This window comes from Lagenorhynchus albirostris, chromosome 4, assembly GCF_949774975.1.
Source record: "Lagenorhynchus albirostris chromosome 4, mLagAlb1.1, whole genome shotgun sequence".
Taxonomy (NCBI): Eukaryota; Metazoa; Chordata; class Mammalia; order Artiodactyla; family Delphinidae; genus Lagenorhynchus; species Lagenorhynchus albirostris.
The window spans coordinates 134,335,350-134,623,707 of NC_083098.1; the positions used below are offsets into that span (position 1 = coordinate 134,335,350).

General features: G+C 37.9%; 4 protein-coding genes, 1 long non-coding RNA gene, 1 other non-coding gene and 2 pseudogenes across 13 annotated transcripts; 6 read left to right on the forward strand and 2 right to left on the reverse strand.

Annotated features, from left to right (window-relative positions):
• The first annotated feature begins 4,263 nt into the window (after nt 1–4,263).
• On the forward strand, nt 4,264–4,944 carry LOC132519508 (eukaryotic translation initiation factor 2 subunit 3-like). Its single transcript, XM_060147437.1, has one exon. It carries the CDS (start codon nt 4,266–4,268, stop codon nt 4,626–4,628), a length of 363 nt encoding a protein of 120 aa, XP_060003420.1. The 5' UTR covers nt 4,264–4,265; the 3' UTR covers nt 4,629–4,944.
• A 3,932-nt stretch (nt 4,945–8,876) lies between these two features.
• ABHD18 (abhydrolase domain containing 18) lies at nt 8,877–34,230 on the forward strand. 3 transcript variants are annotated; one of them, XM_060147438.1, is made up of 12 exons: nt 8,877–8,968; nt 9,610–9,694; nt 13,449–13,549; nt 15,090–15,204; nt 15,544–15,628; nt 17,179–17,206; nt 20,843–20,981; nt 23,112–23,201; nt 23,874–23,975; nt 27,915–28,293; nt 28,750–28,912; nt 31,834–34,230. In XM_060147438.1, exons 1-12 carry the CDS (start codon nt 8,877–8,879, stop codon nt 31,883–31,885), a joined length of 1,431 nt encoding a protein of 476 aa, XP_060003421.1. In that variant the 3' UTR covers nt 31,886–34,230. The 3 variants fall into 3 exon arrangements, with proteins under 3 accessions (XP_060003421.1, XP_060003423.1, XP_060003422.1); XM_060147440.1 differs by having other exon boundaries at nt 15,126–15,204; XM_060147439.1 differs by lacking the exon at nt 23,874–23,975 and having other exon boundaries at nt 15,126–15,204.
• LOC132520116 (small nucleolar RNA SNORA42/SNORA80 family) lies at nt 21,045–21,181 on the forward strand. The gene has a single exon (XR_009540480.1). It is a non-coding gene; the product is annotated as a small nucleolar RNA SNORA42/SNORA80 family (small nucleolar RNA).
• Nucleotides 34,231–40,068: 5,838 nt separating the features above from the next.
• LOC132519142 (RNA-binding protein with serine-rich domain 1-like) lies at nt 40,069–50,025 on the forward strand (annotated as a pseudogene).
• Nucleotides 50,026–50,580: 555 nt separating this feature from the next.
• On the reverse strand, nt 50,581–59,777 carry LOC132520030 (uncharacterized). The gene is made up of 3 exons (XR_009540413.1): nt 59,727–59,777; nt 56,484–56,621; nt 50,581–51,036 (listed from the first exon to the last, which is right to left on the reverse strand). It is a non-coding gene; the product is annotated as an uncharacterized LOC132520030 (long non-coding RNA).
• An 8,543-nt stretch (nt 59,778–68,320) lies between these two features.
• On the forward strand, nt 68,321–196,175 carry LARP1B (La ribonucleoprotein 1B). 6 transcript variants are annotated; one of them, XM_060148700.1, is made up of 21 exons: nt 68,321–69,184; nt 82,432–82,490; nt 82,865–82,924; nt 83,103–83,147; nt 84,909–85,098; nt 87,207–87,344; nt 90,678–90,782; nt 91,701–91,844; nt 92,088–92,253; nt 96,531–96,675; nt 101,397–101,571; nt 104,978–105,150; nt 107,325–107,690; nt 142,421–142,544; nt 166,638–166,849; nt 167,357–167,463; nt 186,397–186,557; nt 186,895–187,039; nt 191,856–191,965; nt 192,703–192,830; nt 194,901–196,175. In XM_060148700.1, the coding sequence occupies exons 1-21, from the start codon at nt 68,668–68,670 to the stop codon at nt 195,144–195,146; spliced, it is 3,516 nt and encodes a 1,171-aa protein (XP_060004683.1). In that variant the 5' UTR covers nt 68,321–68,667; the 3' UTR covers nt 195,147–196,175. The 6 variants fall into 6 exon arrangements, with proteins under 6 accessions (XP_060004683.1, XP_060004684.1, XP_060004685.1 ...); XM_060148701.1 differs by lacking the exon at nt 83,103–83,147 and having other exon boundaries at nt 84,924–85,098; nt 166,623–166,849; XM_060148702.1 differs by lacking the exons at nt 83,103–83,147; nt 90,678–90,782 and having other exon boundaries at nt 84,924–85,098; nt 166,623–166,849.
• A 41,197-nt stretch (nt 196,176–237,372) lies between these two features.
• On the reverse strand, nt 237,373–254,206 carry PGRMC2 (progesterone receptor membrane component 2). The gene is made up of 3 exons (XM_060148706.1): nt 253,645–254,206; nt 240,922–241,077; nt 237,373–239,505 (listed from the first exon to the last, which is right to left on the reverse strand). The coding sequence occupies exons 1-3, from the start codon at nt 254,060–254,062 to the stop codon at nt 239,408–239,410; spliced, it is 672 nt and encodes a 223-aa protein (XP_060004689.1). The 5' UTR covers nt 254,063–254,206; the 3' UTR covers nt 237,373–239,407.
• Nucleotides 254,207–268,977: 14,771 nt separating this feature from the next.
• On the forward strand, nt 268,978–271,568 carry LOC132519510 (14-3-3 protein zeta/delta-like; annotated as a pseudogene).
• The last annotated feature ends 16,790 nt before the right edge of the window (nt 271,569–288,358 follow it).

Sequence of the window (288,358 nt, forward strand, 5' to 3'; positions counted from 1 at the left end):
CACAGCACCAGTTTGACAATGACCAGATCTTTTCATCACAAGGAAAATGACATTTTTAGAAAATATATTCTGGGTTGTTTTTGTTTGTTTTCAGTAGATCTTGGTGCTGCTCCTTTCCTAGTGCTTACATATTAACGTCTTACCCCTACAAGCAGGCTTGTAAGCTAATTGGTAGCAGTAGTCATGTGTGTCACAATTACTGTTTTATTAGCACTAGATACATTCTTATGTGATTTCATTTGATCACAACTGTTCTATGACAGGTAAAGCAGACACGTTTCTATTTTACAGAGAACTAAGGCTTAGAAAAGTTAATAACTTACCCAGAATCACTCAGTGTGAAAGTATCAGAGTTGAGACTCAAATTCAGTTGTTTTCGATCAATATTTAGGAGCACTTATCCTATGCCAGGCACTATACTGGTTATGTGTTGTATGGTATATGACATCACTCTGATCTTTGTCTTGTTTGTGACCTTGTGTGTATCCTGTTTGACACATTCCACTGGTGAACAGCTAAACTTGAAATGTGTTTTCTACTAGTTCAGAATTATCTTCTGAATCCAGACCTGACATTGTATACTTGGATTCAGTCTTGCAAATTTGCTTGTAACAGCTCACAAAAGCATATCAGATTCCTGTGATTGTTTCCAAGAAGGTACATGGGTAAAATTAGTATTTTTTTGTCATAATGTTGCTTTACTATATCTTCAGCTTCTTTTTAATCTCTGGAGCCTAGCACAGAGTATGGCATATATATATATGTATATTTGATAAAGGAACTTTTAACCAGTATTGCACCAAGCAGAATGGTTACTAAATAAATACATGTTGAATGAACACTTATTGAATTACCTCATTTCATCCCTACAACAATCCTCTGAGGTGGGATTGTCTCAAGCATAAAAGGAAATTGAAAATATGGAGATTAAGTAATTTGCCTAGGGTCACACCTCCAATTAGCAACAGAGCTAGAATCCAAGAAACACAGGACTCCTGACTATAAAGCCTGTGCTTTTCACCACCAGCCTTCCTATGAAAAGAAGGTCAAGATTCTTTTCCTATATCTCTTAAAATATTTCAAAACAAGTAATCAATTTTTATATAAATGAAATAATTTGCTATTATGTATTAGGCCAGCTATTATTCCCTCTTTATAGTTTAAGGTGGCTTATTCAAGCCACCTTCACACTGCTAGTGAAGAACCCAGGTCTTCTGACACTGCTATTTTCCATTGTTGCCTCCAAGTGATGACTTCAGATGGCAGAAGTACATGGGATGAATGCATGTACAACTGGTGAAATCTAAATAAGCTCTGTGTATTGTACCAATAAAAAAAAAGGAACAAATCATTTCTTAGAAACATACACAGTAAACATTAAAAAAAATTGTTTAAAAACCTAATTATTTCTTTTAAAGCCCATGGAAAAGAAGAACTAAATTTGAAAAGAGATTCGATTATTTGCTAAATGTTTCACATAAGCATATGATACAGTCCACCTGTTGTATTTCCTTAGATGACTGCTTAGAATAGAATAGACAGCTAGAATAGATACCTCTCCAAACAAATAAACAAAGTTCCTCTTCTCCAAATTAAGATGAAAAGGAATTAAATTTGTCGAGGTAGCGTAATAGATTTTAATAGTGGATATTGGTGTATCGAAACCCTACTGTAAGTTGCTACTTAAACTTGCATTGAAAATAAGTGATTTAAAAGTGAAGTTATAAGATAAAAATTAAGTCTGCATTTTTGTGGAGTAAAGTTCTTCTACATGGTGGTATTTTTTTTTATTTCATATATGCCTTTGAGATATGTATCAACTATATGAGGATAAAAGTCCAGAAACAATTAGTGTTGCACTTAAATGCTTAAGTACTTGAGTGATAGGCGGTAAAAGTACTAGATGGCGTAAATAGACATTGAGTGTCATTTTAGCAATAGAGCTCATTTCCAAGAAAGACTTTTCATTCCTTGGCACTATACTAGAACTTCTATATTTGTTTCACTTTGTTTTTCTTTTTTGCATTGTCTATATAAAAGTATAGATGACAATTGTGTCAGTTTGGCTTGATACACACTGCAAAAGTGGGTCCTGTTTCTGCACAAGCTCACTGGTGTCAGTTCAGCTTAATGTGGGGACTTTAAAAAGTATCTGATGTGGCTCCAGATGGGGCCTCCTCTTGGTATATTGGAGTTATCTTTACCCTGGGCTTGGATTATAATCTGTTCATGGTGGCACTGGATAGCAGTTAGCCCTGCCTAGAAAGACCTACGTGTTTAGAGCATCCCAGAAAACCTGGTATTTTATATCATTCTTGGGGCTGAAATGGGATTTAAGAAGATCTGTGTAACCCCAGACTCCCAGAACGAAGATTATCATAAGCCATGTGTGTGTTTGATTTGCTTTCTGTTCATGACTGGTCAGTTGTTTACTGTCAGGTAAATGTAGCAAGGAAAATGCTGGCTCTAGATTTGGAGTGCTGACTCTTATGGCCTATATTACATGAAATTAAAGTAATTCAGCATCTTTCCTAGTATAGGGTTGAAAATTAGAAATGCCTAAACAATTTAGGCACCTAATAAATATAGAACTTTACAAAATACTTGAAGAGTTCATTTTTCTCAGGTCTTTTCCTGTTCTCTGGCAACTTTGTACTTTTGCATGTTTGTCTTAGCTTGTTTATCTATTACCACCCCAGAAGAATACTGTGTAGAAAAATGGGTTGTCTCATGAATAGTTTAGTACTTTTCTTCTTACTGTAAAACATGAGTGTTGGAATTTTGTTGTTTTTTACACTAACATGGAATATGCATATTGCTTTTGAAGCTGTGGATGTTACAAGGGAAGATATTGGCCCCCCATTCTTTTCCTACCACTGTAGAGAAAATAAGTAGTCTATAATACTTGCAAAAGATAATGAAGTCCTGTCTTGTAATGACATGCCGTTGTTCTCCTGCAGTTTAATAAATGTACATGAAAATGTATCAGTGCTATTTTTTGAACAATTCCAGAAAGACCCAAGTGAAACAGGAGGGAAGGGGGCAGGGCACAACCTTTAAAAGAATGACAGAGCCTGAGGACAGGACATAAACTGATTAGAACCAAATAGGTCCAAGATGGCAGACTAGTCGACTTCCGCTAGACCTTAAACCTCAGGATACGCTCATTTTAACACATCAGCAAGCTAAATGACACACCCACAGGCACCATGACAGTTCCAAGGCCGACCATAAAGGTCAAAAAGTAGGTAGTGGCCCACTTCCTGGAAATTCCCACCCCTTCCCCAAAATAGCTGGAATACTCCTCCCACTCACTAGCCTATGGAATTACCTACCCTTATAAAAACTGACAACCCCGTACCCTGGTGCCTTTCTCACCTTCTGAGATGGCCCACACTCTGTGGATTGTGTTTCTCTCTAAATAAATCCACTTTTTACCTTTCACTTTGTCTCTCCCTGAATTCTTTCTGCAATGAGACATCAAGAACCTGAGCTTCATTAAGTCCTGAGACCAGATGTGTGATCTCAGTTAAAAGACTGTGGGTTCGAGTCCCAGTCTGGGTTTTGGCTGGGTTCAAGCCCTGGCCCATGGGTTCAAGTCCCAATCTGAGTTGCACAGTTTCACAAAGAGTAAAAAATTAAAATCATCATTCATCACTCGGAATTTTTTCCTTATGCTCTAGAAGCCCCCTGAATAGAGTTGCATATCTTAATATATAAAAAGAGTTGGTCTCTTATTTGAAATACAGAACACTAATTCAGAATTTTGCTATTTGGGTAAAGAATAAACTGTTCCATTTCTACCACAGCTGGGTATACTCACTTGAACTCTATTGAGTTAATCTATGGGTGATATTAATCACCCATAGATTAACACTACAGGAGTCAGTGCAGATCCCACCAGTTAAAGGTTCAGTTCTCCAGATGCCATTGCTTGTGATGCCAGCCAGACTTTTGACTGACTTGGCTACAGATTTGGGGCTTCCTGTAACCCCCTTGGATCAATAATTTGCTAGAACAACTCAGAAGAACTAAGTAGGGCTTCCCTGGTGGCGCAGTGGTTGAGAGTCCGCCTGCCAATGCAGCGGACACGGGTTCGTGCCCCGGTCCGGGAGGATCCCACATGCTGCGGAGCGGCTGGGCCCGTGAGCCCAGCGCGTCCGGAGCCTGTGCTCCGCGGCGGGAGAGGCCACATCAGTGAGGGGCCCGCGTACCGCAAAAAAAAAAAAAAATATATTGATCACGCTTTGTGCCAGGCTGACGGAATGGTGGGGCAGGTACTTGGTGCAGTTGGAGCTTTACCTGAGGTCTTCACAGAATTGGAAATTTCCTATTTCCTGCTTAGACGGCTTCTAGGTGTACTCACTGAAGGAGACAAGAAAGCAGCAAAAGTGCAAAAGCTGTCTAAGAATGAAGTACTTATGGTGAACATAGGATCCCTGTCGACAGAAGGAAGAGTTAGTGCAGTCAAGGCTGATTTGGGCAAAATCGTTTTGACTAATCCTGTGTGCACAGAATCAGGAGAAAAAATTGCCCTTAGCCGAAGAGTTGAGAAACACTGGCATTTAATTGGTTGGGGTCAAATAAGAAGAGGAGTGACAATCAAGCCAACAGTAGATGATGACTGAAGAATTAAATAACAGATTTGGATGAAGTCGGAATTTCTCTTAACAACCTAGGGGTATATTTTCAAAACAATAGTGAGGAATTAATTTCACAGCTCATTACCTTAGGAGTAGCTGTAAGGATATTCTCATTTTTTGGTGATGAAAATTTAACCTCTAGTACTAAAATAGGGTCTACAATAAATGTAAAAATTGGTCTAATGTTGGATTGAATCTACATTTTACCAGAAATTAATCATTCCCAAATAATGTCTAATTTATACATCAGTGCAGGTTTGAAAGGAAACTGCTACAATCAGCCTTTGCTGTAGCACACATACCACTGAACCTGTTTGAAATAAAATTTTTCTTCTTAAAAAAAAAAAGTATACAGATTTCCTCAGCTTTCACAATCAGTTATAGAGCTATCATTTAAGGATTAGAGATATTAGTATACTTAAAGTTATAAAGATAAGCAGTAAAAAAAAATCAACTAAAATTGGGTGGTGGGGAGAAGGGATCAAATATATCTTTCATTAGTTATCATCAGGAGTTAATAAATATTATATAGAACATGGAAATACAGGTTTGAGTATTAAATAGAGTTATAAGGATAATCAATAATAATGTTGCTATTATTAGTAAGTATAGCACTTAAATTTGCAAAGTGCTGTTTAAGTGCTTCAAGTATAGTAACTCATTTATTTCTCATACCAATCTGAGGTAAGTACTGTCATTATCCCTGTTTTACAGATGGGTTACAGAAAGGATAAGTGACTTGCTCAAAGCCACATAGTAAAGGATTCAACCAAGGGAGTTTGCCTCTAGAGTATATGCTTTTAGCTGTTATGATATATTGCATCTTAAATGTATCACTTTCAAATGTACATACACTCTAATGTAAAACAAATATGAATAATTAAAAAATACTGAAGTCAATAAAACAAAAACATAGAAAAATTATCATAATAATAAAAATATATAAATAGGTTAAACTCACCCATTAATAGAAAAAATGAGGTAGGCCTGTATATCCTGAAATTGAAAGGGCTTTGCAGATATTTATAAATAATCAGGGTGAGGAAGAAATGTCAAAAAATACAAATACTGTAGTTGATCTCTTCTGTGTTTAAAGAAACACACCAGGCCTTCCCTGGTGGTCCAGTGATAAAGAATCCACCTTGCAATGCAGGGGGCGTGGGTTTGACCCCTGGTCAGGGAACTAAGATCCCACATGCCTCAGGGCAACTAAGCCCAGGTGCCACAACTACTGAGCTCGCGCGCCTCAACTACTGCTTGCATGCTGCAAACTACAGAACCCACGTGCCCTGGAACCTGTGTGCCACAACTAGAGAAGAGAAAACCCCAAACCCGCATGCTGCAACTAGAGAGAAACCCGCACACCACAATGAAGACCCTGCACGCTTCAACAAAGATCCCGCGTGCTGCAAATAAGACCCAACACAGCCAAAAATAAATTAAATAAATAATAAATAAATCTTTTTAAAAATAAAATCACTAAAGAAAAACCACACACACACACCAAAATCCCTAAAATATGTGTATGTATATAAATGGACAGAACAAGTGGTCACAAGAGTACAGCATTAATAGCAGTTACCTTTTGGAAGGAGAGGAAGCTTAGCAGAAATGAAGAGACACTTCTTAGCTTTACTCTGTATTTTTTTTTTTCCCCTGTGGTACGTGGGCCTCTCACTGTTGTGGTCTCTCCCGTTGCGGAGCACAGGCTCCGGACGCTCAGACTCAGCGGCCATGGCTCACGGGCCCAGCCGCTCCGTGGCATGTGGGATCTTCCCGGACCGGGGCACGAACCTGTGTCCCCTGTATCGGCAGGCAGACTCAACCACTGCGCCACCAGGGAAGCCCATACAGTGAACATTTTTTAACTAGAAAATGAAGAAGAGAATATGTGATCACTGTCACTTGCCTTTCTTCTTGTATAAATTATCTGTTCCTGTGCTTTATTCACTAACTAGATAGTTTTTAACAAATTTCATTGGAACATAGTACATGAATAGACTTCAGAACTTATATGATTTTAATGAGATTTGCAGTTTAAAGATTTGGCAGCTCTTTTTTGTCATGTAGGTCTTGGTTTAAATGTTACCTCTTTGGTTAAGTGAGGCTTTTTTTGACCATCAAAGGAGCCCTCTGGTCTTTATCATGTTGTCTTGTTATATTATGATAATAATGTTGTCATCATCTAGTCTTGCTTACTTTTTTTCCTAAAAATAATTTGTTTTCTTTCCCTGAAGTATAAGATCCATGAGAGGAAGAATGTGCCTTGATCATCTTGTAGCACAGGACCTAAAATAATTCTTGGCATATAGTAAGCACTTAATAAATACTGTTGCATGAATGAAAAAAGTAATACTCATTCTTAAAAATTCAGAAACTTACATTTAGGCCATCCAATAATGGCTGAGCTATGGTGAACTGATTAATGATAATTCATAGGAATCTAGTAATCAGAATACCAGTTTGTTTACTTATAGTAGTAGATATGAATAGTGTAATAAACAGAGATGGATATGCATTATGGGTTTCTTCCTAGCATTATTATGCAAAAAGCAAATTTAATCAAGAATAAAAAATGAATAACACGTGGAAATTGGGGAAAAGGGAGGTGGGCATTTTCAAAAAATACTAGATACTATACTCTGGCTATTGATTGTATTGCCTAACACAGGGGTCCCCAACCCCTGGGCTGCGAACCGGTACTGGTCTGAAGCCTGTTAGGAACCAGGGCACACAGCAGGAGGTGAGCGGCGGGCCAGCGAGCAAAGCTTCATCTGCCGCTCCCCATCGCTCACAGTAGCGCCTGAACCATTTCTCCCGCTGTCCGTGCGTGGAGAAACTCTCTTCCACGAACCCGGTCGCTGGTGCCAAAAAGGTTGGGGACCGCTGGCCTGACAAGTATATTATCTAGGAAATGTTTATTCTTGGTCCTGAGAATCGTAAGAGGCAGTATGAATGATTTGGTTTTGCTGGTCCAGTCATAAAAATAATAAAGTGCCAGTCCCATTGATGGTGGATTAGATCGTACACTTATGCAAACAAAGAAGAGCATTAAGTTAAAGTTGTAGTTTGTTACAAATCAAAGAGTAAAAATATGACATAAATGGTGGTTCCCCAAAAAGCATTCAAAGTAATAGATAAGCCCTTATTAAAGCTCACTGATGGAGCTGCAAATTTCCATTTTCCATTTTTCTAAGTAGAATAAACCCTGAACCTGAATCAGGTTTTGCCTGGAAATCAAAACTACACCATTCAGTTTGAAAAGACAGAGGCAGATTTTCTTTAAAACTTTAGAAATGTTTGGGAAAGGTAGATAAGTGGTACATAAGTAGTAGTAGCACTGATTAATTACTACTTTTCACGCACTGTAGAGTAGAAGACAGGCAGTGTAGTATAGCAGCTCTTCAGCCATGTGCCTGAGATTCAGTCTTAGGTCTGCCCCCCACTTCTTGTGTGACCTTAAGTAAATCATATCCTCTCTGTGCCTCAGTTTCCTTGTCTTGGGGTACTATATCTTCATAAGATTGTTGGGATGTTTAAGCAAGAACGTACGTGTGTGTGTGTGTGTGTGTGTGTGTGTGTGTGTATGTGTGTGTGTAGTTTTTAAATGGTGCCTGGCAGATAAAATAGTACTACATAGGTATTAGCCACTCCTATTCAACAAATATTGAATATTTACTGTCAGTCACTGTACTGAGGATGGGAAGGTCCTGCCCTAGAGGAATTCAGAGTTTACTGTAGCTCAGGGCTCTAATTCTTCTCTACTTTCATCCGAGTTCTTTTTCCTGTATCTTGTATCTTATTTCCAAGAGAATACATTCAAAGTTCTAGTTTAAGCTCATTTTTAAATTTTCCCCCAGTTTTATTGAGATATAATTGATAATGTATTATTTTAAAGTATACCACATAATGACCTGATATATGTGTATACTGTGATGTGTTTACCACAACAAGTTTAGTTAACATCCATCACCTCTCATAGTTACAGGTTTTTTTCTTGTAATGAGTACTTTTAAGATCTCTAAGATAAATAAGTCGTGGGGATATAATGTACAGCATGGTAACTATAGTTAACAATACTGTGTTGTGTATTTAAAAGTTGCCAAGAGAGTAGATCAACGTTTAATTTTTACCTGATATTTGTAGAGGTGGTTAGAAAGTTGACCTGCCGAGTAAAATAAAATGTTTTAAAGTCATTTAAATTTTTGTTTTATAGATGTTTGTTTGCTACTAATGGGTGTGAGCAAGTTAGATATTCTATATCGGAGACTTCTCCTTACAAAACTTTTTATCAGAGGATGGGGAAGGCCAGAGGATCTCAAAAGGTAAGCCTTTTTTCTGAATGCCTCTTCTAAATTTGTTGTTTTAATAAACATTTGAAACTTCATTTCAGTTACAAAGTCCTTTACTATAAATATAAAGTGATTGGTAAATTAAGCATTAACTACTACATAAGAAAGAAATTATTTCCTTTTCTCTTTTATCTGATTATTGCTCTTAAGTTTTAACCCATATAATCATAAATTGAACTATTTTAAAAGTAATTCAGACTTAAAAATAAAGAGCTCTCAGACATAGATTTTTAACTTTGGTAATTTTTTATCCATTACAGATTTCAGGGACTAAACTTTCTTGGGTAACTTGAATTTGTAACAACTGTGAAACTGTGATATAGTGTAGCTCATGGAAGTATTTGAACTTGTGAAAAATAATTTTAGGGATTTGTGCCTTTAATTTTGAGTCTTGAATATGTTAATTACTTTTGGAGCAATGATATTTCTCATGTTTTTTCTGAGACAAAATGTCAAGCTTAAAAAAACCAAAGCCTAATTTTTTCTTTAATTATTAAAATTAAATTTTAACATAGTTTATGAACTGGACTTGCTAATTTTTAATTACTTTTCATCAGTCTCAATATAATGGGAATACTGAAGTGTTTTCTTTTTTCCCCCCCTTCCCATAATAGACTCTTTGAATTCAGAAAGATTATTGGAAATCGAGAAAGATGTCAGAATCTGGTTTCAAGTGATTATCCAATATACATCGATAAGGTATTCAGATGAAAGAAATGCAATTATAGAAATTCAGGTTTTATATAACTGTGTGGCAAGAGTGGGCTGAATGTTGGAGTATAATAATAAACTCTAAAACATGAGTACAATATAGATTTTTCATTTAATATTTTTTAAATGCTATTATGTACCCTAACTGAATGCTTATAGTAACTATATGCATGTTTATATGGGAGCATATATTTAATACTTAACTAAATACAAGAAAATATTTAGGGATGGATCTTTTTGAGCCTCATCTTTTATCTTTAGGCTCAAGAGAGTTAAATTATTCAACATTCAGAAGAATTACAAGTAATACAGGGAAGTACTCTACTGAGAGAATCAGCACATGAGAAGTTACTAGCAAAACAACTGTTAAATAACATCAGGGAAATGTTATGGGATATAGTTAATTGCTGAGAGAAGGGTAGAAAGAAAATGCTATAAAATTAGAGAATATGAGAAAATATATTTGAAATAATTTTGTTTTTAAGCAGCCATGTTTTCCTGTAAAACACTTCTAGGCTTATGTAATTGGATACTTGAAGTGCTGTAGGGGAGGGCCTGCAGCTGGGTAGGCTTCACATCCCTCATGGCCTTCAACCACAGTAACTCTACTTTCGTTGCGTTTATATATTGGATGTCTTTAGCAGATTTCATTTTTCAAAAGACTTTCACTGCTAAAAACAGGATCTTATAAATTGGAAATCCCTCCTCTATACCACATAGCTGTTCCTTTTGTATCTTCTGGATTTAGAACATTTCTCCCTCAAATTTTGCTAAATATTTCCATTTTCTCTGTTTTTTTCCTATTAAAAAATCATAGGCTTGAACAAATTTAAAACATACCAAGGAAAGATCAAAACTCTAATTTATGCCACTTTCCACCTCCTAATTCCATTTTCCTCCCGAGGAGGAATTACTGTTAGGATTTTAGAATGCTTTCTTACAGATATCCTTCCTCTCCCCCACCTTCTCTCTCTTGCTCTCTCACTCTCGGTTTTTAAAGATTGAGATATAATTCAAATACAGAAAAATTAACCTTTTAAAATGTACAATTCAGTGTTGTTGTTTTTTATTATTAACATTTCCAAGATGTGCAACTATCACTATCTAATTCCAGAACATTTTTATTGCCCCCAAAAGAAACCCTGTACCCATTAGCTGTTACCTCCCACTTCCCCAGCCTCCCACCTGCTGATAATCACTCATCTGTTGTCTCTGTGGATTCACCCATTCTGGAAATTTCATATAAATGGAATCATCCAACATGTGGCCTTTTGTTTCTGGCTTATTTCACTTAGCAAATTTTTAAGGTTCATCCATGTTGTACCATGTACCACTGCTTCATTCTTTTTTATGGCTAAATAATATCCCATTGTGTATATGTACAACATTTTGTTTATCCATTATTCAGTTGATGGGCATTTGAGTTTCTACTTTTTTTTTTTTTTTTTTGGCTCCATCAGGTCTTACTTGCGGCACATGGGATCTTCATTGAGGCATGTGGGATCTTTTGTTGTGGCACGAGGGCTTCTCTCTAGTTGTGGCGTACGGGTTTTCTCTTCTCTAGTTGTGACACGCAGGCTCCAGGGCGCGTGGGCTCTGTAGTTGTGGCTCCAGAGTGTGTGGGCTCTGTAGTTTGCAGCACCCGGGCTTCTCTCTAGTTGAGGTGTGCAAGCTTAGTAGTTGTGGTGCGCAAGTTTAGTTGCCCCGCGGCACGCGGGATCTTAGTTCCCTGACCAGGGATCAAATCTGCATCCCCTGCATTGCAAGGCGGATTCTTTACCACTGGACCACTAGGGAAGTCCTGAGTTGTTTCTACTTTTTAACTGTTACGAATAATAATGCTATGAATATTCATGTACTAGTGTTCTTGTGGATATATTTTTTTCAGTTCCCTTGGGTATATATCTAGGAGTGGAATTGCTCAGTCACATGGTAACTGTATGCTTAAATTTTTAACAAACTGTCAACTCTTTTCCAAAGTGCACCATTTTACTTTTCCACAAGCGGTGTATAATGCTTTCAATTTCTCCACGTTCTTACTAATATTTCTACTTGCCCTAGCCTTCCTAGTGGGTGTGAAGTATAATTTTATTGTGATTTTGATATGTCTTTCCCTAATGACTGTGATGTTGAGCATCCTTTCATGTACTTATTGGCCATTTGTATATCTTCTTTTGAGAAATATCTGTGAAACCTTGCCCATTTATAATTGGGTTATTCCTCTTTTTAGTGTTGAGTTGTAGCTTGCTTAATTTTTAAATCTGTCTTATATATGGCTCTGAAAGTGTTTTTTTCTTACCAAATTGCCATTTATCCCAACACTATTTGTTGAATTATTATTCCCTTTCACATTAGCTTGTGCTGCCTGCTTTGTCAAATAATTCTTCTAAAATAGATAAAAGAAAACTTTAAAACTGTAGGAGGGGGCTTCCCTGGTGGCGCAGTGGTTGAGAGTCCGCCTACCGATGCAGGGGACGCAGGTTCGTGCCCCAGTCCGGGAAGATCCCGCATGCCGCAGAGCGGCTGGGCCTGTGAGCCATGGCCGCTGAGCCTGCGCGTCCAGAGCGTGTTCTCTGCAACGGGAGAGGCCACAATAGTGAGAGGCCTGCATACCAAAAAAAAAAAAACTGTAGGAGGCACAAAGATGACTAAAATGTAAACACTTCCTGGATTAAAAATTTCGTATTATACACGTTAGGTCTCCTTACCATTAAAATGCAATGCAATCCCAATTAAAATATTCAGTTTAGTGCTAAGATCCATAAAAGGATCCTAAAATTATTTTGGGAAGAACTCAACTATATATTTGGGAAGTACAGTCAGATCAGGAATACTTGAAAAGGAAGAGTGGTAAGTAAAAACTATGTCAGTCATATATCAATGGGTATTGTAAGGCACAGTATGATCAGCACAGCCTGACACTGGTTTAGAAATAAATGATATGCTAATGAGACCTGATAAATGATTGAAAATAATTTGTAAAATTATTTTCCAAAAAATAATTTTACAAAAAAATTTATGGAAAGTTACTTCATGATAAAGTAGTATTTTAAGTTATTTGCAAAGAAAGTGTGGATTATTTAATAAATGATGCTGAGACAACTGGTTAGTATTTGTGTTTTTTAAAGAGGTTGATATATTTAGCTTCTAAAAATACAGTTTTTTGTTTCTGGTTTTAATGAAAATATGTGATGCTTTACTGCTAATTTAATTTTGACTATTGACCTGATAAAGATTTTTTATTTAAAAAAAATAACTATTTGAGGTGGAAGAAAAAACTTAGGTGTTGAATATTAGTAAATGCTTTTGCTACATATGTAACTATCACATTTCTCCATATTTCATGTGTTGATGTGACTCATTTCATCAATAGGTTACCTGAAAACAAGCCATTCTAACATATATAATGTCAACCCTTATTTGATTGTGGTAAATTATAATTTGTAAATTGTTTTTATATTTATATTGTTGAATTCTTGTAACAAATATTTTATTTTGTTATTGTATGTCATTGTACAAATAAGGTTTACTTATAGTTTGTTTTCCCAAGTAGGCTTAAGTAGAGAACATAGAAGGAAATGAAATGTGTGTAGGAGCCTTTAGAAAGCAGAATGGGGCAAAAGGATACTTAGTAGGCACTAAAAAAAAGTTACAATTGAATAGAACTTTTTAACAGAAAACATCTATGATAGACCTAGATACCACTGTCCTTGTGTATGCATCTTGGTTTTGCTTTTTTTAGATTGAAGAGCAGTCAGACTGTAAGATCCTAGATGGACACTTTGTTTCCCCCATGGCCCACTATGTGCCTGATATCATGCCAGTTGAATCTGTTATTGCAAGGTAAGTATTTTTATTCAGAAAGTTAAAGTAGTAGGTTGTTTACGTTCACTTATACAATTACAATAATATCAATGCCATATTATTTCAAATTACTTATTATTAATTGCAATAATTATTTAGCATTTTTCCATTAAATGTGGGGTGGGACGGAGTAAAAATACAGAGTTTTAGTATACATTTGAACTTAAGTTGTTATCAGCTTAATCTTCAAAATTTCAAGAAGCAGCACAGTGCTGGGAATGCTAAATGAAGCAGAGTTGTTAACGTTGGTAGTTTTGATTATGAGACTGAAAATTAAGAGTTAGTTTTCATGAGCACAAAACAGATATAATCATTAAACCATCCTAAATTTTCTTGTCTATGTTCTATTCAACAATTTATTGACAGTAGATAAGTAGTGATATTTCCCCTTGCCCAGGCAAAGTAAGCTCAGAATTCAGGTTTATGTTGCCTGAGAACACAACTGCCTAAGGTCAAACCTTGAGCTGACAGAGTGCAGTGTTCTACTGTGATAATAATTCCAAAATGTCAACTGCTAAGGAAATTGAAAGGAGAAGTAAATCAGTTTGGGAAGATAAAAAAGTTCTGAAGATGGATGGTGGTAGTGATTGCCTAACAATGTAAGTGTACTTAATGTCACTGAACTGTACACTTAAAAATGGTAAAAATGGTAAATTTTATGTTATATACATTTTACTACAATGATAAAAAAAGAAGAAGTCATATAGGAAAAAACATTAAATGAGAGGACCAAGATACTACGATAAGAAGACGACAAATAGAGAAGACTGTGTTTTTTCTGGTGTGGTTTGCTTTTATCTCCAAACATAAAAGTTTTAATAAATCAAATCCTGTTATATACTGCAAGTTGAAAAAAAGATAACATGAACTATGTTATTGATATCAACAGCTTGTACAGCCAAGCATTATTCCTGCAAGGAAAAGAAGTGGAGCTATCTAAAGAATTGTTTTTCTAGGACTTAATCATATATATTGATGTCTTTAAAAATAAGAAAATTTCATTATGCATATATAAAGTTGTGGTATTGAATAAGGTAAAAATGATTGCAATAAATTCTGTGCTTATATTGTAATTGAATTTTTAATACCGTAACACCAAGCAAATTTACAGTATCTTTGTTGCCAGTTGGGCAAACATTAGTTTAGTCAGTCAATTACAGGTTTTTTTTCCTACCAAAACATATGTTTATGTTTATTACATTCCCATAACCATTATAACAGAATTTTAATGCATTTTAATAAATAAATGATAATGAAAATTCATCAGTGCCTGAAAACTCAGATTTTTTTAAACTACTAAATGATCATGATATTTTAAATACACAATTCTACATTGCTAATATCTATTGAAATAGAATTTATAGATGAATAATCATGCCATAAAGCACCTGTACTTTCATCCAACAGGACATGGAAAACAGCAAGTCAATTACAGTTTGAATGGCAAAATTCTGAATGACCTTTTGTCCCAAATAATTTAATTATGAAACTTTTAATAATTCAAAGTTTGTATTAAAAGGCTTTTAGTTTCACTGATGTGTTTTATTTTAAATAGGTTCCAATTTATTGTGCCTAAAGAATGGAACAGCAAATATAGACCTGTATGCATTCATCTTGCTGGAACAGGAGATCATGTAAGACTTTATTATAACATCTTAATCCCTAACTTGTTAAGCTACTCTCCTTAACAGATGTGGTTATTATATTTTTTAATTTAATTTTAATTTTACATTAGACTACAGTTGATTTACAATATTGTGTTAGTTTCAGGTGTACAGCAAAGTGATTCAGTTATACTTGTACATATATCCATTCTTTTGTAGGTTATTACAGAATATCGAGTAGAGTTCCTGATGCTATACAGCAGGTCCTTGTTGTTTACCTATTTTATATATAGTAGTGTGTATATGTTAATCCCACACTCCTAATTTATTTATTATATTCTTTAAGTACATCATCTTTTCTTTCCTCAGCATTACTGGAGACGACGAACACTAATGGCTCGTCCTATGATTAAAGAAGCCCGAATGGCTTCTTTGCTGTTAGAAAACCCTTATTATATCCTTTTGTGATACCTAGAAATCTTTTCTCTTATTTATTTATTTATAGATTTAGTCATCAAAAGGAATGATAGTAACCAACTTTTCTAAACCAATTAAATTTAGTCAGTTCAGAAAATGCTTAAGAATTAAGGAGCAAGAATGAAAAGAAGTGAAAAATTGTTTCATGCCTTTTTAAAAGGCAATTTAAGGATTTTGCTTCTGTTGTATAATGAAGATAAACCGCTCTTCTGTTTCTTTTGAGATTTATACTGGATTTTAATATTAATAAGTCAAGTGTTTGACTTATTAAGGAAACCCTCATGTTTTAAATACATTTACATATAAGTATCAGTTGAGGTTTAGAACAGTTCTTAACTTAATTTTCAAGATTATGTCAGACTATTCCCAGAAGAAGAAATGAAACTGATGCGCAGATATAAAGAAATGTTCAGCGTTGCTGGTAATAAGAGAAATGTAAAGTTAAAAGAGCAGTTACAAAAGATATAAAAAATAAAACACAGTAGTCATAAGGCTATTGTGAAATGGGCACTCTTATTACTGATGACTGTGAAAAGCAGTTCAACCCTTTGGGAAAGCATTTTTACTATATGCATCAGAAACCTTTAAAAATCTCACATCCCTTGACATTTTGATTCTGGGAAGTTTATTCTAAGGATAAAATATTAAGAAAAGAGAAAATGATAGAAAAGAGGAAAGATATTTAATAGCTTATAACTTATAATAGTAAAACATTAGAAATAGCTTAAATGTCTAACAATAGAAAAATGGTTAAGTAAATTGTGGTTCATAGCATTGGAATGTTGTACAGTTGGTTGTGTTATGTTTATTACTTTACTACCTGTATGACCTTGAACCTGTTAGTTAACCTTTTAGTACCTCAACTTTTCCTTGGTAAATGGGAATAATCTCTTAGGTTATTCAGAGTATTAGAATAGTTAATACTGGTAAATAATAAGGATGTAGTAAATTTTAACAGTTAGTTATTATTTAAAAAGTTTACAGTAATGAATGAAAAGTATTTATAATGCAAAAAGAGGATATAAAACTCTATGGTATGGCATAGGTATGCAAAAAACCTAAAATAGAAAATCCATTATTTTCTATTTAGAAACTGTGCCTAAGGGAAAATTTTGGAAAGAAATACAAAAAAATATTAATATGGTTGTCTGTAGATAAAATAGTTTTTCTTCTAACATGATTTTCTGAATTTTCTAGATTTTTTTATAAGTGAAGAAAGAAACCAATAAACTTCATTTTAATATTACGTTGGGGATTACACAACCCTGCTGAATTACTAAAAATATTGAATTGTACACTTTAGATGGGTGAATTGTATGGTATGTGATTATGTCTCAATGAAGCTTTTTAAAAAAAGAAAAATAATTAAGTTGAAAAACCTGAGAACTCCTTAACAGCCTATTTGGAAAATAGTTATTTCAGCATTAAATTGTCTTCAAGTTTAACTATTTTGCTTAAGTTAATGTGTTTTGAGACACAGAGTGTGTTTAATTATTTAAAAACTTTCTCTTTGACCCACATTCTTAAATGGCTGCAGGAAACCCAAGGACCAAATGTAAGTATGTGTTATCTTCATTTTCCAGTCTTTATACTGAATTTTCAGCCATCTTAAAATTTTTGATAGACTAACCATTTTTTCTGAAAAACAGAATTCTGGGCCCCTTGCATTCTTGTGGTACCTGGATCTTTGCATATAATTATTCTACATGGTTGTATAATAAATAACCATTGACAAAATGAATTTTTGTACATTTTGGCAAGGTTTCATATAGGAGCTAATTATGTATGTCTTTATATGAATTAAATTTAAAAAAATAGATTATAGGGACTTCCCTGGCAGTTCAGTGGTTAAGACTTTGCCTTCCAATGCAGGGGGTGTGGGTTCGATCCCTGGTCAAGGAGCTAAGATCCCACATGCCTCGCAGCCAAAAAAAACCAAAACAAAGCATAAAACAGAAGCAATATTGTAACAAATTCAATAAAGACTTAAAAAAATAGATTGTAACTTGGTCACTTTAGTAATAAAATCATATTTTTTATAATTATATAAGAATAGTTCCGATTCTAAAAATATATATTTAAGTGCTTCTTATAAAGAAATGTACTTATGTAAAATCAGTTTCTAAAACAGAGTTTCAATTGAATTGGTGTGTATTTAAATTAATCAAAACATGTATTATAAAAATGTTCTAACATTATATTCATAAATTACGTATTTTGTGAAAATAAGCAACATTTAAGATTTTGGTAATACATGAGCCTAGTATTATTTGAATTCTTTTACATTGCTATTTATTTTATTTTTTGTTGTTGTTGCCTTGTTCCTTTTTTTAAGATTTTAATTTTATTTGGGTATAATTGATTTACAACATTGTTTTAGTTTCTGCTGTACAGCAAAGTGAGTCAGTTATACAAATACATCTATTCACTATTTTTTAGATTCTCTTCTCACATAGGTTATCACAGAATATTGAGTAGAGTTTGCTGTGCTCTACAGTAAGTCCTTGTTGGTTATCTATCTTTTTTTCTTAATTTAAATTTATTTATTTTTTTATTTTTGGCTGCATTGGGTCTTCGTTGCTGCACACGGGCTTCCTCTAGTTGTGGCAAGAGGGGACTGCTCTTCGTTGCAGTACAAGGGCTTCTCGTTGCGGGGGCTTCTCTTGTTGCGGAGCACGGGCTCTAGGCTCGCGGGCTCTAGAGTTCAGGCTCAGTAGTTGTGGCACATGGGCCTAGTTGCTCCGTGGCATGTGGGATCTTCCCAGACCAGGGCTCAAACCCGTGTCCCCTGCATTGGCAGGCGGATTCTTAACCTCTACGCCACCAGGGAAGCCCTGGCAGGCTGATTTTTAACCACTGCACCACCAGGGAAGTCCCAGTTATCTATCTTATATATAATAGTATGTGTATGTTCATCCCAAGCTCCTGATTTATCCCTCCCCCGCCACATTTCCCCTTTGGTAACTGTAAGTGTGTTTTTGATATCTGTAAGTCTGTTTCTGTTTTGTAAATAAGTTTATTTGTATCTTTTTTTAAATTAAATTCCACATATGATTGATATCATATGCTATTTGTCTTTCTCGGTATGACTTACTTCACTTAGTATGATAATCTTGAGGTCCATCCATGTTGCTGCAAATGGCATTTTTTCATTTTTATGGCTGAGTAATATTCCATTGTATAGATAGATAGATAGATAGATATACCACATCTTCTATATCCACTCCTCTGTTGATGGACATTTAGGTTGCTTCCATGTCTTAGCTATTGTAAGTAGTGCTGCAGTGAACATTGGGGTGCATGTATCCTTTCAGATTATGATTTTCTCTGGATATGCCCAGGAGTGGGATTGCTGGATCATATGGTAGTTCTATTTTAAGTTTTTTAAGGAAGCTCCATACTGTTCTCCATAGAGGTTGTACCAATTTACATTCCCACCAACAGTGTAGGTGGGTTCCCTTTTCTCCACACCCTCTCCAGCATTTATTGTTTGTAGACTTTTTGCTGATGGCCATTCTGACTGGTGCGAGGTGATACCTCACTGCAGATTTGATTTGCATTTTTCTAATTATTAGTGATGTTGAGCATCTTATCATGTGCTTTTTGGCCATCTGTATGTCTTCTTTGGAGGAATGACTATTTAGATCTTTTGCCCATTTTTTGATTGGGTTGTTTGTTTGTTTTTTTTGACACAGAGCTGTAAGAGCTGTTTGTGTATTCTGGAGATTAATCCCTTGTCGGTTGCTTTGTTTGCAAATATTATCTCCCATTCTGTGGGTTGTCTTTTTGTTTTGTTTATGGTTTCCTTTGCTGTGGAAAAGCTTTTGAGTTTAATTAGGTCCCATTTGTTTGTTTTTATTTCCATTACTCTAGGAGGTGATAGAAAAAGATATTGCTGTGATTTATGTCAGAATGTTCTGCCTATGTTTTCCTCCAAGAGTTTTATAGTACCTGGTCTTATATTTAGGTCTTTAATCCATTTTGAGTTTATTTTTGTGTATGGTGTTAGAGAATGTTCTAATTTCATTCTTTTACATGTAGCTGTCCAGTTTTTCCAGCACCACTTATTGAAGAGATTGTCTTTTCTCCATTGTATATTCTTGCCTCCCTTGTCATAGATTAAATGACCATAGGTGCATGAGTTTATTTCTGGGCTTTCTATCCTATTCCATTGATCTATATTTCTGTTTTTGTGCCAGTACCATACTGTTTTGATTACTGTAGCTTTGTAGTATAGCTACAGTATACTACAGGAATCAGCTGGAGTCTGCTTCCTCCAGCTCCATTTTTCTTTCTCAAGATTGCTTTAGCTATTCGGGGTCTTTTGTGTTTCCATATAAATTAAAAAAAAATTTGCTCTAGTTCTGTGAAAAATGCCTAGAATTAGGTGAATTATTTTACACTGCTTTAAAAAAAATGTGCTTTATGTTCTATTGTAATTTTTTTTTCTTAGAAGGGACAACTATAAATTTGTTTTTCCTTATATCAATCGTGGTAATTTAATGAAAAATTGACAGTATAGAAATATTATTTTCTCATACATATTTTAACAGTTTTAAGTTATATCAAGTAAATAAGACATTCTTTTCTGGACTTCAAAATAGTTTGGTAGTTGAAACTCAATGAAAATTATATGTTGTAGAGCAGATACAGCTTTTTTTTTTTTAATTTATTTTTGGCTGCGTTGGGTCTTCCTTGATGTGCGCAGGCTTTCTCTAGTTGCAGCAGGCGGGGGCTACTCTTCGTTGTGGTGTGTGGGCTTCTCATTGCGGTGGCTTCTCTTGTTGTGGAGCACAGGCTCTAGGCACGCAGGCTTCAGTAGTTGTGGCTCGCGGGCTCTAGAGCGCAGGCTCAGTAGTTGTGGTGCACGGGCTTAGTTGCTCCGCGGCATGTGGGATCTTCCTGGACCAGGGCTCGAACCCATGTCCCCTGCATTGGCAGGCAGATTCTTAACCACTGTACCACCAGAGAAGTCCCTAGATACAGCTTTTTAAAAAAATAAGTTTTAGGTGATTAGTATGCAGAACAATGTTAGCAGCATTCCAATTCCATCCATTTATTCCATTGTTTTACTTAGCTATCTGGTCCTTTAAAGGAAAAACATGTACTCTGGCTGCCTGTTTTAAATTTGCATATATTATAATGTAAATACATAAAATAAATAATTTTCTCTTTTGTTTTGTGAGGCTAGAAGGTCCAGCTTAAAAAACGTGTCTGATCTTTTTGTGATGGGAGGAGCTCTTGTTTTAGAATCTGCAGCTCTCTTGCACTGGCTAGAGAGGGAGGGTTATGGACCTCTAGGAATGACCGGAATATCCATGGGAGGACACGTAAGCATTTTCATTTTAACTGATATTTAATTGTGGTTATGTTTATAAAATCTAGGGAATCAAGCAAGGTAATGGATTTATGACACATCCTCCTCTGTGGGAGTCTCATAGTGTACGCATGCCGGAGAAAATTGCAGCCTTGAACGATTGCCCAGTCTCCTTACCTGTGGGCTGTGAGCACTGAAAGGGGTTGTACAGTGTGGGAGGTGGGGGGAAGATCTAGGGAATCTATTTATTTAAAAATTCACTTTAGGTATAGAATTAATTTTAGTTTTGGTGAAAGCAGAAACAGATTCTAAATTTTCATTCCAATTATGAAGTAACGATATTTTTTGTATGATTCATGTAGACACTGATTATACTACTTACTCCACAGCTATATCTCAGGTGTTAGATTTAATATTTTATTAAAAGTTGATTATAAACTTAACTTCAAGTGTGAACTATAAATGCCTTATTTTGCTGTTAAATTGGTGAAGATAGCTAATTTGGAAAACACTTTTCCTTTATCTCTTCTCTCCATCAAGCTGTTTTACCTTTGCTTTCTAGAGTGTACTAAAACGGCCTCCTAATTGGTTTCTCTGTCTAGTCTTTTCACTCCTTAACCTTATTCTTAAGGCTTTTTCTCCACACTGTTAACTAGAGTGGTCTTCCTAAATCTGATCTCTGCTCTCTCCTGCTTAAAACCTTCCACAGGTTTTGCTATTGAACTGGGCACTAGCAATGCCAGGTGCTGGCACCCATCTAGTGCCCCCTCATTCCCTTTCACCTGGCCGAATAAGAGCCTGTCCTTTCGCTTCCAGAGTAGAGCTTACTTCCTGTGAGAAACTCTTCCGGATTCCCAGCCTTATCCTAGACTATACTTCGTTTCTCAATAACACGTACTTATTTCATTTTACTGTGATTACTTGTCTAGCAGTCTGTTTTCTCTGTAAAGCAATTGATTCAGTGAGGGCCAGGAACATGCTCTGGTTCATTTTCTGGACATATTAGTCATACAGTACATTAAAATATATATATATATATTGTGTAAGTCATTTGAATTATAAAATTAAGTGTAAAACCTTACTCAAATTCAAAACAACTACCAAAGAGTGAAACTGATAAAATTAGCTTCAAAAACTCAAATTCAAAACAACTAAAGACAGTGAAACTGAAGAGTGGGAAAGGATTTCTTTTCCTAACTAGTAGTGTTTCCATTGTTATGACCCAGGTCGGGGTGTTATAACGGTCAGCTGGACTACTACCTATAAACTGGTTTCCCTACCTCAAATCTCACCCTTTCTAATCAATGTTATAAAATACTATTTAGCTTCATTGAATCACTTGACAATAACACTCCTTTGCTCAGGTCTCTTTATTAATTCCCCATTATCTACAGAACAAAGCGACCTCTAATCTGATCCTGATCGATCTTTCTAGCCCTACCTATCTCCCCTACCCCATTGGTCACATGTGCCCTACTGACCAGCGTAACTGAAATATATTGGCTGTTTCCCTACCAGACCCTGTGTTTCTCACCATCTTGCCTTTGATTATACTGTCTCCTTTATATGGAAGACCACACCCCATCTTTCATTTCACCTAAAAGACTCAACCATTTCATGAAGCCTTCTCTGATTCCTCTAGCCAAAAATAACATTTCCCTTCTCTAAACATATTACATCATTTTATATCAGTTTATATCAGTTATAATCTGCTTTGTAGTTCACCAAATTCTTGACATCTTTCAGTCAACCTCGAAAGCCTGAGATTTTATGGTTGAGATTTTGCTCTTTCTGAGCAGGTCACTTACATAATGAGTGTGCTTAGCCTACTGCCCAGCATCTACATCCTAGCATGTTTGCTCTATATTTATCAGTAGAAAGTAGCTTTCTGTGATGGGTCTTAAGGTACTTAAAATTTCCTAATACATTTTATTGCTTTTTTAGAGGGCAGTTATATGTCATTGTTGAGTTTTATGGTTTGGGGAATTTGGAGAGTTTGCTAGACATTCTAATGAGTGTTTAAGAGACTTTGTGTTCATGTCTTATCTCATCAGCTACTATACAAAGTACTTCTTAATATTAAATATTTTTCATTTTGGTGAATGTAAACTTTAAACTGAATCTCTCTGTTATCATGTTACAGATGGCTTCCTTAGCAGTATCCAGCTGGCCTAAGCCCATGCCACTGATTCCATGTCTGTCTTGGTCCACAGCATCTGGGGTCTTCACTACGGTAATTTAATTGCAATTAATGTTTAGATAATTATATATAATTAACGGTAATTGTTTGCAGGGTTCCAAAATCACCCCCAGGCTTGGTGATTCACTGGAAGGAATCGCAGGACTCAGTATATAGCCGTACTCACAACTAAAACTTATTGCAGCAAAATGATACACTACAAAATCAATCAAGGGAAAAGGCACACAAGGCAAAGTCCAGAGGAAACCAGGCATAAACTTCCAGTGGAGTCTCTCATGTTGTGTTTAATTCCCTCAGCAATGAGTTATGACAATGTGTGCAAAGTGTTGTCCATCAGTGAAGCTCATTTGAGCCTAGGAGTCCAGGGTTTATATCAGGGGTCAGTCGCTTAGGCACCCTCTTCCTAGCATGTACTAAATTCCAGAAGGAAATCAGGTGTTCAGTAGAAACTACATTGTTTGTATAAGCAGTTTAGGCACAGTGACCCACTTTATCATTTTGGAAGTTTTATATCAGGGTAAAGAACTGTTTACTGTCAAGTTACCAGACTCTAGGCAAGGGCCAACCTCACAAGCAGGCTTGTTTAAAGATAGGAAATCTCAAGTCTGCTTTGTTAATTTTTTTCTGCACAGTAATAATAATAAAAACTATTGGACAACGTGCTTTATACGTGTGATTTGATCTTAATTTAGTTTGTTATTTCAGGGTGTGCTAAGTAAATCGATTAATTGGAGGGAGCTAGAAAAGCAGTATTATACACAGACAGTTTATGAAGAAGAAATTATTCACATGCTTGAATATTGTGGAGTAAGTATTTTTAACTTCTGCAGAACATTGTGGGGGAAATGTTGATCATGTTTAATGATTCAGATTTTTAAAAAGAATTGCAGTTTTGTTTTGTTTTTTTAACATATATAACTTTTTTGTGTGTGACCGCACCACGTGACTTGTGAGATTTTAGTTCCCCAGCCAGGGATTGAACCCAGCCCTCAGCAATGAGAGCACGGAGTCCTAACCACTGGACTGCCAGGGAATTACCTGAATTGCAGATTTTTAAAAAGCAGTACTATTTTTTACTTAATAAAATTCTTCATTTAAAAATAAAATATAGAAAATCATGCAAAGCAAGTGCATAGCTTACTACATTTATTAAATGGCTAACACATTTGAATAGAACTTGACCACCCAGCTCAGAACTTAGCACCCAACCCACAAACCACTTTCATGTGTCCTAATCAGAAGACCTTTCTCCTCCTACTATTTAGTTATCATTATCCTGATTTTTATAGTGATTACTTCCTTCTGTCAAATATGCATCCCTGGACACTTCAGTTCTTTTATTTTATGGGTCTTTTAAGTGTCTTTTAATCTATAAGTTCCCTTTCATCCTTTTCTTTTCCTTATAATTTATCTATTGAAGAACTTGGGCTATTTACCTGTAGAGTTTCTCACAGTCTAGATTTTTGTTTGCATTCTCATGGTACACGTTAGCATATTCCTCCATGCTCTCTATTGCCTGCAAATTGGCAACTAGGTCTAGAGGCTTGATTAAACTCAGTTTATCATTCTTTAGTAAGAGTATAGGAAGCAGATAATGTCTGGCTGTTCATTTTGTGGTGTAAGCAGCCGTTGATGCTTAATGTCTGTGTCTATTATATTGAGTGTTGCAAAATGCTGATACTCTAATTCTATCCTCTTTTTTCATTTATTAATTGGAATACTTTGATTTTAAAAAAAGCCACTTCCCTTATCGATTATTTGGTTACCTCATAGTTCATTACATATACCTTAATTTACCAATTATCAGGGAAATGAGTTGGTTCTCTATTATTCTCCTAAGGTGACCAGTTCTTTTCAGAAATGTTTTTTTCTTTTCATGAATTTTAAAATTTTGCACATTCAGTTTAAAAGTTACAGAGAACCTCAAGAAACCTCAGGGAAAAAGACTCTTTCTACTATCAACGAGGACTTTTTATTTGTAATTCCATCAAAATAAAACTCACTTTTGTAGGGGACTTCTCTGGCAGTCCAGCAGTTAGGACTCTGCACGCCCACTGCAGGCGCACGGGTTTGACCCCTGGTCTGGAAGAAGATCCAGCCTGCAGTGCAGCTTGGTTGGGGAAGGGAGAGAGGGAGGCGGCGGGAGGCGGGGGGGAGGGGGGCTCACTCTTGTAAAGTAGGTCTATTTTGCGGAGCCTCAAAGGGCAGTTAATTACTTGCCTAAGAACTTTATTACAAAATAGCTCTCCCTGTTAGCTAGTTCCTGTGTCCCACTATACATATAATCAGAAAGATACTTATATTTGAGAGCTTATGAGAAAACCTAACATGCATTTTTTAAGGGAGGTTCATAAATTTTGGCTGTCTGAAATGACAGTGTATTCTTCTCCAGCCCTTTCTCTCTGTGACTCTTGGTGATTGTATACAAGAGTCCTTTGTCTTAGTTAGAACTAGTTCACAGTTATGAACATTCAAGAAATATCAAGCCAGCTTCCTTTTTTTTTATTTTAAAAACTGTGTTTTCCCAATCAAAAGAAATTAAATTTGTTGATGTACTGCTCTGAATAATTCTAGGATGCTTTGATCTTCCATTTCCTGATGTTACTAAACCTCCTTTCCTTCCTTTTTATATTTCTGTGATCTGGATAGCTTTAGTGATTTGTTCTGCTAACCAGGTTGTTGTGGTTTGTTTGTTTTCCCTTGCCTTCAACCCATTTTTCGTTCTTTTATTTTTTAAATAGGTTGTATGGTCATATAGTTCAAGTATCAAAAAGCATAAAAAGAAATATAGTAAAACGATTCCTACCCTTGTTCCCAGTTTGCCTAGGTCCTATCTCTGTCAACAAATAACCCACTATATTATTTAGTATTTCAAGGAATTTTTCAAACTGAAAGAAATCTCAACTTTTCTCTCTTCCCTTTTCTTATGGACAATACACAAATGTTTCCTTTTTCTTTTTCACTGCTGCATAACAGCCTATTATATGGATGGATGTACCATGATTTATTAACCAGTATCCTGTTGATGGGCATTTATGTTGCTTCTCATCCTTCACTATTAACAAACAGTTCTGCAATAAGTAACATTGTACATACATCAGTTCACACGTGCAAATTCCTAGAAATGTTGTTGCTGAGTAGAAGGGTATAAGCAGTTGTAATCTTAGATTTTGTCTAATTCTAGTTGTGTGAATTTACACTACCAGCAGGAACATGTGTGTCTGTTTCCCCATAAGTTCACAAATTCAGTGTGTTATCAGACTTACATGGTTTTTTGGTCAACCAGACAGGGAAATTTGGTATAGTTTTTATTTAATTTACTTAAGTAGGGACTTCCCTGGCGGTGCCGTCCAGTAGTTAGGACTCCACGCTTCTACTGCAAGGGGCATGGGTTCAATCCCTGGTCATGGAACTAAGATCCTGCACCCCTCAGCAAAAAAAAATTTACTTAAGGATAAGTGAAATTGAACATGTTTATAAGTTTTTTGTTTTTAATTTATTTATTTATTTATTTATGGCTGCATTGGGTCTTCGTTGCTGTGCGCGGGCTTTCTCTAGTTGCGGCGAGTGGGGGCCACTCTTTGCTGTGGTGCACGGACGGGCTTCTCATTGCAGTGGCTTCTCTTTGGGGGATCTTGGGCTCTAGGCGCACGGGCTTCAGTAGTTGTAGCACACGGGCTCAGTAGTTGTGGCTCTTGGTCTCTAGAGCGCAGGCTCAGTAGTTGTGGTGGCGCACGGGCTTAGTTGCTCTGCGGCATGTGGAGTCCTCCCGGACCAGGGCTCGAACCCGTATCCCCTGCATTGGCAGGTGGATTCTTAACCACTGCACCACCAGGGATGTCCAACCTTGATAATTTTTAATTTTTCTTAGTTCAGCCTGAGAAAAGGATTTGGGGTGGCTGGTGTATTACTGCCAGGATGCACTCATAAGAATTTTAGAAGTTCTAAGGTTAAAGCAAATCATGGATTTCAAAACTTTGGCAATAAAAAACATGACACAGGCGGGAATTCCCTGGAGGTCCAGTGGTTAGGACTCCATGCTTCCACTGCTGGGGACCCAGGTTCAATCCCTGGTCAGGGAATTGAGATCCTGCAAGCCGCAAGGTGCAGCCAAAACAAAACAAAACACATATCACAAGCTAAATGGTAGTCTTTACTATTTAGTAAGAAACATTCAGCAATAAAGTATCATTTATCTTCATTCTCAGTTAAATTTTGACATCTCTTTTCTCTTTTTGTTTTTATTATGGTAAAATATACACAATATAAAATTTACCATTTTAACCATTTTTAAGTGTACAGTTCAGTAGTATTAAGTACATTTACATTGTTGTGCAACCATCACCACCATCCATCTCCAGAACTTTTTCATCTTCCTAAACTGAAACTCTGTACCCATTAAACAAAACTCTATTCACCCCTCTTCCCATCCCCTGGCAACTACCATTCTACTTTCTATCTGTATGAATTTGAGTACTCTAGGTACCGCATAAAAATGGAATCATTACAATATTGTCCTTTTGTGTCTGGCTTATTCAATTTGCATAATGTCTTCGAAGTTCATCCATGTTGTAGCATGTGTCAGAATTTCATTCCCTTTTAAGACTGAATAATAATCTATTGTATGTATATACTACATTTTGTTTATCCATTGATGGACGTTTGTGTTTTCTCTGTTTTAACAAGGTTGTTAAATAAAATCCTATTTTATATTAAATGACATTTTCTTTTCTTTCATATAATCAGACAGATTCTTTCAAAATGGGACAAGAGTTCCTGAAACACTTCCCTAGCAGTGCAGACAAGCTAACTAACCTTAACCTGGTTTCTAGAACTTTAAATTTAGATATGGCGGACCAAGTTGTGTCCCAAAAAGCTGCTGAGTGCCATAAATCTAGTAAAACATCTATCAGTGCCACATCAGAAGGACTCTTGTTGCAAGATACCTCTAGAATGGGGTGCTTCAATCAAACACTTTCAACCAACAAAAGTAGTTATACGCGCTGTAATCCTCAGTCATACCACCTACTCAGTAAAGAACAAAGAAGAAACACTCTTCAGAAAGAACCTTTAATATTTATGAAAGGAGTTATGGATGAATGTACTCATGTAGCAAATTTCTCAGGTATTAATTTTTATATGAAATTGAGAATATTTGCTGATGATATGTGATAATCATGCTGATGATATGTAAAATATGTGAAATATTTTTAAGGATGCTTTACAAGATAATTTCATATTTTCAAGAATATATTTATTGTTGGCTCCACATTGTTTTTTCTAAGATAAGTTGGTTATGTAAATGTATCATATTTAAATTTTATCCATGAAAATCTAAGACCATTTTATTAGTTCTTTAAAAACATTGGGTTTTGTATCTTCCTTAGAATATTCATCTCAATTTTGTATTAGATAATAATAATCAGAAGTTTAATAATCAAAAGTTTTAGTTCGGCAAATGTTTTACTTACTGCATTGTATGGTGTATTTTATTTTCCAATATGATTACTAGTATTTATATAAAATTCTTAGAGCTTCTTAAAAGTATATATGTTGCATCTTAAAAAAATCCTGTACCTAGTTCCAGTTGACCCAAGCCTCATCATAGTGGTTCAAGCCAAAGAAGATGCCTATATTCCACGAACAGGAGTTCGAAGTCTACAAGAAATTTGGCCTGGTTGTGAAATCCGATATCTAGAAGGGGGTCATATTAGTGCTTATCTTTTTAAACAAGGACTCTTCAGGTAAGATGATTGGTCTAACAGGTGTCTATTTATTTGTTGTTTGTTTTGGGGACTTTTTTGGCTCAACAAATATAAAGATTGGGTATTTTTATTATACATTTTAGCCCTCTTATTTCCTTCCTGCCTCTCTCAATTCTCGCACTGTGATACTCTTTCCTATCTTTTCTTTTTATTTTCTTTTCCTTCTAGAGAACTAGGAAATAGCATATGATAGGCATGCTTTGTTGTGTGGTTTTACCCTCTTCAAATATTAATAGCCAGGTGTTTTAGGGTGTAGGGAGGAACATTAGCGTTTGCAAAACTCGCTTTAGCGCATCATGAACTTTTCACTCCACTCTGATGTTCTTCTCTCAGAATGACCTGAGTATCTGTGGAATAATGTAGCAATGTTTTTCAGTAGCAGGTGAATATTGAACCCTAAAAGAGAAGTGAAATACTGGTTTTATTGTTAATAACCTTGTACGACTCTGGTATTTGATAAAATTTATAAAGACTTTTTGCTGTTATTCTAGTTTTTTGATAATGCTGTTTTATTTCTACTTCTATTCAGATTTGATTGTTAACAGGTATCATTGGAATATTTATCATTAATGGTTAAATTAGTTCACATAAAGTGCTTAGACCAGTGCCCTGTGCAGTGTTCCAAAACTGCCAGCTGGATAGTGGTATAATAGAAGAATGCGTGTGCTGTATGTTTGACATGTTTTAGTTCTTTTTAACCTAAGGAATAATTCTTTGTATGTTGTTGCTTATGTAGTTCAGTTTATAGATATCACCTTTTTGAGGTACAGTCTAATTCTCCAAGTCTGTAATGTCCTCAAGAATATAGTAACCCTTTCTTTTTATAGTATGATCTTTTAAAAAATACTCATGTATCAAGCATTTGAGTCCCTGTTAGTTGGTGAGTGAGCAGACCGCTTATCCAGTACTCAAGTGACCCTCTGGCACAGCAAAACTAAGACAAAAACAAACGAAAATTGTGAGTACTTAGTGTTGCTAGGGTTGCTCAAGAGTCTAAAGTTCTGTTATACATGTGAATGCAGGGAACGCACATGCTTGTTTTAGTAAATCGTTGTCAAATTTCTTTTACTCTTTTATGTATCTACGTGGGAGTGTGGCTGAGAGGCATTAGGAAGAATAGAAGCCAGCAGTAAAAACTCATAAGTGCTAATCTGAAGGCTTCATTTGAGAAAGAGATAAATGTTAGCTATCAACATGTGCTAGGTACTAGAGCAATTGCTTCATATGTTATTTTTAATATCACCTTTACACAGAAACACAGGAAACAAAGAAGATTAAATAACATGCTCTGGTGGGGTAACTGCTAAGCCATTTGGCTTCTCCTACTCCCCACTAGTCACTTCAAAACCTAACAAAGTTTAGGGCTTCCCTGGTGGCGCAGTGGTTGAGAGTCTGCCTGCCGATGCAGGGGACACGGGTTCATGCCCCAGTCTGGGAAGATCCCACGTGCTACAGAGCGGCTGGGCCTGTGAGCCATGGCCGCTGAGCCTGCGTGTCCGGAGCCTGTGCTCCGCAAGGGGAGAGGCCACAACAGTGAGAGGTCCGCGTACCGCAAAAAAAAAAAAAAAAATGACATTGGAGTAGTAGAATTTTACAAATTCAGGCTTTTCATTCCCCAGATTTAAAAATAAAACATGCCAATCCTTTATGTGCTCTAATAATTTGGGTTAAGTTATTTAGAACTGATTGATAATACAAATGAATGAGAGACTATTCAAATGATTTAAAATGCATATGTATATCTTTACTAACGCTCCTCATACCATGTACACAAGCCCAGATTGCAACCTTAGACCTCATTTTATAGATTTTTGAGCCAAATACACAGAAACATTATACAAAGCTTTGTCTTTCCAACAAATTGGAAATCACAGTCTGTAGCAGGTGCCAGTTTTAAAGTTAATCTTAATATCTTTTTAAGGATGTGGGGAAATGCTTAGTCAAACAAGTATAACACAGGATTAATATGATCTCAGTTATCATTTAAACTGGGTGAAAATGCAGACATAAGCATTTTTTAAAAAAAGCTTGTAGGAAAAGATTAAATGTAGATATCTTAGAGTGATGGGATTATGACTTTTTTCCCTTTTTCTGAATTTTCTACAATGAAAATGTATTTGACAATAGGAAAAAAAAATAAGCCTTAAAAATAATATCTTATGAACCTGGGCCAGATCAGTTTGACTCTTCCTTTCCAATTAAAATACTACAATACCTAGTAGAGTTAATGTAGGAAACTAAGGCTTTTTTTTTTTTTTTTTTTTGCGGTACGCAGGCCTCTCACTGTTGTGGCCTCTTCCGTTGCGGAGCACAGGCTCTGGACGCGCAGGCCCAGCGGCCATAGCTCACGGGCCCAGCCGCTCCGCGGCATGTGGGATCCTCCCGGACCGGGGCACGAACCCGTGTTCCCTGCATCGGCAGGCGGACTCTCAACCACTGCGCCACCAGGGAAGCCCCGGAAACTAAGGCTTTTAAGTTCAGTTGCTATATCATCATCTATGCAGTAGATTGAATATTACATTTGAAAAGTTCTATAGCCAGTTAATTTTCAACAAGTAACAGAATAAAAAGAAACCAGTTCCTTTTCATTTTATCATTTCATATTTTATACATAAATGTATACATATATAAATTTAAAGGCACAAAAAAGTGCTTCATGGGAAAAGATGGCATTTATGAACCATCGGTTGGAAGTACATTTGAAGTTTTCCAGTGCTGGTGAAGTTACATGGATCCAAACACTCAGCCTCACGTACCTGCCTCTTCCACAGCTATTGATATTTGGAGAGGAGGTCAGCTTGCAAGACACAGGTTATTTGGAAATAACTTATAGTAAAAACACTGTCTGTCCCCCTTTTTTTGCTAATTACTTGTAGTTTTTCTTTCATATTTAATTTTAGGCGCGCCATCTATGATGCATTTGAACGCTTCCTCCGTAAATACGCTAACTAATGGGATCACCTATGTAACCAGTGCAGCCATCATGTTTCTTATGGAAGGAGTCTGATCCTTTGATGATGTGAAGAACAAGCAGACAGCACTATATATCTAATTGCTGTCAATTTAGTCTGGAATTCAGTGTTACAGATCAGTCAACTATAATCTTTAAATACATTTGAATAATTGTAAACCAATATTTGGATGAAATAATGCTGAACTATTTTGTACTATTTGTGGGAATCCCATAAAATCAATATCTAGTCTGTTGTTACTATTTATGTAAACTTTACATTTTAAATTATGAATAATTTATTAATTTAAAACAAATTTATTCATAGAAACCCTATTGGTTTTTAAAGAACTGCTAAGTCAAACTTAGTTTGTAATATGTCACCCTATATTGTATATATGACCTTACATGACATTTCTATTATTGATTTGATTTGAGAAACATGTTTATTTCTTTTACGGATCTACAGTGAATTTATAATCTTATTTTCAACTTTAATTTTCTGCCATGGATACTTATCATGTGTAAAATCAGTTTTAACTTTGAATACTAAAAAATCCTTTTTGCTTTCTACTTAAGTACTTTTAATAATTAAATTGAATGTGAGAATGCAGATAAGATGCATAAGACTTGGCTAAACTTTAAAACTTTGCCAAATATTAGGTTAGAAAAAAATGCCAAACATTTTTCCCCTACTTGAAAAGATTCAATTCATGAACACTGAAATAATGAAAGACCTATTGCGTTAATTAATAACTGTTTCTTAACATTTTCTTGTATACATACTCTGAATTTGCTAAACATCTAACTTTAGGCCAAGTACTTAACAGCTTTGGTTTTTTAATTTCAGAAATTAATGGCCACATATGAAATTGATCTGTCCGTATAAACTTTATTTTACGGAAAAGATATAATAACTAGTACTTTTTAAAAATATTATATGGCTACACTTGGTGCTTTCTTTTTATTTTATTTTACTTTTAAACTTTTTTGGCTGCACCGCACGGCCTGTGGGATCTTAGTTCCCCAACCAGGGATTGAACCCGGGCCCTCAGCGAGAGTGCAGAGTCCTAACCACTGGACCGCCAGGGAATTCCTGGTGCTTTCTTTTTATGTTAAACTTCTCAAGCCAAGAACTAAAATGTTTTTAAAAGTAGAAAATATTTGGGGTTTAGAAAAAATATATTTGAGTTTTATTTTTTTGAAATATGTGTTGTCTGTGGGTTATTTTAAAATATGTATTCCTAGTCTAGTAAGGATATTTGAATTATAAGATGCCTTTGTAGCTTTTTAAAGGAGATTTTATTTGGCCCTCTAATGCCTCCGTCACCTTAATTTTTAAAAACTATTTTTAAATGATTAATGTGAAGTCACTGATAGCATACAGTGTTGTAAATTCTGTAAAACTACTTTGACATAACAAACAAACATAGCTACAGCCATTTGAGCTATAGCAATTTTACATGTTCAGATTAGAACCTTTACTTTTCACTAAAAGTATGAAATCTACTAAAGTTCTCCAACAAAATACCCTTTAAAGACAAAGTAAACCTTGTTGTTAACTGAATTACAAGTATTTTCTTATGTATTTAGTGAGGTGATTGCTTTCTGAGCAATGGCTTTAGTGAAACCAGTACTTTATTTTTCACATAAATATTTCCTACTAAGCAATAATGTACTATGGTATGTAACTTTCTATTGGTAAAAGAATGAAATTTCATTTCAGTTTAATTAATTATTAGGCATAACTAATTTCTCCCAAATAAATGTGAAAGAGGTGTTTTTAAAATTTCTTCTCTTATCCAGATGTTCTAAGAATATATGCACACAACTACCTAAAGAAGTGCTGTCTGCCATTTTGAAGATTGGGTACATAAATTGCTAGAAATTCATTTAGCCCAGAGTTGCAAACTGGCAATCAGTACAGGACAGCTTGTCCCACAGTTGTTTTATTCAGTGTGCATAATACCTCCAGCAAAATTTTTGAATTCGAGAAGTCTTTAGACTGGGTATGCATTCCCCAGTTCGCCATAATCCACCAGACTCCAAGCTCTTGTATTAGACTACTTCACTACTTTGTGTTTCCCACTTAGCCCTGAAGACATCTGAGCCTGACACCCCGACTTAGATCTGTGGTTAAAAAACGTTTCTGAATTTCATGATTTGATAATGTTGTAAGTACTATTAAATCATTTTAGCATATGCATTTTAGATTGTTTCTTATGAATGTAAATTTTAAGGTGGTGCTTTCTTTTATAAAGATTATTGAATTATTGACTCTGTAACTGAAATTTTAAAAATAATTTCCAAATATTTTTTACTTCACAATAAAAGTCTTAAAAATTAATTACTTGTTATGTTTAAGACGTATTATTCTAAACGCAGAAAACCCATGTCACATTTGATTAATATAGCCAAACTTGAACTAAGTGTATGTTCCTTCTTAGTAATATTATGACCCAAACAGCGTAAGGCAAATATAAGCAAAGGAGTCTCTAGCAAAACAGTATTCAGTATCTACAACAAGAGCCAAATTTCCCCCCAAAATGTGTGATGTCAGGGAAACCAGCATTCTGACAGACCAATCTAAATGTTGTATAACTCACTATTAGATATTATTACATTTACACTAGTAAATGTACTGCAAACAATTAAAATCTAGAGATAAGAACTATAGGACTGGGAATAGGGGTCCTGAGCAGAGGCTGCTGTAGAAACTCGGTTTGGAAATAAAAGAAAGGTTATGGCAGATTAGACAAAGGGAAAAGAGGTACATTTTGACCATTTTGCAGGAGCAGAGTAACCTAATTCTAGGAATACTGTTATAGGCAGAATCCTAAGAAACCAATGACTGTGTGAAGGACTTTGAAAACAGTTTTAACTAGAAAATGTTGGACCAAAAATCCAAGGATTTTCCTCAGGACTAAAAGAGCTAATAGGCAGATTCACCAGGTTGTGTTAATTAAGAAAAACTGTATAAACAACTGTAAAAAGTTTAATCTGTGTATAAACTAGTTGGGATAAAAGTTTTCCTATATACAGTACCTGGATAAAGTACCTACCTAAAGTACGTACCACTTTACTGCTCTAAGTGTGGTCAGTAGATTTGCAGAATCCTCTGGGAGTTTGTTAGAAACTTAGAATCTCAGGTGCCATCCCAAACTTCCTGAGTCAGAATCTGCATTTGAATAAGATCTCCAGATGGTTCAAATACACATTACGTTTTGAAAAACACCCTTCTAAGGTCAGTGGTTCTCAAATTTTAGCCTGCATAGGAATCACCTGGAGACTTGTTAAAAAGATTTCTGGGCCCCAGTGCCCAGAGTTTCTGATTCAGTGAGTCTGGGGCAGGGCTGGGGAATTTGTAATTCTAACAAGTTTCCTAGGACACTGATGCTGTAATCTAAGGGGTTACACTTGAAGAACCTAAGAGCCATGGCTCTAATTGGATCTCAGGCCTTGGCTGCACATTAGAATCACCTGGTGGGGAGTTCCCTGGTGGTCCAGTGGGTAAGACTCTGAGCTCCCAATGCAGAGGGCCTGGGCTGGATCCCTGGTCAGGGAACTAGATCCCACATGCATGCCACAACTAAGTCCACATGCTGCCACTAAAAACATGCCGCAAACGAAGATATCACATGCTGCGACTAAGACCTGGCACAGCCAAAATAATAAAAATAAATAAAAATAAATCACGTGGGGGAGTTTTAAAAACATAGGTAAGAATGCTCAGACCTCACCCCAAAGATTCAGATTTAGTTGCCTTGAGGTACCCAAGCTCCCCGGGCAATTCTAACGTGCAGCCAGGCTTAAGAACCATGTGCTTTGGCAAAGGAAAACATAAACAAGACGAAAAGTCAACCCTCAGAATGGGAGAAAATATTTGCAAACGAAGCAACTGACGAAGGATTAATCTCCAAAATATACAGGCAGTTCATGCAGCTCAATATCAAAAAAAACAAACAACCCAGGCTTCCCTGGTGGCACAGTGGTTGAGAGTCCGCCTGCCGATGCAGGGTACATGGGTTCGTGCCGCGGTCCGGGAAGATCCTACATGCCATGGAGCGGCTAGGCCCATGAGCCATGGCCGCTGAACCTGCGCGTCTGGAGCCTGTGATCCGCAACAGGAGGGGCCACAACAGTGAGAGGCCCGCGTACCACAAAAAAAAACAAAAAAACAAACAACAAACAAAACCCAATCCAAAAATGGGCAGAAGACCTAAATAGACATTTCTCCAAGGAAGATATACAGATTGCCAAGACACACATGAAAAGATGCTCAACATCACTAATCATTAGAGAAATGCAAATCAAAACCACAATTAGATATCACCTCACACCAGTCAGAATGGCCATCATCAAAAAATCTACAAACAATAAATGGTGGAGAGGGTGTGGAGAAAAGGGAACCCTCTTGCACTGTTAAAATTGATATAGCCACTATGGAGAACAGTAGGGAGGTTCCTTAAAAATCTAAAAATAGAACTACCATACGACCCAGCAACTCCACTACTGGGTATATACCCTGAGAAAACCATAATTCAAAAAGAGTCATGTACCACAATGTTCATTGCAGCTCTATTTACAATAGCCAGGACATGGAAGCAACCTAAGTGTCCACTGACAGATGAATGGATAAAGAATATGTGGCACATATATACAATGGAATATTACTCAGCCATAAAAAGAAATGAAATCGAGCTATTTGTAGTGAGGTGGATGGACTTGGAGTCTGTCATACAGAATGAAGTATGTCAGAAAGAGAAAAACAAATACCGTATGCTAACACATATATATGGAATCTTAAAAAAAAAAAAGGGTTCTGAAGAACCTAGCAGCAGGACAGGAATAAAGATGCAGATGTAGAGAATGGACTTGAGGACACGGGGAGGGGGAAGGGTAAGCTGGGACGAAGTGAGAGAGTGGCATGGACAGATATACACTACCAAATGTAAAATAGATAGCTAGTGGGAAGCAGCCACATAACACAGGGAGATCAGCTCGGTGCTTTGTGACCACCTAGAGGGGTGGGATAGGGAGGATGGGAGGGAGACACAAGAGGGAGGAGATATGGGGATATATGTTTATGTATGGCTGATTCACTTTGTTATAAAGCAGAAACTAACACACCATTGTAAAGCAATTATACTCCAATAAAGATGTTAAAAAAGAACGATGTGCTTTCAAGGACTCAAGGGAAGAGGAATAGCTGCTGAAGGAAAGGATATAAAGTCATTAAATCAACATAGATTTTGGAAAAGAATTCCCAATTTCTGGGTGTTATCAGCACCCAAGAGATATTAAAGTAGCCAAGAGGGCCTGTGTCCCTTTTGCTTCTATATTGTTAAGGGTAGATGTGTATTAGAACAGAATGAGCTGAGGGTGCATTTATGCACTTACGTGCAGCAAAGCTTCTGTAAACCTTAAACATAAAGCAGAGACAAGTATGAGCAAGGAAGAAATGCTACCCCTTTTGCTTTATTTTCTTCAACCATAAAGATTGCATCTTCCCTTCTTTTTTTAAAAAAATTTATTATTTATTCATTTAATTTATTTTTGACTGCATCGCGTCTTCGTTGTTGCACGCGGACTCTCTAGTTGAGGCACGTGGGCTTAGCTGCCCTGAAGCATGTGGAATCCTAGTTCCCTGACCAGGGATCGAACCCACGTCCCCTGCATTGGAAGGCGGATTCTTTACCACTGGACCACCAGGGAAGTTCCACATATTCCCTTCTTAACCACATGAAATTGCTTTTTAAAATGCAAATATGGGTTACCCTGGTGGCGCAGTGGTTGGGAGTCCGCCTGCCGATGCAGCGGATGCGGGTTCGTGCCCGGCCCGGGAGGGTCCCACGTGCCGCGGAGCGGCTGGGCCCGTGGGCCGTGGCCGCTGGGCCTGCGCGTCCGGAGCCTGTGCTCCACGGCGGAAGAGGCCGCGGCAGATGCCCGCGTACCACCAAAAAAAAAAAAAAAAGATACATTGGCTCTTTGAAAAGTTAAAGCATTTCTTTAGAAAATTTTTGCTTTCACTTCTAGAGCAGTTACTCCTCAAGATTTTTCCATCCATATCAGTCACCAAAATAGATGCCTTTGCTATTGTATGTTTTAGAGACACTTGTCACGAACTCATAGACCTTTGATCCACTTCCCTTGCCCTGTAGATAACAACTGACTTTAAGTCCTTACACTCAGGCAAAAGGCAATCACTGATCCTGGTCTGCGTTTTTACTCAAGCTCAACTGTAATCCTATACCAACAGCGTCGCCTGCTAAGCATTCAGTCCTGAACTAATTCCCCAACCTGCAACTCCTCTACAAAACACCAATTGGCTAGTTGATACACAACGATAACATGAAACTGAATATATTTTCTACTTGGAAATATAAATATATTTGTACATTTATTATTTCATAGTCTTCCTTCTAGATGTCATTTTATATGTCTTAGGCTGTAAAGTGGGAGAAAATAAATTGGTAATCTGAGAGATGCATTGGGAAGACCTTTTGAGTAATAAAATCTACTTGAGAGGAGATAGGTTTGCTGTCAGTTGCAGAACTGTACCGACAGGACTATCTGGGGTTTGCTCTTATTTCTACTTTAGGGTCATATCTTTAATTCACTCTTTGGTATCTCCAAAATGGATGAAGATTCTATGCAGCTGGTCTGGTAATGTGCTCTGTGTCCTGATACCTGCCAGGTCTTCAGGGTTTTTTTATATCAGAAAGTAATCATGACACTTCTGGGAACAAATTCCTCCAGAGAATAGAGCTAAGCCTCTTGCAGCAGTTAGCCAACTTGTGAATTCAAAGGAAAAGTTCTTGAAAGGAACTAAAAGTGCAACTCCAGTGAACACACAAGTGATAAGAAATTGAAACAGTCTTATTGCTGATATGGAGAAAGTCTTGGTGGTCTGGATAGAAGACCAAACCAACTACAATATTCCCTTAAGCCAAAGCCTAATTCAGAGCAAGCCCCTGACTCTTCAATTCTATGAGACTGAGAGAGGTGAGGAAGCTGCAAAAGAAAAGGTTGAAACTAGCAGAAATTGGTTCATAAGATTTAAGGAAAGAAGCTATCTTCAAAACATAAAAGTGCAAGGGGAAGCAGTGAGTGCTCATGCAGAAACTGCAGCAATTTATCCAGATGACCTAGCTAAGATAATTAATGCAGGTGGCTTCATTAAACAGCAGATTTTCAATGTAAATGAAACATTCTTCCATTGGAATAAGATGCCATCTAGGACTTTTATAGCTAGAGAGAAGAAGGCAATGCCTGCCTGCAAAGCTTCAAAGGACAGGCTGGCTCTCTTGTTAGGGGCTAACGCAGCTGGTGACTTTAAGTTGAAGCCAATGCTCATTTACCATTCCAAAAAGTCCTAGGGCCCTTAAGAATAATGCTAAATCTACTCTGCCTGTGTGTTATAAATGGAAAAACAAAGCCTGGGTGACAGCACGTCTCTTTATAACATGGTTTACTGAATATTTTAAACCCACTGTTGAGACCTACTGCTCAGAAAAAAAGATTCTCTTCAAAATATTATTCTCACCAACAATGTACCTGGTCACCCAAGAGATATGATGAGGATGTACAATGAGATTGTTGTTTTCATGCCTGCTAATACAACATCCATTCTGAAGTCCGAGAATCAAGGAGTCATTTCAACTTTCAGTCTTATTATTTAAGAAATAGCTTTTGTAAGGCTATAGCTGCCATAGATAGTGATTTATCTGATGGATCTAGGCGAAGTCAATTGAAAACCTTCTGGAAAGGATTCGCCATTCTAGATGCCATTAAGATAATTTGTGATTGATGGAAAGAGGTCAAAATATCAACATTAACAGGAATTTGGAAGAAGTTGATTCCAACCCTCATGGATGTCTTTTAAGTGTTCAAGACTTCAGTGGAGGAAGGAACTGCAGATATGGTAGAATAGCAAGAGAACTGGAATTAGAAGTGGAGCCTGAAGATGTGACTGAATTGCTTCAATCTCATGATAAAACCTGAATGGATACGGAGTTACTTTTTTTTTTTTTTCCAGCCGCACCACGAGGCACGCGGGGATCTTCACCAACATGGGATTGAACCCGTGCCCCCTGCATTGGGAGTGCAGAGTCATAACCACTGGACCACCAGGGAAGTCCAGGAATTGCTTCTTATGGATAAGCAAAGAAAGTGGTTTCATGAGATGGAATCTACTCCTAGTGAAGACGCCGTGAAGATTGTTGAAATAACAATAAAGGATTTAGAATATTACACAAACTTAGTTGGTAAAGCAGCGGTAGGGTTTAACAAGAGGATTGATTCCAATTTTGAAAAAAGTTCTACTGGGGTAAAATGCGATCAAACAGCATTGCATGCTATAGAGAAATGGTTTGTGAAAGGAAGCAGTCAGTTAATGCGGCAACTTCATGGTTGTCTTATTTTAAGAAATGGCCACGCCCACCCCAGCCTTTAGCATCCACCACCCTGATCAGTCAACAACCACCAATATTAAGGCAAGACCTCCAACAGCAGAAAGATTACGACTCACTGAAGGCTCAGGTGATGGTTAGCATTTTTTAGCAATAAAATATTTTTTACTTTATGTACTCTTTTAAAAGACATAATGCGGGCTTCCCTGGTGGCGCAGTGGTTGGGAGTCCGCCTGCCGATGCAGGGGACACGGGTTCGTGCCCCAGCCCGGGAGGATCCCACATGCCACAGAGCGGCTGGGCCCGTGAGTCATGGGCGCTGAGCCTGCGCGTCCAGAGCCTGTGCTCCACAACGGGAGAGGCCACAGCAGTGAGATTCTACTTTACAGCCATTAGGATGGCTATTAACCAAAAATGGAAAGTAACAACTGTTGGCAAGGACATTGAGAAATTGGAACATTTGTGCATTGATGGTATAGATGTAAAATAGTGCAGCCACTGTGAAAAGCAGTATGGTAGTTCCTCAAAAAGTAAACACAGAATTACCATACAATCTGGCCATTCTGAGACAGGAAGGGGGCAGGGCACAACATTTAAAAGAATGACATAGCCTAAGGATATGACATAAACTGATTAGCACCAACTAGGTCCAAGATGGAGGATGAGTCGACTTCCACTAGACCTTGAGCCTCAGTATACACTCTTTGTAACACATCAGCAAGGTAAATGACACAACCACAGGTGCCATGACAGTTCCAAGGCCGACCATAAAGGTCAAAAGTGGGGGGTGGCCCAATTCCTGGAAATCCCCACCCCTTCCCCAAAATAGCCAGAATATTCCTCCCACCCATTAGCCTATGAAATTACCCACTCCTTTAAAAACTGACAACCTCATACACTGATGCCTTTCTCACCTTCTGAGATGGCCCACAGTCTGTCAGTGGAGTGTGTTTCTCCCTGAATAAGACTTCTTTCTCTTTACTATGGCTTGCTCGTGAATTCTTTCTAGTGGGAAGCCAAGAACCCACACTCAGAGGCTGTCCCAGGGATGTGACTTGGGACGTGACCATTCTCTTGTGCCCCACTCTCTTTCCTGCAACAATTCCACTTTTAAATATCTATTCAAAATAATTGAAAGCAGGAACTCAAACTGATACTTATACATCAATGTTCATAGCAGCATTATTCACGATAGGTAAAAGATGGAAACAACCCAAATGACCATCGACAGATGGATAAACAAAATGTTGTATTTTTCAGCCCTAAAAAGGAATGAAATGTTGACATATGCTACAACACGGATGCACCTTGGAAAAAATTAAGCTAAGTGAAATATGCCAGACACAAAAGGACAAATAATGTATTACTCCATTTACAGGAGCTACCTAGAGCAGTCAGATTCAGAGACAGAAAGTAGAATGTTGGTTACCAGGGGCTGGGAGGAGGGGGGAATGGGATACTATTGATTGATGAGTACAGAATTTCAGTTTGAGAAGATTAAAAATTTCTAGAAATGGATGGTGATGATGGTGGCACATTGTGAATATATTAATGCCCCTAAACAATACATTTAAAAATAGTTAAAGGTTGGTCCAGAGGTTAGGACTCTATGCTTTCACTGCTGAGGGTGCTGCACAGCGAGGCCAAAAATATATATAAATAAAAATAGTTAAAATGGTAAATTTCATCACAATTTTTAAAACAAGAGCGAATGGGGGAAGGGAGGGAGATGCAAGAGGGAAAAGATATATGTATATGTATAACTGATTCACTTTGTTATAAAGCAGAAACTAAAACACCATTGTAAAGCAATTATACTCCAATAAAGATGTTAAAAAAAAAGAGTGAATGGGGGAGGGGCTAGGATGTGAAGATAGCATCTATAAGCTTCTCTTTGGAAAGGTATGCTAGAAAGACCAGCAGTGACTGGAGGGGGAAATGATTTCAAATTAGATTTTGTTTGTTTGATAGTGAACACTAAAGTTTGTCTATATGTTGATGAAAATGATCCAGGAGAGAAGAGACTGTTGTTGATTCAAGAAAGGGGTAATGAGCAAACCAATTCCTTGAATAAGAAAGAATTTCAAATCATATTGTAAAACCAAAAGTTTCCATAATTGACTGTCTTTAATTTGTCTGATTGATAACTGCATGTTGTTCGAACACTATTAAACAAGAAAACAGGAATATTTTTATTATTTTGTTGTTGAATTATCCATCTTGGAATTATATTTTTAAAATTAGGCATTAAATGTTCTAGGCAGTTTATCTTCTTAAGACATAGATGTCAACATAACACATAGCCTTCTATGAAGTACATATTTTTCCAAGTGTCCAGTTATAGTACAGTAATGTCATATGTTACAGTAAATCCTTATACTGTCACCCAGGTTTTAAAATTAACTTGGAAAAAGTTCTCAAATTAACTACATTATCTAATCATATATACTTAAAGAGATACTCTAAAATATAGTGAGTATGATTTCACTTCCTATTTATTTCTCAAAATGACTAAGGACTTTTATCTGATCTTCCCATATTTCTTACTTAGATTTAACTGACAAACGGTTGAAATCTTAAAACTTTATATCTAAATTGTTTGAAACAAAAGGAAATTTTTAAAAATGAGTTTTCACACTATTATTCAACAAAAATAGCTAAGAAAAATTTCCCTCAAGATTTCCTAAGATTTTTGAGAAAAGATTGAACCTGAAAATTTCAAGTGAGGAGGTAGAGATTATATCAGTAAGTAAATAACCAAGAAACAGGAGATAATGGAAAATGTCTGGAGACCTATATATTTACTCCTATGAATATCATTCATTCTCATTAAACTCCAGGTACTACAAGGCAAATAATAGATTGACGTTAATTACATTATAAAAACAATTTTGTAATGGTTTTGTGAGTCACCAAAAGAAGTATTTTTATTTACTATTTTTAAATGAACAAAATCTTTACAATTTTGATTGACTTATGAACAGTACCCATTTGTCAATTTCTTTTTTGTTGTTTTTTTTTTAGTAGTTCATTCCTTTTTATTGCTAAATAGTATTACATTGTACAGATATACCATAGTTTGTTTATCCATTTACCTATTGATGGACATTTGGATTGTTTCCAGTTTTTGACTATTACTAATAAAGCTGTTGTGAACATTTGTATACAAGTCTTTGCATGGACACAAGTTTTCATTTCTTTTGAGTAAACACCTAGGTATAGAATGGCTGGGTCATATGGGAAGTGCTTGTTAAGAAACTGCCAAATTGCTTTCCAAAGAGGCTGCACCATTTTACATTCCCACCATTTGCCCTACATTCTGACGATACTTGGTTTGGTCTGTCTTTTTGATTCTAGCCAATTTAGTGGATGTGGCTTTAATTTGCATTTCCCTGATGAGTAATGATGTTGAGCATCTTTTCATGTGCTTATTGATCATTTGCGTACCTTCTTTGGAGAAATAGCTTACCAAATCTTTAGCCCTTTTTTTTTTTTCACACACACACTGTATTTTATTTTTACAAGAGATAAATAAACTGACACCAAGCATTGTAAATGGATGACGTTTGTCAATTTCTAAGTGATCCAACTGCTACAGAAGAACCATAGCATGGGGACTTCCCTGGTGGTCCAGTGGGTAAGACTCCACGATCCCAATGCAGGGGGCTCAGGTTCGATCCCTGGTCGGGGAACTAGATCCCACATGCATGCCACAACTAAGAAGTCCGCATGCTGCAACGAAGATACTGAGTGCTGCAACTAAGACCAGGTGCAGCCAAAAAAAAAAAAAAAGAAAGAAAAAAAAGGAACCATAGCATGATCTACATACTCCCTTGATCACAGATGTTATATTAGGTCAACAATAATAAAGTTGAGCAATGGCACTAATAGAACAAATTATTCTTACTGGGAATGTGTTTTGGTACTTCCATCCGGATACATATGAATTCACCTCACAAAAAATGAGGGAGGAACTCAGATTCAAAACCACTTAGTAGGGTCTAGAAATCTTTAGTTTTTTACTAGTAGTTTTATCTTTACACTGATATGTAAAGATATCCAAGAGTTATTGAAATAATATACAGTATGCAAAGAAAAAGGATATATAAACATGCATAGAAAAAATTGGAAGGATATAATATACAAGGAACTATGACTATTTTTGAGGAGTGAATAGAAGGGAAAACTTAAACTTTTCAATTAATGACATTGTTGTTTAAAAATTTTACCATTGCATGTATGATTTCAAACATAAAAAACAGACACAGTCATTTTTAAAATTTTCTTTGAGATTAATGGCTTATGATAAATTTCTAGCAGTGGAATAATTAGGCTGAAATACCTAAGAATTTCTATGGTGCAAATCTTGTGCCAAATTGGAAAAAATGCTTCAAATGTTGCAGATACAGCACATCTTAAAGTGTTTATTATTTCAGCACATAGTCTGGAATTCTGATAAACATTCTTCCTATAAAAAAGTGGCAGAGCCCTTTTTCACAATATAGCTGATCTGCCCTGTTTTCAGTCACCTACCTTCTTATAGCAGGTGAAACTCAGATGTATTAGAAAATGCATTAAATAGAGAAATAAACTGATGTACCCATTTTAAAAAGCTTCCTTAAAGCCATGACAAACCAATCTATAATTTAAGATTTAAAAAAAAAGCAAGTTGCAGATATGGTTTTATAGTATTATATAATATTAAGAAAAACCTTAGAAAAGAATATATATTTACAAAGCAAAATGTTATGACGCTGAGAATGTTCTTTATACCCTCAAGGAATTGAAAGAATTTTGAGAGTGGTAAAGGAGTTTGATAATAGAACAATCCTGAACTACATAAAGGGGACAGGTCATTAGTTAAAGAATAAATACTAATCATCTGTAAATAAATTACTTATAGAAATAAACAACAGAAAACAAAACTAAGGATAGGTACAGTCATACAGGTCAAATATAGATGAAGAATCATATTTTCTTGATAATATTTTTAGTGCAAATTAACCAAGGAAATATCAGATTATATAGAAATAACTAATCACTCTAAAGTCAAACACAGCTAAAGTGAAAAAAGTTTATGAATGTATCAAAATTTCTTGACAAAATTTAGAATTGCAAATTTGACCTAGGAAATTCAGTCAAAACAAAGGTCTTCAGGAGTTCCCTGGCGGCCTAGTGGTTAGGATTTCAGGCTTTCACTGGCATGGCCTGGGTTCAATCCCTGGTTGGGAAACTGAGATCCCGCAATCACTTGGCACAGCCAGAAAGAAAATGAAAGAGAAAGAAAGGAAAAAAAAGTCTTCAAAGAACATTCACAATATAAAATTAAGAGGGACAAGAATTGGCCTCACATTATTTTAGTTAAAAATTAGCATAAAAATGAAACTAGCTTAACTGCTCTATAGAAAAATTGATCAAAGAGTCAATTTTGTTTAGTGGAATTTGCTCCTGAAAATATTTTATAAGTGTTATGACTAGGGCATGCATTGTCCTGAAGGTTAGGTTAAGGATTTTGGTGTTTATGCAAAACTACAGGAAGGCATTAAGGGTTTTTTTCAGGTGGCGCAGGTGGGGATGGTGTGGGGAGATGTGGAGTTGTGGGAGATTGAATATGATTTAATGCATTTTAAACAGCTCATTCACTCTGGCTGCAGTGAAAAGAACTAGTTGTAGGGGGCCAGCAGTCTATGCAAAGAGATCAACTGGCAGGCTATCAGAGTGGTCCAGGTGAGGGATGATGATAGCTAAAATTATGACGGCAGTGGATACAGAGAGAGTTGGATGGATTCCAGAGATGGATTTCAGGTGATGGATTGGTGATGAATTGGAATAGAAGATAAGCGAGTGGTGCCTTTTCAAAGAAATAGACAACCCTGGAAGAAGACCAGTGTGAGGGAATGGATCTAGAGTCTAGTCTGGCATGTACAGATTTTTGATGTCTAAAAAGAGACAGTAGCATATATGAATCTGAGGCTCAGAGAAGAGGTTTGGGTAAAAGAAAAAAAACTTGCAATCACTGGTGCTTATAGGGTAACTGATATGATAGGTACGGTGAAGATTTTGAGGAGCCTAGGGAAGAAAGAGAACAACGGTTCTCAAACTTTTTGGCCTCAGGAATCATTTATACTCTTAAAACTTGGAGACCCTAAGGAGCTTTTGTTTATGTAGATTACATTTATCAATATTACTACATTACAAATTAAAACTAAGAAATATACATATATTATAAATTTATTTATTTTATTTATATTATTTATTTTATTTTTGGCTGCGTTGGGTCTTTGTTTCTGTGCTCAGGCTTTTCTCTAGTTGCGGCGAGCGGGGGCTGCTCTTCATTGTGGCGTGCGGGCTTCTCATTGCAGTGGTTTCTCTTGTTGCAGAGCACAGGCTTTAGGTGCGCGGGCTTCAGTAGTTGTGGCTCGCGGGCTCTAGAGTGCAGGCTCAGTAGTTGTGGCGCACGGGCTTAGTTGCTCCGTGGCATGTGGGATCGTCCTGGATCAGGGCTCAAACCTGTGTCCCCTGCATTGGCAAGCAGATTCCTAACCACTGCACCACTAGGGAAGACCAAGAAATCTTTTAAAATATTGATTAATGTTAAAATAACAATAATAAACTCATTACATGTTGTATTAGATTTCTAGGGTTGCTGTGAAAAAGTAACACAGACTGAGTGGCCTTAAACAACAGAAATTCTCTTGCAGTTCTGGAGGTTAGAAGGCCAAAATCAAGGTGTCCACAGGACCATGCTCCTTCTGAAGGTGTTCCAGTGAAAGATGTGTTCCATGCCCCTCTCCTAGCTCCTGGTGGTTGAAGGCAATCTTTGTTATGCTTTGGCTTATAGATGCATGATTCCAATCTCTGCCTCCTTCCTCATATGGCATTCTCATTCCTGTGATCAAATTACTCTCTTCTTATAAGGACACCAGTCACTGGATTAGGGCCCACTCTAATCCAGTATGGCCTAATTTTAACTTGATTACATCTGCAAAGACCTATTTCCAAAGATCACATTCACTGGTACTGGTGGTTAAGACTTGACTGTATCTTTTGGCAGACACAATTCAACCCACGAATGCTAACATTTATAACGTTTTTAATAAAAATAACTTTGTTTTCCAATACACCCCCCCCAATTTTTTTAGTGAGTAGTGTAGCATTACTTCAGTTTTGTAAAACTTTTAAATATCTAACTTCATGGAAGACAGCTGGACTGCCATATCTGCTTCCCTGCATTTAATCTGTTCTGAAAGATTAAAGTATACGAAGAAAATCTGGCTGGAAAGAGGAAAAGTGTTTTCCTTTTCAGATAATTGAGGATATTCTTCTTTGATACTACACCCAAATACTACAAGTGATAGTTTCTTAAACGTTGCAGTGTGGTATCTCAAACCATATTAACTTTTCATTCTTTGATTCATTAAAAACCATTGTTCTGTATCCTGGAACAGAAAGAGGATATTAGTAGAAAAAGTGGTGCAATCTGAACAAAGTCTGTAGTTTAGTTAATAGTGTTGCACCAATGTTAATTTCTTAGTTTTGACAAATTTACCACAGTTATGTAAGATTTTAGGGGTAGCTCAGTGAAGGTCATATGGGAAATCTTGCTACTGTTTTTGCAACTCTTCTATAAATTTCAGATTGTTTTGCATTAAAAAGTTTTTTTAATGGATGCTCATATTAACATGTTTATTAATGTTTTGCAATTAAAACAATATTTTCACCTCTTATCTTGCTTTATCATAACAAATGGGTTGGCAGTAATGGCTGGAATTACTATGGCCATTTTATAAAAGAAAAAACAGTGAAAGAAGTTCAGATACTTGATAAGATTCTCACTGTTGAATGGTAGAGCCAGAACTCTTCCCCTTCCTCTCCTTCTGTCTCCGTCTTCCAGAGAGATTCCCCTTAGCCTGGGCTAAGGACTCTAATCTTTTATTTCTGTAACTTTTATCGTAGCCCTTATCTCATTATATTTATTTTTTTTTATGTGGACCATTTTTTTAAGTCTTTATTTAATTTATTACAATATTGCTTCTGTTTTATGTGTTGGTTTCCTGGCCCCAAGGCATGTGGGATCTTAGCTCCCCGACCAGGGATCGAACCCACACCCCCTGCATTGGAAGGCGAAGTCTTAACCACTGGACCACCAGGGAAGTCCCTCATTATATTTAAATAGTCAACTATCTGTGCCCCACCCTTTCCAAACCCAGTCTGTGGAAGAAGCAGGTCTGATTCATTTTTTATGCATGCATAGTTCAAGGACTACCAGATGGTCCATTAAAGTTTGCAGAATGATTCCAAGGGCAGTGCTCTTTCCACTATACCAGGTTATAGTTTTAAACTACAGTTGACCCTTGAAAATCAGGGGTTAGGTTAGGAGCGCTGATCCTCTGCGCAGTAGAATTCCTCCTGTAATTTATAGTCAGCCCGGCACTGCGTATACTTGGTTCCTCCATATCGTCTGTTCTGCATCCCCATATTCAACCAACCTGCTTGATCCTGTACTGCTGTAGTATTTATTATTTTAAAAAATCTGGGTGGGGCTTCCCTGGTGGCGCAGTGGTTGAGAATCTGCCTGCTAATGCAGGGCACACGGGTTCGAGCCCTGGTCTGGGAAGGTCCCACATGCTGTGGAGCAACTAGGCCCGTGAGCCACAACTCCTGAGCCAGTGCGTCTGGATCCTGTGCTCTGCAAAAAGAGAGGCCGCGATAGTGAGAGGCCCGCGCACAGCGATGAAGAGTGGCCCCCGCTTGCTGCAACTGGAGAAAGCCCTCGCACAGAAACGAAGACCCAACACAGCCAAAAATAAATAAATTAATTAATAAACTCCTACCCCCAACATCTTCTTTAAAAAAAAAAAATCTGGGTGTAGTTGGACTCAAGCAGTTCAAACCCCTGTTGTTCAAGGATGACTGTATATTATTTAGATTCAGCAGCTGAGGAAAGCAGGGGGCGGTCGCCTTGGTGGAAGATCCTGTTCTTCGGGGTAAACTGCAATCTGCTAGGGATACTTTTGCAGGTTCCAGTTAGAAGTGAGACGTCCAAGGATCACTCTAAAGATAAAGTAGTCACCAGGGAGTAAAGTGAGAAGCACCGTGACAGGGGTAAAATTCAGAATAGGCACCGCGCTTCCAAGGATAGCAGCAGCGCTGGTCTTCGTGCAGCTCTACGCTCACCTCGGCAGCAGCCCCAGCTCGGGTGCTCGGTAAGTTCCAGCACGTCAGGCACCTCCGGCTCCAGCAGCTCCTCTGCCGGTCAAGTCCTTCTCCACACAGATATGACAAGAGGCGGTGCTCCTCCTCCCAGTCAAACCACCCAAGAGAGATGGAAGAGGAAAGAAAGGGAGGAGACGTTCCCCCGTCCCCACGCCAAAGGGTGCCAAGCATGGGAAAGCTCACCAAAACTGTGACCAAGGATCGTGGCATGGAGATATTCTCCACCTGTGGGAAAATTAAGATGATTGACATGCATGTAGAAGGGAAGCACCCTGATCTATTTGAAGGCCAAACATAGTAGAGTTTGAGAATCCATTTCGAGTTGAGAAGGCCCTGAAGCACATGGACAGAGGATACATTGATGACCAGGGGACCAACGCCACCGGTGTGCTGGCCCCCGGCCTAGGCAGCCCCCCAGGTGAACTAGCCCTCCCAGGAGAAAGCTGCTACTGGTTCCCCAGTGGCGCAGGTCATGCCCCCCCCACCCCGAGGCTCAGGTCTCTGTGTGCCAGTGATGGCCTTTGCCAGCCACGCCACAGTTCCAATTCCTCTGGGTAAGCGGGGCCACTGAAGTTCATGTCCCCTGTAATCGATATCCCACGCAACTCGGTTTTGTCACTGGTCTACAATGGAAGATAGGAAAGAAATCATCTCAGAGGCAGGCTTCTAGAGCAGCAACTGAGACTTTTCCTGTGAAGGCTGAGCTCTGGCTGCAGGAGTGCTGTTGGTTTGGGATGGACCTCCAGGTTCCTGGCTAGAAAGCTCACGCATTTCCAGCTCCTGTGACAGAGTCGGTTCAGTGGCAAAGCCAGCAGGGACAAACAAGGCTCCAGGTGGCAGTGTGGCCCCCGCTTGGGTGCACATTTTTCCTTTCCACAGATGACCTGGGGCCACACTGGTGGCCTGATCATACTCTTGCTTGTTACCCTGAGAGATCCTTCAGGAAAAGTGGGGAAGCTTTGCTGCAGCTGCCTTTTCTGTTAGGCCTGGCCCCTTGCTCCCCGGCTTGAATCCTTTTCTGACCTCTAGGGTCAAAACATCCAAAGAGCCTCTCTCCGTTATCCCATGTTAGTTGACATAAATGGTTGTTTTTACACGTACTCATGCACATATACGTACACCCTACATCTGCCTTTCTCTCTCTGAAATAGGTGAACAGGTCAAGAACAGCTCTGCAGAGTCGTCACGGACCCCCCTGTGGCTGGTATACATGGTGGTCCTGCAGGTTACCTTGGCAGCATCTACATTGTTTTGGCTTTTATTGTATAGTCAGTATAATGGGGGAGAGGGGCTGGAGGTTGAATTAATCACCAATGGCCAATGATTTAATCAATCATGCTTAAGTGATGAAACTTCCAGAAAAATCCATAAGCAGTGGGATTCGGAGAGCTTCTGGGTTGGTGAACACATCAAGGTGCTGGGAAGGGGGGGTGACATGCTGGGAGAGAGCCTGGAAGCTCTGAGTTCCTCCTCCCCCTTACCTTGCCCTGTGCATCTCCTTCGTCTGGCTGTTCCTGAGTTGTATCCTTTAAAACCAAGTAGTAAATGTTAATAATGTGCTTCCCTGAGTTCTATGAGCCATTCGTTCAAATTATCAAACCTAAAGAGGGGGTTGTGGGAACCTCTGATTTGTAATTGGCTGGGCAAAAGTGTGGGTGGCCTGAGTATCATGTTTGTTGCTGCTGTCTAATGTGAGGGCAGGGACTTCCCTGGTGGTCCAGTGGTTAAGAATCCACCTTCCAATGCAGGGAACATGGGTTTCATCCCCGGTTGGGGAACTAAGATCCCACATGCCGCAGGGCAACTAAGTCCGTGCACCACAACTGGAGTAGCCTGCACGCCGCAACGAGGGACCAGCACAGCCATGCCCCCTACCAAAAAAAAAAAAAAAGTGAGGGCAGACTTGTGGGACTGGGTATTTTAACTTGTGAGGTAGTTAGTGTCAGAATTGAATTGAGGGACTTCCCTGATGGTCCAGTGGTTAAGACTCGGCGCTCCCAATGCAGGGGTCCTGGGTTTGATCCCTGGTCAGGGAACTAGATCCCACATGCTGCAACTAAGACCCGGCGTAGCCAAATAAGTAAATAAATACATGTTAAAAAAAAGAAAAAGAAGAATTGAATTGAATTGTTGGACACCCAGGTGGTGTAGGAGAATCAGAAAACTGGAGAATTGGTGGCTGGTATCAGAAAACACTCCAGATCTATCATCAAAATCTGTCCCAAATATTCACCTATAAATGCTGATCTGTAATGAAATTTTACATATTTCAACTTCGAAAACGACTTTTCATGTAGATAGGTACTGCAAAATAACTAATATCAATTTAAAGCAAATGCTTTTAATTCAACATATTTACCATCCTTTGCAAGGCAGTTATAGCATTTTATTAGATTCTTCTCTCTTATTATCTATCTGGCTTTTATCTGTACAAAGTGATGACAACACCACATATGGTCTCTGTCACAACTACTCAATTCTGCCATTGTAGTGCGAAAACAGCCACAGAAAATACATAAATGAATGAGTATGCTGTGTTCCAATAAAATTTATTTATGGAACTGGAATTTAAATTTCATATAGTTTTCATGTATCACAAAATATTCTTTTTCCTTTTCCTTTTAACCATTAAAAGATGTAATAACCAAGTTAAGAGGAAAATTAACTAAGATTCAGGCCTTTGGGCTGGAAGATCTGGTTAGAAAAGATGTATAGGCCAGAGGGAATTGTACTTTTATTCTGAAAAGCTGCTCAATTATACAATTGGCTTTATGGCTTTGGTTTTCTTGGAGGGGAAACCTGAAAAGATGTCTAGGGTCCACCATTTTTAAAGCTTGTATCAAATATATTCTAGACTTCTAAATTTTTGTGCAATATGCTATTATCAAGTTGATGGAGGTCAAATTTTAAGCTAATAGCTATTGACTTCAGCCATTATCATATTCATGCTGCAACTAAAAAAGATCCTGCATGCTGCAACTAAGACTTGATGCAGCCAAATAAATAAATAAATATTAAAAAAAGAAAAAGTGAATGTTGAAAAGTGTTTTAAAAGTTAGGCTTGGGGCTTCCCTGGTGGCACAGTGGTTGAGAGTCCGCCTGCCGATGCAGGGGACACGGGTTCGTGCCCCGGTCCGGGAAGATCCCACATGCCGCAGAGCAGCTGGGCCTGTGAGCCATGGCTGCTGAGCCTGCGCGTCCGGAGCCTGTGCTCCGCGACGGGAGAGGCCACAACAGTGAGAGCCTCCCGTACCGCAAAAAAAAAAAAAAAAGTTAGGTTTATAAGTCTAGGGATCTAATATACAGCATGATGACAATAGTTAATAACACTATATCAAATACTGCAAATTCACTAAGAGGGTAGATTTCAAGTGCTGTCATCACAAAAAATATATGGTAACTATGTGAAGAAAAGATATGTTAATTAGCTTGACTACAGTGTCATTTTGCTATGCATAGCAAACCGTCATCTTGTACACCTTAAATATGTGAAATTTTTATGTTTATAAAATACCCAAAAATAAATTAAAAAGCTAAAAAGTGTAAAAACCACTGAATATTCTGTAATAACCTATATAGGAAAAGAATCTGAAAAAGAATGGAGCTATATATATATGTATAAATATAACTGGATAGCTTTGGTGTTCACCTGAAACTAACATAACATTGTTAAACAACTATACTCCAATATAAAATAAAAATTAAATTAAATTTAAAAAATATTCTTAGCTTGCACCTGTATAAAGTAAGTGGTGGACAGGATTTGACTGATGCGCTATGGTTTGCCAAGTCCTGATCCAGATAATCCATATAACCCTGAATCATTTTCTTTTTTTTAATGGAAGGTGGGGTCTCTTTTTTAAAAATATTTATTTATTTATTTGTTTTTTGTTGCGTCAGGTCTTAGTGGCATGTGGGATCTTTTGTTGCGGCACTGGGCTCCAGAGCGTGCAGGCTCTGTAGTTGCAGTTTGTGGGCTCTCTAGTTGTGCGTGGGCTGCAGAGTGTGTGGGCTCTGTAGTTGCAGCACTGGAGCTTAGCTGCCCCTCGGCATGTGTGATATTAGCTCGCCAACTGGGGATCAAACCTGCGTCCCCTGCATTGGAGGGCGGATTCTTAACCACTGGACCACCAGGGAAGTCCCGATTTTCTAAGTAATATATTTTCACTAATGCTTATGATTGCCTTGGAAACAAGAAGTTATGGAGTAATAAATATGTAGTTCTTATTTAAGGAACATGTAATAATAATAACAACATTTAAGTCAGAAAAAGAAAGCCAATGGTCTTACGTTTTGTCTTACCAATGTATGATTTTGTAACATTTTTAGTCATTTGAAAAATATTGGCTCACTGAGTTATGCAGACCTTCCAAACGTTGACACACTTGATTACACAACATTTAAAAAATTACATTCATTAATGTGAATACGGTCTCTAGATTACACAACAGTATGGCATCAATGTCAATGTTCTGTCTTCTATAATTTTACTGTGGCTATGGGAAATGTTAACATTTGAGAAATCTGGGTGAAGAGGATACGAAAATTCGTTGTACTATTCTTGCAACATTTTGTAAGTCTGAAATTATTTCAAAATTAAGCATTAAAAAATAAAGAAAGTGTTTATAATGGCAAAAAAATTACATTAAAATCACTACTGATCTCATCAGAAATAATCTTTAAGCATTGGGAAGCTATTGAACTCATGGTGGTAGTTACAAGTTTTTCAAACTTCTAATTTTCTCTTGATAGCCTGAATTTTATCACTGGCAACGAATATCGTCAGTTGTTTCCATTGACATGAAAGGCTCACTTGATTTTTGAGAAAATGTCTGCCAAATTACCTAAATATGAACAAACCTAGTTTGTTGTCAGGTGTTCTTTCCAGTACAAATGAATTCCATGAGAAACATAGCTAGTCCACTTAAAACTCAACCAATCTCAGCACTTATCCTCAAGACAATCACCATACTTTGATATACAGCAGAAATGATTTTTATATACTTCGTATTTCATCACATGGAATATTAAAAACACACGCACGGTTAAGTTTTAATCAAATTAATAATTTTTACTGCTCCATCAAGGACATTCTAAGGGGAAGCTTACAATTAAAAAAACAAACAAACTGTGAATGTGTGACAGTGAAGAACACAATGACGGCTAGTACAGTTTGGTGCCACTGCCTCGATTCATATGCTAAGTAGGCATAGATTTATCTACCATTGCTTTTGTGCCATCAGTGCAAGTGTCAACACAGGGAAAAAGGCAAATAATGTCTTAATATTGTTATGAAAATAGTTTTGACCTCATAGACTCCCTGAAAGGGTGCCCAAGGCCTAGGGTTTTGGGGAGCACATTTTGAAGATCTGCTATCCTAGGACATAGCCTTGGACACCTATACCAAAAATTAATGTTTAGGCAAAGAAAGATTAAAACGGTAGACTGAGAAGAAGCTAGAAAGGCAGAAGGAAAACAATGAGAACGTGGTATCGTGGAAGTAGGGAAAAGAGGAACAATCAGGAACTCATGGAAAAACAAAAACTGTACCAGAAAAATCAACAACCATATATATATGACTTTAACTAAGATGTAGTAAAGGGCTTCCCTGGTGGTGCAGTGGTTAAGAATCCGCCTGCCATTGCAGGGGAAATGGTTTTGAGCCCTGGTCTGGGAAGATCCCACATGCCGTGGAGCAACTAAGCCTGTGCTCCACAACTACAGAGCCTGCATACCTAGAGCCCGTGCTCCGCTACAAGAGAAGCCACTGCAATGAGAAGCCCACGCACCGCAATGAAGAGTAGCCCTTGCTCGCCGCAACTAGAGGAAGCCCATGCATAGCAACGAAGACCCAACGCAGCCAAATAAATAAATAAATTTATTTTTTAAAAATGAAATGTAGTAAAAATTTGTTGATTATCTTATACTGATGGAATATAAGATCTTGTTTCTAGGGGATCCTGACATTGACAACACAGAGAAGGAAATGCAATCTTGGCACACTACATTGTTCTGCAGTGAGGAATGTCTACATACTCATAAGAAAATATAAATCTGTTTATGGATTCTTAAATTTTAGAACCAATCTATGAATAAAGCATAAAGAAGTGCATTATGGCTACACAATAGAATATAAACAATTAAGCTTGACAATGTAAATGAAAGGAAGAAATGTTGTCCAGGATGTGGCAAATTCTCAAACACTGCCAGTGGGAGTATAAATTGATACCAGAGTATGGAAAATGGTTTGGCAATATCCACAACAGATGAGATACGCATACCCTATGACTCAGAAATTCTATTCTTAAAATTATACCCTAGAGAAATTGGCACATGCACACCAGAAAAGAAAAATTTTACCATAGCAATATTTATAATAATAGCCCCAAACTGAAAACAACCCAAATGTCCATGAACAATAGAATAAATAAAAAACTGTGGTAGACTCATACAATGGAATATACAAACTATAACAAAATGAATGACTTACAGCTGCTTTAAACAACTTGTATGAATCTTAAAAACAATATTGAATGAAAGATGACACAGGGACTTCCCTGGTGGCACAGTGGTTAAGAATCCGCCTGCCAATGCAGGGGACACAGGTTCGATCCCTAGTCCAGGAAGATCCCACATGCTGCGGAGCAACTAAGCCCGGGCACTACAACGACTGAGCTTGTGCTCTAGAGCCCACAAGCCACAACTATTGGGCTCGCATGCCGCAAATACTGAAGCCCGTGCGCCTAGAGCCTGTGCTCCGAAACAAAGAGAAGCCACCACAATGAGAAGCCCACGCACCGCAACAAAGAGTAGCCCCTGCTCGCCGCAACGAGAGAAAGCCCCGCTCAGCAACGAAGACCCAACGCAGCCAAAAATAAATAAATAAATTAATTAATTAATTAAAAAAAATAGGCAAACCTATGGGATACATACTTCAGTGATAGGCCATAAAGAAAAACAAGGAAATGATTACCTCTTAAGGGGGAGAAAGTGCTGTGAATGGGAAAGGATACACGCAGGTTCTAATTCTTGACCTGGTTAGCTGTTCACTTTATCCATTCATTTGTATATTTGTTGGTTTTGATTTTGGGGAGGCACTTTTCTGTGTATGCTATATTTCACAATAAAGAAGGTTAAAATGTTAAAAATAAAAACAAACAAAAATTGAAAGAACATGGGGTAGGGTGATATATTCTCATTTTACAGAGTGAGGATATAAGAGATTCTGTCTAAAATTGATGGAGGGAATTTCCTGGCAGCCCAGTGGTTAAGACTCCGTATTTTCACTGAGGAGGTCCCAGGTTCAATCCCTGGTCGGGGATCAAAGATCCCACAAGCCGTGAGGCATGGCCAAGTAAATAAATATAATGAAAAGTTTTGTTTTTGTTTTTGTTTTTTTTGCGGTACGCGGGCCTCTCACCGCTGTGGCCTCTCCCGCTGCGGAGCCCAGGCTCCGGACGCGCAGGCCCAGCGGCCATGGCCCACGGGCGCAGCCGCTCCGCGGCACGTGGGATCTTCCCGGACCAGGGCTCGAACTTGTGTCCCCCGCATCGGCAGGCGGACTCTCAATCACTCATGAAAAGTTTTTTTTTAAACTTTTAAAAAGCGCTTCCCTGTTGGCGCAGTGGTTAAGAATCCACCTGCCAATGCAGGGGACACAAGTTCGAGCCCTGGTCCGGGAAAATCCCACATGCCGTGGAGCAACTAAGCCCGCAACTACTGAGCCTGCGCTCTAGAGCCCGCCAGCCACAACTACTGAAGGCCGCACGTCTACAGCCTGTGCTCTGCAACAAGAGAAGCCACTGGAATGAGAAGCCCACACACTGCAATGAAGAGTAGCCCCCGCTTGCCGCAACTAGAGAGAAGCCGGCGTGCAGCAACGAAGACCCAACACAGCCAAAAATAAAATAAGTTTAAAAAAATAATAAATTTATTTAAAAAATTAAAAAAATAAAATTGATGGAGTAGTAAGTAAACATTCAAATATGTTCCTTAAAGTAAACAGATAAACGATAAATATCAAAAATAGGGAGGAAAGGGAGGATGGGCTAATGTAAGTGTGCTCAATCCTCATGTTTTATAGTGGCAAGTCAAAATTTGAGAGATGGTGACTTTGGGGACTAGGACTCAGTGAGGTAGAATATTTTTTCCCATTATAAACACTATAAACAGTATGGTACCATTTGGTTTTACCATATGATAGAGTAATTGGATTTAAGAAACAAAATAAATCACCGCAAGGTATTTTTTTTTAATATTTCTGAACAAGCTTAAGGAAAAAGAAAGGCAATATAGTGTAGTATATTGTTAAGCGTATGAATTATGGAGAAAATTGGGGCCAGATGGCTTGGGCTCAAATCTTTGCCTTGGCACTTTCTTAACTATATGATCCTGGGCAAGCCATTTATCCACTTGGTTTCCTTGTCTGAAAATGGAGGCAATAATCATTTCTATTTTGTATGGTTGTTTTGAGGATTAACACATGCAAAGCACTTAGAATAGTGTTAAGTATATGTGTGTTAATTATTAGCTATCATTGAGTATTTAATTCTAATAAATGAAAGATGAAGGCTGAAAATTAGTCAGTGGACTTATTAACATGTAGGTCATTGGTGATTTTAATGATATGATTGAGTGTGGAGTCAGAAACTGGACTGAAGATGAAGCAGAAAAGAAATAGAGATACATACTGAAGTGTCTATAGGCAAAATTGTCTCAGATTTATTTTAAAATACTGCAGGAGAAAACGACTGTGTGTGTGTGTGTGTGTGTGTGTGTGTGTGTGTGTGTGTGTGTAAGTTGTAGCAGGCAGAATAATGATCCTGTACAGATGTTCTAATCCTTGGAACCTGTGAACAGGTTACCTTATCTGGCAAAAGGGCTTTTGCAGATGTGATTACATTAAGGATCTTGAGATGGGGAGATTATCCTGGATTATACAGATGGGCCCAATCTAATCTTTTTTTTTTTAATAAATTTTATTTATTTAGTTTTGGCTGCATTGGGTCTTTGTTTGAGCGGGGGCTACTCTTCATTGTGGCGCATGGGCTTCTCATTGCGGTGGCTTCTCTTGTTGAGGAGCACGGGCTGTAGGCATGCGGGCTCAGCAGTTGTGGCTCACGGGCGCTAGAGTGCAGGTTCAGTAGTTGTGGTACACGGGCTTAGTTGCTCCGCGGCATGTGGGATCCTCCTGGACCAGGGCTTGAACCCGTGTCCCCTGCATTGGTAGGTGGATTCTGAACTACTGAGCCACTAGGGAAGCCCCAATCTAATCTTATGAATCCTTAAAAGTAGAAGAGGGAGGCAGAACAGAGGCGCAAAGGGAGATTTGACTACATTACAGAGGAGGTTGGAGAGATGTGATGTGAGAAGGACTCAACCAATAACTGCTGGCTTTGAAGATGGAGAAAGGGACCCCTGAGCCAAGGAATGTGTAGGCAGCCTCTAGAAGCTAGAAAAAACTAGCATCTACATAAAGGAACGAAGCTCTGACAACATCTTGATTTTATCCTGGTGAGACCCCAGTTGGACTTCTAACCTACGAACCACAAGATAATAAATTTTTGTTGTTTAAAGCCACTAAATTTTTGGTAATTTGTTATGACTGCAATAGAAAACTAATACAGGCGTATACATAAATGAAACAAAAGTGGCAAAATGTGGTTAATTGTTAAAGTTGGATGATGGGTAAATGAGAGTTCCCTATATTATTCTTTCTATTTCTGTTTATATTTCAAAATGAAAAGAAATAATAAAAGAGATCTGCTTTGATGCACTTGGAGAAGTTGATGTATTAAATACCAAATATAGGGACTTCCCTGGTGGTCCAGTGGCTAAGACACCATGCTTCCACTGCAGGGGGCATGGGTTCCATCCTTGGTGGGGAACTAAGATCCCGCATGCTGCGCCTCAGGCTAAAAAATAGAAAAAACAAAAAACAAATATAAGTTATTATTTTTCAATGAATAATGTTACTATTAAATTAATTAGACTCTGATCTTCACTGATCTACATATCCCTTCTCTAATAGGCAAATATTGGTGGGAAGCCAGGTTTGGCTATCACAGAATCAAGAGCAATGGGGAGCAAGTACAGTTAGTAGCTATCTTCATGCCTGTGTACTTTATGATGGACAGATATGTCCATCACTACTTTGAGATGTTCAAATTCAGAAGACAGGACACTCTAATTTCAAGAAAATACTAGCGGGAATTACCTGGCGGTCCAGAGGTCAGGACTCCTGCTTCCACTGCAGGGGACACAGGTTAGATCCCTAGTGGGGGAAGTAAGATCCTGCATGCCACACAGTGTAGCCAAAAGAAAAAATACTAGCAACATATTAATATATATCATATCCAATTATTTAGTAAATTTCTTAAAGCACTCTCTTTTTAAATTAATTAATTAATTAATTTTTGGCTGTGTTGGGTCTTTGTTGCTGCGTGCGGGCTTTCTCTAGTTGCGGCGAGTGGGGGCCACTCTTCGTTGCAGTGCGCGGGCTTCTCATTGTCGTGGCTTCTCTTGTTGCGGAGCACGGGCTCCAGGCATGCAGGCTTCAGTAGTTGTGGCATGTGGGCTCAGTAGTTGCGGCTCACGGGCTCTACAGCTCAGGCTCAGTAGTTGTGGCGCACGGGCTTAGTTGCTCTGCGGCATGTGGGATCTTCCCGGACCGGGCTCGAACCTGTGTCCCCTGCATTGGCAGGAGGACTCTTAACCACTGTGCCACCAGGGAAGCCCAGCACTGTCTCTTTTCTATTATCACATACCTGTAGTAACAACAATAGCTAACATTTTGATAGTTTTTAACATCATGGACTAGGCAATGTATCAAGCATCTTACATATTTTAACTCTTCTAATTTTCACAAGAACTTTATAAGGTAGGTACCATTATTATCCTCATTTTATATATGAGAAAACTGAGTACATACAGAGAGCAATTATTCAAATATAAGCAAACAATTATGATCCTCTGAGCATTCACAGGCAATCACTTGAGTCATTTAACATGAATAATCGATCACATTCCACATAAGTTTTTTTCTTAATTCCATCCTTCTTCCCAAGGGTAACCACTATCCTGACTTTTTAAAAAAATTATATTTATTTATTTTGCTGTGTTGGGTCTTTGTTGCTGCACGAGGGTTTTCTCTAGTTGTGGCGAACAGGGGCTACTCTTCTATGCACTGCCCGGGCTTCTCACTGCAGGGGCTTCTCTTGCTGCGGAATACGGGCTCTAGGCACGCGGGCTTCAGTAGTTGTGGCTTGTGAGCTCTAGAGGGCAGGCTCAGTAGTTGTGGTGCATGGGCTTAGTTGCTCTGCAGCATGTGGGCTCTTCCTGGACCATGGCTCAAAGCCGTGTCCCCTGCATTGGGAGGCAGATTCTTAACCACTGCACAACCAGGGAAATCCCCCCTGACTTTTAATAGATTGAATTTTGCTCTTTTTGAAATTTATGTAAACTTAATTTTGTATAAATCGCAGTGTATTGGTTTGTGTCCTCCATCTTTTTTTTGTTTAACAGTTTAACATTATGTCTATGATAATCCCATTGTTTCTTATAGCTATAGTTTGTTCATTTTTCAAAGCTGTATGGTATTTCATTATATAACTATGCCACTAATATATTCTACTGTTGATGAACAGTTAGGTTATTTCCAGTTAAGGGCTATTATAAAGAATGCTGCTATGAACATTTGGTTCATGTCATTTGGTGCACAAATTACTGTTGGGTAGGACTAAAATGGCCAGGTCAGAGATATATTCCTGTTCAACTATAGTAAATACTGCCCAACAGACTTCCAAAATGGTTGTGCTAATTTATATCATGAATGTATAAGAGTTCTCATTTATCCCCATCCCCATCAACAATTTTGCTAGTGTCAGACCCTTTTTTTAATCACTCTGGTGGGTTATAGTGTTTTCTCATTGTGGTTTTAATTTGCATTTTCCTGATTTCTTTTTTTTTTTTTTTTAATGTGGACCATTTGCGGAGCACAGGCTCCGGATGTGCAGGCTCAGCGGTCATGGCTCACAGGCCTAGCCGCTCCACTAGGCCCGTGACCGGGGCACGAACTTGTGTCCCCTGCATCGGCAGGTGGACTCTCAACCACTGTGCCACCAGGGAAGCCCCTCCCCGATTTCTAATAAGGTTGAACATGATTTTCATATGTTTATTCCCTATATTTTGATTCTCTCAGATGTTACACTCAGGGTGTACCACCTACAGTTAATTTTCAATAATTTCTCCTACTTAATTACATGCTAAGAATACTAAGAAAATGAGGCAAAGTGCCTAATCCCACACTCCTACCTCAACCCCTATTAGTTACTCTAGGGAGAAATTTAGAACTTGATTTCCTTCTTTATCTTACTTCTCACAACTATTAGATCAGCAAGTCCTATTTCCAAAATGAATCTTAAGTCACTCTATTGCCATATGTGCTGCCACAACTTGAATCCAGACCATCAACTCATTCCTGGACTACCACAACCACTTCTTTTTCACAGTTTAGATTTTGCCACTGCCCATCTCCCTTCATTTTCCATACTGCAGCAACAGGGGTGTTAATTAATTGCTAAAACTTTTTGGTGTCTTCCTATTGCTCTGAGAATAAAATTCAAACCCTGCCACATCTAGAAGCCCCTGCAGGTCTGCCTTAGGCTATCTCTCCAATCTCATCCCTACCCATGCTTTGTTTATTGTGTCCTAGCTATAGTCCTCTTAGCAGGCCTTGGTAAATACACTCCCACTTCTTCCACCAAGGAGCTTACACCAAGCTCCTTTCATTTTAACAGAATACTTGTCCCAACCTGTTCCTTCTCATCCTTTAATTCTCAGTTTAAATTTTACCTCCTTGATTTGTTTTCTTCATAATACTTATCAACAATCTGTAATTATTGAGTTTGGTTTTTGTCAGTTTCCTCTAATAATAGTAATAGTAATAATAATAATAATAATAGTTGTAGTGGTAATGATGGCAGATTTTAGTTATTGACCCTTACTATCTGCCAGGTACCACTCTATGAGTTTTATTTAAAAAAAATTTTTATTTATTTGGCTGTGCTGGGTCTTTGTTGTGGCATGCAGGATCTTTAGTTGCGGCATGAGGGATCTTTAGTTGCAGCATGCAAACTCTTAGTTGGGGCATGTGGGATCCAGTTGGGATCCAGTTCCCCGACCAGGGATAGAACCCAGGGCCCCTGCATTGGGAGCGTGAAGTCTTAGCCACTGGACCACCAGGGAAGTCCCCACCCTATGAGTTTTAAATAAACTTACCCTTTTAATCCTCATAGCAACCATACAACTAGGTACAATTATTCTTCACACTTTACAGATAAGGAAACTAAATCACAGAGAGGTTAAATAATTTGCCCTCAGTTTTACTGTTAGGAAGTGGCAGAGCTGACAGTTGAACCCAGATAATCTAGTTTCAGTTTAACCACTGTGCCACTGTCATTTTTTTAAAAACTGTATGTTACAATCTGTATGTACCTGTGTCAGGAAATTAATTTAGTGCTTTTTTAGAAAAGTAAAGTGGAATAGATCACATGAGAATGTACTCATTTGTAAGGATATGTACTGGTTTGTGAAGCTTTTGGTTCAATTATATGTATCAAGTCATGAGGTGTGAAAGCTGCTGCACTATGCATTCTGCCTTTCTGCGTAAGTTCGTGAACTGACCAGTTCACCAGTGTATCCCCAGGGTCTAGCTCAGTCATGGGACCACAGTAAGCACTCAGTGAATACTTATTAATTGATTAAAATTAGCTATAATAAGTTTTAAGAAGGTGACAAAAACTTTTCGCTAATTTCTCTGTCAGAGAAACTTTATTTTTTCTAATGTCAACCACTGAAGTTCATTTGAACTTGAATTTAAAGATTTCATTTGTGTTGTGCCAGTATTCATAAAGCTATACTAATATTAAATATAACTGGATAGTGTGAAGAATTCAGAAAGGTTATTAATCCTTTGTATACCCTATTGTTTGAAAATCCCTGTTCTTTGAAAACTGGAAGAGAATTCCTTGAGCTTATGCTTTTAGAGTTATTTTTTTTAAAGATTAACTATTACTTCATTATTTGTGTTATTTCAAGTTATTGTAGAAGAAAAAGACTGAATAATGTGGCAGGACAGGCAGACAGTGTTCAGTATCAATCCTAGCTATTATTACTGGCTGAGAGTTTTTAGACAAGACCCAAACTTTTGAGAGAGTTCCTATTCTGTTGAACTGGTGTATTAAAACCTACCTAAAAGTAGAGAAATCTACGACTTAGGAATGGCAATCTGGTTGAAAGGTAGCCTAGATTTGTTTTGGAGCTATGTTTACATGACAAGCACAGTGTTTTTACCTATTTGTATGATACAGATAAGTAAAAAAAGAGCAAAATTTTCTAGAGGTGCTTTTATTCTCACTTTAAGATTGAAGACATCAGTTGTATTAATCGAAGGGAAGGAGCAAAGCCTTTCAAACACACAGCACTGATCCTACCTTGAAGGTTAGAGATAATTGGAAGTATTTAGTACTTCTCTGAGAATTATCTCATAATTAAAGCAGTTATTATGATAAGCAGGGCCCAAGGCTCTGCAACTGGAGGAAATGATGTTTCAGTGTATCTAGTTTAAAAATCTAGTCTTTTTAAGAGTTATTTTAGGACTTCCCAGGTGGCGCAGTGGTTGAGAATCCGCCTGTAGAGCCCGAGCTCCTCAACAAGAGAAGCCACCGCAATGAGAAGCCCGTGCACCGCAACGAAGAGTAGCCCCTGCTGGCCGCAACTAGAGAAAGCCCGTGGGCAGCAACGAAGACCCAATGCAGCCAAAAAAATAAATAAATAAATTTATATTAAAAAAAAATTTATTTTATAGGAAGTTAAAAAAAATCTCTGGGTTTAGTTTTACCTTCTCCTTGAACTGTAGGACTTTGAAATAGATTATATCTAATGCATTCTTTGAAACCTTTCTAGTATGCAGTACAGCTATCTGCACATTGGATTTTTACCAGCCTGAACCTCAATTGCACTGGTAATAAAAACAAAGATCTTGATTGTTCTCTTGGGACTTCGATTTCCTGAGACACCAGGGGGAGGGGGAGGAGAAATGGGTTCAATCACCTGAAGACATATTAGCATACTCTAAACAGGAAAAACAAGATTCACCTTTTTAGAGGCTCATTTGAACATGTGATCATCAAGTTTGTATAATTTCTTTAGGTGTTTCATAACTTCTGAGGCCTAGAGAACCATTTTCTCTTTTTTGAAAAGATAACCCTATATCTCTGTTCTAGATTCCAGTTTTTCATTTTTTTTTTTAAAAAAAGATCAGGCTTCTAACCTCAGTAATTCAGTAAAATTAAATCCACATATCCTGGTTAAGTCTATGGATTTAAAAGCAATAAAAATAGGCAGTATTATTGAGCTAAGGTCTTGGTAAGCATTTTACACATATTATCTCATGCAATCCTCACAATAATTGTATCAAATAGATCTCAGTGGAGGCAGAGAGGCTGGCCAGTTAAGAGGTGGTAACAGTATTACAGAAGCATAAAGGCAGTTTGGAGTAGGGTGGTGGCAGTGGAGAAAGCAGGACTTTGTGACAGACACTTAGGAGGTACAATCAGTCTTGGTGAGTGTCTAGAACACTGCTTGGCAGATGCTTGAGATATCTGTAAATGAATGGATTATGGAGGGTGAGGGTTATATGGACTCCTAGGTTATATGGTGGTCCACTCACTAGGATTGGGAAAAGGGAAGAAAACCTGGTTAAAGGGGACTTCCCTAGTGGTGCAGTGGTTAAGAATGCGCCTGCCAATGCAGGGGACACGGGTTCAAGCCCTGGTCCGGGAAGATCCCACATGCTGCGAAGCAACTAAGCCTGCGAGCCACAACTATTGATCCCGCATGCCACAACTACTGCAGCCCACGTGCCTAGAGCCTGTGCTCCACAACAAAGAGAAGCCACCGCAATGAGAAGCCTGCACACTGCAACGAAGAGTAGCCCCCACTTGCACGACTAGAGAAAGCCCACGCACAGCAACGAAGACCCCACACAGACAAAAAATAAATAAATTTATTAAAAAAAAAAAAAACCTGGTTAAAGGATGTACCTCTCTCACATCCCTACTGATAACTGGCTTTCTCATCTCCATTGCCTTGATGGCAGTAGTTTGAACCAATAACTTGTTTCTCCAGGCCAGATGGGGATCCTACCCAAGGGCAAATAATCCATAGGATGGATAATGATTTGTGTGATCGGGCTACAAAAAATAAAGTCTTTCTTCGATGATTTTGAACTAAGAAGCAAAGGAAGACTCTTGCAGAGTAGAGGCCAGATGACAAACTAACGGGGCTTCAGCAATGGCAAATTAGGTCAGTCAGGTTCCCATCAGATACCAGATGGAAAGCTCAAACTGAATAATTTGAAGAGAATTATTAAATTATTTACAGAGGTGCAGGTAAGAATCGGGAAAACCAACAAGGGATAATGCAGTACCCCAAGGACTAGCAGTTATTACACTTAGGCCTGAAGAGGCAAAGGGAAGGATTAGAGATTAACCGTACAGAGAAGGTTCTGCAGTCAACCCTTGGTGACCCATCCTGGGGAATAAGGACTATGACCCCACTATCTTCTGGCCTTGAATCTCCTGCCGATAGTTCCCACTACCTGAATCCATTGAGATACCAAGCAGAACAAGGGATTATCGTAGGTGTAATCTGGGTGGGTCAGCCCTCCCTGACACAGAGCAGGGAAGGGGTGGAGAACAGACACGGAGGGGCAAACAGAAGATAGGTGAAGTTGTTTCCAAGAGGCAGTTACGTGGAAGCAGGAGTTAGTAATATGTGTTTTAAAAAGGGAGAACAAATAGCCAACTCCCTTCACTGACATTAGTGGCACTGCACTACAGTGAAGATACCCAAACACCTACTGTCCAGTTCTTTGCAGACCTTTTGAGTACACATTTACACTCCATTTCTTCTCTCCTTGGAAGCACAACCTATTGCCAAGAAAGTCCTGTGTTTCGTCAATAAAGCATCTTTATGATTTTTCACTTAAAAAAAAAAACCAAAACAGCAACAAACAAAACCACCAACCATAATTAGGTAGCCCATATGACTCTAACTTCAGGAACCATTCCAAATACCCTTTTTCTCAACTGAATCCACGTCTTTAATCCACGTGTATTTAAATAGATGGTAAAATAGAAAGTGTTCTCTGAGTCATGTGGAGTGTGAATTTGTTGCCAGGCTTTTGTAAAAGAGTCAAGCATTAGCTGGCGAGACTCCAAAAGGCTGATTCTAGCAGGAAGAGCACTTAGTTGGTAGTTAAAAACACAAGGCTTCACCAATAAGAGAGCTAGAAAAGATGGCGCCTCTCTGGGAATACACTTAGAGGTGGAAGCACAGTGGAAAACAAGAAAGCCTTTATTGTTTATAGTTGTAATGTGCGAATAGTTTATTAGCTCTAGGAAAATAAGGAATTTATGCCTAGTACAACTTTTGAGTAAACAAAAAAAGAAAGTATCTCGCGTTTAATGTGATTGAAGCAAGACTCATGGGAGGGGAGTCCTGTACACATTTGGCAGTCCTTAAAGGAAGCCAGGAGGGACCCATTGCCAAGTCCATACAAATGTCAGGTACAGATATTTTCAGGGGGTTGGGGGGGACGGTCCCTCAGGGAAAACTTTTTTCACCTAGGTGAACCCATTTTCGGCGACCTAGCACAGGAACAGAAACATTATTAACTCATAAATACACGCATATGAAACCAATATCACTCATTTGACTGCCAAGTAGAAAGCTCTCATTGCATTTTAAAAATCAAAATATATTGTACCTTTTTAACATATATCCATTCCAGGAAAAAGTATTTGGAGCATGGTTAATTTGTAAACAAGTGTTCTCTACAAATTCAAAAACATATGTGTATAAAGTAAACAACAAGGACCTACTGTATAGCACAGGGAAGTATATTCAGTATCTTGTAATAACCTATAATGGGAAAGAATCTGAAAAAGAATATATATATGTATAACTGAATCACATTATAAAAAAAAAAGACACACAAAAAACCTCATAAAATTGTTTAAAAAGCCGGCGAAGTATTAACAATCTGTTTTACTCCATACGACTTTAGAAATACTTCGGATCGTGGTTGGGAATAGGGGCGGGGAAGTGCACTAATCCTAGTGCCGGGGCAAAGGTTTCATAACTTTACCTACAGATTACACTGTTTTTATTTTGGACGCGGCTCAATATTACAGATGACCGCAGTGCCCCAAAGCGCCGGGGGAAACGTTTTCACGGGGAGACGCGAAAGACGCAGGGGACAAGGTGGCTCGGTGGTGGTACCCAGGCCCATTCGGGAGCCGCCCAGCGTCGGTGGCCAAGATTACCCACCTCGCCAGGAGTCAACTGCACTTCAGGGCCTGGGGCAGGTCGACCCCACCGCCTGCCCCGAGCCACGTGCGCAGCGCGCCCCGCCCCTCGCTCGCAGCCGGGGGAGCGAGGCGCGAGCCAGTCGCTCGGTGCGCGCCCCGCCCCTGAGCCCGCAGAGGGGGCCGCCGTAGCCCGCGAGCCGGGGAATCGCCCAGTTCGCTCTCCTTCCCTCCCGGCTGGCCGCTTGGGCGGGGCCAGCCCTCAAGCAGGGCGGCACCCTGGCGGGATCGTCAGTCAACCACCGAGGGCGGCGGCCCGGCGAGGGCCGGAGCCGGTGAGCGGCCACGTCACGCTCCTCCGGGAGGCCCCGCCCCTGCTCCATCCTTTCGGACCGCCCCCTCCACGCCCCCGCCTCCGCCTCTGACCCCACGAGCAGTTACTGGCTCTGGGAGCGCGAGCCTACCTGACTCTGCTAGAGGTACTACAGCTTCGCGTTGCGGCGTTTGTGCCGCAGCCCGCGCCAAGTGAGGGCTCCCGGCCTCCGGCTTCGGCGCCCGGCGCGTGTTGGCAGGCTCGGGGCTCGCGCCGCTGACGCGGGTTGGGCCGGCGGGCGGTTAGCGCCCCGTTCGACGCCGGGAGCTCCGCGGCCTGAGCCGACGCGGGCGGCCGGGCTTTCGGGTTCTCTTCCCCAGGCCGGAGCCAGTCAGTGTCCCGGCGGAGAAACGGGCAGCCGGGCTCCCTGGCCCCGGGCCGCCCCCGGCTGGGGCGGCTGGGGCAGGGGGACGATGTCTGCTCGCGCCCGGGTGGCCGCCGCTCACCCTCCGGAGGAGCGGCCCGCGGTACCAGCTGAGAGGGAGTCGCTGTCGGCCGCGGCGAGCCGGCAAGCCGGGAAGCTGCCCCCGCCCGAACGGGAGGGCAAGGAGGCGGCGAGGGAGGAGAGGAACGCGCTCGCCACCCGCACGGGGGCGCGGGGAGAGCCTTTGCCGGCGCCCGTGCTGGGACACAGCGTGCCTCAGGCGGCCGTGTCCGTGAAGCCTCTGGCGCTGCACCTGGCGCACAAGGCGCGCGGGCCGGGGGGGCCCTTCGGCTGGGAGCCGCCGCCACCGCTGCCTCGGGACCCGCCGGCCGAGGACGCCCGGGAGGAGGAGGCGACGGCGGCAGGCTCTGAGGAAAAGCTGCCGCCGCCGCCGCCGCCGCCGCCGCCGCGGAAGGAGAATCCCTGGACCAAAAAGCCTCCCCAGCACCTGTCCCCCGCCGGGACGGGGCCGCCGCCGCTTCCCCTACTGGAAACCCTGGAGGCAGGTCTGTGGTTCCTCTGCGGTGGGCACCGGGAGGGTGTGTGCCGGGGCGACTCGCGTGGCGGCGATGCTGGGGGAGGGGCAGGCCTCCGTTCCCTGTCAGTCGGAGGTGTTTCGTTCCAAGGTGTCATTCACTCTGCCTGTTTACATAAATGGACATCTGGGAAGGGAGCAGCAGGAAGAGGTGGGACCTCGGGTTCTCCTTGGCTGGTGGGGCACGGCGGGGGTCACGGAGCTGAGCCGCTCGGCGAGCACAGCCTCAGTTATGTCTTACCCCACGTGTTAGTGACATGGGACAGCTGACTTTAGGTAGGTGTTGCAGTTCATCCTATAGAAAAGTTTCTGTAGACTTTTTAAAAAGAGGTGAAGCCAGTCGGAGCAAGGGGGTTTATATGTTAAGTGGAAGAGCAATTGTGAAATAATTGGTAAGCTGAAAATTTCAGTGTTTTCAAAACCGTGCTAAGTAGTCATATTAAAAATGAGATGCTATACTGTAGTTGCTACTCAAAAGCTTTGAGTTTACGACTGTGGTGGAAACTGGTTGAAATGAAATAGGATAGTTGAGAGAGTGAATTGCACATTAGGTGAACAGCAGTCTTCTGACATTCAGTTAGCTCACCTCTCTAGGGGAGGTAAGATTATGCCACTGCATTTGAATGCTGACCAATGCAGTATGGCCCTTGGTGCTTTATTTTGGTTATAGCAACTGCAGGTTTTTTTTTTTTTTTTAGTTTAAGTGGAAATACTAAATAAACCGAAGACAGAAACCAGTATCTCCTAGTTTTGCTTTCTAATTAAGTTGTAGTAAATTAATTGAACTTTTCATATAGAAATTACAGCTGTTTACGTACAAGTCTTCACTCTTCTTAAAAATTAAAGGTTAACAGTGGAACAGGGAAACAGGGTTGTGAGGCTCAAAAGAGATAAAGGAAATGGTTAAATATAAGGTGATTGTTATAGACACACGTATTGCAGGTATAGAGGTATAGTAACATTTCTTCCAAGGAACTCCAACAGAGTGCGATAAGTGGTAATTGGTTTGCACAGTAATACTCAAATCATTTTTTATAATGCTGTGGTACAGTATAACTTTATTTAAACAAAAGTTATTTTACAGCTGAGGTCTGATAAATGGTTTTTAAATCATCATTCTTGATAAATCTTTGCAGAAAAAGCTGCTTACAATTTTGCTCTGAATTTAATACTGCCACCAGCCTCTCCTAGCTGCAAAGATCTATTTGTTTACTAGTATTAATAACTGAAGAGAACAAAAATCTTAAAGGAAAATCTCTATAAAATTTAGCAAAGAGGGCTTCCCTGGTGGCGCAGTGGTTGAGAGTCCACCTGCCGATGCAGGGGACCACTGGGGTCCTTAATCTTTGTTGGAGATTAAGAACCAGGTGATTCTTGATGTATGGTGTGGTTCATGGGGTTTTTAATTTTGCTGATGTTTCTCTGTAGGCAACATTTCTGTTCTTGGAATCTATTCTGTGCCCTCAGGAATACGGTTCTTCATATGTGGAGTGCTAGAGTAACTTTATAGCCTCTCTGCAGTACTGACTCTATACTTCTACACAACTTCTATTAGTAATTGAATAACTTAGGTAACTTTCATAAGAGATTGTTGTGTAGAAATTCACAACTTGGGTTCTAGTCCAGATAGTGTTACTACCTAGCGAGTCGACTTTTGTGAAGATTTCTAGGCCTTGTAAATGAATGAAGTGGGTATATTTTCTTTCATTTCTTAATACCAGATTGCCTTCTATAACCTGGGTCTGCCGGCTTCCTATTTTCCTAAGCAAATTTGCAACTTCAAGAATAATGAAGTGGGAGCAGAGGACCTTTAGGGTCCAGAGACCAGAGTAGGTGCAAACAAGGGGAGTGTTAAATTAGTACAATAATCTTATTAGTAGGAGGCCTATGTGATTTATCCTATAAACCAGAATATTCATGAGAGGGAAAGAGGATATTAATTATGCTGTAATAACAGAATTAAACTATGTTTTTCCTAACCAAACCTGGATTTACTGTCACTCACTCAATGAGGTACAGGAATTCCATCCATAAAATTTCACCAGAAAGTTTATTACCAGAGATAGAAACATAGGAAATGTAGGGAAGTATTTAAGGACTTGTAATCATGAATTTTCTGTTAGAACCTGCAGTTCTAACTGAACTGCAGGTGAGGCATTCTTCAGACCTTGTGACACACTTTCCTCCACTTTTGGGATGATTCTGGCTTGTGTATTGCTGTTTCTGGTAATCCAGATAAGGTCCTCTTTTCAACCAAAGCCTGGCCCACAGGAGAGGCCTAGAATAGTGTCACTGCAGTTTTAAATTCCTGTCAGGAGACTGGAAAGAATTGTCCCCCAACCCTTGTTTAAAGTAGTTGTATTTATTTTGGAGACCTTTATTAAAATCACAGTATGGGATTTATGAATCACTTACCTGTACCCATGGTTACATTTTGCATATTAAAAATCAGCTTTCTAATACAATTTTAATTCTTTTACACACAAAAACGATGTATAAAAATATTGATTTTGGGAGTTCCCTGGAGGCTTAGTGGTTAGGATTCGGTGCTTTCACTGCAGAGGCCCAGGTTCGATCCCTGGTCAGGGAACCATCCCGCATGCTGCGAGTTGCAGCCAAAATACAAAAAATAAAAATAAAATGATTTTTTTTCATCTTTTTCATCCTTAGTCTTCTTGACCCCATCAACCTTCTTTTCTCCAAGTGTGCTTCCCAGAAGCCTCAAATAAGCTTACTGCAACTCTAATAACATTTTAATTGTTATGTAAATGATACATAAATATGTTCTTGTAAAAAAGGAACTTGATGTTCCCTTCAGAAAAAAGATAGTCATGTTACCAGTTTACTGACTATCCTTTCAGTCCTTTCTGTGAAATTACTTCCAAATATAGTGTTTTGTATATGTGTTTAGAATATTTTTAAAGTTTTGGTAGATCTTTTATTTTTCTTCTTTACAACTAGTGAGTTTTTTATTCTTTAAATTAAGGTATAATTAACATTAGTTTCAGGTGTGCAACATAATGATTTGAAATCTGTGTATACATATTGCGAAATGATCACCATAAGTTTAGTTAACTACCACCTACATACTTAGTTATAAAATAATTTTTTTTCTTGTGATGAAGTTGATCCTTTTTAATCTAAACTTTAAAAAATTGCTGAGAAGTGGTCCATAAATATAACTGATGTAGTTAATTTAGCCATTTACGTATTGATCAACATCTTGGTTGTTACAAACATTTTTATGCATGCCTTTTATCCTAGAGAAAATACATATCTGATTTTCTCTAGGAGAGAAAAGTGGAATTGTTAGGTCACAGTGCATTTGTTGACAAGTTGCTCTTGAAAATGACTACTAATTGATACTCCCACTTTCAGAGTACGAGAAGTAAGTAGGTTTTTTTTACATGTTTTTCAAAAATTTTGTTTTATTTATTCTTTATACAGCAGGTTTTTATTAGTTATCTGTTTTACACATATTAGTGTGTATATGTCAATCCCAATCTCCCAATTCATCACACCACCACCGCCCCAACCTCCTGCCACTTTCCCCCCTTGGTGTCCATACGTTTGTTCTCTACATCTGTGTCTCTATTTCTGCCCTGCAAACCGGTTTGTCTGTACCATTCCTCTGGGTTCCACATATATGCATTAATATACGATATTTGTTTTTCTGACTTATTTCACTCTGTATGACAGTCTCTAGATCCATTCACGTCTCTACAAATGACCCAATTTCGTTCCTTTTCATGGCTGAGTAATAATCCTTTGTATATATGTACCACATCTTCTTTATCCATTCGTCTGTCGATGGGTGTTTAGGTTGCTTCCATGACCTGGCTATTGTAAATAGTGCTGCATTGAACATTGGGGTGCATGTGTGTTGTTGAATTATGGTTTCCTCTGGGTATGTGCCCAGTTGAGGGATTGCTGGGTCATACGGTAGCTCTATTTTTAGTTTTTTAAGGAACCTCCATACTGTTCTCCATTGTGGCTGTATCAATTTACATTCCCACCAACAGTGCAAGAGTGTTAGCTTTTCTCCATACCCTCTCCAGCATTTGTTGTTTGTAGATTTTCTGATGATGCCCATTCTAACTGGGGTGAGGTGATACCTCATGGTAGTTTTGATTTGCATTTCTCTAATAATTAGTGATGTTGAGCACCTTTTCATGTGCTTCTTGGCCATCTGTATGTCTTCTGTGGAGAAATGTCTATTTAGGTCTTCTGCCCATTTTTGGATTGGGTTGTTTGTTTTTTTAATATTGAGCCGCATGAGCTGTTTATATATTTTGGAGATTAATCCTTTGTCTGTTTGTCTGTTGATTCGTTTGCAAATATTTTCTCCCATTCTGAGGGTTGTCTTTTCGTCTTGCTTGTAGTTTCCTTTGCTTTGCAAAAGCTTTTAAGTTTCATTAGGTCCCATTTCTTTATTTTTGTTTTTATTTCCATTACTCTAGGAGGTGGATCAAAAAAGATCTTGCTGTGATTTATGTCAAAGAGTGTTCTTCTTATGTTTTCCTCTAAGAGTTTTATAGTGTCTGGTCTTACATTCAGGTCTCTAATCCTTTTGAGTTTATTTTTGTTGATGGTGTTAAGGAGTGTTCTAATTTCATTCTTTTACATGTAGCTGTACAGTTTTCCCAGCACCACTTATTGAAAAGACTGTCTTTTCTCCATTGTATATGCTTGCCTCCTTTGTCATAGATTAGTTGACCATAGGTGTGTGGGTTTATCTCTGGGCTTTCTATCCTGTTCCATTGATCTATATTTCTGTTTTTGTGCCAGTACCATATTGTCTTGATTACTGTAGCTTTGTAGTACAGTCTGAAGTCAGGGAGTCTGATTCCTCCAGCTCTGTTTTTTTCCCTCAAGATTGCTTTGGCTATTCGGGGTCTTTTGTGTCTCCATACAAATTTTAAGTTTTTTTGTTCTAGTTCTGTAAAAAATGCCACTGGTAATTTGATAGGGATTGCATTGAATCTGTAGATTGCTTTGGGTAATATAGTCATCTTCACAATATTAATTCTTCCAATCCAAGGACACGGTATATTTCTCCATTTGTTTGTGTCATCTTTGGTTTCTTTCATCAGTGTCTTACAGTTTTCTGAGTACAGGTCTTTTACCTCCTTAGGTAGGTTTATTCCTAGGTATTTTATTCTTTTTGTTGCAGTGGTGACTGGGATTGTTTCCTTAATTTATCTTTCTGATCTTTCGTTGTTAGTGTATAGGGATGCAAGAGATTTCTGTGCATTAATTTTGTATCCTGCAACTTTACCAAATTCACTGATTAGCTCTAGTAGTTTTCTGGTGGCATCTTTAAGATTATCTATGTATAGTATCATGTCATCTGCAAACAGTGACAGTTTTACTTCTTCTTTTCCAATTTGTATTGTTTTTATTTCTTTTTCTCCTCTGATTGCCGTGACTAGGACTTCCAAAACTATGTTGAATAGTAGTGGCGAGAGTGGACATCCTTGTCTTGTTCCTGATCTTAGAGGAAATGCTTTCAGTTTTTCACCTTTGAGAATGATGTTTGCTGTTGTTTTGTCGTATATGGGCTTTATTATGTTGAGGTAGTTTCCCTTTATGCCCACTTTCTGGAGAGTTTTTTTCATAAATGGGTGTTGAATTTTGTCAAAAGCTTTTTCTGCATCTATTGAGATGATCACGTGGTTTTTCTTCTTCAAGTTGTTAATATGGTGTATCACATTGATTGGCGTATACTGAAGAATCCCTGCATCCCTGGGATAAATCCCACTTGCTCATGGTGTATGATCCTTTCAGTGTGCTGTTGGATTCTGTTTGCTAGTATTTTGTTGAGGATTTTTGCATCTATATTCATCAGTGATATTGGTTTGTAATTTTCTTTTTTTTTTTTTTTTGTAGTATCTTTGCCTGGTTTCGTATCAGGGTGATGTTGGCCACGTAGAATGAGTTTGGGAGTGTTCCTTCCTCTGCAGTTTTTTGGAAGAGTTTGAGAAAGATGGGTGTTAGCTCTTCTCTAAATGTTTGATAGAATTCACGTGTGAAGCCATCTGGTCCTGGACTTTTGTTTGTTGGAAGATTTTTAATCACAGTTTCAATTTCATTACTTGTGATTGGTCTGTTCATATTTTCTATTTCTTCCTGGTTCAGTCTTGGAAGGTTATACCTTTCTAAGAATTTGTCCATTTCTTCCAGGTTGTCCATTTTATTGGCGTAGAGTTACTTGTAGTAGTCTCTTAGGATGCTTTGTATTTTGGCAGTGTCTGTTGTAACTTCTCCTTTTTCATTTCTAATTTTATTGATTTGAGTCCTCTCTTTCTTGATGAGTCTGGTTAAAGGTTTATCAATTTTGTTTATCTTCTCAAAGAACCAGCTTTTAGTTTTATTGATCTTTGCTATTGTTTTCTTTGTTTCTATTTCATTTATTTCTGCTCGATCTTTATGATTTCTTTCCTTCTACTAACTTTGGGTTTTGTTTGTTCTTCTTTCTGTAGTTCCTTTAGGTGTAAGGTTAGATTGTTTATTTGAGACTTTTCTTGTTTCTTGAGGTAGGCTTGTATATCTATAAACTTCCCTCTTAGAACTGCTTTTGCTGCATCCCATAGGTTTTGGATCGTTGTGTTTTCGTTGTCATTTGTCTCTAGGTATTTTTTCTTTTCTTTTTTTTTTTCCTCCCTGCGGTACGTGGGCCTCTCACTGTGGCCTCTCCTGTCGCGGAGCACAGGCTCTGGATGTGCAGCCTCAGCGGCCATGGCTCACGGGCCCAGCTGCTCCGCGGCACGTGGGATCCTCCTGGACCGGGGCACAAACCCGTGTCCCCTGCATTGGCAGGTGGACTCTCAACTACTGCGCCACCAGGGAAGCCCTCTAGGTATTTTTTGATTTCCTTTTTGGTTTCTTCAGTGATCTCTTGGTTATTTACTAACATACTGTTTAGCCTCCATGTTTTTGTGTTTTTTACGTTTTTTTCCTTGTAATTGATTTCTAATCTCCTAGCGCTGTAGTCGGATAAGATGCTTCATATGATTTCAGTTTTCTTAAGTTTACGGAGGCTTGATTTGTGACCCAAGATTTGTCCTATCCTGGAGAATGTTCCATGTGCACTAGAGGAGAAAGTGTAATCTGCTGTTTTTTGGATGGAATGTCGTATAAATATCAATTAAATCTATCTGGTCTGTTGTGTCATTTAAAGCTAGCGTTTCCTTATTAATTTTCTGTCTGGATGATCCATTGCTGTAAGTGAGGTGTTAAAGTCCCCTACTATTATTGTCTTACTGTTGATTTCCTCTTTTATGGCTGTTAGCATTTGCCTTATGTATTGTGGTGCTCCTATGTTGGGTGTATATATATTTATAATTCTTATATCTTCTTCTTGGATTGATCCCTTGATCATTATATAGTGTCCTTCCTTGTCTCTTGTAACATTCTTTATTTTAAAGTCTATTTTATCTGATACGAGTATTGCTACTTCCACTTTCTTTTGATTTTCATTTACATGGAATATCTTTTTCCATTTCCTCACTTTCAGTCTGTCTGTGTCCCTAGGTCTGAAGTAGGTCTCTTGTAGACAGAATATATATGGGTCTTGTTTTTGTATCCATTCAGCAAGCCCGTGTCTTTCTGTTGGAACATTTAACGCATTCACGTTTAAGGTAATTATCGATATGTATGTTCCTATTACCGTTTTCTTAATTGTTATGGGTTTGTTTTTGTAGGTCCTTTTCTTCTCTTATGTTTCCCACTTAGAGAACTGCCTTTTGCATTTGTTGTAGAGCTGGTGTGGTGGTGCTGAGTTCTCTTAGCTTTTGCTTGTCTGTAAAGCTTTTGATTTCTCCATCAAATGGGAATGAGATCCTTACCAGGTAGAGTAATCTTGGTTGTAGGTTCTTCCCTTTCATCACTTTAAATATATCGTGCCACTCTCTTCTGGTTTGTAGAGTTTCTGCCGAGAAATCAGCTGTTAACCTAATGGGAGTTCCCTTGTATGTTATTTGTCGTTTTTCCCTTGTTGCTTTCAATAATTTTTCTTTAATTTTTGTCAGTTTGATTACTATGTGTCTCGGTGTGTTTTTCCTTGGGTTTATCCTGTCTGGGACTCTGCTCTTCCTGGACTTGGGTGACTATTTCCTTTCCCATGTTAGGGAAGTTTTCGACTATAATCTCTTCAAATATTTTCTCAGGTCCTCTCTCTCTCTCTTTTCCTTCTGGGAGCCCTGTAATGTGAATGTTGTTGCATTTAATATTGTCCCAAAGGTCTCAGGCTGTCTTCATTTCTTTTCATTCTTTTTTGTTTATTCTCTTCCGTGGCAATGAATTCCACCATTCTGTCTTCCAGGTCACTTATCCATTCTTCTGCCTCAGTTATTCTGCTATTGATTCCTTCTAGTGTATTTTTCATTTCAGTTATTGTATTGTTCATCTCTGTTGGTTTGTTCTTTAATTCTTCTTGTTGTTGTTCTTTAATTCTTCTAGGTGTTTGTTAAACATTTCTTGCATCTTCTCGATCTTTGCCTCCATTCTTTTTCTGAGGTCCTGGATCATCTTCACGATCATCATTCTGAATTTTTTTTCTGGAAGGTACGTATCTCCACTTCAATTAGTTGTTTTTCTGGGGTTTTATCTTGTTCCTTCATCTGGTACAAAGTCCTCTGCCTTTTCATTTTGTCTATCTTTCTGTGAAGGGTTTTCCTTCCACAGGCTGAAGAATTGTAGTTCTTCTTGCCTCTGCTGTCTGCCCTCTGGTGGATGAGGTTATCTCGCTTTTTTTTACATTTTTTTAAGGCACTCATTTACTGTAGCAAAATGCCATTTTATGACATTTTTCCCTTAAATGTAATAAAACATGTGATTCATGACTGTCAGTGCGTTTTCTTAATTAAAGCTTTGCTAAAGATTATGGTCATGAGTAAAATTGCCCATCATACTGCAGTTTTTGTTTTCACTATCCAAGCTCTTAAAATGAATTCCTCGTCTATTAGGAATTGTTTCCTTATAGATTAAGATATTAGAATAATGTTCAAAGAAGTTGTATAGTGGCTTACTAGTGATGTTTGAAAAATGGATATGTGCAAATCACACACTTGTTCATGTATGGTTATATATACTTGGAGCCACTGGTAGCTTATATTTCTTAGGTTTCATCTGCCTGAAAAGACTTTTTTTAATTAAAATTTCTTTATATTTTAATTTTTAGGTTGGCTTTGTTTTTCAGTCTTAGGTTTTTTCTAATGATATGCTAGGAGGGCGGTTTCCTCCATTTTTGCTGGAACATGGGAAAATGAAAATATTGTTTTCTTTTTTTAGAATAAATTTATTTATTTTATTTTTGGCTGTGTTGGGTCTTTACTGCTGTGCACGGGCTTTATCTAGTTGGAGCGAGTGGGGGCTACTCTTCGTTTTGGTGCGCAGGCTTCTTATTGTGGTAGCTTCTCTTGTTGTGGAGCACGGGCTCTTAGGCCTGTGGGCTTCAGTAGTTGTGGCTAGCAGGCTCTAGAGCCCAGGCTCAGTAGTTGCAGTGCATGGGCTTATTTGTTCTGCCAGGTGTGGGATATTCCCGGACTAGGGCTCGAACCCATGTCCCCTGCATTGGCAGGCGGATTCTTAACTACTGCACTACCAGGGAAGTCCTGAGGTCATTTATTTAAATACAGTTATCCGTAAACCTACAGTGAACATTTTTCTTTTTTTTTGGTGGGGGGGCCGTGCTGCTCAGCCTGCAGTATCTTAGCTCCCCAACCAGGGATCGCACCTGTGCCGACTGCAGTGGAAGCATGGAGTCGTAACCACTGGGCCTCCAGGAAAGTCCCTGCAGTGAACATCTCATACTGACATCATTGTACCTGGTGTTGATTACCAGATAATTTCTCAGAAATGGAATTGTTTCATTAAAAAGTATATACATTTTATTTTACTTTTTAAAAATTTTTAAATTTAAAAATTTAAATTTTTAAAAATTTTATTGGATTATAGTTGATTTACAATGTGTGTTAGTTTCAGGTGTACAGCAGAGTGATTCAGTTATATATATACACATATATTCATTCTTTTTCAGATTCTTTTCTCATATAGGTTATCGCAGAAGATTGAGTAGAGTTCCCTGTACTATACAGTAGGTCCTTATTGGTTATCTATCTTATAAAAAAGTATATATATTTTATTATTATTATTATTATTTTGGCCATGCGGCTTGCGGGATTTTAGTTTCCTGACCAGGTAATGAACCTGGGCCCTTGGCACTGAGAACGTGAAGGCCTAACCACTGGACTGCCAAGAAATTCCCCAAAAAGTATATACGTTTTAAATGACAGATTACCCTTGAAGGATTGTACTGCTTAATACTCATTCCAACAGCATGAGAGAAATGTCCATTTATATAAGCTGGTCAGTGCTTGGTATTCTCTGTTTTGTCAGAATGATAGGTGAAAACTGTTCTGTTTTACTTTACATTTCTTAGTACAGTTGAGTTAGCATTTCATATTTGGCCACTGGTATTTCGTTTGAATCATCTATTTTTTACTCAGATTTATTTATTTTTTTTAAAAGCTCAGTGTCATTCTTTTAACAGAAAAAGAGTGGGTTGATGAGGTGGTCTAAGAGTAGCACAAAGGACTTCCTTATGTGGAACTTGGAATTAGACAAATGTGTTCACAGTTGGCATTGCACATCTGCATGTTCCCCTTCTCCCTGTCTTAGGGAGTCTGCCCTGTGAAGTTGACAGCATGAAGGAGCAGACCAGAATGCTTGCTTTTTGTGGACAGCTAGCTCCCAAAGAAAAGGGCGGAAAGGTGTTGGCTTTGCAAGTCAGTTCTTTTCCTAAACTCATTAATCAGGAAACTTACTGTTTCTGTGGGAGGAATTCGGACTTGGGAACAGGAATATTCCAGGAAAGTCTTCCTTTTAAAAAAGTAAATTAGGGGTTTCCCTGGTGGCACAGTGGTTAAGAATCCGCCTGCCAATGCGGGGGACACGGGTTCAATCCCTGGTCCGGGAAGATCCCACATGCCACGGAGCAACTAAGCCCGTGCACCACAATTACTGAGCCTGCTCGCCTAGAGCCCATGCTCCACAACAAGAGAAACCACTGCAATGTGAAGCCCACGCACCACAACAAAGAGTAACACCTGCTTGCCACAACTAGAGAAAGCCCGCGTGCAGCAACGAAGACCCAACGCAGCCAAGAATAAATAAATAAATAAATAAACAAACAAACATTTTAAAAAAAGTTATTAAAAAAAAAAGAAATCACTTTCCTATCCCAGCGTATCCAACCACATTGGCCAGCATAATTTGTCAAATAACTTTTAATGAGAATAAATTACAGTATTGATTGTGTACTTAATGATACTCGATCGATAAAATGTCAGAATTATAGAGGCCACAGAGTTAAATGTGCACTTTTTTCCCATTGTATTTCCTGAGGAGGTGTTAAAGTTGAGAGAGTAAAATTTAAACAAAAATCCAAAATTTTTGAGTTCAAAAGAATTTATTGAAATCAAAATCTCTCTCCCTTTTATTTTTTTAATTTGTTTAATATTTGTTTTTTAAGGATTTCTTTTGATATGGACCATTTTTAAAGTCTTTATTGAATTTGTTACAATATTGCTTCAGTTTTATGTTTTGGTTTTTTGGCCAGGAGGCATGTGGGATCTTAGCTCCCTGACCAGGGATCGAACCCGTGACCCCTGCATTAGAGGGTGGATTCTTAATCACTGGACCACAAGGGAAGTCCCCTGATTTTAAAGCAATAGAAAGATTATTAACTCATGCTCAAATATTTTTTGGTTTGTAAATAACATTTAATATTGAAGTTAAAAAGTTTTATTTTTATGTGGTCAGAATAATTTTTTAAATTTCTGACCTTAATTTTGTGATTATTAATGTCTAATTGATTTGTAATAAAACTCGCTTGTGTGGCCTATCCCTAAATACTTTTCAGTACATCAGGTAGTTTGTATAAGGCTGTGTTTTGTAACCACCAGGCACTTAATTTACTTGACTTAGCAATGTCTTGGGACATGTTTTCTACTTTGTTGAGGGAAAGGTCTTTCAAATGTTCTATACTGTATAACTTCCATACAATATACGTTATATTTACAAAATATACCTCAGTCAAATTCTAATGTTCAAATATTGTTTTTGTTAAATTAGGTTTTTTCCTGCTTCCCTTTTTTTCCTATCTGTCCAAATTTTTTTTCTGTATCTTATTTTTGTTAGTGAAGTATTTATCCTTATGCACATTGACACATATGTATACACTTACTATGTGTCCCTAAAGTATAAACAAGTATAAAGCAAATACCCATGTACTCACTATTCTGCTTTAAAAATAAAATTACTACAATATTCAAGATCCCTGTGTGCCCATCCCTGGTGATGTCTTCATCCTTCATCAGTCTTCCTTTCATGAAATCTTATTTGAATGTTTCTGGGTTTTAACTCAAAGATGACTTTATTTTAGTCTATGAATTGGTCATTGCAGCGATTTTTGGGATTCATGTTTTGCTGAATTACTATGTTTTCTGTAGCTGCAGATCCCATGTTTATTCTGCTTTTTAATATTTAGGTCATGTTTAGCTAGATGATCATCATGGTAGATAATGAATCAAGATGCAAGACACTATAAAGCTTCATTACAATGAAGACTATATTTGTCAATCTTTGTGTTCTTATTCAAGAGGGACAAGTGATGATACCATGATAGTCTTGTACAAACTTTTACAGAGATCGCTTCTATTTTTTATGGCTTGGATCTAGATACAGCCTATTACGGTTGCCAAACTTTGTTTTCTGACGACAAATAGTTTGAAGTGTTCTGATTTATTTTCTGCATGCTCCTTGATGCATGTGAATGTATTTATATGTATATATAATATATATAGAAAAATGTATTCCGTTGGGAGTTGATTCACTAACTTTACTGTATTAAAACATGTTATATTGCTAATTTTTCCGTGTTACATTCTATTAGTGAACGGATTGGTCTATCAGTTCAGTGTAAGTAAACTTAATATTTTCTACATCTTGATTTGAACACTGAAGACCACTTTGAATCTACATTTGAAATGTAGTTGATTTCTTGTTAGGAATTTGAGTCTCAGAACTTTGGATTTTGTTGAGAATAATTATTCCACTGACTTAACTGAAATTGGTTTGTTATTTTGTTAAATATTTTGCATGATGTGGTTGTAAAAACAATTCCATGTTTTTTTGTTTTGTTTTGTTTTGTTTTAGAGCTCAGTTCCCCCCAGATTATAAAAGCAGGAAAACTCAAGACAAAGAAATCCAACAAGGTATGTCATGACAAGAAATAGTTTTTAACTATTTTGAAAGGAACTCCTCTTAGATTATTGTGTATTTTTCTGTTCTATCATTGATGTTAGTTTAAAGTTAATATACTAGAAAATTGTAACCTTTATCCAAATCCCCATATGCCTCTGTTATCCTGTCTCTATCCGTTTAGTCAAGGTCATTATTCATGCCACAAGTTAGATCGTAAGACATTCCTCTTGCTGTGTTCTGTTGTTTGGAGAAGGTTTTGCGTTATTTTTGCAAATGCCTGCATATAATTGAATGAGGGTGATTTTAAAAATTGCTTTCACTTTTAGAAAATATTTTTTCTACTTAAAATTTCTAAATTGCAGAATAACACTTATTTACCTCTTAGGCTAGTGATTTCAGCGATATGTCGAACTGGCCAACACCAAGTGAATTAGTGAACACTGAAGTGAGTATTGTTTTAAGACTTCTTTTTTTTTTTTTTTTTAAATAAAGGGAAGGTATTCTCATTTTAACATGCTGAATTTATTTTACTTCAAATTTAGAGAATTGCATTAATAAAATACCCATTTTTCAGATACCTTGATTTCATTCATCACATTGCCTTCATCTGGTTGTATTCTCAGGACCACACATTTGGAAAGGATGGGGTACCATGCTGTCAGCTTCACGTAATGCCTACAAATAGATTACTTTTTAATGTGTCTAAGTGAAGCCCATTTTGTGTTTCAGAATGTATTCTATATATGTTGTCTTTGAGTTACAGTCTTTTCAATGTGTTGAAGTCCTAACTCTCTATATACACATGCATATATATGCATATATATCATATCAAGAGATGTTCAGTAAATGGATTTTTAATTTATCTATGAAAGAAGTTCTAAAAGATGTTCTGGGATATTCTATCAAAAGTCTTTTTAGAGAAGCAGTATATATGGTATCTGGTTACGTGGTTTCATTTGACACTGTACATCTTGCTATTTGTAATTTGTGCAGAATTATTGGTGTGTAGTTTAAAAACTATAAACTAAAACTAGTTAACTATAACTATAAAGCAGCTTAGTTGTTGTATAAATGACATAATAAACTGCACGTATATAAAGTGTACAGTTTGATACGCTTTGACCTATGAAACCTTTGCTACAAATAAGATAATGAACTTAATTTGTAATTCTTCCTGTCACATTCCACCCCCTCACCCCAGACAACCACTGATAAGCTTTCTGTCACTTAGTTAATTTGCATTTTCTACAGTTTTTTTTTTTATTGGAGTATAGTTGATTTACAATGCATTTTCTACAATTTTATGTAAGTGGAGTCATACAGGATGCATCCTTTTTTTTTTTCTGGCTTTCATTTAGCTTAATTATTTTGAGATTTATTTATGTTATACGTATTAGTAGTTCATTCCTTCTTATTTTATGGGTAGTACTCCATTGTATGGATATAATGCTGTGCATTCACCTATTGGTGGACATTTGTGTTGATTCCAGTTTTTGCTATTAAGAATAAAGCTGCTATATCAGGACTTCCCTGGTGGTGCAGTGGTTAAGAAGCCGCCTGCCAATGCAGGGGACATGGGTTCGAGCCCTGGTCCGGGAAGATCCCACATGCCGCGGAGCAACTAAGCCCGTGCGCCACAACTACTGAGCCTGCGCTCTAGAGTCCGCGTGCCACAGCTACTGAAGCCCGTGCACCTAGAGCCCGTGCTCCACAGCAAGAGAAGCCACCACAATGAGAAGCCCGCGCACCACAACAAAGAGTAGCCTCCGCTCGCCACAACTAAAGAAAGCCCGCGTGCAGCAACGAAGATACAACGCAGTCAAAAATAAATTTATAAAAAAAAATAAAGCTGCTATATAAACATTTATGTACAAAATTTTGCATGGAATAATGCTTTTGTTTTTCTTGGGCGTAGAATGGTTGGATTTTATGGTAGCTATTTATTTAACTTTTAAAACTACTAAACTTTTTATTCCACCAGCAGTGTATGAGAATTCTAGTTATTCTGTAGCCTCACTAATACTCTATGTGGTCAGCCTTTTAATTTTAGTCAGTCTAGTAGGTGTATAGTGGTATCACACTATAGTTTTTAATTTGCATTTTTCTAATGATGTCAAGCACATTTTCATGTACATTTGTCATCACTATATCTTTTTGATGAAGTGTCTGTTCAACTCTAGCCCACATTTCAATTGTTTTCTTGTTACTGCATTATAGAGTTCATTATATATTTTAGATACAAGTCCTTTTATCAAATACTTAGCAAATATTTTCTTCCAGTTTTTCAAATGACTTTTAACAGTGTCTTTTGTAAAGTAGTTTTTTAGTTTTGTTAAAAGTTGTCATTCTTTTTGCGATATTTAGGTAAGGTGTTACCACAGATTTTTGGATATGTTAGTGAAAATGTTCATGAAAATTATTTCATTCAGAAAACCTTTTTGCAGTGTCAGAGTGTCATCAGCCTAGGAAATAAGAAGCCACAAAACAGAAAAGAAAGAGAAGACAAGGTTGAAAAGAGAAGTAACAGTGAAAGCAAAGAAAGCCGGGAAACAAAATTAGATGGTCCTGGTGAAAATGTCAGTGAGGATGAGGCTCAGTCAAGTAATCAACGAAAGAAAGGTTAGTTTGTTTACATCTTCATTTTGATTTTTAAGTTTTTGAAGAGAGTTGTAGTAATGAAGAATTGTATTTAATCAGTTGATTCCTGGTAGTCACCAGTTAGTAGTTTGGATTTCTTCAGGATACCATCTACAATGGTAACTGATTTTCTTTTGTAGCATTTCTGAACTATGAGACTTTCCTCTCTATGTTTGACTTGTATTTTATGTAAGAATGGATTTAAATTCCACCTATAGAGGTGGGTGTAGATATATTCTTGGAAAGTTGTATGATAACTATTGTTTTTTAAATCTGCATTGGAACGGCTCCCTTTTTTCCAGGAAGTTTTGAGAAAATATTTTTCTGAGACAAAATTGAGAACAATCTTGGTCAACTCTTTTTCCTCATTGCATTCCCCCATTACTCTTTGAAGGAAAAAAATATTGTCTTTACATCCTTTTCCATATTCTTTTAGGAACTTCTCATGTGTCTAGGGACAGATTATGATTTAATTGGTAAAAGCATATTCTCATTCAGTGTTCTGAGTCTCAATAAAAGTGTCTTCAGGGGTTTTTAGGCAGAAAAGTTCTTTAAACTGTCGGAAGGTCAGTAGCTGAGGCAAAGTGAACTCTGGGGAGAGGGCAGGGGGTGCTATTGGAGAGGTAGGAAAGGTCCATGTTATTCAGGGCTTTGGTAACTTGGAATTGGTATTTTAAGTACTGTGGGAAGCCATTGAGGCATTTTAATTCTTGGAGGTGATGGGGCATGGGAGGGGACATTTCATGATGAAGTAGTTGCCAGCCAACTTCTTTAATAATGCAACTAACAGCCTGCCGTGTACTGAGCACTTACTTGAATTTTTTCTTTTTTGATGACTATTATAACCCTTAGCTGCAGGGTAATCATGAGGCTCACTCTATATAGTATGCCAAGGGTAATTGCTCAGAAGTGGTGGCAGTAGGACAACCATGTGGTTGTTACAAAAAATTTCCCCATTTCTTGAATGCTTAATCACTTACCTTTTTCATGCTCCTTTGATACATAAGTAGTCTTTTTGACTGTCTAGAAGTCATACAGGTAACAAGACCTATCCTGCTCTAAAATTTGTCTTCCTTGTTAGTTGTTTCAATTAAAACTGATTAGCCAACACTAAAATGCGGGTGTTTGTAGTTAAAGTAATTTTATATAATCGGGTCATGAATTGACTCTCCTTAGAGCACACATGTTTATCTTTAAGTGCTTATTTATGCCCAAAGTATCTCATTGATAGAATTTACAGTATAGACTTTAAGGAGTTTTTAGATTCTTTCATATTCTCTTTTCCTTATCTGTCTGTAGTTTGCAGTATTAGTAGGAAATTAGTACACTAATATTCCCTTAATTACTTTGATAGTTTTTCCTTTGCCCATGAGTCTTTTTGTTTTAGTTGAAATATATAGTGGGCAGAAGACTGAATATTTTGAAACCTTAACTATGGAATTCATGAATAGGTAACATTCAGAATTTCACTATACTAAATATAACAATTAATTACACTATCATTTAGTCAACAAGGAGCTTTAAATTGCTTGTATCTCTTAAGAAGTTAGGAAAATGTGTAGTAGCTATACAAAGGTTTATCAAATGCAGTTAGACAGATTTTATACTTAAACTTTATTTTGAAAAAGCTCTTTCATTAGTAGTGATGCTGGATGAATTAATATTTGAGGCAGTGATTTGAAACTAAAAGTGTTTTGAATCACTGGTCAAACAGTTAACAGGTATACCCTGTTCTAAAGCCTAAGTATCAAGTATTAGATGGAAGTAGTGTGTACACTTAATATTTTTAATGGCTTATTTGTCAGAATTAAACAGAAGAGTGTGCATTTCACTTAAAAGCAAAAGAATTCCAATGATACTCTATCACTGGCTTTTCACTTGAGTTTTAGAAACTTATTATTTGCCCAAACAAGTTTATTAAAGAGCTGGGGGAGCAGAAGAAAATCATTTTGGTACTCTACAAGTAATCCCTTTAAGGACAAATTAAGTCTTTCATTTATTTAATTAAAATTTAGAGTCCTTTCACAATTGCAAAGCTTTAATGAAAATTGTGCATTGTCATTAAATGATTTTATTTTGTTTTCTTCAAGCTAATAAGCACAAGTGGGTACCACTCCACCTAGATGATGTAAGACCAGACAGTCAAGAAAGACCAGGGTCCCGGAATAGCTCAAGATGTCAACCTGAAGCAAATAAATCACATAACAATAGGAGAAATGACACACGAAGTAAGTAACATTCTAAGAGAAAAATGACTCATCTAGTCTTAATCTTACTATTTTAATAACCATGTATAGTATAAACTATTTGAGAGTAAGTTGCAGACATTGTGCCCCTTTAACCCTAAATACCTTCAGGGTATGTATCGTAAGATCAGTAATACACTGTGACTATCCACAGGCAGTATTTCTCAATAATGCCCTTTACAGTTTTTTCTCCTCTTTTCTGGGATCTAATCTGTGATCACACATTGCTTTTAGTTGTCTCTGTTAGTCTGGAATAATTCTTCTGCTTTTGTCTTCCATGACGTTGATTTTTTTCTGAAGGCTTTAAGACAGTAATGTGGTAGCTATACTTATACCTTTGGGTTTTCTGATGATTGGATTTGGGTTATAAATTTTTGGCAGGAATACTGCAAAAGTTAACTGGTTTTCTTTGTAGTGTATAACTTGAAAACACATGTGGTATTGGTTTATCTTCTTATTGGTGATATTAACTTTGAGCACTTGGTTAAGATGAGGTACTCCAGGTTTCTTTATTTTAAAGATACCCTTTTTCCCTTGATAATTAACATGTAATTTGTGGAGAGAGACTTTGAGACTGTGGGAATACCCATTTTTTCATCAGACTTTTCATATGAGCTTCAGTTTCCATTGGTGATTTTTATTCTTGCCTGATTATTACCATGATGGTTGCAAATGCTGAATAGGTAATCTTCAGAATTTCACTATACTAGTATTTGTCTTACTGCATCATTCTTTCTATATTTATTAGCTGGCATTCCACTGTAAAGAACAACTTCCTATTATCAGTGTGGACTAAAGGCTTCTTATGTTTTCAGTGGTTGAAATTGTTATCATGATTGTTTAATTTGATGCTCAAATTGTCCCAGAGTTGGCTAGTGGAAGCCTCTTCTGGGTGGTTTCTGGATCATTCTTTAAAAAGTCAACTTTACTGAGTTAATAATTATATATATTAAAGTACACTGAAATTACTGTCAAGTCCCCTAACCACGAGTCTGCTTTCTGTCAAATTTGATTTATCTTTTCGGAATTTCATATAAATTGAACTGTGTAATATAAATTATATCCTCTTGTGTTCTTTTGCTTAGCATAATGATTTTCACATTCATCAGTGTTGTTCCATATATCAGTAGTTTCTACCTCTTTATTGCATAATAGTTTTCTATTGAATGGATATTCTCCTTTATCCATTCATGTTGGTGAATATTTGGCTTGTTACCAGTTTTTGCCTGTTATGAGTAATGCCGCCATGAACATTTGTGTACAGACCTTTGTGTGGGCATATGTCTTAGATTCTCGGGTAAACATCTAGGAGTGGATTGCTAGGTGGTATGGTAAACGTGTGTGTGTGTATATTTTTTTGCTGTGTCATGCAGCATGCGGGATCTTAGTTCCCCGAATAAGGATTGAACCCATGCCCCCTGCAGTGAAAGTGTGGAGTCGTAACCACTGGACTGCCAAGGAAGTCCCCGGTAAATGTATATTTAACGTAATAAGAAATTGCCAAATGTTTCTTTTTTTTTTAAATTTATTTATTTATTTTATTTTTGGCTGTGTTGGGTCTTTGTTGCTGCGCGCAGGCTTTCTTTAGTTGCGGATATGGGGCTACTCTTTGTTTTGGTCCGCAGGCTTATCATGGCGGTGGCTTTGCTTTGTTGTGGAGCACAGGCTCTAGGCATGCCAGCTTCAGTAGTTGTGGTATGTGGACTCAGTAGTTGTGGCTTGCGGGCTGTATAGCGCAGACTCAGTAGTGGTGGCGCAAGGGCGTAGTTGCTCTGTGGCATGTGGGATCTTCCTGGACCAGGGCTCGAACCTGTGTCCCCTGCATTGGCAGACAGATTCTTAACCACTGTGCCACCAGGGAAGTCCCACCAATGTTTCTTTCCTTTGCCATATGTTAGGTCATATGTCTTGTGGAATTTCCCATATTTTGGATTTGGCTAAATGCTTTATCGTGATACTCCTTAACATGTTCCTTTGTCTTTTCTAAGTGTAACTGGCAATAATAACTAGAGGTTTGGTTAAGATCCAGTTTATTTTTGTTTTTCTTTTGGTAGGAATATTTCATAGTGTGTTTGTGTCACAGCAGTAGGAATAAAATGTCTGGGTGTCTTACTTTCAGATTATGTTGCGGTTGAGTTGGTTCAGGTGTTGTTAGCCTTATCCATCCATCATAAAGTGTCCCATCAGGGACTTCCCTGGTGGCTCAGTGGTTAAGAATCTGCCTGCCAATGCAGGGGACACGGGTTCGAGCCCTGGTCCGGGAAGATCCCACATGCCGTGGAGCAGCTAAGCCTGTGCGCCACAACTACTGAGCCTGTGCTCTAGAGCCCGTGAGCCATAACTACTGAGCCCACGTGCCGCAACTGAAGCCCGCGTGCCGCAACTGAAGCCCGCATGCCTAGAGCCCGTGCTCTGCAACAAGAGAAGCCACCACAATGAGAAGCCCACGCACTGCAACGAAGAGTAGCCCCTGCTTGCCACAACTAGAGAAAGCCCATGCACAGCAACAAAGACTCAACACAGCCAAAAATAAGTAAATAAAATTAATTAATTAAAAAAAAATCATTCCCCAGATACATTATTTCAGCAGGGTTTGTTCAAGTTTCAGAAAGAAGAGGACAGGAGGATATGTGGAAGCAGTTGGCTGAGCATTTGTGTTTTTTGTTTGTTTGGTTTTTTTTGGCCACCCCATGCAGCTTGTGGGATCTTAGTTCCCTGAGCAGGGATTGAACCCGTGCCCTCGAGGGTGAAAGTGTTGATTCCTAACCACTGGACCGCCAGGGAATTCCCTGAGCATTTGCTTTTATAGTTTTCTACTGAAATCTTTTAAGTCTGATAATTTTTAAGGCATATTGTCCTGTGAAAGCATCGTACAGTGAGTCCCTGTCTAATCACCATCCAGATTTAGTCACTCTGCTATCTTTAATTCATCCATCTGCTGAATCATTTGAAAGTACCTTGCAGATATCGTGACACTTCAGCACTGATGTCCCAAGAAAATGGAGCATCTAAGAAAATCAACACTAATTCATTATATCATCTAAAATCTAGTCAATGGTTATATTTACTCAATTGTCCACAAAATATGACTTTAAAATTCTAAAACTTGCTACTGGTATCTAGTGAGTAGAGACCAAGGATAATGCTAAACATCCTACAGTACCCAGGACAGCCTCCACACTAAAGAGTTATCTGGCTCAAAATGTCAGTTATGCCATGGTTGAAAAACCCTGGTCTCTGGGGTATGCATACCTTTACTTATTTGATTGTTTCCAATTGTTTTTCAAAATTGAAATGTACTTGTTTTTATTCCAGCATTATACAAAAGTTCTGTCTTGGTCAACATTTGCTATTGGGAATTCCCTGGCGGTCCAGTGGTTGGGACTCTGTGCTTCCACTGCAGGACTGCAGAGGGTACAGGTTTGATCTCGATCCTTGGTCGGGGAACTAGGGTCCTTCATGCTACAAAGTACAACCAAAAAGGAAAAAACAAAACAGAAAAATAAAACAAAAAAATATTGATATTATGGGACCTTAAAATGTTTTTCAGACTGGGACAGAGATAAAAAAATACTCTTTCATTGTCTTAATTTGCATTTCTCAAGGCCACTGAGGCTGAGCACCGTTTTTTTTATTGTCTATTTGCATTTCCTTGTTTGCCGTGCCAGTCTTTTAATGATTTTTTCCTATTTGGTTGCGGGGTGTGTGTGTGTGTGTGTGTGTGTGTGTGTGTGTGTGTGTGTGTGTGTGTGTGTGTGTGTGTGTGTGTGTGTGTGTGTGTGTGAGACTGAGAGAGAGAGAGAGGATGCATGAGGGCATAAGAGACATTTGTATGAGTTCTATATGTATTCTGGATATAATTGCTATATTGTGCTGCAGATATCTTCTCCCAGTTTTCATTTCCTTTTTTCTTTAAAAGAAATGACTTTTACTTAAATAGAAACACCCTTTCCTTAAAAAAATTCCTATTTGTGAAAATAAGTATTATTGTGAAAATAAGTTTTTGTTTTTAGGAGTTTTATATAGTACAAAACTCAGTTGTCTTGGAACTTGTTAAATTTTTAACAGTACAGTTTTAGCAAACGATCTCGTTATCTTTTTAGTATATTACTTATCAGAATATCTTCTTTATATGTCAATACATAAGATGTCTTTTATGCCAGAGACATTTTGATAAATTCCTATGGAATCTCTTAAGTTTGTATCTTTCTGAAGAATGACTGGTTACTAATAACTAGTTACAAAGTGGGGAGGAGTGGTTACCACGTTTTCATAAATATAATCATGTTTTCATAGTTGCAAATTGGAATATATAAAAATATTTTTATTTTAAAAAAGGTTGGAGGCGTGAAAGAGAAAAGAGAGATGATCAAGATGAAGTTTCCAGTGTGAGAAGTGAGGGTGGTAATATCCGAGGTACCTTTAGAGGCCGAGGAAGAGGCCGAGGACGGGGAAGAGGACGAGGCAGAGGAAATCCTCGATGTGAGACTTGATTTTTTGTTTTGTTAAATTAAATGAACACTGAAAAAAGTGTGCAAGTCGCCTGTTTTTCCCACTATCCCATATACTATTTTAACTGATTTTACGTGTCTGATAATAAAGATGGTTTTGTATTTGTTTGTTACCCCTTGAGATACTTCACTTTGGATTTTTCTTTATAGTAACTATTTCTTTTTTTTTGTTTTTCAATCTGTGATCATTTTTCTTTTTCTTTATTACATCAAGTGAACTTTGATTATTCATATGGTTATCAAGAACATGGTGAAAGGACTGGTCAACCATTTCAAACAGAACTTAATACCAGTATGATGTATTACTATGATGATGGTACAGGCGTACAGGTGTATCCTGTGGAAGAAGCATTGCTTAAAGAGTATATTAAACGCCAAATGTAAGTCAATCAGACATAAAGAGATGGGGCAGGAAAATCCATTGCAATATCAAACTTTAACAACACTGATAATATAACACATTTTCTAAGCTGTTTATTAGTAAAATTAGAACATGTTGATAGTATTTTATATTTTGTTTCTAGGAAACGTTAGTAGAGCATGTATAAAGTATTTTTAAAAATTTATTTTTGGTTCATGTTGTTATTTATATAAGACTCCTTTCTCTCTTGAGGTACTTCTCTGCTTAAAGGATATTAGTTAAAATGTCACGGCATAATATGAATGATTAAATATAAGAATATAAAACTACTTCATATGTTTGAAATTGAACAAGTGAAATTTAGCTTATTTGCAAATAAATGTTTATATTAAAATTTGCAAATGAACATAAATGGCAAAAAATGGTGACATCTTCTGACTTTTATAACAGTTGGTTTCAGGATCATAAGTTTGTTTTTTAACTTTTAAGTTCTCTTTCTTTGTGACACGTATTCAAAGGAGACTACCTAATCTTTTTTAGTTTTAGACTTTTTATTTTAGTTCTTGTAATAGTTGCTTTCTGAATATTGAACTTGAAGTTTAGGAGAATATTAGTTTGTTGTATTATCTTTTTTTTTTTTTTTTTTTTTTTAATTTTTTTTTTTTTTTGCGGTACGCGGGCCTCTCACTGTTGTGGCCTCTCCCGTTGCGGAGCACAGGCTCCGGACGCACAGGCCCAGCGGCCACAGCTCACGGGCCTAGCCGCTCTGCGGCATGCGGGATCTTCCCGGACCGGGGCACGAACCCGTGTCCCCTGCATCAGCAGGTGGACTCTCAACCACTGCGCCACCAGGGAAGCCCTGTTGTATTATCTTTAAGCAAAAAAATAACCCCTCTGCCTGTTGGTATTGTGTAGGATGTTTTGCATATTAAATAGTGTGTTTATATAGTGGTGAGAAAAATGTTTCCAAGTGATGTGCCTAACTAATTTACTGAAATTTGAACCTTTTTTTATCCTTATAAAGGGAAGGAAAAAGGCTATTTTTGAAAAGGCATAAGCATTTTTAGTTTTATTTATTTATTAGTTTTTTGGCTTTGTTGGGTCTTCGTTGCTGTGCCCAAGCTTTCTCTTGTTGTGGTGAGCGGGGGCTACTCTTTGTTGCGGTGCATGGACTTCTCATTGCAGTGGCTTCTCTTGTTGCGGAGCACAGGTTCTAGGTGCGTGGGCTTCAGTAGTTGCGGCACGTGGGCTCAGTAGTTGTGGCTCGCGGGCTCTAGAGCACAGGCTTCATAGTTGTGGCCCACGGGCTTAGTTCTCTGCAGCATGTGGGATCTTCCCGGACCAGGGCTCGAACCTGTGTCCCCTGCATTGGCAGGCAGATTCTTAACCACTGCACCACCAGGGAAGCCCCATAATCATTTTTAAAACATCCACCTTTATTTTAAAAAGAAAATGGACCCTAGTCCATTAATAGAAAATAATATCTTCATCAGCATTAACCAGGCAACTTCCTGGGATGCCTTCATGGTGGATTTGATTGGCTTACAATATGAAGCAACTTGTTTATTTTATTCTTGCTTCTTTTGTTACAGTTGATGCAAACACTGAAGAAAAGGGCCTTTTTATGGGCAGAAAGTGCCTGGCATGTGGCTATCAACTTCAAAACACTATTCCTGTCTCCCTTTGTAACTCTTGCTGCCAGGTCTGTTCTGAGACCTGACAGTGGACATGCAACTCCATGTCAGGATAATCGGCCTCCAGTGTGCTCATACAAGTGAGGGAGGAGCATAGCTACTTCAGTGTTGACAAAATTTCTGATCATGCAGTGTAGAATCCAGAGCTTCTAAGGTAGGACATGATAATGTCCCCTAGGATACTGAACAAAGTATCAGACATGGCATTGGGCATGACTCCTTTTTTTGTTATTATTTAGCAGCAGAGTTTTTGGCAGATACTAGAGCACCAGGTTTAGAATGGCTCTTCACTGTTACTGATCTCTGATTAGTGGACATCTGGATTTGAGGAGTCATGCTTTTGACTTTGTGTCTTTAAGGTTTCTCAAACATACATAGGCTTATTCATTAGGGTTTGGATTTTCCTCTTTGAGAAGTTACTGAAAAACTTCTTGTACTTCAGGAATATTATGCTAAATAATTTGAAGTAGGAGGCTTAACTGTATTATGGATGGTTGAGTTCTTAAAATCATTTTAACTGAAAATGTATGTTAATAATTTGACATTTTTGATATCAGGATATTAAAAATGGAAAATCTTGATTATTTTTATCTGGGGCAGTCTCTTGGCATTCAGATTTAGACATAAGTATGTTTGCAGCCTGTTAGAAGTTTTAAAAAGTGTATACTATAGGTAATAGTGATTCATGAATTTATTTAGATACTGTGTTTCTCACAGAGTACTAGATTAAAAAGGCATCTTACTAATTATTCAGAGAAGTTTTTGTCTAAGAACACTTTTGTGTTTAAATCACATGTCTTAATGTCTGAAAATTTTGAATTTATGCGTATGTATTATGTGCCTACTGCATTTTAGCCACTTTCGTGAAAGGGCTTTTGAAGTGTAACAGAAAGCAGAACAGATGTATTCTGTGCCCACCACATGCCAGGCACTGTGAAAAGGGCTTTTGAGGCATAACAAAAATCAAAATGTTAATTTCTTCAAGACTTCAATTATTTTCTTTAGCGTTTAAGAAGAGTAAATGATTTATTAGTGTTACTGCGATGTCAGTTGAATTTCACTGATCTCAGGGAGCTTTGCACTTTGATAGTTGGATAAATATCAGAGTATAAAGAAGCAACTTGGGTATTTACATTTCTAAAATAAGACATTTTTCCCACCCAGTGAAAGGTAGCTCAAAGCCAGTTTTCAGTTGTAGGTGATTATTTCTTCAAAGTTAGAATTTGACCTAAATAATTCAAGGGTATCTTGAGTTACCCAACCTTACTCCCAAATATGAGCTGGCGTGCTTTCTTATCATTTGCCACCCTTCTTTGAAAACTTGCTCTGTGATTTGGAAACAGTATAGGATTTTTAAACTGTAAGCCATATCATTTGATGTCATGTATTTCTTTTGTATTATTCTTTTCTACATTTCCCCCTATTTATCCTCTTCTGCTTTTCTAGAATCTTGTTCTCGTGTTTTTTTGTTTTTTTGTTTTTTTTGTTCTCGTGTTTTTTTATATGCAGACTGTAATTTAAATATGTGTTTCTCAAATGCCATTATTATATGTATTCTTCATATTATCTTTATCTCCTGGAACTTGTAGTCGTTGATGATACGGTTTGTTCATTTACACATCTCTCTATACTTTCCTAGAGAGAAGATTAAGGTGTATAAGTTGCTTCTGTATTTTTTTTTGCCCATATATATACCTCATGGTGTTGCAGATATTCTTTGTTTAACTGTATTCTGTTCACTTTTTTTTTTTTTTTTTGCGCTACGCGGGCCGCTCACTGTTATGGCCTCTCCCGTTGTGGAGCACAGGCTCCGGACACGCAGGCCCAGCGGCCATGGCTCATGGGCCCAGCCCCTCCGCGGCATGTGGGATCCTCCCGGACCGGGGCATGAACCCGCGTCCCCTGCATCAGCAGGCGGACTCCCAACCACTGCGCCACCAGGGAAGCCCTTCCGTTCACTTTTAACGTCTTTTATAGTTCTGCCTCTCGAAGGGGGGAGATAGTGAACCATTCAAATATAAAATTGTGTGCATCTGTGCCCACATATTCACTCAGTTTTTACTAAGCATTGTGCTAAATGCTAGGGTTCAGAAGTATTAAACAGTGTCAGTACCCTGCCAAATTAGAAAACAAACTACTCTGTAAACTTGACAAAGAATACTTCCAATATACCATTATTTTCAGTGATGGGAAAAAGTTGGAAGGTAGTCTGTTGATGTGTTTAACTTTGTTATTTAAATGAAGCAAGTTCAAGTAGCTTTGAAATGAAATTTTTCACTTAATTGACTCATTAAAAAGTTAATTATTGAACTGTTTTAAAGTATGGTTAATTGTTTATACCTGGGTAAAGCTGATCTAACAAAGAAGTACGTTTTTGGGAAGATAGTATTCTAAATTTCTTTCTACCTGTGTAAGAGAAATTACTAACAGTAGGGTTTTGTTGTTATTATATTTACCCTATGTATGTTGTGTTAAATGTATATAATGTTATTAATAAATCAAAATAGTTTTATAACAATTGATATTATAAGCCATAGACATTTTAATATTCTATTGAATAAATTGATGAAATTTATATTTACTTCTTTCTTTCTTTTTTCAGTGAATATTACTTCAGTATAGAAAACTTGGAACGGGACTTCTTTCTTAGGAGAAAGATGGATGAGCAAGGTTTCTTGCCTATTTCCCTGATTGCTGGTTTCCACCGTGTTCAGGCCCTCACTACAAACCTTAATCTCATTTTAGAGGTAATTTTTCATACACAAAAACAGTCTGTACTTTAGTCATGCTGTGAACCTAAAACTGCTCTAAAAAATAAAGTCTATTAAACAATTTTAAGGAAAAAGCAAAAACAATCTGTAGTTACCTAAGGCTTAGACTATATCTCAAGGCTTTTTTGCCATTTTATAAAACCCAAATAAATGTCTGACCCCTCAAAGGATTACTTAATGATGTTTCCACCTATTTTTAACCTGATCCTTCTTAGATGGGTTGAACCCCAACACAAACTAGAACACTCTTGGGTGTTCTTGGTCCTTTTAGTCTTCAGGTTGCTATAAAATAGCATGTATTAAATTATTAAATTTAAATTAAATTTAAATTTTGAGAATTTTTCCTGTATAAAGAAGGCTAATTTAAAATGGGCTTTCTAGTTTCATTTTTTTTGTTTTTAATAAATTTATTTTATTTATTTAGTTTTGGCTGCACTGGGTCTTTGTTACTGTGCGTGGGCTTTCTCTAGTTGCGGCAAGTGGGGGCTACTCTTCGTTGCGGTACGTGGGCTTCCCATTGTAGTGGCTTCTCTTGTTGTGGAGCACAGGCTCTAGGCGTGCGGGCTTCAGTAGTTGTAGCATGCGGGCTCAGTAGTTGTGGCTCACCGGCTCTAGAGCACAGGCTCAGTAGTTGTGGCGCATGGGCTTAGTTGCTCCGCGGCATGTGGGATCTTCCCGGACCAGGGCTTGAACCCATGTCCCCCGCATCGGCAGGTGGATTCTTAACCACTGTGCCACCAGGGAAGCCCGGGAAAGGATATTTAAAAAAAAAAAAAAATTTTTCTGTTACCATTATGGTTAGCATTATTAATACATAGTGACTGATTTTTTTTTGTAGAGTTTATTTATTTATTTTTGGCTGCGTTGGGTCTTTGCTGCTCTGCATGGGCTTCCTCTAGTTGCGGTGAGCAGGAGCTATCCTTTCTTGTGGTGCGTGGGCTTCTCATTGCGGTGGCTTCTCTTGTTGAGGAGAATGGGCTCTAGGTACGGGGGCTTTGGTAGCTGTGACACACAGACTCTAGAGCACAGACTTAGTAATTGTGGTGCACAGGCTTAGTTGCTCCACGGCACGCGGGATCTTCCCAGACCAGGGCTCGAACCCGTGTCCCCTGCGCTGGCAGGTTGACTCTTAACCACTGCGCCACCAGCGAAGTCACCACAGTGACTGATTTACAGTAAGAAATACTAGTACTAGTGTACTAGTGAAACATAGAAACACATAAGCATAGTGATTTAGAATAGCACAGGTCTGAATTCACTTAACATTCATTATGTACCTACCACTTATTACAGTGGGAAAGATGTCTTTTTTTCCCTTAAGAAGGTAAGGCTTCATTAGGCTTTGCAGTATAAACATACTGATTTAGAGCATGGGCTTTAGAACCTGCATACATATCCTCCTAGCTCTGTGACTTCAGGCAGTGTCCTGAGACTTCTGTAAAGTGGAAATTGTTGCAACAATACATACTTCATAGGGTTGTTATGAGTATGAAATGTGTAATGGCAGTGTCTGGCAGTGTAATGGCAGTGTCTGGCAGTGACAGTGTCTTAACTGTCTTGAAAAAACTATCAAAAGAAGCAAAATATATTTTAGCTAACACCCGTATCTGCTCTGGTTGAGTGTGTCTACACAGCTAAACTTACTGAATCTGTTTCCTCCTCTCCCATTTGTTTTTCACCTTACTGCACTCTTTTTCTTTCTTTCTTTTTTTTTTACTTTGATACATATGTATATTGTAATATGATGGCTATTGCAGTGTTATCACTTAACATAGTTATAGTACAGTATAATAGAAATAATAGAAAATAATAGGAAAAAACCCCTCAGACACCCAGAAATGTTGACTGTATACTGTAGCTCATTGTTTAGGAGTTCAAGATAACCAAGATATGGTTTTAGTAAAAATATGTCTAACTCTGTCTTGATCTTTTCCTTAATTTGTGTATGCTGTGAGCCTTTTAAGTTTTTGTATGAGTCTTTTAAGGCCTGAGTCACAACTTTCCCCCTTTCTGTTTTCTTTATTTTCTTCTTGAGTTTTCTTTTTGTTCTTTTCTTTTCAGTAGGGAATTAATTCCCTGTGATTCAAGATTCAGAGGGTATATAGTGAAAGATTTCCTTCTCATCTTTCACCAACAGTGAACTAGTTAAACCTTCCTTGGTATGGCAAGTAGTGTTACTTCTTTTTTGTGTATTCTTCCTGAGATAGTTCATGTTTTACTACATATACTGTTATACCCCTTCCTTTTATAAAAACAGCATATATTGGAAGATCATTCAATAGCTATATATAAAGAACTTTGAATTTTTTCCTGAAAATTTTTCTTTAAATTGAGACATAACTTATACATTGTATATTAGAAGTTATAAGATTAAGAATGACTTTCCCCTATGTACATACTTGTGTTACTGCTACATGGATTAAGATAGAACATTTTCAACATCCCAGGGAGCTCCCTTGTACTCCCTCCTAGTCTGAATCACTGTTCTCCTCAAAGTAGTTGCTTTTCAGAGAGGTCCTTCATCTTGTTTTTTAAACATTACATAATCAAAGTTATTTGAAATCTTTTATATCTGACTTTTGCTTGTTATTTCTGTAAGGCTTATCCATGTTGTTGTTGTGTGTGGCAGTTGTTTATTTTTCATTTTGCAGTAGTATTCAATTGTATGAATATAACTCTTTTCAGGTTCCTTTTAATAGACATCTGGGTTCTTTACAGCTTGAATATGTGACTGTTGTGAACATTATTATTGTACATATTTTTGGATGGACATATGCACTTATTTTTCTGTGAAATTGATGGGTAACAGGTTATGTGCGTGTGCGTGTGTGTGTTTGTGTGTATACAAACATATATATATATATACGAGCTTACCTTTGTAAATACTGCTAAACGTTTTTCCAAGATATTGAACCAATTAAAACTACTGCTGTTCAGAGTTTGACTTGCTTCACATACCAGCGAACACTGTTGGTGGTCTTTTTCCAAAACATTTTGAAAAACTTAAGCCCATAGCAAAGTTTTAAGGTGATTTTTCTTTTTCTTTTTAAAATTCAGGTGTAAATAACATGATGTAAAATGCAGGGCTACTAGGTGTTCATTTCGAGTTTTGAAAATTGTATAAGCCTGCTCCAAACAAGATATAGTTAATTACTCTAAAAACTTCCTTAGTGGCCCTTTGCAGTCAGTCCCCCATCCCCTCACCCTTTGCCCAGCCAAACCAAAGCATTTTTCTGATTCTGTTACCAGAGATTTATTTTGTCTTTTCTTTACATTTGTGTAAATAGAGTTCTTCTGTCTCCTGGCTCTTTCATTTGTAGTTTTTGAAATTCATCCATGTTGTTGCAAGATCTGGATGCTGGGTATACTGCTTTGCTACTGGGGTGTCATTGCTTCTAGAACATTCAGTGGACAAAACTAGGAAAATACATTAAAAAAATACACATATCAGCAACTCAGACCCTTTACTGTAAGATTCTTCTTTATTTCCTTCATTCTATATTTCAGACTCTCTTCTCTTTCAGTGAGTATCCTGATTCCCATCAAAAGAGTTTGTTTTTAAATAATTTTAATACTAATTTTAAAGTAATGTCCAGTTACAGAAAATATACTTACTTGAGAAGTAAGTATGATACTAATATTAAGGGCATACAAATGTAAGATACTTAAAGTAATACATATAATGTGTTCTCCAACTAAAATATAGCGAGTTTTAATCTTTATAAGTTAACAGTTTGTATGTTGAGTTTTTATATTTGTATTTTTTCTAGTTTCTCAAGGTGTGAGTATCCTTGAATTTCAGGGAAGATTCAGCTCAGTAAGGCTGTAATTTTTATTTGGAAGAAATTTTGTTCTAGTTTTATTTTATCCTTAAATTACAGCAAGCTGACGCGGGCCTCTCACTGTTGTGGCCTCTCCCGCTGCGGAGCACAGGCTCCGGACGCGGAGGCTCAGTGGCCATGGCTCACGGGCCCAGCTGCTCTGCGGCATGTGGGATCCTCCCAGACCGGGGTACGAGCCCGTGTTCCCTGCATCGGCAGGCGGACTCTCAACCACTGCGCCACCAGGGAAGCCCCAGCAAGCTATTTTTGAGAGCCACCATATCCTAGTGGCTGAGGGTTCTCGTGTTGGGCAGATAATAAATGGTTTGAGTCCTGGTATTGCCTCATACTATTGCCTCATACTAAGTCCATAACCTTTATCAAGTTACTTTATTTCCTTGAGCCTCAATTTCCTCATCTGTGAAACCTACTTTACACTTACAAGGTATTATGAGGAATCTCTGCATGTGTGTGTTTATTATTCAGTAATGGTATTTATTACAATAATTAAATATAATGCCTAAATTTCATTTGGTGATATTAAGGGAAAACTAAAGGAAATAGGAGAGGAAAAAATTGTCAATAAAAAATTATAGTAGTTTGCTTCAAGTTGATGCAATACTCCTTAATTGAAAATTTGTTTTTCACAATTAGAATAATTTGCTACATGTTAAACCAGGATATTTGTTACTTTACAGGGGCAAATTATTTTAATATCTGTTCTGTTCATGGATATTCTGAGAAATATATTACATTAACTGTAATACCCTATGCTGATTTCAGACTTAAAAAATGTTTAGGTTATTAGAAATATAGGAGGTACAATTAAATTTTTTGAATGAATGTTCTTTAATAACTCAAAATTCCTATTTATAGGCACTGAAAGATAGCACAGAAGTGGAAATTGTGGACGAGAAAATGAGAAAAAAGATAGAACCAGAAAAATGGCCAATTCCGGGCCCTCCTCCACGTAGTGTGCCACAAACAGACTTCTCTCAACTGATTGATTGCCCAGAGTTTGTACCAGGCCAAGCCTTTGGTTCACATACAGGTAACACCTTTTCTTCTAGAGCAAACAGCATAACAGTGGGCTATTTAGTCCAATTTACCTTTCCTTTTTAAAGTTTATATAGATTCAATAGAAAATTAAAGATAACCCAGTGACTTATGATGCTTTAAATTCTATTCATATTGCCTCCCGCAGAAAGTTATAAATTAAATAGGGATTTAAGAATTATGGGAGGAGCTCTGCTCTATTTATTCTTATTTGTCTACTTTGTCACATGTGGAGTTTCTACCTATCTTCTTAATTTTACTAAATGATTATAGATGTATTCTGCCAGTTTTCCCCTTGTAAGATTGGAATAGTCTAAAAGTTTTAAGAGTGGGGGTAGCCTTCCTTTAATTTTTTTCTTATGTGCTTCAACTTTGTCTTGAAATGACAAGATGACCTATATTCTAAATCAGAATTGGGGATCTCTTATGAAGTTATTGTAATTATATATTAAGGAATTAGTGGTATTTAGAATTTCCAAAAATTGCTTTAATGTTAAGAATTTTTTCCTGGATCATTTTTAAGACATTCCCTCTTGGGAAAAAATATGTGTGCTTAAACTTTTTTCAGTCAGGGTGATGATCTACTGATGCTCTTGGATGTCATTTGATCGGAATATGCAGAGGAATAGGTGACTCACTGAAATATCATTATAAACATTGGAACAAATCGTCTGCAGAAATGAAAGCGACCAGACTTCTGTGCAAGAATGTCTACTCCCAACTCCTGTGGAGGAGGTTGGGCCAACACTACAGTGGAGATAAACACCCTTGTGATGATGATGAAAGACAGACCAGAGGACTGCTGTTGTTTTTATAGGAGCTGCCCATTTGTTTGTAATTAGCCTGGGCTGCATGTGCTACTTTTGTTCACGGTGGGAAAGTTAATTATCATTCTGGAAATATTGCAAGATTCTGTCTTTTCCTTCCAGACTTATGTACTTGTATCCAGATCAATAAAGCAGAAATAGAGAGGCTTGAGTGGAATTTCTCAGATTGTTAGGTCATTTGCTATTTGATTTGCTCTTCACAGTATAGTGTACATTGTATAATTCACATGTTGTCGTAGTGTTTCGCATGGACTATAAGATTTATTAATGTGGACACTAAGGGATAAGAAACTTAAGAAACGAATGAGAGTATTTTTTTTTTTTACTCTTCAGAATGTATTTTTGATATACCAGTGTAGAGAGCTCCCATCAATAAAGCACTGATGGACAGTCTCACAGATATTTTTATTTAGTGTTTCTTTGTCAGCCCTCTGTGCCTCTACACCTAGCAAGCAACTTGGGCAGGTGTTTTAAAAGTTGAAGAACTTCAAGTGACATTTTTTAGGGTTTTTTTTAAAAAAGAATACAATGTCTGATGGTAAGTTAGATTAAGTTATTGTGTAAACTTGGGGTCCAAGATGACATTTTTAACTGTCTTATGAAGAGGCATTTGGTCAGTTGTTAAATAGAAAATACTTTTTCCACAGGGTAGCTAAGATAGGTCAGTCAAGTTGGTGATGCCTGTCCATTAACCATTTATGCATTATTAATAAAATTACAAGAATAAAATCACAATGTTTGTACATTTTTGTGTTTTTTAAAAAAATATATACTCATTTACATGCACATACATATTGCCTGAACGAACTTTTTGGCCAACCCAATATAAGCACATGTATTGTGAATATTGTGAAACATACAACTTCATGGTAGAAACATTATTCAAGCTTAAAGAGCAATTAGAGATGATTATATCATAAACTTAAGTAGGTATTTAAAAATTCAATTTCTGTGTTAAAAATAGTAGATACTAATTTCTCTACCTTGTGCCAGATACTGTTCTAATCGTGTATACATGAACTATACATACTAATTTAGTTAATTCTCCCAGTTACTAGTGGTGGTTCCTAGTCTACTTTTAAAGCTTTATTTACTGCATGAACAGAGATGATTCATAGTATTAGGAATAGGGTTCTCTAGAGTTAATGTTTTTTTCATTCCTATAACTTCAGTATTAAGACTGACAGCCCAAACCTTTTCACTCGTACTAATTTTTTGGATCAATTGATGACATGTACCATTAAGTTGTAGAGCAGCAGTGTCCAATAGAAATATTACGTTTGCCACACATGTAATCCTAATAATTTTTAATAGCATTAAAAGCTGTAAAACAAATGAAATTACTTTTAATATATGCAAATATTATGACATTAATATAAAAATTATGGACCAATGTTATTTTTGTACCAAGTGTTTGAAATTTGCTGTGTATTTTACACTTATCCTGAATACATTTCAGCACTAGCCACATTTCAAGTGCTTTGTAGCTCCACAAAGCTAGTGGCTAGTTTATCGAACAGTGCGGTTTTAGAGCGTTTTCTGTTATGAATCATTATACTTCTTTTTAAAGCAATATAGTAATCTGGTTGTTGAAGCCTGGATCTGTGTGTCCATGGAGAAGATAATAAATCCATCTGATTCTCGTATGTAGTAGATGAAAGTAAAATCTTGGACTACTCTCTCAAACTCACTCCTGGAATGTGCCTTTGCATTTTCATTTAGTAAGTTAGGATTGTTGGTGTTCATTTATTTCAACTTTCTCTCTGTAGTATTCAACTTTGCAATATTTTCAGGGAATTGGCTTTAAGGAGTAAATAATGTTTAGAAGTTTACAGTATAAATTTGTTTTTAAAACACTTTTTGTCCAAAGCAAGTTCATATTGCATTATAACTTAAATATTCTTCGACTTCTGAAAAAAAATTTATAAAGGAATTGATTTTATAGAGCATATAATTACTTTGATTAAAAGTGTGGAGAAAGGCATTTTTAATTCCAGCAGAGTTGTAAAATATTTTGTTATTACCAGGACATTGCACTTTAATGACGTGACATTCTAGTCTTCACAGTATTCACTGCGAGCCAAGGGCCAAACTGCATTTAGGTAAACCTTGTTAGGCAAAGGAGATGAGAAAAGTATGAGTATTGGCCGCCTTAGTATAGATCCTAGCAGAACAATGAAGGATTGATTTTGCCTTGAATAAAATACGAATTTTATTTGCTTAGTAGCATTTAAGATTCCCTAATTTCATTACAATTAATGAATCTAAGGTTTCACAGAGAATTGACTCCCAAATAGATGTATTGTCATAATTAGTAAGTGACTTGCATTGATATTCTTGAGAAGTTTGAATGAATGTGTCTGCATAAGGATTGATAACATTCCTGTTATTATTCATTGGCTTCACTCGAATACATCTTACAAACCCCTTTGGGTTTGAAAATCATTGAAAGATTATAATTGAGATTGATTTATCATGTTTTTGTAAAGAAAGAAAATGCCCAATTAAAGAAAAAATGTTTGTTATAAGTAAGAAAACCATTATTTTAACTATAGAACTAACTTAAAATTTTAGAGTCTGCCCCAAATTCTCCAAGAATTGGAAGTCCACTGAGCCCAAAGAAAAACACTGAAACAAGTAATCTTCAAGCAGTGTCTAGAGGTTTGTCTGCCAGTTTGCCCGACTTGGACTCAGAACCTTGGATAGAAGTAAAAAAGAGACATTGTCCATCCCCAGTGAAATTGAAGGTAAGTTGTTATGACCCAAGTGAAGTGTGATATATCTTATTTAGAAATTTTAAAAAAAAATTATTTATTTAGTTTTGGCTGTGTTGGGTCTTCGTTGCTGTGTGTGGGCTTTCTCTAGTTGCGTTGAGTGGGGGCTGCTCTTTGTTGCGGTGCACGGGCTTCTCAATGTAGTGACTTCTCTTGTTGCGGAGCTCGGGCTAGGGCTAGGCATGTGGGCTAGCGCGTGGGCTAGGCGCGTGGGCTCAGTAGTTGCGGCTTGCAGGCTCTAGAGCACAGGCTCAGTCATTGTGGTGCATGGGCTTAGTTGCTCTGCGGCATGTGGGATCTTCCCAGACCAGGGCTCAAACCCGTGTCCCCTGCATTGGCAGGCGGATTCTTAACGACTGCGCCAGCAGGGAAGTCCGAAGTGTGATGAATTCTGAGTGGAGTGTAAGGCCACTGTTTTTGAGGTACATATATAAATTTGGAAAAGTTTTAAGAAAAATGGTAAAAATTGGAACCATTGCCCTTCAGTAAAGCTTATGGGTTACTAAGTAATTGAAAATAAATAATATTGTATCATTTTTTTAAATTTATCTTATTTCTGAATATGATTTAAGAATATTTCGCTTTAACCTTTTTTACTTGAAATTAGTTTATATTTGAATAATATTTGTTTTTTTTTATTTTTTTGTGTTTTTTTTGGTACGCGGACCTCTCACTGTTGTGGCCTCTCCCGCTGCGGAGCACAGGCTCCGGACGCGGAGGCTCAGTGGCCATGGCTCACGGGCCCAGCTGCTCCGCGGCATGTGGCATCTTCCCAGACCGGGGCACGAACCCGTGTCCCCTGCATCGGCAGGCGGATTCTCAACCACTGCGCCACCAGGGAAGCCCCCGTATTTTGATTGCTGTCACATAGTCCTTTCCTGCTCTTTGTACCTACCATCTTAAAACTTTTTAGGACCCCAGAGGGATCAATGTTGTCTGCCTTCCCTGTAGCCTTCCTTTTTTTTTTTTTAAATAATATTTATTTATTTAGGCTGTGCCGGGTCTTAGTTGCGGCACACGGGATCTTCGTTGCAGCATGTGGGATCTTTTTAATTGCAGCATGCGCACTTTTTAGTTGCGGCATGTGAACTCTTAGCTGCGGCATGCGTGTGGGATCTAGTTCCCCGACCAGGGATCAAACCTGGGCCCCCTGCGTTGAGAGTGCAGAGTCTTACCCACTGGACCACCAGGGAAGTCCCAGCCTTCCTTGATACGGGTTTTAGATTTCTATTTCCTCTAGTCATGTTTATTATTAATATAATTCCATTTGATTTCTGCTTTCCAGAAAATTATAAAAATTTCTGATCTTCTGATAGTTATACTTGTTTTCTTATTGGCAAATTATGGTATTAATATAATTGTGAGGTAAAAAGCTTTGAGACTAGGGAGGATCATTGAATCTGGAAGTCAGAAGACCCTGGTTGTTCTGGGAATTCCCAGTGGTTAGGGCTCTGTACTTCCACTGCAAGGGGTGTGGGTTCAATCCCTGGTTGGGGAAGTAGGATCCCGCATGACATGCAGCACGGCCAAAAAAAAAAAAAGTCCTTGGTTGTTCTAGTCCGTACTAATTCTGCAATTGTGGACAAACAGCGTCACATCTCTAGGCCTTTTTTTTTCCCTCATCTGTAAAACAAGTTGGTACTAAGGACCATTCTAACTCTAAAGGAGTCTTTAATATAATCCTTCTTTTTTCAGCTTTGTGGGTTTTTTTAATCTTAAACTGATTGTTTAGCAGTTACTTTATATTTATTGGCCTGGAATAATACTGGTATGATTTTCTTTTACAGTTTGACTGCTAATCTAGTTATTGAGCATACAGGGTTTTTTTTTTTTGTTTTTTTTGTTTTTTTTTTGCGGTACGCGGGCGTCTCACTGTTGTGGCCTCTCCTGTTGTGGAGCACAGGCTCCGGAAGCGCAGGCTCAGCGGCCATGGCTCACGGGCCCAGCCGCTCCGCGGCATGTGGGATCTTCCTGAACCGGGACACGAACCCGTGTCCCCTGCATTGGCAGGCAGACTCTCAACCACTGCGCCACCAGGGAAGCCCGAGCATACAGTTTTGATATTACTTACATTAACGTTGTTATGTGACATTTATTGTAAAAGTGATAACAATGTTTTTATATAAAATACCAATTTCTTCCTTCAGGAATCACCACCTCTACCTGAAGAGGCATCAAATCAACCATATCTTCCAGATGAACAAGAACAAGAAGAACTTGATTTTTTATTTGATGAAGAGATGGAACAAATAGAAGGGCGAAAAAACACATTTACTGATTGGTCTGATAATGATTCAGATTATGAAATTGATGACCAGGATTTAAACAAGATTTTGATTGTAACTCAGACACCACCTTACATGAGAAAACATCCTGGAGGAGATCGAACAGGCAACCACATATCTCGGGCAAAAATTACATCTGAACTTGCTAAAGTTATCAATGATGGCTTATATTATTACGAGCAGGATTTGTGGATGGAAGAAGATGAAAACAAACACACAGCCGTAAAGGTAATTGTTTCTGATCAACATCTTTCTGTTGATACTATGTTTTGATGGCACATTGCTGCTTATGTTTTCCTAAACTTGAGGGTTTATTTTATGAAATTTTGAATATAAATAAATTATATTTAATTTGAAAAATTCCTGGAAATATATCTGATATTCACAACCTGAAAAATTATTTTATTAAAATGACAGTGAGATAAGTACTTTAATTACAAAAATAAATATTAACACTCACTGATTAAAAACCCTTTTTTCAGGTGAAAATAATAAGAAGGCCTTTTCTCATAAGAAGGAATAAAATCTAAAGTTATGGTCAGGCTTAGTTTATATGCTTTTTCCTTTCCTGGCTAATCACCCTAGCTATGTGAGCAGGGCTTCACAAAGGAGTTACTTTTGTTGCCCCTTGTGTCCTTCTCACCTTAGTCTGTAGTGCATGTTCTGTGGTTGTAGAACTGGTTGTTGACAAGTATAGAAGATTAAACTGGCTGATTGTCTCTCCTTGTCCAATCATAACTTTGTTGCTGGGAGTGGTGTTTGAAACCTTGTTCCAATTTTTTATCTTCTTGCGTTTCACCCCACCTCCTGGTACCTATCCCAGTTATTAAGGTACAGTAAGAGAGTGCCAGAGTAGTCTACTGGCTATCTGCATTCCTTTTATATGACTTTTAATGGTATAGATAGGAATTAAAAAGGATCTTTTTCTGCCATTAAATTGATCAGAACCCCCCCCAAAATTAAATATTTGTTTTAGGGATAGAATAATGAGGGAAGAGTTATATAAGTATAATATGCCAAATAGGAAAGAGATCTTGGTCAGAAATACAGTTCTAGAAAGGAAAGCCAGCCAACTCGTGGTTGGAAAGAAGGGGCTGGCTGTCTGTGGAGCGCCATAGCATCAATAAGTGTGTGCTTTCCTTCTTGAGTCTTCATTTCTTTTCTTCCTGGAATTTCTCCATCACTGCTTTTACCCTCCTCTCTAGCCCCTGCCTTTCTGGAGATCCTGCCTCAGGATATGGTAGCTTGTCAGTGACTTAGAGCCTGAGCAGTTCTCTCTGTCCTACTGCTATGGGAAAGGAAGTGTGTTTTTATAAAGTTTCTTGGTTGAAAGTCTTTCCTTGTGTAAGGGTTGTTACTTTATTTGTGATACTTAAGTTCTATAAGTAACATCTAACTTAAATCCTTTCGGGAACAAAAAGAGATAGAAAATAAACGAATAATAGGTTAAAATTGTACTACCTCCATTCCCTACCCCTCTGCCCTGCTTTGTTCTTCACCATCTACCATTCTGTATATTGCACTTACTTCTTTTCTGTTTCCATCTCATGCATGTAAGATCTATGAGGATAGGGATTTTTGTCTTACTTTGTACACTGCTGTATCTCCAGCTACAACAGTTCCTGGCACAAAGTAGTGCTCAATCATATTTGTTAAAATGGATAAATGAATTACAGATTAAACATTATGAACTAACCAGGGGAACCTAACCTCTGTGTATAATATTGTTTCTGTGGGAAAATATTTTCAGAGTGCCAAATAACGAACTTTCAGGTCACCTTGAGAAACATATCCTGTTGATAGATGATTATTTGCTTTAAAGTATAGACAACAATAATTAAATTTAATTCATTCATCTATTGCCTTGGCCATTACATATTAGTCCGGGGAAAGTAATCTTGGCTATATGGCTCTTAAGCATTATGGGTCTGCTCGTAATTATGTCTTATCTGATCCCTATGTACACTGCTGTTACTTATTTCCTTTGTTTCTAATTCTGTGCTCAACATATAATTTCTCATTAGAATTGTACTTTTTCTGAGAGTCTGTTTAGAGGGAGAGGAATCAATTATTTAATATATATTAAACTCCTACTGTGTGTGTGACACTGTGTTAGGTCCTGGGCGTGGAAGGGGAAGATAACAGTAGGATCTCTACATGCCTGGTTCTTACAAATAATTGGGGTGATAGACATTAAAATAAGCTGCAATAAGTACTTGATCACAAATTATGATAAGTGTGAAAAGAACAAGATGCTATTGGATTAGGCTATAAGGGAATGCCTGTGAGAAAGTCACAGTTATAGTGAGATAGGAACTATGAGTAAGAATGAACCATGCAAATAACAGATAAACCATATTTTAGGAAAAGGGACTAGCAGGTGTAAGGATCTGAGATGGGAAAAAATTTGGTATATTTGAGGAACTGAAAAAAGGTCTGTTGATAGTATTTATGTAAGAGAACAGTTATAGATATATAGACATGCATCTGATCTTAGAAGGTAACATGTGGGCCATGTTAAACAGTTTGGAACTTACCTAAAGTTCAGATGCAGTACCTTGAAGAATTTTATACAGGCCAACAGGATGTGATCTAATTTTTATTTTTAAAATATCACTAGTTACTATGGCAGAGAACGGATTAGATGGGGACAAGAGTGGCAGAAGAAATCCAGTTGGGAGGCTATTAAAGTAGTCCAGGAGATGTATGTTGGTAATTTAAGATAAATTGGTAGCAGAGGAAATGTAGAATTTATAAGACCCAGGTCTGAGCCCTGAGGAGTGATCATTTAGGAGTTGTGTAGGAAACTGGTGTGGAACCCAAACACTGTCTTCAAGAGGAAAGAATAATCAGATGTGTCAGAAGCCGGACAGATTGAGTGTAGGTATAAATGAAAAGAATGCCAAATTGGTAGGGTTGTTTGTTGATCATTTCTGACTTTGTAAAGGAAGTTTTGCTGAATCCAGAAGCTGTGTTGAACTGTACCAAAGAGTAGGTGTAGACCTTCTGTTTCTGACATGTCCTTATTACTGAAGACAACTAAAATGGCCTTTTAATAAATGAGAAAATATCTACTTAAAATCCTTGAAGATCTACAAGGTAAGTTATTATCAGAATAAAACCATAGAGAAGTAGAGTGTTGAAACCAGTTTTGTCTGGGAGACGATTTTGGAATTTGGGTAGTTTGAGAAGTTCAGCTTTGCAAAAGCCACTCAAAATATAGGGGTAAAAGACAAACCCATGGCCCAGTCAAAGTCAGGGATTCCAACAGGAGTCCTTTTCCCATTGAATTGGTACCTAAGGAAAATACCCTAGGGAAAGAGAACTTAACTGCTTTCTCATCTTCGCCTCTATGGGACCACAAAGTGTATTTCCTTAGTTGTGCTAAGCAGAATAAGGAGAAAAAAATTGGCTTAGAAGTTATAATCATGCAACCCAAATTCACACTATATGGGTGACTAGAGTAACTACTAGTCATAAATTTAAAGTGATTGTGGCCTGTTTATTTCCCAGAAATTAGCAGAAGCAAATCTGACTTTTTTGTGAAGACATTCACCTTTATCCTAGACCTCAAAGAATTTACTCAAATTATTTTGTAATGAAAGTGAGCAGCTTGGGCTTCCCTGGTTAAGAAACCGCCTGCCAGTGCAGGGGACACGGGTTTGAGCCCTGGTCCGGGAAGATCCCACATGCCACGGAGCAACTAAGCCCGTGAACCACAACTACTGAGCCTGCGCTCTAGAGCCTGCGAGCCACAGCAACTGAGCCCACGTGCCACAACTACTGAAGCCTGTGTGCCTAGAGCCTGTGCTCCACAACAAGAGAAGCCACCACAACAAGAAGCCCACACACTGCAACGAAGAGTAGCCCCTGCTCGCTGCAGCTAGAGAAAGCCCAAGCACAGCAACAAAGACCCAATGCAGCCAAAAGTAAATAAATAAATTAATTAATTAAAAAAGTGAGCAGCTCACAAAGTTAATAAGCAAACAAGGAAATAAGGTACTGCATGTGAGAATGAGCAAAAGTAACAGACAGTAAGACCATACCCTGAAAAATTTTAGATAGTAGGATTATTAAACATAGTATAGAGTAACTTTGCTTACTGTGTTTAAAGAAAAATATCTGCAGGGAAAAATAAATTCTAAAGAATAACCTTTCTAGAACTTCTGGAATAAAAACAGTTAAGGCTGAAATTAAGAACTCAGTTAATTGAAGGGATTAACAGCAGATTAGATACAATTAAAGAATCAGTGAATTGGAAGACAGTTTACAAGAAGCTATTCAGAAATCAGCATAGAGAGATAAAGAGATAGAATATGTGAAAGAAGGTATAGAATGGTATTGTAGACAGTCTTTGATATTATTTGGTGTATTTCAAATCAAGTTGTATAATTTAACATCTAGTGGATTTTATTATAAATCTTTTTATTTTTGAGAGAAGTAAAAAGCAAGTGGAACATAGAGTGATAAACATGGTCTAAGATAGATATTTATTCAGAGTTCCAGAAGGAAAAGAGAGAAAATGGGACAGAGTCAGTATTTTAATAGGTAACACCTAGGACTTTTTCTGAACTGCAGAGAGGTAGCAGAATAGAGCTGCCAGGGAAGAAAGGCGGTTACTTTCAAAGAAAGAAGAGTGACTGGACAGCTGATAGCTGACATCTCACCAGTAACATTTGAATGCAACAGACAATGGAACAATGGTGTTAATATAACACGGGAAAATAACTACCAACCTATAATTGTGTGCCTTGCAAAAGTATCTTTCAAGTAAGAGAGTGACATATAATGAGAGGAATTGCAGTTCGTCAAAGGAATTTCCAAAATTGGAATAAAAGTGATTCCAGGTGCCAGAACTACAGAAAGGAGTATAGAGCAAAGCAAGTGATAAATATGTGAATAAATCTGAATAAACATTAACTCTATAAAACAATAACTGTGTCTCACAGATCTAATATAACATTAACACAAACTGGGAGAGAGCAATGAATGAATCGTATTTAAAGGTACTTTTGTGTTTGGAAAGAAGATAATTGATTAGTTTTAAAAGTTTTCATTTTGCCGTTTGAATGACACCCATTTAAAAATAAGATTAGGGGCTTCCCTGGTGGCACAGTGGTTGAGAGTCCGCCTGCCGATGCAGGGGACACGGGTGCGTGCCCCGGTCCAGGAAGATCCCACATGCCGCGGAGGGGCTGGGCCCATTAGCCATGGCCGCTGAGCCTGTGCTCCGCAATGGGAGAGGCCACAACAGTGAGAGGCCCGCGTATGCAAAAAAAATAAAATAAAAAATAAAAATAAGATTAGAAGGAATAATCTTGAAACTAGGAGAAAGGGAAAATGTGGAATAAGACAAGAATAAAGGGGAAGGAATCTTCCAGCACAAAAATGAGGTAGTAAATTGAAACCCAAATATTTAAGTAGCAAAAATGAATATTATCAGAATGTATGCAAATACAACCAGTTATGTTATTTACATGTGACACATCAAAAAGATAAGAAAGCCAAAAGATTGAAATTAAAAGACTGAAAAAATACATAACATAAAATAGTAATAATCCAAAATCAATCTACAAAGTGTAGTCCCTATCAGTATCCTAACTGGCTTCTTTGCAGAAATTGACAAGCTGATCTGAAATTCATAATGTAAATTCAAGGGACCCAGAATAGCCAAAACAATCTTGAAAGAGAACAAAGTTGAAGGATTCATACACAGTCCTTACATTAAGGCAATGTTGATACTAGTATAAGGATAGACATACAGATCAATGGAAGAGAATTGAGAGTTGGGAAATACACCTATGTGTCTGTGGTCAACCAGCTTCCAGCAAAGGTGCCTAAAAAGCCATTCAATAGGGAAAGAATAGTCTTTTCAACAAGTGGTCTTGGGACAAGTAGATATCCACATACAGAAGAATAAGTTAGACACCACCCTAACTCACCGTGCACAAAAATTAATTCAAAATAAATTAAACACATGAATATAAGAGCAAAAACTGCAAAACTCTTGGAGGAAAACATAGAAGAAAATCTTTGACTTTGTATTTGACAGTGGTTTCTTATATGACACCAATAGCACAAGCAACAGGAGGAAAAAATAATTTTGATATTATCAAAAAATTTAAAATTTTGTACTTCAAAGGACACCAGAAAATGGACCTCCCCCCAAAAAAACCATTTACATTAGCACCCCCCAAAATGAAATAACTGAGGTATAAATCTAAGAAAATATGTACAAGGTCTATGTGAGGAATACCATAACTTTGATGAAAGAAATCAAAGAACTAAATAAATGAGAGAGATTCTGTATTCATACACAGGAAGAGAGACTCAATATTGTCAGTTTTCCTAAATTGATCCAATGCAATCCCAATCAAGATTCTAGGAATTTATTTTGTGGATATTGACCAACTGATTCTAAAATTTTATGGAGAGGCAAAAGACCCAGAATAGGGGCTTCCCTGGTGGCGCAGTGGTTGGGAAGCTGCCTGCTGATGCAGGGGGCGTGGGTTTGTGCCCTGGTCCGGGAGGATCCCACGTGCCACGGAGCGGCTGGGCCCGTGAGCCATAGCCGCTGGGCCTGCGTGTCCGGAGCCTGTGCTCCACAACGGGAGAGGCCGCAGCGGTGAGAGGCCCGCGTACCAAAAAAAACAAACAAAAAAAAGACCCAGAATAGCCCATACAATATTGAAGGAGAAGATAAGTCAGAGGACTGATAATATCCAACATCAAGAGTTACTATAATGCTATGATGATCAAGACAGTGTGATATTGGTGAAATAACAGACAAATAGATCAATGGAACAGAATAGAGAACCCAGAAATGACCTCTAAAAATAAACTGATCTTTGGCAGAGGAGCAAAGGCAATAAAATGGAGAACATATAGTCTTTTCAACAAATTGTGATGGAACAACTGGACATCCACATGAAAAAAATGAATCTAGGCACAGACCTTACTCCCTTCACAAAAATTAACTCAAAATGGATCACAGGCTGAAATGTGAAACACAAAACTATAAAACTCCTAGAAAGTAATATAAAATAAAATCTAGATGATCTTGGGTTGAGCAATGACTTTTAATAAGTTGGATTTCATTAAAATGAAAAACTTTTGCTATGTGAATGGCACTGTCAAGAATGAGAAGCCAAGCTATGGAATGGTAGAAAATATTAGTAAAACACACATCTGATAAAGGACTATAATCCAAGATATACAAAGAACTCTTAAAATCAACAATATGAAAACAACCTGAATAAAAAATGGACCAAAGATCTGAACAGACATCTCACCAAAGAAGATATACAAATGGCAAATAAGAATACGAAAAGATACTCCACGTCCGTATATCATCAGGGAATTGCAAAGTAAGACAGCAGTGAGATTCTACTACACACCTATTAGAATGGCCAACATCTAGAACACTGACAACACTAATAAATGCTTCTGAGAATGTGGAGTAACCCTCATTCATTGGAGGTAGGAATGCAAAATGGTACAGCTACCTTGGAAGACAGTTTGGAAGTTTCTTAAAAAACTAAACATACTCTTACCATAAATTGTGTGGACAATGTTTTGTCCACACAAAAACCTGCACGTGGATGTTTAAAGCAGCTTTATTCATAATTGCCAAAACTTGGAAGCAACCAGGACATCCTCCAGTAGGCAGATGGATAAATAAACTGTGGTATATCCTGACAATGAAATATTATTTAGTGGTAAAAAGAAACGAGTTATCAGACCATGAAAAGACATGCAGGAACCTTAAATGCATGTTACTAAGTGAAAAGGTCCAATCTGAAAAGGCTACATACCGGGTGATTCCAACTAGTCAGTGTTCTGGAAAAGGAAAATGATGGAGATAATAAAACTAGTGGTTTCTAGGGGTTGGGGGGAGGGAGGGATGAATAGGCAGAACAGACGATTTTTAGGGCAGTGAGATTTTTTTGGTATGATAATATTATAATGATGGATATGTCATTATCCATCATTTATATCCATCCATATATCAAAACCCATGGGAAGTACAACACTGAGTGAAACCTATGTAAATTATGGACTTTTGGTGATGTGTCATTGTAGGTTCACGGATTGTAACAACTGTAACGCTTGGTGCAGTTTGTTGATAGTGGGCAGGCTGTGTTGGGGGGAGGTTATAGGGTATATGAGAACTCTAGTTTCATATAATTTTGCTGTGAAGGTAAAACTGTTCTAAAACATAGTGTACTGAAAAAAACAGGTTAGGAGAAAATATTTGCAAATCATATTTAATAAAGGAGTTGCATTTTTAATATGTAAAAAAACTCTTACAGCTCAATAATAAAAAGGACAAATAATCCAGTTATAAAATGAGCAAAGAAAATGAATAGATATTTCTCCAAAGAAGATACACAAATGGCCAATAAGCCCATGGAAACTTGGTTGACATCATTAGCCATCAGGGAAGTGAAGTGAAAAATCATGATCACAGTGAGATGCCACCCATACCTACTAGGATGACCACAATAAAATATATATACTCACAATTGCTGGTGATGATGGGGGAAATATGAATCCTCATGGACTACTGGTAAGCAATTTGGCAGTTCTCAAAATGTTAAACAGAGTTATTATATGACCCAGGAATGCCACTGCTAGTTATATACATGAGGGAAATGACAATATATGTCCACGCAAAAACTTGTACACAAAAGTCTTCCTTGCAGCATTATGAAAGTGGAAAGAACTAAAATGTTTGTCAGTTGGTGAATGGATAAATAAAAGGTGGTATAGCCATACAATGGAATATTATTTGGCAATAGAAAAAAGTGAATTTACTGATACATGCTATATGAAAACATCATGCTAAGTAAAAGAAGCCAGTCACAAAGTACCACATATTATACGATTCTGTTTATCTGAAATGTCCAGAACAGAGAGAAATTAGATTGGTGGCTGTCTAAGGTGGGGTTTGGGATAGGTGGAGAAAATAGTGACTGCTAGTGGGTACTGGGCTTCTTTTTGGAGTGATGAAAATGTTGTAATATTGATTGTGATGATGGTTGCATGTGTAAACTAAAAACAATTGTACACTGGGGTAGATTGTACCACAAGTGAATTATATCTTAATAAAATGATTTTTAAACAAGTAAAAGGAAAGACATCCTGTGTACATGGATTGGAAGTCAGTACTACCCAAAGTGATCTACAGATTCAGTGCAATCCCTATCAAAGTCCCAATGGCATTTTTTGCAGAAATAGGATAACGGATAATGAAATTTATATGGAATCTCATGGGACCCTGAAGAACCAAAAACAATCTTTAAAAAGAAGAAATAAATTTGGAAATCTCATGCTGCTGATTTCAAAACATATTGCAAAACTACTGTAATTAAAACAGTGTATTGCTGGCATAAAGATAGACATAGACAAATGGAACTACAGAGCCCAGAACTTGAATGCCAAGACCACTCAGTGGGGAAAGGACAACTTCTTCAACAAATGGTGTTGGGGAAACTGTGTATTCACATGCAAAAAAATGGAGATGGACCCTTACTTTAACACCATATGCATAAAAATTTTAATAACAGATTAAAGACTTCAACCTAAAACTCAAAACCCTTAGAAGAAAACATAGAAGTGAAGCCTCATGACATTTGATTCGGCAGTGATTTCTTGGATATAACACCAAAAGCACATGTTAAAAAAAATAGACAAGTTGGAATTCATGAAAATCAAAAGTTTACGTGTATTAACAGACACAAAACAGGGTGAACAGACAGCCTGCAAAATAGGACAAAATATTTGCTTATCATAACTGATAAGATGTTAATATTCTTGAATATATAAAGAAACCCAGCAACTCAACAAAATAACTCAATTTAGAAAATGGACAAAGGACTCGAATAGACATTTTTCCAAAGATGATATACAAATGGCCAATAAGCACATGAAATTATGCTCAACATCATTAGTCATTGGAGAAATGCAAATCAAAATCAAATGAGTTATCAACTCTTTAGGATGGCTACTTTCAAAATAAAAAGCAAAACACAGAAAATAACATTTGTTGGAGAGGATGTGGAGAAATTGAAACCTTACATTGGTGTTGGAAACATAAAATAGTATAGCTGCTATGGGAAACAGTATGGCAGTTAGAAAACTAAAGAGGTATTTGCATGTTTATAGCAGCAGTATTCACAATAGCTAAAAAGTGAAAACAACACAAATGTCCATTATCAGATGAATGGATAAACAAAATGGTGGTGTTTATGGGCGATGGAATATTATTCAGCTTTCAGAAGAATGGGAATCTGTCACATGCTACATACATCACTGATAGTCTTTCAGGACATACTAAATGAAATAAGTCCCAAAGACATAGTGTATGATTCCATTTATATGAAGTACGAAAGTTTTAATATTCATGGAAACAGAGTGGTGTTTATGGGGTGGGGGGAAATGGGGAGTTGTTTTAATTGGATAGAGTTTCAGTTTTGTTTAATAAAAAAACTTGGGTATCTGTTGCACAACAATGTGAGTATACTTAACACTACAGAACTATACACTTAAAGATGGTTAAGATGGTGATTTGTTATTTGCTTTTTTATCCCAATTAAAAGTAAAAATTATAAAAGAAACCCAGCCATTTACCAAATAAATAAAAAGTAAAGGAAAAAAGCTGTAGTACATATATTTATATCAGACAGAATAGACTTACAAAGTAGACTTGAAGACAAAAAGCATTACTAGTGCTAAAGAGTGTCCTTTTGTAATGATTAAAAGTGAAGAAATTCATCAGAAAGTATAATTTAATATTTGATGTATTTAATACAAAATATTCGAATATGTGAAGTAAAAGTTGATAGAACAAATCCAGTCATAGTGATGTAATTTACCCCCAACTAAATAAAGAGTGATCAAATAATTAAAAAAATGAGAATAATTTGAGAAACAACTCTGTACCTAGCAACTGCAGAGTACATGTTCTTTTTGAAGATATGTATACTACTTTGACCTATTTTACAAAGCAAATTTTTAAGCATTGATAATACATAAAACACACTAGTAGTGGAATTAATTTAGTGTTTAACAATGGAAATAATACCCTGTGTGTTTTGGAACAAAGATATATTTTAAATAACTCACCAAAGAAAAAATCATAGTGGAAATTAGAAAATCTAAGTGGAATGTTAGTTGAATTTTAAAGGTGCACCTAGAGAGATAGGCTTAAATGCAAATATTAGGTAAAATTCTTGAAATTAATAAACCAATCACCACTATTATCTTTGCTGTATAAAAATCCTCCCCCCCCCCAGTCTCAAAGGCTTAAAGTAAAAAATTTCTCACACTGCTTGGCAGTGATTGGGTTGGCTGCTGCAACTCTGTGTGTGTGTGTGTGTGTGTGTGTGTGTGTGTGTTTGGTTCTGTTTGGTTGGTATTCATGCTGAAAAAGCAGCCTGTGTACAGTACTTGCTTATTCATTCATATAGCAGATGGGGTGAACAAGAGGATGAGCTAAAGTGTATAATTGTTTTCAAAATTGCTGCTTAGGTGTGTTTTATGTATATTTGCTCACATTCCGTTGGCTAAAGCAAATCACATGGGTAAGTGTTGTATATGGGCCAGAGTTGTTTATGCTCCAAGGAGATGAAAGGTAATTACAATGGGTAGATGTATGTAATCCTTTAATTTAGGAAATCTGGGCTCTGAGCAGTAATAGAATCTACTGTAGCTTTTATGAAGCTAGAAGTTAGAAAGTTCTCAAGAAGTTAGAAGAAGCATTAGCAAAATAAATTTTCATAAAAGTATATGGAAAGAGGGCTCCCTGGTGGCGCAGTGGTTGAGAGTCCGCCTGCTGATGCAGAGGACACGGGTTCGTGCCCCGGTCCGGGAAGATCCCACATGCTGCAGAGCAGCTGGGCCCGTGAGCCATGGCTGCTGAGCCTGCGCGTCCAGAGCCTGTTCTCTGCAACGGGAGTGGCCACAACAGTGAGAGGCCCGCGTACCGCCAAAAAAAAAAAAAAAAAAAGTATATGGAAAGAAATAATTTAATTAATTAGATCTAACAGAGGATTAATCATACCAGCACTTAATTCTTTGAAAAGGCCAAGATTATACTTAGGAAAACAAAATAGAGGGAAATTTAAATATTTTAGCTGCAGTGAATATAAGGATGTAATTACTGATTATGGAGAACTTTTTTTTTTTTTTTTTTTTTATGGAGAACTTTTAATAGGTATTTCAGACCAATGATTTGAACATTTAGATAAGGAAAAATTTCTAGAAAAATATATGTTACCAAAACTGACTGGAAAAGAAAGTAAGTTGCTATAGATCATTTTAAATAATCTTCAGACTCCAAGATTTAACTTAATTTTATTAGCAAGTTCTTCTAAAATTGGAATAATTCCAGCCATGAAAAAGTTTGCAGTGAATAGAGCTAATAAGTATTCAAATATTTGTTGAATTGACTGAGGGAAAAAAGGGAATACTTGACTCATTTTATGAGAAGAGCATAACCTTGATACTAATACCTGAAGAGAACATGAATGAGAAATTCATGAAAATATGAATGAGATTTCATTTTCTAATAGTATAAAACAACCATGAAAGGATCTATGTATTTTTGAAATGTGTACAAACATACATAGAAGGTAATACTGTAAAGAAAAAGGCAGGAATAATTATCACGTAAGTCAGGATTTGGATTGTTTTTGTGGGAAGGGAGTAGAATACACAGGGTTTCATTATACTAACAGTGTTGTGTTTCTAGTAGTTTTTACATATTTTCTTTTTAAATTTTCATTTAAATTTATTTATTTTACATATTAGTTTTCTAAACAAGTTGCACAGGTATGTTTAATACGTTTTCCTATGTGGCATATTTCATGACAGTACTAAGAACAGGCTAGCATGAATGGGAATGTGTGGGACAAGAAGAGGTAAGCCAAACATGGGTTACTTCTTGGAGCAGCAGGGCTGTTTTTGGGCTAAAATAAAGGTTAGGGTGAACTTTTTTTTTTTAATACTTAAAAATGTTTTTTTTATTGAAGTATAGTTGATTCACAGTATTGTGTTATTTTCAGGTGTAAGGTTGAACCTGTTTTTGTTTTTTGTATACAGCTATTTGTCTTCTTGTCCAGTGGTCTGCTTGGGGTGGTGTTGCAAAGCTGTACATTGTTGAAGGCTTTATTAACAGGGGACATACAGATAGGACTTCCATCCAAGAGATGTGCTGCTGGGCCTCAGCATCTTGTCACTCATTGCTGGCTCGCTTCTGGGCTTGTGAGGCTCAAGAATTGTCCAGTCTACTGTCTGTCATGATGCCTCTCCCTAATGAGAAATCTTTAGTTTGAACCTGCAGAACAAAGGAGTAAAAACATCACAACCAGTTCTTCACTCGTTGTACCCTCTGTCCGAGTTGATTGTGTGGAAACCTAAATATACTCATGCCTTTGTTTCTAGCATTTCAGGAAGAACCTTCAAATTGGAAGCTTTTGAATCACACTGGTCAGTCAGTTAATCTCATCTTTAGGCTCATCGCATTTGCTATTTTGCAGTATGTCAGCTTTGTCTAGTACTTCTTAGAGTATTATGTGAAGTTATCACTGGTGGTCTAAACGTCGATTCCCTGAGTTCTCCTTGGCTTTCCTGGCTTTATATTGTATGACAGAACATACTCAGCTGCTGGATGATTGAGACCATCAGCAGGCTCATTGTTGAGAGGGTAGACTGGAGGTGGGCTCTCTTCTGCCTTGACCTATTCTGAATTTGTGGAGTCCTCAAGCCTTGGGAGACCTGATGGCTGTTATTCACTCTGACTTTGCTGACTTCTTTGATGTCTCCTGCTGCATTTCCCTTACAAATGCAGGCAGGCCTTTGTGTTTGTTGCAGATGGTGAGAGGAACTTCAGTTGTGGTGAAGTCTTTGGTATGTAGCTGGAAATGGTGTACAAATTCACCAGGAGATGCCACATCCTCACCTGGCAGACAGAGACATGACACCATACTGACTTGGCAAGCTGAGAGTCACCACCACCACTTGAGCTGTTCCTCTTCTCACAGAGAAGAACACCAACTTGAGAACCTCTCTGGCAAAGCTGGGGACTGTTCCTGACCAGGAGTCAACTTGTGTGCAAGTTCCACTGAGTGCAATTCTGGACCAAAAACTAACTTCTCTAAACCTCAGATGGGGATCATTCTTGTCTTCTCTACCTCACTGAGTTTTAAAGACCTTTGAAAACTGTAAAAGACTGGGCATGTGTGAGAAGGAACAAAGGCCATATGGTTATGTGGGATCAGGAATAATGATGCAAATAGAGGTGAGACCAGGAATTTAAAGACAATGCAGAAGCTTCAGGCTTTACATAGAAATTGTGACATCAAAGTACAGTCTGTGGATTTCTTCCCCAGGTGCCACAGTGTCAGATATTTTCATAATTAGTCCTTTTGTGTTGTGTATTTTAAAATGCAAAACTCTTTTAATTCTTCCTCCTAATACCTTACTCTGAAAGACTTCCTCAGATTGCTTTCCTTTCACAGGCAGCATGAGGCCCCATCATTCTCCCTTTAGATATGATTTTGATTTGACTTCTCCCTGCTGAAGAGACAAATGAATTAGGAGACCTAATTTCAGGTTTTGCCTCACTATTTAAATTCTAGCCAAAGCCCCTTGTACAAGTCAGTTCCTTATTTTAGTACACATACTTCAATTATGGTAGCTTTATAGTAAGTTAACTCTTTCCCAGGAATTCATTCATTAACATCTGCTTGAGTGCCTGGCCTGTGCCACACTGTGCTGGGAGCTGGGAATGTGGTAGTGGACATGACTGACTATTGAATATGCAATCTCCAAGTAATTCATAATGGTGATGTTGATGAGAGTAGGGTGTGTGAATGGAGATAATTAATCCAAAAAATCTAGATAAATAGATAACTACCATAATTGACCATTGAATTTAGTTATGAGCTGCTTCATAAATAGGAAAGAAGAAACTTGCTGAGTTATCACAGAGGAAGTTGGGGTAAAAGTTTGAAGAAATGACAAGTGGAAATATGAATGTAATGCATTCAAATATATATGAATATTGAATATTATATTGAATAATATAATATGCATATTGAAGCTTGGTATAATATATTGGAGAAGTGGCAGTACCTGAAAGGATATGAGTCAAAGTTTGTGTGTGTATTTGTTTATTAATATATTTTTAAAGATTAGAAAGTACTGGAACATTTTACATGGTTATGGGAATGTTGGAGGGAAAGTTGAAGATATAGAAGGTAGTAGAAAATGGAGCTAAATTCTTGAGACTGTGAGACTGGATAGGATTCAGTGCATTGTGAATCAGGGTTTGTCAACCTTGGCCCTATTGACATCTTGAACCAGATACTAATTCTTTTCGTGGAAGCTGTCTTGTGCAACAAAGGATGGTTAGCATCATCCCTGGCCTCTATCCACTAGATGTCAGAAGCACCCCACCCCCATGACAATTTTAAAAAATATACCTTGAAGAGAGTTATGTGGGCAAAATCACCCCTAGTTGAGAGCAGTTGATACAGAGAGAGGTATTGGCCTTTCAAAGAGAGGCTTTGGTTCTTTACCTGGAGGGAAGAAATAGAACATGAGTGTAGATGAGTTTGTAGATTTCGTGGTAGAAATAGGAGTAATTTCCTCCTCATGATTTTACCTTTCTCAGTGAAATGAGTCAGGGTTATGGGGCTGGTGAAAGGGTCGAGAGTGACAAACTTAAGTCATTTTTGTAGAATGGAAGAAAATGGTTCTTAGAAAAATCAGAGATTCCTGGTGAGCAGTGGGAGACTACAGGCTATTTCTTCTGTAGAAATTTTACTAGGGAGGCTTTAGACCAAAGAGATTAGGCAGGAAAATGGAGGACAGTACCAAGATTATTCCTGATTTATTTCTAAATATGGAATGATGGAAAAGATCCTATCTAGATCTTACTAGGTCATGAGTATTTAAAGCTGTTAACTTATTGAAACTTTTTGGCTTTTCCATTACACCACATTCTCTCACTTTTCCTTCTACTTTGTCTTTTTTTTTTTTTTTAGTATTTATTTATTTGGCTTCAATGGGTCTTAGTTGCGGCATGTGGGATCTTTTACTTGCAGCACGTGTGATCTTTTTAGTTGCAGCATGTGGGATTTAGTTCCATAACCAGGGATAGAACCAGGGCCCCCTGCAATGGGAGCACAGAGTCTTAGCCACTGGACCACCAGGTGCTTCCCCCTTCTACTTCTGTACCCATTCTTTTTCAGTTAGATTTACGTTTATCGTCTGTTTGTTCCTTAATTGTCAGAGATTCCTAGGCTTATGACTTAAGACTCTATATTCTTACTCTAACTGCTCTCTCTAAGCACTCTTTCTACTCAGGACTTTATTCACCACTGTATGTTGTTTTAATCCCAACTCTTTTATATCTAGACTAGATTTTGACCCTGAATTTCAGATGCAGTGTGTCTAGCTGCCTCCTGGGACATTTCAACATATTTGTCCTAGAGTTCTTTAAAAATCAACATACCCCAAACTGAATTTATTATTTCTCCATTCAAAACCCCCTTCTTTAGCTCCTTTTCCTCCTCACAGTAAACAGAACTCCCCAGTTGGTTTATGATTCCTATCTTGGTGATTGCGTCTGTGATCCCTGAACATTGGCATGGGTATATCCCTCTTGCCTCAAGTTAGTAAGTCTTGTTTGTGTTACCCTCATATTTCATGAATTCTTTTATATCTCCATGTTTCTACTTTTCCAGCCTCATGTCACTGCTCTTTTTCTCTGTACACTGAAGTACTTGGAGTTTCCCAAAGATACTCTTCTCATCTTTAAGCTTTTGTGCATGTTCCACCAAAGCCTTGAAATCCTCTTGCCCCATCATCTTTTTTTTTTTTTTTTTGCGGTATGCGGGCCTCTCACTGTTGTGGCCTCTCCCGTTGCAGAACACAGGCTCCGGACACGCAGGCTCAGCGGCCATGGCTCATGGGCCTAGCTGCTCCGCGGCATGTGGAATCTTCCCGGACCGGGACACAAACCTTTGTCTCCTGCATCGGCAGGCGGACTCTCAACCACTGCGCCACCAGGGAAGCCCCTTGCCCCATCATCTTTGCTACACAAACTCCTATTCATGATTCAAACTTGGTTAGACATCATCTTCTTTGAGCATCCTTTCATGTTCTACATTTCCTGCTCTCTCCACAGTTACGTAAACCTCTATAGTAGCAGAATACAAGTGAAGGAGCTTGATTCAAGTGTTCTCTCTGTGAGTATATGAATGGCTAGGTTCCCAGATAACCCTCCTATGGAAAATAACTAAAAATTCTAGATTAAATTATTGAAAAAATTACAAAAAAAAAGTTATGCTTGTACCATAGATTGACTGAATATGCAATCCCAGAGAAAAGAAACTGAGCTCAGAAGCAGACATTTACTCAGAGGACATTTCTTGGTCTTGGTTCTGAATGGAGGCAGGTGGGAAGTAACCACTCAATGGTCAAACATTTATGGATTTGCAGCTCAAATTCATAATATACTTCAGTCTGAAAAAAGCTAGAACTAAGAATATAAAGTAGTTCTGGACTATTAAAATCACAGACGCCTGGCATATGCAAATGTATATCCTCTTTGGAGGAACTTATTTCAGAGTTTGGCAAACTCTTCTGTACAGGACTGGATAGTAAATATTTTCTGCTTTGCAGGCTACTTAGGGTCTCTGTAGCATGTTCTTTGTTTCATGGTTGGTTTTATGGTGGTTGTTTTTTGTATTTCTTATTTTATTTTAATGTAGCCCTTTATTGTAAAAGCTGTTTTTAGCTAGAGGGCTGTACAATAAAACAGACCACGGGCCAGATTTGACCCACTGATGGTAGACTGATGTCATTCTAAGCCTCAAAATATTCCCATAAGTATTTTCTAAGGGAAGTAAGTTTAGAATGGGGTTGGTGCTCAGAGAAAAAAATGACTAAGCAAGCAAGATAGTTCCACTATCTTGGTGGAGGATTTTATGTATACTTGGAAATAATTTATAATCTGTAGGTTTTAGGCGTAATATTCTGTAAATGTCAATTAGGCCAGACTCTTATCTGATAGCATTGTTCAAATCTTATATATCCTTAGACTTTTTTTTCCTCATATAAATTACTGAGAGAGGGCTGTTAAAATCTTCAACTGTGGTTGAAATTTGTTTATTTCTTCCTTTAGAGCTGTCAGTTTTTGCTATATAAATTTTGTAGCTCTATTGTTAAATGCATGTATATGTGATGCATATATATGCATCTGTTATGAGATGCAGTATACATATGTAGTTATGTATTCTTGATGAATTGATTCATCATTGTGAAATATGCACAGTGATCCATATTGACTCATCATTATTTATTTTAATTTTTTTTTTTTTTTAATTTTGGCTGCGTTGGGTCTTTGTTGCGTGCAGGCTTTCTTTAGTTGTGGCAAGCGGGGGCTACTCCTCGTTGCAGTGTGTGGGCTTTTCATTGCAATGGCTTCTCCTGTTGCGGAGCACGGGCTCTAGGCACCTGGGCTTCAGTAGTTGTGGCTCATGGGCTCTAGAGCGCAGGCTCAGTAGTTGTGGCGCCCAGGCTTAGGTGCTCTGTGGCATGTGGGATCTTTCTGGACCAGGGATCGAACCCGTGTCCCTTGCATTGACTGGCGGATTCTTAACCACTGCACCCCCAAGGAAGTCCCTCATCATTATTTCTTGTAATGCCATGTCTGATGTTGAAGCCAAAGTTGCCACCTTTCTTTAATCTTTTTACTTTCAGCCTATTAGTGCCTTTATTTTATTTATATTTACTTATTTTATTTTTATTTATTTATTTGCTGTGCTGTGTGGCTGGCAGGATCTTAGTTCCCTGACCAGGGATCAAACCAAGGCCCTGGCAGTGAAAACTCCAAGTCCTAGCCACTGGACTGCCAGGGAATTCCCCAGTTAGTGCCTTTATTTTATAGGAGGGTTTCTTGTAGACATCATATAATTGGGTCTTACTAGTTATAATATTTTTATTCCCTTTTTAATTTCTTTTGTGACCTCCAAGTTAATCAAACGTTTTATAATATTACATTTTAGTTTCCCTTTTGGCTTCTTAGTTATGCTTCTTTAAACTTTATTTTTTAGTGATGACTCTAGCGCTAATAATATGCCTCCTTAACTTTTCTAAATCTTTATAGATTATTATATCATTTCACAGTTTTCTCATCTGACAGTTAATATTTCTTGGCTTACAAATATAATTTATAATTACAAAAATATAGTTCCACTACCTTTGTGCTAGTGTTGTCGTATTCTTTTACATGTATTCTAAGCCCATCTTAAAATGTTATTATTTTGCTTTAAACTAACAGTTGTCTTTTAAGGAAATTGTGAAAAGAAAAACATAGTCTTTTATTTATTTATTTATTAAATTTTATATTTTTGCTGCATTGGGTCTTTGTTGCTGTGCGCGAGCTTTCTCTAGTTGCGGCGAGTGGGGGCTACTGTTTGTTGTGGTGCACAGGCTTCTCATCAGGGTGGCTTCTCTTGTTGAGTAGCACGGGCTCTAGGTGTGTGGGCTTCAGTAGTTGCAGCATGTGGCTCAGCAGTTGCGGCACACGGGCTCTAGGGCACGTAGGCTTCAGTAGTTGTGACGTGGGCTCAGTAGTTGTGGCTCGCAGGCTATTTTCTCTCTGTTTTATACATTAAATTGTGTCTATAAATCTGTCTTTATTTTCACTAGCTTTTGTCTGTCATCTCCATTCTATTCTTAAGCTCATCCAAGTACAAAGTTTTCAGTTCTATAACTTATTTTTTTTGTAGTCTACGTTTTTGGCTGGGATTTCCTATCTGTTCACTCATTCAGACCATCTTTTCCTTTAGTTCATCAAACTTAACTCTGTAATAGTTGCTTTAAAGTCCCTATTGTAAAATCTAACATTTGAGACATCAGGAAGACAGTTTCTGTTGACTATTGTTTTCTTGACTGTGTGTTACATCTTCCTGTTTCTTTTCACATTTTAGATACTAAATGTGAAATGTGTTTTTACTAGACATTTTAGGTATTATACTGTAGAGATTATAGTTTATGTCATCTTCCTCTGAGGAATGTTGATTTTTTTGTTTTTTTGGCCTGACAGCTTGGAATTTTGTGGGCTTGGTTTTATTCTTTGTTAGGTTAGATCTGTGGAAAACCTCTCTAACTTGGTAGAGCTTAGCCTCTAAACCCTGTGTTTCCTCAACATCTTATCAGGTTTTGTGTTAGGCTTTGCTAGGGAATCTAGAGTAGGTCTTACTGTAGGAGGTGGGCCTTACTCTGTAGCCTGGCCTAATTTTTAAAGTGCATCTTATCTTACCTGGATACCCTGGGTGTTGATGAGTGGTTAACAAGGGGTCTCCATTCTCAACTGGGTCTATATGTCATTATCTCCCAATGCTATTGGACCTTTAATATAACTGTTCAGCTCAGTCCCATTGCAGCTGTTTTTGGATATGTGTCAGGGAGTCTTATCCTCTATGTATGTAGCTCAGCCTTCAGCCAAGGACTCACAGGGGTCTGACCCCCTACTCACAAGGGGTATTGCCCCCTCCAACACTAATTATCTCCCTCTTCCTCAGTGCTCTGCTCTATAGATTACATTGCTTCTGCTTCCCTGAATGCTAATCACTACCTTCTCAGCTCAGCAGGACAGCCATGCTTTGCTTGGGCTGAAACTTGCTGTGCTGTGGTTGGGAAATTGTACTGAGAAAAGAGAGCTGGGGTGATTATGGAGTCCACCTTGTGAATTTCTCTTCTTTCAGAGATCAGGATCTTGCATTGCTAGTTATCCAGTGCCAAAATAGTTACTTTATATCAGTTTATGGTTATTTTCGTTGGCAGAAGTAGGCTTGTATCAGTTACTCTATCATATGCAGAGGCAGAAGATCATAACTGTTATATCATAAAATTAAAGTCTGACAGTATTAAGTCTTTGTAAAGAATGGCACAATAGGAACTCACATACCACAGTTGGTGCTAGATTAAATTGTTAGAACCATCTTTTTAAAAAAATTGAAGTATTGTTGATTTACAATATTATATTAATTTCAGGTGTACATCCTGGTGCTTCAGAATTTTTATAGATTATCTTCCATTTAAAGTTATTATAAAATATTGGCTATATTCCCTGTGCTATACAATATATACTTGAAGTTTATTTATTTTATACATAGTAGTTTGTACCTCTTAATCCCCTACTCCTGTCTTGCCCCTTCTCACTCCCTCCCCTGACTGGTCACCATTAGTTGTTCTCTATATCTGTGAGTCTGTTTCTGTTTTGTTATATTCATTCATTTATTTTATTTTTTAGATTCCACTTGTAAGTAATAACATACAGTATTTGTCTTTGACTTATTTCACTAGGCATAATACACACTAGGCCCATCTATGTTGTTGCATGTTACAACCACCTTTGTAAACAGTTTAATATTACTTACTAAAGTTGACTATTTATGCATCCTAGGAAACATCTATTCCATTTCTAAATGTATATGTATACACACAAATATCTAATAAGCATCAATTTCATATCATGTCCAAAATAGTATAATGGATAGATGAATTGTGTCTTTGTGTATAATGGTTTGGTATTTAGCAGTGAAATAAATTAATCATAGATACAGAAATGGGGATGATTTTTTTTCTTTCAATATGTTTTATTCTGATGAAGTTACAAAAGTAGATACAAAATATTTTTTTAAAGTAGTTAACTGACTTAGAAAAATAAAGTCCCTAAAGTTTTAAAAATACAAAATAAAATTTCATGTAAAGAACATTTTAAAATATTTTAGATGATAAGACTAACTTAAACTATTTTCAATGTAGACCAAACATAGAATGTTGTTGTATAATAAATCTATAGCACACTGGTAATCCATTTGGATATACAGAATACTTGTTTGGAATAGAATCTGATAATGAGAGAAAACCCAAGTGAATTTCAATGCAGTTGCTTCAGTAAAATTACTGCGATCACAGGTAATATCAATATCATCCCCCAGAGCCCTTTACAGTCTGAAATATCAAAATCTAATGCAAAAACAAAGGAAGACCGAGGAACTATTATTTTCCCTCTTTGCCAGAAGTGTACAATAGTAAAAAACCAAATCTAGTTACTGAACTGATATTAGGAGGAAATAATGTCCCTGTTGAAGCTGCTTAGTTTGGTGTACCAGCTGGTATTTTCAGGCCAGAATTCTACAGACAGGAGAGACAGCCACCTACAACCAGGCAAGGGTAACACCAGCACCATGACTGGAGCCGCTTAGAAACAAAGAAAGGGGGATGATTTTTAAAGTAATGCTGGTGTACATCAAATAAGAGAATGGTAAAAGGATGATAATTGAAACTAGGTAATGGATATATAGGGCTTCAGTATACTGTTCTGTTTTTGCATATGTTAGAGAAATTCCCAAATAAAAATTAAACTAAAAAAGATTTGGTGAGTGTTATTCATGGAATATATGCAGTATATTATCATATTAAAATATGATTTTATTTACATAAAGTTCAAGCACAGGGGAAGTGAAATATATTGCTTAGGGGAACTTTCAAAGGTGGTTAATAAAAGAACAGTTAGGAAATGCAATGACCTTCACTAAAATCCATATAGCAGTACCTCTGGAGAAAAGGAAGAAAATGTGATTGGGCAGAAGCAAACAAGGAGCTTTAAGGTATTGTCAGTGTTCTGTTAACCTAGATGGTGGTAACAGGTGGTATTCACAGCTATTAATTTTTATACTGTACACATATAGTTCACACTAAGGCGGAATTATTTTAAAAGACCTGGATGAAAGAATTTTGAGAATTTTGGGTTGGCATAATCAAGGGAGGCATTATAGAGAAGGATTAGGCTTAAACTTGGCCCTAGTAATGAATATTCTATATTATAATTAACAAAACACTTAATCTAGGACCCACTGTTTTGTTCAATACTCCTGACCAAAAAAAAAAAAAAAAACCCACAAGAAAATATCTTCCTTTGGAACGCATTCTTCTTGACTTCAGTTTCTCTCTTGTTTTTCATTCAGTCATCCATTTTTTGTTCATTCATTACAGATATCGGAGTACCTGTGAGGTGTCAAGCTTAGTGATAGGCACTTGTGTACAGTGTTGAGGAAAATAAACAGCAAGTCCCTGATGTCATGGAGTTTACAGGTCCAAGGTCCTTTATGTTTCCCCTGTTTGTTGAGCTTAGACTAGGAACCTCCTTTGTATGTTTGATTTAAGGTGTAGACTAGTCAGCCCTAAACAACTGGCTCATTTCTTGCCTTTTCCTGGGACTCTGCTTGATTTATTTTTCAGGTTTCTGTGGCAGAGAAAATTTTTTTCCCACTGCTAAAACAGTGGTTGTAAAATTTGCCCCCTTATAACTTTTATCAGAATTTCCATCCCTTGATGCACGCAAGAGCTTTTCCTTGGTTTTTAGGCACTATCTGGAAATGTACAAAATCAAAACAGAATAGGTAGTCCAGCTAGTGAAGGTAACCAGTTGGCTTGATTTGAAGGGGGAAAATGGAGAAAAGAGAGCTGAGGACAGAAAGTAGCCTCTGGTGCTGTAAGTAGGTGGACTGTCTCTTAAATAAATGTTAAAGCCTTGTGATTGTTGCGAAGAACAGTGATGATGAAAATGTTGTGTCTCAAAGAAAGTGGATTGAAGAGTGACTAAGAATTCAATACTACAACAATGTATGTCAGTAAATGAAAAATCAGATTCTAAAGTATCTCCTTCAAAGATAGTGTTTAAGTTAGCTATTACAATATAAATTATGTAGTTTATAAAATCTGGCCTGTTCCTTCTTTGATGGAATTGCAGTGATGTGTAACACAGATGTATTTTTTAATATCCTGATAAAGATAATTTATGAAAAATACAGTTTGCAATTTTTAAATTACTGTTTCTTGAGTAAAGAAAAGTTGCTCAACACTGATAGGTCTAAGACCTAACTTATGTGTCTTCTCTAATGCACTGGAATTAAATATTATTTGGGAATTGGTTCTAGAGTCCTTGTAAGTTGAAAACTGAGTATGGCCAAAATACTCTTAAAAGTCCTTTAAACGACTTGTAAAATACGTATGTGGTTTTAAACATAGCCCCACATCATAATATGCATATGTAAATTTATCATATATATAGTAATGTAGCAGGATCGTATTTATAAAATATTCGAGTGTTTCACTGTTTGAAGCACTTGAGCAAATTTATGAAGATTCTAACTTGTTGGCTCTTCCTGTTCATGGTCATCTTTTTCCTAAGAGGCTGATTTTTAAAATAATTCAAATTTAGTCAGTGTTTCTCAACTTTTTTTATTCATGAAAGGCTTTAATTATAAAATTAGGTCCTTGAGGATATGGTGAAACTATACTTGTTTAGATACTTTACATTTTAATCTCTTTTTTTTTTTTTCTTTTTTTTTTTTGGCCGCACTGCATGGCTTGCAGGATTTCCCCGACCAGGGATCAAACCCAGGCCCCCGGCAGTGGAAGTGCGGAGTCCTAACCACTGGACTGCCAGGAAATTCCCTAGATACTTTACCTTTTAATGGTCAGGACATTATTAAAATGTATGCATCCTTTTGTTGGGTTTTTCTTTATGTGAATTAACATTTTAGGGCTTAATTACTTCACTGCATATGTTCATTGAGTAGAATGGCAGTTGCATTAAAAAATAACTTAAAAAGTTACTGTAATTGCTGAACAAATATAATCAAATTTCTTTAAAAATGTTACTACTATTGTGATATACTAAAATTGAAGATTGTTTGGGTAGGTGGGATGGGAGCAGGTTGTGAAGTGTCTTGAAGTCTATGTAGGAATTTAGAAAAGGAGCGATTGCAGTTCTTACAAAGAAAAGTGGTATGATCAAAATATGGTTTCGTAAGGTTTAATCTAACAGAGGCATTAGCCTAGGTCAGAGTAGGGGAGGGCAGAAGTTGAGTTAAAACTTATTTATAATAATCCAGGGGTGAAATGAAATGCTGAACCAAAGGGATGTGTATAATATGTATGTGAATTTTTTGAACCACCTGTGAGTTAGTTATAGACACTATGCCACTTTATCCATAAATATAAAGCCTGTATCTCTTAAAAACCAGTACATTCTTCTGCATAACAATAGCTGTCAAACGTAGAAAGTTTAGTCTTGATAGAATGCTATATCTAATATGTAGCCTATATTTAGATTTCTCTAATTGTCTTAATACTGTCCTTTATAACTTTTTATTTATTTTTTGATACCAACTCCAAGAATCACACATTGCATTTAGAATTACATAATTTTAATTTTCTTTAATTTAGAATAATTCCTCAGCCTTTTTTTTTTTTTGCTTTTCATGCCATTGGCTTTTTTTTTCTTTGTCTTTTCCATTATGGTTTATTACAGGATACTGAACATAGTTCACTGTGCTATACAATAAGATCTTGTTGTTTATCCATTTTATGTGTAATTGTTTGCATCTGCTAGTCCCAAATGCCTAATCCAGTCCTCCCCTGTCCCCCCTTCCCCTTGGCAACCACAAGTCTGTTCTCTATGTCTGTGAGTCTGTTTCTGTTTTGTAGATAAGTTCATTTGTGTCATATTTTAGATTCCATATGTAAGTGATATCATGTGGTAGGTATTTGTCTTTCTGACTTCACTTAGTATGATAATCTCTAGGTCCATCCAAGTTGCTGCAAATGGCATTATTTCATTCTTTGTTATGGATGAGTAATATTTTATTTTGTATATATATATATACACACATACATACACACCACACCTTATCCATTCATCTGTTGATGGACATGTAAGTTGTTTCTGTGTCTTGGCTATTGTAAATAGTGCTACTATGAACATAGGGGTGCAGACATTGACATTTTTGAAGAATCCAGGTCAATAGTTTTGGAAAATATCCCTCAGTTTAGGTTTGCCTGGTATTTCCATATGATTAGCTTTAGGTTAAATATTTTTGGCAGGAATATTACATAGGTTATGTGCCGTCTTTAGTATATCACCTCAGGAGACATAATGATGTCATTTGGTTTTCATGTTGTCACTTTCCTTCATATGTCTTCTGCAAACAGATGAAGAAGGTACCTGCTTCCCTTTGTAATTAATAAGTGATCTCTGGAGTAATATTTTAAAGCCGTGTTCCCCAGCAGTATTCACTTAGTGTTTTAGTTTCCATTGATGACTTTTGCTTGAATCAGTTTTACTATGGTGATTATAAGATGGTAATTTTTTATTTGTTACTCCCTCTATGTCAGTTAGCATTCTTCTGTAAAAGAGAACTTTCCATTCGTTTTTTATTTTGTATTTTAACTTTCTCTTCTCTCTGTCTGTTTCTGTCCCTCTCTCTTTTTAATGTCAGTATGGACTCTTGAATGGATACCATTCCATTCCAGTTATTCATTTTGATGTTCAAATGTTTCACATTTGGTCAGGTTAGAACTTTCTCAAGATGGCTAATGTATACAATGTTAGGTCCCCATTGCTTAGCACTTTTCATACCTTATGACATGACAAAATGGCATGCTTGCCTTTACTGGGGGGGTGTCTTTTTTTTATGGTAAAAATATGTATACAGAAAATTTACAGTTTTAACCATTTTTGAGTGTACCATTTCCGCCTGCTTTTTAAATGTGGTCTTCCCTGGTCCTACCCTTGACCTGCTTCTCTTAGAACTTTGTTATCTTGTCCATAAATGAGAGAATTTATTCCCAGGTTTTTAATCATTAACTGTATGCTAATGACATCCTAGTGTCTTTGTGGGCCTCTAGAACTGTAACCAGTAGCTATTAGATTTTCCAGCTGTGTGTCTCGTGTTCCATAGGTATCTCATTTATATTCTGTCTCCATTTAAAAAATTAAAGGAAACCTACCCTAAACCTCTTTTCTATGTTTTTCTAAATTTTGGTTGGATGCCTTAGGAATCCTCATCAACTTCTAACTTCCAACATGCAGTGTGTCACTAGGTCTATCCATCCTTCCCTAACCATCACTACTGCCATGCAACAGTTCTGGTCTGCACCATCTCTCTATGGGGTTTGTATACTAGGTTCTTGGCTCTAGTTCATTCTCTTTCTAGCTTTCCTCTTGTCAGAGAGTAGTCTTCCTCCTTCCTTTCTCCTTTCCTCCTTTTTTCCTAGCAAGTAAGGGAATTTACTACCAGAAGTCCAAGGAGTAGTACTTGCTTCCAGACAAGTCTTTGTCTAGAACTTCAAAGAATGATTTCACATTTCTCTACTCCTATCTTCGGTCTTCTTTCCTCTGTGTTAGCTTCATTTTCAGTCAGGCTTTCTCTGTCAGATGGCAAAGATGGCTGCAAATAGTTTCAGGCTTACTTAATTTTCAAAATAAGTGATCCCAAGGAAAAGAATGCAAATCCTTCAAATTTCTAAAATATTAATCCTACTATTTTCCTATTTTTCTTAATGCTCTTCAGTGCTTTTTTACCTCCCTCAACATAAAGTTCAAATTCCTTGGAAAACAAGAATTCATGATTTGGCTCTTACGTATCTCTCTGTCTTCATTGTGCCACTGCTTTCAGTTTTAAAATTCATAATAAATACCAAGATGCATGTGTTATTTCTTCTGTCTGCACTATTTTTTTACATTGTTTACTTGCCAAACTCCTTTTCATCCTTTAGACTGCAAAACCCAGTTCAGATTTTACTCTTCCCAGGAAATACCTCTTTGATAGTTTTTATTGTCATCCACCCCAGAAAAATCACGTTTTAATTCTAGCTTTTTACCTCATATGTGCCAATTTTTTTTTTTTTTTTTTTTTTTTTGCGGTACGCAGGCCTCTCACTGTTGTGGCCTCTCCCATTGCGGAGCACAGGCTCCGGATGCGCAGGCTCAGCGGCCATGGCTCACGGGCCCAGCCGCTCCGATATGTACCAATGTTTAACTCTTATAGTGAAATGTAATTAATTTGTTTACAAGTCTTATCCACTGATTATTAAGTTTTTTTGGTCCCCTTTTGACCAAGGCAAAGTCTAAGTTTATTTAAAAAACAAAAATTAGACTGACTATAGATTCAATTGGGGTAGACTGTGTAATTCATATCAGCCCTCCTGCCGAGAACAACTGGAAAAGTAGGTAAAAAAATCTGCATGAAAACACAGTAGAGCTAACAATACAATAAAGAATTGTGTGGCTAAAATCTGGAAGAAGGAAATCTGAAGAAGACTGGCATTACAGTCTGCATTTCCCTCAGAGGCATCAGCTAGTTCCAGAAGAAGCAACTGAAAAGCTGAAAAGAGATTTTTTGAAAAACTCATGGAACTAGGGTAATAAAAATTGGTGTTCAGAAACCAGTTGGGGACCTCTAGTAAGCCTTCTAGGCTTTGGGAACGCTATAAAGGCCTACATCCTAGAAAATCAGGGTAACTTAAAAAGATATGCTCTCGGTAGAGTTAGCATCTGTTCATTTTAATCCCTCATTGGATCAGCATGCTGATGCCTGTAGCCACTTAGTTGAAGGAAAACACAAATCCTTTCTGGAGTAAAATATCATCCTAAGCCTCAAGTTTTCAAAAATAATGTCTGCCTCCCCAAAAAAATAATCAGGCATACAAGAAGACAAGATGATATTATAGAAAAAACAAAAGGAACAACAGAAAATAGAGACAGATCCATAGAGATCCAGGTAATAGAGTTATCAGACTTTAGTTATTATTAACATGATTTTTAAAAAGGTACAATGGAGAATTTAATCAGAAGTAGAAATTTTAAAAAGGAATCTAACTGAAATTCTGGAAATGAAAAATATAAAATGAGTGCAATGAACTGGCTTAACAGTAGATAAGTACACGCTGAATACAGAATTACTAAGATGGGTTAAGAAAAAATCAAGAGTGAAGCATGGAGCAAAAAAAGTGGAAAATAAAGAAACTGTTGTCAGAGACATAGGAGATACAGTCCCAAGCTCAAACATACATTTGATTGGATTCTCAGAAGAGAGGAGTGAGAGGATAAGGCAGAAATATTATTTGAAGAAATTATGGCTGACGTTTTACCAAAACCGATGAAAGATATAACAAGAGATAAATTCAAGAGGTCCTATGAACTCCAAAGAATATAAATATAAAGAAAACCACATCAAGGTTATAATTTAAAACTGCTGAAAATAAATAACAAAAGCCAGAGAAAAAGGACAAACTTCTTTAAAAGCATCAATAGTAAGACTTACAGCTAACTTTTCAGCAGAAATAATGGAAGTCAGGAGACAATTGAGTGGTGTAATCACAGTACTGGAAGGGAACTAGTGTTCAGAAATAAAGGTAAACAAATAGTTGAAGGGTACACTTAATATAGGTGAATTTTATGGTATGTAAATTGTATCTCAATGCAGCTGTTTAAAATGAAGGTGAAATAACCAACAGACATATGAAAACTGAGAAAATTTATTTTCAGCAGCTACGCTTTAAAGAAAGTACAAAGAAGTATTTTAGGCAAAGGAAAATGGTTCCAGGAAGAAGGTGAAGGTACAGAAAGGAATAAAGAGCAATGGAAATGGTAAATACATGTGTAGATTTAAATAAATATTGACACTAACCACAACAAAGTTGGTATAACTCTATGGGTAAAGTGGATTTTTAAGGCAAAAAGAATTATTCAGGATTAAATGGGACATTTCATAATCATAAAAGGTTTAGTTGCACCAGAAAATATATTAGTTCTAAACTTGTATGCATTTAATAGCAGCCTCAAAATATATAAGACAAAAATTGATAGGTGTACGTAGACAAATTTATAATCATAGTGGGAGATTTTAATACACCTTACCAAGAAAGATGCAAGATATAGCAAGCAGATGAAAAAATCAGTAAGGATGTGGGAAATGTGAACAAAACAGTTAAGAAACTTGGCTTAATTGACAGAGATGAAATACTGCACCTGACATCTGCAGAATTCACATTCTTTTCAAGTGCACATTAACCCTTATACCATACACAGAAAAATCAATTCTAGATATATTGTAGTTTTAAATGTGAAAGTCAAAATAATAAAACTCATAAAAGATTAATATACTATTTCCATGATCTTTTAGTACAGAAAGATTTACTAAACAGGAAATAACACAATGAAGCAAATGATTGATAAAATGTACTACATTAAAAAGAACTTTTCAACAGAAGATACCATAAAAGAGTGAAAAGGTAAGGTACAGAGTAGAAAAAAGACATTTACAACATTTTGTAAAGAACTCATACACAAATCAATGAGAAAGACAGCTGTATAGGAAAATGAGCAATAGAATTGGGTAGTCATATCACACAAAAAAATTATCCAAATAAAATATACTAAAGGTTTTCATCATTATTAATAATCAGAGAAATACAAATTAAAACCACAATGAGATAACACATCTACCAGAGTGGCTACATATTTAAATTTTTCAAATTTTTGAGATAATTATAGATTCATAGGAAGCTGGAAAAATAGTGCAGAGAGGTCCAGTGTATGCTTCACCCAGATAACCTTGAAAGGTTATCTTAGATAATTAAATCTAATTAAATCTGATAGCTTAGATAATTAAACCACAATATTAAAACCAGGAAATTGATGTTTATTATCACAAATGTGTGTGTATACTTCTCTATCATTTTATCACATGTAGATTCACATAACTACTATAAAAGTCAAGGCACTGAATTATTTTATCACCACAAAAATCTCCCTTGTGCTATTAAACTTACACCCATCTCCCTCCCTTCTGCTATTCCTAATCCCTGGTAGCCATTAATCTGTTCTCCATCTCTATAATGTTGTCATTTTGAGAATGTTATATAAATGGAATCATACAGCATGTTACTGTTTGAGATTGATATTTTTTTAAAATCATAATGCCCTTGAGGTCCATCCAAAATGTAGTTTATATCCATAGTTTGGTCCTTTTCAGAAAGACTAAATTTTTAAAAACTGACAATACCAAGTGTTGATGAGGATGTAGAGCAATAGGAACTTTGATATACTGCTAATGGGAATGTAAATAGGTACAACTACTATGAAAACATTTGCATTTTCTACGAAAGTTGAAGTGCACCACCTGATTCAGCAATTTCACTCCTAGTAAATACTCAATAAAAATATATGTTGTCATAAATCACAGGAATATTTTTGGGATTCATCTCCTAAAGTAAGGGAAATAAAAACAAGAATAAATAAGTGGGACCTAATTAAACTTAAAAGATTTTGCATGGCAAAGGAAACCATCGACAAAAGGAGATGACAACCTACTGAATGGGAGAAATTATTTGCAAATGGTATGACCAATAAGTGGTTAATATCCAACATGTATAAGCAACTCATACAACTTAACATCAAAAAAAAAAAAAAAGAAACCCGATTAAAAAATGGGCCAAAGAACTGAATAAGCATTTTTCCTAAGAGAATATGCAGGTGGTTAACAGGCACATGAAAAGATGCTCAGCATCACTAATCATCAGGGAAATGTAAATGAAAACCACAATGAAATGTCATCTCACACCCGTCAGGATGGCTCTCATCTAAAAGAACACAATAACAAATGTTGGCAAGGGTTTGGAGAAAAGGGAACCCTCCTACACTGTTGGTGGGAATGTAAATTGGTGGAGCCACTGTGGTAAATAGTATGGAGGTTTCTCAAAAAACTAAAAGTAGAACTACCATGTGACCTGGAATTTCCAGTCCTGGATATATACCTGAAAAAAACAAAAACCACTAATTTAAAAAGACACTTGCACCCAATGTTCATAGCAGCATTATGTACAATTGCCAAAATATGGAAGCAACCTAAGTGTGCATCAAAAGATGAATGGATAAAGAAGATGTGGTATACACACACACACACACACACACACACACACACACAATGGAACACTACTCAGCCATAAAAAAAGAACAAAATTTTGCCGTTTGCAGTAAAGTGGATGGACTTGGAGGGCATTACGCTAAGTGAGTAAGTCAGAGAAAGACAAAATACTGTATGATCTCATTTATATGTGGAATCTAAAAAATACAACAAAGTAGTGAATATAACAAAAAAGAAACAGACTCACAGATATAGAGAACAAACTAGTGGTTACCAGTAGGGAGAGGGAAGCGGGGATGGGCAATATAGGGGTGGGGTAATAAGAAGTACAAACTATTAGGTATAGGATAAGCTACAAGGATATGTTGTACATATCCAGGGAATATAGCCAATATTTTATAGTAACTATAAATGGAGTATAAACTTTAAAAATTGTGCATTACTGTATTGTATACTTGTGACATATAATATTGTATATCAACTACAGTTTACAAAAAGGTAAAAAAACATATGTTCACCAAATAAGTGTTCTGTATAAAACATACTTATAGCAACATTATTTATAGCAGCTATAGTCTGGAAAGGACCTGATGCTCATCAACAGTAGAATGGATTTTTGTATTTATCTTTTTTAAAAAAAAATAATTAATATTTTTGACTGCGTTGGGTCTTCATTGCTGCACGTGTGCTTTCTCTAGTTGCGGTGAGCGGGGGCTGTCTTCATTGTGGTGTGCAGGCTTCTCATTGCGGTGGCTTCTCTTGTTGCGGAACACGGGCTCTAGGCATGCAGGCTTCAGTAGCTGTGGCACGTGGGCTCAGTAGTTGTGGTTCGTGGGCTCTAGAGCGCAGGCTCAGTTGTTGTGGTGCACGGGCTTAGTTGCTCCGTGGCATGTGGGATCTTCCCGGACCAGGGCTCAAACCTGTGTCCCCTGCATTGGCAGGCAGATTCTTAACCACTGTGCCACCAGGGAAGTCCCTAGAATGGATTTTTTAAAATTGTGGTTTGATCATACAATAGAGTACCGTAGAGCAGGGATGGACAAACTTTTTCTGTAAAGAGCTATGTAGTAAATATTTTAGGCTTTGTATGTCATACGTTGATTATGGCAACTACTCAACCCTGCAGTTGTAGCATTGGAGCAGCCGTGTACAATATGTAAACAAATGGATGCGGTTGTGTTCCAATGAAACTATTTACAAAGACAAACTTTGGCATTTAGGGGCTTTAGTTTGTTGACCTCTACTGTAGAGCCACAAACTATAGATGAATCTCATAAAGATAATTTTGTGTTAAGGAAACCATACATTGTGATTACTTTTTTATAAAATTCAAAAACAGGAGAAATGAATCTAAAGAATTAAAGTCTGAGTATTGGCTGTCTTTAGGAAGAAAGACAGGGCAGTGATAGGAAGGAGCATGAAGGGTACTTCTAGTGTGCTAGTTATATCATCTTTACTCGAATGGTGGTTCCACAGGTCTGTTCACTTTGGACTTATTGAGATATATACCTATGATTTATGCCCTTCTCTAGTGTGTGTGTATACATATATATGTAAGCGGCGGTGTGTTATACCATACTTAGTTTTAAAAGTTAAAAACAAAACAGAAACGTATTTGTGTTCCCATCAGAATAGAACTGTGTTTATTCATTTTTGGTATATGATAAACATACAATAAATGTTCATTGAAGTGGGAGTTGCTAATAGCAAGCTCTGTAGCAAGATAAGGGACAGTGAAGAGTAATGACTCAATTAGCTTGAAGAGCTTATTGAAGACTTTTGGGAAAGCAATTTTGGTATAGGGGAAGTAATCATTTAAGGCATTTTCATGAAAAGAAGATAGATCCTACTTTAAAAGGCTAACTGGATCTAATAAATGGTGTGAGCTGTCAAGTAACATTCATGTTTGAAGACAGAAGGAAAAGATTGTTTGGATAGCTGTTAAGAGCAAGATGCCACAACTATTTTGTAATGATGATGTTTAATTTGGCTCATCAGACAGATACTTTTGTCATGTCTTTTACCTCCTTACACTCTTTTTAGATGTTAACTCTGTAAAGGGTCATGGGCCAATTAGCACTGAGGAATAGTGTAGATGTGATACAGAGTTTATTGGGGAAAACTTACCAGAAGTAATAGAATGCAAGTAGTCCCTCAAACTCTTTTTTTTTTTCCCACAGCTTCAGCCAGGCTTCGATAGTCTTCATGCATTATGGCCCAATGACCTTCCAGTAGAGAATGGCCTCCACCTCTGTAATGTTTTACATATATGTAGGTCAGGGCAGGGAACATCTATGTGATTATGTAACAAAAATTAGAAAGGGGCCCTAGGGGCAGGGATGGGCCCATTTTTCCTTTGAGCCAACAGCTTAGACCTACGCAGCATCCTTGCTACTAAGCTTATAAAAGGGGTTTGGAAATGAACCTTCAGAGCCATCTAGGTTTATGTTTCATCACATGTTTCCCACTATTAGAAAAAGAGGCAGAAACTTCTTGGACTAGTGTTAAAGATCTATTAGCTTTCTCCAGCTTCCTTACCAGACCACTGGTTCTAAACAAATTTTGTCATTTACTGAATTATCTTCTAATAAATGATTGCTTATTCCAAGCTTCTCATCTTTGCTCATAGTACCTAATTTAGGATGCTTTTCCCTTTCTCTAAATTCTCATTCTAAGGAGCTGCTTTGTCCCATCTCTTCTGTGATGCCTCCCTTATGATCTCAATTCTTATACCAAATACTATCCACTTTTCATACACTGTCTAATATTATTTTTATGTGTGCATTTCTTTCTTTCCATCTAACTTGTAAATTCCTTAAGCGTAGGGAACATGAATTTGGATTACTTTGTAACCTCTATAATACTCTACTGGTCTTGTGTGTAAATGCTCAACAAATAGTTAATGATAAGAATGTATGTTCTTATAATGTATTTTAATTATAAAATAGTCATAATATTTTAGGGTTCTTGATGCCTCTTTTAAACTCTGAATATTAATTATTATTAAGTATAATGCTAGATTCTTTATTAGAACATCTTTTCTATTCGGTTGCAATCAATTCCTGTTTTTAAAACTCATTTTTTGAGATTATATCGATTATTGTCTGTTGGTTACTCTATTAGCCAGTTTAGTAATTAGATTCCTCCATTCTACTTCAGCAAGAAGTTGAGAACTTTAAGAAGCTAAATCTCATTAGTAAAGAGCAGTTTGAAAACCTAACACCTGAACTTCCTTTTGAGCCAAACCAAGAAGTTCCTGTAGCACCTTCACAGTCCAGGCAAGGTATGTAAATCTGCTTTTGTGTAAGTGTCTGAATAATATTAAGACAGTTCTAAATTGTTTTTAAAGTTTGCTTCTTTTTTATTTGTGGAAAACATTTAGATATCTGGTAAAAGACTAGAATTTTAAAACTCAACTTTTATTTATTCTTTGGTGAACTTCAAAACATTTTAGAGACTTAAAACTACAGATTGTAAATTTGGTAAGACAGCCATGTAGTAAATGATCATAGTTGGAAGCCCATCTTAACTCTTGGTGAATAGGCAGGTAATCACAAAGGTGATCCAGGAGTTGTCTATTATAACACCACCTCATGCTCAAACCCAAACGCTTACTTAAAAGTAGGCTGAATTGGTTGGTTTCTTTATGTGTCTCTTTTGACTTTGAGATTGCTGGGAATGCTTCTCTTTGCAAAATAAGGAAAAATTTTCACTCACTTGCTGATTCCTTAAAATATACCACTAGCATCATTCTTTTGCTTTAAGGCCTTATCTTTGTGTGAAAGTGTAAGTACATTTGGGCGATTCGTAAAATTGAATCTGACATTTTCAGGCAAGTGTAACTGATTTTATTATAGTTTTTCCTGAAGGCAGGTTAAAGAAAAACTTTTAATTTGGAAAACTTCAGACATATACAAAAATAAAGCAAATTGTATAATGAAACCCCATGTACCCATTACCTACCCATTAGCTGCTTTATCATCTCATAGCCGATTTTATTTCATCTTGACTCCACTCATTCTCTTTACCTCCCACTTGGATTATTTTGAAACAAACTCCCAATCATATTATTCATATTTTTTCATTCCTAAATATTTCTGTATGTATCTTTGATAAGATAAGGACTACCTATTTTACACATAAATCAGTACCATTATCACATCTAAAATTAACAGTAATTCCTTAATATAAAATATCTAATTGGTGTTCAGATTTTCTCATTCATCACTTAAAAAAACAATCAGAATCCATATAAACTCCAAACATTGCAGTAGGTTGATATGTCTCTTTTAGTGTATAGGTTCATACTGTTGTGTTTTTTTTCCCTTGAACTTTATTGTTGTAGAAACTAGATTGTTTGTCCTGTAGAATTTCTTACATTCTGGACTTTGCTGATTGCATCCCATGGTTTCATCCAACCATTTTCTGGTCCTGAATTTTCTTTAACTGTGATTTTGATACAGAGGCTTGATCAGATTGAGGCTCATATTTGTGCAAGAATATGTCATATGTTGTGTTGAATACTTATACCAGGAGGCACATAATGCCCGATTGTCTCTCTTTGGTGTCTCTCTTTGATAATCATCGCTTGAAGGTTTATTTCACAAGGGGCTTCAAAATAGTGATAATTCTATTTTCATAATTCCTTCTTAATTTAGTAGATTACTTCCATAAGGAGGATTTCCCTTGACTATTTGTTTTTCCTGAGATAGAGTTCTTATAGGAAAGGGAATAAATGCTTAATTCTTTCACTTTGTTTACTAGTTTTCAAAGTAATGAGCTGGTTCTCTACATCTTTCTTTGCTGACCAATGAGGAGATTTTTTGGGTTTTTTGTTTTATTTTAAAATTATCACTATGATCAAAACTATTAGAGCTCATCAAAAAATTTGGTAAAGTTGCAGGATATGAAATTAATATACAGAAATCAGTTGCATTTCCATACAGTAGCAATGAACTATCAGAAAGAGAAATTAAGGAAACAATCCCAATTACAACCCCATCAAAAAGAATAAAATACCTAGGAATAAACCTACCTAAGGAGGTGAAAGACCTGTACTTGGAAAACTATAAGTCACTGATGAAAGAAATTGAAGACAACACAAACAGATGGAGATATATACCATTTTCTTGGATTGGAAGAATTAATATTGTTAAAATGACCATACTACCCAAGGCAATCAACAGATTCAATGCAATATCTATCAGAATATCAATGGCATTTGTCACAGAACTAGAACAAATAATTTTAAAATTTGCATGGAAACACAAAAGACCCGGAATAGCCAAAGCAATCTTGAGAAAGAAAAACAGAGCTGGAGGAGTCAGGATCCCAGACTTAAGACGATACTACAAAGCTACAGTAATCAAAGCAGTATGGTAATGGCACAAAAGCATACATACAGATCAGTAGAACAGGATAGAAAGCCCAGAAATAAACCCACGCACCTCTGGTCAATTAGTCTACAACAAAGGAGGCAAGAATGTACAGTGGAGAAAAGACAGTCTCTTCAATAAATGGTGCTTGGAAAGCTGGACAGCTACATGTGCAATAATGAAATTAGAACATTCTCTACATCATATACAAAATAAACTCAAAATGGATTAAAGACCTAAATGTAAGACCAGAAGCCATAAAACTCCTAGAGGAAGACTTGGGCATGACACTCTGTGACATAAATCACAGGAATGTTTTTTGCATCTTTCTCCTAAAGCAAAGGAAATAAAAGCAAAAATAAACAAATGGGACCTAATTAAACATAAAAGATTTTGCATGGCAAAGGAAACCATCGACGAAAGGAAATGACAACCTACTGAATGGGAGAAATTGTTTGCAAATGATATGACCAGTAAAGGGTTAATATCCAAAATATATAAGCAGCTCATACAATGGACCATCAAAAAAGCAAACAACCTGATTTAAAAAAGGGCTGAAAAACTGAATAGACATTTTTCCTAAGAGGACCTGCAGGTGGCCAACAGGCACATGAAAAGATGCTCAGCATTGCTAATCAAGGAAATGTAAATCAAAACCACAATGAGGGCTTCCCTGGTGGCTCAGTGGTAGAGAGTCCACCTGCCGATGAAGGGGACACGGGTTTGTGCCCTGGTCCGGGAAGATCCCACATGCTGCAGAGCGGCTGGGCCCATGAGCCATGGCTGCTGAGCCTGCACGTCCGGAGCCTGTGCTCCGCTATGGAAGAGGCCACAGCAGTGAGAGGCCCGTGTACCGCCAAAAAAAACCACAAAAAAAACACAATGAAATACCATCTCACACCTGTCAGGATGGCTGTCATCCAAAAGAACACAAATAACAAATGTTGGCAAGGGTGTGGAGAAAGGGAACCCTCCTACATTGTCGGTGGGAATATAAATTGGTGGAGCCACTGTGGAAAGCAGTATGGAGGTTTCTCAAAGAACTAAAAGTAGAACCACCATATGACCTGGCAATTCCAGTCCTGGGTATATATCTAAAAAAACAAAACACTAATTTAAAATAAAGACACATGTACCCCAATGTTCATAGCAGCATTATTTACAATTGCCAAAGTATGGAAACAACCTAAGTGTGTATCAACAGATGAATGGATAAAGAAGATGTGGTATATAGAGATATACAATGGAATACTACTCAGCCATAAAAAAGGAACAAAATTTTGGCATTTTCAGCAACATGGATGGACTTGAAGGACATTATACTAAGTGAAATAAATCAGAGAAAGACAGATACCCTATGATCTCACTTATATGTGGAATCTAAAAAATACAAACTAGTGAATATAGCAGGAAAGAAACAGACTCACAGATATAACAAACAAACTAGTGGTTACCAGTGGGGAGAGGGAAGGTGGGAGAGGGATTATGAGGTTAGGGGATTAAGAGGTACAAACTATTATGTGTAAAATAAGCTACAAGGGTATATTGTACAACATGGGGAATATAGCCAATATTTTATAATAACTATAAATGGAGTATAACATTTAAAAATTGTGAATCACTATATTGTACACCTACAACTTATATACTATTGTACATCAACTATACTTCAATTGAAAAAAGAGAAAATTATCACTCTGATCTCATAAATACATTATATGGGTTTTACTCTACTGTCTTATTGATACTTGGGCCAATTATTAGTTTATTGACTTTTAGCTCCAAATCCACGTTTCATTGCTTTGTTCTGTGATAATAGAGTTGGACTCTTTTTTTAAAATACTATTTTTTCATTTGTTTATATTTATTATTTTTGGCTGCATCGGGTCTTAGTTGCGGCACACGGGATCTTTCGTTGCAGTGCATGGGCTCTTCATTGAGGTGTGCGGGCTTCTCTCTAGTTGTGGCATGTGGGTTTTCTCTCTCTAGTTGTGGCTCACAGGCACCAGAGTGCATGGGCTCTGTAGTTGTGGCGCGCAGGCTCCAGAGCTCATGGGCTCTGTAGTTTGCGGCACATGGGCTCTCTAGTTGAGGTGAGCAGGCTCAGTGGTTGTGGTGTGCGGGCTTAGTTGCTCTGTGGCATGTGGAATCTTCCCAGACCTGGGATTGAAGCTGCAGTTCCAGTCTCCTGCATTGGAAAGCGGATCCTTTACCACTGGACCACCAGGGAAGTCCCTGGAGTTGGACTCTTAACTGTCTTGTTTGCCAGGTGGTTGAGCTTTGTCAGTACTCTAGTTGCTACTGAGTTGGTCATTGTTTCTAGGCCTTTTCTATTGAAAGAGCTTGGAAATTTTTTTAAGGAAAATTACATTACAAATTTATATTGATAGTTTTTGTTCAAATTTAGGATTACAGATTTTAATTTTAATTTGTTAGATTTTATATTTGTACAACGTTTTACTTATGTGAAAAAAATATCATTCCTAAGCACAGTAACAAAATTGTTTATCCTATGATATAGTAGCTTCAGAATAACAATAATATTAAATAATATTACTATAAATACTAAAAGAAGCTTACTTTTAAAAAAATTCTTTAAATTTTTAAGCTTTGAAATTTTAAAAACTTTATACTTTTAAACTTTTTTTTTTAACATTCTTAGGGTATTCCACTAAGGATGTTTAGTCTAATTACAAGATTTTTTGTGTTGTTTAATTTGAGTAAATTAAAATTGATAATTTATGCTCCTCACCACATCATAGAATTAAAGTCCCAAGAGATGTATTTTATTTAATTAATTAATTTACTTAAATTCCCGGGATCTACTTTTAACTTTTTTTTTTTTTTTTTTTGCGGTATGTGGGCCTCTCACTGTTGTGGCCTCTCCCGTTGCGGAGCACAGGCTCCGGACGCGCAGGCTCAGCAGCCATGGCTCATGAGTCTAGCCACTCCGCGGCATGTGGGATCCTCCCGGAACCGGGCACGAACCTGTGTTCCCTGCATCGGCAGGCAGACTCTCAACCACTGCGCCACCAGGGAAGCCCTACTTTTAACTTTTTAATAAATTCTGCCATACAATACAGTTTTAAAATTCAGTGACTCAAAGTGATTTAAAGTTATTATTGAAGTCAGAGTTAGTGTGTGTAATTTTTTCATGATAAAAGAAGTGACCACATTTTAAATAAACGAAGATTTCATGTTAGCATCTTTGTTCAGTTTGGCACCTTGGACTATACCCTATGAGAACTATTAAAGAGATATTCAGGGCTTCCCTGGTGGCGCAGTGGTTGAGAGTCAGCCTGCCGATTGCGGGACGCGGGTTCGTGCCCCCGGTCCGGGAAGATCCCACATGCCGTGGAGCGGCTGGGCCCGTGAGCCATGGCCACTGTGCTCCGCAACGGGAGAGGCCACAACAGTGAGACGCCCGCGTACCAAAAAAAAAAAAAAAAAAAAAAAAATAGATATGCAAAGTCTTGGAATAAACTACAGATTACACTCTCGTCCCCTGATAATCTCAATAATTTTTATTGTTAACTGGGCAGATATACTGCTCTGTGCAAAGGGAAAAAAGATAGTATCCCATTTTCAAAAGGAAAGCAGCATGGAGGATATGGTTCACAGCTACAAAAATACATATGATTCATTTGAAAATGGAGCCTTCTTAAAGACAGTGATCTGGTCAACCATCAGCACCTTCCATTGCCAATAAGTAAATATTCTCCCGTATGCACAGTTCGGATTGCATCATATCTACCACTCTTCATTTTACTCATTTTACTTAATATCATCCCATGAGCATGTTCCCAAGTTGTTAAGTCCCAAAGAGATAAATTTTACAATGCATAAAAGTAACAGAGAATTAGAGGGAAGAGGGACTTCCCTGCTGGTGCAGTAGTTAAGAATCTACCTGCCAGTGCAGGGGACACGGGTTCGATCCCTGGACCAGAAAGATCCCACAATGCTGCAGAGCAACTAAGCCCGTGCACCACAACTACTGAGCCTGCGCTGTAGAGCCCATGAGCCACAACTACTAAAGCCTGTGCACCTAGAGCCCTTGCTCCTCAACAAGAGAAGCTACTGCAACGAGAAGCCTGCACACCGCAATGAAGAGTATCCCCCACTTGCCGCAACTAGAGAAAGCCCTCGCGCAACAACGAAGACCCAATGCAGCCAAAAATAAATAAATATTTTAAAAAATTAGAGGGAAGGGGCGAGGGGAGAGATACAAACTACTATGTATAAAATACATAAGCAACAAGGATATATTGCATAGTACATGGGAATATAGCCATTGTTTTGTAATAACTTTAAATGGAGCATAATCCATAAAAATATTGAATTATGTTGTATGTCTGAAATGAATATAATATTGTAAATCAACTATACTTCTATTTTAAAAAGTCAATATGAAAAAAGATTAACATCAGTAGAAAAAGTAGTTGACAAAACATAAACTGGAGCTTCACATAGAGGAAAACTGTATGGCTGGTAAATATGAAAAGATATTATACTCTACTTTGCTGCGATTTGCCAGTTAAAACCATGGTGACATATTATAACCCAGCAGTTTCACTTCAAGAGATACTGTTGCAAATGTTTACCAAAAAGAACATTTATAGCAACATTGTTCATAATATTAAAAAAAAGAAAACTAAAAAAATACCCATTTATAGTAGAATATAATATGTGTCATATTCATAGAAAGGAAAAATATGCAGCAGTGGAAAATGAAAGAACTAAAGCTACATGTGACAAAATGGGTTAATCATAAAAGTAGAGGATGTATCAATTTAATGCCATCGTATAAAATTCATGGATACATGCATAGCCTGTAGAAACCATGAAGAGCAAGGGGAGGTAAAAATAAAAATTAATGTAGTGTTTAATTCCTGAGAAAAGGGAGGAATCCCATTTGGAAAGTCTGCAAATGGGTTTGCCTGAATCTGTAATTTATGTATTAGCGTAGTTGGTGGATTTGTGAGTACCAACTCTGTGTTTCTTTTAAATATTGTCTTCCTGGGTTATAAGTGATTAAGCTCTTTAAGTAAAGTCTCAGATATTTACCAAAAGATTTTTTTTTAATACAGTGTTTTTAGAAAGCTTAATTTTTTTCCATACTTAATTTCTTGTTCTCATTTCTAAATCAACTGTAGTTTTAAATCTATATATACATTTATTAATCTTCATGTGCTATAATCTCCAATTTAAAAAAATATGAACAGAAAGAATAAGCAAAAATTAAGAATAGAAATCAGTATATTGCTATGATAAGAAACGTTGAATAGATTAACTTTCAGTTATAAAGACAATTATAGATTAGATTTAAAGAATATTCAGCTCTGTGCTGTTGGTATGTCATAAGTATACAGAAAGATTGAAAGGCAAAAGGATGCAAAGTGCTATAAAACAGCGATGGTAATAAAAAGAACTGCTATTGCTATTACAAAATAGAATGTAAAGCAAAAAAAAAAGTGTTTGTTTTCACTGTCTTTAATATCTATCTTCCTGTTTATCCCCTATACCCGATTCAAACAGACTTTTGCCCCTCACACCCCAAATCAGCTTTTGATAGTGCCTCTAGAGATCTCTGTGTTTAAGAGGGGTCATATCAATCATCATCTTCCCCAACAGCATTGGATCAATCATTCTCTGTCTTGAAACACATTCTTCCTATACACTATTTACTTAGTTCTCATTGTACTTCAGGGAGTCTTATTTGCTGGTTCTTCCCCATTTCCCCAAGCTTTGGATGCTTTAGCACCTAGTCTTCAAGTCTCTTCTCTTTCTGATCCTAAATAACTCCTCAGGTAATAGCATTTAATTTCATGGTTTTAAATAGAATCCTTATACCAATGAGTGTCAAATTTATGTGTACAGACTCCATCCTATATTCCATATAAATAACCAACTGTGTAGTCAACAGTTTCACTTGGATATTTTATAAACATGTCAAACTTTGTATGTTCAAAATCCAAAGTCTGAATTACCACACCTTTCCAAGGACTTCTCCTCCCAGACTCCTACATCTCTATAAATGTTAACTGCATCTTTCTAGTTGTATGGGTAAAAAAAAATCTTGATGTTGTCTTTGATCCCTTTCTTTTTCAACTTCTATTTCTTATTCCTTCTTATTCCTTTATATCAATTGCCCTTTAAAATATATTCAGAACCTAACTACTTCTTACCCTCTCTACTTCTATCACCCTGGCAAAAGCCACCATCATTTTACCACTGGTTAATTATAATAACTCCTAATCTGTCTCTTTCCTTTCATTCCACCTTACAAGGATCCAGAGTTATCTTCTTTCTTTATTTTCTTTAAAAAAATTAAGTATAATTTATATTCAGTAAATTTCACACTTGTTGGATATACAGTTTTGGGAATTTTGACAGATGCACTCATGTAACTACCACCTACTCAAATTATAGCACAGTTCCATTACTCCCCACAAATTCTCCCATGCTTGTTTGTAGTCAACCTCATGCCTAGCCTTTGGCAGCCTCTTTTCTATTTTCTACTCCTATAGTTTTGCCTTTACCAGAATATCATATGAATGGGATTGTATAGAGTGTAGCCCTTTGAGTCTGACTTCTTTCACTTAGTATAATGCATTTGAGATTCATCCATATTTTTGTGTGTTATTTGTTCCTTTTTACTGGTAAGTAATATTCTGTTACATGGATGTAAGCATTAGTTGAAGAACGTGTGGGTTGTTTTTAGTTTTGGTGATTATGAATAAAGATGCTATAAATATTTGCTTATAGGTTTAGATGAGACTATAAGTCTTCATTTCACTTGGGTAAATACTTAGTGGGATTGCTGGGTCATGTGGTAAGTGTATGTTTAACTTTATAAGAAACTTTCTAATGGTTTTCCAAAGTGGCTGTGTCATTTTGCATTCCCGTCAGCAATGTATGAGGATTCCAGTAGCTCCACGTCCTCACGAGCACTTAGTATCGTAAGTTTTTTAAAAAATTTGCCATTCTAATAGGTATGTATTAGTATCTCATTGTGACTAAACATGCTGAGCATCTTTTCATGTGGTTATTTGCCATCAGTATATCTTTGGTGAGGTGACTGCTCAAATATTTTGACTTTTTTTGAGTTTTCTTACTGACCTTTGAGAGCTATTTATTCTGGTTCAAGTCTTTATTACATATGTAATTTGCACATATCTTCTCCCAATCTAGAGATTATCTTTTCATTTTCTTAAGAGGACCTTTTGGGAGTTCCCTGGTGGTCTAGTAGTTAGGATACCGTGCTTTCACTGCCATTGCCTGGGTTCAGTCCCTGGTTGGGAAACTGAGATCCTGCAAGCCACGTGGCATGGCCAAAAATAAAAAAAAGAGTGCCTTTTGAAGAGTAGAACTTTTTTTTTTCCATGCTGCACAGCTTGTGGGATACTGATGTGAACTTCTTATTTTTAATGATGTGCAATTTAAAATTTTTTTTGTGGATTATGCTTTTGGTGTCTGGTGTCTAGGTAAGAAATCTCTGCTTAATCCAAAATCCAAAGATTTTCTTTTTCTTTTTTTTTTTTTTTTGAGCAGAGAAAGGTTTATTGCAGGGCCATGCAAGGAGAACAGTGGCTTGTGCTCAAAAGCCCAAACTTCCTTATGGTTTTCAGGGAAAAGTTTTTATAGGCAGAATTTGGGGTGAGGGCTGCTGGGTTTGGGACTTTCTTCTGACTGGTTGGTGGTGAGGTAACAGGGCAGTGTTCTAGGACTCTTGTGCTGAGCCTGAAGTTAACCGTCTTCCACCTGGGTGGGACCTTAGTTCCTGTAGAAGAACTCAACAATATATTGTTTTGTTTTGTTTTTTAAAGTGTGCTTACACTGAAATACACACTTTATTTATTTATTTAGTTTTTATTTTTGGCTGTGCTGGGTCTTCGTTGCTGCATGTGGGCTTTCTCTAGTTGTGGTGAGCGGGGGCTACTCTTTGCGGTGCGCAGGCTTCTCATTGTGGTGGCTTCTCCTGTTGTGGAGCACGGGTTCTAGGCACGTGGGCTCAGTAGTTGTGGCTCGCAGGCTCTAGAGTGCAGGCTCAGTTGTTGTGGCTCAGGGGCTTAGTTGCTCTGCGGCACACGGGATCTTCCTAGACCAGGGCTTGGACCCGTGTCCCCTGCATTTGCAGGCGGATTCTTAACCACTGCACCACCAGGAAAGTCCTGATATATTGTTATGTATATTCTTTAAGGAGAAACCAGGACCTTGCCCCATTCTGCACTATTGTTTCTTGATGCTCCTCCTTTGTTTCTGCATTCCCTCACTTGATTAGCAGCTGCTTGAATCTGCCCTTTGGAACTGTGGGAGGGTCTAGGAGGCTGAATGAAGCCTATTTCCTATATACAAGAAATGGGGGACACAAAGAATTTGTACCTGGGAGGGCCCCATAGGGTTCTGCCCAATTTCAGTCCCCCCTTTTGTTTGCTACTCTTCAATCTTAAGAAAGAGTGTTGGACAAGAAAGGGAATAACATTTTGGACAGAGAGCTTAATCATAAACTTGGCAGAGGAACTTGGTTTTAGGGGACTCGATTTCAATCCCCACTTCTGTTTCAACCTTCCTCAAATCTTTCAGGGAATGAGGTGACAACCATTCTAGCTACTTCCTCCTGAAATGGGGTGTAGTCCTGCCTTGATTTGGGGAATGGACACCGAGTTGGAAATATTCCGCTATTCCAAGTCCTGGATCTGAGTCTTGTCTGATTAAGATCTCAATCCCCTGGTCTTCCATTTTCGTGCAACAGACCCAGTTAGAAGTAGGATGAGTGACAGCCCAAACTTTAATAGATAAAATAGATCTCATTCCCTGAGGAATTCAGGAGAATAAGCCTGAAAACCAGTCTGGACCTGACATTTAGAGGGAGACTTGTAGCCAGGTAGCCAGTTGTCTAATTTTATTTATTTGTTTGCTTGTTTGTTTATTTATTTATCAGCTGTGTTGGGTCTTAGTTGCGGCACGTGGGATCTTTCATTGCAGTGCGCGGGCTTCTTGTTGCGGTGTGCCAGCTTTCTCTCTTGTTATGGCACGTGGGCTACAGAGTGCACACGCTCATTAGTTCCAGTGCTCTGGCTCTCTAGTTGTGGTGCGCAGGATCCAGAGCACATGGGCTCTGTAGTTGTAGCACGTGGGCTCCCTAGTTGTGGTATGTGGGCTCAGTAGTTGCGGCACATAGGCTTAGTTGTCCCGCAGCATGTGGGATCTTAGCTGCCCAACCAGGGATCAAACCTGGGTCCCCTGCATTGCAAAACAGATTCTTAACCACTGGATCACCAGGGAAGTCCCCTGGTTGTCTAATTTTATACAAGTAGGTTTTAACTTCTTATGTGGCATTTACATATATGTAACAGGAGCTATTGGCCACAAAGATTTTCTGTTAGAGGCTTTATAGTTTTAGCTTTTACATAATTCAGGTTTCTATTCAATTTTGAGTTGTTTTTTTTTTCTTTTTTTTCTTTTTGGTATATGATATAAGTATGGATATGGATATCCAGTGATTTCAGCACCATTTGTTGGAAAGTTTATTCTTTCTCCATTGAACTGCCTTTTGATCTTTGACAAAAACCAATTAACTATATGTGTGTAGATTTTGGACTCTATATTCTGTTCATCTTGTCTCTATGTTTATCCCTTTGCCACTAGCACAACTTGATAACTATAATCTTAAAATCAGTATATGTCCTCCACCTTTTTTCTTTTTTAAAAAAATGTCTATCCTAGTTTACTTGCCTTTTTTTTTTTGCCGCCTTATGTCCATGTTTTTTTTGTTTTGTTTTTTTCTAATATCTTTATTGGAGTATAATTGCTTTACAATGGTGTGTTAGTTTCTGCTTTATAACAAAGTGAATCAGTTATACATATACATATGTTCCCATATCTCTTCCCTCTTCTGTCTCCCTCCCTCCTACCCTCCCTATCCCACCCCTCTAGGTGGTCACAAAGCACCGAGCTGATCTCCCTGTGCTATGCGGCTGCTTCCCACTAGCTACCTATTTTACGTTTGGTAGTGTATATATGTCCATGGCACTCTCTCACTTTGTCACAGCTTACCCTTCCCCCTCCCTATATCCTCAAGTCCATTCTCTAGTAGGTCTGTGTCTTTATTCCTGTCTTACCCCTAGGTTCTTCATGACATTTTTTTTCTTAAATTCCATATATATGTGTTAGCATATGGTATTTGTCTTTCTCTTTCTGACTTACTTCACTCTGTATGACAGACTCTAGGTCCATCCACCTCATTACAAATAGCTCAATTTTGTTTCTTTTTATGGCTGAGTAATATTCCATTGTATATATGTGCCTTGCTCACTAAGCTTAATCATTTCTAGCTTTTGATTTAAAGTGAGAGACACATGACTCTTCCTTTCACTTGAACACTTAGAAGCCTTTGTGGATTATTAATTGGCCTAATTTCAATATTTTTGTGTCTCTGGGAATAGGGAGCCCCAGGGAGAGGGAAAGAGATGAGGGAACAGTTGGTTGATGGAGCAGTCAGAATATACCCATTTTCAATTGTTTACTGTCTTATATGGGTTTTGTTCATGGTACCCCCGAAATAATTACAATAGTAGCATCAAAGATAACTGGTCACAGATTACTGTAACAAATATAATAATGGAGAAGTTTGAAATATTGTGATAATTACCAAAATGTGACACAGAGACATGAATGAGCAAATGCTGTTGGAAAGTGGCACCAGTAGATTTGCTGGATGTAAAGTTGCCATAAACCTTTAATCTGTAGGGAATTCCCTGGCGATCTAGTGGTTAGGATTCCATGCTTCCATTGCAGGGAGCACAGTTTTGATCCCTGGTCAGGGAACTAAGATCTCACATGCCACATGGCCAAAAAACAACAACAACAACAAAACACCTTTCTCTTTGTAAAAACAAAAACAAAAACGCAGTGTCTTCGAATTGCAATAAAGCAAAGCACAATAAAACAAGGTATCTCAGTAACTCTTCTTTCACTCCTGGTATTTGTAATTTGTGCTACCTTTCTTTTTTTCCCTGATCAATCTGGCTGGATCTATATCAATTGATCGATTTGATAAATTTTCTCTTTTTAAAATTTTATTTATCTTTGGCTGTGTTGGGTCTTCGTTGCTGCATGCGGGCTTGCTGTAGTTGCGGCGAGCAGGAGCTACTCTTCGTTGCGGTGCATGGGCTTCTCATTACGGTGGCTTCTGTGCATGGGGTCTAGGCACGCGGGCTTCGTAGTTGTAGCTCACGGGCGCTAGAGCGCAGGCTTAGTAGTTGTGGTGCATGGGCTTAGTTGCTCCACAGCATGTGGGATAGTCCCAGACCAGGGCTCGAACCCGTGTCCCCTGCATTGGCAGGCAGATTCTTAACCACTGAGTCACCAGGGAAGTTCACTGATACATTTTCTAAAGAAGATTTGTTTTCATTGATCTACCTTATTATTTCTCCCAGTAGTAGTATTTTCTGCTCTAATTTTTATTTTTCCTTTTTTGTTCTCCTGGTTTGGGTTTATTTTGCTCCTCCTTTTCTGGTTTCATAAGGTAGAAGCTTAGATAATTTATTTGAGAAATTTCTTCTTTTCTATTATAAGAATTTATTGCTACAAATTTCCTTTTAAGCACTATTTTAGGTGCATCTCACAAATTTCAATGTATTGTTTTTTCATTTTTATTCAGTTCTAAATATTTTCTAATTTCTTTGTATTTTTCTTTGACCCATCAGTTATTTGGAAGTCATTTTGTTTAATTTCTAAATATTTGGGTATTTGCCTGATATGTTATTTTTTAAAAAAATATTTATTTATTTAGGCTACACTGGATCCTAGTTGTGGCACTCCGGATCTTCGTTGTGGCCTGTGGGCTTCTTAGTTGTGGCATGTGAACTCTTAGTTGGGGCATGTGGATTTCTGAGTTTGGCATGCGAACTCTTTAGCTGTGGCATGCATGCAGGTTATAGTTCCCTGGCCAGGGATCGAACCCGGACCCCCTGCACTGGGAGCGCGGTATCGTACCCACTGGACCACCAGGGAAGTCCCCCTGATATCTTATTTTTTAAGAGGGAAGTTTACATTAGTCATTTGAGACTTTCTAATATAAGCATTTAATCCTATATGCTTTCCTTTAAGCACTATTTTAACTTCATTTCACAGATTTTGGTGTGTTGTGTTTTAATTTTAATTTTTTCAAAATATTCTCTAATTCCTCTTGAAACTTCCTCTTTGATCCATGAACATTTTGAACATGTTGTTTAATTTTCAAGTGATTGGAAATTTTCCTATTATATTTTTGTTATTGGTCTTATTGATATATAGTGTCATTCCATTATGGTCAGAGAACATACTTTGCATGATTCAGTTCTTTTAAATTTGTCAAGGTCTAATTTATGACACACAGTATTGTCTGTCTTAGTGAATGTTCCATGTGCTTTGACAAGAATATTTATTCTGCTGTGGTTTTATTGTTTTTGTTTTTTGTTTTGCGGTACGTGGGCCTCTCACTGCTGTGGCCCCTCCCGTCGCGGAGCACAGGCTCCGGACGTGCAGGCCCAGCGGCCATGGCTCACGGGCGCAGCCGCTCCGCGGCATGTGGGATCTTCCCGGACCGGGGCACGAACCCGTGTCCCCTGCATCGGCAGGCGGACTCTCAACCACTGTGCCACCAGGGAAGCCCTATTCTGCTGTTTTTGAGTGGAGTATCTACAAATTCTTATTAAGGTCATTTAGTTGATTGTGTTTGTAAGTTCTATTCCCTTGCTAATTTTCTTTTGGCTACTAGCTCTATTAGTGAGAGAAAAGTGTTTAAGTCTCCAACTGTAATTGCAGATTTCTCTGTTTTTCCTTTAATTTCTGTCAGTTTTTTCTTCATTTATTTTGAAGCTCTTTTTACTAGGTGTACTACACCCTTAGGTTTATTGTGTCTTCTTAGGATTTGACCTTTATATCAGTTTATACTGCCTTCTTTATTCCTGTTCATTTTATTTGTTCTGAAATCTCGTTTATCTAATTTTGATATAGCCATTCCAGCTTTTTCTTGATTACTCTTTGTATGGTATGTGGTGTGTCTTTTTTCATCCCTTTACTTTTAAGCTACTTATTTCATTATATTTGAAGTGAGCTTGTTATAGACAGCATATAGACAGGTCTTTTTGTTAAATTCAGTCTGAAAATCTGTCTTTTAATTGGTGTGTTTAGATTGTTTACATTTAATGTAATTATTGCTATGTTTGGATCCAGATTTTGTTCCTTTGTTTCCCTTTCTCTGCCCTGTTTAGGTTACAGTTGACCCTTGAACATCTAGGGGGTTATGGGTGCTGACCCCCCCACACATAGTCAAAAATACTATTATCTCTCCCTCAAAAACAAGGAATTGATAAATGACTCACCCAAGGATAAGAAGCTGAAACAGTTTGAATAGAATCAGAACTCAAACCCTAGTTCTTTTGATTCTACATACTGTGATCTCTAATTGAACACAAACTTTTCCCACACTTAGTTAATTTAAAGATCTTTAAAATGAAAATACATGTCCTATATTTATTGAAAAAAAAATCTGCTTATAAGCTGACCTGCAAAATTTAACCCCATGTTGTTCAAGGGAAAACTGTCTATGTAATTTTTTTAATTACATTTTAATTTACCTAGGGTGAGTTTGGCCATATATGCCTTTTTTGTGTAATTATTTTTTTAGTAGTTCCTCTAGGGATTAGGTTGCTCTAGATACACTTAACTTTTCATTTTATTTAGAATCAATATTTTACTACTTCAATAGGAACATAGAAATTTTACTTACATATAAGTTTCTTTGTGGTATAGTCTTGAAAATAAATTGAAAATCCTATCAGTGTTATATTTTTTACTTTTAACTATCAGGTATGTTTTAAAGAACTTAAAAGGATAATAGTCTATTATCTATATTATACTTTTACCATTCTCTTGCTCTTCCTGTATTTATGATGTTCCAAGTTTCTTTCTGATATCCTTTTCTTCTGTTTGAGGTACTTTTCTTTAGCAATTCTTTGAGAGAAATTCTGCTGACTATGGTTTATTTACCTTAGTTTTCCTTCATCTGATGATGGTGTGTTTATTTCACCTTCATTCCCAAAGGATGTTTCCTTAGATACAGAATTCTGGAATGACAGTTCTTTTCTTTCAGCACTTAAAACTGTCAGGCCACTTCTTTCTGTCCTCCATAGTTTCTGATTTAAAAATTTTGTAGTAATTCAGATTGTTCCCTTACTTGTATTGAGTTCTTTTTCTCTAGCTACTTTCAAGAATTTTTATTTGTCTTAAGTTTTTAGCAATTAGAGTGTGATGTGTCTGACCATGGATTTCTCTGGATTAATCCTTGATGGGCTTCTCTCTGTTTCTTGAATGTGTAGGTTCATGCCTTTAGCCAAACTAGGAAAGTTTTAAACTATTATTTCTTCAAAAATTTTTTTGGTTCTGCATTTTCTCTCCTCTCAAGGACGTATTGTTGTTCCACAGATTCCTGAGGCTTGATTAGTTTTTTTCCAATTGTTTTTTTGCTCTGTCGTTCAGATTGGATAAATGTTATTGATTCTGGATGCTTTTACTACTTCTCCTTATCACCTGTTGGAAGAAGTTTAATTGTGATTGTCTTGATGTGATTTTCTTCCAGGCTTATTGAGGTTTTTTTTTTAATCTACGTGTTTACATATTTTTAATCAACTTTGGAAAAATTTTTAGCCATATTTTAAATTAACAGTTTAAATTTTTAAAAATTAATAATTTTTAATGTACTTTTAAGTCTTTCCTTTAAGATTCCAGTTACATGTATATTAATCTGCTTGAAGTCACATAGCTCACTAATGCCTTCTTTTTTTTCAGTCTTTTTTCAGTCTTTTTTTTCCTCTGTGTTTTGTTTTGGGCAATTTCTACTCCTATGCTTTCAGGTTAATTAGTCTTTTATTCTGCAGTGTCTAATCTATTTTTAAACCTATCTGGTGTATTTTTGAAAAATCTCAGCTGTTGTATTTTTCTTCTCTAGAAGTTGGATTGGATTCTTTTTTTTATTGTCTGTATCTCTTTTTGATGTGTTCATACTTTCCTCTACCTTATCCAATACATGAAATATAGTTATAATGACTTTTTGCAGGCAAAGTGTAAATCCAGTTTCAGTGGTTGGCAAATTTATTAACCCATAGGCCCAAACTGGCCTGCCATGGTCTAATTTGGCCATACCCTTCATTTACATATAGTCTATACCTGTACTACAATGGCAGGGTTGAGTAGTTTTAACAGAGACTTTATGACCTGAAAAGTGAAAAAAAATTACTATCTGGCATTTACAGAAAAATATTTGCTGAGTCCTGCTTCAGTGACATTTTATTTACATAAAAAAATAGAATGTCAGTCCTCGTGTAGCATTTGTTATTATCAGCCTTCAGTGAACACCAACAGCATAATATTAAGTTCTGTTTTGTTTTTTTTTTTTAAAAAGGAAATTCTTATTTATTTATTTATTTATGGCTGTGTTGCGTCTTCGTTTCTGTGCGAGGGCTTTCTCCAGTTGTGGCAAGCGGGGGCCACTCTTCATCGCGGTGCACGGGCCTCTCACTATCGTGGCCTCTCTTGTTGTGGAGCACGGGCTCCAGACGCGCAGGCTCAGTAGTTGTGGCTCACGGGCCTAGTTGCTCTGCGGCATGTGGGATCTTCCCAGACCAGGGCTCGAACCTGTGTCCCCTGCATTGGCAGGCAGATTCTCAACCACTGCACCACCAGGGAAGCCCAAGTTCTGTTTTTATAAAGGCAATTCCTGTCTATAAAGACAATGGGGACCGTGGATAAGGTTCATATGGTCCAGGTATGCAGGTGTGCAATGATTTGGTGGAATAACATTTGGAAAATCTTAAGTAGCAAAATAGTTAGCACACCCCCCTCAGTCCAGTGGTTCTTAAACTTTGGCAAGTATCAGATTCACCTGGAAAGCTTGTTAAATCAAGGAACTCTGTACCCAGAGTTTCTTGATTTAGTAAGTTGAGGTAAGACCTGAGAATATGCATTTTTAACAAGTTCCCAGATTATCCTGATTATCCTGTACCACTGGTTGGGACTACACTTTGAAAATCAGTGCTTTAGCCTAATCTTCTGAAATATCAGTCTTCTCTGATAAACTTTTAGCAGAAACTGTATGGTAGTCAATCACAATTGAGGTTCCCTGAAGAGCAGATGGCCTGGTCTTTTGTGTTTTAAAGCTTTTTTGAGGTATAATTTACATAAAATTAACTCACTTTAAGTGTATAGTTTGATTAATTTCAGTAAATTTGTATAGTTGTACACCAGTTCCACAATTCAGTTTTTAAATTCCATCACAATAAAAGTTCCCCCACGATCATTTGCAGTCAGTTTCAGCACTCAGTTTCAGTTTGAGGTAACCAGTGACCTGCTTTCTGTCTGTATGTTTTTGCACTTCCTAGAAATTTCATGTAAATGGGATCATATGATATGTAGTCAATGTGTCTGGCTTCTTTCAATTAATATAATATTTTTGAGATTAATCTATGTTGTTGCTTATATTTGTACTTCACTCCTTTTTGTGAGGTAGTGTTCTATAGCATGGACATACTTCATTTGGTTTATCCATTTGGAAGTTGATGGATATTTGGATTTTTTGGTTTTGGTTTTGGCTATTATGAAAAATGCTATTTTGAACATTCATGTACAAGAGATGGCCCATGATTTTGATAAAAAAGAAGTTATAATATCTAAATGATATTCATGTATCATCCCAGGCTTATATTTGATAAAAAACAACTTCAGGGACTTCCCTGGTGGTGCAGTGGTTAAGACTTTGTGCTCCCAATGCAGGGAGCCCAGTCTCCATCCCTGATCTGGTAACTAGATCACACATTCATGCTGCAACTAAGAGTTCACATGCCACAACTAAGTGTTCACATGCCACAACTAAGGAGCCCTTGAGCCGCAACTAAGGAGCCCACCTGCCGCAACTAAGACCCAATGCAACCAAAAAAAATTTTTTTAATGTATTTTTTAATGTATTCTTATTTCTAGTAATTTAATTTTTATATCTACTATATTTTATGTACTTGAAATTGTGTTAACTATTTTTGATACTTTTTTGTCAAAATATTATCATTTTTTAATATTTATTTATTTAGTTAGTTATTTTGGCTGTGCCAGGTCTTAGTTGTGGCAGGCAGGCTTCTTAGTTGTGGCATGCATGCGGGATCTAGTTCCCTGACCAGGGACTGAACAAGAGCCCCCTCCTTTGGGAGTGCAGAGTCTTACCCACTGGACCACCAGGGAAGTCCCTGTCAAAATATAAATTGGTATATGGTACGCTATGCAAATTTTGTAAAATGTTTCTTTTGAGATAACAAAAGTACTCTATAGATCTTAATCATCACAAAATTGGTATATCTGGACTCTTCTTGGTGGGTAAAATTCACACTGAATTAAACCTGGAATAAAATAAATATAAAACTGAATAAAATGTAACTTTTTAATACGGAAATGTTCAGATAAAAATAAAAGCAGAGAAAACTGTCTAATGGACCCCCATGTACCCATCTCACCTAATTTCAACAATTGTTAATAGTTTGACATTCTTTTTTCATCTGTACCTTGTTCCTCATCTGTTTCTGGTATTGCATATCGAATCTCAAACACCATATTATTTATTCTGTAAATATTTCATTGTATATTGCAAATTTATATATATATATAAATTTTCATGGTACCATTATTTCACATAAAATTAGAAATAATTCCTTAATATCATCTACTACCCAGTTTATGTTTGTTGTTCCTGATTGTCTGAAATATATCTTTTTCTAATTTGTTGTTTGAATCAGGACCAAGCAAGATGCACATGTTGCATTTGATTGATAAGACCATTAAGTCACTTTTAATCTATAATCATTCCTCTTCTCTTGTTTTTCCATGCCAATGATTTGTTGAAGAAAGTGATTACTTTGTCATGCAATTTCTTATTAGCTAGATTTATCTGATTGTATCTTCACATCATATGTCCCTTTATCTCCTCTATTTCCTGTGAACTGGTATTTAGATATAGAACAGTTAGTATATTCAGGATTTTTATATTTCTGATAGCAAGACTATTTCTTAGGAGGAGTTGTTTACTTCCCATTGCATCATATGATGTCTTTCAGGCTCACTTTTAGTGATGTTATGACTGGTCATTGGGTTTAGATGCTATCAGTCTGATCCATTCATCATAAAGTTTCCCTTTACCTTTTTTTTTTTAAAGGCTTTTTTTCTAGAGCAGTTTTAGGCTCATAGCAAAATTAAAAGGTACAGAGATTTCCCATTTACTCCCTGATCCCAATTTGCATAGCTATCACCCCTCTGGTGAAAGATGTTGCCTCTTTATAGCAACATCCCACATCAGAGTGGTACATTTGTTACAATTGATGAGCCTACACTGACACATTGTAGTCACCAAAAGTCCATAGTTCCATTAGCGTTTACTCTTGGCGTACATTCTACAGGTTTGTATAAATGTGTAATGAGATGTAGCCATCATTATAGTATCAAACATAGTATTTTCACAGCCCTAAAAATCCTCTGTGTTCCACCTGTTCATCTCTCCCTCCCCTCAACCCCTAGAAACAACTGGTCTTTTTATCATCCCCATAGTTTTCCTTTTCCAGAACATTGAATAGTTGGAATCACCCAGTGTGTAGCCTTTTCAGATTGGAGCCCTTCACTTAGTAATAGGCTTTTAAGGTTCCTTCATGTCTTTTCATGGTTTGATAGCTCGTTTCTTTTTACCACTGAATAATGTTCCATCATCTGGGTATGTGACAGTTTATCCATTCAGCTACTGAAGGCTATCCCAGTAGCTTCCAAGTTTTGGCAGTTATGAATAAAGCTGCTTTAAACATCCATGAGCAGGTTTTTGTGTGGACATAAGTTTTCAGCTCCTTTGGGTAAGTACCAAGGAGGGCAACTGCTAGATTGTATGGTAAGAGTATGTTTAGTTTTGTTAGAAACTTCCAAACTGTCTTCCAAGGTGGCTGTACCATTTTACATTCCTACCACCAATGAATGAGAGTTCCTGTTACTCCACATTCTCACCAGCATGTATTAGTGTTGTCAGTGTTTTGGATTTTGGCCAATCTGATAGGTGTGTAGTAGAATCTCATTGTCGTCTTACTTTGCAATTCCCTGATGATATCTAATGTGGAGTATCTTCATGTGTTATTTGCCATTTGTATTTCTTCTTTGGTGAAGTGTCTGTTAGGTCTTTGGCCCATTTTCTAATCAGGTTTTGTTTTGTTTTGTTTTTTTAATTGATGAGTTTTAAAAGTTCTTTGTATATCTTGGATAATAGTCCTTTATCAGATGTGTCTTTTGCAAATGCTTTCTGCCATTCTGTGGCTTGTCTTTTCGTTCTCTTGACAGTGTTGTTCGCAAAGCGTAAGGTTTTCATTTTAATTAAGTCAGTATATCAGTTATTTCTTTCATGGCTCGTGAAATCTCTCCTCAACGTTTTACCAAATGCTTTTAGCAGCTACTGATGAATATTCCCCTGGTCCTCTATTTCATTAGAGTTGCAAAATATTCACCTTCCAATTCTATTATTTCTTCTGTATTTCTTAACCTAGAATTCTATAAGGAAGAATTTTTTTTTTATAAATTCTTTGCTTACTCTGGAATTCAATTTTTACAAGAAAGGAAGGATAAATTCTTGTTTATTTCTTTGTATTCAATTTATTATTTTCAGAATAATGAGTTGGTGCCCTAGCAACCCAGAGATATGATTAAGTTTTAAAGTATCATTATGAACTCTCATGGGGTTTATTTATTTGATGTGCTTAATCCAGTTCAGTCATTGTTTTCACTGGTGATGTCCCCTAAAGTTTGCTGCTATGTTTTCATGAACTATGCTTATATTTTCATTTTTAACTTCATTGCTTTCTGGCTCAAAATTTCCTAGGCTCGTATAATACTTTGTGCTTCAGACTGTTTTTTTGTTTGTTTGTTTGTTTGTTTTTGTTTTTTTTAAGGAGACTGGATCAGTGGGAAATGGAATTTACAGACCATGATCTAGATGCTAGGAAGCTTACTTACTGGGTTGTTACTGCTCCTAGATCTTTGAATATTTCTTTTACAAGGGCACTGGATTTACCATAATTTTCATTGTATGCTCCTACTTTTAACTCCCGAGATTGTATATCTTTTTGCTATACAGAAAAACAGCATTAACACAATTCAGTTAAGTTTATCAGTCATTGGGTGGGGATATACTTTTTTCTAGTCACAGTTGTACAGCCTGGTATACATGTTAGATTTTGGCCCTTGCTTTCAGGGCCTTACTGTTAGCATTTAATGGAATGATATGTAAGAAAATAAATTTTAATTTAATAAATCTAAAAATAAATGGATAAAATGCAGAGGTGGTACAAAAGAAGAACTGATTAATTCTGTTGGCAGATGTTTAAGGAATGCTATGCATTCCCAGGGAAAGTAACATGCTGGGTATTAAAGGAAGGATATGAGTCTAACTGGGTGTAAAAAGATGAAGGAAAGGGACTTTTAGATAGAGGAAGAAGCGTATGAAAAGATATGAAGCCAGAAAACAGGAACAACAAGTAGGTTGCTATTTGGGGCACCAAGATTGAAGTGGAGAATGACAATAGATGAGGCAAAATCAGGAAAGTATTATATGCCATGATAAAGAGTCTATACTTCTCCTATAGGCAACAGGGAAATGCTGAAAATTTTTAAGTAGAAATGTGAAATGACCTAATTTGCTCCTCAGAATAATCATTCTGGCAACAGTAAAGAAAATGGATTAGGAGGGAAAATGTCAAGACAGAGAGACTAGGTCTTAGAGTGGTAAGTTCACTTTTTGAGTTTACAAACTTGCCTCTAGAATAGTACTTGGCATATAGTAGTAGGTACTCAATAATATCTGTCAGGTGAACAAAAGGTTATTGTATGAATCAAAAGAAGTTGATAAGTCTGAAGAAAAACCACATAGAAATAGAGCCTGCATTTTTGACAGTACTACTTGATTCATCTGCTTGCTTACTTAGTATTTTATCTTAAGGTTTTCACAAACTAAGTAAAACAACCCAATAGAAAAATAGTCAAAAGGATATAAATGGCAAGCTCTGAAAGGGAAAACTGAGTGATGACTATATGAAAATATGCTCAACTTCTCTAATAACCAAAGAAATGCAAATACCTTTTAAATCCCATGAGGTGGAAAAATATTTAAAAGTTTACACAAAACCCAGCCTTGAGCAGGATGTTAAAGTGTTGGGATATTTACAAGCTGCTGCTGGAAGTATAAATTGGTGAAACCACTGTAGAAAGCAGGTTGACAATCAGTATTTAGTAAGTCAGAAGATGCACATGCCATTTGACTCAGCATTTCCATTTCAGTTATAAACCCTAGAGAAATGCTCACACCTATATAAAGATACATGTTCAACAATGTTCACTGCATCATTATTGATTATACCAAAACTTTGAAAGTAACACAGATGTCTTCAGGAGAATGAATAAATTTTGATATGTGTATAACAGTATGATATTCTGCAGTGAAAATGAATAAGCCAAAGCCATATGAATAGACCTGAATAATTGTCACAAACAAAATACTGACTGAAAAAGCCTGCAAAATAATAATATAGTGGGATGCCACTTATATAAAGTTAATTATGCAAAATAATAATATTATATATATACAATAATAGATAAAAATACCAAATTTAAGAGCCTGGTTATCTCTGAGGAGGAAAAGCAAAATGGGATTAGGAAAGGTTACACAGTGGTCTTTAGCATATTTTTCTTTAAAAAAAAAGTCAGAAATAAAGCAAAATTAAAATTTAATAGGGTAGGTGATGTGTAGACAAGTGGTTTTAAAAAATTCTTTCTTATATATTTGAAATATTTCTGATGAAAAAATCCTCTGAGAGTAGAGAATTTCAGAATTATCCTTGTTCCCAAAGTAAAATATTTTTCTAGCACCTAAATCCTTTTAACAGCTTTTTATTTTGCAGATTTGACTGATGAATTAGCTCAGAAGTTGTTTGATGTTTCAGAAATGTCTTCAGCAACAATGGCCCGTTCATTACCCACAGTAGTTCCAGAATCTCCTAGAATTTATCCTGCAAGGACACCCAAAACACCTCGAACACCTAGATTACAAGATCCAAACAAAACACCAAGATTTTATCCTGTTGTTAAAGAACCCAAAGCCATTGATGTAAAGGTACACAAAACACCAGGAATATAAAGCCTGCCGTTTGTATACTTCAACATTACAAAATGATGTTTTTTAGTTTCTTTTTTAGTTTCTATAACAATAAAAATAGTTTCTATAGTTTAGTTTAGTTTCTATAACAATAAAAATAATGTATATTTTAGACTGCAAGAATTCATTAAAAAATGGTATTTTACCATAGCAATGTCTTCTCAGGTTAAGGAATAACTTCTTTACAATGGATAGTGTTAATTAAAGACAATCAGAAGGTGTAATGAAGAATCATTCTAAGTTGTATTTCTTTTAATCCTTGTGTTGAAACCTAGCAAAGGGTCTTGTGAAGTTTTGTAACTTGTATGTGACATATTTGAGTTTTGTGACTTCATATGATTTCATAATGTGTCACCCACCATATGAAAATGTTTGAGTTGGTTTACAGTCAGAGGGTTTTTTTAATTTACTTGTGAGGTTCACACTACTGAAGGTAATTGGAACGTTTGACTTCTTTTTCCTTAGAGTCCAAGAAAGAGAAAAACAAGACATAGTACAAATCCCCCTCTAGAGTGTCATGTTGGTTGGGTAATGGATTCCAGAGATCATGGGCCAAGAACATCCTCTGTCAGGTACCGTATTTGTCAAATATTGCTTTGTTCTTGATTTTAAATTTGTTGAAAACAGTTACTAGTTAGATATTTGGGAACATTTAAGAATTAATATGTTAGCAAATTAATAGAACAACAAAACAGTAAAAAGAAGCCAAAGAAGGGGAAATAAATGGGACAGTTTTACAATAAGTATATTAAGGAATAATTCAGTAGGACAGGTTTTTTTTTTTTTTTTTTTCCTTTTAAAGTAATTTTCACAAATGTGTACTCTTCGATTAAAAACATTTAGGTCGGGCCTCTCTGGTGGTGCAGTGGTTGGGAGTCCGCCTGCCGATGCAGGGGACACGGGTTCGTGCCCCGGTCCGGGAAGATCCCACATGCCGCGGAGTGGCTGGGCCCGTGAGCCATGGCCGCTGAGCCTGTGCGTCTGGAACCTGTGCTCCGCAACAGGAGAGGACACAACAGTGACAGGCCCGCGTACCGCAAAAAAAAAAAAGTTTAGATCTATTAAAGTTATTATCTTTGGAAAGATTCCATATTTTTCATAGCATAGTAGGTTCTTAGTTAATGTGCTAAACAATCTACTCAAAACTACGTAAAGGATATGGAAATAAAACACATTAATATTTTGGAATTTTTCCTTTGGGGGAAATAATTTAGATTAGCTAGTTATTAGCAGTAAGTGGTTTGTCTTTTAGTTTTTAATTTAAAAAAGAAAGAGTATTATTTACCTCAGTGAAAACCTAACCTATCTTGTGTTTGTATAAATATTTTCAGAATAATTATCTGATCAGCTTTCTAATTGGAAAATGAACTTTAGGAAAAAGTGGTTTTTGACTGGTTAAGGGAAGGATTAGTTAGTTTCATTCAAAGAAAAGCTAGAGAGTGTATCATGATCTGAAAATCTCCAAGTATGTCTTTGCAGGGATGTTAATTTGTTTCTTTTACATTTTGTTCTCATTAGATATATTTTCCTTAAAAGATAAACTGTGTATATGTTCTTCTTGCACACCTATTGTATACGAATAGTTACTTTGTATTCTAAGTCATTTTGAGAGTTTTTTTCTTTTATTTATTTATTTTTATCAGAGCAGTATATTTAGAGATCAGTAGATAATGGTGAAAAATGTTGCACTGATATGTAGCAGGGAACAAGGCAGGTACAGTCCCTGCCTTTCTGGAGTTTAATTCAGAGATGACAGGCAAGTATGTAGTTACAATAATGAGGGGTGGATTTTGTTCGCCAGCTTGTCTTTTAGAAGAGTTGTAGCTACACAGCAGACTTGAGTGGGAGGTACACAGAGCTCCCCGTACCCTCTGCATACCCTGCCTCCCCCACTGTAAGCAGTCATATCTTTGACCATCTACATTAATGTCAGTGCTGGTAGTGTCTTAAAGTCTGTTTGTCTCATCTGTTCTTTGTTCTTTTCTCCTACTTTCTTTTGGATCAGCTTAGTTTTTGTAATGATTCTATTTTATCTCTACTATTGTCTTCTTGTTGTATCTCTTATTTTTTACTGGTCTTCTAGGGTTTATAATATACGTTTTAAAATATAATCTGTTTTCAAGTAATATATCATTACACGTATAGGATAAGAACCGTACTGCAGTAAAGTTCCTTTTCCTACTGTCCTTTCTGCTATATTTTGTTATTATTTTTCTTTAGACAATTATCTTTTAAAACAATTAACATGAAAAAAAGGAATTTTAAATGTATTCTCATTTTTACCATTTACAATGCTCTTCATTTCTTGCGCAGTTCTGTTGGCAATGAATTCTGTTAGCTTTTGTTTATCAGGAAAAGGTTTCTTCTTTTTCATTTTGAAAGATATTTTCAGTGAGCATAGAATTCTATGATGGATCTAGGTATGAATTCAGATCCACGGCTCATTCTGTTTATAATGAATTTTAAGCATCAAAAGTGATATGGTTTAGTGAAATAATTTTCAAACTTTTTTGTCTAAGGACCTCTTTATCCTTTTAGTTATTGAGGACCTCATAGAGCTTTTGTTTATGGGAGTTATATAATTTAAAAATAAAAAATTAAACTGAATTGAGTTTAAAAGTAAAACTGAAAACAATTAAATATTTATTCATTTAAAATAATAATAAACATATTACATATTAACATAAATGACATATTTTTATGAAATATAATTACATTTCTCAAAACAAAAAAATTCCTGAATAGAGTGGCATTGTTTTAAAGTTTTGCATATTTGTTTAATGTTTTTGCTTTATATGAGATAACTGTATTCTCATATGTTTCTATATTCAATCTTATAATTTGTTTTTTTATTGTTGTTGTAGAGGAATAAAATCCAAGAAAGGGAGGAGTATTTTAATAGCCTTTTCAGATAATTGTAGGTATTCTTCTTTGATATTATACCAAAACTGAACAAGTGGTAATTTTTTAAAAGTTAGTTGCAGTGTAGAATCTAAGCCATATATAAGTGACCTTCTTCTACTCAGTGAATTTTTCATACTCTGTTACATTAAAAGCCATTGAACTTCTTGCAATTTGAATGGCTCTTTTTGTCTATGCATGCATTTGTAACATCATGAATTGGTCATTTGGAAAAACTGATTAACTGAGTTATGCGGACTTTTAAATGATGACACGTCAGAATACAATAAAAAAAATTACATTAAAAAAATAACCACTAAGGAGAGTAATGTCAGGAAGATGGCAGAATGGGAAGGAACAGGAATCTGTCTCACCACTTGGACAACAACTGTATCAGCAGAAACTGTCTGCATTGACTATTTTGGAACTCTACAGTCTATCTGAACACTTAAAGCTTCCAGGGGAAAGCGTGTCTGGTAAATTGTTAATATTCGTTGATGTCAGCCTTTGGTGTAGTAGTGGCCATCTCCCACTGCCCCAGCCCTGTGACAGGCATTTGGGAAGATGGCAACCCACACCTCTGGTGTGGCTTGCTGGATCCAAAGTAGGCAATAAGGACCTTGTCCTCCAAATATTGGAGTTCTGTGTTGACTGCTAACTGCCTCTGGTCAATAAGGTACAGACACAGAGTCTGGTAGCCTTTGTTTCATCCCCACTGTCTGAATGTCTTTTTTTTCCCCAAAACAACCACTAATGAGGGAAATTTAGAAAATTACCACCCATGCCCAAGAAAAAATGTGGAAAAAAACCTAAGGGGACTTTAAGCTTTTACCTCAGGCTTATCCCAGCACAGAAGCAGCCTACAATAGCTGAAAAAAAACCAGCAAACCCTGGGGAAAAGGGAGAATTTGATTTCCAGAGTTACCACTTTATAAGATTCAAATCTTCATTGTTCAACAAAAAAATCACAAGGCTTACAAAGAAATAAGAAAGTATGGGCCATTTGAAGGAACAAAATTAATTGACAGAAAATGTACCTGATGAAGCCTGGGTTCCATTCTTTCAAAATGAAGTCTTTAAAACAGCTGTTTTAAGGATACTCAAAGAGCTAAATAAAGGAAGATATAGACAAAGATAGCAAAACAATGTATGAAGAAAACAAGATTAGCAATAGAGATAGAAATTATACAAAGGAACCAGAAAGGAATTCTGGAGGTGAAAATACAATAACTAAAATGAAAAATACACCAGAAGGTTCAAAAGCAGATTTCATCAAACAGAAGAAAGAGGAAAGAATCAGTAGACTTAAAGATGGAACAATTTGAATTATCAAGTCTGAGGAACAGAAAGAAAGAAGAAAAAACTAGTAGTGTCTAAGGGATCTGTAGGACACATGAACTAGCCCAATACACACATTGTGGGAATCTCAGAAGGAAAAGAGGAAAAAGGGGGCAAGAAGAATATTTGAAAGAATACTGGCTCCCAATTTGATGAAACACATGAATCTACAAATCTAATAAGCTTAATGAACTTGAAGTAGGATAAACCCAAAGAGACTCACATTAAGACACTAATTAAACTGTTGAAAACCAAAGACAAAGAGAGAATCCTGAAAGCAGCAGGAGAGAAGAGACTCATCACATACAAGAAGTCCTTAGTAAATGTATCAGGCAGTTTCTCAGAGGCCAGAAGTCAGTAGACTGATATATTCAAAGTGCTGGGGGGAAAAATCCCCATCCACTGAGAATTCCTTATCTGACAAAACTGCCCTTCAAAATTGAGGGAGACATTCAGAGATAAACAAAGCCTGAGGGAAAAGAAAAGGAAACAAAAGACATATTGAATTAGAAAGAAGAAATAAAACTGTCTTTGTTCACAGATGACAAGATTGTATATGTAAAAAGTCATAAATAATTAACAAAACTCCTGCAACTAATAAGCAATTACATCAAGGTTTCAGGATATATGGTTAATATACAAAAGTCAATCACTTCCCTATATAACAACAATGAACTAGTAGAATTTGAAATTAATTAATCAAACTACTGTTGGACTTCCCTGGTGGCATAGTGGTTAAGAATCTGCCTGCCATTGCAGGGGACACAGGTTCAAGCCCTGGTCTGGGAAGATCCCACATGCCATGGAGCAACTAAGCCTGTGTGCCACAACTACTGAGCCTGTGCTCTACAGCCCGTGAGCCATAACTACTGAGCCTGCATGCCACAACTACTGAGCCCATGTGCCACAACTACTGAAGCCTGCGCCCCTAGAGCCCATGCTCTGCAACAAAGAGAAGCCACTGCAATAAGAAGCCCACGCACCACAACAGAGTAGCACCTGCTCGCCGCAACTAGAGAAAGCCCACGCACAGTTTCTTTCTTTCTTTCTTTCTTCCTTCCCTCCCTCCTTCCTTCCTTCCTTTCTTTCTTTCTTTTTCTTTCCTTCTTTCTTTCTTCCTTCCCTCCCTCCCTCCCTCCTTTCTTCCTTCCTTCCTTCCTTTCTTTCTTTCTTCTTTCTTTCTACTTTTTCTCCCTTTTATTCTGAGCCGTGTGGATGAAAGGCTCTTGGTGCTGCAGCCGGGAGTCAGTGCTGTGCCTCTGAGTTGGGAGAGCCACCTTCAGGACACTGGTCCACAAGAGACCTCCCAGCTCCACATAATATCAAACAGTGAAAATCTTCCAGAGATCATCTCAACACATGCACCCAGCTTCACTCAACAACCAGCAAGCTACAGTGCTGGACACCCTATGTCAAACAACTAGCAAGACAGGAACACAACCCCACCCATTAGCAGAGAGGCTGCCTAAAATCATAATAAGTCCACAGACACCCCCAAAAACACCACCAGATGTGGACCTGCCCACCAGAAAGACAAGATCCAGCCTCATCCACCAGAACACAGGCCCTAGTCCCCTCCACCAGGAAGCCTTCGCAATCCACTGAACCAACCTTAGCCACTGGGGACAGACACCAAAAACAATGGGAACTCCGAACCTGCAGGCTGCAAAAAGGAGACCCCAAACACAGTAAGATAAGCAAAATGAGAAGGCAGAAAAACACACAGCAGATGAAGGAGCAAGATAAAACCCACCAGACCTAACAAATGAAGAGGAAATAGGCAGTCTACCTGAAAAAGAATGCAGAATAATGATAGTAAAGATGATCCAAAATCTTGGAAATAGAGAAAATGCAAGAAACATTTAACAGCGACCTAGAATAACTAAAGATGAAACAAGCAATGATGAACAACACAATAAATGAAATGAAAAATACTCTAGATGGGATCAATAGCAGAATAACTGAGGCAGAAAAACGGATAAGTGACCTGGAATATAAAATAGTGGAAATAACTATTGCAGAGCAGAATAAAGAAAAAAGAATGAAAAGAACTGAGGACAGTCTCAGAGACCTCTGGGACACCATTAAACGCACCAACATTCAAATTATAGGGGTTCCAGGATAAGAAGAGAAAAGGAAAGGGACTGAGAAAATATTTGAAGAGATTATAGTTGAAAACTTCCCTAGTATGGGAAAGGAAATAGTTAATCAAGTCCAGGAACCACAGAGAGTCCCATATAGGATAAATCCAAGGAGAAACACGCCAAGACATATTAATCAAACTGTCAAAAATTAACTACAAAGAAAACATATTAAAGCAGCAAGGGAGAAACAGCAAATAACACACAAGGGAATCCCCATAAGGTTAACAGCTGATCTTTCATCAGAAACTCTGGAAGCCAGAAGGGACTGGCAGGACATATTTAAAGTGATGAAGGAGAAAAACCTACAACCAAGATTACTCTACCCAGTAAGGATCTCATTCAGATTTGAAGGAGAAATTAAAACCTTTACAGACAAGCAAAAGCTGAGACAGTTCAGCACCACCAAACCAGCTTTACAACAAATGCTAAAGGACCTTCTCTAGGCAAGAAACACAAGAGAAGGAAAAGACCTACAATACCAAACCCAAAACAATTAAGAAAATGGGAATAGGAACATACATATTGATAATTACCTTAAATGTAAATGGACTAAATGCTCCCACCAAAAGACACAGACTGTCTGAATGGATACAAAAACAAGACGCATATATATGCTGTCTACAAGAGACCCACTTCAGACATAGAGGCACATACAGACTGAAAGTGAGGGGGTGGAAAAATATATTCCATGCAGGGCTTCCCTGGTGGCGCAGTGGTTGGGAGTCAGCCTGCCGATGCAGGGGATGCGGGTTCGTGCCCCGGTCCACGAAGATCCCATATGCCACCGAGCGACTGGGCCCGTGAGCCATGGCCACTGAGCCTGCGCGTCCGGAGCCTGTGCTCCACAATGGGAGAGGCCACAGCAGTGAGAGGCCCAAGCAAAAAAAAGAAAAAAAGATATTCCATGCAAATGGAAACCAAAAGAAAGCTGGAGTAGCAATTCTCATATCAGACAAAATAGACTTTAAAATAAAGACTATTAGAAGAGACAAAGAAGGACACTACCTAATGATCAAGGGATTGATCCAAGAATCAGATATAACAATTCTAAATATTTATGCACCCAACATAGGAGCACCTCAATACATAAGGCAAATGCTAATAGCCATAAAAGGAGAAATTGACAGAAACACAATAATAGTGGGGAACTTTAACACCCCACTTATACCAATGGACATATCATCCAGACAGAAAATAAATAAGGAAATACAAGCTTTAAGTGATACATTGAACAAGATGGACTTAATTGATATTTATAGGACATTCCATCCAAAAACAACAGAATACACATTTTTCTCAAGTGCTCATGGAACATTCTGCAGGATAGATCGTATCTTGGGTCACAAATCAAGCCTTGGTAAATTTAAGAAAATTGAAATTGGATCAAGTATTTTTTCCGACCACAATGCTACGAGACTAGATATCAATTACAGGAAAAGTTCTGTAAAAAATACAAACACATGGAGGCTAAACTATACACTATTTAATAACGAAGTGATCACTGAAGAAATCAAAGAGGAAATCAAAAAATACCTAGAATCAAATGACAATGGAAACAGGATGACCCAAAACCTATGGGATGCAGCAAAAGCAGTTCTAAGAGGGAAGTTTATAGCAATACAGTCCTACCTTAAGAAACAGGATACATCTCGAATAAACAACCTAACTTTGCCCCTAAAGCAATTAGAGAAAGAAGAACCAAAAAACCCCAAAGTTAGCAGAAGGAAAGAAATCATAAAGATCAGATCAGAAATAAATGAAAAAGAAATGAAGAAAACGGTAGCAAAGATCAATAAAACTAAAAGCTGGTTCTTTGAGAAGGTAAACAAAATTGATAAAACATTAGCCAGACTCATCAAGAAAAAAAGGGAGAAGACGGAAATCAATAGAATTAGAAATGAAAAAGGAGAAGTAACAACTGACACTGCAGAAATACAAAAGATCATGAGAGGTTACTACAAGCAACTCTATGCCAATAAAATGGACAACCTGGAAGAAATGGACAAATTCTTAGAAAAGCACAACCTGCCAAAACTGAATCAGGAAGAAATAGAAAATATGAACAGACCAATCACAAGCACTGAAATTGAAACTGTGATTAAAAATTTTCCAACAAACAAAAGCCTAGGACCAGATGGCTTCACAGGCAAATTCTATCAAACTTTTAGAGAAGAGCTAACACCTATCCTTCTCAAACTCTTCCAAAATAGCAGAGGGAGAAACACTCCCAACCTCTTTCTACGAGGCCACCATCACCTTGATACCAAAACCAGACAAGGATATCACAAAGAAAGAAAACTACAGGCCAATAACACTGATGAACATAGATGCAAAAATCCTCAACAAAATACTAGCAAACAAAATCCAACAGCACATTAAACGGATCGTACACCATGATCAAGTGGGGTGTATTCCAGGAATGCAAGGATTCTTCAATATACGCAAATCAATCAATGTGATACACCATATTAACAAATTGAAGGAGAAAAACCATATGATCATCTCAATAGATGCAGAGAAATCTTTCAACAAAATTCAACACCCATTTATGGTAAAAACCCTGCAGAAAGCAGGCATAGAGGGTACTTTCCTCAACATAATAAAGGCCATATATGACAAACCCACAGCCAACATCGTCCTCAATGGTGAAACACTGAAAGCATTTCCACTAAGATCAGTAATAAGACAAGGTTGCCCACTCTCACCACTCTTATTCAACATAGTTTTGGAAGTTTTAGCCAGAGCAATCAGAGAAGAAAAGGAAATAGAAGGAATCCAAATCGGAAAAGAAGAAGTAAAGCTGTCACTGTTTGCAGATGACATGATCCTATACATAGAGAATCCTAAAGATGCTACCAGAAAACTACTAGAGCTAATCAATGAATTTGGTAAAGTAGCAGGATACAAAATTAATGCGCAGAAATCTCTTGCATTCCTATACACTAATGATGAAAAATCTGAAAGTGAAATCAAGAAAACACTCCCATTTACCATTGCAACAAAAAGAATAAAATATCTAGGAATAAACCTACCTAAGGAGACAAAAGACCTGTATGCAGAAAATTATAAGACACTGATGAAAGAAATTAAAGATGATACAAATAGATGGAGAGATATACCATGTTCTTGGATTGGAAGAATCAACATTGTGAAAATGACTCTACTACCCAAAGCAACTACAGATTCAATGCAATCCCTATCAAACTACCACTGGCATTTTTCAGAGAACTAGAACAAAAAATTTCGCAATTTGTATGGAAACACAAAAGACCCCGAATAACCAAAGCAATCTTGAGAGCGAAAGAAGGAACTGGAGGAATCAGGCTCCCAGACTTCAGACTATACTACAAAGCTACAGTAATCAAGACAGTATGGTACTGGCACAAAAACAGAAATATAGATCACTATAACAGGACAGAAAGCACAGAGATAAACCCACGCACCTATGGTCACCTTGTCTTTGATAAAGGAGGCAAGAATGTACAGTGGAGAAAGGACAGCCTCTTCAATAAGTGGTGCTGGGAAAACTGGACAGGTACATGTAAAAGTATGAGATTAGATCACTCCCTAACACCATACACAAAAATAAGCTCAAAGTGGATTAAAGACCTAAATGTAAGGCCAGAAACTATCAAACTCTTAGAGGAAAACATAGGCAGAACACTCTATGACATAAATTACAGCAAGATCCTTTTTGACCCACCTCCCAGAGAAATGGAAATAAAAACAAAAATAAACAAATAGGACCTAACAAAACTTAAAAGCTTTTGCACAGCAAAGAAAAACATAAACAAGACCAAAGGACAACCCTCACAATGGGAGAAAATATTTGCAAATGAAGCAACTGACAAAGGTTTAATCTCCAAAATTTACAAGCATCTCATGCAGCTCAATAACAAAAAAACAAACAACCCAATCCAAAAATCAGCGGAAGACCTAAACAGAGATTTCTCCAACAAAGATATACAGACTGCCAACAAACACATGAAAGAATTCTTGATATTTTTAATCATTAGAGAAATGCAAATCAAAACTACAATGAGGTGTCATCTCACACCAGTCAGAATGGCCATCATCAAAAAATCTAGAAACAATAAATGCTGGAGAGGGTGTGCAGAAAAGGGAGCACTCTTGCACTGCTGGTGGGAATGTGAATTGGTACAGCCAGTATGGAGAACAGTATGGAGGTTCCTTAAAAAACTACAAATAGAACTACCATATGATCCAGCAATCCCACTACTGGGCATATACCCTGAGAAAACCATAATTCAAAAAGAATGGTGTACCAAAATGTTCATTGCAGCTCTATGTACAATAGCCCGGAGATGGAAACAACCTAAGTGTCCATCATCAGATGAATGGATAAAGAAGATGTGGCACATATATACAATGGAATATTACTCAGCCATATAAAGAAACAAAACTGAGCTATTTGTAATGAGGTGGATGGACCTAGAGTCTGTCATACAGAGTGAAGTAAGTCAGAAAGAGAAAGACAAATACCGTATGCTAACACATATATATGGAATTTAACTAGAAAAAAAATGTCATGAAGAACCTAGGGGTAAGACAGGAATAAAGACACAGACCTACTAGAGAATGGACTTGAGGATATGGGGAGGGGAATGGTAAGCTGTGACAAAGTGAGAGAGTGGCATGGACATATACACACTACCAAACGTAAAATAGATAGCTAGTGGGAAGCAGCCACATAGCACAGGGAGATCAGCTCGGTGCTTTTTGACCACCTAGAGGGGTGGGATAAGGAGGGTAGGAAGGAGGGAGATGCAAGAGGGAAGAGATATGGGAACATATGTATATGTATAACTGATTCACTTTGTTATAAAGCAGAAACTAGCACACCATTGTGAAGCAATTATACTCCAGTAAAGATGTAAAAAAAAAAAAGCTGTCAAGATATCAGTTTTTCATCCCAACTTGATCTACATATTCCATACAATTTTAATAAAAAAATCCACATAGAAATAGATCCACATAAATGTAGTCAAATGGTCTTTGATAATCTTTTTATCTGATAATCTTTTTAACTAATGGTTCTGGCACAATTGGACATTCACATGCAAAAATTAAGTCTAGACATAGATCTTACACCCTTCACAAAAGATAATTCAAAATGCATCACAGACCTAAACGTAAAACACAAAACTATAAAACTCCTTTATAAATCTATAAAAATAACAGGAGAAAATCTACCTGATCTTGGATTGGGTGGTGACTTTTTAGATACAACACCAAAAGCAGAATTTGAGAAGGAAGAAATCAATAAGCTGGACTGCATTAAAATGAAAAACTTTTGCTGTGTGAGTGACACTGTCAAGTGGATGGAAAGACAAGCCCCAGATTGGCAGAAAGTATTTACAAAAGACACATCTGATAAAGGACTATTATGCAAAATATACAAAGAACTTTTAAAACTCAACAACAACAACAAACCTGGTTAGAAAATGGGCCAAAGACAAACAGACACTTCACCAAAGAAGATGTATAAATGGCAAATAAGCACGTGAAGGTAGTCCACATCATATTATCAGCAGGGAATTGCAAAGTAAGACAACGGTGAGATTCTACTACATACCTATTAGAATGGCCGAATTCCAGAACACTGACAACATTAATAAATGCTGGTGAGAATGTGAAGTAACAGGAACTCTCATTCATTGATGGTAGGAATGCAAAATGGTACAGCCACCTTGGAAGACACTTTGGAAGTTTCTAACAAAACTAAACATACTCTTACCATACAATCTAGCAGTCACCCTCCTTGGTACTTACCCAAAGGAGCTGAAAACTTATGTCCACACAAAAACCTGCTCATGGATGTTTAGAACAGCTTTATTCATAATTGCAAAAACTTGGCAGGAGCCAGAACATCCTTCAGTAGGCAAATGGATAAACTGTGGTATATTCAGAAAATGGAATATTATTCAGTGGAAAAAAGAAATGAGCTATCAAACCATGAAGAGACATGGAGGAACCTTAAATGCACATTACTAAGTGAAGGGATCCAATCTGAAAAGGCTACAAATTTCAACTATTCGACATTCTGGAAAAGGAAAACTATGGAGGTGATAAAAAGACCCGTTGTTGTTTCTAGGGGTTGGGGGGAGGAAGAGATGAACAGGTGGAACACAGGATTTTTCGGGAGGTGAAAATAATGTGTATGATACTCTAATGATGGCTACATCTCATTTTACATTTGTCCAAACCCGTAGAATGTCCAACACCAAGAGAGAACACTAATGTAGCTATGGACTTTGGGTGATTATGACGTGTCAGTGTGGGTTTGTCAGTTGTAACAAATGTACCACTCTGTTGGGAGTTGTGCTGGATGTTGATAGTGGGGGAAGCTATTGTGTGGGGAGCAAGGCATGCAGGTGGTATGAGGGAGCTCTCTATACCTTTCACGCAATTTGCCGTAACCATAGTACTCCTCTGAAAGATAAAGTCTTTATACCAAAAAAAAAGAAAAAAAAATCTGAAAGAGTTCATTACCACTAGATCTGCCCAACAAGAAATGCTAAAGATAGTCCTCAGTTTGAAATGAATGGACACTAGACAGTAACATGAAGCCATCTGAAGAAAGAAAGAACTTTGGTAAGAGTTTTGTTGTAATTTAATTTGTAACTCCATTTTTTACTTTATATGTTATTTAAAAGACATGCATTAAAAAATTACTAATCTATGTTGTTGGGTATATAGTGTATAAAGATGTAATTTATGACATCAGTAACAGAAAGTGGGGAACAGAGGTGTATAAGAGCAGAGTTTTTGTTAAGTGTAATCCTCATGATAACCACAAAGAAAATATCTATAGAATATATATAAAAGGAAATGAGAAGGGATCAAAATATTTTATTCAAAAGGAAAAGAAATAACACAAAAGTTAGGCAATAAGAGAGGAAAGGAGGGACAGCAAATCTATAAGGCATATAGAAAAGTAATAACAAAATGGCAGGTCCTTCCTTACCAGTAATTACTTTAAATATGAATAGATTGCATTTTCCAATCAGAAGGCAGAGATTGGCAGAATGGATTAAAAACATGATCCAACTATATACTGTCTACAAGAGACTCATGTTAGATTCAAAGACACAAATAGATTGAAAGTGAAAAGATGCAAATTTAAGAGAGCTGGGGTGGCTATTTTAATATCAAACAAAATACACTTTAAATCCAAAAAGATTATAAGAGCTAAGGATATTATATATTAATAGAAGTTTCATTATAAACATTTATGTAACTAATAACAGCCCCTCGGGAGTTATATGAAGTGAAAACTGACAGAATTGAGAGGAGAAATAAATAGTTCTACAAGAATAGTTGGAGATTTCAATACCCTGATTTCAGTAATGCATAGATCATCTCAACATAAGATGATTAACAAAATAGAGGACTTGAGCAACATAATAAGCCAATTAGACCTAACAGACATTTATAGAATATTTCACCCAGCAATAGAAGAATACAAATTCATAAGTACATGTGGGACATTCTCCACAATAGACCATATGTTAGGCTGTAACAGAAGTTTCAATAGATTTTAAAAGAAATGTCACACAACGTATCTTCTCTGACCACAGTAGGATGATGTTAGAAATCCCTAACAGAAGAAAAACGAAAATTCACAAATATGTGGAAATTAAACAACACATTCTTAAGTACCCCATGGGTCAAAGAAGAAATTGCAATGGAAATTACAGTTCGCCCTCCATATCCATGGGTTTCGCATCCATGAAGGGTTCTGTAACCAATCCTCCATGAATACTGAGGGATGACTGTACTTAGAGATGAATGAAAGTGGAAACACAGCATACCACATCTTATGGGGTGCAGGAAAATTATAACTAAAAAGAAGAGAAAAGAAGAGAAATCACATTTAAAAAGAAGAGAAGTCACAAATCAGTAGCCTAACATTTTACCTTAAGGAATTCAAAAAGGAAGAGCAAACTAAAAACAAAGATAGGAGAAGGAAAGAAATATTAAAGATTAGAGTAAAAATAAACAATATAGAGAAGAGTAAAACAGTAGAGAAAATCAGTGAAATCAAAAGTTGGTTCTTTAAGAAGATCAACAAACTGACAAGCCTTTCTTTAGCTAGACTGCCAAGGGAAAAAATGAAGATATAAGTAACTAAAATCAGAAATGAAAATGGAGACATTAGAGATAGAAGGGATCCTAAGAGAATACTATGAACAAATTACTATACATCAACAAATTAGGTAACCTAGAAGGAATGCATAAATTCCTTGAAACATATAAATTACTTAAACTGATTCAATAAGAAATAGAAGATTCGACCCACCTATAAGAAGTAGGGAGATCAAATCAGGAATCAAAAATCCCTAACAAAGAAAGTTCTGGACCAAATTGCTTCACTAGTAAGTTCTACCAAATAGTTGAAGAAGAATTAACACTAACTCTCTTCAGACTCCTTCAAAAAATTGAAGAGAAGGGAATATTTATTCTCTGAGGCCTGCATTACCCTAATACCAAAACTAGATAAAGATATCACAAGAAAATAAAATTATATGCCAGTATTCCTATGAATATAGATGCATATGTCCTCAACAAAATATTAGCAAATGAAATCCAATAGCATAATAAAATGATTATTCACCATGGCAAGCAGGATTTATCCCAGTAGTACAAGAGTGGTTCAATACAAGAAAATCAACATTATACATCATATTAATAGAACTAAGGGAAAAACTACATAATCATATCAATTGACATAGGAAAGGACAAAATCCAACTTTTATGATTAAAACCTCTTAGAAAACTAGGATTAGAGGGAAAATTCCTCACATGAAAAAAGCATTTATGAGAAACCCATGGCTGGCATTATACTCAATGGTGAAAGACTGAAAGCTGTCCCCCTAAGATCAGGAACAAGACAGGAATACACGCTTTTGCCATTGGTATTCACTGTTGTGCTGGAAGTCCTAGCCAGAACTAATAGAGAAGAAAATGAAAGAAAAGACATCAAATATGAAAGGAAGAGGTAAATCTATCTCTAGTCACAAATAATATGATTCCATAAATAGAAAATTACAAAGAATCAACAAGAAAGAAACTGAAGCTAATAAACAAATTTGGCAAAGTTGCACTGTACAAAATATACATAAATCAGCTTGTGTTTCTATATGCAGCATTGAATGATTTGAAAAGGAAATTAAGAAAGCAATTCTATTTACATTAGTGTCTAAAAATTAAATACTTAGGACTAAATCTAACCAAGGAGGTGAAAGACTTATACACTGAAAACTACAAAACACATTGCTGAAAAAATTATAGGAGACCTAAATAAATGGAAAGACAATCCATTTTCATGGATAGGAAGACTTAACATTGTTATGACATTATTACAATCGAAAGTGATCTATAGATTTAACACAATCCCTACAAAAATTCCAATACCCTTTTTCACAAAAATGGAAAAGCTGATCCTCAAATTTATATGGAATTGCGAGGAGCCCTGAAAAACCCAAATGACCTTAAAAAGAAAAATAAAATTGGAGGACCAACACTTCCCAACTCTGAAAGTTACTACAAGGCTACAATAATTAAAACAGTATGGTCTTGGCATAAGGACAGATGTATAGACCAATGGAATAGAGAGTCTAGAAATAAAATCTGTCATATATGGTCAGTTTATTTTCTACAAGGGTGCTGAGACTGTTCAGTGAAGGAGAGGGTCATCTTTTTAACAAATGTTGCTGGGAAAACTGGATATCCAATGTGTGAAAGGATGGGATCCATACTTTATACCAGATACCAAAAAATTAAAATGGATCAAAGATGTAAACTTAACAGCTAAAACTGTAAAACTCTTAGAAGAAAATGTAGGGGAACATCTTTATGACCCTAGATTTGACAGTGGTTTCTTGAGCATGACACCAAAAACACAGACAATAAAAGAGAAAAATTGATAAATTTTACTTCATCATAATTATGAACTTTTGTGTATCAAAGGAAACTATCAGAGTGAAGAGACAACCTACTGAATAGGAGAAAATATTTGCAAATTATATATCTGATAATGGGTTAATATTCCAAATATATAGATGTCTCCCAAAAAACCCAATTCAAAAATTGGGAAAGGATTTGAATAGACATTTCTCCAGAGAAAATATACAAATGGCCAATAAACCAATGAAAATGTGTGCAATATCATTAATCATTAGAGAAATGCAAATCAAAAACCACAATGAGATATCTCTTCATACCCATTAGGATGGTGTTATGGACTGAATTGTCTCTCTGAAATTATATGCTGAAACCCTAACCCCCCTGCTTGACTGTATTTGAGATAGGGCCTTTAAGGAGATAATTAAGGTTAAATGAAACCATACGATGGGGCCCTAATCTGACCTTATAAGAAGAGGAAGAGACACCAGAGATCTCTCTCTTTCTGCGTGTAGACAGAGGAAAGGCCATGTGAGGACACAATGAGAAGGTGGTTCTCTGTAAGCCAGGAAGAGAGGCCTCCCCAGAAACCAACACTGCTGGCACTATGATCTTGGACTTCTAGCCTCCAGAACTGTGAGAACATAAATTTCTATTGTGTAAGCCATCCAGTCTGTGGTATCTTGTTATGGCAGCTGAGCTGACTAATACAGATATGTATAATCAAAAAAACTGAAAGCAAATGTTTGTGTGGATGTGGAGAAATTAGAACCCTGTGCATTGCTCTTGGAAATATAAAATGCTGCAGCCATTGTAGAAAGCAGTTTGGCATTTTCTCAAAATGGTAAAACACAGAACTAACACATGACCCAGCTATTTGACTCCTAGGTATATATCCAAAAGAATTGAAAAGAGGGAGTTGAACAGATATTTTTATGCCATGTTTATAGCAGCATTATTCATAATAGCCAGAAGGTGGAAACAACACTAGAGTGCATCAGCAGATGACTAGATAAACATAGTAGGTATATACATACAATGGAATATGATTCAACCATATAAAAAATGAAATTTTGATTTCAGCTTTAACATGGATGGACCTTGAGAACATGCTTAGTGATATAAGGCAGACTGAGAAGGATGAATATAGTATGTTTCCACTTATATGAGGTACCTGGAATAGTCAAAGACAAAGTAAAATAGAGGTTACTGGGGACTGCAGGGAGAGGGAAAGGGGTTATTCATTATTTAATGGATAGAGTTTTTGTTGGGAATGATAAAGAAGGTTTTCGTAGAGGTAGTGGTAATAGTTATATAACATTGTGAATATTTAATGCTGATGAGTAGTACACTTAAGAATGGCTAAAATTACAAATATCATATATATTTTACAACACACACAAACTCCTAAAAAATAACCCAGCATTGATTTCATTAGGTAAGTGTTTAGGTATGAGTGGGAATTACTAGGCTCATAGTGACAAATACAAAGTTTCCAAAATTCTTATTTTTGCATGAAAGCTCGAATTTTTCCTGAACGTTACAGACTCATTTTGTTCATTTTCAAGGAAATGTCTGACACAAAACAAAGTCTGAATAACCATAATTTGTTGGCTATTCTTCTAATTAAAAATGGTATTCCATGAAAAAAACAGTTTGGCTCATAATTTTATCGCATGAGTGCTTTAAGACAACTGTTGTAGTTAGTACTGCTGTAACAAATATGCCATAGGCTGGGGAGCTTAAACAACAAATATTTATTTCTCACAGATCCAAGATTAAGGTGCCAACAGATCCCATATCTGGTGAGGGCCTGCTTCCTAGTTTGCAGATGGCCATCTTGTTGTATCCTCACATGGCAGAGAGCAGAGAGAGAAGAAGGAAGCTCTCTTGTGTCTCCTCTCATAAGGGCACTTATCCCACTCATGAGAGCTCTAGTGTCATGACTTATTTTACATCCTAGTACCGTCACATTGGGGGTTAGGAATTCAACAAACATTTAGTTCATAACAACAGCCATCATATTTTGATATGCTACAAAAGTGCTTTTCTCCCCCTAATTGTTATAAAAAACACAATGAAATACTCATTTCATATTCAAAACTCATGAAATATTCATCATCTTAACCATTTTTAGGAGTACAGTTCAGTAGTGTTAAGTATATTCACGTTGTTGTGAAATATCTCCAGAATGTTCTCATTTTGCAAAACTAAAGCTTCTGTCCCATTTTGTCACACACAATGAGATGTACTCAAGTGTTGAGATTTCATAAAGTTAATTTTTTTTTTTTGCTTCATCAAGGAACTCTTAAGGTGAAACTGGCATTAAACATTTTTTTTCAAGTACACAGCAGTGAATAATATAACCACTAGTAAGTAAAGTTTGGTGCCACTGACTCAGTTTGCATCAGCAGTTTTATACACCATTGTTTAGTACTATCAGTACAGATGTAAACACAGTGAAGAGAGCAAATAATGTCTAAGTATTGTTGTGAAAATAGTTTTGACCTTGCAGACTTTCTGAAAGGTTCTTGGGAACCCCTCCAAGCATCTACAGACCACACATTGAGAACCACTGATTTAGAGCAGTCTTAGGAAGATCATTTTGGTGGCAGTATAGAGGAGGGAGATTGAAAAAACAAGGAGACCAATTAGTTCAAGTGAAAGAGGAGGAAAGCCTCAATTTGAATAACAGAGTGAAGATGAAAAGGAAAAGATAGATATAGGCGAAATTTCAGAAGTGAAATTGATTTACAGAATTATAGGTATGTCTTTAGGATAATGAAAATATTGCCTTTGTGCCAGATTTTATCCACTTACTCAATTTATATCATTAACCTAATTACTCATGAAAATTGAAAATTTCCCCAGTACTATAAGAAAAAAAACAAATATAACTAAATTAATAATGTATCTGGAAGAGAAGAGTAAGCTAGCTAGTCAGTTATCTGCTTCTACTTATTGTTTTAGTTTGAGAATTTATGACCATGTCCTTTATCAACTTCTGAATTTACCCATGTGTTGAACATAGATAGCAATTCATATGTAGATCCATGTATCATTAGTTTAGGAGAGTTTTAGGGACTAATGCCTTTTCCACTGCTCAGATTCTCAGTAAACAAATAGTACAAATTGGTTTAAACACTTGGTTCTTGATATTTCAGTTTGAAGGCTTTTTTCCCCCTCCTCAAACAGCAGTTCAAATGCTTCGCCTTCAGGAGGTGCACCACTAGTAGGAAGTTATGGATGTACTCCTCATTCATTCCCAAAGTTCCAGCATCCTTCTCACGAACTTTTGAAGGAAAATGGCTTTACCCAACAAGTGTACCACAAGTATCGTAGAAGATGCCTAAGTGGTAAGAGCCTTCCTTTATATAGCTATCTTTAAAATTAAAACATAATTCTAAAAAATTCAAGTTGTGACATTTAATATCAGGTTAAAATAGTCCTTTGTTAAAATTGCCTTAAGTAAATGTGTTCATATATATTCTTTATTCATGTATTTTGTAGCTTATACACATTAGGAAATAAAGCTTACTATATTCTTGTTACTATTGACAAATGCTTAAATTTGAGCAGTGAGTCAGAAAATGGATTATTTGTTCTTTGTTTAAAAGAAACCCAATTGGGGATTAATATGTTTCAGCTTTATTTTACGCTATGTAAAACATCTGCTGTTTTGACTTTTTCCAGAGAGAAAACACTTGGGAATTGGCCAGTCTCAAGAAATGAATACCCTCTTTCGTTTCTGGTCCTTTTTCCTCAGAGATCACTTCAATAAAACAATGTATGAGGAATTTAGACAACTTGCTTGGGAAGATGCAAAAGAAAATTACAGGTCAAATATTTTCTCATATTTTTACACTTGGAGGGAATTTTTTAAAAATACTAAAAACTAGTACAGAAGTAGCCTGATTTTGAACTGTGAAAGTACCACGTGTTAACTGGGAGAAGGACTGTGTTAGTTTTCTATTGCTGCATAGCAAATTACCTCAGAACGCAGAAGCTTAAAACAACAAACATTTATTAGTTCATAGTTTCTAAGGGTCAAGACTCCAGAAACAGCTTAGCTGGGTGGCTCTGGTTCAGTTCTCTCATAGGATTGCAGTCAAGGTATTGGACAGGGCTGCAGTCTCTGAAGACTTGACTCAGGCTAGAGGATCTTCTTCAAGCTCATTCACTTGGATATTGGCAGGAGGCTTCAGTACCTTGGCACATAGGTCTCCCCATAGGGCATTTCACGATGTGACTTCACCCAGAGTGAATGATCTAAGAAAGGGGGAGAACTTCCAAGATGAACGCTTCGGTGTCTTACTTAACCTGCACTTGAAAGTGACATCACTTCTGCCATATTATAGTGTTCACACAAACCAACCCTGGTATAATGTAGGAGGGGACTACACAGGTTTGTGGGTATCATGTTTGGAACCATGTTAGGGGCTGGTACAAAGGCCAAATGTTATTTGAAAGACAGATTTTTCTCTCTCTTGCCCCTACCATTACAGATTTCCCTTGGATGTGCATATACATCCCCAAATTGTTACATGCTTAGAGCCAAACCAGTTAAGATTCCTTGAGACAAGAAAAAATAAGGTCTCTCATGATACATCCTGACACACCTGTTCAGTCTCATTTTTTCCTACTACAGTTGACTGTTCAACAATACCAGTTTGAACTGAATGGGTCTACTTATATGCAGAATTTTTTCCATAGTAAATACTATAGTACTACATAATCCATGGTTGCTTGAATCTGTGGATGAGGAACTGTGGATATGGAGGAACCGTGTATACAGAGGGCCAACTTTTAAGTTAATACTCAGATTTTTAACTGTGGGAGGGTTGGCGCTTCTAACGTGCATGTTGTTCAAGGGTCAACTGTAGTTCTCTAGGCAACCGTGGTACTGAACTACGTGTTCTCCAGATGAACCGAGCTCTCTAGCCTTTAGACATCTGTACATATTCTTACCTCTGCTTATTCTTCTCTTCATCCTCCCTCTGCTTTGCTAACTCTTCTTTTTGTCTAGGTTAGATCTTGCTTCCATGAGGAATGTTCAGGGTAATTTGTGCCAATAGGGCTGAATTGAGAACAGACCAAGAGGATGAGAAGGAACATGAAATGGATTCATGCAAGCTAAGCTATTCATTCTTGGGAAAAGGGAGGAAGGAAGATGAGATGGAAGAAGAAAAAAGATAATTTTCCACTCAATATTTACCTAAATTTACCCTTCTTCAGGTTCTAAAAATGGATTCCTCTTGTAAAGCTCAAATAAGAATCTATTGTTAATCAATATTGTGATCAAGAGGAATACAAGATATGCAAATACATTTCTTTGAAAAAAAATATACATTTGCACTGACTTGTGTAAAAATAAAGCCCATTTAGTTTTCATCTAGAATGTTGATCTTGATCAGGAATGATAAATAAATGGCATGTGTACCTCTTTTTCCCTCTTCTCTGTTCATTACTGACATCTCTAAATCAATCCCAGCATTGTTTAATATTATTCTTGAATTCAGATTTATAGTCTTTCTTATCACAGCTTTGATAGCTACTGCCAGTTTATCAGAGTTGGCACTGAAGGCAATATTTGCCATTTCTTTCTTTCAAAATTTTTTATTTTATGTTGGGATATAGTTGATTTACAATGTTGTGTTAGTTTCAGGTGTACAGCAAAGTGAATCAGTTATACATATACATATAATCCATTCTTTTTCAGCTTCTTTTCCCATATAGGTTGAGTAGAGTTCCCGGTGCTAGTAGGTCCTTGTTAATTATCTATTTTATCTACAGTAGTGTGTATGTGTTAATCCCAACCTCCTAATTTATCCCTCCCCTCACTGTTTCCCTTTGGAAAACAAACCATAAGTTTGTTTTCAAAGTCTGTGAGCCTGTTTCTGTTTTGTAAATAAGTTCATTTGTATCATCTTCTTAGATTCCACATACAAGTGATATCTGTATGATACTTGTCTTTGTCTGACTTTGTATAACAATCTCTAGGTCCATCCGTGTTGCTGCAAATGGCATTATTTCATTCTTTTTTTATGGTTGAGTAGCATTCCACTGTATATATGTACCACATCTTCTTTCTTCATTCATCTTTCGATGGACATTTAGGTTGCTTCCATGTCTTGGTTATTGTAAATAGTGCTGCTATGAACGTTGAGGTGCATGTATATTTTCAAATTGTAATTTTCTCCAGATACATGCTCAGGAGTGGGATTGCTGGATCATATGGTAGTTCTATGTTTATTTTTCTAAGGAACCTCCAAACTGTTCTTCATAGTGGCTGATCTAGATTTTCTCATTCAAACTGTGTTTTGCTACCCGTTAGTGGGTTGTGAAATCAGTTTAGTGGTTCTGACTTACTTAAAAAAATAGAAAATATCAGACTGCACTGAACATAGTAAGGTTAATATGTTTTACAATTCATACATAAATACAAATTTAATTATTTACAAAACATATATGTTTTTATGTACACACGTATATATGTGAGTGTTGACTTGGTCACAAGGTAAAATATTTTTCTTACTATTGGACTTAGAAAAGTTTGAAAGCATTTGTTATAATTAATCTCAGCATATTTTGCTATTTATGCAAATAACTTGTTTGTTCCTCAGGACTTTCTATAACTTTTCTGATCCCATTTATACCCAAGTCTAGTTTGGGAGTTCCTCTTCTTTGTTCCTGTGGTATTCTGTGTATGTTTATAATAGCTTAACATACTACCTGATACATCGTAAGTGCTCAATAAATGGTTACTTTTATTAGGAAGAAGATCAGTACTGAATATATCCATTGACTAACATTAGCAGTAGGATGGTTTCAAGAAGAAAGGAGAGAAGTAACATTAATTACTTACACATCTGCAATGTGCCAGCTCTGGTCTAAGTGCTTTACAAATATTATCTATTATTGAAAAGTAGGATATTATTATCCCCATTTTTAGAGAGATGATTATAAGCCTAGAATTCAAATGTAGTTCTTTCCGGTTCTCAGCCTTTTTGTTTTCTACTCATCTAAGCTGTCTCACAGTGATTGGTCAGTGAGTAAATGACAACTGAGAGACTGGTCATTTGCCCCTGCTCTTTACTCCAGCATTTATGATGCATATTTGGATTGTATTATTAATGTCATATTTTTGATCTTTGGAATTAGTTTCCTAAAAAGTAAGACTAGAAATCCAGATACTGTAGTAGTCAGTTGGCCTTTACCCCAAATCTAAGAATCCTAACATTCCTCTAAAATGTCATTTACCTGATAAAACCTAAAATTTCTCAATCCTGCTTTCCAGAAAGAAAGAAAGAAGCCTAGGCTTCAGCCCCAGAGATTATGGTTTCATTGGTTTGGAGTGGAGCCTGGGCGTCAGCATTTTTTAAAAGCTTCCTAGATGGTTCACATAGGTAGTCAAGGTTGAGAACCACTGGTATCAATATAATATGATCCCATAAGAGGAGTATTAAGACAGGTTTGTCATTCTGAACTGTTGTTCCTTTAGTACTCAGTCCCCTTAGCCTCAGTCATACAAGCTCAAGGAATAGTGTCATTTATGGCTACCAAAGGAAAGGGCTCAGGTTAGTGTATGGTTGGTAGTCCTGCATTCCTCTTGCCATCTTACCAAGAAACCTGTTTATTCTTCCAGAGAGACCGTCACTCTCTATCTTGTAAATAAGCTGGTTACAAAGGACATATGCATGGATACACACACACACACACATACACACACCCTTCTTCCTGTGAATAATGGTTGGGCAGTATTATGATACCAGGAATGAAGAAATATAGCCTCCCCTCCACTGAGGCACCCAGAATGACTTAAGGATTCTACATGAGGGATTTTTCTAAATTGCAACATGCTTTCTTTGAATGAGCTGGATGGTCCCTTTACTGCTGTCCATTGACCTTGTCCATGTCCACTCTCATGGGTTCTGCTCATCACCATTAGTTGAAGGTTGAGCCCATGTAGTTTCTTGATCCACTGTCCAAAACTTGTCTCAGGTTCTTTAGGTAACTGTAAGAAGAAACAAATTTTTCTGATTTATGCAGTGATATAATTCTTTTGGCAAAATATCTTTTATTTAATATACTTTATAAGCAGGAAGGCTCTCTTAGGAGACATTTAATTAGGTTTGTCCCTTTATAGTTGAATGGGTCAACCACACCTAGAGTCTGTGGCCCAAGAGTATGGTCTTTATCTTCCTAGAGATTATGTTCGAGTATTTAATACCATGTACTAACACACCGTTATAAGCCTTGGTTTGGGAAAAAATCTAAAACATTGCCAGTTTGTCACTAAATCTTTTGAAATACCGGGGAAAAATGCCAGGGAGTTCTTCAGAAATACCAGGGAGAGATCCTGTGTCTGTTCAAAGAAGCCATAGTGTAGTTGTCCAAGGGCTGCCGCTTATTTTGCATATTCCCAGTATACCTCCATGAGATGCTATGCCTGAGTCAACAAAAATAGCAAAGCCAGCTGTAGATTACTAATTACCACTTTAGCTAAAAATCTGCATACTAAAAATTACATATATTTGAACACTTCTGTTTGAGATTATTTGTGTCATGTTTTCCTGTATCAGTGCTGTTAAATATGACTATTTGCATTGTCACAGGAAAAATTTTATTATAAACTTTCTATTTTCTTCCCACAGGTATGGATTAGAATGTCTGTTCAGGTTTTATAGTTATGGACTGGAAAAAAAATTCAGACAAGAAATTTTTAAGGATTTCCAAGAAGAAACCAAAAAAGACTGCGAATCTGGTAAAATAAAACAATAAACTTATTCTATTTGGAAATTGTAAATCTGAGTCTGTCAATAAATAGGGAGTTTGTAACTTTTTTTTAGGGCAGACTATTTAAGACTTTCAGGCCACTATTATGGTTTGTGATGAAGGATAGAGCACCATATAGTATGAAGGTCTTACTTGTGAGATGTTGGAAAAGAGCCACTCCGAAGTGTTTCCTTATTTGTATTTTGTCTTTATTCATTTGACACACATGACTACTCACTGATGTTCCATTACATGAAAATTCTATGCAACATGAGCAAGTGTGTTTGGAAAGTTGGAATAGCACAGTGAGTAACAGTGCAGACTCTGGGCTAGATCCGTAAGTCTGAATCCCATTTCCCCTACTTTGTAGCTCTGTGGCCATGGGTAAGTTACTTAACCTTGTTAGAAAAACAAACAAACAAAAAAAACCCCAAAACCTTGTTAGCCCAGTTTACTCATCAGTAGTATACCCAAGAGCACCTATATTACAGGGTTGTATATAGTTCAAATTAGTTTAATATACAATAAACCACTTAAATAATACGTGTTACATGGCAAATGCTCAGTAAATGTTAGCTGCCATTATTCATTACAATGTCTTATCTTCAAGATCTAGATAAAGTGTACATAGAAGACATGGTTTAATGCTGGTAGGATCATATCCAATATGAATCATTTTTTAAAGATTCTATATATTTTATCATGTATATTCTTCTTTGTTATTAGGTCAGCTGTATGGATTAGAGAAGTTTTGGGCTTACCTAAAATATTCTCAATCTAAGACACAGTCTATTGACCCCAAACTTCAGGAATACCTCTGTAGCTTTAAGAAGTTGGAAGACTTCCGTGTTGACGTAAGTTTTAAGTCCTTTCCCCTGTATTATTTTTATTACTCTTATGTTTGAGCTATCAGTGACTTTCTTAAGTTTAATTTTATAATTTTTATTTATTTATTTATTTATTTATTTATTTGCGGTACGCGGGCCTCTCACTGCTGTGGCCTCTCCCGTTGCGGAGCACAGGCTCCGGACGCGCAGGCCCAGCGGCCATGGCTTACGGGCCCAGCCGCTCTGCGGCATGTGGGATCTTCCCGGACCGGGGCACAAACCCGTGTCCCTTGCATCGGCAGGCGGACTCTCAACCACTGCGCCATCAGGGAAGCCCAGTATAATGTTTATTTTTTAAATTTAATTTTGAAAATTTAACTTTCCAGTTTTGAAATCAAACTTTAAAAGAGGTGCAAAAATAGTATAGCGAATTCCCATATATTCTGTTTACCCAGAGTCCCTAAATGTTAATATCTTACATGACCATGGAGCAATGGTCAGTTCACTTTAATTTTGATATGCATGATAAACATTTTATGGATTTAATAACTTTTATATGGATATGTTACTCATTTCTCACTAGCAGTTTTTATTTATTTTTATTTTTTAAAGATTTCTTTATTATTTCTTTATTTTATTTTATTTATTTTTGGCTGTGTCGGGTCTTAGTCACGGCACACGGGATATTCGTTGTGGCACACGGGCTTCTCTCTAGTTGTGGCGTGTGGGTTTTCTCTTCTTTAGTTGTGTTGTGCAGGCTCTAGGGCCTGTGGACTCTGTAGTTGTGGTGTGCAGGTTCCAGAGCATGTGGGCTCTGTAGTCTGCAGCACGCAGGCTCTCTAGTTGAGGCACGTGAGCTCAGGAGTTGTGGCATGTGGGCTTAGTTGCCCCACAGCATGTGGGATCTTAGTTCCCTGACCAGAAATTGAACCCACGTCCCCTGCATTTAGGGTAGATTCTTTACCAGTGGACCACCAGGGAAGTCCCCTCACTAGCAGTTTTTAAATTTTTCACTTTTTATGTACTTGTATCCTATAGTTTCCATAACATGTGCTCATGTAACATGGATTTATGGTTCCCCACATAATAAAATTAGGGCAAGAATGTTATGTGCATGTGTAGAGACAGGAGAATAGGGTTTAGACAATTTGATTTCAAGAGGAAAAGGAAAACATTTTAAGAAAAGAAGTGGATGAGCATAATAAGATAAAGGAAAAGGAGAAAGAAGAGAAGAGAGAAATAAGGAAAGAAGAATCAAAAAGAGCAGAAAAGAGAGAGGTGAAAGGAAGGCTAGGTTCATCTCTGCTTAGTATTATAATTAGTTTGTCTTTTGTAGTTTTGTGTAAATAGATTTGATAGCCCAGGGATGGAGTTAATAGAAATGCCTCCATCTCTGGAATTAAAGAGCTGTGTTTCAGACTTCCCTGGTGGTCCAGTGGTTAAGACTCCACACTTTCCAATGCAAGGGGCACACATTCGATCCCTGCTCAGGGAACCAAGATCCCTCATGCCTTGCAGCATGGCCAAAAATTAAAAAAAAAAAAAAAAAAGCTATGTTTCTAGAGTGGTCCAGCCAGTTCTGTCACAAGATGTCCCTGCTTTGTAATACTAGTGATTTTTGCCCTATCTGAACAGAAGCCAAGAATTCAGACCTCTGCTTTTAAATTTGTGTCATGTTTTCCTGTATCAGTGCTGTTAAGTATGACTATTTGCATTTTAAATACTGTGGAAGTTTGGAGAAGAAAGGGGTTAGAGTTATAAATGCTTTGCAACTGACAGAAGTTTCATAAAGAAGGAAAATGTCCTCTCTGAAACATTTTCCCAGAGACAACGAACCCAGCCTTATCCTTATGCCCTACTATTTAGTTCAAGCCCTAAGACATAGGGGTAGCTTAATAAACATGTTAAATGAAAGAATTGACTGATAAGGAGGAAATTTAAGTTTAATACCTTAACTTGCTGTTAAGTTTTCATTATACTAATAAAATCTACTGAAGTGCCGGCATAGTTTCCCTCTGTTAGAAAAGTCTGGCCTTAGATTTTGAAGGGAGGAAAAAATAGTAAAATCATCACTATGTTGTCTTTCATAATTTGCAGCCCCCTATAGGTGAGGAATTTGGAAGAAAAAGACATTCATCTACTTCTGGTGATGCGAGTAATCGTCACAGACTTCCATCTAATTCCTCTACAAAGTCACCGAGTGCTGCTAAGCCTACACCTGACAATCAGCTTCGGGTCCCAACAAACTCTCCCAGAAGGAATACTTCACAGCAGTCCAATGACAATTCACACCAGAACAGTGCTGCCTCAGTCTCAACACATGGTGAACTGCCTGAGAAATAGACTCTTATGAAAGTTGTTTGCCCTTGAAATCAACATTTACATCAGTATTTATTGGGGGAAATCCTCTGATGTTTAATTGTGATAATCAGAAAAAAGAAAAAGGAAGAAAAATGGCAGCATTATTTTCTAGAAAGATAAATTCTAAAAACGTTTTCCCTGATTTCACGAATAAGTTTAATTTTGGTAACCTTTTATAGAGATCCTCTAGTAATATATTTTGGTCTCAAATATATATTTGAAATAATATATTTCGTTTTCAAAGCCATTGTTTATAAGAACAGCATTCCTTAAATATATACAAAAACAACACAAGGAATGCCTAACATTTCAGCTCATACTTCTTAAAGAAGATATAGTATATTATAGTCATCTATTCTATAGAGCTTTCTTAAAGAATCCAATAACCCCACTGTCAATTCATATTTGAACTTATCAAAAACAAAGGACAATTATGTATATGTTTTTTAAATTCAGAAAAAGAATGTGAAATGATACATTTGCTTTTCTTTTAGATTTATAGTTTAAAGAAACTTTTTTTTTTTTTTTTTACAGAAGTAGAAATATATTGCAGTTATATTGAAGTATATGCACTTTGGATGTTGGGTTTTGCCTTTTTCCCCGTTAGTCATACCTCATGATTTCCATAGTTATTGTTGTGTTGGTATGGAATGTTCTGAATTGGCATCAGCCAGTTACGTATTAGAAGAGATTTACTTTTTGTGACTATATAAGCCTACACAAGTAATTGAAAACTGAGTTGGGATTGGTTGGAATACTGTCCTAAATTAGTTAAATCTTGCACTGTTTTGAATGCATTTGCTGTTTGTACATCTGCAGGTGTGTATGTCACAAGTAATCAGATTATCTTCAGTTTAAAAGGAGTACCTTTTTGTGTCCTTTACTTTTGTTTTATGCTTATAAAAAGTGTTTTCAAGAAACGAATTGACTTCTAATTTTTATTGCTGTTGCAACTGACGTAAATGATAGTTTCAGTTTTTGTGGGAATTAAAATAAAGCACTTATTCTAAATTATTTGAATTGATTTTTAATTACTTTTGTTTAGAATACAGCTGAAAAGATGTAATTTTCAAATTCTGCTAGTAGAAGACCACTGTAGTGGGTGGGCCAAAAGTTTCGTTCAGTTTTTTCTATAAGATGGATCTAGTAGCACTTAGTTGTCTTTAACTTTATTTGAAACAATTTTGTTAGATTGTATGTGACAGCTGTCAGATCAGCGTGCATTAAAAAAAGACTTACCAAAATCGGTGAATTTTTGTGTAGCCATTTAAATACTGAAGATGGAAGAAAAAAACAATATTTTCAGCATATTATGCTTTATTATTTCAAGAAAGGTAAAAATGCAACTGAAACGCACAAAAACATTTGTGCAGTGTGTGAAGGACGAGCTGTGACTGATCAAACATGTCAAAAGTGGTTTGTGAAGTTTCGTGCTGGAGATTTCTTGCTGGATAATGCTCCACGGTTGGGTAGACCAGTTTAAGTTGATAGGAATCAAACCGAAAAAATAATTGAGATCAACATTATACCACGCGGAAGATAGCTGACATACTCAAAATATCCAAATCAAGTGTTGAAAATCATCTGCACCAGCTTGGTTATGTGAATCGCTTTGATGTTTGGGTTCCACATAGGTTAAGTGAAAAAAACCATCTTGATCATATTTCCTCATGTGAGTCTCTACTGAAACGTAATGAAAATGTTCCGTTTTTAAATTGTGACGGGCAATGAAAAGTGGATACTGTACAACAATGTGGAATGGAAAAGATCTTGGGGCAAGTGAAATGCACCACCACCAACCACACCAAAGGCCAGTCTTCATCCAAAGAAGGTGATGTTGTGTATATGGTGGGATTGGAAGGGAGTCCTCTATTATGAGCTCCTTCTGGAAAACGAAACGATTAATTCCAACAAGTACTGCTCCCAATTAGACCAACTGAAAGCGGCACTCGATGAAAAGTGTCCAGAATTAGTCAACAGGAAATACATAATCTTCCATCAGGATAACGCAAGGCTGCATGTCTCTTTGATGACCAGGCAAATATCGTTACAGCTTGGGTGGGAAGTTGTGATTCAACTGCCATATTCACCAGACATTGCACCTTCGGATTTCCATTTATTTCAGTCTTTACAAAATTCTCTTAATGGAAAAAATTTCAATTCCCTGGAAGACTGCAAAAGGCATCTGGAACAGTTCTTTGCTCAAAAAGATGAAAAGTTTTGGGAAGATGGAATTACGAAGTTGCCTGAAAAATGGCAGAAGGTTGTGGAACAAAAAGGTGAATACGTTGTTCAATAAAGTTCTTGGTGAAAATGAAAAATGTGTCTTTTATTTTTACTTAAAAAACCGAATGCACTTTTTGGCCCACCCAATATGTTGTGAATGAAGTTTCAGTGTTAAACTTACATCCATTTTTATTTAGCTTATATGTTTTCTTGTACTGGCAAGAAGCAGCTAGTTTAATACACTAAATTCATTATTTTCTTTTTGGTGTCTTGTTCTTATAGAATGACAGTATTGAAATAAATATCTTCTTTGGATAAGTGGACTGTTCTTTAGTAAATAAGGGACTTTCATTAGGTTATTTCCATGAATAAATGATAATCTGCAATTTTATGATATTTAATATTGGGGAGGTTATTTTGATATTTTAATTTTAAGAAAGAGTCAAATTTGAATATTCAGAAAATATACTTAGATCTTGGAAAGAGAATGCAAAACAACTAATAGATTTAGAATAATAAATTTTAAAATGTTGTCTTAAGTGCAGATGTAGTTCTGGCTTTTCTGTGAGGAATTTCCAAACCATGCTTATTAGCTTTAAGTGGTCTCTTGAAATTACCTAAAATTATATAAGAATCTTTCTCAGTATCCTTTTTGTGTTGAACACATACATCTGAAATCTGTATTTAACCTAAGATTACTTCCACTCACCTAAATATGCAAATGTAAATTTGATTGGAAAATTTTATATTTTATATGAAAATACAGTAATCAAGAGTTTTGTGATGTGTAATAAATTAGTAATTTTATCATATTATTTTGATTATAAAAACAATACATGTAAATTAGGAAATTTAGAAAAGCACAAAGAGGAAAATAAAGTACTTTTTTAAAAAAGAAAAAAAAATTGGTATCATGCTATACATATAGCATTATAACCTGCTTTTTCACATAGAGGTGAGCATTTTCTGATGTCATTAATCTTTCTACACCATGACTTTTACAAGTTATGTAGTATTCTAGCATATGGATGTGCCATAGTTTACTTAGCTGAATCGCCTATGGTTGAAATTTTACATATGGCCAGGTTTGGGCTGTTACAAGCAACAATTTAATTAATGATATCCCTACAGATAAATCTTTGTGTATAAACTTGGAGTTATTGCCTAGCATAAATTTCTAGAAGGTGAAAATCTAAGCAAAAATGTATTCCCATTCAACGTACTCTAGAATGGTTGCACAGTTTACAGTTTTACCAACAGCATCTGCTTTTCTATGTCCTCACCAAAACTGGTTATTATAAATCTTTCTCTTTGATAGACTGAGAAGCAAAAAATATTATTTTAATGTCATTATTAAGATCATCATTTTAATCAGGTTACTAATGAGTGATATTTTTTATTGTTTATTAACTACATTATTTGTAGATGGCTTGATCATATCTTTCATGTTTTCCTTTTGGAGTGATTGTCTTTTTCTGATTTATAGAGCTTTTTTAATTATCAAGACTATTAACCCTTTGCTTTCTAATTTTGATTATGTATGTTTGACATAGTATGTACATTTTTTTGGTAAAAAATTTTAAAATTATACCCCTTAAATGCCAAATGCGAAACTTAAGCAAATAAAAGCATTGTTATTCAAGGAAAAGAAAAATATTATAGACTATAAATCTAAATAGTCCTACCCAAAATATGTGTAAGTTCCTAGAGAACTTCCTTCCTTGTGATTTTATAGTTTTCAATTTTATCAAATAAAAGAGACAACATTAAAATGTTTAAACTACTTGTCCTTTTAAAGGGATAGTTGAAGCCATCTTTGGAGTTCTTTATACTAAAAGGAATTAAAGAAGAAAGTTATATTTTAAAATAGATATTGTTTTAGTTTTTAAATAGATTTTATTTTTTAAACTTGTTTTGCCTGTTTGGGACTTCATTCTGACATTCTCTCATGCTTCTTGCCATTATACTGAATGATATTACCTCTTTCTGTGCTTAATCTTATCTTTCACCTAATTTCTTAACTCTTATGAAACTGCTTATTTTTATTTTATTATATAGGAGACTGAGCCAAGAGAGTAATACCTAATTATATTGCCACTAGATGGCAGAATGGAATAAGATCAGTAAGTCTTTTGAGAGGCGTGTGTGTGTGTGTGTGTGTGTGTGTGTGTGTGTGTGTGTGTGTGTTGAACTCTCACTCCATCTTGTGGTGATATGTAATTATATCAATTACTCTTGCATTCCTAATAGCCACATGTTCTCAACAATTCGTGATTACCTTGTTACAGCAATGCCAAATTGTGCTTAGTTATTAGTAAATAAATACAGTAGCAGCATTAAGTTTTGTATATGGTTAAAGATAAAAATGCTGTTGCTTTGGTTTCTTTTTTTGTCATTTCACGTAAAAATTCGAAGTAATTCATTGGCATTATTTGTGATTAACTCTTGAGCTGTAAACAAGGCAAGAAAATTTTAACATGCGTCTGTTTGTCTAGCTAACCTGTGTAGTTAAATCCTGCCTGAAATATGAGAAACTTAAAACTAGATGGTACTCTTATGACTAGAACAAAACGTTATCACAGTTAGTTGAATGGCAGAGCAAGAATTCGTACTCAAATAGTCTAGCTCCAGACCTCAAACTAGTCATCTTAGCCAGACTGTTCTTTAATAGCTTGAAAAATTGGAACGTATGAACACTGACTCCAGAACTCAAAATGCTGTGATTCTTAACGATTATGAAATGAAGATTATATTCTTGTGGTTAAGACTGTAAAGTTGTTTTATCTTGGGCATGTTCTGCCGTAACGAGTGGTCTAGTGGAATATCTAAATATATTAAGTGCTATATGGTAAATCCTCTTTACGGGGGGAAATCATGATTAGTGACAATATCACTCATGTTTAAATATTTTCCTAGAATTAGCTACAGTAAAATAAAAACTAAACATTTTATTCAGAATGCAACTAGAAATTTTGCATTACATTAGAGTTACTATTGTCAACTGAAGATACTAGATACTATTCTATTCAGAAATAATGGTGTTCCAGTCTTTAAAAAGCTTGAAGGAAATATGCCACATGGGTTAATTAACAGGAAGCACCTCTGGCTTTATACTTTTTTACCAATTTTCTGAATTCTTTACAATAAGCCTGTTTTTAACTTGTCCAATTAAAGACATGATTTGGTTAACAGAATGGTTTCTACCAATATATTACACATATTTGCTTCAGATAAAAAAGCAGAATGTGCTGTTTGTTGTTTTGATTTTGTTTCTTCCAGGTAGCATGTTAAGTCTACAAAATTGAATACCTTTCTCTCAGGTATTTTAAGGTATGTTAGACCTTCATTACAACATGAACACAATCATAGTACTGTAATGTTTTTAATGTTAAAATTTTCTGGTTTCTAGTTGAATACCCTTAAGTATAATCTAAGGTGAGACTGACTTTTAATGCGTCAGTAGAAGGGCTTTGAGAGGGAAGGTCTGTGAGACCCCAAAATTTAATATGTAGAATTTTACATACTTAAAAGTTCTTTGGCGGAGATAATCCATAGCTTTTTATCAGATTTCTACCAGGATTTATGATCCCAAATATGTTTAATAACCACCGCTCTAGAAATAACTTAGCTTATTTGAAACATGAATTGAATCCTGGCCCCCCTCACTAAGTTACAGTCCTTCATCTACAAAATTGCATTTGCCTCATAGTGTTATAAAGATTAAATGTGACGCATTTAACACAGTTATCTGACGTGAGTAAGCACTCAGTAAACATTAGCTATTATTAGGATTAAGAACTGGACCAGTTATCTTCAGGTATGTAAACATATTTTCTCCAATAGGCTTTGAATGTAATTTTAAATCTTCATGGGAAATTAATCTACTTAAAACATTTTAATTAGTAAAGTCAGATTCCTTGTAATTGTTTCATTGTCCTAGGATAATAACGTTATGAACATTTTTCTGCCCTTCTCACCTCCACGAGAAAAGAAGTAGGGTTCTTAGATGCTGCTATTTCTGCTGACTCTGAACAACTGACAAGGGTATGAATTCCATGAAGCAGTCACCAGATCATGAATCTGATTATGGTAATGTCTCACTTTTAGTTATTTCGTCTTTTTTATTCAGTTAACAATTTTGCTCATTATGTTTTCCAAACATCACCATAATCTATTACTTTTGCCTCATCATAAATATCCAGTCCCTGGGCAGGTTATGAGAATCTGCCTTTCCATGACTTATGGCCTCTCCCAGGCTCAGTGCCACTCCAGTGACTTCCCCACTGCCACTCATTGCCACTTACTTTCTTTTGCATGAACCAGAGTATACCGTGTAAGAACCAAGGGAGGCATCAAAATATCTTGCAAGTCTGTTAAAAACAAACTTTTGAAAACTCTTTTGGGTTGTCAAGGAACTACGGTATAATGTAGTGGTGCTCAAGTTGGGGATATGCCCAAGAGTACATAAATCCTTTCAGAGGAGTTTACATAGGCACAGATAATTTTAAAGGAATCAATTTCCAGATTCTCAACTTCCATAAGTACTTTTTCCTAAAACTGATTTATCCATTAATATGCTCGTGTTCCTAATAGTTTTTTTCCCACGTTATAAAAGAAAGCCATTGCCCTTACCCATCCCAAATATTATCCTAGATGAGAAAGCCATCAGGGGCCACACAGTGGTGAAACCTTTAATGATTCATTGAGCTCTCATAAACTCATAAGACTTATTGAATTTCTCTGCTTTACAAATACTTCTGTTAAGGGTAAGGTTTTGTGTGTATTTTTGGTTGGTGTGTTATTCAATGAGAGTTAGGACATGTTTTTATCAAACCATACAAAATATATACTACAATTACTGTCAGTCCTCATTTTATTTCACCTGATAAAATGTTTAAAATTTTCCATTTCCTATTTATGATACTTTTTTTTTTTTTTTTTGGCCACGCAGAGCAGCTTATGGGATCTTAGTTCCCCGACCAAGGATTGAACCCAGGCCCTGGCAGTGAAAACACCAAGTCCTAACCACTGGACTGCCAGGGAATTCCCAAGATACAGTATTTTTAAAATAGCTGCCAGATAGATTTGTTTTTAGCAGACGAAAACCTTCTCTTGCATTAGATTTCTTTAAAAAGTTGGATTATGATTCTTCTCAAAATAAGCATTTACCATAAAACTTGTGGTGGAGATTACTGAGCTATTTATCCAGTCCATTTCTCCTTCCCCTGGTCACATTACTAGACTGCATCCTCATCCTCCTGCTGTTTTAGGCTTGCCAGTATAACTGGTTCTGGATACTGGAAGGCAGGGGAGGTAAGGGGCCCCACTTCTAGACCTGCCCATGTGCCATCTCCATGCTCATTCTTTCATTTTTTGACTGTGGAAGCCATATGTTGAAGACAGCAGAGCCCTGACATGGAGGGACCTGTGTCCCTGAATCACCACCTAGTCCCTTTTGGGACTCTCTATTATCAAGAAATAGTCTTTTGTTGTATTAAGATGTCAAGAACTTGGAGTTACAGTAGTTAGTATTAATCTTAACTGTAATGAAAAGTTTACTACCTATGTATAATAATTACCAATATGTTGTCTCGATCATTATGTATTAATATTTGTAATAATGACTCCAATCCAGAAGAAAAAAATTTTTTATCAATTAGAGCCACTTATGGTCAGAAGAAAATAAAAAATTTAATTGTGTACTTATTTTTGTTGTAGATACGTATCTGATGTTCAATAAGACATTCAAGCATTAAAATGTATTAGGATAAAAATCTGGAGAAACTGGAATGGAAATACAAGTTCAAGGAGAAAAGAGAAAGGTGTAAGTTTTCTAAATGTTAAAGAAGAGCTTGCTCATATACTTTAAAAAATGCATTTAAATGTTATATTTAGGTTTCATTGACTTCACTTAAAAAGTTATATTTATAACTTTATGTCAGTATTTATAATGTGCTGGAAGTTATGACCTTTGCAACTATTAAAATGAAAAATTTTAGACGTCAACTTAAAATGTGTGAGGGATACATACGTTTATGAAAATTATTTTAGGACGTTTTCAAGGAAAAATGTTTTAAGACTGATGGGAAATGCAGACTTTGAAGTTAAATAGCTCTGCATCCAAATTCTGATTCTGCTGGATCACTGGAAAAATTAGGTTAACCCATCTTCCCTTATTCTCCTCCAATATTTAAATGAAAATATGTGTAAATTACTCACTATCTGGCACTAACCTGCTTCTGCTATTAAGAATCTTAATGGGGAGGGTGGGATAAATTAGGAGTTTGGGATTAACATATACACACTACTATATATAAAATAGGTAAACAACAAGGACCTACTTTATAGCACAGGCAACTATATTCAATATCATGTAATAACCTATAATGGAAAATAATCTGAAAAGAAGATATATATTATATATGTATATTAACCACTCAAGTGAAAATAATTTATCAAATCCCTTATATGTGAGAGTGAATTTAAAAATTAGATACAGAGTGGAAAGACTTCTATTTGTGAGAGAAGGGATAATTTTAGAGCACGAACCAAGGGAAGAAGCTCTGTTACATGGCAAAATGGCAGTGGAAGGGACCTTATTTGCGAGGGTACTAAGAAAGATGGCAAGGCTGTTTGTAAGAGAAAAATGAGAAGGAAGCATACATTTACTTTAACTTACATTGTTGGTTCTAGTCTACCGTGCAATTAAAATAGCTCTTACATTTTAAAGTTACTCAAAAGCTTGCCTTTGAGTTGGTGTGATTATTTTATATGTACCATAAATAGCATGTGCTTTATGAATCTCCTCCCTTGTGTTCCACGTGACTTCTATTTTAAGTAGCTCCAAAGTGATGCCAGAGAGTTAACTAGGTCAACTGCCACCTGTGTTTGTTTCTTTTATAAATCTTTTACATCTCTGAGAGAATTCAAGACATTAAGTATGGCAATTTCTTTACCTAATACCTCTGATTACAGTGTGTAGCTATTGACTCAGCAGATGAATGCTAGTGGCCATGGCTGGAAGAGAAGCTGGGGAAGGCTGTGGAATTGCAAAGTTCATGCCTCGTAACAGGGCAAATGTGGTACCTGGTGTCAGCTGACGTTTCTATTAAAATTTGGACTTAGCACTAGAGTTCTTGCATTTAGGGAAGGGATCAGAGAAAGTCACAAGAGAACCATATTTCGAAAAATGTTAGCCAGTGTTGGTGGGAGTATAAATTGGTACAAAAACTCTATGATTGAAAATTTAACAATAGCTTTCAAAATTTTAAGCACATTTATCCTTTGACCTAGCAATTCCACTTCCCGGAATTTACCCTACAAATACAATCTTTGCACACATGTGCAAAGATGTACATACTAGTATAATCATAAAAGCATTATTTTAATAGCATAAGATTAGAAACAACACGAGTATCCATCAGTAAGAGACTGAATCATTGTTACAGTGTGGCCATATAATGGGATTCCATGAAGTATGACAGCTCAACAGTTGATAGGGAATAATGGGATATTCTTTAAGGATTAATAGGATAAGGAATAATCTCCAAGATGTGTTAAATGAAAAAAGCAAGGCATACAGCATTGTGTGTTAAATTCCACCTTTTGGTTAAAAAAACACTCACATATCTGCTTGTATACAAATAGAATAGCCCTAGAAGGATAAATAAGAAAGTAATAATAATGGTTGCCTATGAGGAAGTGAATGGGGTAACTGGAGGGTTAGGTGGGAGGGAGACTTTTTACCCTATTTCTTTTGAATGTTGTGCTATATGTACATTAAAAAATATTTTTTATTGAGGTATAGTTGATTTACAATATCATGTAAGTTTCAGGTGTACAGCACAGCGATTCAGTTTTATATATATATATATTTTATATATATATATATATTTTTTCTTTTTCTTTCAGATTCTTTTCCCTTATAGGTTATCACATGATATTGAGCATAGTTCCCAGTACTATACAGTTGGCCCTTGTTGGTTATCTATTTTATACACAGTAGTGTACATATGTGAATCCCAGCCTCCTAATTTATCTCTCCCCCCAGCCCCCTTTCCCCTTTGTTAACCATAAGTTTGTTTTCTATGTCTGTGAGTCTCTTTCTGTTTTGGAGATAAGTTCATTTGTATTTTTTTTTTTCATTTAGATTCCACATGTAAGCCATATCATATGATATTTGTCTTTCCTTGTCTGACTTCATTTAGTATGATAATCTCTAGGTCCATCTAAATGGCATTATTTCATTCTTTTTTTATGGCTGAGTACTATTCCATTGTATATATACCACATCTTCTTCATCCATTCACTTGTTGATGGACATTTAGGTTGCTTCCATGTCTTGGCTATTGTTAAGTAGTGCTGCAGTGAACATTGGGGTGCATGTATCTTTTTGAATTAAGATTTTCTTTGGATATATGCCCAGGAGTGGGATTGCTGGATCATATGGTAACTTTATTTTTAGTTTTTTAAGGAACCTCCATACTGTTCTCCATAGTGGCTATACCAATTTATATTCACACCAACAGTGTAGGAAGGTTCCTTTTTCTCTATACCCTCTCCAGCATTTATTATTTGTAGACTTTTTAAAAAAAATAAGATACTTAATTTCTTCCTTCCTTTCTTTCTTGTTTTCTTTTTTTGGCCACACCACGTGGTATGTGGGATCTTAGTTCCCCAACCAGGGATCGAACCCACGACCCCTGTATTGGGAGTGTGGAGTCTTAACCACAGGACCGCCAGGGAAGTCCTATTTGTAGACTTTTTGATGATGGCCAGTCTGACTGGTGTGAGGTGATATCTCACTGTAGTTTTGATTTTCATTTCTCTAATAATTAGCAATGTTGAGCATCTTTTCCTGTGCCTTTTGGCCATCTGTATGTCTTCTTTGGACAAATGTCTCTTTAGGTCTTCTGCCCAGTTTTTGATTGGGTTGTTTGTTTTTTTAATATTGAGTTGTATGAGCTGTTTGTTATACGTACATTTTTTAAAAGGTAATTTTTTTTTTTAAGTTCCTAAGCTTCACAAGGCTAAGAAACTAAGATTTGTTACTATGACTCATCTTAACATGTCCTTTTGGGATTTTAAACAGGAGATAATAAATTATGCTCCTTTTTTCCCCTTCAGTGCTCCAAGCCAAGTCAGATATACCCAGGAGTCAGACAGAAGGGGAGCAAAATATCTATTACTTACCACTAATGCTGGATTTGACAGCTGGGTTTAATGCTCACCCCTTTGCTCAGAAAATTAAACTTGCCCATCCAGAGACAACTGGACAAATGCACGCCTCTCCTCAGAGGCAAGAGGCTCACCAGTTAGAAGAGGAAGAGGAGATGAAGAGGGAAAACTGCTCAGTTCTACAGAGAGTTCACCCTGGTAAGAGGAAGGGAGAAAAGAGCTGAGTAGGGCAACTCAGTTCCTTTGCCTGTCTCACCAGTCACTCGCACAGGAAGAGCGAGAGCTGAGAGGAGGGCGGAAATGACTGTTCCCAGTAGAAACTCCTGGAGGGTTTTTAGTTTCTGTTCTGGGGAGTCTGGCAGGGATGCTGTGAAGAGGAAAGATGGGTTTCTCCTATAAGCATCCAGCATTGCTGGCATCTGGGGCTCTATTTGCTGCTGATCACTGGTACCGACGGATCTCTCCTAATCCCCCTGCATCATCTTTCATACTGGTTTGATCAGCACCCCTGGCATACCTGGCACAGCTTCTCGCCTTTTTCACTCAGCTTCCCTGGCCCCTCTCCCCACTCTGCTGGTACCCTTTTGCCTTTGCAGACCCTGATCAAGCTCTGCCTCTAGCAGCCCTTGCTCCACTGAGCCCATTCAGGCCTGTCCTCTGACCCCCACTTTGGCCCTCAGCACACGTTGCCTGTCTTGTTACATTTCTCCTATGGCTCCTTATGGCTCTAGTACCTGTGATTTGCAGTCCTAAAGTGATCAGTTAAGGAAAGCTTAACTTCAAGGAAAAAAAAAAAAGAAAGAGAGAGAGACCCTATGGACTACAATTATATGGTTTACATGTGGGAAACTAAGATTTATAACTTACGACTCATTTTGACATCCCAAATACAATATAGAAGACGATGTGTGGTGAAGGGGCTGAGATGTCCCTTCCCAGGCCATGGAACTTATTGTGCAGTGAGGGAAATTTAATCTCTCTCCCTGCTCCCATCTGCTGTTTCCCAGGATACTGTGGTAACTGTTTGCTCATAGATGCCCCAGAAGCTCTTGGAGGCGGCTGAGAATTAAGTTGCTTATTAATTCATTTAGTCTTGACCTACATATGGTTGAATAATCACAGGGCCATCTGTCTTTCTTAATTAACATGCAGAGATGAGGAGATTTCTCCCTACCTTCTGTGGATTGCGTGTGAGTCTTGTCAAGAGGGCCCCAGAACGACTTGCTGCCAGAGTCCTGGCAATTGCTTATAAGGGAGGGCTTTTGTTGTTTTCACTTGTTTTGTCTTTTTAAAAAGGCCTGTTGTGACTAGCCCTTGCTATTCCACCAGCCAAAGACAATCTCATAAATGAGTAAGCAATAGTATATTTCCTTTCAGGTTCAGGAGACAGAATAAACGATTTTCCCAGATGCCTATGAGTTTTATCTCCCACAGGCTTCCACTTTTCCCACAAGGTCCTCACACTTGTCTGTATGAGATAGATGGACTAAAGCAGTTGTAAGGGCAGAAAAAAATTTCCCTTCTCTTCTAGGTTCTTTGCATGTTCTAATAAATTAATATAAAACAGATTAACAGGAGAAAAACAAACAAAAATATGATAATATGTATACCTCCATGTATACACATATCCATGGGGGATACCCAGGAAAACTGAGTAACTCGTCAAAATGTCAGAAACCCTCACCTTAAACACCATCTTCAGCTAAAGACAAAATAAAATATTGGGGGTGGAGAGTCAGTTATGAGAGGTTATCAGGAAAAGTACAGTAAACAAGGGTAAGGTAGTTATGCAGATTTAAGTCCTTGCCAGTGATGAGTTCCTAAAGATTTGGTCATCTTCCTCTTCCAGCTATAGAGAGGGAGACACCACTGGAAATAGAAATTTTCATTATAAATGTAAATGTTTCTTACAAAAGGCTAACTTCTACTCAGTTTTTAGAGCTTCTCTCATGTCTGCTGTTTTATAAAAATAACCAGCTTAAAATATGCCAAAGAGGCATATTTTGGGGTGGCAAAATCTGTTCCCCTTCAAAGTCTATTACAGAGCACTACTTCCTCTTGGTTGTTGACATGAAATGTGATGGGTTAAAAAGCTGTCAACTAAAACTAGACAAACCCTTATTTATTTTTTTATTGTAGTATAGTTGACTTACAGTATTATATTAGTTTCAGGTGTACAACGTAGTTATTCAATATTTTTATAGATTATACTCCATGCAAATTATTATAAAATATTAACTATATTCCCTGTGCTGTACATTATAGCCTTGTCATTTATTTTATACCTAATAGTTTGTATCTCTTAATCCCCTTCATCTATTTTGCCCCTTCCCCAACCCTTCTCCCTTTGGGTAACCACTAATTTGTTCTCTGTATCAGTCAGTCTATTTCTGTTTGTTATCAGACCAAACTTGGGTCTGCTGCCCAGTCACAGTGAAGCCTATCTACTGACACCGGATTGTGGTGAAGGAAAGTACAGTGTTTATTGTAAGGCGCCAGACATGGTGTCTGGGGCAGCCAATGCTCAGAAAATCTGAACTCTCTGGTGGGTTTCAGGGAAGCTTTTTTTTTTTTTTTTGCGGTACGCGGGCCTCTCACTGTTGTGGCCTCTCGCATTGCGGAGCACAGGCTCCGGACGCGCAGGCTCAGTGGCCATGGCTCACGGGCCCAGCCGCTCCGCGGCATGTGGGATCTTCCCAGACCGGGGCACGAACCCGTGTCCCCTGCATCGGCAGGTGGACTCTCAACCACTGCACCACTAGGGAAGCCCAGGGATGCATTTTTAAAGTCAAGGTGAGGGAGGGGAGTTGCAGGGTATGTGATCATCTCGTGCACGATTTTCTGATTGGTTGATGGTGAGGTAACAGGGCAGTGTCACAGGGGTTAACATTATCAGTCCTCAGGCTTGGTAGGTCTGGGGGCTGCGTGCTCATGGTCATCAAATAGTTAACTTCTTACATTTGGTGGGAGTTTTAGCATCAGTAAAACAACTCAGGAAATGTACATCAGATACTGTTATCTAGGTACTTCAGAGAGGAGCTAAAGATTCTGTGACTGCCATATGGCTGATTTACTGTTTACATTCTTACCAGTTCTCCGGGCCCAAGTGCTTTTTTTTTCTTTTTGGCCCATTGCATGGCTTGTGGGATCTTAGTTCTCTGACCAGGGATTGAACCCTGGGCCCTTGGCAGTGAAAGCATGGAGTCCTCACCACAGGACGGCCAGGGAATTCCCCCAACTGCTATTTTTGTCACTACACATTCACATCCTTTCAATGATTAATTGTTGAGCCAGGGTTTTGTGACCTAGGAGAGGCCTGGGAGACTGCAGCTTCTGTACAAACAAGAGACAGGCAGAGGACATGGGTGGATCCCCTATATCCACCATGCCTGCCACACATTTTGTGTCAATTGAATCTTGGTATATCCCTGTGGGGTATGCAGGGCAGGTGTATAATCTCCATTTGATAGATCAATGAAAATAATTAAGTAAATTGAGCCTTAGAGAGGTGAGATATTTGTTAAGGTCACTGCTCTTAAGTGCAGAGTTGGAACTAGAACCGTGATTCTGGTCTTACAAAGTGGTCTTTCCAATCTAGTACCCTAATGGAGTTTCCATATACCCCTTTATTACAGTACTGTAATGTCATGACCATTTATTTGTAATGTGACCACAGGCTACTATAGGGGAGCAGAATTTGCCACCCTAAAATATATCTCTTTGACATATTGTTTAAGGTTGCTTCTTTTCTTTTTCTTTTTTTTTTAATGTGTTTATTTATTTGGCTGCATTGGGTCTTCATTGCTGTATGCGGGCTTTATCTAGTTGTGACGAGCGGGGGCTACGCTTCATTGCGGTGCACAGTCTTCTCATTACAGTGGCTTCTCGTGTGGAGCATGGGCTCTAGGCACACAGTCTTCAGTAGTTGTGGCACGCGGGCTCAGTAGTTGTGGCACATGGGCTCAGTAGTTGTGGCACATGGGCTTAGTTGCTCCGTGGCATGTGGGATCTTCCTGGACCATGGCTCAAACCCATGTCCCCTGCATTGCAGGATTCTTAACCACTGCGCCACCAGGGAAGTCGGCTCATTATTTTCTGATAAACAGCAGACATGTGAAGGGCTCTGAAAACCAAGTAGGAGTTGCCCTTTTACCTTCATTTACATTTGTAAGGGAACTCTCCATTTGTAAGGGTGTCTCCCTCTCTATACCTGGAAGAGGAGAATAACCAAATCTTTAGGAACTCTTAGCACTGGAGAAGGCAAGGACTTAAACTTGCATAACAGTCTTACCCTTGTTTACTGTGCGTTTCCTGGTCACCTGACTTAACTTACTCTCCTCACCCTCAACATTCTCTTTTGTCTTTAGCTGAGGATGGTATTTAAGGTGAGGGCTTCTGACATTTTGGCAAGTTAATCATCCTTCCTGGGTCTCTCCCATGTTCACATGTTATTAAACTTTGTTTGATTTTCTCCTGTTAATCTGTCTCATGTCAGTTTAATTTTTAGATCGCCCCAGAGAACCTAGAAAGGGAGAGGAAAATTTCTTCCTCCCCAACACTGCATTATACCTCTAGGAGTGCAGAGTGGACCAGTCTGACTAAAAACGCTTTGACTGAGACCTTGCCAGAGGTGGAGAACTATGAGAGCATGAGTTTGAGTTTTCCCCTTCTCTTGAATGCATACGCCATGTATTCAAATCCATCTGCATACAAATGATGGGCTACCAAATGAACCTTGAAAAAGAACAAAGTTGGAAGACTCACACTTATCAATTTCAAAATGTACTACAAAGTTATTATCAAAACATGTGATACTGGCAAGCAGATGGACATATAGGCCAACAGAATAGAATAGAGAGCCTAGAAACAACCCTCATATATATAGTCAATTAATTTTCAACAGGGGTGCCAAGATCATTTAATGGGGAAAGGACAATCTTTTCAAGAAATGGTGCTGGGAAAACTGGATATCCAACAGGCAGAAGAATGAAGGTGGACCTTTCCTTTATACCATATACAAAAATTAACTCAGAATGAGTCAAAGGCCGAAATTTAAGAGCTGAAGCTATAAAACTCTTAGAAGAAAATGTAGGGGAAAATCTCCATGATTTTGGATTGGACAATGGTTTGAGTATGACACCAAAAGCACAGGCAACAAAAGAATATAAATTGGATATCAACAAAATTAAGAACTTTTGTGCATCAAATGATACTATAAAAAGAATGAAAAAATAACGTGCAGAATGGGGGATAATATTTGCAAATCATATGTCTGATAAGGGATTAATATCCAGAATATATAAAGAACTCCTATAACTCAACAACAAAAACAAACCAATTCAAAAATGGGCAAAATGGGGGCTTCCCTTGTGGCGCAGTGGTTGAGAGTCTGCCTGCCAATGCAGGGAACACGGGTTCGTGCCCCGGTCCGGGAAGATCCCACATGCCATGGAGCAGCTGGGCCTGTGAGCCATGGCCGCTGAGCCTGCGCGTCCGGAGCCTGTGCTCCGCAATGGGAGAGGCCACAACAGTGAGAGGCCTGTGTACCGCAAAAAAAAAAGAAAAAAAAAAGGGGCAAAATGGGACTTCCCTGGTAGTGCAGTGGTTAAGAATCTGCCTGCCAGTGCAGGGGACACAGGTTCGAGCCCTGGTCCGGGAAGATCCCACATGCCACAGAGCAACTAAGCCCACGTGCTGAAACTACTGAGCCTGTGCTGTAGAGCCCACGAGCCACAACTACAGAGCACAAATGCTGCAACTACTGAAGCCTGTGTGCCTAGAGCCCATGCTCCGCAACAAGAGAAGCCACCACAATGAGAAGCCTGCACACCACAACGAAGAGTAGCCCCTGCTCACTGCAACTAGAGAAAGCCCGCGTGCAGCAACGAAGACCCAACGCAGCCAAAAATAAATAAATTTAAAAAGAAAATAAGTTCTAAAAAAAAAAAAAAGGGCAAAAGGGACTTCCCTGGTGGTCCAGTGGGTAAGACTCCGTGCTCCCAATGCAGGGACCCCAAGTTCAATCCCTGGTTGGGGAACTAGATCCCACATGCATGCCGCAACTAAGAGTCCACATGCTGGAACTAAGAAGTCTGCATGCTGCAACTAAGACATTGCATGCCACAACGAAGATCCCGTGTGCTGCAACTAAGACTCAGTGCAGCCAAAATACATAAATAAATTAAATATTTTTTTAAAATGGGCAAAAGATTTGAATAGACATTTCACCAAAGAAGATAAACAAATGTCCAATAAACACATGAAATGATGAGCAACGTCATTAGTCATTAGGGGAATGCAAATCAAAACCACAATGAGCTACCACTCATACCCATTAGGATGGCTATTATAAAAACAAAAATTATAACACAACATTGTAATTCAACTATACTTCAATAAAAAATAAACTTAAAAAAATTTAAAAATGGAAAGTAACAAGTGATAGCAAGGATGTGGAGAAATTAGAACCTTTGTGTATTGCTGGTAGAAACGGTACAACTGCTGTGGAAAACAGTTTGGCAGTTCCTCAAAATCTTAAACATTGAATTACCATAAGACCCAGCTATTCTACTTCTGGGTATATACCTAAAAGAATTGAAAACAAGGACTCAAACAGTACATCAATGTTCATAGCAGCATTATTCACAATAGCTGAAATGTGGGTTAACCCAAATGTCCATTGACAGATGAGTGAACAAACAAAGTGTGGTTTATCCATACAGTGGAATATTATTCAGTCATAAAAAAGGAACAGAATTCTGATACATGCTACAGCATGGATGAACCTTGAAAACATTATGCTAAGTGAAAGGAAACACACAAAAGGACAAGTATTATATGACTCCACTCAGATGAGGCACCTATAATAGGCAAATTCATAGAAACAAACTAAAACTGAGGTTACCAGGGGCTGGAGGGAGGAGGAAGGAGGAGTTACTACTTAACGGGTATAAGGTTTCTGCATGGGTCCATGAAAAAGTTTTGAAAACATAGTTGCACAATATTGTGAATGTATATACTTTTTTTTTAAGTTATTTATTTATTTTTGGCTGTATTGGGTCTTTGTTGATAGGCACAGGCTTTCTCTAGTTGCAGTGAATAGGGGCTACTCTTCGTTGCATTGGGTGGGCTTCTCATTGCAGTGGCTTCTCTTTGTTGCAGAGCACGGGCTCTAGAGCACGGGCTCAGTAGTTGTGGCACGCGGGCTTAGTTGCATGTGGGATCTTCCCGGGCCAGGGCTCGAACCCATGTTCCCTGCACTGGCAGGCGGATTCTTAACCCCTGCGCCACCAGGGAAGCCCTGAATGTATATACTTAATGCCACTGAATTGTTTACTTAAAAATGCTAAAATGATACAATTTTAATGTTAATGATATGTATATTTCACCACTATAAAAAAGATTTGAACAGAAAACAAAAAATAAATTATGGGCTAGATGCTTTACAGAGATAGAGAAGCAGGAACTCATAATTGCTCAGAAAATAAAAAGTTAGTTTGAAAGAGGGGGACAGGGCTTGAGTGGCTGAAACCAAGAGTAGTGAGTTGGAGACAGCTTCGTGGAGACGGCTGAGAGGTAAGAAGAGGGAAAAGAGCAAAAATGTATTGGGGGCTTCCCTGGTGGCGCAGTGGTTGGGAGTCCGCCTGCCAATGCAGGGGACACAGGTTCGTGCCCCGGTCCGGGAAGATCCCACATGCCGCGGAGCGGCTGGGCCCGTGAGCCATGGCCGCTGAGCCTGCGCGTCCAGAGCCTGTGCTCCGCAACTGGAGAAGCCACAACAGTGAGAGGCCCGCGTACGGGGGGGGGGAACCCAAAAAAACAAACAAGAAAAACGTATTGGGTACTCATTATTTACCAGACTCCATGAGAAAGCTTTCATATACTTTATTTGTTCCATCCTCACAGCAATTTTGTGTGGTAGGTACTGTTATGGACCTAATGTTTTGTGTGAGGAAACAATTTTAGGTTAATAACTTGCTCAAGGATTTACACAATTAGTGGTAGAGCCAGAATTTAAAACCCAGTCTGTCATCTCTAGAACCCATATTCTTATTTTGTTGATCTCAACTTTTTTGGTTAAGAACTGGAACAACAGATCCACCCCACAGGCTTATTGTGATGGTTAAATAAGAATTTTTTGAGCTGGAAAATTCTGAATACACCTAAGGATTTTGCATTGTTCTTTGATTGCTCTATCCTCTATGCTACCATTGGAAGCTGAGACTTCTTTTAAAGCACTCTCTGCCATAGCGGATGTTTCACTTATATTACCGAAAGCTTGAAAGCTTGGCCCCTCTGTACAAATCAGGTCTCGGAGACAGACTTTTGGGTGAAGTAGAGAAGGATTCCTTTATTGCTTTGCCAGGCAAAGGGAGACACATCAGGCTTCTGCCTCGAAAAACTATGTGTCAGCAACCCAGGAGGATTTGATGCGGGGTTTATAACAATAATTCAAAGGTGGGGTCTCTGACAAGATTAGGGTGTGTGCAGGGCCTGCACTCCTTTAATCTCGTCTCAGGTGGTCTCCTAATCTTGATGAGCTTCTCTGGTCCCTTTAATCTTGTCTCAGGTGGTTTCTTGGCTGCTCCTCCTTTGATTAGCAACTGTTAAATGAATCTACCCTTCATTGAACTAAGGGAAGGTCATGGAGGCTGGTGTCTTGCCTACAAGAAATGGGAGACAAAAGGGCCTCTGCGCCAGGGAACCCCACAGGGCCTCCCTCGGTTTCACTTAGTGGTTTGTTTTCGTACTCTTCCACCATTTGTGAATTTCTCAGTGGCAAAGACTCTATCTTATTCATTGTTTCAGGCAGGATTTAAACTAGAGCAGTGACAGGGAGATCAACTCGGTGCTTTGTGACCACCTAGAGGGGTGGGATAGGGAGGGTGGGAGGGAGGGAGATGCAAGAGGGAGGGGACATGGGGATATATGGATATGTATAACGGATTCACTTTGTTATAAAGCAGAAACTAACACAGCATTGTAAAGCAATTATACTCTAATAAAGATGTTAAAAATAAAAAAATAATAAACTAGAGCAGTGGTTGTCAGAACGGAAGGTGGGGTTTAGAGAAGTGTGCAGGATGAGAGTCAAACATCATCTCTGTGTGACTTACTCCAAAAGCTTCCTGAATCCCTACCATACCAAGTATTATCATTACCCTCACTGCCCTCACCATCATCGACATTTATAATCATCATTAACCACAGCAACAACAGCCCCAGTAGCAACAGACATGTTATCAGAGCCTACCAGGTGCAAGCTACTAGCCAGGGCTACAAATAAAAGTTTTAAGCCACTGCTTTCAAAGTGTCTAGAAAAGCCTCTAATCTCTCCCACCCTTCCCTATCCTGTCCTCTAATGCCAGACGGTCCTTTCATAAACCCTACTTTAATCATGTCACTCACTGAGTGTTGCTGAAAAGAAATTCCTTAGTATTTAGGCCTTCAAAATCGAGATCTTAATATATATATATATAATTTGTATATATATATATTTATCATCTTTATTGGAATATAATTGCTTTACAATGGTGTGTTAGTTTCTGCTTTATAACAAAGTGAATCAGTTATACATATACACATATCCCCGTACCTCCTCCCTCTTGCGTCTCCCTCCCACCCTCCCTATCCCACCCCTCTAGGTGGTCAAAAGACTGAGCTGATCACCCTGTGCTATGCAGCTGCTTTCTATTAGCTATCTATTTTACGTTTGGTAGTGTATATATAAATCCATGCCACTCTCTCACTTTGTCCCAGCTTACCCTTCCCCCTGCCCGTGTCCTCAAGTCCATTCTCTATTTCTGCGTCTTTATTCCTGTCCTGCCCTTAGGTTCATCAGAACCATTAAAAAATTTTTTTTAGATTCCATATATGTGTGTTAGCATATGGTATTTTTTTTTCTCTTTCTGACTTACTTCACTCTGTATGATGGACTATAGGTCCAACCACCTCACTACAAATAACTCAATTTGGTTTCCTTTTATGGCTGAGTAATATTCCATTGTATATATGTGCCACATCTTCCTTACCCATTCATCAGTCGATGGACACATAGGTTGCTTCCATGTTCTGGCTATTGTAAATAGTGCTGCAGTGGACATTGTAGTACATGAGTCTTTTTGAATTATGGTTTTCTCAGGGTATATACCCAGTAGTGGGATTGCTGGGTCATATAGTAGTTCTATTTTTATTTTTATAAGGAACCTCCCTACTGTTATGAATAGTGGCTGTATCAATTTACATTCCCACCAACAGTGCAAGAGGGTTCCCTTTTCTCCACACCCTCTCCAGCATTTATTGTTTGTAGATTTTTTGATGATGTCCATTCTGAACGGTTGAGGTGATTCCTCACTGTGGTTTTGATTTACATTTCTCTAATGATTAGTGATGTTGAGCATCTTTTCATGTGTTTGTTGGCAATCTGTATATCTTTTTTGGAGAAATGTCTATTTAGGTCTTCTGCCCATTTTTGGATTGTGTTGTTTGTTTTGTTGATATTGAGCTGCATGAGCTGCCTGTATATTTTGGAGATTAATCCTTTGTCAGTTGCTTCATTTGCAAACATTTTCTCCCATTCTGAAGGTTGTCTTTTCATCTTGTTTGTGGTTTCCTTTGCTGTGCAAAAGGTTTTAAGTTTCATTAGGTCCCACTTGTTTATTTTTGTTTTTATTTCCATTTCTTTAGGAGGTGGGTCAAAAAGGATCTTGCTGTGATTTATGTCATAGAGTGTTTTTCCTATGTTTTCCTCTAACAGCTTTATAGTGTCTTGGCCTTACATTTGGGTCTTTAATCCATTTTGAGTTTATTTTTCTGTATGGTGTTAGGAAGTGTTCTAATTTCAGTCTTTTACAGGTAGCTGTCCAGTTTTCCCAGCACCACTTATTGAAGAGGCTGTCCTTTCTCCACTATATTCTCTTGCCTCCTTTATCAAAGATAAGGTGACCATATGTGCGTGTGTTTATCTCTGACCTTTCTATCCTGTTCCATTGATCTATATTTCTGTTTTTGTGCCAGTACCATACTGTCTTGATTACTGTAGCTTTGTAGTATAGTCTGAAGTCCAAGAGCCTGATTCCTCCAGCTCTGTTTTTCTTTCCCAGGATTGCTTTGGCTATTCAGGGTCTCTTTTGTTTCCATACAAATTGTGAATTTTTTTCTTCTAGTTCTGTGAAAAATGCCATTGGTAGCTTGATAGGGATTGCATTGAATCTGTAGATTGCATTGGGTAGTATAGTCATTTTCACAGTGTTGATTCTTCCAATCCAAGAGCATAGTATATCTCTCCATCTGTTTGTATCATCTTTAATTTCTTTCATCATTGTCTTATAGTTTTCTACATACAGGCCTTTTGTCTCCTTAGGTAGGCTTATTCCTAGGTATTTTATTCTTTTTGTTGCAGTGGTAAATGGGAGTGTTTCCTTAATTTCTCTTTCAGATTTTTCATCATTAGTGTATAGGAATGCAAGAATTTTCTGTACATTAATTTTGTATCCTGCTACTCTACCAAATTCATTGTTTAGCTCTAGTAGATTTCTGGTATCATCTTTAGGATTCTCTATGTATAGTATCATGTCATCTTCAAACAGTGACAGCTTTACTTCTTCTTTTCCGATTTGGATTCCTTTTATTTCTTTTACTTGTCTGATTGCTGTGGCTAAAGCTTGAAAACTATGTTGAATAATAGTCATAAGAGTGGGCAACCTTGTCTTGTTCCTGATCTTAGAGGAAATGGTTTCAGTTTTTCACCATTGAGAACGATGTTGGCTGTGGGTTTGTCATATGCGGCCTTTATTATGTTGAGGTAGGTTCCCTCTATGCCTACTTTCTGGAGAGTTTTTGTCATAAATGGGTGTTGAATTTTGTCAAAAGCTTTTTCTGCCTCTGTTTAGATTATCATATGGTTTTTATCCTTCAATTTGTTAATATGGTGTATCACATTGATTTGCATATATTGAAGAACCCTTGCATTCCTGGGATTCTGGAATGCCATGGTGTAGGATCCTTTTAATGTGCTGTTGGATTCTGTTTGCTAGTATTTTGTTGAGGATTTTTACCTCTATGTTCATCAGTGATATTGGCCTGTAGTTTCCTTTTTTTGTGACATCTTTGTCTGGTTTTGGTATCAGGGTGATGGTGGCCTCATACAATGAGTTTGGCAGTGTTCCTCCCTTTGCTATATTTTGGAAGACTTTGAGAAGGATACGTGTTAGCTCTTCTCTAAATGTTTGATAGAATTCACCTGTGAAGTCATGTGGTCCTGGGCTTTTGTTTGTTGGAAGATTTTTAATCACATTTTCAATTTCAGTGCTTGTGATTGGTCTGTTTATATTTTCTATTTCTTCCTGGTTCAGTCTCAGAAGGTTTTGCTTTTCTAAGAATTAGTCCATTTGTTCCAGGTTGTCCACTTTATTGGCATATAGTTGCTTGTAGTAATCTGTCATGATCCTTTGTATTTCTGCAATGTCAGTTGTTACTTCTCCTTTTTCATTTCTAATTCTGTTGATATGAGTCTTCTCCCCTTTTTTCTTGATGAGTCTGGCTAATGGCTTATCAATTTTGTTCATCTTCTCAAAGAACCAGCTTTTAGTTTTATTGCTCTTTGCTATTGTTTCCTTCATTTCTTTTTCATTTATTTCTGATCTGAACTTTATGATGTCTTTCCTTCTGCTAACTTTGGGGTTTTTTTGTTCTTGATTCTCTAATTGCTTTAGGTGTGAGGTTGGGTTGTTTATTTGAGACTTTTCTTGTTTCTTGAGGTAGGAGTTTATTCCTATAGACTTCCCTCTTAGAACTGCTTTTGCCACATCCCATAGGTTTTGGGTCTTTGTGTTTTCATTGTCATTTGTTTCTAGGTATTTTTTTGACTTCCTCTTTGATTTCTTCAGTGATCTCTTGGTTATTTACTAGCGTATTATTTAGCCTCCATGTGTTTGTAGTTTTTACAGATTTTTTTCCTGTAATTGATATCTTGTCTCATAGTGTTGTTGTTGGAAAAGATACTTGATACGATTTCAGTTTTCTTAAATTTACCAGGGCTTGATTTGTGACCCAAGACATGGTCTGTCCTGGAGAATGTTCCATGAGCACTTGAGAAGAAAGTGTATTCTGTAGTTTTTGGATGGAATGTCCTATAAATATCAGTCAAGTCCATCTTGTTTAATGTGTCATTTAAAGCTTGTGTTTCCTTGTTTATTTTCATTTTTGGATGATCTGTCTATTGGTGAAAGTAGGGTGTTAAAGTCCCCTACTATGATTGCGTTACTCTCCATTTCCCTGGCTGTTAGCATTTGCCTTATTATATTGAGGTGGTCCTATGCTGGGTGCATAAATATTAACAATTGTTATATCTTCTTCTTGGATTGATCCCTTGATCATTATATAGTGTACTTGTTTGTCTCTTGTAATAGTCCTTATTTTAAAGTCTATTTTATCAGATATGAGAATTGCTACTCCATTTTTCTTTTGATTTCCATTTGCATGGAATGTCTTTTTCCATCCTCTCATTTTCAGTCTGTATGTGTCCCTAGGTCTGAAGTGGGTCTCTTGTAGACAGCATATGTATGAGTCTTGTTTTGGTATCCATTCAGCCAGTCTATGTCTTTTTTTTTTTGTGGTACGCGGGCCTCTCACTGTTGTGGCCCCATTGTGGAGCACAGGCTCCGGACACGCAGGCTCAGCGGCCATGGCTCACGGGCCCAGCCGCTCTGAGGCATGTGGGATCTTCCCGGACCAGGGCACAAACCTGCGTCCCCTGCATCGGCAGGCGGACTCTCAACCACTGCACCACCAGGGAAGCCCTCAGTCTATGTCTTTCGGTTGGAGCATTTAATCCAATTACACTTAAGGTAATTATTGATATGTATGTTCCTATTACCATTTTCTTAATTGTTTTGCGTTTGTTTTGGTAGGCCTTTTCCTTCTCTTGTGTTTCCTGCCTAGAGAACTTCCTTTAGCATTTGTTGTAAAGCTGGTTTGGTGGTGCTGAATTCTCTTAACTTTTGCTTATCTGTAAAGTTTTTAATTTCTCCATCAAATCTGAATGAGATCCTTGCTGGGTAGAGTAATCTTGGTTGTAGGTGTTTCCCTTTCATCACTTTAAATATGTCCTGCCACTCCCTTCTGGCCTGCAGAGTTCCTGCTGAAAAATCAGCTGTTAACCTTATGAGGATTCCCTTGTATGTTATTTTTTGCTTTTCCCTTACTGCTTTTAATATTTTTGCTCTGTATTTAATTTTTGATAGTTTGATTAATATGTGTCTCGGCATGTTTCTCTTTGTGTTTATCCTGTATGGTACTCTCTGTGCTTTTGGACTTGACTATTTCCTTTCCCATGTTAGGGAAGTTTTCAACTATAATCTCTTCAAATATTTTCTCAGACCCTTTCTTTTTCTCTTCTTCTTCTGGGACCCCTATAATTCTAATGTTGGTGCGTGTAATGTTGTCCCAGAGGTCTCTGAGACTGTCCTCAATTTTTTTCATCCTTTTTTCTTTATTCTGCTCCCTGGCAGTTATTTCCACCATTTTATCTTCCAGCTCACTTATCTGTTCTTCTGCTTCAGTTATTCAGTTATTGATTCCTTCTAGAGTATTTTTAATTTCATTTATTGTGTTGTTCATCATTGTTTGTTTGCTCTTTAGTTCTTCTAGATCCTTGTTAAATGTTTCTTGTATTTTCTCCATTCTGTTTCTGAGAGTTTGGATCATCTTTACTATCATTACTCTGAATTCTTTTTCAGGTAGGTTGCCTATTTCATCTTCATTTATTTGGTCTTGTAGGTTTTTACCTTGCTCCTTCATCTGTAACATATTTTTTCATTATTATTATTATTTTTTAGATGGGTATATTCCTGTCTTACTGGTTGTTTGGCCTGAGACGTCCAGTACTGGAGTTTGCAAGCAGTTGGATAGAGTTGGGTCTTGGTGCTGAGATGAGGACCTCCAGAAGCCCTCACTCTGACTGATATTCCCTACGGTCTGAAGTTCTCTGTTAGTCCAGTGATTTGGACTCGGAGCTCCCACCACAGGAGCTCGGGCCCAAACTCCAGCCTGGGAACAAACATCCTGAAAGCTTTGTGGCATGATTAAAAAAAAAAAAAAATAAGGAGCAGAATAAAAAATAAAATAGAATTAGAAAGATAAAAATTATATTAGGAAAAATAGAACTATAATTGAAACAACTGCAGCAAGGTAAAATAAAACCACAACAGAAAAAAGGAAAAAAAAAAAGGAGGGGTGGGTAACAAGCCAAAAGGAGAGAACATTAACAAAGTATAAAGAATAAAATAAATTAGAAAATAAAAGATTTATTAGGAAAAATTAAAAGGTAAAAGAATCAACAACAGTGAATCAACAAGGTAAAACAGAACCCAGATCCAGTTGCTGGGGGTTCCTCCCGACCCCTTAGGTGTCTGTGATCCCCCTCCAGTCGGTGCCTGGTAGGTGCCCTAGTTGTGAGGAGAGGTGAATTCCGTGTCCTCCTAGTACACCATCTTGACTCTGCCCTTCGAGATCTTAATATATTTTAAGAATTATTTCTTTTTAGAATAGACATTACATTCACACAGCTCAAAATTCATATCAGTATATGGAGGAAAGTCTTTCTTCCCCCTTGTTTCTTCCAGTTACTCCATTTCCTGGGTACCCTTCCAGAGGGTTTCTAAACATGCCCTTTAGAAACAATAAAATAAGATTATTTTTCCTAGAGCAGTTTTAGATTTAAAACAAAACCGAGAGGTAGGTATAGAGATTTCCCATGTCCCCTGCTCATACACATGCACAGCCTCCCCCGTTATCAACATCACTCACCAGAATGGTACATGTTTTACCAAGGATGAAGTTATATTGACATATCATAATCATCCAAAGTCCAGAGTTTACCTTAGTGTTTGTTCACTCTTGGTGTTGTACATTCTATGGGTTTGAACAAATATATAATAATATGTATCCATCATTATCATGTTATATAGAGTATTTTCACTGCCTAAAAATCCTCTGTGGGCTACCTAGTCATCCCTCCCCCAACCCAGGCAACCACTGATCATCTTACTATCTCCATAGTTTTGCCTTTTCCAGAATGTCATATAGTTGGAATCATGTGGTACGTAGCCTTTTCAGATTGGATTCTTTCACTTAGTAATATGCATTTAAGGTTCCTTCATGTCTTTTCATGGCTTGAAATCTCATTTATTTTTCTTGCTGAATAATAGTCCATTGTCTAGATATACCACAGTTTATTTGTCCACTCACCTACTGAAGGGCATCTTGTTTGCTTCCACGTCTTGGTAATTATGAATAAAGCTGCTACAAACATCCATGTGCAGGGTTTTGTGTGGACATAAGTTTTCAGCTCCTTTGGTTAAGTACCCTAGAGGGTGACTGCTAGATTGTATAACAGTATATTTATTTTTGTAACTTCAAAACTGTCTTCCAAGGTGAGGTGGCTATATCATTTTGCATTCCCACCACCAATGAATGAGCATTCTTACTGCTCCACATTCTCACGCGCATTTGGTGTTGTCAGTGTTTTGCATTTGGTCATTCTAACACCACTAAGTGTTTGTGTCTAGAAGGAGTAATTGCAGTTTGACTTATCTGACCAGATTTGGTCAATCCCATTTCCCTTGAGAGGAGGGGCTTTCAAAATGATCTGATTTGTAATAAGATTAAGAACATTCTGGCATCCTGAGAAGGAGGATTACTATGCTTTTGCAAGAGTGGTCCAGTGAAGTTGGGGGAGGGGCACGGGCCCCTTGGGGAGCAGCTGTCTTCCTTCCCAGCTGCCCCTCAGGTTGCCCCTGAAGGAATAGTTAACAGAGGTTGCAAGAAACACCTGATGTTAAGATGCCTGTCCTTTACCCAGTTGATAGCCTCCAGAGAGCCTGAGACTGGTCAGATAAGTCACTTTTGTGGATAACATTCTTATCCTGAAAACTGAAAAACACTAAATGGAGTGAAAATTATCTGTCAGATATAACTCACCAGCTTGGAAGACCATATGGTTATATTATATGAAGATTACATTCTAGTTCAAGGACTCCCCAAAATGTCAATTTTTTTGGTATTTTAAAAATTTATATTTGCCTACTTCATTCTGTAAAGGAATTGAAGTAATTTACAAGAATTTTAACCTTATAATAAATAGAAATTTAAAAAAACAAAGGGTTTAAAGCTAGGATAGCATGAAGATTTATACATCATAAAGTAGTTTATTGTTCTTAAAATTGGGCTGCCAATATTTTTTTGAGCTGCCTAATAGCCAAGGTAAAACGAGAAACATGATAGGTTAAAACTTCACATTTCACTAAAGCAATAATGATTCAGTTTCTTAGGAGAAAGGAAACTTTTATTGTTTCTTAGGTCCGTAAGACATTTGTGTGGGGTTTCATGTGTTGGCATCAAGTGCCACATGGACATCTTTAACAACATTCCTCAATAAACACAATGGTGGGTCCTGTCAGAAGTTTCCTCTACCATTCCTCTGTGTAAACCAAAGATATAACAGTATGCATAATTCAAAAACGTGTTCTGAGGGAAGACAGTGGATTCCGTATGCAACTCTGTGATAATCCAGGGAATAAAAGTGAGCTGTCTAAGGGGATGGAGTAACTGTATGTTCTTCAAGATGGATTCCTTGCATATTTCCTTCAGTTGGACTTTTGATAACAGTTGAGCAGGAGCCTGGTAGATGTGTTCATTAACTAGATGTGGGAAATCCTTTCACCATGATGACCATTTTAAATATCTTACAATTTTATATGTCAACTATACCTCAATAAAGCCTGAATTTTTTTTAAGTTGAGCAGGAGAGGATTCAATGCATAAAATTTTACATAGCCTGACATTCAGATATTCTCTGTAGTTGTCTAAGAGAAGATCCACAGGCTTTCAGAATCAATCAAGAATGGGAGGATGGCAACCTCTATAAAAACTGAGGGCCTGGTATCGTGAGCACAATTTTGATTGCAACTTCCAGGAAACCAAAATAGCTTAAAGGCTTAGTTAATTTAATATTGATTTCCTAAAAATTTATTTAAAGTTATAAATTTCCTTTTAGTATTGCAAAGGTGAATCTCAGATTTTGGGCATATACATAGTGTTTCCATTATAGGGCTATAAGTGTGACTCATATTTAGTAATATTTTTCAGTTTCTAAACACAAGAGATTTTAAAAAAAGTATCCTTTGGTTGTTAATTTCTAAGTTTATTATATTATGGCAAGATAATTAAGTCTGCATTGTAATCCTTCAGAATCATTTAGACTTCCATTTGACCTAATGCATGAAATATTTTTGTCAGTTTTTCATGTGTTCTTGAAAGTATATTCTCTGTTGAATGTAGAGTTTTATATAATAGCTTGAGCTTATCAAACGCATTGTTCAGGTCTCAGATATAAGATTGTATGGAACTTCACATACTACTTCAGAGAGAAGGCTGTGGATGAGGAAATTTTGAATTGATTGAATTTAAATCAAACTCACTTTTCTGGAATTGACTACAATTATGGTTTCAACCACCAGGGTTGTATCAGTTATCTATTGCTGCATAACAAGTCACCCCACACGTTAATGGCTTAAAAAGCCATCATTCATTTGCTCACGGTTTCTGTGGGTTGGCAATGGACTGGGCTTAGCTGGAGTGGCTCTTTTGCCATTCTTGCCTGAGGTCACTCTTGCAGCTGCAGTTATCCGGGGATTGCATGAGGCTGGACCATCCAACATGGCTTCACTCACAGGTGTGGTGCCTCAGATGGGATGGCTGTCTTCTCTCTCCAGTCTCTCTCCAGTCTTCTTCACAGAATGCTGGAAGCTTTCCAAGAGGATAAAAGCAGAAGCTGTGAGGTCTCTTGAGTCTGGGCTCAGAAGTCCCACGGCACTTCTACTACAGTCTGTTGGTCAAAGAAAGTCACAGGGCCTTTCCAGATTCAGGGAGTGGGGAAATAGATTTCACCTCAGTGTGAGGTGCTACAAAGAATTTGGGGCCGCTTTACATCCATCACAAAGGGAAATGCAAGTTCAAAATAGAGTTTGAATTGGGTTACAGGGTTGTTGAAAGAGAGAAGTTCTATATATTGTATTCTTGAGTGCACGGTTTGAATATGTCACTGCTCCATATGGTTGCAAAGGGGCTGTGTTGAACGAAGTGTTCATGTCCTTGTGAGGCATGTTTCAACAGGACTGAGAGCTTGCAGAGAGTGTGTCTGCCTGACTCTTTCCAGTGAGTTATTTCTTGGCTGCTTCAGCTCCTGGCGGACGCCCAGGTAAGAAACCCATTTTTAGAGCCCCATAAACTTAGGCCCTGCTTTGTATGAGGTGATATATAAAGAGTATGACTTTTGAAAAGCCTAGGGCCATAATTTATCTAAGGCCTAAATGGGTAAAATCTTTGTGACATTATCTCTTCTTTATGTGAAATTCACAGTATGTGATTTGTTTTAGCAAGATAAAACCTGGCTGAAGGTAACTACAAGGGAAGTCCTGGTGACTGCCAAGTTAATGTACAGGCATGAAGCTAGTGTAGAGGAAAATGTTGAATGCCCTTATTCTTTTTTTTAAGATTTATTTATTTTATTTATTTATTTGGCTGCACCAGGTCTTAGTTGCAGCTTGTGGAATCTTTATTTGCGGCATGTGAACTCAGTTGCAGCATGGGGGATCTAGCTCCCTGACCAGGGATCAAACCTGGGCCTCCTGCGTTGGGAGCACAGAGCCTTAGCCACTGAACTGCCAGGGAAGTCCCTGAATGCCCTTATTTAAATACCACATCCAGAATGACATGGGGCAGGGTGGAATTGGAATTTGTAACATCCTCTGAAGAATCAATGCCAAAGAGTTTGGAATTTACACACTCAGTTCCTGTGATCTCACCAGGAAAGTAAAAGTTTCGGCTCCTAGGAATGAAGGCAGGGGAAGAATTCTTCATTTGAAAAATGCTATTTTGGCCCTTTTCCTCTCTTTGAGTTGCCTTTCCTTCTACCCCAACAAATCAGATCAGCCCTGTCCTCCCCAGGAGTCTCTGGGAATTCATATCTGGTGTATGAAATGGATTTGGACCATCTAATCTGCTGCTGACCTCCTTTCTGCCAACTGAGCTAGACAAATCTGAGCACTGCAAGGTGTGGTAAGCAAAAGAAGCAATCGTTTGCTAGCACACCATTTTAACTTTCATCCCATCTCTTAGCTCTCACATTCACAGTACCATCCGTAAAAGTGAAAAGTTCAGTGTCTTTGCTGGCCCCACTTGAATGTTCTGTCCTATTCCTTTACTGCTACATTTGGATGAAGAAACATACTATTCATTTGGCCTTGGGATTCACTTGAAAACTCTCACCAGGACTCAGATTTCTGTTCTTCTTCTTTTAAGGCACAGTATATGTTTGTCATCCTCTGAGCACCCTGGTGAGTGTGCTGACGGTGATGTTATTCTCTAAGAGTGCAAACAGTGTTTTCCGCCTGCACGGCTTCACGCTCTGTCTCCCACTGGGGCCTGGTCATGCAAGCTGTGTGTATACTTCTTGAGAAGGCTGATTGTTGTGAAAATCTTTGCCACAGAGACAGAAGTAAGGGATTAGGTCTTTCAGATGCGATCGCCAGCAACTTTTCTCTTATAACCTCTGGAACACCATTGCATCAGTTCAGACATATGACTGGGAAGAAATATCAGCTCAAAGACCATCTGGTTAAAAATGAGGAGTACTTCCCAGCTTGGTGGATGGCAAAACAACAAAATGCCCCATGTACATCTGCCTTGTTTCCCAATTCCTGCAGGATTCACAGACTGGCTAGTTTTGACCCAGCCTCACAAAGGTGGGTTTGCCTTGGAGGAAGCTGGAGTGACCCTCACCTCAGGTCTTATGACTTTTGGAGCAGTCTCAGGGGCTTTTGTGTTTCTGGAGTTAACCTAAAGAGTAAGTGTTGCTTTATGACAAACCTAATTTAGCCAGAATCATTCATTCATTTGTTCATTAATATTTATGAGCAGATACTGTCCTACAGCTAGAGACACAAAGATAGATGAGATTCAATTTCTGCCTCTTAGAGTTCATGCAATAGGGTGAGGATCTAAGAGGGGAAGGGAGGAGAGACATCAAAATAGATGCTGATAATAGAGAATTCTTTCCCCCACCTTTTTAAAATGTGAACCACACTTTGTCCTGCTATGGCAAGTAAAGCTTTAATTGATTCATTTATTTAATCAGCAAACATTTGCCAAATGCCTGGTTTGTGCCAGGAGCTGTACCAGGTGCTGTGTCTACTTAAAGAGCAGCCTGCGGATAATGTTAGGAAGATCAAAGCAGAAGCCTCCCTCATCTCCCTTTGCCCCTCTCACTTGCCCTTTCACCTAGCCCTCTGAGGATGGACCCCAACAGCACCAGATGTGTGGCAGCAGTTCCTAATCCTTTTTTGGGTCGAAAGGAGGAGATGCCCTCAAAAGGGAACTTCAGAAGGAAGCAGAACTGCAATGTAAACATCACCTTCAACCATGCCAATCATTTGTCCTCCCTTGCTTTTCTTTAAACACACATGCAGCTTCATTCAAGGCAGTGAGGCAGCAACCCAACTGGAAGAAGGGAAAAATAGAACAGCCAGAGTATGGTAGCTTTGCCACTGACGGCTTACATCTTTGGTGAGTCACCATCTTTAGTAGATGGAAGCAAGCCTCAAAAATGAATGGAGGCTACCAAGGGTAGTAATGGGTATGACCCAGATAAGGCAGAGTCTTATCTCCTTCCCCATTTGATACCCAGTGAAGACATCTATACAGATATTTCCATAATGCTTTTTAGTTTACCAAACACTTAAAAAGAGAAAAACTATTTTGATAAATAAATGTAGATATTACTTCTAGGTACTGAGGTTGAAATCATTATTTGGAAAATGAGACTTGAAATAGTTGAAAAAAGAAGAGGTAGATTTTATTTGTAATATTATGGAAATATTTCCATAATACATGAAGGGGTTAAACAAACAAATTTTCAAAATAACATACAGTAGTAGGATGCCATTTATGATAAATAAAAGAGGTGAAAATGATAATAGCTAAGGGATTTCCCTGGTGGCGCAGTGGTTAAGAATCTGCCTGCCAATGCAAGGGACACGGGTTCGATCCCTGGTCTGGGAAGATCCCACATGCCGCAGAGCAACTAAGCCCGTGTGCCACAACTACTGAGCCTGCGCTCTAGAGCTCATGCTCTGCAACAAGAGAAGCCACTGCAACAAGAAGCCCACTCATGGCAACGAAGAGTAGCCCCCGCTTGCCGCAACTAGAGAAAGCCTGCAAGCAGAAACAAAGACCCAAGGCAGCCAAAAATAAATAAATTTATTTTTTTTAAAAAAAGAATCTGCCTTCCAATGCAGGGAACCCAGGTTTGATCCCTGGTTGGGCAATTAAGCCTGCATGCCACAACTAGAGAGCCCGCATGCCGCAACTACTGAGCCTGCACACTCTGGAGCCCACGTGCGCCACAACTAGAGAGAAGTCCACAGACCACAACTAGAGAAGCTTGTGTGCTGCAACGAAGAGCTTGTGTGCCTCAACCAACGATCCCACATGCTGCAACTAAGACCTGAGGCAGCCAAATAAATAAGGTTTTAAAAAATGATAATAGCTAATACTTTATAGTGCATACTATATGCCAGACACTGTTCTCAGTGCTTTACATAGATGAACTCATTTGATCCTCAAAACATCTCCATGAATTAGGTACTATAATTATCATCCCCATATTACAGACTTGAAAACTGGGCATGGAGAAGTTGAGTGTCTTGCCCTAGGTCACACAGCTAGGATTTAAACCCAGGCAGTTCCCCTATAGATTCTGGAACCTAAGCTTTGCAGTATTTCCACAGGTACAGCTATATGAGTGTAAATGCTTAGAGAAAAGTTCAGAAGGATATACACTAATCTGAAAATCATTGCTGTCTTTGGAGAGCAATCAGGAATTGGAGTTCAGGCAGGTCAAATATTCTAACAGCTGCAATGTGTTTTGTTTTCCCCAAAAGATATTTCCCTCAAGATAATGATTTCTTGTTCCTTCTGTTAAATTAATTAAAAATGATTTTAAAATATTAAAAAAAATCCTGGGGTCAATAGGAGTGATTATTTATTTTTGGCTGTGTTGGGTCTTTGTTTCTGTGTGTGGGCTTTCTCTAGTTGTGACGAGCGGGGGCTACTCTTCGTTGCAGTGCACGGGCTTCTCATTCCGGTGGCTTCTCTTGTTGCAGACCACGGGCTCTAGGTGAATGGGCTTCAGTAGTTGTGGCACATGGGCTCAGTAGTTGTGGCTCGTGGGCTCTAGAGCGCAGGCTCAGTAGTTGTGGCACACGGGCTTAGTTGCTCCGCGGCATGTGGGATCTTCTCAGACCAGAACTCGAACCTGTGTCCCCTGCATTAGCAGGAGGATTCTTAACCACCGCGCCACCAGGGAAGACCCAGTAGAAGTGATTTTGAGTCAGATTACTAGATTATGCTCTTCTCCTAAATTTCACATTGACTTTGGTATCTTTGGGAGCAGAAGGATTAATTGTGTTCATCTTTCCTCTTTGTCAGTCTCATGACCTTTGATGAAATCTTATTCCAGAGATTAAAATCCTATTTCAGATTTTATCTGGAACAATGGGAGACATATTGGTAAAAGTAATACATTTCATGGCTGAAATGTCTTTCAGAATGAGAAACTGAAGCCCGGTAGCCATGTCAGATCATGTATTAAGTACTGAACTAAATCAAGAATGGATTTGTCATTTAATTACAAAAATGAAGTAAAACTTTTAAAGTCTCATATGTACTAATAATTAGAAAATAGTAGTGTATTAGAGTTCTCCAGAGTAACAGACCAATAGGAGATACAAATAGATAGAGATATATGTAATCTTTGAACATAGATCTAAATCTTTGGAGATTATGATAGATATTAAGAGAATATTTTATTTTTTTAATATTTATTTATTTGGCTGTGTCGGGCTTAGTTAAGGCACATGGGATCTTCGTTGTGGCATATGGGATCTTTCACTGTGGCATGTGAGCTTCTCACTAGTTGTGGCGTGTGGGCTTCTAGAGCGTGTGGGCTCAGTAGTTGTGGCGCATAGGCACTCAAGTTGTGGCGCGCAGGCTCCAGAGCACATGGGCCTGGTAGTTATGGTGTGTGGGCTTAGTTGCCCTGTGGCATGTGGGATCTTAGTACCCCGACCAGGGATCAAACCTGCGCCCCCTGCATTGGAAGGTGGATTCTTTTTTTTTTTTTAACTTACTTATTTTTGGCTGTGTTGGGTCTTAGTTGCAGCATGCGGGATCTTTCACTGCTGCATGCGGGCTCTTTGTTGCAGTGTGTGGGCTGCTCTCTAGTTGTGGCGTGTGGGCTCCGTAGAGCGCAGGCTCAGTATTTGCAGCACACAGGCTCTGTAGTTGTGGCATGCAGGTTCAAGAGCACGTGGGCTCTGTAATTGTGCCACATGGGCGTGGTGCACAGGCTCAGTATTTGCGGCGTGTGGGCTTAGTTGCCTCGCGGCACATGGGATCTTAGTTCCCCGACCAGGGATCGAACCCACATCCCCTGCACTGGAAGGCAGATTCTTAACCACTGGACCACCAGGGAAGTCCAAGAATAATTTATCTTAAGAAATTAGCTTACACAATTGTGGGGGCTGGTAAGCCTGAAATCTGTATGGCTGACCAACTGGAAACTCAGGTGAGAGTTGATGTTGACTCTTGAGTCTGAAATCTACAGGACAGGTCAGCAGGTTGAAAACTCAGGCAGGGTTTCTATGTTGCAGTCTTGAGGCAGAACTGCTGCTTTTTTGGAGAAACTTAAGTCTTAACTGATTGTATGAGGCCTATCCACATTATGGAGGGTAATCTGTTTAACTTCAAGTCAACTGATCGTAAATGTTAATCACATACACAAATACCTTCACAGCAACATCTAGACTAGTGTTTGACCAAACAACTGGGCATCACAGATTAGCCAAGTTGACACATAGTTAACCATCATGAGTAAAGTCTAATTTGAACTAAATTCTGACTGCTCAAGAATGTATGTTAGAGATACATCAGTCTAGTGATTTTTTCATTTAGGATGCCTGAAATTCTAATTTGCTTTAAGAGATTTAATCATTTGAGGAAAATATTTGAACAGTACATTCACAATATATTTAGCCATTCTAATCACCAGTTTTGCTAAACACAAGCTAGGCTGTGAGATGATTCTGAATTATTTCCCAGCAGTTGAACTATAAGGTTAACTAAATGCACACAAATCTGTGAAGCTAAACAGCAAACACAATGAACTCACCGCTGTAATCTCACACTTTCAAATCTGCTCCTAGTGAAAGACAGTTAACTTAGACACAATGTGCGTACTGTTCTGCAATGAAGCTGGTCAGTAATGAGGTGTTTTCAACTTAACATAATCACTCAGTTCTGTCTCTGACATCTCATCTGCAAGTTACACAAATGGTTAACTAAGTTATGCAAATGATTTCAGGATAATCTCCACCGGAATACAGATTCTAAATTATGAGCTGGGCATTTGAGAATATTAATAAATGTGGATCTATGACTCCTGGCATTACTGCTTTAGTATTGCCTTGATTCTCTATTACTAAACACATCAATACTTTGTTAATGATAAACTGAGGAAAAAACTAGTAATTGTTTTTCAGATTTAGAACTATCTATTTAATTAACAAAAGATTGTTACCTTTAAAGAAGAAAATTATATACCACCGAAAAAGATATCTAAATGTCTTCCTACCACTGCAAAGGAGAGGAAGGAGGGAATAGTGTGTTGTATATGTCAGGGAATTGGTGGCCTTTATCTTATTTCTCACCTGTGTGGTAGGTATTATTAGTCTCTGAAAATTAGGCTCATAGAATTTCAGAAACTTGCTCAAGGTCACCAGAAAGCAGCAGATTCCCTTCAAGGCCTAAACTCTTCCTCTACAGACCCAGCTGAAACACAGAAGGAATTAAAATGCTTGCTCTTGGGACTTCCCTGGTGGTCCAGTGGCTAAGACTCCATGCTCCCAACACAGGCAGCCCAGGTTCGATCCCTGTTTAGGGAAATAGATCCCGCCTGCTTGCTGCAACTAAGAGTCCGTATGTCTCAGCTAGGAGCCCGCCTGCTGCAACTAAGACCTGGCGCAGCCTAAATAAGTATTTTGGGGCTTCCCTGGTGGCGCAGTGGTTGAGAGTCCGCCTGCTGATGCAGGGGACATGGGTTCGTGCCCCGGTCTGGGAAGATCCCATATGCTGTGGTGCGGCTAGGCCCGTGAGCCGTGGCCGCTGAACCTGCCCGTCTGGAGCCTGTGCTCCGCAACGGGAGAGGCCACAACAGTGAGAGGCCCGTATACCGCAAAAAAAAAAAAAAAAAGACTAAATAAGTATTTTAAGAAAACCGCTTGCTCTTGCATTTCTTATGTAACAAAGGTGATTTATTCCTATCTTATCTTGCTTTTGTCTCCTTTCTCACCATTAGCACAGCTGTAAGGACAAAGGTCTTCCCCCACAAATAAGGCATTTCTTTCCAGGCAAGTGCAGCAGGTGGGGCTGTTTTCATTATGCTTTTATTACATTGCAGTTTATCTTTGGTAAGATCAAATTTAAACTTGCTTCTCACCTTAACTTGCCTTTTCCTAGTCCACTGGAGTAGACTTGGAACTGCAATCAGTGCCTGTGTGATGGCAGTGGTGGGGATGGAGACCAGGGGGGCATAGTGGGAGGGAGCAAACGACTCCTTGGGTGGGATTTCAAAGGCATTGATGAGTGTTTTTAGTTATAAGAAAAAAAAGAGGGAGTCTTCTCCTTCCCTCTGGTTTTCCTTTGGTCACGCCTTTGATGAAGCCTCTAAGCTGTCATTGCTGCAGAACAGTTTTGTTTAGATAGGCACTCAGGACAAGATTGCACGGTGGTGCTTTCATCTAGTTGTGTCGTCAAGACGAATCTATATTTTGCACTCATATAGCATTGCTAGATATAAATAAGACTATATGGTTCTACCCTAGAATTGTATTCATAAACTGAAAGGGTACTAGAGATTATCTAGTCCAGTGGTTTTCCCACATTTTTTTTTTTTAATAGCACAAAACTCTCTTCAAACTTACTTGCAAGCCCAGAACCAAAACCAAGAGGTGCTGCTCCTAAGCTCTTTTCTCAGTTAACCTTTCCTTGGAGCCCTCACTTAAAATCTATTGATATTAGTCTATCCTCTCATTTTATGAACTTAACAAAAAGTTCTGAGCAAATACAATGTGTCTAGCTAGCACGGTACTAAGTTTAGGAAAAACACTGGGCCTCAAATGCTCTGGTCCATGGCTTATCAGGAAAGACAGGTGATTACAACACAACATAGCGAATTCAGTGATTCAGAATTACCTGTGACACTATGGAGGCATGGAATTGGGGCTCTCTAATCCAGTCTGGGGACGCTGAGTCTGAGCCTGAGTCTCTAAGACTGAGCAAATTAGCTAGGAGGGCAGTTAACTTGGGAAGGTGTGGGGAAGAGTATAATACAGACTGAAGAATGCAGTGGCTAAGTAGCTAGGGGTATATTCTGGAAGCTACAAGTCATTTTATGTAGCAGAGAGTTCAGTGGCAACTGGTGAAGAGGCCTAAGCCCTGTCTTGAAATAGGAAGTAGGGTGCCACTAAGGCCTTTAGGTAGGGAGACAAAGAGGTCAAATTTGTTTCGGATTGCCAACAGGGACTGTGAATTTGATGAGGACAAGGAGGGAGGCGGGAAGACAAGACAGGAGAGTATATAGCAGGAGCTCTCTGACGGAGAACGTGAGAGCAGGAGCAAGTCTGGCAGGAAAATGATGCATTCATGTTGCGCTTCCAGGCAGATGTCCAGCATGATTGGACCGGTATTTCATCTGAAGTCTCAGAGAATACACTATGATCCTACATAGAAAGGGACTCGAGCGAGATGTGGGGGGGAATTCCCTGGCAGTCCAGTGGTTAGGACTCTGCGCTTTCACTGTCGAGGGTGTGGGTTCAATATCTGGTCAGAGAACTAAGATCCCGCACGCCGCGTGGTGCGGCCAGAAAAAGAGATGTGGGAAAAGGTTAACTTTGCTTAACTCTTAATTTGTGGTTAATTCTCACTTTCTTAATCTTTTACTGTACACGTATATTACTTTTATAAATGGGTAAAAGCATAGTTGTTCTAAAGTCTGCCAACTTATCTTCCAAGCTTTGCTCTTTAACCCAACTGGCACCATACCATATATGCAATATCCTGCGTTTTCATGAACAGTACTATGTCGTCACTAAAAATCATGCTTTCAAAGGAAAAATGCAAATATTTACCAGCCTTCTTAGACTGAACTTCACAGTCTGGTTTAGCTGGGCTCCATGCAGATATAGGAAGACAGAAAAATCTCTTGAGAATAAACCAGTGTTCACAGCACATTAAGTTCTCTCTTGAAGGAATAATCACGGGCAGCCCTAATGTTCTGTCACTAGTGATGGCAGAACAAATGCAAACCTGAAATGTAGCTCAGGGTCTCCTCAAAGTCTGACTCGCAGGACTGTGTGAGGAGGTACGGGCTTTTCTGACATGGCCTGGGGATGATGAGCCCCGCCGAAGAGCGGTAAGGAAAAGCGGGGTGGGTCCACTTGAAATTCCTTCCCACAACAAATGGGCCGTAACCTGTGATTCGCATCATCGACCAGACTGATGGTTGACTTTAATGGAGCACACATACTCAAAAGCTGTCATTGAGCATTTGCTACTTTTAATTCATTAGAGGAAAAGAACCATCAGTACAATATTCAATAACTTATTTCCACTATGCTCAAAGCAACTTATACATTTTATAAATTCTTTAGTATAGTATCACCAGCTTATCCTATTTAATTTCTTTAAACCATTAAAAAAATCAAAGTATAGTTAATTTACAATGTTGTGTTTCAGGTATACAGCAAACTGACTCAGTTATACATATATATGTATATCTATTCTTTCTCAAATTCTTTTCCATTCTAGGTTATTACAAGATATTGAATCTAGTTCCCTGTGCTATACAATAGGTCCTTGATGTTTACCTATTTTATATATGGTAGTATGTATATTGTTAATCTCAAACGCCTATTTAATCCCCCCTCCCTTCCCCTTTGGTAACCATAAGTTTGTTTTCTACGTCTGTGGGTCTATTTGTTTTGTAAATAAGTTCATTTATATCATCTTTTTAGTTTCCACATATGGTATTTTTGTCTGACTTAACTTCACTTAATATGACTGATAATCTCTAGGCATCCATGTTGCTGCAAATGGCATTATTTCATTCTTCTTTTATGGCTGAGTAATATTCCATTGTATATATATATACCACATCTTTTTTTTTTTTTTTTTTTTGGTACGCGGGCCTCTCACTGCTGTGGCCTCCCCCACCGCGGAGCACAGGCTCCGGTCGCGCAGGCTCAGCAGCCATGGCTCACGGGCCTAGCCGCTCCGTGGCATGTGGGATCCTCCCGGACCAGGGCACGAACCCATGTCCCCTGCATCAGCAGGCGGACTCTCAACCACTGCGCCACCAGGGAAGCCCCCACATCTTCTTTATTCATTCATCTGTTGATAGACACTTAGGTTGCTTCCATGTCTTGGTTATTGTACATACTGCTGCAATGGACATTGGGGTGCATGTATCTTCTCGAATTAAAGTTTTCTCCTTACCAGCTTGTTCTAATCCATATAAGCACTGTAAGGCTATACACTGTGTTTACATGCCAATGGCATCTATTTCTAGCAATGTGCTGCACTTCTCAGTTATCAGTAGAGGTAAATGGAATACTTGGGTGAAGAGTCTGATTTACGCCAAGTTTTCAAGAGAATAATTTTCTCCAGTAGTAGTTCAACATATTAACTTTTGCTTTCTAGATTGTAGGTGGGGGTAAAAGTGTCAGATTCTGCAGATTTCAAAAAAGGCAGGTGGAATTACTGTCAGGAAAACATAAGCACCATAGTCAAGGTTTTAAAAACGTGATCTGTAATCTAAATGGGCTCACTCCCTAACAGAGAAACTGGCTAGTACACACAGTATAGACTTTATTTGGGAAACATACTGCCAACTTGGAGACGTTATCAAAAGACAAAAAACTGAAGAGAATAAATATTTGATATTAAAAAAAAATCACATACTAGATTTTTATGTGAAATCTCCTAATTTTTAACTCAGAAATGCTACGGATGTTTAGGGAGTGAAAGAGAAAACCAAATACAGGGAATCAGACCAAAATTATCTAAGGTTAAGGTCCATTTCAAGTAGATGACAAAGACAGATAATACAGCTGACCCTTGAACATTATGCAGGGGTTCAGAGGTACCGACCTGTGCTGAGTGAAATTCCCCTTACGGCCCTCTGGATCTGCAGTTCCACATCCACAGATTCAACCAAATGTGGATCATGAAGTACTGTAGTACTGTAATACTTATTGAAGAAAATAAAGTGGACCCACACAGTTCAAACCCTTGTTGTTCAAGAGTCAATTGTATAACTTGAAAAAGTGACTGGTGTGTCTTTCACATTTGAAAATTCTAATCATAAGAATTACCCAAGGCACTTCTTACAAATAAAGTCCGAGACTCATTCGCTTTCCATTCTGGCTTAGTGGGTGGTAGGTTTTGACTGGGGACCAAGAATTTGTATTTTAAGCACCTCAAGTGGTTCTAATAATCAGGCAAGTTAGGGAAATAGTGGTTAAGGGAGAAACAACAGCAACAATGCCACCACAGCTCCCGTCCCCTTACTCAATGACTGACTGCCCACCAAACTTCCTGAGAATGAGAACACTCAATTGAAATTGAGGAATTGTCCATAGAACACTGTTTATTTCAAGTCCAAAGCACAACATTACTCATTTTTCTTAACAGACTACATAATTTTTACTGCATGAATATTTAGGGTTTCTCTATTCACAAGTGTAGATTTACTTCTTAAGTTTAGGCTCAAATGATTCATATATATCAGTTTACTCCAGAGGACACATACTCTAACAAATCTGTTCAGAAAATATTTTACATAAAAACACACAAACCATTTACCAACACTCTTCAGTTGTTACAACCAGTCTTCAGCAAAGATCTGGCTGAAGTTCATCATTTTCTACAAAACATTCCAAGACTGAACACAATAGAATGTAGTATTTTACATACTTTAGCTTATTACTGCAGTTAAAAGTTCCTCTTTCTTTGATGGCTTCTGCATATATTATACTCGTAAAGCAGGAGAATTCTTTTCTCTAACTGCTGACTTATTAAATAAAATTGTCTTTTTTGGTATAACTTGTCTCCAATTAAGAACCTAAATAGTCATGATGCAATCAAATAATGGACACATATAGGGCTTGTAGTAAGAGCTTTTTCAAACTAACAATGGAAGAATTTAATACCTATCAATCAGTATAATATCCTTTATTGTTTTGTGTTCAATAACTACCACCTGGAGTGCTATTACTTCTAGTATTATCAGTTGGCATCAAAATATAAAGAAAAAATATGTACATTTTAATATATCAATTCTTACCTGAATAATCTCAGATCTCTTGAGAATGTTCCACAAAGTGGAATTTCTTCCTAAAGTTACAGTGAATGTGGTACAATGTGTACAACTTGGTTAACCAGTGCCTGCCTTTCATTTCCAAGATTCTTCCTTATCTTGAGTCAAATACACAATCTCAACTCCCATATCATAATGCACTGGCTTACAGTTTGTATATAAAGTCCAACTCAAGCTTATTTTGGTTTATTGTACATGCTTTATTAAAATGGTACGGGTATTTACAGTATCTGCAGATTCCTTCCAAGGCGCTCTCACACACACTCAGACACACCCACACGACATCCATACTACGGCCTCATGCACCCACACCAGTAAGATGTGAGTCAAGACTCCTAAAATTAGGCAGCTGTTTGTTAGGGGATAGAGTTGTTGATTTTTCAATTTTTTTTTGAAAAGAGAAAAGCATGGGGGAATGCATTTGGCCATGACAATGCTAATTAAGTTTGTGTATATTAACATATATGGCAGTAACACTGAATATTCCTTTTACATTCTATATACACAGAATGACATCAAGGTTTTGCGGTCAACAGAATATTCCAACTTCAGTCTCAATGCTGCTTGTAGTGACTTCTGAATTCACATAGGGGCTTTCCCTAAAAATAATTCAAGTCTATGTAAGTGAAATAAGGCACAATTAATATTGATTTGATCTAGGGGAAGGAAAGGGATAAAAACCAGTTTCAAATGATCTTACTGTTGGGGAATTAGCTTTGACTTAAATCCACCTGAAATCCCTTTTTCTAATTTCCAAAAATTTCTTAGAAATAAGTTTTTTTCTTTTCTCTGACAAAACCCAAAAAGAAAAGCTCGGGGAGTCATATCTTAGTGTTTCAGTAGCCTTAACTACTCAGACTGATGGGCACCAACCCCCCTCCCTCATTGCTAAAACAGACCCAGCGCATGAAGTAGGAATTCCTTGCTGTTTTTGTAAGGAGATCTGTACACTTAAGTAGCAAATATGTATCAGGTTGTCTTTGATTTTAAAAAAAAAGAGAAAAGGAAAAGTAATCTTGTGACTTTCTTGCTCTTTAAAAAAATCCCTGTCTCCTTCTTTTCAGGATGAAGAAGCCCCACCAGACATTACAAACAACTGCAACAAATGAGTCTGGCAGCATAATGTCTAGTATTCGAATCTTCATGGTGAGACTCATTTAGCTTGTACAAACAATCTGTTGAATGTTTTTTCGCAGCAGGTGAACCAAACCCAAAGACGCTGGACATTCTGTGAAAGGGAGTAAGAATTGCAGTTCTGAAGGCCCCTGACTTTGGTTGTTTACAAAGTTCAATCCTGTTTATTGTGATCCTTGGTATCTTCTTCATCTGTATATTCTGATGGTTCTTCCCCTGGTTTTAGGAGTCTGCCTACATAATCATATTTTTCTGAAAGATACATCAAAAGAAAATCAGTAGCGATCAAATTTGTCTCACTATTCCATTATACAGCAGGGAAGGTGTATGCTTCCTTTAGAGTCATATAGAACAAGATAAGTTTTTCCTATTGTTTACCTTGTCCAGTCTTTGTACTCATCTAACACTTGAACAAAAGAAAACAAGGTCAGGGAACTCATAAAGCTTGGGAATTGTGCTTTTGCAGGAGAGTGTTCCATACAACCAGTTCCTAATCAAGGACACTGCATCAGAATCACTTGGAGACCTTTAAAAAAAATATATGCACATCCAGGACCCATTTTGGAGTCACCCATGCCAGGCTCTTGGAATAGGTATGAGGACGTGTACTTTGAAACTGGTTTAACTCTAATGTGCACTGTGAGTCTCAGAATAGTCCTTTAAATTTTAATAGCCCAAAGTATTGTCATTAGATAGGTAAGTTGGCAATGTAGGGCATTTCCAACAGTTAGAAGACCATAAAAAAGTTAATGGTTACTTTCTTGGGGAGAAAGAGTACATGAGGTGGAAAATCACATGGAAAGTAGATCCAACCAGGAAATATTCTTGGGGAGAAAATGTGACACATGCTAGTAGTCCCTAAGAAAACAAACCAAATGAGAAGATGAAAATTCACTCGTTACTTATTATCCTGTGTTCTCTGAGGTCCCGATATGTGGTGCCTAGTACCTTATTGTTCTTTCTCCTATCAAACTCTCTTCTTAGATCTCGGTTACATTGCTTGTTTTTATGTTACCAGGTGTTTAATTTAGAACATCGTTATGTCCAAGGTGATAACATGTTTAGTCATTTCTTGGTCAAGACTCTGAACCTAGTTTAAGCAAATTAACTGACAAACCGAGAGGATAATACAGGAGGACTGCTTTGTATAGCAAAACCAGTATAAGTGCCAAGAAGCCAGAAGTATTCCAAGGGATCCACAGGTCACATAAATAGCAGTCCAGAGTGTTCACAGAGGCGGTAAAAATTGATGTCATGAGCATGTAATGAAGGAGAATGACATTTTTCCTTTATGGTTTGAAGGTAAGATCAAGAAAATCATTTTAGAATAAACTAAAATTACAGTATCAATATCACTAATTAATTGTTTTAAATAATTGTTTTAAATTCTATATTTAAAAAACTATACCTTAATGAACAAACCTTATAAGACTAAAGGTGTCACAATTTTTATAAATTTTATAGTTTGTAACAAGCCAATTTTTAAATATGGATTTTATAAATAATAAGCACATGTAACAATCATTTTGATAGTTAGCTATGTTTATCATCAAATAATGATGGCAGTGAAAACAGACAGCATCCTTAGGCTCTTTAGTAATGAAATAGTATGTACTTTCTTTGGCCATGTATTTAATATTTGCAAAGAACCCAACAAAATGAAGGTACCTTTAAACTGCATTTCCCATTCTCGAACACTCTCCATTTGTACGGCATTCAAATCTGAGAGATCATCATATTCATCTTTAAGTGCATCTTTATCTAGGCAAAATGTCGCCAGTCCTCTGGAGGCATCCCTACCAGCAAATATTCCATATGGACCCGCTGGGAAAAAAAAGAAATTATTTAGATTATCTAACCCTATTTTAGAATGTCTCAAATGAAAAAGTCAAATAAAGGAAACCTCATGACTCTTATGTGGTACACAGCCTTAATTTCAAAACATGCACAGACACTAAATAGGATAATGAGAAGAAATTTCTAAGAATGAGGTAACTATATGTACAGGCGCAGAAAGAAGTCCATGATATAGTAATTGAAAAAAGCAATTCAGCAAATTATATAGTATGACTCACTTTGAATTTAAAAAAAGATATACATATATGCACATTTCACCCACGTTTGTATATGCACAAAAAAACACCAGGAAGAATACAGACCAAGCACTTTACAGTGGCAACATTTCTGGAGAATGGAGAGGAAAGTTTTACTTCACATATAACAGAATAAAGCATTTTCTAATGAGAAGTACACAAGTAGAAAAAAATGGAAATCCCCTGATTTTTAAATGAGCAAAATAATGATTATAGCCATATTCATATTTGAAATCATTTAGGAAATTGAAGGTTATGTGTCAGAAAAGCATCTATACTTTTAAGAATAGGATTCAAATTTAGACAAAAATCTAAACATTTATGAACATTAATTTGAATTACAGAAAGCACTGCACCATAAAGTTCACTGGATGTAGGAAAACTCATTTCTTTTTTAATTGCATGGAAAAAGTGGCCTTAATAAATTTAAAAAGTAGCATTATTAGGTATTAATATATTAACATGAAAATAAAGGCAATACTTCCAGTAAAGTACTTTTTCCTGCTTTCCCGTTCTTAAGTACTTTCCATATTGCTGCTTAATATTAGGTGACTATCACAATTATCATTTAAGGGTTATATATTTTCCCACTGAGTGGATACACCTATAATTTATTTAATCATTCCCCTATTAATATAAACTTAGGCTATCATTTTATACTTTTAAATTTGTCTTCTATATAAGAAAATGGGACACTATTTACAACTGGCCAACATTTGTAACTTTCAAACTTTGCTCATTATCTCAACTGACATTCAAAAAGGTATGACAACTGACATTCAAAAAGTGTTTAAGAGAAGAAAATCTAATACTGTTTCTATTTACAAAGTAAAATCTGAAGTTCTTTCATTGAATTTAATTATTTTGGAGAAACATTAACTTTTTTTCTTTTTTTAATTTAAGTCTGTTACAATGCTGTTAGTTTTAAGTGTACAGCAAAGTGATTCAGATATATATATATTCTTTTTCATTATAGGTTATTACAAGATAATGAGTATAGTTCCCTGTGCTATACAGTAGGTCCTTGTTTACCTATTTTATATACAGTAGTGTGTATATGTTAAGCCCAAACTATTAATTTATCCCCCCCGTCCTCTTTGGTAACCATAAGTTTGTTTTCTAAGTCCGTGAGTCTATCTGTTTTGTAAAAAAGTTCATTTGTATAATTTTTTAAGATTCCTCATACAAGTGATATCATATGATATTTGTCTTTGTTTGACTGACTTCACTTATGATAATCTCTAGGTCCATCCATGTTGCTGCAAATGGCATTATTTCATTCTTTTTTATGAGAAACATTTAACTTTTTTTTTTTGGCTATGCCACCTGGCTTGCGGGTTCCCGACATCAGGGATTGAGCCCCAGCCCTGGCAGTGAAAGCACCAAGTTCTAACCAATGGATCGCCAGGGAATTCCCAATGTTAACTTTTAAAACTAAGCAAGAACAGTCCCTAGGGAAAGAAAAGCAGTCCACCTTAAAGCAGTTGTGTTTTTTTGTGGTATATAACTCCACATGCTTTGTGGCAATGGCTGTTTTCAGGAGATGGAGGAAAAAAATATATATATATATGTATATATATATATATACATACACACACACACATACACATTTATGTATATACAGAGAGAACTAATGTGATTTTTTTCTTAAGAAGCAACAATGACAAAAAAAATCTGTGAATAATATATAGCCTCTTTTTTTTTTTTTGCAATACGTGGGCCTCTCACTGTTGTGGCCTCTCCTGTTGCAGAGCACAGGCTCTGGACGCGCAGGCTCAGTGGCCATGGCTCATGGGCCCAGCCGCTCCGCGGCACGTGGGATCCTCCTGGACCGGGGCACTAACCCGTGTCCCCTGCATTGGCAGGCGGACTCTCAACCACTGCGCCACCAGGGAAGCCCAATATATAGCCTCTTAATGCTAACTGGACCAATGCTTACAAACTTAAAACAGTGATTAGTCAAACACACAAAAGAAAAAAATAAAATTGATCAAGGCTATAAAAAACTACAAATGTAAAATGAGAATTTCAACTTTTTGGAGAATTTGCTAGCAATCTCACTTTCCTCTCTCACAGTATTGCAAAGTGGAAGGGACAGTTTTTGCCCTCCCTATTTGGCAGACAAATAGAAACGGAGGCATTCAGTGCCTTGCCTAAAATTACTGACAGAACTGGGAAGTAACATTTCCACTTTTCTGACTACCCCAAACACAACACATCTTGAGAAAACACAGAGGACCCACAAACCCAAAGATGGAGTGACAATCCTGAAAACTGGAGCATTTCACTAATCACAAAATTTCAGGGAAATGACTATTTTAGAATACCTGTTAAATCAAAATGGAAGAGCATTAACAAAAAAAGCTTTTTTTTTTTTTTTTTTTAAGAAATCATCGGCTTTTCTTAGCATTGTGTTACAATATTTACCTCCCTGGCCTACAAAAGTCAATCTACTTCAGGATACTTCACAGTATCAACCTTAAAACATATCCAAATGGTAAACAGGAGAGAAGAAAAGATGATCACTATAAAAAATAGGAGTCATAAAACCCTCCATCTTTGAGTGTATTAACGTATAACAGTGTATTCTTTAGTAAAATTGTCTGCCAACTTCCCTAAGAGGGAATGATGTTCTTTTTTTGGTTTGGCTAACTTAGAGTGAACTTGAGTCAACAGTTAATAACCCAAGCCTAATTCTAGACAAAATGATGTTTTGTTAACTCCTGAAAAGAATGATTCAGTGATTAACATATTTTCCTACTCTTTGTATTGCTGTCCTCTCCACATGCTTCCAATTTCCCTCAAGAAGCATTTAACTTCTGAAAAGGTTTTTCTGAAAACAGTTTTCTTTACTTTTTCCTCTAAGACCATAAAGAACGTAATATAAAGATTCAGAACTAGAGTTGGAAAAGGATGAGTTGCTTGGAAAAAGGAGGATTTGAGGTCCAGTTAAAGTATATTTCTCTGCATCCCTAACACAATCAGAACCATATCTAAGAAGTCAGTAATACCTCCCCTTTCCACTACCTCCTTACATAACAGACCTAAATGTTACTGATTCTAATATTTTGATAACTACTCTTGGCTATCCATAATACTATAATTGCAGAGAGCTACCCAAGGAAAGCAAATTTTAAATGGTATTAGGTCTTCAGTATGGTATAATTTACACACACACACACACACACACTCAAATCTCGCTTATATAAATTAATCAGATTGTTTTGATTAAGGCTCATTTAGATATTAACATTTCAGTAATAACTAAGCAAATTATACTCTTGCTTTATCAAAGACTAAAATATAGTGCTGATACAAAACTAGATTTACAGTTTCAAGAAAATTCTTGCTACAAAAAATGTACCCAATTATTTAGCCAAGACAGATTCTCTTAAAGGTACATATATAACAAATATCCTAGGACATCATTTTAATGATAAATCTTATTTCCATGATATTGTTAAATACACCGAAATGACATTATACTAGTTAGAATTCAGATTTCATTAACAGTTTTAAGAGTTAATACCACTTATGATACAGATTTTTAAAGTTCAAAAATCAGTAAATCTACTAGTTATTGTATCCTGAAACTGCTTACTTTAATACAATCAAGTGACAATGGGGTGACATATTTTTGAAGGCAACAACATATGGTCACTGTAAAACAATGTTTTAAAGAATAATTTAATGAGCAAACAATTCCAGGAGGAAGTAAATAAAATATCTAAAATATGTAACATAATTTTGTGACTATTAAGATGATTATGTATCTACATTAGTATTTATGAAGAGAAAATTCCAGAATGTTTTAGTTATTTCCATGGTATAAAAACCATAGCTCTCAGAGACAAACTTTAATTCAATAAAGTTTATAAACAGCCCAGTTTTCTGGCATGTTCTGACAATAGTCTTCTGTGATTATTAAAGTAAGTTAAAAAAAAATCTAATAATACTTGGTATTGAGTAATTTATTCCAAATAAGGTTATAATGTGCCTAGGAACAAATGAAACAATACGTAAAAGTGACTAAATGAAATCCAACTAATAGATATTATTTTTTTTATACTTAGCTCTAGGAACTCCCAGGACTTTTAGAGAGAAGGTAGCATGGTAAAACTGAAAGAATACCTCTTAAGAAGTTAAGATACCTGGGTTCGAGGCCGCACCCTACACTTGACCTTGGGCAAATTTTACATGCCTAAAATTGGAGGTCAAACCAGATAATCTCTTGACTACTATAATTCTAAGAGGAACTGAAAACTCAACCTTGCTTCGAAAATTCAAACTAGGAGGCTCTCAGCAATACTGTGGGTTGAGCTAGTGGCCCTGGCCCCAGGGCTCAAGGCTGGGCTGGGGGCAGGGAAGACTTTGAAAAATTAAAACCCCAGGCCTGTGCCGTTTGTGGGAGTGGGGCCTGAGTTCACCTAGCCCAGGTAGAATGAGAACTCTAAGGTGAAAAAAATACAATAGCATGGATTTAAATATCTGTTGGAATTTAACAAACAGTAATGGTAATACAGCAAGTATTGGGAAAAAGAAGTTATTCTATAAATGATGTTGGGATAACTGAACAGCCCTCTGTAAGAAAACAAAAACAAAAGTTGGATGCTTACTTCACTTCTTAAAACAAAATAAATTCCAAGTGGAACTAACAAACTAAAACCATAAAAGTATTAAGAAACTACAGATTTTAAAAAACAATCTTTAAGTGCAAAAAAGCTTTAAGTATGATACAAAGCCCAGCTGCAATAAAATAGTCATGATCGAAAAAATGTGGCAAAAAATATATGAATAGATAATTTGTAGGAAAGGAAACATAAATGACTCAAATTTTTGAGGATGTCCAACCTCACTGAGAAATGTAAATTAAAATAATATTGAAATACTATTTTAACTGCTCAGATTGACAAAGACCAAAAAGTTTAATATCACATTTTTGGCAAAAGGGTGAGAAACAGGCATTTTCGTGTGAGTGTAAATTTGTCCAATGTCTCTGGAGGGCAATTCGGAAATAAGTACCCAAATTAAAAATGTCCATACCCTAAGACTCAGTTATTTTACGTCTAGGAATTTATTTGATAGATAATTATGATTTTACTCACGTTTAAAATGATACATGAATATTTAGAGCAGTACCATGTAATAACAAGAGATTGGAAACAAATGTTCATTAAAAGTGGACTACTGGGCTTCCCTGGTGGCGCAGTGGTTGAGAATCTGCCTGCTGATGCAGGGGACACGGGTTCGTGCCCCGGTTCGGGAGGATCCCACATGCCACGGAGCGGCTGGGCCCGTGAGCCATGGCCGCTGAGCCTGCGCGTCCGGAGCCTGTGCTCCGCAGTGGGAGAGGCCACAGCAGTGAGAGGCCTGTGTACCGCAAAAAAAAAAAAAAGTGGACTATTATGATATATTCATATAATAGAATTTATGCACACATTCAAAAGAATGAAATGGTTCTCTTTAAACTGATATGAAAGGCTCTCAATATGTTAAAATATTGTTAAAGGTTTGTATAGTATGCTACAATTAGTGCATGGGAGGGGTGTACATACCCACATGCTTTCACTTGCAGAGAATAGCTCTGGAACAAGACTCAGATACTCAGACTGGTTCCTCACCTCTAGGGAGGGGAACATGGTGGCTGGGTTGTGGGAAGGAGACTATCTTTTACTATATACCCTTTAAAATTTTTCTATCTCAAGCACGTATTACCTAATAAAAAATTTTTTTTTCAGAAACTTCCATTGAGGCATACCCCAAACCACTCCACAGGGAGACTTCCACAACCCAAGGCTCATGGAACATCACAGAAAATATTCAAGAAACAAAAAGACAGCAATTGCTGAATTTTGTAATAAAAGTTATAACTACATGAAGAAACAAACTACCATGGAGGAGCACACAGAACAGATATGAGAAATGGTATCCCAAGAATAAGATAACAGAAGCAGATTAAAGAGATATAGTATGTTTAGTTAAAATTAAGAAATTAAGGGGACTTCCCTGGTGGTCCAGTGGTTAAGAATCCACATTCCAATGCAGGTGACGCTGGTTCGATCCCTGATCAGGGAATTAAGATCCCACATGCCATGGGGCAAATGAGCCCGCATGCTGCACCACTGAGCCTGCGCACCTCAACTATAAAGCCTGTGTGCTGCAAACTACAGGGCCCACGTGCTCTGGAGCCTGTGCACCACAACTACAGAGCCCCATGTACTGCAGCTACTAAGCCTGCGCTCTGGAGCCCACACGCCACAACGAAAGATCCTGCGTGCTGCAACTAAGACCCAACGCAGCCAAAAATAATAAAAAACAAAAAAACAGAAAACAAAAAACTAAAAAAAACATCATTGAGGATATGAGTTAAAAAAACAGTTAACCCACAATTTTATATCCTACATCTATACTATTATTCCTGAGTGAGGGCAGATAGACACAGAATCTTTTTCTATCAATGAAAAAAGCTATAGGATGTACCTCACTAAAATGAAAACTGAACCCTGAACAAAGAAATGAGATGCAAGAAATGACACTCAATAAAGAAAATGGTAACTATGTTGGTAAATTTAAATGAAGATTGACTATTAAAAAAAAAGTTAATAATTTAACCAATTTGGGGGTAGAGTTTTAAAAACTGCAGTAAAACTAGAAGTCTAATAGTAATAACATAGAAAAAATGGAATGTGGGAGGAATTATAGAGTTAATGTTTTCTAACCAGGGCCACAATATATGGCTATGTACCATATAACTCCAGGGGACACCATTTACATTTGTATACATGATAGTTTTGTATATTTAATATTAAGAAATATTCTGTCAAATGGCAGTGAAGTGTCTTAAAGAGTTCTTTCTAATTCATACAAAAATGTTTGGTTAACATTCTTATATTCTATAGCAAAAACTGAAGGAAAAGAATCTTATCACCAAAAGAATAGAAATAGAATGCATCCAAATCAGTAGGGGGATGTGAAACAGAAACAGACACACAGACATAGAGAACAGACTTGTGGCTGCCAAGGGGTGGGTGGAGTGGGGGAGGGATGGATTGGGAGTTTGGGGTGAGCAGATGCAAACTAGTATACAGACAACGTATAAACCAGGTCCTACTGTATAGCACAGGGAACTATATTCAATACCCTGTGATAAACCACAGTGGAAAAGAATATAAAAAAGAATGTATATGTATGTATAACTGAAACACTTTGCTGTATAGTACAAATTAATACAACATTGTAAATCAACTACACTTCAATAAAATAAATTTTAAAAAAATCAGTAGGGGAGAAAACGTGGAAGGAAAAAATAAACTGATTAAGTTGTTAAAAGACGGTATTGATATTAAATTTTATGAAAAAATCAGCTATATATTATTTATAAGGAAAAAAAACACAGATTGGTTAAAAGTAAAAAGATGGAAAAAGAAGCACTGAGGTAACACTAATCAAATGAAGCCTCAAGTCAAATCTGAAAATCAGTAAGGGTGATAAGGATGTTTCTTCCTCTGCCGATTAACACAGTATCAGTTCTAGATCTAGTGCTTAGATAGCTTCAAAACATTGATATACCCAATCTTTGTAAGGCTGGCTCCTTCAGGTTTTTGCTGAGGTATCAATCCTCACTTTCTTGACAAACCAATATAAATAAGGTACCTTTCTTAACCGTCTGATCTAAATAAAGTCCTTTGTTAACCTCTATTACATATCCTATTCATTTATTTCACATCATATTTAATTACAGACTATAATCATGTATTGAATGCTTGTTTATCATCTGTCTTCCTCAACAGACCATAAACTCCATGAGGGTAGGGAGGCAAATGTTTTGAAGACTCAGAGAACTCTCATTTCTCAAAACATCTTATCTAGGCAACAATGTAATGAAATCCAGGCAATTCCTTCTTAGAGTTTAAAAGTGGAGATGAAATCCTATATTAAAGATCTTGAGACAAGATGCTGGCTCTAAGAGTACAGCAGTTATTTAGTGATGTCTGTCACAAGTACATGGGGGAGGAGTGATCTATGTTACACTGTTGAAAGAACTATTATAAAAGAACTTGAATGGCTAACTCCAGATGTTACTAAATGTACTCCTTTCCTCCAACCTGAATAACATCTTCTGGTCTTATACATGCTTTAAGCTATCCTATTATACTTTGTGTTAGTATTTAATACAAATACAATTCCCTCTTAGATTAAAAACACTGGAATGATGTTGAACTCAGAAGAGCCAAACAAGAAGGTACTGTAGAAATTACTAGTATAAATTTGAGCAGAGTATCAAAATTCATCAGAAGACTTAGCTGATCCCTTTATCTGATTGGCAGGTAATGAATAGTAGGTAATGAATGTGTATGGGCATTAGACCTAACACAGACCCAGTTGGCTTCAAAGCAAGAAGCTAGGATGAGAGCTGGGTAGTGTCAGTAGGACATTGATGAAGGAATAGGTTTGTCTATATGCCTAAACTGTTGCTTCAGCTGCAGTTCTTCAAACTACAAATAAAACTCACATATTGAACATAAAGTTAAAAAAGGAGGAAAGACACATGAAAGGTAAATGTGCTCCTTTCCCCCACCTCCTAAATATTAGGCATCTCATGGGGTACTTCGTATATACTTCTTTCCTTTCCAGTGGAATTTAAATGGTATGTTGGAGAAAATACAGCTTTGGTATATGTCAAAGAATACATGGAATAACGGGGGAAGCTATATATCTAAATATCAGAAACGCAGATAAACTATTAGAAAGGTCAATTGTATAATTTCTTGTCATTCTAAAGAATAAAAAACACTGTTTTAATTCCACTGCAGTAATATTACATCAAATTATTTAAAATTATACTATCTGTTGGAGTCTTCCTCATCTATTATGACTATGGAAACGTGAAATTATGTTATGTTGTGATACAGTGGGAGGGGATAGCCTATGAAACCTGTTAGACTGGGTTTGATTTCTAGCTTGGCTACTTACTAGATATGTGACTTGGGGCAAAATCTCTCTGAGTTTCAGTTTCCACGTTTGTAAAATGGGAACATTACTTATTTCCTAGGGCTGTCTGAAAATTAAATGAGATAATAAGCCCCAAATGGAGTTTCCTACTCCTTCTACCCTGACCTCTAGAATCAATGCTGTTGAACAGAACTCAATGGGAAGACGGAAATGCTCTATAAAGTGCACTGTATAGTACGGTAGCCATGTGGGTACTGAGCACTTGAAATATGGCTAGTGTGACTGAGGAACTCAATTTTTAATTATATTTAATTAATTTAAATTTAAAAAGCTACACGTGGCTTGTGGCTACCATATCAAACAGCACAACATAAAGCCATGAAGTGTGTTTCTTTTGAGGCTTTAAATCCTTATGGAACTAGGAGAGGGTATAAAAAAATAACAGCAGTGAGATTCTCTTTAAGTTTATCCCAGAATGCAGTATACCTGAAATAGAATAGATAGGCTTTGCGGTCAAATATGTCTGGATTTGAATACCATGTCTGTGTGACCCAAGCCAATTTACCTCAAATTCCTAAACCTCAGGCTCCCCATATGAAAGACAGAATACTCACTAATCTCACTGAAGCACTGTGGAGATGACAAATTAATGGATTTGATGTAGTAGCTGCTTAACAAATCTAGTTCCTTTCTCCTTCCACATTCATTGTTTCTTACATGACCACTTTCCTCACGTGCTGGCCAACTGCCTGAACTGTTACTAAATTTAATATTGACAAATGTAGTTAATGACAACTGTTTGCCAATATGTTTACTCCACTAAATTAAACTGCCAATATTTAATTTTTTAAGAACCCAAACTTTAAAAATGTATGGCTAAAAATATCTTCAACACAGAAAAAGCCTCACAAAACAATCTAACTCTAAAACCATTACTGAGAAATGGGAGTAGATATTGGTTAGGCACAGAAACTAGGTTTTCTAGCTCCCTTAGCTCATTCTTTCAGCTACTAAGAGTCTCAGGTAAGGATTTTTACTTCTGAATTATTCTGCTACAAAACTGCTTAATTGATTTGAGGATGAAAATAAAAAATTAAAACCAAACCCGAACTTATGTCTGTTTCATAGCCAGAAATTTGGCTTCAAGACTTTTGGGAAGTGTTTTATCTTCTCTTAATGTGAAATATATTCTCAGCCCCTAAGATGATCTGGCTACCTTTAAGGTTCCTTTCAATAATAAAATATTCCAAATATCTCTATTAGGTTGTTAATTGATAAGTACTTAGAATAAAATAACTGAATATCACTCTTAGCCTGTTCATTAGGACCTGGAAATCAGTGGAAGCTAACCTAAAGCTGACTCCTCTGTTGTTACGAGGAACCCCCTCACTGGCTCAAGCCACACAAAGGCTATCTACATTACAACTATGACTCAATTTTAAAATTTCTGTTGCAGAACATTTGCCACTGGATCCTGCCAAACTGTGTCTAAGGCTGTTTCTCCTAGCTATTTTCAGATAGTGGCAAGGCATAATGTGTGAGGACCGATATGCTTCTTTGTACTAATACTTTGGTTGCTTCACTGTCAGTTTAGATAGGGGTACAAAGGTAGAGTTTTTAGTTTGGTTAAGCTCTGTATTAAAAATCTAAACCTGTACACAATTTCTAATCATCGAACACACATACTGTGTAAATCCTTGACTAAAAAAAAAAAAAAAACTATTTAATTTGGTCTGTCCATTTAAATATTGTACTTTGGCCCTATTGTCTTATCCCCCATGCTCATAAGTAAACAAAAAAAGTATTAACTATTTCAGCTGATATGAGTAGGCAGACATCTGGTTTTCATTTTTATACGAGAAGCAAGTACTTAATAAGCTATCTGTGACTTGGTTGGATTGAATGTACTATAAATATATACAGAAAATACAAGGCACTAAGAAATAAATAGTTCAACATGTAGAATCTCCAATTTCTTACCTCTAATTAACAACTAACCAAAGCACTTCTAAAATACCTTCCAGCCACTAAGCACAGAAATCGTAAGTACATATTTGCAAGTGTCAATAAATCTCATGGACTAACAGATTAAAGAGGAAACCAACTTGTTTTTAGACTTGCCAACCCCCTTGACTTTAAGACCTGGATGTACTCTTTCGAATAACAGGTCACTCTAGGTCTCTAATTTTATTTACTTTTATTGTAGTCACTTTTTTAAAGCTCAGAATAACTACACAACCAGCATGTACAATGTTGATCAGTTTTATGGTATGCCAACAGGTTCCATGAGTCTGAACTGAAGTTTATTAACATAATCTGAAATGTATGCTATAACTACATTGTAAAGGAAGGGTTTCTAAACCAAACACCCTACACACACACAGTTCTTTTAAAGCAAAGTTTTAAAAATCTTTAACTTGCAGCACTGGTGCCTGGGGGTATGAATTTATAGCTGTTTTAAGTTTTTGCTCCTCAGTGAAAACACAATAAATCATAATCAACGTGTAGTTGAATATTTGCCTTCCTACTAAAAAAAAAAAAAAAAAAGATAAAAGAGAGAAACCGGACAGGCACGCCTGCTGGGTATATGAGCTCCACCCCCAAAACTCTGGGTGAAGACCCTTGCCTGTATTTATTAGGATCTGCATTCAGGTCTGCCTCATCCCACATATATTGTTAATCTTGGAAAGCATCTTCGTACCAAAACCCGTTTTTTTTTTTTAAAAAAAGAGTCGAGGTGTTGCTTATATGACAGGAGTTTACAGAGGGCTGGGACTTGGAACTCCGTGTACCTAAATGTGGCCTTATGGGGAGTAGTAGAGGGAAAAGGAAGCTCAGTGGCGCGTGCACGCACACACACACACACACACACACACACACACACACACACACACACACACAGTAAAGAAAGGAAAGCTATGAATTACAGCGCCTAAAACTTTAGGTCCCTACTTTAGAAATCTTTCTTCTCTCCCGCCCCCAACGATCCCAGGAATCAGAAAGCTCAGGAAAGGCTGAGGGCCAGCGTGACTGGCGACAACTAAAAGGATTTTGAAAAATTCAGCACAAGAAAAGGCTGCGAGGAGAAATGGGATAGGAGAAAAATGAAAGATGAGAGCTGGCTCCTGGGGCAACACTGGGACCCCGACTTCGGGGAGGTAAACGCCGGAGGGGCCCGCGGCCGAGGCGTGTGGGGGGCGGGCCGTCTCAGGTGCGGGAGACAAGGCGCGGGGACCCAGATGTCGAGAAGGATGGCAAGCTAACCCTTTGCCCAGGGGCCTCCCCATCATAAGATGGTCGCGCTTGAGCTGCAGGGGGTCCTCCCCCTCCCCGTCCAACTCCTCACCGGGGCCGTAGAACTTGCTGCCTTTGGTCACGTCGAAGACTTTCCCATTGACCGCAAGCAGGATGCGCGGGGTGCGTGACCCGTCGTACTGGCGCAGCTGCTCCAAGCTGAAGTCCCGCTTCTTCATACGAGGAAGAGAGGCAGCGGGGCTCTCCTCGCCCGCCCCGGCCCCAGACCCCAGACCCCGCCGCCCCCAATGCACCCACAGCCGGTAGGCCCCCAGCAGCACCAGCGCCACCAGCGCCACGTTCAGCAGCATCTCCCCGCCCCCCGTCAGAAGGGCCAGCGCAGCAGCCGACCAGCCGCCCCCTTCTGCTGCCGCTCCCGCGCCGCTCGGGCTCTCGCTGCTACCGTCGCTGCTGCTCTCGCTGCCACTCCCCAGGGTGCCTAAATTCACGTCCCCATCACCCGCCGCCATCACTGCCCGCCAGCGCCTTCCTCTCCTCCCCGCCCCCTGCCCTCCCCAACCCCACGGTCGGCCCCGCCCATGTGGGGCCTCCCAGCCAATAGCGTGAGGGTAGGGGGCGGGGTCAGGCCGGCTCCCGACTGGGTGTTAACGCGGTAACGTTGTCTTGGATCTCTCCCTCCGTCCCCCTCCCTCCTTTTGCAGGCCGCGCGCGCGTGCGACGCCCCGCCCACCTCGCCCCACACTTCCCTGCTCTAGTCCTTCGCCTCTAGTTGAAGTAGAAGAGGGGGGCGGTTCTGAAGAAAACACGGTGCGCCGGCCGCGCGCGCGGGCGGGGCGAGACTACAGCGCGTGCGCGGGCCCCGCGGCGCCACGCGCTCTCCTTTGCTCTGCAAGCCCTCTGGGAGACACGCTCCTCCCAGTCCCCTCGCTGTGCGCGTGCGCCCAGGAGTCGCTTTTCTTCCCAGGCCAGGGTTCGCGTCCGCAAACTCCCGCCTCTTCGCTTTGGCTCCGCCCGAGAGCTTCACGTGCGCTGAGGCGGCCGCTGAGGCGGGACCCTCCCTGACGCCTTCCCGAGGGCGCGGGTTGGTGGCTAGTGGGAGGCCGCGACATAGTTATAACTGCTTTCGCACATTGAAGAGGGGTGTCTCTTTCTCCCCCGGGCGCCGTCGCGCCTGTCCGGAAGCCCAGAGCGTGGGCGCGCAGGCGAAGCTACAGCCTAGAAGTTTTGGCGAGGAGCTGGAGTCGCCTGGCGCGGAGAGCGCGCACGGAGCTCGCCCAGGGATTGTTTGGCAGAAGGAATCTACGTGCTGTCTGCGCCATTCCCCAGTGGTTTTAGCCAAGGCTGCTCTTGTAGAATTTTCTTTCAGATTTTGTACTAAAGGTGTCGTTTTTCCTTGAAACGTTCTCATTGGGGCGAGAGGCAAGTGAATAGGATGAGGTGGTCCTTTTTTCGCGCATTTAGCTTTATTTACAGTTTCTTTTCATCTTTCTGGGTCTTGTAGAGTCTTTTAGCCTCTCGAGTCCTTAAAATTCCTGTGTAAATGTCACCTCTGAAGCCTCATTCTGAACCCCTCACCTCACGCTCTCAGGTCATCTGATGTGCTCCTTCTCGCCCCAGTCTGTTTTGTGTCGCTAGTCCCCGCCCCTGCGCGCGTGTGAACTACCCTTGTGGCGAATGAAGGTTTATCAAGGGAGTAACAGTTTTCGTTTTATCTTGAGGAACTGATGGGATGGAGGAGAGACGTGGGCAAGCAATGGGGGCGTATGGTATGCTAATTAGGGAAACAGCAAGTGGTCCATTTTGGCTTTAAGTACTGAAGAGGAACAGTCTGGAAGACTTGAGGTTGCAGTCTTAAGTATCGAGGGATAGGCTTGGACTTCATATTGCCGGTTTTGGAGGAGCCTCTGAAGATATGGAAGAGGCAAGTGACAGGATCAAAACTCTTCTGTAGAGAGTTCTGTACTAGGATTGGTATGAAAGATTGGAGTGGGGAAAAGAATGGGAAACCAGTTAAGTAGGCTACCGTATTGGTGCAAGGAGTAAGGGAAGTGAGGGAACGCAGGACTAATGACAGCATTAGAGCAGGGGTCTGCAAGCTTTTCTTCAAAGGGCCAAACATTAATATTTTAAGTGTTCTCTATCATAATTACTCAACTCTGTCTTGTAGTGAGAAAGCAGCCATAGACAATACTTCAAGGAATGAGCTTGGCTGTGTTCCAACAAAATTTTATTTTTGGACACTGAAATTTTAATTTGATATAATTTTAGATATCATGAAATATTCTTTTAACTTTTTTTTTAAATTTTATTTCGGCTGTGCTGCCCAGCATGCAGGATCTTAGTTCCCCAACCAGGGGTTGAACTCACGCTCCCTGCATTGGTAGTGCGGAGTCTTAACCACTGGACCACCAGGGAAGTCCCGTTAACTTCTTTTCAATCATTTAAACATGTAAAAAACTTTTTTTTTTTTCACTTTCCAGAGGTACAGAAACAGCCTATAGGCCATAGTTTGCTGACCCCTGCTTTAGAGGTATTTTCTTGAGGCAGAGTGAACAAGATTTAATTGGGGGTAATGACCATGTATAGTCTGTACTCCTCCAATCTAGAATACTTTCCGAAGATAAAGGGGGCACTGTTAATTACACTGGGAGAATAGGAGTAAAATTAGACTGTCCTAAGCCAACCTCAAGTGGTCATCCTAAGGTTAATGGTTAAGAGAAGTCAAAATTGCTTCAGGACCTGGTAAAAGGAAATGGAAGTGGCAATAATGGAAACAGGGAGCTTGGGAAGACACTGGTTTTAGGGAGAAGATGGCTGTAGCAGTCCCAGGTGTCATATGGTTGGGACAACATCGACAGGCAGGAAGAAACCACCCCAGAGGCTTCATAGCTGGCCACTTCTTATATCTTATTTACCAGAATTGGGTTGCTAGCTAGTCCCTAAAACAGTGACTGACAAGGAGCATGGGATTACCATGATTGGTTAGTGTTTATCTGGCTTTTGACAGTTATTATACAGGACTGTGGCATGCGTTGCTGGTCATTTAGCATCTCTGGTGCCTTCCTACTAAATTTAATAGCAACCCAAGGCATTGTGACACCAAAAAAAGAAAAAAAAAAAACCCTCTTCCCCTCCATCCCACACACACTCCCTAGAGAAATGATGCTGGTTAAGAACCACTGGCTTAGACCAGTTGGGATTTACCTTGGTACTGAATTATGTGTGTATAGTTTTCTTTTTCCTGATTGGTTTGGGGGGAAGAGAGGAACTAAGTAGTATTGAAGTTCTGTTGTCAGGGAAGTAGGGTGGGAAATGGTGGGTAGGTAATTAACATTCTGCCATGAGAATTAAACATTTTCTTTCTTTTTTTTTTTTTTTTTTTGCAGTACGCGGGCCTCTCACTGTTGTGGCCTCTCCCACTGTGGAGCACAGGCTCCGGACGCGCAGGCTCAGCGGCCATGGCTTACGGACCCAGTAAACGTTTTCTTTTATATCCTTGATAAAATAAGCATCTCAACTTCACACTTGAAGCCCCCCTACTCCCCACGGGAAAAATCTCTCCCAGTAGGATACTCTTTTTTTGAATACTGTAGTAACTTTCAGACTGGTGGCCTGCTCTGTCTTTCCCTCCTTCATTACTACATGAAGGGACTAGTCCTGTATACTGATTTCCTTTACTCAGATACCTATCTCCAGTGGTCCTCAGCTATCTCAGAAACTCAGTTGGAACTCAAAGGCCTCCATAAATCCACAGATGACTTCCCTGCCTTTCCCTTACAAATGTAATCTGCTGCTTACTGATTGACTTGTCATCTCTATGGAAGATGTACCTCTCTAGGCCTGACCCCTCTCTGGAGGTATCCACACTACCCAACAAATTTTTGCATTTCTTTTTTTTTTTAAATAAATTTATTTATTTTATTTATTTATTTTTGGCTGCGTGGGGTCTTCGTTGCTGCATGCGGGCTTTCTCTAGTTTCAGCGAGCAGGGGCTACTCTTCGTCGCGGTGCGCGGACTTCTCATTACGGTGGCTTCTCATTGCAGAGCACGGGCTCTAGAGCGTAGGCTCAGTAGTTGTGGTGTGTGGGGGCTTAGTTGCTCTGTGGCATGTGGAATCTTCCCAGACCAGGGCTCAAACCCGTGTCCCCTGCTTTGGCAGGCGGATTCTTAACCACTGCACCACCAGGGAAGCCCTCTTTTCCATTTCTTTTCTCACGTAGCCAACTTACATTTCCCTCCTTTCAACTCAGCATGGCCATTGAAGTGTGATTGAAGTGATCTGTGTCACTTGCGAGCAAAAGCTTTAAGAACCCGTGCACAGTTTCTCATGCTCTTTCCTTCTGGCACAGTGACGGAAAGTTTTAGTTACCTATTGCTGCATAACAAACTATCCCAAATCTTAGTGACTTAAAAGCGTAACCATTTTATTATCGTCAATGGTTTTGTGGGTTGAATGGGCTCATGGGCAGTTGTCTAATCTTGCTTGGTGTCTCTCATGTGGTTCCAGCCAGCTATTGTTGGACGGGAGTAATCTGGAGGCTCGACGGGGATGCTAGAATGGCTGAGCCTTTCTTTTTCCAGTGTTATTGCAGGGCCTCAGTTTAAATGGCTTCTCCTGCAGAGTAGCCTGACTTCTTACATGGTGGCTCAGGACTCTTCAAAAAGCAAAAGCTTCCAGGTGTTTGTAAGACTTAGTCTTGGAAATAACACATTCTATTGGTTAAAGCAGTCACATGGGCAACTCAGTTTCAAGGGGAGGGTAAATAAACTCCACCTCTTGATGGGGATTGGGGGGAAGAGTGACAAAGAACTTGTGGCCTTATTTAATCTACCACCACAACAATGTTCCACATGGTGGCTGCTTCCATCAGCCAGGGTCTTAGGGTCAGTACAAAGTGGAAAAGAGTCCTTAGCTAATACACATGGTTGTGTGAGTGAGAAATACGTTTCTGCTGTTCTAAGTTGCTGAGATATTTGTGGTTGTTTGGTAGCAAATAAAGCCTGATCGATAGTAATACAAAAATTGGTACTGGAAGTAGGGCACTGCTGTAACAGAAACCTAAAATATATGGCATTGACATATATGACTATGTTACAAATGTTAGTGGTTGGTTGTTAGGCAGCATCCAGCTCTGATTCACTTAGGAATCTCTCAGCAAATGTAGCTTAGAAATTTGAGCTCAATAAATATTTCTTAAATAAGATAGACTGTTTCTTGTAATTCTGTTCTATTTCTCTATTTTAGGGGAAAACACTTCTTTCCCACATCAGATGTTTCTTAAAGTATGGAGGGGGTGCCACTAACATAATACTCGATACCTCATTCCAGCGCTTCTAACAAGTTTCCTGATGTGTAAGTTTGGCGTGTGCAGCCCACCTTCTTCCTCTCTCCTTTCTCATGGGAGCCAGGCCGCCCACAGAAAGTATGCTTTCTACTCTGCTGCTTCATACCACAAGTTTCACAGGGGTCTGCCCATGCCAGGGGGGCCTGCCCAGGACAAGGGAGGCTTGGGGTAAGCTTAACAGGATAGGCGCTCTGGGGGAAGGGGAGCTTCAGGCTTGGGAGCTAAGCTCACTGCCATGGAGTGAAAAAACCTGTTGTTTGAACTTTAATCCACAAGCGCAAGAGTGTTAACAAGTTGGAAGTTAATAATTTTGGACTTTAACATGAAGTCGGGACTGATTACTTTGGGCTGTAATTCAGAAGAATAAGATAATGTAATGTCTGAACTTTTCATTACTTGCTGGAAAATTCATATTGGAAAGGGGTCATAATCAGATTGAGGATGTCTTTTTGGCTTTTAGTTTTTAGAGTATTTTTATGTTATCATTTGATCTTCTTTTAGAACTTCTGGTAATGTTGAACAAGGTAGTGAGACATAATTTGAGGTGGCAATAGAACAGGTTGTGAATTATAGCCTTGGGTACAGAATAGCATGGGAGCTGATTTAATTGATGTATTGTTCTGACCCATTCAGGGCATTCTGGGAACAACACCTACCCTTTACCAGTGGCCCCACGAGATTCCACAAAAGAGCTGAAATCAGTATTGAAGTGGCCTTATGAAGATGGGAGCAGGACTACGCTAACTGACTGCTGACTTCTTACCCAAGGGGGATAACCATGTCCTAAGGTGATCTCAGTGGGTAAGCTGAAAGGGTCAAAAGCAATGGTCTTCATACATTTTTACTGACATACCACCCAAAATAATTTTTAGGTTCACATGTAAAATTTTTTGTCCTTAGTTGCAAAAGATGTAATTTCTGGTGTAATCTAAATATGAATATTTTAAAGTATAAAGGGTTATAGCACTTAAAAATGCATTTAGTGAAATTAAATCCCATAGAAATTGAATACTCACCATCATCCATATTTACAGAAATTTTACATTACTCTTTTTTTCTCTTTGAATTTGTGTTTTTATTCTACTTCCCCACAGAAGTCTTAAAAACATATTTTATGCTCAAATGTATTTTATTGCTTACCCTATCAGTCTTTGTGGCAGTCAAAAAATTGTTTATAATTTAAAAAAATTTCTACCACCAAAAGGTTCTAAATGCCAAAAATTTCTTTTGGATTGAGTTATTTTTACAATTATTAGTAGTAATACATAATTAATCTTAAGTACATTACAAATTTTTCCAAATAATTAATAAAGAGAACTAAAATTTTCCTGGAAATATGTCTCTTAATGAAATGGATGAAGCTCCTCCTCTCCAGTTAGTTCATGAATGTAATTTCCTGCTAGGACATAATAAGAAAACAAGTTGGGGGACTATTAGGTGCAGGGCTTACAAAAGATGAATAAATGATGTTCAATGCATTATTTACAATAGAAAATTATATATCTAAATCTAAGTGTATTACATAAAAGATAGGAATGAATAATGAGGTGAGAAGTGGTTAACAAATAATAAGCAGAAGTGTTTGGGTAAGAAAACAAGTATAGACTTACTATATTCAATAATCTTCAGGTAAAAACTAGTGAAAATATTTTCTCCCATGAGTCTGAATAATTGTTCAAAAAGCACTACAAAACATTAATGTATCTGCGATATATGTTCCTTTTACATGTAATGTAATGATGATCTGTTAGAAGGAAATTTGGAATTTTTTTAACATCCTTTTCCTTGAAATCATCTGAAATATGCAATTGAGACACAGGAGGATGGCACCAAGTTCTTTCTCATTACTGAGCAGATGTGCCTTGTAACTGGTATTTCCCAGAATGTTTTCTACATATCTTCCATTTTTGAATTTTGAGAGAGATATCTGGATCATGAAACTTTGCTGTGGGTTTGTTACCCACATGAAATAGGGCTCAACCTCCTTCAGTATTTCTTTTTGCTATCTCAACAGTATTGTTTGACACCATCAGGAAATGGAAGAGGAAATGGCATTAGCCAAAAATGATCGTAACTCTTGCCACCCTGCTCTACAATTATCTGAACTCAGAACACTCCCGCACAGACCAAAATACCCAATTTCTAGCACCATGCTTTTCTCTTAATAGAAATATATTTAAGATAAGGAAAGCCAGGAAATCCTCCTGCTACTTATAATGCATTGATTAAATTAAATATTGACATCAATATTTAGAATTGTTCCTTTGTACGGTGCCTTAGAGGCTTTTTGCACATGGGAGCAAATTGTCATAGTAATATCTGGGATGGGTGAGAGGATGCCTGTCTTTTATAAGTGAGAAAAGACTGATTTTAAAATAGAATTGGAAAAATTGAATTGTTGTGAAATCTCAACCTCAGTCATATTTTAGACAGCTCAACTTTAGGAAGGAGTAGGTGAAAGTTGAATAAATGGAATTGATTCCCTTAAAATTATCTGTGCTTGTATTCCTCTTGGAAAGTAGAATCCCAGGGTAGATTTATTCCAGTTTGGAGATTACTAGGTTAAGAGAATAAAATTATGTGGGGAATGTGGTGTAAGTTGCAGGGAGTTTTATTAACATTCCTGGTGTCTTGGGCCAGCCTTTCCTCTTCCCCATTGAGTAAGATACTACATAGTGAGAAGCTGCATGAGAAAGCTCAGCCCTTTGGCCAGTCTTACCCTTGGGGCCAGGCTGCCATCAGGAATCATGACTTCTAGTCTATTCCTTTATGCTGCAGAATTTACAGGGACAAGTCTTTGGAGTAGGTGGAGGGGAGAGTTTCTGTAATCCCGTTCTGCCAGTCAGCAACCCAGTGGTAAGTCTACCTTGTCCTAGGGTTCAGTGTTGGGAGGCCCACTGGCGCCATCTCGCCTCCAGCGTCAGCTTTATCAGGAAGAGCGACAGTTCTCAGCTGTCTACTCTTTTTCCTGTTTTTCAGTTGGCTCACAACTTGGTAGGAAGAGGGATGTGGTTTACTGAGTCCCCTAAACGTTCTCAGTCCTTAACAGTGCTGTGCATATTAACACCACAAATACTACTGTGAATTTTCCTATGTTTTTTTAGCCATGAAATTACATTCAATCCTGTTATTTTTCTAATACTATTTTGTGTATATTTCATAGATTTGTACATACTAATGAGTGTAGTTTGTTTTCAAAATGTTATTTTCTAAAGGACTGTTACTGGGCAGTATATGAAACATCAGAATAGTTAAGTTCAGGAGAAAGAGAATTGCTCTGTAGCCTTAAACAGCTAGTTCTTCAAGACACATTGTTGCCAGAGTTTCATAGAAGGTGAATGAATACATTAGGGGTTGATTGTAAGGAGATTAGGCGTGCCATTCTGTTTCTTCCTGTACTGTAAGTTACTTGGCCTGCTAAGCCTTTTAACATTCATAAAACAATGATATAAAATATGGCCCTCATATGAGACAATAAGATTATAAAGCACGAATCTTTGTTTTGTAAGCAACTTGGGTCTTTAGAAAATGAGCTGCTTTTTAGATTACAAAAAAAAAATCAGGAGCTTAAAGCTTCAGTTTAATGAAGAATAAACTGTTCTTGAATCCTCTGTCATAAACTGGCATGCATAATTCAAATATTGTCATACACTAGCGGAAATTTTGACTGGCTTTGACTTTGTTATGGTTACTGAAAGGAGGTTCTCCGGCAGAACATAAATTTTTATTGGCAAGCAGGTGCAGGAATTCCTGATGAGAAGAACCAAAAGATCACAACTTTGATTCTTCTTTTTTCTCTTGCCTGCAACATCCAATCGAAGATCAAGTCCTGTTGATCCTACCTCCAAAATATGATCCCAAATTTGACGGACCACTTCTCACTATGTCTACTGCTACCATCCTGGTACAAGCCATCAGCAGCTCTCATTTAGACCATGACAATAGCCTCTTGTCTGGCTCCTGGGTTTCCACTCTTGCCTTCCTAGAATTCATTCTCAATCATTAGCCATTTAACAATATAAATCAGACTATCACTTCCCTAACTATACTTCCCTAATGTCTTTCCCTTGCAATTAGAATAAAATCCAAGCTCCTCATCATGGCCCTTATGATCTGTTGTACATCTACCCTCTGATTGCTCGTAACTCACATTCCTTGTTCATTATGCTCTAGCCAAATTGGTTTTCTATCTTTCTTTGAATGCACCAAGCTCATTCCTACCTTTGAGATTTTGCATTTGCTCTTTTTCCAGCCTGGAATTCTCTGCTCCCAGATTTTCTCATGGCTGATTCATTCTCATTACTTAGGTTGCAGCTCAAATGTCCATCCCTCAGAGAAGCCTGACCACACATCTAAAGAGCTGTCATCCCTTCTCCCCAACTTTAATCATTTCCTATCCTGCTTAATTGTTTTCACAGTATTTAGTACTGCCTGAAACTCTCTTATTTTTCACATGTTTATTATTTGGCCCTCTGCTAACCCCCACTAGAATGTGACTCCATGGTGGGTAGGGCTCGTCTGTCTTGTTCCCTGCTATATCCTCAGTGCTTGGAATGAAGGTTGCCATTTAGTGGGGGTTTATTACATATTTGAATGAGTGAATGACTCAAGGTCCAGATGTAGCCAGAGAAGGCCTCCCAAGAGGTCTTTACCTTAGTAATTTACCATAGTTCAGAGTTGTGGCCCTTTTGTTTTAAATGCTCAGATGTCAGCTTTTGCCAGCACATGGAGGTTTTTTTCCTCCAGGGCAGAACTTACGTTAATGAAAGTATAAGACTGTAAAATCCCTATACTAATTTATTAGTTTTCAGTGAGCAATATAGCTGTCACATGGACCCAGACTCGTAGTAATATGATCTGTTGTGGATTTTCTGCCTGTGGGCTAGCACACATAGGATAGGGCATTAAGTGAGAAACTTTTTGGGAAAACATGGAATACAAAAAAGGAGAAAGAGTAAGATGCCTTGTATGTTTCAAGACATTTGTTTATTTAACAAATATTTACAGATTTCTAACTTTGTTTTGTGTTCTGTGCTAGGTACTGAAGAATCAACAAGTAATACTATTAAGCACCAGCAGTTTAGTCGGAGAGGCAGACAATAAACTGACAATTACAGATCAATGTCAAAAGTTCTCTTTTTAGGTTCATGCCAGCGTGATGTAGGAGGACCTAGAAGGGAAACTGAGCCTTGGGGGATCAAGGTGAGCTTCCCAGGAGTTAGGATTATTTGAGCTGAACTCTGAAGAGTTAGCCAGGCAGAACAAGGAAAGGTGTGGGGGGCACTGCTGGCAGAAGCTGCAGCCTGAGCAAAGGTCAGCTGGAGAGAGCAGAACCTTCTAAGAACTACAAGTAGTTCAGTAAGGTTGGGGAAAGGTGGAATGAGAAGCCTGGCTATCAGACTCACAGACCTAAGTAGGTCTGGACTTTATCCCTATGAGAGGGAGCTACTGAAAGTTTTTGTTTTGGTGAAGGGGCAGAGTACATCTTTCAGGCTGCCCTAGTACAGCCAATACTTTGCATTCCTTTCTTCGAAAGAACTTCCCATGAATATCTGGAGAAAGTCCACGCTCCTCCTCCGAGAACATGCAGTCCTTCCTTTACTACCCCCAGCCTTATACCTGCTATACCTGCTGCCTCCACAGCGCACTTTGTGCTCCAGACCCACCAAACTTCCCAGCTTCCAGACTCACTTCCCGATCTTTAATTATGCTTTCGTAGCCTCCACTCCTGCTAGCACTCTCAGCAGGTCACTTTCAAAAAGTGTTACAGGATTAGTCTTCCAACCTATAAAGGCAATACATGTTCCTTGCAACACAGAGACATGCAGAGGAAGAGCTAAAACCTTCTCCTTCCCTCTCACCACCACACACACATACATAGTGTGCTTTAAAACATATATACACTTTTAACTAAAATATATCTATGCTATACAATTTGTACAGTTCTTCCCTGCTCCCCCAACAGAATATCCAGTATTTGCTGGATGCCAGGCCCTATGCTTTATCTCATTTACCCCACAACTACCATACAAGGTAGGTACTGTGATCCCCAGTGGAAGGACAAGCAACTGAGATGTGACTAATTTGCCCAAGGTTGCCCAGTTAATGGCAGCAGCAATTTGAACTAGGGCAATGTGGCTCTCAAGTCCACTGCCTTTTGCTATCTTCCAAATAATGCTATTTTTGATCTTTTCAATAACTACAATATTTATACGGAGATCTAGAATTTATTCAATTATTCCTCTGTTGATGAATGTTGAGGTTGTTTTTTGCCACTTAAAATGCCTCAATATGTAATTCTCCAAAGTGGGATTTGAGGTCAGAGGTCATACATATTTTTAAATCAGTTCGTGACCAAATAATGTTCCAAGGATTGGGTAGCATTTTCATATCCCCAAGAATCATGGGACAGTATCTGTTTTCCTATACCCTCATTAGTTCTAATACTGATATTTTTAGGTTTGGGGGTTTTTTTTGGCACTTTGGTCAGTAGAAACAGTGCAACTTTGTTTTGATTTGCATGTTTCCTGACTACAGGTGCAGTTGAGAATTTTTCTGTGTGTTTTTGAGATATTTGCATTTCCTGTTCCATGATTTGTCTATTCATTTCCTCTCCTGTTCATTTTTTCTGTTGGATTGTTTGTCCTTGATCATTTTTTGGCGGGAGGGAGCATGTTTGTAGTAGTAGTAATATTAACCCTTTTTCTGACATGTGTTCAAATATCTCCTCCTCTTCTGTGTTCATTCACCTTTTGACTTTTTTAAGGCATCCTTTAATTTAATTTGTATGTGCTCAAATCTATTGGTCTTTCCTGTCATGGCTTTTGGGCTTCTTGAAATTGACAGGTTTGGGGCATCTCCCTTTATTAAGGATTGGACCAGCCAGCCAGGACTGTCCTTGGAGGCTGCTTGATGGGCTTTGATGACTTTTCTCAGACTCTTATACCTTTGCTGCTACCTCGCAATCTCCTTCTGAGGGATCTGTTTTCTTGAGATTTGTTATTACATTCAAGCAAAGCCTTTCTGACCTGGGAATCATTTGTCACTTATAAAAATGCGTTTGCATATCTTTGCTCTGATTCACTGTGTGCTCATTTTGTTTCTCTCTTCTAGTTTTAAGAAGCAGTTACCATGGGGTCTTCTATTTTATGTATTGAGTTTGGGGCCATCTTTAGCCTCTGAGTTCTTAAGCTTTTTAGAGGCAGTTTAGAGGGAAGATGTGCCCTTGATATAAGACGTATGGATGGTGAAGATAAATTGGTAATGGGGAAGTTGTGGGCTTGAGAGTGAGTTTGATTCTGCCTTTGATTACAGCTGTATAATCCCGGGGAGGTTGTTATAAGTCTCAGGGTCCTTTTTCATAAAATGGAAGTGATAATAATAGTGCTTTGAGGCCACTTTTTGACATAGGATAGGCCTCCAACAGTTTACTTAGATGTTTCTTCCTTTTTGGTCGCATTTCAAGAATATTTTAATGAGGTCAGGTCTTCACAAATTACCTTGGTATCCCTTTTGCCATTTGCTGTCAGCTTGTAAAAGCTGTCAGCTTGTAAAAGAAGGATAAAAGTTCTTGGCCTTAAAGACTGACACTCTTTACAGCTCTCTGGAATGAGCTGCCCATATTTCATTATTGAAGAGAGAAACATTTAAACTCTAAGTGGAAATTAAATTTGAGGCCATTTTACACAAACCATGGCTTAGGGCCAAGGCTACAAGACAGAGCATGTGTGGGTTGGGGGTAGACACTAGGGAGGAGTCTGGCCTGCATTCTGGTGGATTTCAAAATGTGTACCAGAATTTGTTCCAAGTCGTCATTAATGGGCTCATAGAAAAGAAAGTTAGAGGGAATCTAGATTTATCACCCGGGCCTCTTCCCCTGCCCTCAAGCTGATGATCATGAAACCACTTAGCGAAGGCAGTTGGTTGAATTGCTCAACTGATAGTATTCCTGAATGATAACTAATTTTAGACGATTTGGGGCTGAGTACTGATTCTGGGAAGCTAAAAAGGAGAAATGGGTCTCAGGAGAGCTTATGCTTCATCCTGTGTAATGATCTTTGTTCTTTGTCTCCCACCTCCACATTTGAGGCAGCATTGACCTGCTCTTTCATCAGGATCCAATAGACAAAGGGAAGGAGGCCTAAACCAGTTCCTAGCTTAAAAGGCTTCCTGTCCTTCAAGCTCAGGCCTTGAAGGATTCAGACTTTATGCAGGTACTCAAATCAACTAACATAGTTGAGTGCTATGTGTAAGACACTGTGTAGGATGGTGAGTGTGTATGTTTGAGAGAGGCAGAGAGACAGGGGTTGGAGAGGGAGAAGGAGGTGTATAAGGCAGGTTTCTTGCCCTCAAGTATCAGAGGTTGCTAGTAACTCGAATGCTTAAGAGGTCAGGCATATTAGGTTAGTTAAGTGACTTTGCATGTGTAAGAGAAACAAGAGAGTAAGCATGATAGTTGACAACAGATACTTGTGTCACTGACCATAGGATGTGGTGTGGGCTATGTTAAACTGGAGTGTGCATCCCTATTGAACAGGAACAGCCCATGCAAGGATCTAGCACAGTGGTTCTCAAAGTATGGTCTCTTGACCAGCAGCATCAAAATCACCTGAAACTTGTTAGAAATGCTGTTTGTTCGGTCCTATCCCAGACCTAAGGAATCAGAAACTCTGAGGACGGGGTCTTGCAGCTTATGTTTTAATGATCTCTTGCTGTGATTCTTATGCTCCCTAAAGTTTGTGTTGCCTTGCGGGAATTTGGGCCCAGTGTTGCTAGATCTTTTGGTTTTTCAAGAGAAGCTAGAAAACTAAATTTTTTATGGGAATTTCGTGATTTTTAAATATATATATATATTTAAATATATAGAGAGCATATATCTAATTTTTGTGGGGGAGGGAGCAGATGTACCCTTTGTAGGCCAAACAGCAGGCCAAGGAAAGCACATCTTTGGACCTTGGGGTCTCCATGCCTCCAGTTTCAACTACAATAGAGTAGTCACATATTTGACAACACAATAATTGAAAATACTGTTGGGCTAGAGGAATGACTCTCAGTGTGTGTTTGTGGGGGTGTGGTGGGGTGCAGCAGGACATTGGAGTCTGGCAAGAGGAGGCTTTTTTTTTTTTTTTTTTTTTTTGCGGTACACGGGCCTCTCACTGTTGTGGCCTCTCCCGTTGCGGAGCACAGGCTCCGGACGCACAGGCTCAGCGGCCATGGCTCACGGGCCCAGCCGCTCCGCGGCATGTGGGATCTTCCCGGACCAGGGCACGAACCCGTGTCCCCTGCATCGGCAGGCGGACTGTCAACCACTGTGCCACCAGGGAAGCCCCAGGAGGAGGCTTTTAAGAGCTGCACAGATTCTGATACTTTCCCAGTCCAGGTGCTTCCCCACTTCCTACCATGGTGAAAGTCCTAACATTGTCAGCCACTCTTCCTCTTGCAAGTCCAGAGCATCCCTTGGATATGCAGCAAAGGAGGAAAGAAGCCATGTCACAGGTCTAGAGCACCGTGGTTTATAAACTGCTTTCACATCTGCCCTTTCATCAGATCCTTACAACCCTGTGTAATAGGTGTGATGGTTATTGTCTCCATTTAAAGCAGCTAAACTAGGCTGAGAGAGGTCAAGTGATTTGTTGAAGGTCACGTAATTTGTAAGGGGAAAACATGAGACTAGATACCTAATCTTATAATTTTTAAACTAGAGTTTTCCTCCCATATATAGTTTTATGTGTTTATCCATACCATCACTAATGTTTTCTTTTTTTTTTTTTGGCTGCGCTGAGGCATGAGGGGTCTTAGTTCCCTGAACAGGGATCGAACCCACGCCTGCTGCAGTGGAAGCAGAGTCTTAACCACTGGACCACCAGGGAAGTCCCTACCATCACTAATTCTTGAAAGGATCTGATGTGGCTCATTTCACTATGACTGGTGACTAGTTTTTTGCCATTCCCATGACCAGGCCTCAGATGGTCCCCTCCCTGGCTTGGTGTGCTGCCTGGGACCCCAGATCTTTTTCTGTGGGCTAGGAAAGTATCAACTTTTAAAAGTCCCCTCCTGTCAGACTCTAATGCCCTGCTGTTCCCCCTACCCCTGCAGACACACACACAGTCATTCCTCTAGTCCAACAGTACTTTCAGTTACTCTGTTGTAACAAGACATTGAATCGCCCAGACCAGTCGTCCCTTTTGGGACCCTTCTCCATCACCAGCTTTCCTCCTGGGCTCTATTTGTGGGGTTCTGGGTCTCCTTGTTCTGGCCTATCTTGTCACCTACTAAGCCTCAGGGGGACACTCTGAGTCCAGAGCTGTCCCCAGTACAGGTGATATGTGACATGCACATCAGTTGTCTGGAACTGGACTAAGCACCGGGACTCGTTTTACATAGGCTGCTGAATAGCAATGGCTGTTCTGACATAGGGCAAATTTGGATGATAGACAAAGGACATTATTAGGGGAGGTAGAATTTAGGATTCTTCAAGTATTCTCCCCAACAGTCATGCATCTGGGTAGCACTAACAGAAAAATTTTAGCAGTTTAAAATTTCCGGGGTTTGTTAAATGCTACAGTTGACCCTTCAACAATGGCGGGAGGGGGCTGGTGGAATTGGGGGACCCTCCTGGTGGAATCAAAAGTCTGTGTATGGCTGCCTCTCCCGCCCGCTCCTCGGCGCAGCCTCTGCGCCCTGCGCTGTGGCAGCGGCACCCAGCTGTCCCCGACCCGGATGGCGGCACGGCGGGCAGGCCGGGCCCGGGCACCGGGCTGCGAGCCGAGGCGGCCTGGAAGCGCCCGCCAGAACACCCAGTCATGGATAAAAATGAGTGGTGCAGAAGGCCAAAGTGGCCGAGCAGGCTGAGCGAGATGATGACGTGGCAGCCCGCATGAAGTCTGTAACTGAGCAAGGAGCTGAATTATCCAATGAGGAGAGGAATCTTCTCTCAGTTGCTTATAAAAATGTTGTAGGAGCCTGTAGGTCACCTTGGAGGGTCGTCTCAAGTACTGAGAAAAAGATGGAAGGTGCTGAGAAAAAACAGCAGATGGCTGGAGAAGACAGAGAAAATTGAGACCGAGCTAAGAGGTATCTGCAATGATGTACTGTCTCATTTGGAAAAGTTCTTGATCCCCAGTGCTTCACAAGCAGAGAGCAAAGTCTTCTATTTGAAAATGAAAGGAGGCTACTACCGTTATTTGGCTGAGGTTGTTGCTGGCGACGAGAAGAAAGGGATTGTGGATCAATCACAGCAAGCATACCAAGATGCTTTTGAAATCAGCAAAAAGGAAATGCAACCAACACATCCTATCAGATTGGGTCTGGCCCTTAACTTCTCTGTGTTCTATTATGAGATTCTGAACTCCCCTGAGAAAGCCTGCTCTCTTGCAAAGACAGCATTTGATGAAGCCATTGCTGAACTTGATACATTAAGTGAAGAGTCATACAAAGACAGCACACTAATAATGCAGTTACTGAGAGACACCTTGACATTGTGGACATCGGATACCCAAGGAGACAAAGCTGAAGCAGGAGGAGAGGAAAATTAACCTGCCTTCCAACTTTCGTCTGCCTCGTTCTAAAATTGACACAGTAGACCGTTTGTCATCCATGCTGTCCCACAAATAGTTTTTGTTTATGATTTATGACAGGTTTATGTTACTTCTATTTGAATTTCTATATTTCCCATGTGGTTTTTATGTTTAATATTAGGGGAGTAGAGCCAGTTAACATTTAGGGAGTTATCTGTTTTCATCTTGAGGTGGCCAATATGGGGATGTGGAATTTTTATACAAGTTATAAATGTTTGGCATAGTACTTTCGGTACATTTTGGCTTCAGAAGGGCCAGTGTTAAAACTGCTTCCATGTCTAAGCAAAGAAAACTGACTACATATTGGTTTGTCCTGGTGGGGAATAAAAGGGATAATTGGTTCTAGTCACAGGTGTAGCTGTGGGTACTTTAAGGTTTGGAGCATTTACAAGGCTATAGTAGAAATAGATATCCCATGGATATTACATGTTAAACCATGTGTTATCTGTGGAATACTCAGTCTCAATGTGCACACCGCTGACTACAGCTACTGAAGTGTTCCTTTAGTTGTGACCCAATTTACTCTGGATAAGGGCGGAAACGGTTCACATTCCATTACTTGTAAAGTTACCTGCTGTTTTCTTTCATTATTTTTGCTACACTCATTTTATTTGTATTTAAATGTTTTAGGCAACCTAAGAACAAATGTACAAGTAAAGATGCAGTAAAAATGAATTGCTTGATATTCATTACTTCACGTATATCAAGCGCAGCAGTAAAACAAAAAAAACATGTATTTAACATTTTTTAGCTTTTTGTTTTTGATACTCGCCTAACATGCATGTGCTGCAAAAATAGTTAACAGGGAAATAACTTGAGATGATGGCTAGCTTTGTTTAATGTCTTATGAGATTTTCATGAACAATCCAAGCATAATTGTTAAGAACACATGTATTAAGTTCATGTAAGTGGAATAAAAGTTTTATGAACGGACTTTTCAAAAAAAAAAAGAAAAAGTCTATGTATGACTTAAAGTCGGTGCTCCCTGTATGTGTCCACTTCCTCTGTATCAGCGGTTCTGGATCTGTGGTTTGAACCAACTGTGGATCGTGTTATACTGCAGTATTTACTACTATTAAAAATCCGTATATAAGTGGGCCCATGCATTTCAAACCTGTGTTCTTCAAGGGTCAACTGTACTCTGAAGAATTCTGGAACGTGCAGGATTGGGTGGACATTGTGGCTTCCTCCCTCCCTTCCTTCCTTCCTCCCTTCCTTCCTCCCTCCCTTCCTCCCTTCCTCCCTCCCTCCCTTCCTCCCTCCCTCCCTCCCTCCCTTCCTCCCTCCCTTCCTCCCTCCCTCCCTCCCTCCCTCCCTCCCTTCCTCTCTTCCTCCCTCCCTCCCTCCCTCCCTTCCTCCCTTCCTCCCTTCCTCCCTCCCTCCCTCCCTCCCTTCCTCCCTTCCTCCCTTCCTCCCTCCCTCCCTCCCTCCCTCCCTTCCTCCCTCCCTCCCTCCCTCCCTCCCTCTCTCCCTCTCTCCCTCCCTCCCTCCCTTCCTCCCTTTCTTTTTGTGGCTGTCTTTGACATAATCTTTTGAAGGGGTTGTTTCCTTCATGTCTGGAAACTGGCCAGGGAGGGATGGTGAGGAGAACTGGTTACTGCTGGGTATCTAGGTACTTACAGCAGGCCTCTGCATGTCAATTGTATGAAAAGCTGTTCAATCTTCTCTTTCTTATCTTCACTCCAAACCATCACTGTGACTGACGCTGTGTGTGTTTGAGAGGGAGAGAGATAGAGACAGAGAGACACAGAGAGTGAGAGACAGAGACAGAGAGACAAAGGGGGAGAGAAAGAGAGAGAGAGAGAGAAATACTTAGTGACCAAGAAAGCACTACAGTGCAGAAATGTCTTGGTACAACCCTGCTGTGAATATTTGTAGAAAGACATGGAACGTTTGGCCAGGACCTTGCTTTGCCCAGGATTGGCTTCAATTACAGTTTTTTATCGGGGGTGGCAGATCACCAGTAGGAAGGGTGTGTTTCAGCCTTATCTTGGATGCTTCCTTACTTTACTTGACTTAATTCAGAAACTAGAGAACAATTTAGTGTGTAGCTTGTACCATTTCCTTTGCATAAAATGAAAGTTTTATTTAAAGTCCTTATAATCATTTCCACTGTTTTTCAGCAGTGAGAATAATCAAATGAGAATTGTAAACACTTTTGAGACCATTTTTACTTGACAAAACAGTTCTCCTAAGCTAGATCTTTCCCTTTCACTGTCTCTGAAACACTTAGGGGCAGGAGAATCAGACTTTTATAGGAAGACTGTGAATTCTTGTGCATTGTCACATACTGCTCAAGGCTTTTTCAGTTTAATAATAAATATTTTAAAACCAGAAAGGGACTTATCCATATGCTGGTCTCCAACTTCTTCCAAAAGACATACAGAGCAAAGTATTTCTCAGATTATTTGAAAAATATAACAAGATATTTTAAATTTCCCTCAGTGACCACATAGAATGTCATTTATCTGTCTACTTGAACACAGAGGTGTTGGGTAGCAAGTGAAGGCTGAAGCTAATTTATACAGTTCTGTGCCAGACCTGTTCATATATGTTTGTGTATAAATTCACACACACACACACACACACACACACACACACGTTCACTTAATCCTCGCAATAATGTATGGGTCAGGTACTATTACTACCCCTACTTTACACATGTGCAAACTGAGCTACAGTGAGGTTAAGCAACTGTCCCAAGTCACACAGCTAAACACTGATCACTTGCACCCAGGTGGTCTGTACTGCGTGGACGCCCCTGACCTGTTATTGCAGGGCTCAGTTGAGGACCAAGACCCCCCAGTGCTGGCACCTGTGCCAGAGGTGGCCCACAGGCCAGTTCTCCCGTGGGACATGGCTGCTATCACGCAGCCATCCCCATCGCTGCAATAGCTGACACCTACTGAGTCCTCACCACGTGCCAGCCAATGCGGGAAGTGTTTTACCTACATTTCTCACCAGTTCTCCCAACAGCCTTATGAATTAGGAGCAGTTTCACCTCCATTTTACGTAGGAGGAAACTGAGACCTAGAAAAGTTAAGTCGCTTGTTCAAGATCAACAGCCAGTAGGGCCAAGATTTATCATTGTGGTATCCTACTCTCCTGCTCAGGAGCCAGGCTCCTAACTTCTTTGTGTTCCTAGGGAGTCTCCACCAGCACACATTTTCTATATGTTATGACTGTTTTGCTAGGAACTTCCTGAAATTAAGGGCTAAGAGTACTTTCAGAAAGAGAAAGCCCAGTGTTACAGGGAATGTGGAAGAGAGGAGGTGACAGGGACTCTTCCCTTCAGGGGGATGTGTGCAAGCACATTACAGTGTGTTCCTGTTGGGGAAGGAGAGCACTGACTATGAAAATGGGAGCTCTCAAAATATTCACTGTGGGCGGTAACATCTTGGCCTTCATCCTTAGTCAACAATTAGCATTTGGTTCCACTTTATTTAATATACAATGTATCCTTCTCTTTTATTCTTTCATTTGGACACTGTTGATGCCTTAAATATTACAGCTGCCTACCTCAGCTGTAAAGCTCTAGCAGAATTACTTGAAAATAGAATCAACTCATCTACAGACATACCTCAGAGATATTTCAGGTTCAGTTCCAGACCACCACAATAAAGTAAATATCTCAGTAAAGCCAGTTACACGAATTTTTTGCTTTTGCACTATATATACGCAAAAGTTATGTTTACGCTATAGTCTATTAAGTGTGCAATGGTATTATGTCTAAAAATACAATGTACACACCTTAATTAAAAAATACTTTACTGCTGGGACTTCCCTGGTGGCACAGTGGTTAAGAATCCACCTGCCAAAGCAGGGGACATGGGTTCAATCCCTGCTCCGGTAAGACCCCACATGCTGTGGAGCAACTAAGCCCGTGCGCTACACCTGCCGAGCCTGCACTCTAGAGCCCGTGAGCCACAACTACTGAAGCCCGTGTGCTGCAACTACGGAAGCCCAAGCATTCTAGAGCCTGCATACCACAACTACTGAGCCCATGCGCCACAACTACTGACACCCGTGTGCTGCAACTACTGAAGCCTGCGCACCTAGAGCCTGCGCACCGCAACGAAGAGTAGCCCCCGCTCACTGCAACTAGAGAAAGCCCGCGCGCAGCAATGAAGACCCAATGCAGCCAAAAAAAACCCCACAAAACTTTATTGCTAAAAAATGCAACCATCATCCGACAATGCAGGGTTGCCACAAATCTTCAACTTGTGAAAAACGTGGTATCTGCAAAGTAGAATAAAATGAAGCCCAATGAAATGAGGTATACCTATATATAAACTATCAATATTATATTATAAAAAAGAATAATTGTAGTAATGCCAATTATTGTAAAATGAAATTATAAATATTAGATTTTACCTGAGAATAATAAATGTTTAATTCTGGCATCTTCCCTAGATACCTCTTATTTCAACATCCTGTAAGCCCTTACTCTCTCTCAGCCTCCCTGGTAGGTGCTGGGGCTATAAAGATAATAAGCCATGGACCTTGTCTTCAAGGAATGTTCAGTCCCTATTGGGACACAACTGATAAAGGGTTTTGAAAACACAAAGGGCGGGATGCAATTCAGAGCAGAGGAGTTGGGGCGCAGATGCTGGCTGGGAAGCATACTGGAAGAGACAATCCTGGAGTGTCTAGTGTTTCACACTGATGGGGCAGGGTTCGTTGCTGAGCAAGTAGGCTCTGGTGTCAAGGGGATTCAAATCCTGACTCTGCCACTTACTAGCTCTGTGGCCTTGGGCCTTGATCTGGTCTCTCTAGGCCTTTGTTTCCTTAAGTGTAAGACGGGGTGACACTATGAAGTTTACAGGTGGTTATGGGAATCGGGGGATGAAGCACTTAGAATACTTACAGAGTTAGGCTTAGCACAACGTAAGCATTCAGTATATGAGCGCTGTTGTTTTATAATGTGTAACAACATGAAAGCATTCTACATTTTCAAGTTTATGGACTTAGATTCTGCTTATCTCCTCAAATATTAACCACTTATCTAGATTTTCTAGTTTCTAGAATTCTTCTACAGTGCCTCCATTTCTAAAACTACTGCCTACCATACTAAGGCAACTCTAGGGAAATACAGCCAGGGGAGGTGGTATTTGGGCTAAGGTGTGATATCAGTGATAACCTTACCCCAAAATGTCAAGAGTCTCTCATTTAAGACTTGAAGGATGTATTCTGGTCGAGGGTTTGGACAAATCTGACTGACTCTTGGGTAAGGGTAGATTCTAGAATTAAAATAGATCTTGTTCTTTTCTTTTCATTAGGTGTAAAGGTAAAACCCAATAATTATCCTCAAAATAAGGAGAACATCAAACCTCAAACCAAAGTATAAAAAGAGAAATTCCTAATTGTTTCCAACTTAATTCTTTTAGTGAAAATATTAATGAGAAAAGTTGTCATCTAGGATCCCTGCCATTCCTTGGAAAATTAAGTTAAAAAAAAAGTCATCTTGGATTTCAGTACAGATTTCAAATGTCATATTTTTAAACTTCGAAAGAAATGTGTAAGTTCAGTTTTTCCCATTGGCCTGGACTCGAGCACCTGTCTTTTGGACAGATATATCACCATTAACAAATGCTCTGGGAGCTAAGATCCTTTGATAGTCAGCTGTGGTCATTCAAGAAAATCCTCATGAGACATGCCAGACAGGATAGCATGAGCTCAGCCAGGCTGAGAACAGCTTAACTGAGAACCCTCAGGCAGCAGCATTTGTCTCTCTGTCTGCAGAGCAGCAAGGCTGCAAGTCCTCACAGTTTTTCTTTGGGGTCTGTATCTTTTCCTTTCTCTGCCATTTCCCTCTCTTGGTCATGATTCTCCCCACTGACACAGGGCTGGTCTCTAGCCCCTCCCTCTGAAAACAGTTGTTTCCACCCATTCTCAGCCCCCAGACTATTTTTTCAGAAGCCTGGGATCCTCTTTGTGATAATTCTCCCTGCCCCGCCTTTAGTCACTACTTTCCTTCTCTCTCTATCAAAATGTGAAAGGATCATGAGGTCCAGATCAGGGCAGTGGGGGGCGGGGGGGGGGGTGTTCCATTTGTACATTCTGCCACAGAGCTCTGCTGTCCTTGGGAGAAGGTGCCTGTGACTAACCACAGTGTACTTTCTGGAGGCCCAGGTCCCCCAGGCTGAGGTAGTGAGGACGGCAACAAAGACCCTGGCCACTGGCACCAGTAAATTCCCACATAGCAGGTCCTGCCCACTTCTCTCTCTTGCATCTTCACCTGCTTAGATTTAACCTCTCCCTTCCTTCTGCCTCAGAGACTTTTGTTGCATATTTTATGTTTTTCAGAATGCCTAGTGCATTCTGATTTATTAAAATAAATAAACATTTAATTCTGTTTTCATACTATATTAAATACTTTGCCTGAAATTGGGATGTGACTCTCAATGCCTCATGTTATTTCTATGTCTGCAAATGAAGTTTTTGACCAAGAAATATGTTGGTAAAGTATAATATCTCCATCAATAGAAGCAGTTAATACTGACTCAGTTGTCATTAAGGAATATTTAAATTTGCTTTTTGACAAAATAGTGATTTATTAATAGTGATTAGAGAATATAAATAGTAACGCATCAACAATTGTTAATTTCTTATTTATCACATCTACATTAAAATAACAATGAGGGAAATAAATATAGAAAGATTTCACTTATAGTTCTCCCACTCCATATAATTACTATTTTTATCCTCTTGTGTTCTCTTCAGGCCTAGGCCATGTGTTTGTGAAGCTGCCAAAATGGGGTTCCTATTGCAGTCCTGTGGTAGAGGAATTCTTGTGAAAAACTGTGTTCCATTTGAGGGTTGTTTCAAACTATCTCTAGTAGTACCCACATTCTAACTTGCTGTATTAGCCAGCTGTATTCTGTTATATAGAACTCTGGCTGCACCATTATGGTATTGAGATGCATCTTTGTTTTTTTTTTTTTTTGGTGGTGGCAGTGGAGCTATGACTTTACCACCAGTACGTGGAAGAATAGTTGCATGACACTAGGGTTTCATTGTATGTTTCATTGTATATATTGAGTTTGTGGGTATTAATAGGCCTTTACACATAAGAGTTGAATTCCCTCTTTATCTTGGATTCCTGTGTACTGTTACATCATGAAAAGTTCTCAGCTCAAGGTAGGCAGTGGATACGGCCTAAAGTAATAATCTACCTTATCCTCCAAAAGGGACAGCAGCATGTATTCCCAAGCCCAGTGGAGAAACAACTCCCTCTGGCCTCTCCCTTTTCCTAGTTTTCTTTCTGAAATTGTAGATTTCTTATCTTAATATTTATAAAACTTGCCTGATTATAAAAATCATCTGAAGTGCTGGTGAAAAACACAATTTTCTGGATCCTTTCCAGACCTATTGAATCAGAATTCTGAGGAACTGCTTGGTTTAAACAAGCACCCTGGATAATTTTTACAATCCAGGCAGATTTGAGAAACAACAGTTTATTTGAAGTAAATTCATAGCTGCTGGCTCACACATTTGCTTAGCCCAAGTTTGAAGAGAGATGGACAGTAATTCCATCCTCAGGAGAATAGCAGCTGGGCAGGTCCTGTCCTTATTCTATTCCAAATATAGATGTGGTCATGGCTGTATGAATTGTAGCACAGGAGGTCAGACCAGTGTGGGAAGATCATCTTCCCCACCCACCGTCATCATACAGAAGACTGCCACAGCCTTCACTTTGCCTCAGTGAAGAGGGAGAAATGTACAGATGAGGTTATTTTCTCTGTGTCACTTGCAACTTCAGAATTCCATTTCTCAGTGAAATTATAGTTATGTACATGATGGGATGTGTGTACATTTAGAATTTTTACTTATGCTTTCTTCATGTGGTTATTGGGTCATTTAAAATTCAGTTTATGCACAGAAAAATTGCTCCCTCATTAAGCCCAGTGGAACTAATTTGAAAGATAAGCAGAGTTTATGCAATTCTAGGTCATTGCCCAGATCTGAAGCAGTATTCCCTGAAGTAGGCTTGTCCCAAAGTTGGGAAATATTGGGGCTTTTTGAGTTTGAACTCACTTGCTGGATTCCTCTCCTCACCCTGGGGCATCAGGGCTCTCCTGCTCTCCTCCAGCTGCCCCTTCCTTCTATGGCTGTGCCCCATTCTCCAAAATCACCCTTCCCTCCCTTTTAAGTTCTTCTCCTGAGTCAAAAGATAAAAGAGAACGTGAACAATAAAGTGTAACCCAATAACTCTCATCCTCTAGATTTGGTGATTTCAGCCAGCTGGTAGAAAGGAAGGAATGGATGAAATGAACACATGCCATAGTAGGAATGACTGATTGATGACTTAATGCATTAACAAACTGTCCCACATTGAGAATAGACTGATGGTTGCCAAGGGGGAGGCACATGGGAGAGGGTTGGATTGGGAGTTTGGGATTAGCAGATACAAACTGGTATATATAGAATGGATAAACAACAAGGTTCTGCTGTATAGCACAGGGAACTATATTCAATACCCTGTGATAAGCCTTAATGGAAAAGAATATGAAAAAGAATGTATATTTACATAAAACTGAGTCACTTTGCTGTATAGCAGTAATTAACACAGCATTGTAATTCAACTATACTTCAATAAAAAATAAATTAAAAAAAAAAACTGTCCCAAGGACATTGGCATTCTGAGACAATGCGTATTAAACTAAAGGAATAAATCTCAAATACAGGCTATCAGGCAGTTTCAAAGGAGAGTGAGGAAATTTGGGGCAGAGGGATCTTTAAATCACACCACAAGGGCCATAGTTCACTCTGCTACCTGAGGTCAGCCGTTGTTCTTGGAAACATGGTGATATGGTGTTCAGCCAAGAAGGACAGGGAAACATGCTTGGGTCTGGTTAAAGGGCAAGTCCAGACCTTTCTCCCCACCTTCTTGATCTCTCTCATCTCTAGTAGGGCATTGCATGGGTGCACTCTCTGCAGGGTGGGTTGTTACAGGGAGCAGATAGTTCCACAGAGCCCGGAACTATGCAAATCCACACTCAGGTCCTCACATTTTTGATATTTAAGGCTGTTGACTTGTGGACTAAATGATTGTCAGTTAGAGCCCTTTCACGTAGATAGAATCAAGAACCTTTGGCACAGGTGCTTATCACTGTGTGTAAAGGTGAAAAATTGATTGGAAGAAAACGTGGTACTTTATTCTACCTCGTGTCAGTTGAAAGTTTAGTCTCCATGTCTTTCTGTATCACTGAAATAATAAATTCAAATCCAACCAGGCAGGCTTTTTTTCTTCACTAAAGGATTCTGCATTAGGAAATGAAAACATTTGACAGAGTAAATGCAGTGTGAATAATAGAGTAAGCACATTGTATCCCCCTCCCCTAAGCCTAGATACAAAGGTCATTCATCAGGCTGTGTGTTGCAGCATTTTATGCTATCCTTGGGTCCTTAAGTATCATGACTGCTTGGTGATTTTCAGTGATGGGGCAGACCTACAGAGACAAGACTGGATGTGGCTCTATTGAGTTTCATTTTTCACCCCACCCTCACCCATTTAATGCTTTTCATATTAAATAAAAATCTGAAATGTCGGTAACAGCACTTTGATGGGCCTGGTTTCCATCTACAAGGTGTACTGAATGATACTGAAGAAATTTTTTGGCTCAATACCAATGATTAAGTATTCCAAGAGACCTATTTCCCTGAGTGCCTTTGTATTTAATGTAGTGTTTTGAGTGACTTTGAGTTACAGTAAGTGTTTCAATTACTTATTCTTCAACTGCATTGAAAGAAGCAAGCGTAGATATTTTGTTATGAAACAGTGAAGAGTTTATCACTAATGAGTGACAATTCCTGGGTGCCAGGCTCTGTTCTAAGGGTTTTATGTGTATCATGTGTTATTCTCACAATAACCTCATGAATGGTTGCCATTTTTGCCACTCTTTTTAGGTGGGGAAACTGAAGCACAGGGATTTTGGATGACTTCAACAAGGTCTACCTTGGCTAGTGGTGCTGCTGGGCTGTGGACCTGGCAGCACGAGTCCACAGTCTTCATGCTTAGCCAGAGAGCCATACTGCCTCTGCAGCAATAGCAATGAAAAAACCTAGAAGAACACACTGAAACCTGGCAGGACAAGTCCCCTCTAGGATTATGAGAAAAGGGCCATAACTTCTGTTTATGTTGATAATGTATTCATGTGTTAATGTACTTGAAACTTGTAAAGTTAAAATTGTCAAAGTCCTAAATCAGATTATTAATTTCCGTAAGTTTGTTGCAACTTTAAAAATTGTCAGTTAGACTTTTAAAGCTGGTAAAGAATTTAGGGATTGTGTTAAAGAGATGATTAAACACAATCCCCTTGTTTTTCAGATAAGGAAGCTGAGGTTATATGACTTGCTTAAGCACATAGAACTAGTTAGTGACTGAGCGGGTCTGCTGATTTGGTGTGCTTTCTATTGCATTTTTAAAAATTTATTTATTTATTTTTGGCTGCGTTGGGTCTTTGTTGCTGTGCGTGGGCTTTCTCTAGTTGTGGCGAGCGGGGGCTACACTTCGTTGAGGTGCGCAGGCTTCTCATGGCAGTGGCTTCTCTTGTTGTGGAGCACGGGCTCTAGGTGCATGGGCTTCAGTAGTTGTGGTGCGTGGGCTCAGTATTTGTGGCTCATGGGCTCTAGAGCACAGGCTCAGTAGTTGTGGCTCACGGGCTTTGTTGCTCCGCGGCAATGTGGGATCTTCCCAGACTAGGGCTCGAATCCGTGTTCCCTGCATTGGCAGGCAGATTCTTAACCTCTGCGCCACCAGGGAAGTCCCTCTATTGCATTTTTGAGACATATGTTACAGGGAGTAATTTACAGGTCTTAATAGTCTGAGAATTTCATCAAATGTAATGTAACCAATTTCAAAGCCATATAGATCATTTAGATCCTGTGATATAGATCATTTCCATCACTCCTGAACATTCCCTTGTGCTAGGCAACTCTTTGAAAACTTTACCCTTGTTCATTAGTGTGTATTAGTAAGAATCAAGTACTTACATTTTATATGTATCCATACATTTTATATTTCTCAGCAAAGATACACCTTAGTGTGTATGTATGTGCATACTTCCTTAAAGACAGAATAGGGTTTTCACAAAGTCCCATGCTCTTCTTATCCTTTTACAGACCAGATCCTAACTGATGAAATTGCTAATTGGTGTTCCTTGTTTACAATCATCACTGAAGTTGGTCTTTAGCCTGACATAATAATTATCATTACATACAAGATTATTCTTCAGTTGTTTGATGCTCAAGCTCCCCAGACACATTTAGAGTCAAAGTCCATGGTTTTTTTTTGGGGTTTTTTTAAACTCAGCAGTTTCTATATTAAAACCTTGGAAGTTTTGTAAGAATAAGACATATTGACTAAAACCAGTGCATCTGAGCATGGGCAAGTTTGGTCTGCTGTGCTTTGTGTTAACTAGAAAAGCTTTCCAGCCGAGTTGGTGGTAAATCAACACAGCGATAGTCTGTCAACTTGGCTCCTTGAGTATCCTTTTCCTTCTCTTTTTGTTTGCTCTTCAGACTTGGTGAATGGTGTGTGTGTGAGAGAGAGCTGTTGTCTGGCAATGGTACCAGTGTGTTGATGAGTAATTTTCAGAACTGCCTCCATATTCAAAAGTATGGAAAATGTCCTCTGGTATGAGTGGATCTCAATCCATATAAGTTTGACATCTAAAATGGTATAGTCTTCTTTTTGATCTTCTTCTACAGAATTATTCTAAAATCCCTAGGAAATATTCCCAAAGGAAATAATTTTTATAGCTATGTTCATAGCAGTGATACTGTAATTGAGAAAATTGGAGGTAACAGAAATGTTCAATAGAAGAATGATTATATCATAGTGAATATATAGTTACTAAAAATGATTGAAATGTAACCAAGTTCATAGATGGAAATGTTTAAATAAGACAATATTAAGAGAAATAGAAGATCCTAAAGTTTCAAGTACTATAAATAGTAATTTATACTTTTGTAAAAAGCTTATATCTTTTTTTTTTTTTTTTTTTTTTTTTTTTTTGTGGTATGCGGGCCTCTCACTGTTGTGGCCTCTCCCGTTGCGGAGCAGAGGCTCCGGACGTGCAAACTCAGTGGCCATGGCTTACCGGCCCAGCCGCCCCGCGGCATGTGGGATCTTCCCGGACTGGGGCACGAACCCGTGTCCCCTGCATCGGCAGGCGGACTCTCAACCACTGCGCCACCAGGGAAGCCCAAAAAGCTTATATCTTAAAAGAAATTGGTTGTGAAACTTTTATGCATGAAAATAATTTTGACTTTAATGTTTTATAGGGTTTTTAAAAGAGTTTTTATTTTGAAATAATTTCAAACTACAGAAAAGTGCAAGAATGATGCCAAGAACTCCCCTGACCCTATATCCTTTACTTGTAGTCACGAATTTTTAACATTTTGCTACATTTGTTTTATTACTCACTTTCTCTCTTTCTGTATATATGTACATATTTTTTTCTGAATCATTTGTGGGTAGGTGGCATACATCATCCCCATTTACTCCCTTAATCTTCAGTGCATTTTTCCTAAAAACATGGATGTTCTCTTATGTTCCTACAGTAGAGTTATTAAATTCAGGAAATTTAACATGGATATAATACTTTAAACAATGTACAATATGCAGTTCAATTGTCCATTGTCCTTTTCTAGCATTTCCCCCCTCCAGTTCAGGATCCAGTCCAAGATCATGTACTGTATTTAGTCATGTTGTCTCTTTAGTTTCCTTTAACCTGGAAGAATTCCTCACCTTTCTTTGTCTTTTATGACATTGACGTATTTGAAGAACATGGACCGGTTATTTTATATTATATTCCTCAGTTTGGATTTGTGTGATGTTTCTTCAAGATTAGATTCAGATGTCTTCATGAGGAAATGAGATGTCTGACTAGAAAACTACAAAAGAAATATGTCCTTCTCAGCGTATGGCATTTGGAGTCATGTGATATCTGTCTGCTCCTCTTTGGGCATGTTAATATTGATCATTTGATTAAAGTGTTATATGATTTCTCCACAGTATAGTTGTGATTTTCCCCCTTACAGCTGATAAGCATTCTGAGGGGAGATTTGTCCTACTCTTCCCTCTAGACTTAGCATCTCTCTTGGTTCCTTTATAAAGCCACATTTCCCAAGACTCACATATAGCCTAGGTAAAGAGGAAAGCTTGAGTGATTTTGCTGAGGTTGTATATTTGCCTGTAATACCCCCATTCAAACCTGTCTAGTTTGTACCACAATTTAAGCCTATCTCAAAATGCTATCTACTTCCCTATTTGTAACTAGATTTAATGCCGTCCTCTTTGACCTCCAGGAGCACTTTGTACTTTTCTTGGGGGACATATTAACTTCTACTTTGTGCTTGTAACTAATGGTATACTTCCTTTATCCCAGTTACCAGACAGCAAGTGCCTTGAGGGCATGGACTGTGTCCTAATCGTTTCTGCAAATTTTGCTGGGCTCAGAAGAGGCAATCAGTGGGAGACATGTGACCAGTGTTTATTCATGAAATGTGTATTTACTCCTACTACTCACTGCTTCTGATGTGCTAGTTGAATACCCAATTACATATTTCAAAAACTCAATTTCATCCGTTTAACATCTCTACACCTCCTATTTAACATGTTGCTATTTTGCCCCTGAAGGTAGAATGGAAACCCTTCAGTGTCCGTCATTTCTGTATTCTTAGCTCAGGTGTTAAGAAAAGTGTTGTTGAGTGAATGAGTTGCTTCCATACTGTGAGGATTTGTGTTTCATGTTTCCATCTAAATCTCTTATTAGGGCACTGGGCCGGCTTCTCATGGCTTTGACAAGAATGTATGATGAGGTCTGCTCTGCCTCTAGGGTATTCTTCTAACACTCATTCAGAATAACTCTGTGAGAGAGTGGCATGGACATATATACACTACCAAATGTAAAATAGATAGCTAGTGGGAAGCAGCCACATAGCACAGGGAGATCAGCTCGGTGCTTTGTGACCACCTAGAGGGGTGGGATAAGGGAGGGTGGGAGAGAGACGCAAGAGGGAGGAGATATGGGAATATATATATACATACATACATATATATAGCTGATTCACTTTGTTATAAAGCAGACTAACACACCGTTGTAAAGCAATTATACTCCAATAAAGATGTTAAAAAAAAAAAAAAGAATAACTCCGTATGTGTATAGGTAGGATCCCTACCTCAGGACTCTTCTGTGTATGGCCTTTAGAAACTGAAAGTATAACCTGCCAAAATCACAGGAGTTAGGAGCCAAGGTTATTAATTTGTTCAGATAGTATTAATTTGTTCTGCCAAGACATGTAAGAACAAGCATTAATTTAGTTTGTAAGTTTAATGAATGATTAGAAGAACGAATATTCTAAGTAGGTCAATCAAGTCTTATGGTACTGATGCTGAGCAGGTCCCTGTGGGGTTCCCAGGCACGGAGGCTTTTTTAATCTCCCATTTCTTGTAGGCAAGACTCCAGCCTCCATGACCTTCCCTGAGTTCCAAAGGGCAGATTCAAGAACAGTTGCTAATCAAGGGAGGAGCAGCCAGGAAACCACCTGAGGCAAGATTAAAGGGACCAGAGAAGGTCCACCTGAGACCTGCACACACTGTAATGTTGTCAGCAGCCCCACCCTTTTGAAACTCTGCAGAAGAAAGAAGAATGCAGGACTGTTACTGCCCTGATCCTTATTGCATACCCCTGACCACTGTAAGACCCGCCTATAAGACCTCTCCCTATTCCCCAGGGAGTGGGCACAGTTCTTAAGGCACTAGCCTGCTGTGTTCCCCTCTTCGCCTGGCAAAGATTAATGCCACCCTTTCTTTCTCCTCCAAAACCCTGTCTCCGTATCTCATTTTGGCATCGGGGTACAGGGAGCCAATATTTTGGCAGCAGTACAACTAACTTGCAATTATACTGGGAAAAGTTGTCCAGACAGATGACACTAGACTGCTTGTTACTTTATATAGAAAATGTATAAGATACGTAAAATCCATCTTTTCTAAAGTGTATTTTTTATGTTAAGTTTTTGAAATGGTTGAAGCCATATCTTTCTTCATAGTGAGGCTTTCCTTTAGAATATGAACTGGTCTATTATTTTAAAGATAATTTAAAAATTTTTAATCGTTTTAGATTTACAGAAGAGTTGCACAGATAGTACAGAAACTCCCGTATACACCTCACCCAGTATTGATGCTGAAAGCTCAACTTCTCTGTACACCGGTGCTGAATCATATCTCAGAGACGGAGTTTTGGGTGAAGTAGAAAATGATAGCTTTATTACTTTGCCAGGCACATGGGGACACAGCAGCCTTCTGCCTCGAAAAACTATGTGTCCCCACTTGGAGAAGATAGTGAGAAGTTTTATAGTCATTGTTCAAAGAGGACATGATCAGCTCATGGACATTCTTCTGATGGGTGGTGGTGAGGTAAGTAGGAGTCAACAGCATCAACCTTCAGGTCCAACTGGTCGGGGGTCTGCATGCTTGTGTGCAGCATACCATCGTTAATTGTTAACTTTTCCCACCTGGAGGGGGTTTCAGTATCTGCAAAATAGCTCAAAGATATTGTTGTGTATCTGTTGTTGGGGAAACAGGACCTTGCCCCAGGGCTGCTCTCAACTGTTTGTTTCTCCCTGGTCTGGCATCCCCTCCCTTCCCTAATTAACAACTGCTTGGATCTGCCCATTGGAATTCAGGGAAAGTCATGGGGGCTGAATGAAGGCTGTTTCCCATAATCAAAGAAATGGGGGACACAGAAAGACTTTGTGCCCAGGAGCCCCACAGGGCCCTGCTTGGTATCAGTATCCTCTACTGTTAACATCTCATTTCACTATGTACATTTGTCACAAGTTAGAAATAAACATTGGTACATTATTATTAACTAAGCTTAATACTTCATTCAAATTTCACCAATTTTTTTTCTCTAATGTCCTTTTCTTTGTTCTGGGATCCCACCTAGGATATCACATTATGTTTAGTTAATATGTCTCCCTAGCCTCCTCTGGTCTGTGACAGTTTCTCAGACTTTTCTTGTCTTTGATGGCATTGACAGTTTTAGAAGTGCTAGTCAGGTTTTTTTGTAGAATGTCCCTCAATTTGGATTTCTTCAATATTTTTCTCATGGTTAGACAAGGGTTTTGTGGAAGAAGACCACGGAGGTGTAGTGCCATTCTTTTTACATCATATCAAGGTTACATACTATCAGCATGACTCATCATGTTGTTAACGTTGCCAAGGTGGTCAGGTTTCTCTACTGCAAAGTTACTTTTTCCTCCTTTTCCATACTCTACTTTTTGGAAGCCAGTCACTATGGCCAACCTACTCTCAAGGGAGTAATGGGGTGGAAAATTAAGTTTCACCTCTTGGAAGGGGGAGTATCATCATGAATTCTTCTGTAAAGATTTGTCTCTTCTTCTTTTTTTCTTTTGGCTGCACCGCACACCATGTGGGATCTTAGTTCCCCAACCAGGGATCGAACCCACACCCCCTGTCTCTTCTTATTTATTAATTCAATCATTTATTTATATCAGTATGAACGCATTAATATTTATTTTATACTTTGGGTTATAATAAAATACTTTGTTATTTATTTTGTTGCTCAAACTGTTCCAGATTTGGCCATTGGGAACTCTTTCAGTTGATTCCTGTGTCTCTTTGATATGTGCCCATCATTTTTGTTTTTTGAGCACTTCCTTGCTTTCTAGTACTACAAGATGCTCCAGGCTATCTTGTATATTGTCTGCTCCAGCCTTAGAATCGGCCATTTCTCCAAGGAGCCATGGTTCATTTTGTAGGAGAATGGTATTAGAAATAAAGATCTGGTCCATTTTTTGATAATATAATAGTGAATTTTGGAATGGAAAGAAATGTGAAGAGGTAGAGAGCATAGGCTTTGATAACAACTTTGAATGATTTTGAATCATAACTCTGCCATGAATAGGTTGATCAGCCATCCCAGTTTGCCTGAAACTGAGAGGTTTCCAGGGATGTGGGACTTCCAGTGAGAAAACAAAGATGAGTTGGCCACCCTAGTCATGGAATTGGTTATGTCTCTTGGTTGCAAGGGACAAAAACCCAAATAAAGCTACCTCAGTTAAAAAAGGGAATTCAGTGACTCATTTAACTGGGAAGTCTAAGGATGAATGGATTTCAGGAAGAGCTGAATCTAGGGATCAAATTATGTAATTAGGGCTCCCTCTGACTTCATGTTTCAGCTCCACTTCTCTCTGTGTGTTGGTTCTTTCTTAGACTTTCTGCATGTGGTGGGAAAAGTGTGAGCTTTCTTTAATGGAGATGAACAGCTGTCCTCATCCCCTAGGACAGGGATCAAAACTGAAATGCCTAGAGGGGTGAGGCATCTAGTATAAATGAGTGGAACAGGCTGGGTGGAGAACAATAGGGAGAAGCTCTAATTATAGAAACTGTGCAGGAATGAAAGTTCACTATTGCCAGATACTTCAATTTTTCAAAAGAAGCCAGAAATGAGAAAACCTGATTTTTAAATGTTGGCAACTAATTCCATTAAATAATGACAACAACAGCACTATTTATATCAAGAAAATATACTTGTGGGGCAAATACTTGTAGGCTACCAGTTTATAACCTCTGCCTTCAGGAGTTCAGGGCCACTTCCTGGCTGCCTGAGGACACACTTGGGCATATACCTGTGGAAGGTGGTTCACTTCGTGTTCTCAGGATACATTTACTACTTTTGAAAATAGACCCCATTTAACTTAACAGTCACTAAATTCATCAAACACTTGCCATGTGCCAGACATTGTGCTAAGCAATTTACACATCTCTTTTAATCCTTAAAATAACCTATGAAAGAGTTACTATTATTTTTATTATTATTATTTGGCTGTGCCGCACAGCTTGTGGGATCT

Excerpts from the sequence above, each read along its gene's own strand:
- LARP1B (XM_060148700.1), top strand. The coding sequence starts at position 68,668 with ATGTCTGCTCGCGCCCGGGTGGCCGCCGCTCACCCTCCGGAGGAGCGG. Across the intron at positions 82,925-83,102 it reads GTGAATTAGTGAACACTGAA|GACCACACATTTGGAAAGGA; the intron begins GTGAGTATTGTT and ends TTGTATTCTCAG. Across the intron at positions 90,783-91,700 it reads CAGGACTGCAGAGGGTACAG|GTTGGAGGCGTGAAAGAGAA; the intron begins GTTTGATCTCGA and ends ATTTTAAAAAAG.
- ABHD18 (XM_060147438.1), top strand. The coding sequence starts at position 8,877 with ATGGGTGTGAGCAAGTTAGATATTCTATATCGGAGACTTCTCCTTACA. Across the intron at positions 17,207-20,842 it reads AGGAAACCCAAGGACCAAAT|AAGGTCCAGCTTAAAAAACG; the intron begins GTAAGTATGTGT and ends TTGTGAGGCTAG. Across the intron at positions 23,976-27,914 it reads ACATGCTTGAATATTGTGGA|ACAGATTCTTTCAAAATGGG; the intron begins GTAAGTATTTTT and ends TCATATAATCAG.
- PGRMC2 (XM_060148706.1), bottom strand. The coding sequence starts at position 254,062 with ATGGCGGCGGGTGATGGGGACGTGAATTTAGGCACCCTGGGGAGTGGC. Across the intron at positions 241,078-253,644 it reads CAGCAAGTTCTACGGCCCCG|CGGGTCCATATGGAATATTT; the intron begins GTGAGGAGTTGG and ends TTTTTTTCCCAG. Across the intron at positions 239,506-240,921 it reads ATGGGAAATGCAGTTTAAAG|AAAAATATGATTATGTAGGC; the intron begins GTACCTTCATTT and ends TGTATCTTTCAG.
- LOC132519508 (XM_060147437.1), top strand. The coding sequence starts at position 4,266 with ATGGTGGGGCAGGTACTTGGTGCAGTTGGAGCTTTACCTGAGGTCTTC.